This window comes from Oryctolagus cuniculus, chromosome 20 (genome assembly GCF_964237555.1).
Source record: "Oryctolagus cuniculus chromosome 20, mOryCun1.1, whole genome shotgun sequence".
NCBI lineage: Eukaryota > Metazoa > Chordata > Mammalia > Lagomorpha > Leporidae > Oryctolagus > Oryctolagus cuniculus.
Window position 1 is genome coordinate 47479435 of NC_091451.1, and position 284195 is coordinate 47763629.

Below are 284195 nucleotides of genomic sequence, written 5' to 3' on the forward strand. Positions count from 1 at the left end.
TCAGCTCAGCTCAGCCCAGCCCAGCTCAGCCCAGCCCAGCTCAGCTCTGCTCAGCCCAGCTCAGATCAGCCCAGCTCAGCCCAGCCGGCTAAGTTCAGCCCAGCCCAGCCCAGCTCAGGCCAGCTAAGTTCAGCTCAGCCCAGCTCAGCTCAGCCCAACTCAGCCCAGCCCAGCCCTTCCCAGCTCAGCTCAGGTCAGCCCAAGTCAGCCCAGCCTAGCCCAGCCCAGCTCAGCCCTGCTCAGCCCAGCTCTGCCCAGCCCAGCCGAGCTCAGCTCAGCTCAGCCCATCAAAGCCCAGCTCAGCTCAGCCCTGGTCAGACCGGTTCAGACCAGCTCAGCCCAGCCTAACCCAGCCCAGCCCAGCTCAACCCATCCCAGCTGAGCCCAGCCCAGCCCAGCCCAGCCCAGCCCAGCCCAGCCCAGCTCAACCCAGCCCAGCTCAGCTCAGGTCAGCCCAGCCCTGCCCTGCCTAGCACAGCTCAGCCAAGCCAAACCCAGCCAAGCCCAACCCAGCCCAGCCCAGCTCAGCCCAGCCCAGCCCAGCCCAGCACAACTCAGCTCAGGTCAGCCCAGCCCAGCTCAGCCCAGCCCAGCCCAGCTCAGCCCAGCTCAACCCAGCCCAGCTCTGCCCAGCTCAGCCCAGCTCAGCCCAGGCCAGCTCAGCACAGGTCAGCCCAGCCCAGCTCTGCCCAGCTGAGCCCAGCATAGCCCAGCTCAGCGCAGCTCAACCCATCAAGCCAAGGTCAGCTCAGCCCAGCTCAGCTCAGCTCAGCCCAGCCCAGCTCAGCACAGGTCAGCCCAGCCCAGCTCTGCCCAGCTGAGCCCAGCCTAGCCCAGCTCAGCCCAGCTCAACCCAGCCCAGCTCAGCTCAGGTCAGCCCAGCCCAGCTCAGCCAAGCTCAGCTCAGCCCTGCAAAGCACAGCTCCTTTCAGCCCAGCTCAGCCCATCAAAGCCAAGGTCAGCTCAGCCCAGGATAGCCCAGTCCAGCTCTGCTCATCCCAGCTCAGTTCAGCTGAGCTCAGCCTAGCTCAGCCCAGCCCAGCTCAGCCTGGTTCAGCCCAGCTCAGCCCAGCTCAGCCCAGCCAAGCCCAGCCCAGTCCAGCCCAATTGACCCAGCTCTGCCCAGCCGAGCTCAGCCAGCTCAACCCAGCTCAGCTCTGCCCAGCTGAGCCCAGCCCAGCTCAGCCCAGCTCAGCTCAGCCCAGCTCACCTCAGCACAGGTCAGCTCAGCCTAGCTCAGCCCAGCTCAGCCCATCAAAGCCAAGGTCAGCTCAGCCCAGGTCAGCCCAGCCCAGGTCAGCTCAGCCCATCAAAGCCAAGGTCAGCTCAGCCCAGGTCAGCCTGGTTCAGCCCAGCTCAGCCCAGCTCAGCCCAACTCAGCCCAGCCCAGCTCAGCCCAGCTCAGCTCAGCCCAGCCCAGCTCAGCCCAGCTCAGCTCAGTCCAGCCCAGCTAAGCCCAGCTCAGCCCAGCTCAGCCCAGCCCAGCTATGCCCAGCTCAGCCCAGCTCAGCTCAGCACAGCTCAGCCCAGCTCAGCTCAGCTCTGCCCAGCCCAGCTCAGCTCAGTCCAGCCAGCCATGCCCAGCTCAGCCCAGCTCAGCACAGCCCAGCTCAGCCCAGCTCAGCTCAGCACAGCTCAGCTCAGCCCATCAAAGCCCAGCTCAGCCCAGCCCAGCTCAGCTCAGTCCAGCCCAGCTCTGCCTAGCTCAGCCTAGCTCAGCCCAGCTCAGCTCTGCCCAGCCCAGCTCAGCTCAGCTCAGCCCAGCTCAGCCCATCAAAGCCCAGCCCAGCTCAGCCTGGTTCAGCCCAGCCCAGACCAGCACAGCCCAGCTCAGCCCAGCTCAGCTGAGCCCAGCCCAGACCAGCCCAGCTCAGACCAGCTCACACCAGTCCAGCTCAGCCTGGTTCAGCCTAGCTCAGCCCAGCACAGCCCAGCTCAGCCCAGCTCAGCTGAGCCCAGCCCAGACCAGCCCAGCTCAGACCAGCTCACACCAGTCCAGCTCAGCCCAGCCCAGGTCAGCCCAGCCCAGCTCAGCCCAGCCCAGCTCAGCCCAGGTCAGCCCAGCCCAGCTCAGTCCAGCTCAGCTCAGCCCAGCTCAGCCCAGCTCAGCCCAGCTCAGCTTGGCCCTGCCTAGCATAGCCAAGGTCACCTAGCCCAGGTCAGCCCAGGCCAGCTCAGCTCAGCTCAGCCCATCAAAGCCCAGCTCAGCTCAGCCCTGGTCAGTCCGGTTCAGCCCAGCTCAGCCAAGCCTAACCCAGCTCAGCCCAGCTCAACCCAGCCCAGCTCTGCCCAGCTGAGCCCAGCCTAGCTCAGCCTAGCCCAGCCCAGCCCAGCCCAGCTCAACCCAGCCCAGCTCTGCCCATTTGAGCCCAGCCTAACCCAGCCCAGCCCAGCCCAGCCCAGCTCAACCCAGCCCAGATCAGCTCAGGTCAGCCCAGCCCTGCCCTGCCTAGCACAGCTCAGCCAAGCCAAACCCAGCCAAGCCCAACCCAGCCCAGCCCAGCTCAGCCCAGCCCAGCCCAGCCCAGCCCAGCTCAGCCCAGCCCAGCCCAGCTAAGCCCACCTCAGCTCAGCTCAGCCCAGCACAGCCCAGCCCAGCCCAGCCCAGCTCAGCCCTGCTCAGCCCAGGCCAGGTCAGCCCAGCTCAGGTCAGCCCAGCCCAGCTCTGCCCAGCTTAGCTCACCCCATCTCAGTCCATCAAGCCAAGGTCAGCTCAGCCCAGCTCAGCCCAGCCCAGCTCAGCACAGGTCAGCCCAGCCCAGACAGCCCAGCTGAGCCCAGCCTAGCCCAGCTCAGCCCAGCTCAACCCAGCCCAGCTCAGCTCAGGTCAGCCCAGCCCAGCTCTGCCCAGCTTAGCTCACCCCATCTCAGTCCATCAAGCCAAGGTCAGCTCAGCCCAGCCCAGCTCAGCACAGGTCAGCCCAGCCCAGACAGCCCAGCTGAGCCCAGCCTAGCCCAGCTCAGCCCAGCTCAACCCAGCTCAGCTCAGCTCAGGTCAGCCCAGCCCAGCTCTGCCCAGCTTAGCTCATCCCATCTCAGTCCATCAAGCCAAGGTCAGCTCAGCCCAGCCCAGCTCAGCCCAGCTCAGCCCAGCTCAGCCCATCAAAACCAAGGTCAGCTCAGCCCAGGTCAGCCTGGTTCAGCCCAGCTCAGCCCAGCTCAGCCCAGCTCAGCTCAGCCCAGCTCAGCCCAGCTCAGCTCAGCCCAGCTCAGCCCAGCTCAGCTCAGCCCAGCCCAGCTCAGCTCAGCCCAGCTCAGCCCAGCTCAGCCCAGCTCAGACCAGCCCAGCCCAGCTCAGCCCAGCTCAGCCCAGCTCAGCTCAGCTCAGCCCAGCTCAGCCTGGTTCAGCCCAGCTCAGCCCAGCCAGCTCAGCCCAGCTCAGCCTGGTTCAGCCCAGCTCAGCCCAGCTCAGCTCAGCCCAGCTCAGCCGAGCCCAGCTCAGCCCAGCCCAGCTCAGCCCAGCTCAGCTCAGCCCAGCTTAGCCCAGCTCAGCCCAGCTCAGCTCAGCCCAGCCCAGCCCAGCTCAGCTTGGCCCGGCCTAGCATAGCCAAGGTCACCTAGCCCAGGTCAGCCCAGGCCAGCTCAGCTCAGCTCAGCCCATCAAAGCCCAGCTCAGCTCAGCCCTGATCAGCCTGGTTCAGCCCAGCTCAGCCCAGCCCAGGTCGGCCTGGCCCAGCTCAGCCCAGGTCAGCCCAGCCCAGTTCAGCTCAGCCCAGCTCAGCCCAGCTCAGCCCAGCTCAGCCTAGCTCAGTCCAGCCCAAACCCAGCCCAGGTTAGCACTGGTCACCTCCACCCAGCTCAGCTCATTTCAGTCCAGCTCAACTTTGCCCCGCTCAGCCCATCCAAGTCAAAGTAGCTCATGCCTCTACAGCCAAGGTCAGCTTAGCCCTTCTTAACTCAGCTCAGCCCAGCCCAGCCTAGCCCAGCCAGGCCCAGCCCAGCTCAGTCCATCAAAGCCAAGGTCAGCTCAGCCCAGCCTACCCCAGCCAAGGTCAGCACAGGTCACCTTCACCCAGCTCAGCCCAGCTCAGCCCAGCCCAACCCAGCCCATTATTGCAGTGCAGTTTGGCTGTGCTCAAATCAGTGCAGCCCAGCTCAGCCCAGCACAGCCCAGATCGACCCAGCTCAGCTCTGCCTAGCTCTGCCCATATCGGCCTAGCTCGGCCCATCTCGGCCCAGCTCAGCCCAGCTCAGCCCAGCCCAGCTCAGCTCAGCCCAGCCCAGCTCAGTCCAGCTCAGCTCAGCCCGAACTTACCCTTTTATTCCAGCCCAGCCCAGCCCAGCAGGGGGTGGGCGTCCATCAGGTTCCCCACGTCCTCCTCTGCTCCTCTCTGTCCCAGCACAGCCCACGTCCAGATCAGCCTGCAGGGCTCTTGGCACTGCCTCCCAGGGCCTCGGCTCATCCTGACTGAGTTGGGCTCTGCCGGGCTCAGCCCCCTGTCCCAGCCTCTCCCGGCCAGTGGCTGTGTCCTGCCTGTGGTCGCTGGGCTCCTGGCCGTGGTCTCCCCCTCCCTGCTCTCTGTGCTGATGCCTGTTCTCCCTCTGTCCCCAGGAGCCTCAGGATCAGCCTGGCTGCGACTGCCCCTGTGCAGAGGGGCAGAATCCCGTGGACCAACCTGTCTGGGCTGCTGGAGGAGCACCATGGAGGGTCAGGTCTCCCTGGCCAGGCTGCCCTGCACTGCGGGTCCACACTCTGGGCCAGAGCTCCCCATCAACTCCCTCTGCTGCTGGCCCAGAGGGGCCGAGTGGAGTGGGAGCCAGGCCTGGTCCGGGCCCTCCTGGAGAGCTGTGCACCTGCTCTGGCTCTTTGCCCATGGCTGGGCTGGGGCTGGCTGCTGAGTGCAGGCTGGGGAGGCTGCGTGACTGTGCGTCTGACCCCACGTTGGGGTCCCTCAGCTGTCCACTTCCTGTCCCAGTAGACAGTGCAGCTTGCCTCCACGTCATGTCTGGTCTGTGGTCTGTCTGTGGTGGGGACAGGTGTGTGTGGCCTGGGTCCTGTGACCCCAGGGACCCTGGAGGGACCAGTGCTCCATGTGGCTGGCCACAGGGCGGGGCTGGGGGCTGAGATTCGGGAAGGAGAGGCCCAAATGGACACAGAGTCTCAGAGACACTGGGACTGGGATGGGGACGGAGAGCTGGGAGTGCTAGCCCAGGCTGAGAGAAGGCCCCATTCATGGGAGGGCCAGGGCTCAGGGAACAGGGTTTCCTTTGGGACCACAGGGCTGATGTCAGGGTGGGGACAGCCATTGTGCCATGGGCCTAGCACCCCTGCCAGTGCAGCCCCATAGACAGCTGGGATCCCTGACTGAACCCCCTGTAGTTCCAGCTCTGCCTTCTCCCACTCGGGGTCTCTGGCCTGTGACTGGCAGAGGGTGAGGCTCTTCCTGGCCCTGGCTCCCTGCATCCACCCCAGTCCCCCACCCCATCTCTCTCCAGGCTGCCCTGTCTTAGTTGCTGTCCCGTCAGTGTTGCTGGCCCATGTCTTCTCTCCTTAGGGTTCCGTAGCCACACTCAGGTACCCGCGTGTCCTCACCCAGGGAGGTCTGGGTTTGTCGGGGAGCGGGGAGCGGCAGGTGAGCTGGTAGGGTCTGCACATACCTGCTCAGCTCCACAGGACCTGGGTTGGCGGGGCTGGGGCCTGGGGGCTTCCCAGAGGTGGGCCCGGCAGTGTCTTGTGAAGTGTGGGTGACCTGAAGCCCCCTGGCCACAAGAGGCAGCACGGCGAGCCTGGGAGGTGCAGGGGCCAGGTCAGCAGGCTAGGTTGTGGCGTGGCCCCTGGTCCCGGCAGATGTGCCCTGGCCTGGCCACAGGGAGCTCGGCAGGTGTTGTGACGGCCGCACTCTCAGTGTGGGGACCTCGTGGCCGTGCGTCTTAGGCATTGCTGACGGCTGCAGCAAACACAGTGTAGACGGGCAGGCTTCAGAGGAGGCACCGATTCTCCCAGTGCTGCAGGCTGGAGCCAGCGTCAGGGTGGGGTCTTCTCCCAGTGTCCACACCTTGGGTGGGGGGGAGGGAGGAAGAGAGGGAGAGGGAGAGGGAGAGAGAGGGAGAGAGAGAGAGGGAGAGAGGGAGGGAGAGAGAGGGAGAGAGGGAGAGGGAGGGAGAGCGAGCTCACCTGGGAGTCCTCATCTGCACAGAGGGCGATCACTGCAGGTGCCGTCCCCTGGAGCCAGGTCACGCTGGGTGTTTTCCTAAGGCAGGGATCCCACTGTGGGCTGCACCCTGGTGACCCCCGACACCGCCCGGTGGGATCAGGGTTTGCCGGGTGACACAGTTGGGCCGTCCTCCACAGGGAACAGCTCCTCGTCGGCCAGCTCTGCCACGGGAGCACAGGCGCCCGCCCTGGTGGGGGACAGGTGCTCTCCCACAACTGCTGGCCTCGTTTGTTTTCGTCTGTCCTCACGGGAGGGCGGCAGAGAGGGAGGAAGAGAGAGAGGAAGATCTTCCACCTGCTGGTTGGCTCCCCAAGGCCCACAAGAGCTGGGACTGGGCAGGCGGAAGCCAGGAGCCTGGGTCTGGCTTGTGGGTGGCAGGGCCCAGGAGTGGAGTGGTCACTGCTGCTTCCCAGGTGCAGGTCAGCAGGAAACTGGAATTGGAGGCGGAGCCAGGCCGTGACCCCAGGTGCTCCCATGTGTGCTGCGGGTGTCCCGAGGCAACTTCACCTGCTGTGCCACACGCCTGCCCCCAGCCTGGGCTTTGCCAAGACCCAGGACGCAGGGCGGGGAGTGGTCTGGGGCGGCCGCAGCCCGAGGCTGGACACTGTTCCCCGGGCCTCGTCTGGTGGCCTTGTGCTCTGGGACCAAAGCAGGCCAGTGTAGAACAAAGACAGTCTCATCTGCTCGGGGTTTGTCTGGGCCGTGACCCCAGAGACGTGGACGCTCCTCCTGTGGGGAGGCTCCGTGCTAACTCCTCGCAGGCTGGGTCTCAGCTGCAGAGGCTGCACTTCATGGACACCTGTGCCCGAGACCCTCCTCCAGGCTTCCAGAGCTCCACTGAGCGCCTGTTGCAGGGTAAATGGTCAGCCCGGATGGCCTCTGCACTCCGTGGGCGTCCGTGGGAGCAAGGGGCCGTGCTATGACGGTGTTGCCGAGTCGTCAGCCGCAGTGGGCGTCCTGAGCTCATCCCTGTGTGTGGAGGACGGGGTCCATGGGCGGGAGGAGCCCTCAGATACAGCCTCCCTGGGAAGCAGTGGGCTGGCCTCCTGCAGCTGTGGTGGGGGAAGGGCCCCGGGCAGATGGTAGGGTTGGAGGTGGGTCCTGCTGGCCTCGCTCAGCCCATGTCCTCAGGGTGGACCCGGGCAGGCCTCAGTCCCTGTATGCTAGGAGGGACCCTGAGGCAGGAGTGGGCCTTGCTGTCTCCCTGCTGGGTCACTGGGCCCCTGTCCTGGGGGTCTCAGCACTGCCTGCCCATGGCGGAGGGAGGGAGTGGGAGCCAGTCTGGGGGGGGGGCAGAATTTTTCCAGATCGGCTCTGTTTAATGGCTTTGCTCACGGTCACTCTTCCATCAGAGTGGCGTATGTTGTGGGGGTGGGGGTGGGGGCTGTGCTGCTGCCCTTCCCTTGCTGGTTGCAGCCTGGAGCCCACGGGGTGCCGGGACCCCTGACCCGCAGCCCACAGCGGCGTCCCCGTGAGATCCTTCCCGGGATCACTTGAGATCACTGGAGCTGGTGCTCTGAGCAGAGCGGGGCTTTGGCTGTGGGCCCTGGGGGGGGGGCTGTGCTCGCTCAGCAGGGGTGAGGTGCCCTCGCTCCAGCACAGCTTTTGTTTTACTTGTCACTGATTTATTTATTTGAAGGCAGAATTACAGAGAAGGAGAGAGATCTTGTGTGTGCTGGTTCCCTCCCAGAGGGCTGCAAAGGCTGGGGCGGGGCCAGGCTGTGCCCTTCATCGGCCCTGACATGGGCAGGGGGACGCTGAGGTGCAGTGGCAGGTACTAGCCCGGGTCCCCGTGGGTCTGCTGTGCTGTGGGTCAGTGCCCCAGGGAGACGGCCTGGCTGAGACGGCCTGACCTGGTGGAAGGCAGGGGAGCCTGGGCTGACCCTGCCAGAAGCCAGGCTGGTCCTGGCTAACCTGAGCTCTTGGCCTTCCTGAAGCCTGGCTGGGGCTGGTGGGTGGTGTCCGTGAGACCCTGTCCTGAGGGGTGGGAGGGCCCCAAGGTCCCCATGGGGCTGTCCGTCCTTGCCCAGGCCTCGGGGCAATCTGGCCAGGCCTCCGTGGAGGGCCTGAGAACAGGGGTCTCAGCGGGGACACCTGGGTTGTGCCTGGGATGACTCAGCCGGCCCAGGGCTATTTCAGGGGTTTCAGCAGGTGCACGGGCACAGGAAGCTTCTGAAGAAGGAGCAACACAGGGGAAAACAACACGACCGTCCGTCCTCCTCGGTCCCACCTGCGCTGCACCCCTGACCCGGGGACCGCAGGCACTGAGTCCACCTCAGGCAGCCTGGGGCCTGGGCTTGTCCCCTCTCCACCCCTGCAACCCCTCAGGGCCTGAGAGGACGGAGTGAGGATGAGGAGTGCGGCCGTGACTGCATCTGCAAGCGGTGCCCGCCGGGGCCTCCCTGAGGGCTGTGGCCTTCCTGCAGGTCACGTCCTAGAGTGGTCAGCACTCAGGGCTCAGGATGTGTGCAAAGGAGTCAGAGCCTTAGAGGATGCAGCTCAGGAGGAGTCCTGGTGTGTGCAATGGGGCGAGGCCCAGGCTCAGGACCAGGGCTAAGGACCAGGGATCAGAGAGCAGGACCAGGGCTCAGTCATCAGGACCAGGGCCCAGGACCAGGGTTCAGAGAGCAGGACCAGGGATCAGTGATGAGGACAAAGGCATAGTACACATGACCAGGGCCCAGTGAGCAGGACCAGGGCTCAGTTGTCATGACCAGGGCCCAATATCCAGACCACATCCAGTCATCAAGACCAGGAATCAGATAATAGGACCAGGGCTCAGATAAGGACCAGGGCTCAATTATTCAGACCAGGGATCTTGACCAGGACCAGGGCTTAGTTTGCAAGACTAGGGCTCAGTAACCAGGAACAGGACTCGGTCATCAGGACCAAAGCTTAGCTCTCAACCAGGGCTCAGTGCTCAGAACCATGGCCCAGTGCTCAAGACCAGTTCCAAGGCCACTTCAGGGAGGCCTCCTCCTGAGCCCTCCTGCAGGGCCAGGCTGTGTCTGGGGCACCACGTCCAGTCCATGCTGAAGTCCCTGTGTTGGAGTGGCAGGCGTCTCCCAGGCTGCAGCCACCGTGGCTTCCCTGAGCCATCGTCCAACAGAGTGAGAACATTCGTCTGGGAAGTGTCGACTGCACCTGGCAGGTGGATGACAGCCCTCATGGCCACCAGGGCTCCAAAACCCAAGGAGCGCTTGTTCCTGGAGCTCTGACAACACCGCAGCCTCCTGCCCAGGACGTCTCTGAGTCCTGCAGGACAGGGTGATTGACAGAACCCCAGAGGCAGAGGGCTCACCCAGAACTCCCTCTCTTCTCCTGCGTGGGTGCAGGGCCCGAGCACTGAGCTACCACCCACCGTCTTCCCAGGTGCAGAGCAGGGAGCTGGGGAGGAAGCGGAGCAGCCGGGGCTGAGCTGGCGCTGACCTGGGGCTGGTGTGCTCCAGGGCCCTGCAGTGCACTGTCCCCCTGAGCCGCGCCTGAGCGCCTGGGGATCCTGTCCCACTGTGTTCTCACCCTGGGTGTCCCCCCCCGCCCCAGTCTCCCAGGGCACTGCCCTGAGCTCTCAGATTGCACATGACAAAGAACCACGGAGCGCGTGCTCCTCTGGGCCAGGTGCAGTTGAGGGCACGGTGGCCGCCAGGCTCATGCACCTGTGGCCAAGACTGAATTTCCCTCTCTGAAAGGTGAGGGCTCTTCACGGGGTCCACGAGCCTCCGGGTGCACAGATGGGTGCCTCGGGGGCACAGGTGGATGTCTCAGGGTGCACACGTGGTTGATAATTTAGGGTGAATTTTCAGGGGTACGTGGAGATGATATTTCTGAGTGTAGAGGGTGGTACTTTAGGGTGTACTTGTTTACAGTTCTTCCTGTTGATGTGGGCTGTATTTATGGTGAACATCTGTGTGTGTGGATTTCATGGTGTATGTGTGGGCTGTACATCGTGTTGTACGTGTGTGTGGTATTTCGTGGCGTATAGGTGGGCTATATTTTGTGGTGTATGTGTGTGTGGTATTTCGTGGTGTATAGGTGGGCTATATTTTGTGGTGTATGTGTGTGTGGTATTACATGGTACATGTCAGCAGTATTTCATGTTGTGTGTGTGTGTGGTATTTCGTGGTGTACTTGTGTATGTTATTTCACAGTGTATGTGTATGGTATTTCGTGGTCCATCCGGGCTATATTTTGTGGTGTTTATGTGTGTAGTATTTTGTGGTGTGTGTAGTGATGGTGTTTCGTGGTGCACAGGAAGCACTTGTTCTTTGCCCAGTCTCTGTCCGGGCACACCTAGGTCGAGTCCTGGCTTTTGCTACTGGGGGCAATGCTGCCAAGAGCAGGGACAGTGCCTCTCCCTGACCTCTGACCTCGTTTCCTCCGGGCAGGGACCTGGGGCCGGGACCAGTTCTAGGCGGATGTTGTAATGGGGTGGCTCTCTCTGTGTTTTCCTCAGCCAGGTGGTCAGCGGTGCACACAGGGGCTGACCTCATGTGACAGCCTCCTTGGCTGTGGCCCTGAGGCCTGGTGGTGCAGCTTCGCTCCGTGTGGAGGCAGCGCCTTCTCCTGCAGGGCTCACTTAACTCTCCCTTCCTGTGTGCGCACCTGTGCCCTTTCTCTCGCTGCATCTCGGCAGAAGCTCCCACGCCCTGTGGCTGAGATTGCGCGAGTGGACGCCTTTGCCCCTGAGATCTGAGGGCTCGCTCCCGCTTCCCTCAGCTGGGGCGGCGCTGGCTGTGTGGCTGTCCCAGTGGCCTCTGCTGGGCTCAGCTAGGTTCATTCTAGACCCAATTATTCCCATGGTTTCATCCTGATGGGGGCGGAGTTGTTATTTTTAGAAAAGATTTGTTTCTTTATTTGAAAGCCAGAGTTACAGAGACAGAGAGAGGGAGACCAGAGAGCCTGTGGTTGGTTCACTGCCCAGATGGCTGTGATGGCCAGGGATGGGTCAGGCTGAAGCCAAGAACCAGGAGCTTCATCTGGGTCTCTCCCGTGCGTGGCAGGGACCCAGACATTTGGGCCTCCTCTGTGCTCTCCCAGCTGCATAACAGAGAGCTAGTTTGGAACGAACATGAACAAAACTCTGCCACAATGTTGGCCCCGGGTGCTCAATTTTTAATGACATATTTATTTGAAAGGCAGTTGCTGTGAACGACACATGTAGAGGGAGAGAGAGAGAGAGAAAGATCATCCATCAATTGATTCACTCCCCCAAAGCTACCTTGGCTGGGACTAGGCCTAAGCAAGCAGGAGCCAGGTCATCAACTGGGTCCGGCAGTGCTGAGTGATCTGAGTGTGGATCAGTGATCACTCCCAGGGTGCGGTTCCCAGGACCTGGGCTCAGGGCTATGGACCAGGGATGGCACCAGGAATCAGTGCTGAGGAGTGGCCCCGAGCTCGGGACCAGGACTGAATAAGCTGACCTCAGCTCGCTGACCAGTTACAGGGGCAGTGACCTGGAGCTTGGGTTACTGACCAGGGCCACTGCCTGTGTTCAGGACCCAACTCAGGACCTGAGGCAGGGCTCAGCAGTAGCCCCAGGGAGCAGTGGGCAAACGCAGGGTCCAGAACTCAGGGGCGGGGAGCTGTAATCAGTGACAGGGTCAGGACCAGCAGCAGGTCCCAGGACCAGGGCTGAGTGACCAGAACCAGGGCCCAGTGATCAGAACTTAGGCACCCTGAGCAGAACCAGGACCCAGTGAGCAGAACCAGGGATGAATGTCCAGGAGTAGGGCTCAGTGAGGAGCACCAGGGCTCAGTACTCAGGACCAGGGCTCAGAGATCAGGACCAGGTTCCAAAGTCTGGACCAGGATACAGCACTCAGGATGAGGACCCAAAGTACAGACCAGGGCTTAGTTATGAGGACACAGACCCAGTGTTCAGGACTAGAGCTCCATGATAGGACCTGGGCTCAGTAATGAGGACCAGGGCTCAGTGACCAGGACCAGGGACCAGTGCTCAGGACCAGTTCCATGGCCAGTTCCAAGGAGGCATCCTCCTGAACACTCCAGGTGAAGCACTGGTCTTGGACTTGAGCCTCCTGCAGGGTCAGGCCATGTCTGGGGCACCGTGTCCAGTCCATGCTGAAGTCCCTGTGTTGGAGTGGCAGGCGTCTCCCAGGCTGCAGCCACCGTGGCTTCCCTGAGCCATCGTCCAGCAGAGCGAGAACATTCGTCTGGGAAGGGTTGAGTGCACCTGGCAGGGGGATGAGGGGGTCCGCTGCTTCATGGAGGGCTGGGCTCTGGCATGCAGAGCTGGCTTTCCCAGGGGCTCTTGCACGCTTCCCTCCTGCAGAGACAGGGGCAGCTGAGGGTGGGCGGTGTCCTCACCCTCTCCCCTGTCCCAGGCGGGGCCTGGCTCCCGGGAGCCTTGGTGGAATCCTCAGCTCCTGCACCCGGGGACGCTCCCACCCTGACCCAGGGCACCCATGTCCCAGTTCCTGCAGGGACCCGTGTGCCCCTCTATGGCAGCAGCAGTCACCTGTCCTTGGGCCCGGACCCCCTTCCCAGGGCATCCCCACACCTGTGCCTCAGTACTGGGGTCCCTCTTTGCTGCCAGGTGGGTCCCGGATGTTTGTCATGGTCAGAGCTGTGCTGTAGAACAGGCTCAGCAGGAAGAGAGTGAGGAGGGTGACGGTGGTGGGCCACAGGTTGGCGCCGGGGGCCTCCTCCTCCAGGCTGTCCTGTGGCAGATCCAGCACCACACAGGGCAGGGGCTCCTGACAACCTGCAAGACACAGAAGGCCTGCCAGGACGTGAATGTGTGGGTGGGGCCTGGGCCCCAGGCCTTCCCTCACACGCCTTCTCAGGGGCTGGGGGTGGAGTGGTGGGGTCTCTATGGGGTCTGAGGGCGAGAGCAGGGCCCATAGGGGGTTGGCCCCTACAAGTGTCTTAGCGCAGCTGCAGGACAGGAGGCGGGGCAGTGTCCTTGCTGGTCCAGGGAAGGTGTGGCCGGAGCCCTGCTGGCCTGAGCTGAGCCACGTGTCAGTGGCTCCTGCCTAAGCCCTGCTCTTGGGCTGGCCTTGGCCGGGACCTGGGTCCAGAGAGGACCAGGCACACCTCAAGGTCTGAGTGTGGGGTCAGTGTGCCCAGGGCGTGAGCAGGGACCTTGGTGTGAGCAGAGCCTCTGTTCTTCCCCAGGGAAGTGGCTGAGGGACGGCCAGCGAAGGCCAGCAGCGAGCAGCCAGCAGAGTGCACCGGACGTCCCAGGTCCTGGGTGATGGATCTGTGTTATTTGGAGTTGATCCTTTTTGCCCTGTACTGGTGCATCAATCAAATCTCTAATTCATCTATCTGTCATCTATCAATTATTTATCTATCCATCCACTGTTCTTCCCATCTATATAGCTGTCATGCATCCATCCACTGATACATCTACCATCTTTCCATCCATCCACCCACCGTCCACCCATCCATCCATGTTCCACTGTCTTAGGCTCATGGGCTAATCTGTCTGCTCTCTATGTTAATTCTCCCCTTTCCCTCTTTCTTAGCAAGCTGCTCCTTTGGCTCAGTTCCTGGGCCCCATGGGGTGGCTGGGGCACTTGTGTGGGTACCATTTCCCTGCCTGGCCTGTTCCTCCCCCTACAGCTCCTTGGGCCGGGCATCCCTGGGGAGAGAAATCGCTGTGTGTGGGGCTCCTCTTCACCTGGGCCCTGACAAGGGAGGTGGCCAGAGCCAGAGCCCTTGGGAGGCCCCAAGGACAATTGAGACAGCAGCAGGGGCCCGGTGCCCTGTGGGAGTCCTGGTGCCTGGGGTTCCTACACTGGTCTGTGACTGTACTGGGGTTCCTGGGGTGTGAATCAGAAGCCCGACGTCTGAGGAGGGGCCTGTGTCGGTGGTCTCTGCTCAGCCCCTCTCTGCCTGTGGTTTGGCTCAGACTCGGGCTCAGGAGAGGATTGGAGGGTTGAGTCTGGGACCCAGCAGTGAGCAGGGCCTGCCTAGGGTGGGCAGTGGAACTGGTCCCTGAGCTGTGCATGGCTGGACATTCAGGGAGGCCCAGAGAGGGCCAGCAGGGCCATGGGCAGCAGGGCTGGGCCTGGGGAAACCGTCTGGGGTCGGGTGGGGATGCCCCTGCCTTCCTGGAGCTGGGTCTGGACTGTGAGCTCCCCTGCAGCTGAGGGGGACGTGTGTGAGCGTGTGTGCCCTGTGAGCACGTGTGCCGTGTGCAGGCTCCAGAGAGCGTGGTGCGGGGTGGGGCCTGCTGTGTGCCCTGTGTGTGTCAGCGCTGTCCTGCACTGTCCACCCCTGCTGGGCTGTGGGGCCTGTGGACACCTTGTCCCAGGGGTCCCTGCACGCCCCCTGTTCCTCCCCCTCCCTCCCTCGTCCTCTGCACCAGGGCAATGGCTGCATCCCTGCCGCCCAGGAACTCCTGCTGGTGTCCACGGCTCTGGGTGCAACCTGAGCTATGCCTGCACTGCCTCAGAATCCACCCCGGCTCAGCCTCCCCTCTCACTGTTCCCTCCCAGACACACTCACTCCCAGACACACTCACTCCCAGACACACTTACTCCCAGACATGCTCACTCCCAGACAGGCACACTCACTCCCAGGCACACTCACTTCCATTCATGCTCACTCCCAGGTACTCTCACTCCCAGACACACTCATTCCCAGACACACACATTCCCAGACCCACTCACTTCCAGGCACACTATTTCTCACAGGCATGTTTGCTCACACTCACGCTCACATGCACACTCACGTTCACCATGCATGGTGTCCCTTCAGGTGCCCAAGCCCCAGCTCCTAGGACCAGGGGCGCTCCCCCTCCCCGCCATGTGGCTGCAGCCCCCGAGGAGACAGACTGGCACAATGAACCCGCAGGGCTGCTGGGGGCGAGCACGGAATTTATTCAGGGCAGGCCAGGGGCTCAGTAGCAGACGCCTTCCACGTCTGCCACGACCACAGACACGTTGACGTGGGTGGGTTTACCCGCCAGGCGGTCGATGGTCTTCTGGGTGAAGTGCTCGGCCAGGCCCTCATGGCCCACCACGCAGGTGTAGCTTTCATTCTGGTTCCAGTCCTCGGCCGGCACGCGCAGCAGGCTGGTGACGGCGTAGGTGGTGGGTTCCTGGCCGGGCTCAGGCAGGGGCTTCCACACCAGGAAGCTGTCTTTGGGGACCTGCACGCCTTTGTTCGTCCAGTACACCAGCACGTCCTTGGGGCTGAAGCCCCGCACCAGGCAGGTCAGTGTCACCAGTGCATTGAGGGCCAGCTCCTCCGATGGCGGTGGCAGCAGGTGGACCTGGGGTGGGATGAGGCTGCCTGGAATGGGGAGAGCGGGATCAGGGTGGCAGGGGAGGACCGAGCCCCTTGTCCTGATGGCTAGCTTGAGTTTCCCTCTATTTTCCAGGGTGGGAGTCTCAGAGCCCAGGAAGGGAGTGAGGAGTCGGGGGTGGGGGTGAGGAGAGCATCCCATTTCCCGGGGGTGGGGGCAGGCCCACCTGTGTCTTTGCTGATGGTGGCTGTCAGGGAGCCGCTGTCTATCTCAGGGTGGGTGACAGTGCAGGTGAAGACTGTCCCTGCATTCCAGGGCTCCGCACAGCCAGGCAGCACGCTGGACACACTGTAGCAGCCGCAGTGGTCACGCTGGGCGCTCTGCTGGACGGGTTCCTTCCCATTTGTGGGATTCCAGGTGAAGACGGCGCCCTCGGGGTTCAGCAGGCCTCTCAGGGTGCAGGTGAGGCTGGCGTTCGAGTCCAGGAGCAGGTCCCCGAGGTCTGGCCGCTGCAGGGACAGGCTGGGCTTCCCACAGGAGGGGGAGGGGCAGGGGCAGGGGCAGGTGGGTTTCGTTGGTGGTTCTATGGTGGGCTTATTGCAAGCTGATGGAACAGAGAAGACCTTGTTTCAGTACCCTTTCTTTAATCCCTGTGTGGGCTGTCCTCTGCCCCAGCTTAATGGTCCAGCCCGCAGCCCACTCTGCAGCCTCATGCCCGCTGCCCCCAGCTGCCCTCTGACCTAGGCAGGGCACAGTCAGGTCCTGGCGCTTGTTGTTGTGCTCCACGCGGCAGGCCACACTGTTTCCTGCAGGACACTGCTCAGCTGGCAGGCTCAGCAGGCTGCACGTGGTGTACAGGCTCGAGGTGGCAGACTGGACAGGTGGGAAGGTCAGGTTTGCCCTGTTGTCGTTCCATGTCACACTCAGAGGGCCCCGGGGGAAGAAGCCCCGGATCAGGCAGCCGGCGACAATGGTCGCTGAAGTGTCTTTCAGTACACACCCGGGGCAGGTCAGCGGGAAGATGATCGGGGGGGTTGCAGGCACTGCAATACAGGACACACTGTGAGACTTTTGCAGCCACGAGACTGCTACCCCAGAGCACCTTTGGAGCACAGGGTCCTGCCTGCATCATCCCAGCCGGAACCTGGCCCAGAGAGGGGAGGAGAGCAGCCCAGGGTCACAGCAGCTGCACAGGACTGGGGCCAGAAGTGTCCAGCTGACTCCTGCTGCCCTGTGTCTCCCAGGCTCCTTGGGGCTGAGCTGGTCAAGCTTGGCTGGCACGGAGCCGTCGAGGGCCCCAGGCTCCCAGGGCCTTAGGCTGATTAGGGCAGTGTGCACAGGTTGGGTGCTGAAGGGTTGGTTGGAGAGAAGGGGCTGGCCGGGCCGGAGCAATCTGGGCTTGGTGAAGGCCATGGGGAGGCAGAGGGTCCATCCAGCTCTGTCCCCTCCTAGCACTTCCATTACCAGGATCCTAGACTCTTGCCCCGGCCCCACGGCCCCCGGCCCCACGGCCCCCACACTCACACCCCTCCCCCCATGAAGCAGTAGTCACCAGCCCTCCTGGCCACCAGGGCTCCCAATGCCAAGGAGCGCTTGTTCCTGGAGCTCTGACCACATGGCAGCCTCCTGCCCAGGACATCTCTGAGTCCTGCAGGACAGAGGTGACCGACAGCGCCCAGAGGCACAGGCTCCGCCCTAGGAACACAGGCCCTGCCTGGCTGCACCATGGGCTCTGGGCTTGACCTAAGTCATTCCAGAAATCCCAGTACCTCAAAAAGTAGCTCAACCTCAGACACATATTTGGAAGTTTCCAGAGTCCAGAAGACACTGTTCATCTCAACCAGTCCAGTCCAGCCCAGCCCAGCCCAGTTCAACTCAGCCCTGATCAGCTTAGTTTAGCACAGGTCAGCCCAGCTCAACCCAGTTCAGTTCAGTTCTGCCCAGCACAGCCCAGCCTAGGTCAGTTGTCAGTTCAGCCTAGCCCAGGTCACCTCTGCTCTGCCCAGGTCAACTTAGTCCAGCTCAGCCTAGCTCAGGTCACCTTAGCCCAACTCAGCCCAGCTAAGCCCAGTCAGCTCAGTCCAGCTCAGCCCAGTCCAATCCAGGTCAGCTCAGTCTACATAAGCTCAGCTCAGTCCAGCCCTGGTCAGCTCAGGTCATCCCAGCTCAGCCCAATCCAGCCCAGCCCAGCCCAGACCAGGTGAGCTAAGCTAGGCCAGTTCAGCTTATTTCACCTCAGGCCAGCTCAGCTTAGCCCAGTCCAACCCAGCTCAGCCCAGCCCAGGTCAGTAAAGGTCAATAAAGCCCAACACAGCCCAGGTTAGTTCAGCTTAGCCCAGGTCAGCTTAGTCCAGGTCAGCCCAACTCTGCCAGGTCAGCTCTGCCTAGCTCTACCCAGCTCTGCCCAGTTCAATCCAGCCCATTCCTAATCAGCTAAGTCTAGCTCAGGTCACAACACATCAGTTCAGCCCAGATCAGTCCAGCTCAGCCCAGCCCAGCTCTGCCCAGCTCTGCCCAGCTCAGCCCAGCTCAGCCCAGCTCAGCTCAGCCCAGCTCTGCCCAGCTCTGCCCAGCTTAATGTAGCCCATGACAGCCCAAGTCAGGCCAGATCAGCTCAACTCAGCCAAGATGAGGTCATCACAGCCCAGCTCAGCCCAGCCCAGCTCAGCCTAGCCCAGCGCAGATCCGCCCAGCTCAGCAGAGCCCAGCTCAGCCAAGCTCAGTTCAGCACAGTCCAGTTAAGCTCAGCCCAGCTCAGCCCAGCCCAGCTCTGCCCAGCTCAGCCCAGCTCAGCCCTGCTCAGCCCAGCCCAGCCCAGCTACGCCCTGCTCAGCCCAGCTCTGCCCAGCTCAGCTCAGCCCAGCCCAGCTCAGCTCTGCCCAGCTCAGCCCTGCTCAGCCCAGCCCAGGTCAGCTCTGCCCAGCCCAGCCCAGCTCTGTCCAGCCCAGGCCAGCACAGCTCAGCCCAGCTCTGCCCAGCTGAGCCCAGCTCAGACCAGCTCAGCTCAGCCCAGCTCTGCCTAGCTCAGCTCAGCCCAGCCCAGCTCAGCCCAGCTCAGCCCAGCTCAGCCAGCTCAGCCCAGCCCAGCTCTGCCCAGCTCAGCTCAGCCCAGTCCAGCTCAGCCAAGCTCAGCCCAGCTCAGCCCAGCTCAGACCATCTCAGCCCAGCCCAGCTCTGCCTAGCTCAGCTCAGCCCAGCCCAGCTCAGCCCAGCTCAACCCAGCTCAGCCGAGCCCAGCCCAGCCCAGCTCTGCCTAGCTCAGCTCAGCACAGCCCAGCTCAGCCCAGCTCAGCCCAGCTCTGCCTAGCTAAGCCCAGCTCAGCCCAGCTCAGCTCAGCCCAGCCTAGCTCAGCATGCCCAGCCCAGCCAAGCTCTGCTCAGCTCAGCCCAGCCCAGCTCTGCTCAGCTCAGCTCAGCCCAGCTCAGCCCAGCTCAACCCAGCTAAGCCCAGCTCAGCCCAACTCAGCCCAGCCCAGCTCAGCCCAGGTCAGCTATGCCCAGCTCTGCCCAGCCCAACTCAGCTCAACCCAGGCCAGCCCAGCCCAGCCTAGCTCAGCTCAAACCAGGCCAGCTCAGCCCAGCTAAGCCCAGATCAGGCCAGCTCAGCCCACTCAGCTCAGCACAGCCCAGCTCTGCCTAGCTAAGCCCAGCTCAGCCAAGCTCAGCTCAGCGCAGCCTAGCTCAGCACAGCTCAGCTCTGCCCAGCTAAGCCCAGCTCAGCCAAGCTCAGCTCAGCGCAGCCTAGCTCAGCACAGCCCAGCTCTGCCTAGCTAAGCCCAGCTCAGCCAAGCTCAGCTCAGCGCAGCCTAGCTCAGCACAGCCCAGCTCTGCCTAGCTAAGCCCAGCTCAGCCAAGCTCAGCTCAGCCCAGCTCAGCCCAGCCCAGCCCAGCTCTGCCTAGCTAAGCCCAGCTCAGCCAAGCTCAGCTCAGCGCAGCCTAGCTCAGCACAGCTCAGCTCTGCCCAGCTAAGCCCAGCCCAGCCCAGCTTAACCCAGCTCAGCCCAGCCCAGCTCTGCCCAGCTCAGCCCAGCTCAGCCCTGCTCAGCCCAGCTCTGCCCAGCCCAGCCCAGCTCAGCCCAGCCCAGCACAGATCAGCCCAGCTCTGCCCAGCCCTCAGCCCAGCCCAGCTCACCCCAGCTCAGCTCAGCAGAGCCCAGCTCAGCCAAGCTCAGTTCAGCACAGTCCAGTTAAGCTCAGCCCAGCCCAGCCCAGCCCAGCCCAGCTCTGCCCAGCTCAGCCCAGCACAGCCCTGCTCAGCCCAGCTCAGCCCAGCTCAGCCCTGCTCACCCCAGCTCTGCCCAGCTCAGCTCAGCCCAGCCTAGCTCAGCTCTGCCAGGCTCAGCCCTGCTCAGCCCAGCCCAGCCCAGCTCTGCCCAGCCCAGCCCAGCCCAGCCCAGCTCTGTCCAGCCAGGCCAGCCCAGCTCAGCCCAGCTCTGCCCAGCTCAGCCCAGCTCAGACCAGCTCAGCCCAGTCCAGCTCTGCCTAGCTCAGCTCAGCTCAGCCTAGCTCTGCTCAGCTCAGCCCAGCCCAGCCCAGCTCAGCCCAGCTCAGACCAGCTCAGCCCAGTCCAGCTCTGCCTAGCTCAGCTCAGCTCAGCCTAGCTCTGCTCAGCTCAGCCCAGCCCAGCCCAGCTCAGCCCAGCTCAGCCCAGCCCAGCCCAGCTCTGCCAAGCAAGCCCAACTCAGACCAGCTCACCCCAGCTCAGCCCAGCTCTGCCCAGCCAAGCCCAGCTCAGCTCAGCCCACTCTAGCTCAGCCCAGATCAGCTCAGCCCAGCCCAGTCCAGCTCAGTCCAGCTCAGCTCAGCCCAGCCCAGCCTAGCTCAGCCCAGCTCAGCCCAGCCCAGTCCAGCTCAGCCCAGCTCAGCTCAGCCCATCCCAGCTCAGCTCAGCTCTGCCCAGCCCAACAAAGCCCAGCTCAGCCCAGCTCAGCCCAGCTCAGCCCAGCTCAGCCCAGCTCAGCTCAGCCCAGCCCAGCTCAGCCCAGCCCAGCCCAGCTCAGCTCAGCTCAGTCCAGCTCAACCGAGCTCAGCTCAACCCAGCTCAGCCCAGCCCAGCCTAGCTCAGCTCAACCCAGGCCAGCTCAGCCCAGCTAAGCCCAGATCAGCCCACTCAGCCCAGCTAAGCCCAGATCAGCCCAGCTCAGCCCAGCTCAGCCCAGCTCAGCCCAGCCCAGCCCAGCCCAGTCCAGCCCAGCTCTGCCTAGCCCAGCCCAGCCCAGCTCTGCCTAGCTAAGCCCAGCTCAGCCAAGCTCAGCTCAGCCCAGCCTAGCTCAGCACAGCTCAGCTCTGCCCAGCTAAGCCCAGCCCAGCCCAGCTTAACCCAGCTCAGCCCAGCCCAGCTCAGCTCAGCTCAGCCCAGCTCAGCTCAGCTCAGCCCAGCTCAGCCCAGCCCAGCCTAGCTCAGCTCAACCCAGGCCAGCTCAGCCCAATTCAGGCCAGCTCAGCCCACTCAGCTCAGCACAGCCCAGCTCAGCCCAGCCAAGCCCAGCTCAGTCCAGCTCTGCCCAGCCCTCAGCTCAGCCCAGCTCACCCCAGCTCAGCTCAGCAGAGCCCAGCTCAGCCAAGCTCAGTTCAGCACAGTCCAGTTAAGCTCAGCCCAGCTCAGCCCAGCCCAGCTCTGCCCAGCCCAGCCCAGCTCAGCCCAGCCCAGCACAGATCAGCCCAGCTCTGCCCAGCCCTCAGCCCAGCCCAGCACAGATCAGCCCAGCTCAGCTCAGCAGAGCCCAGCTCAGCCAAGCTCAGTTCAGCACAGTCCAGTTAAGCTCAGCCCAGCCCAGCCCAGCCCAGCCCAGCCCAGCTCTGCCCAGCTCAGCCCAGCTCAGCCCTGCTCAGCCCAGCTCAGCCCTGCTCACCCCAGCTCTGCCCAGCTCAGCTCAGCCCAGCCTAGCTCAGCTCTGCCAGGCTCAGCCCTGCTCAGCCCAGCCCAGCCCAGCTCTGCCCAGCCCAGCCCAGCCCAGCCCAGCTCTGTCCAGCCCAGGCCAGCCCAGCTCAGCCCAGCTCTGCCCAGCTCAGCCCAGCTCTGCCCAGCCAAGCCCAGCTCAGCTCAGCCCACTCTAGCTCAGCCCAGATCAGCTCAGCCCAGCCTAGCTCAGCTCTGCCAGGCTCAGCCCTGCTCAGCCCAGCCCAGCCCAGCTCTGCCCAGCCAAGCCCAGCCCAGCCCAGCTCTGTCCAGCCAGGCCAGCCCAGCTCAGCCCAGCTCTGCCCAGCTCAGCCCAGCTCAGCCCAGCTCAGCCCAGCCCAGCTCTGCCTAGCTCAGACCAGCTCAGCCTAGCTCTGCCCAGCTCAGCCCAGCCCAGCCCAGCTCAGCCCAGCTCAGCCCAGCCCAGCCCAGCTCTGCCAAGCAAGCCCAACTCAGACCAGCTCACCCCAGCTCAGCCCAGCTCTGCCCAGCCCAGCCTAGCTCAGCTCAGCCCACTCTAGCTCAGCCCAGATCAGCTCAGCCCAGCCCAGTCCAGCTCAGTCCAGCTCAGCTCAGCCCAGCCCAGCCTAGCTCAGCCCAGCTCAGCCCAGCCCAGTCCAGCTCAGCCCAGCTCAGCTCAGCCCTGCCCAGCCCAACAAAGCCCAGCTCAGCCCAGCTCAGCCCAGCTCAGCTCAGCCCAGCCCAGCTCTGCCCAGCCCAGCTCAGCCCAGCTCAGCTCAGCCCAGCTCAGCCCAGCCCAGCCCAGCCCAGCTCAGCTCAGCTAAGCACAGCTCAGCCCAGCTCTGCCCAGCCCAGCTCAGCTCAGCTTTGCCCAGCCCAGCTAAGCCCAGATCAGCCCAGCTCAGCCCAGCTCAGCTCAGCCCAGCGCAGCTCAGCCCAGCTAAGCCCAGCTCAGCCCAGCTCAGCCCAGCCCAGCTCAGCTCAGCCCAGCTCAGCCCAGCCCAGCTCAGCTCTGCCCAGCCCAGCTCAGCTCAGCTCAGCACAGCTCAGCCCAGCTCAACCCAGCTCAGGCCAGCTCAGCCCACTCAGCTCAGCCCAGCCCAGCTCAGCTCTGCCCAGCCCAGCTCAGCTCAGCCCAATTCAGGCCAGCTCAGCCCACTCAGCTCAGCACAGCCCAGCTCAGCCTAGCCAAGCCCAGCTCAGCCCAGCTCTGCCCAGTTCTGCCCAGCTCAACTCAGCTCAGCTTAGCTCAACTCAAACCATTCCAGCCCAGCTCTGCCCAGCCTGGTCCACCACAGCTGAGCCCAGCTCATTCAAGTTCAGTCCAGTTCTTCCCAGGTCAGCTCTAGTCAGTCCAGCCAAGTTCAGCTCAGCTCTGCCCAGATCAGCGTAGCCCAGCCCAAGTCATCCTAGCTCAGCACAACTCAGCCCAGTTCATCATGGGGTGGGCATTCATCAGTTTCCCCACATCATCATCTGCTCCTCTCTGTCCCTGCACAGCCCACATCTAGATCAGCCTGCAGGGCTCTTGGCACTGCCTCCCAGGGACTCAGCTCATCCTGAGTTGGGCTCTGCTGGATTCAGCCTACTGAGCTGACACTGGCTGGGCTCCTGGCCGTGGTCCCCATCTCCCTGCCCTCTTTGGCTGATGCCTGTTCTCCCTCTGCCCCCAGGAGCCTCAGGACCAGCCTGGCTGTGACTGCCCCAGTGCAGAGGGGCAGAGTCCCGTGGACTCACCTGTCTGGGCTGCTGGAGGAGCACCATGGAGGGTCAGGTCTCCCTGGCCAGGCTGCCCTGCACTGCAGGTCCATGCCTGGGCCTGAGCTCCTCATCTGCACCCTGTGCTCCTGGCCCAGAGGGGCCGAGTGGAGTGGGAGCCAGGCCTGGTCCGGGCCCTCCTGGAGAGATGTGCACCTGCTTGGCTCTTTGTCCATGGCTGGGCTGGGGCTGGCTGCTGAGTGCAGGCTGGGGAGGCTGCGTGACTGTGGGTCTGGCCCCACGTTGGGGTCACTCACCACTTCCTGTCCCAGCAGACAGTGCAGCTCGTCTCCACGTCATGTCTGGTCTGTGGTCTGTCTGTGGTGGGGACAGGTGTGTGTGGCCTGGGCCCTGGGACCCCAGGGGCCGTGAGAGATGAGGGCTCCATGTGGCCGGCCACAGGACTGGGGTGGGGGCTGAGATTCAGGAAGGAGAGGCCCAAATGGACACAGAAGCTCAGAGACACTGTACAGGAAGGGAGACAGAGAGCAGGGAGTGCTAGCCCAGGCCGAGAGAAAGTCCCGTTCATGGGAGGGCCAGGGCCCAGGGGACAGGGCTGTCTTTAGGGCCACAGGGTTGATGTCAGGGTGGGGACAGCCATTGTGCCATGGGCCAGGCACCCCTGTACCTGTCCAGTCCCACAGACAGCTGACTGAAGCCCCCTGCAGTTCCAGGTCTGCCTTCTCAGGGTCTCTGGCCTGTGACTGGCAGAGGGTGAGGCTCTTCCTGGCCCTGGCTCCCTGCATCCACCCCAGTCCCCCACCCTATCTCTCTCCAGGCTGCCCCATCAGCATTGCTGTACCAGGTTCTGCAGCCATACACAGGTACCCACCTGTCCTCATCCAGGGAGCACCCGGTCGGGAGGGGAGCGGGGAGCGGCAGGTGAGGCAGCAGGGGCTGCACACACCTGCCCAGCTCCACAGGGCTGGGTTGGCTGGGCTGGGGCCTGGGGTCTACCCAGAGGCAGGCCCAGCAGTGTCTTGTGAAGTGTGGGTGACCTGAAGCCCTCTGGTCACAAGAGGCAGCATGGTGAGCCTGGGAGCTGCAGTGGGCAGTGGGAGCTCCAGGCTAGAAGTGGCGTGGCCCGGGGTCCCGGCAGATGTGCCCTGGCCTGGCCACAGGGAGCTCGGCAGGTGTTGTGACGGCCGCACTCTCAGTGCGGGGACCTCGTGGTCGTGCGTCTTAGGCATTGCTGACGGCTGCAGCAAACACAGTGCAGACGGGCAGGCTTCAGAGAAGGCACCGATTCTCCCCGTTCTGCAGGCTGGAGCCAGCGTCAGGGCGGGGTCTTCTCCCAGTGTCCACACCTTGGGTGGGGGGAGAGGGAGGAAGCCAGAGGAGGGAGAGAGAGAGAGAGAGGGAGAGAGAGAGAGAGAGAGAGGGAGAGAGGGAGAGAGAGGGAGAGAGAGAGAGAGAGAGAGAGGGAGGGAGAGAGAGAGAGAGAGGGAGAGCGAGCTCACCTGGGTGCCCTCATCTGCACAGAGGAAGATCACTGCAGGTGCCGTCCCCTGGCAGGGAGAGGAGCCAGGTCACGCTGGGTGCTTTTCCTAAGGCAGGGATCCCACTGTGGGCTGCACCCTGGTGACCCCGACAGCGCCCGGTGGGATCAGGGTTTGCCGAGTGACACAGTTGGGCTGTCCTCCACAGGGAACAGCTCCCTGGCGGCCAGCACTGCCACGAGAGCGCAGGCGCCAGCCCTGGCGGGGACAGGGGCTCTCCCACAACTGCTGGCCTTGTTTGTTTTCGTCTGTCCTCACAGGAGGGCGGCAGAGAGGGAAGAAGAGAGAGAGGAAGATCTTCCATCTGCTGGTTGGCTCCCCGAGGCCCACAAGAGCCGGGACTGGGCAGGCGGAAGCCAGGAGCCTGGGTCTGGCTTGTGGGTGGCAGGGCCCAGGAGTGGAGTGGTCACTGCTGCTTCCCAGGTGCAGGTCAGCAGGAAACTGGAATCGGAGGCTGAGCCAGGCCGTGACCCCAGGTGCTCCCACGTGGGCTGTGGGTGTCCCGAGGCAGCTTCACCTGCTGTGCTGCACACCTGTCCCTGCCTGGGCTTTGCCAAGACCCAGGACGCAGGGCGGGGAGTGGTCTGGAGCGGCCGCAGCCTGAGGCTGGACACTGTTCCCCGGGCGTCGTCTGGTGGCCTTGTGTCTGGGACCAAAGCAGGCCAGTGTAGAACAAAGACAGTCTCATCTGCTCGGGGTTTGTCTGGGCCGTGACCCCAGAGACGTGGACTCCACACTCGGAGAACTCACACCATGGTGGCTGTGTCCCCGGCTCGCTGGCCGGGACAGCTCCCCTGAGCCCTCAGGACTGGTGCTGGTGCGGCAGGAGAGGGACTGGGCAGCCTCAGGAAGCGAGGGAGACCCGGGAGCCATCGCAGCCCCGTGGTTTCCATGGCGGGTCGGTGGCCCAGCAGGAGCCCAGGTGGACAGGCCTTGGAGCTGCTCCAGCCAGGCCGGACTCCCTGCCCCTTGCACATTTCTCTCTTTCTCCGCACTGCCTCCTTCCTTCCGTTTCCCCCGAGTTTGAAATCCTAGCTCTTGGGCTCTGGCAGCAGCATTTGAGGTCCCATGGAGCCTGTTGTCCGTCTGTGGGGAGGCTCCGTGCCAGCTCCTCGCAGGCTGGGTCTCCTGGACACCTGTGCCTGAGACCCCTCCTCTGGGTCCCAGAACCCCAGAGTGGGGATGGGGAGGGCAGAGGGGTCAGCCCTTATGGCCTCTGTGCTCTGGACTTCCATGGGAGCTAGGGGTTGGGCTGTGAGGGTGTCGCAGGGGCCTCAGCCGCAGTGGGCGTCCTGAGCTCATTCCTGTGTGTGGAGGACGGGGCCCATGGGCAGGAGGAGCCCTCAACAACAGCCTCCCTGGGAAGCAGTGGGCCGGCCTCCTGCAGCTGTGGTGGGGGAGGGGCTGGGTTTAGGAGGTGGGGCTGGAGGCAGGTCCTGCTGGAGGCTCAGCACCGTGCTGTGTGCTCAGCTCTGGCTGGGCTGGGTCCTGCAGCTTCCATTCCTTGTCCGTACAGGGCTGGCCCGTCTGCAGTGGCCCGAGCCCAGTGTCCCTGGTTGTCAGCGAAGCCAGGTCTCGGTTCTCGTGGCCCCTCTGCTGAAACCCCAGGCTGGGTGCAGCGGGCCAGCTGGCTCTTGGCCATCACCCTCTCGGCGCCTGTTGATGTTACCCTGCGAGACTGTGGGCCTCAGGGTCCGGGATGTGGATGTGCCCTTGGGAGCTGCCAGGGACCCTGTGGCACATTAATAAGAGCGGACAGCAGGGGTAGGGCTCTGACGCTGTCCTCGTGCCCCGGCCCGGGCCCTTGAGTGGCTGCTGGAGGTGTCCCTGCAGTACTCTCCAGGATGGCGCGGCTCTGCTGCCCCTCAGCGTGGTGCCCAGGCCGTGTGAGGGGGCTGCTGGTCTCTGTGGGTCACAGCAAGAAGCCCCAGCTCTGCCTGCAGGGATGGGAGGAGGAGCCTGGGCCTCGGCTGCAAAGTGGGAGTGAGCAGGTCCAAAAGTGTGTCTGTGTGTGAGTGTGCGAGAGTGTCAGCGTGTTTCTCACAGTGTGTCCGTGTGTGTCTGTTTCTGTGTGCATGCGTGTGTCTGACAGCGTGTCTCTGTGTGAGTGTGCATGCTAGCATGTGTGTGTCTGAGAGTGTGTTTCTCACTGTGTGTCCATGCGTGTGATTGTTTCTGTGTGCATGTGTGTGTCTGACAGCGTGTCTGTGAGTGTGCATGCTAGCATGTGTGTGTCTGAGAGTGTGTTTCTCACTGTGTGTCCATGCATGTGACTGTGTGCATGTGTGTGTCTGACAGCGTGTCTCTGTGTGAGTGTGCATCCTAGCATGTGTGTGTGTCTGAGAGTGTGTTTCTCACTGTGTGTCCATGCGTGTGACTGTGTGCATGTGTGTGTCTGACAGCGTGTTTCTGTGTGTGAGTGTGCATCCTAGCATGTGTGTGTGAGTGTGCGAGAGTGTCAGCGTGTTTCTCACAGTGTGTCCATGCGTGTGACTGTTTCTGTGCATGCGTGTGTCTGACAGCATGTCTGTGAGTGTGCATGCTAGCATGTGTGTGTGTCTGAGAGTGTGTTTCTCACTGTGTGTCCATGCGTGTGACTGTGTGCATGTGTGTGTCTGACAGCGTGTTTCTGTGTGTGAGTGTGCATCCTAGCATGTGTGTGTGTGTGTGCAAGAGTGTCAGTGTGTTTCTCACAGTGTGTCCGTGTGTGTGTCTGTTTCTGTGCATGCGTGTGTCTGACAGCGTGTCTGTGAGTGTGCATGCTAGCATGTGTGTGTGTCTGAGAGCGTGTTTCTCACAGTGTGTCCATGCGTGTGACTGTTTCTGTGTGCATGTGTGTGTCTGACAGCGTGTCTCTGTGTGAGTGTGCATCCTAGCATGTGTGTGTGAGTGTGTGAGAGTGTCAGTGTGTTTCTCACTATGTGTGTCTGTTTGTGTGTGCATGTGTGTGTGTGCCCTACAGTGTGTGTGTTTCTGACTGTGGGTCGGGTGTGTCAGAGTGTATGTGTGTGTGTGTGTGAGCATGTCTGAGAGTCTGACTGTTTTTTTAATATTTATTTCATTTGAGAGGCAGAGTTACGGAGAGAGAGGTCTTCCATCTGCTGGTTCACTGCCCAGATGGCTGAAGCAGCTTGAGCTGGACCAGACCAAAGCCAGGAGCCAGAGCTTCTCCCGGGTCTCCAATGTGTTGCAGGGGCCCAAGCACGTGGACCATTTTCTGATGCTTTCCTAGGCTCATTAGCAGGGAGCTGGATAGGAAGTGGAGCAGCCAGGGATGGAACCAGAGCCCATATGGGAGGTCGAACTGCAGGTGGTGATTTAACCCACTAGGCCACCTGTGTGCTTCTGACTGCGTGTGTGGGTGTGAGTGTGTGTCCTTGCACTTGTGTGTGCCCTTGTCTGTGAGAGTACATGTGTGTTTCTGATCATCTAAGTGTGCGAGGGCCCGTGTGGGAGCTGGGTGTGTCCCGAGAGGGTTGCACACCTCTCTGAAGCTGTGTGTAGTCCAGACTCCTGGCATCCTTGGTCCGGTGCTCACTTCTGGGTTTTCTGTCCCTAGTGGGCATCTGTCACTCCTGGACTTTGGCCCCGGTGGGAGGACAGGGCCTGGCACACTGGAGACCCCAGTCTGTGTGACAGCACATCAGGGGCCCTGACAGTGTAAAACTGTCCCCCAGGGCCATGGCATCAGTGGGCTCTGTGGTGACGGGTACTTGGGCAGGGGGCACCAGAACTTGGCCTGGTCCTAGCGGCTCAGGGCTCAGTGCCCACCTCTCCTTCCCGGGGGACCCCAGGCCTCTGTCACCCTTGCTCACCAGTTTTCCCCGTGTTTACCGGGCTTCCTAGAGCCCCCACGGAAGCCAACCTGGGGAGCCTGCCAAAGTCTGGGCTGGCCAGTGCCTCTAGGTGCCTGTGGGTGCTCATCTGACAGCCTGGGCCGACTGCTGGGGCAGGGATTGTCCAGCTGTGCTCAGAGGTAGACGGGAGACTGGTGGCCTGGGGAGACTGCTTGGCAGCCCCCACCTGGTGATTTGCAGCCTGAGACTTCCTGTGCCCCCTGGCTTTGCCCACAGTTCAGTAGGGGGCGTGGCGCTGGGCTGGAGACCAGCCGGCGTGGTGGGGGCTGAGCTGGAGGCTCTCACAGGGTCCTTGCCCACACCCTCCACCCCGCTGCAGCCACAGACACCCTCAAAGCACACTCGGGAGACTTGGGGCTGTAGGGAGGAGGAGCTTTACCAAGAAGGGAGGCAGACAGGGTGGTTAGGGAGCAGGGAGGCCCAGGGGGCTACAGGGCGGGTGGGAGCCAGGCACAGGGCAGACTGCAAGGCGCTGGACCTGGGGCAGGCAGGCGATGGGCTGGGCAGGGGTGACCCTGAGCCCACAGGCCTGTGGGGAGCCCAGGACCCGCTGTGAAGGGACGGAAGCTACACTGGGCTGGGGCTGGGGCCGTCTCTTCCCTCCTGTGCCTCAGTCCTGGTGCTGGGCTGCAGTTGGCGGGAGGGCTCAGTGCCACTTGCCATCGGTGGACGGGGGTCTCTCTGCTTCCCTCCTGTTGCTGGGCAGCCGTGGGAGCTGAGGCCAGGCCTGCCCGGCAGGCTGTGGTCCTGGCCTAGGCCCGCAGCTGGAGGACGTTGGTGTAGTCGTGGGAGGCTTGGGGCGACTCCCGCAGCACCGCTGTGAAGACCCACTTCACCTGTAGGGAGGGCAGCATGAGGCCAGCTCTGTGGCCCAGTCCGGCCTCCCTGCTGCCCCCTGGCACGGGGTGTGGGCCTCAAGTGCACGCCCACCTTGAGGAGCAGGACGGTGGCGCTGCAGCTCGTACTGAGCAGGAAGAGGCCGGCGAAGATGCAGGTGCTGGTCCACAGTCCGTCTAGCTCCTCGTGCTCAGCCCCCTCTGTGCACAGGTCCTGGACGTCCAGCTCTGAGGGACCCCGCGGTCAGTCAGCCCTGCCCATCACCCTCCCCGTGTGGCCCTCCCAGGGGCTGCCCAGAGCCACAGGCCAGCCAGAGAAGGTTGCTCTGAGTTGCCAGTGGCTTGGGGGGAGAAGTCCTGGTTCTCTGCTTTCTCCTGCCCCTGGGTGGGCAGGGCCAGGCTGACCTCTCGTGGCCTTGGGGGTCCAGCATTTTCTTTCTTTCTTTCTTTCTTTCTTTCTTTCTTTCTTTCTTTCTTTCTTTCTTTCTTTCTTTCTTTCTTTCTTTCTTTCTTTCTTTCTTTCTTTCTTTCTTTCTTTCTTTCTTTCTTTCTTTCCAGGCAGAGTTAGACAGTGAGAGAGAGAGAGACAGAGAGAAAGGTCTTCCTTTGCCGTTGGTTCACTCCCCAATGGCCGCTATGGTGTGCTGCGCCGATCCGAAGCCAGGAGCCAGGTGCTTCCTCCTGGTCTCCCACGCGGGTGCAGGGCCCAAGCACTTGGGCCATCCTCCACTGCTTTCCCGGGCCAGAGCAGAGAGCTGGACTAGAAAAGGTGCAACCGAGACAGAATCCGGTGCCCCGATCGGAACTAGAACCCAGGGTGTTGGCGCTGCAGGCGGAGGATTAGCCTAGTGAGCCGTGGCGCCGGCCCCAGCATTTTCTTTCCTTCCATTTCTCATGATTCCTCTCCTGACTGCTGGTCACCTCCCCTCAGCCCTGAAGCCCCTCTACAGACCTGTCTTGCCTCGGCCCTGGCCAGCATACCTGTTCACGGCACCTCATCAGGGTGCCCTCCGTCCAGGACCTGGCTCACCCTGCCCAGCCTGGTCCCGCCAGTTCAGGGCCCTTCCAAGTGCACACAGAGACCACCCTGCCCAGGCCAGGAGGCTTTGCCCAGTGATCGTAGGCCTCTGAGGGACCGTCCTGGCCTTGTGCACTTGGGGCCCAGAGCTGGCCCTCCCTCGGAGCTGGCCACCCCACCGTCCCGGTACCCTGTTCCTCCTCCCCTGGGTTCTGCCGCTCACGCCTGGTCCCCGGTGGCTCAGGCCGGCCATGGCCCTCCTCTGTGTCCCCAGCCCAGGGCCAGGGCCAGTGCTGGCTGGGAGGCGAGGGTGAGCCTGGCTCAGGGTGGCGGTTCTGGCTGGATGTGGTGTGTGCCGCTTCTCCTCTAGTTGGGGGTGTGTGTGCAGCCTGGAGCCCGAGGCCTGTGCTTTCCCTGTATGGGGGGTGGGCGGGGCGTGCTGGCTCCTGTGTGTGGAGGTGCGGCTGAGAGGCGGCCCGGCCCTGAGCCCCCAGCCTCCAGGCCCAGGGTGAGCCTCTCCACACAACCAGCTCTGGACTTGTGCTCAGTGAAGAGTGGAATGGGTGTGTGTGGGTGCACCTGTGTGTGTGCACACGCATCTGTGCTGGGCAATGTGTGTCTCTGTGCACGTGTGTCCATGTCTGCCCATGGATCACAACTGACCAGGAGGGGCTGGGGCCACAGGAGGAGGTCATGTGGGGAGCACTGGGCTCCCAGTCAGGTGTGAGGCCTCCTGGGACGTGGGGTGACCTGGGCTAGAGCGGTCCTAGGTGGCTGTGTGTGGGGTCCCTGAGTGTGTGCAGTGCTGTTAGGGGCTTTAGGGCCGGGTGCTGACTGCTCCAGGGGCCTCTGGCTAGAGGGAGGCAGGGCAGCAAAATGGGGGACCCTAGCCACCAGCCCAGCCTGCAGTGTGGCTGTGTGGGCTGAGTGGGCTCAGCCCTGCTGGCCCTGTACTCCGCTCATGTGCAGACAGGTGCCCAGCAAACCTCTGCATGGACAGGAACTTGCCACCTGCTTCTGCACCTGGGGGCGCCAGGGCCACCTGCCCAGAGGATGGAGGCCTGGACCTCTGGGCCGGGCCGGCTTGGCTGTCCCTGGCCTGGCTCTGTGCACCTCTGTGGGCGTGCCCGGGGAGGCTGTGTGAGCCCCTGTACTGCTTTTGGACAAAGGCCTAGGATGTGAAGCTGGTGGAGGAGTGTGCTCTGTCTGCCTGCCTCCCAGGCCTCTTCTCGGGGTCTGCGCTTTGGTGCTGAGATGCTCACCCCAAGAACGGGCACCCAGGGCTCCGAGTGACACTGCAGTGTTTATTGGGGTGCTCGCCAGTATCATCCCTGCAGCAGGCAGGGCTGGCCAGCCCTCCTCCCCTGCCCCAGCTGCATGGAGCCCTGGCGGGAGTGGGCGTCATTTACCGGGCCTCTTGGACACGGTTTTCAGCAGGGTCCTGGTGTCGGTCACCGCCTCGTGGACCACGCGGCAGGTGAATGGGATGTTCTGCTCCCAGTCAGCCCGGCTGACCTCCAGGCGGCTGAAGACAAAGTAGGTTTGGTTGGAGCCGCCAGCCAGGCGAGGCTCGGTGGTGCTTTGCTGGCCACTGGGCATGTGCTGGCCATTGCGCAGCCAGTCCACGAAGATGTCCGCTGGGAAGAAGTTCTGGACCAGGCAGGTGAGGGTGAGCTGGTCCCTGCTCCCCTGATCCTCCTCAGGCGGTGTGAACAGGTGGACCTCAGGGGTGGCACGCTTGCCTGTGGACAGTCTGGGTCAGCCCAGGCTCCTCCCTGCCCCCGCCCCCTGCTCCCACCCCTCCCACAGCTTGGGGCTCACCCTGGGCCTTGGAGATGGAGCGCACGATGGCTGTGGGCAGGTCAGGGTGGGTCACGGTGCACTTGAAGATCTCGCCATCAATCCAGTCCTGGGCGTCCACTGGCAGGGTGGACCTGATGATGACCGTGGCATTGAACTGCTTATCAGACTTCCAGGGGTCAGGGTCGACAGGCTTCCCGCTGTCCCGGGACCAGACCAGGCTCACGCCCTCTTCACTGGCCAGGTCCACCACCAGGCAGGTGAGCTTGGGCGACTTGTGGACGTATAGGTCGAGGGGGCTGGGGGAGCTCAGGTAGGTGCTCACGCCTCGCGGTTCGTAATCTGCGGTGTGGGAAGGGGGCTGTGTGAGACCCCGTCCTCCCCTCCTCCCTGAGCCCTGTCTTTCTGGGTGTCAGGGCAGACGGGTTCCACACCTGTGCACTCCCGGGCGTGGGCCTCAAAGAGCTCGCCTTGGTAGGCGACCCTGCAGGTGTAGGTGCGCTTGGACGCCCACTCGCCCTGGGTGATGTTGAGTTCACTGTGGGTGGACGCCAGCTTGCCCTCCTGCCTGGGCTGCGCCGTGATCGAGAACATGTTGGGGTCCTTCTGCCCGTCCACCAGCCAGGTGACCTCGATGTCCCCCGGGGTGTAGCCGGAGATGAGGCACAGAAGCTGGACGGTGTAGGTGTCGTTCTCTCTGGGGTCACAGGAGGAGTGGAAGAGCCTCACGGCCGGCGGGGTGAAGCTCACAGAGCACGCTAGGCAGAGCAGGGGTGTGAGTGGCCTCCGTGCCGGGTCCTCCCTCTGCCCCCTGCACAGCCCCGCTCAGGGCCAGAGCATATCGGGCGTGCCCTGTCGCTCCCCACCCCCTCAGCCGGATGTGATCTGGACACCCGCCGTGTGCTGACCGCTGGGCCGTCCCACTCACCTTGGAAGGTCTTGTTGGTGTGGGTTGCAGACGGAGTGTGTGCCACACTGCAGGTGAACCGCTGCTTAGCCCATGCGCCCGAAATGGTCACCTGGCTGACGGTGGTGGACAGCCCCGTGTCGAGGGTGACGGCAGGCAAGGTCACGGTGCTGCTGTTCAGGGTGCCGGCATCCCAGGTCACGCTCACCGGCTCCGGGAAGTAGCCCTTCACCAGGCAGCCCAGCGTCACGGAGGCTGCCCTGGCAGTCGCCCCTCTGCAGCAGGAGGCCAAGGGGAAGACGGAGGGGGCCTGGATAGAGACTGAGGGGACAGGGCCTGTGTCAGACCCAGGACCCCACTGGCTGAGGGGGCCCTGTCCTCACCCTGGCTTCCACCTCTCTCCTGATGAGCCCACGCACCCTCTTCAAGCAGTTGCCGACTCAGACCGGGCTCCCAGGACAGCCCGGGGGCTCCTGAGGAGTGGAGGCACCTGGCTGCCCGCTTGCCCGGTTCAGAGCCCAGGCACCCCAGGAACCACCAGTCCATCCCCTCCTGCCCCCAACAATCTTGGGGGGCCCTGCTCCCTGAGGCTTTGTCTCCTGAGCTCAGCCCTCACTGGACTGCTGGGCATCCAGGGTGCTCTCCCAGGGGTGGGAGGACAGGGACCCCATCAGACCCCTCAGTCCCTGACACCCCAGCTGCTCCAGTGTGCATGGCAGTCTGCTTGCTCCGAGCAGACGGCCCAGATGCCCAGCCAGTCCTGGCCCTAGTGCCCAGAGCACACGATCTTGGATTTACTCTGGGCACACGATCTTGATCTACTCTAGGCACACGATCTTGGATCTACTCTGGGCACACGATCTTGATCTACTCTTGGCACACGATCTTGGATCTACTCTGGGCACACGATCTTGATCTACTCTTGGCACACGATCTTGGATCTACTCTGGGCACACGATCTTGATCTACTCTTGGCACACGATCTTGGATCTACTCTGGGCACACGATCTTGATCTACTCTTGGCACACGATCTTGGATCTACTCTGGGCACACGATCTTGATCTACTCTGGGCACACGATCTTGATCTACTGTGGGCTCTTAAAATGCCACAGTGCCCAGCACAGCTCTGTCCTCACTGCTCTGCTCTGCCACAGCCTACGTGGCCCCAGTCAGTTTGGCTAAGGGCAGTGGAGACGAATGGACTCATGGGAACCCATTCAACAAGGGTAAGCCCAGCCCAGTCCTGCTCAGCCCAGCCCAGTGCAGTGCAGCCCAACTCAGCCGAGCCCAGATCAGCCCAGTCCAGCACAGTCCAAGATAGCCCAGCCCTGCTCAACCAGTCCAGAAATGGGACTAAAGCTGGGTCCACCTCAGTTGAGCCAGCTGCTCCAGTCAGCCCGGCTCCCTTCAGCCACCCCCGGTCAAGTTCAGGCCAGTGGAATTCAGCCCTGCTGAACACAGCCAGAGCCATCCAGTCAGGTTACCTCAGATTCACTCAGCTTTCTTCTTCTTTTTTTAACCTTCGCTGGATGCTGGACCTCACTCCATCTGCCGAGCTTAGTCCACCCCACACACCAAGGGCTTAGGGGAACCCTGCTATCTGTATGGCTCGTGCTAGTGCAGTCCGCTCACTCACCTCAGCTACACTCTGCCCAGCTCTGCCCAGATCCCCATGGTTCCAGACAGCTTGGTCAATCCTAGCCTATCAAAGGCAAGGGCAGCCCAGCTTAGTCCACCCAATGAGTCCAGCCCAGCCCAGCCCAGGCAACCTCAGTCCTCCCCATGAGTCCACTTCAGTATACCCAGTCAGTCCAGGACAGCCCAGCCCAGGCCAACTCCGCCCAGCCCAGCCCAGCTCAACTCAGCTAGGCCTAGACAAGACCAGCCCAGCCCAGCTCTGCCCAGCTCAGGCCAGCCCAGCTCAGCCAGCCCAGTCCAGCCTAGTCCTGCTTAGCTCAGCTCAGTTCAGCTCAGCTCAGTCCATCCCAGCTCAGCTCAGCCCAGCCCAGCTCAGCCCAGCTCAGCTCAGCTCAGCCCAGCTCAACCCAGTTCAGCTCAGCCTGCCCAGTTTAGCCCAGCCCAGCCCAGCCCAGCCCAGCCCAGCTCAGTTCAGCCCAGCCCAGTCCAGCTCAGCTCAGTGCAGTTTAGCTCAGCTCAGCCCTATCCAGCCCAGTCCAGCTCAGCCCAGCTCAGTTCAGCCCAGCCCAGCCAGCCCATTCTAGCCCAGGTCAGCCAGCCCAATCCAGCCCAGCCCAGTTCTGCCCAGCTCAGTTCAGCCTAGCCCAGCCAGCCCAATCCAGCCCAGCCCAGTTCAGCATAGCTCAGACCAGCTCAGCTCAGCTCAGCTCAGCCCAGCTCAACCCAGTTCAGCTCAGCCTGCCCAGTTTAGCCCAGCCCAGCCCAGCCCAGCTCAGTTCAGCCCAGCCCAGTCCAGCTCAGCTCAGTGCAGTTTAGCTCAGCTCAGCCCTATCCAGCCCAGTCCAGCTCAGCCCAGCTCAGTTCAGCCCAGCCCAGCCAGCCCATTCTAGCCCAGGTCAGCCAGCCCAATCCAGCCCAGCCCAGTTCTGCCCAGCTCAGTTCAGCCTAGCCCAGCCAGCCCAGTACAGCCCAGCTCAGCTCAGCCTGCCCAGTTTAGCCAAGCCCAGCTCTGCCCAGCTCAGCCCAGTTCAGCCCAGCCCAGCCCAGCCCATCCAGCTCAGTCTAGCCCAGCTCAGCTCAGCCTGCCCAGTCCAGTCCAGCCCAGTTCAGCCCAGCCCAGCCCAGCCCAGCCCAGCCCAGCCCAGCTCAGCTCAGCCCAGCCCAGCCCAGCCCAGCTCAGCTCAGCCCAGCCCAGCCCAGCTCTGCTCAGCCCAGCCTGCCCAGTTTAGCCCAGCCCAGCCCAGCTCAGTCTAGCCCAGCTCAGCTCAGCCTGCCCAGTTTAGCCCAGCCCAGTTCAGCCCAGCTTAGCCCAGCCTAGCCCAGCCCAGTCCAGCTCAGCTCAGCTCAGCTCAGCCCAGTCCAGCCCAGTCCAGCCCAGCCCATCCCAGCTCAGTCTAGCCCAGATAGCTGAGCCCAGTCCAGCAGAAATGCCTAACTCAGCTCAGTCCAGCCCATCCCAGGCAGGACAGCCCAGCCATTGTGGACTGTGGCTACCTGTTGTGCCACCCAGCACAGGGCAGCCACCTGCTGCCACCCGTGGCCCATCCTGGGTGACCGTCCCATCTTGAGTGGTTGCAGGCAGGTTCATGCCCAGCCTGGAGCCTCTGAGCTGACCCTGCTTGTCCTCATCATGGGCCTGGTCCAGTCCTGTCTTGTCCCATGGACGTCCACAACCACCGCCTTTCCCAGGGTAGCTTGAGGCTGCTTCTAGCTCCATGCTGGGGACAACTGATGGACACTTAGTGACCAAAAGGTGTGGTCCACACGGGGAGGGCAGCCCAGTATGCACTCTGGGCTGTGGCCCGGGCAGCCCTGCGTAGGCTCCCTGTGGGCTTGGATACCTGAGGGCCAGGTCCTCCGTGCACTGGCTGCGGCCGGCGTGGCTGTCCCGATCTGCGGCAGCGGCTGGTCCCTGGAAGGCTCGGGGTGTGTGGTGCGTTAGTAATCATTGTTGCCGTTTTTACACCTGAGCGGTCGGTCTGGAGACAGGGGAGCTCTGCCTCAGTGCCCTGGGCTAAAAATGGGGCGGGAACCCCCGGCCCTGGCAGCCCCGGAAGTTGCCATTGTTCTGTTCTTGGGAAGCTGGGTGAGGACTGCGGGGTTTCAGGTGAGGGAGGCCCCTGTGCCACATGCTCACGCGGGTTCTGTCCTTGCTGCAGGCCCCTGCCCAGTGTACAAACTCACCCTGACCTGCGAGCAGATGGGTGGGCACCCCGTCAGCCTCGGTGGGTGGGCACTGGTCACCTCCATCTGTGCCCACAGCAGCCTTGCCAGGGGAGGGAAGTGGCCACTTTGTGGTTCTTCAGGGAGCTGGCCTGGGCCAGTGTGCCCAGGGCAGGTGAAGGAGCCTGGGCCTTGGTGCTGGCAGCTGAGGTGGTACCTGCAGGTGCAGCTGAGGGGGGGGGCAGGGCACCTCAGGGCTGACACTGGGCTGCCCGGCCAGAGAGGACTATGGGAGGCCAGCAAGTGAGCGCTCGAGTGCCAGGCATGGCTGCAGTGCCCACTGGGCTGCAGGGACACAGTTAAGGCCATGGGCTGGTGGACGCTGCCTCTTGGCTTCGTGGTTCCTTTCCGGCCCATGTGTGGCCAGGTGTCCCTAGCTGTCCCTGGAGGCCCGAGTGCACAGTGGGAAGCTGTGGACACTGCCAGCTTGGCTCCTAGCCTGGGGTCCTGAGCCTGAGCCTGGCCACCTTGGAGAAGTCATGTTGTCCCCCAGGACACCCGGCCCCGGCCTCTGAGTTGGGGCTGAAGAAGCCGGGCTCTGACAGGCCTGTGGCCAAGGCGGGGGCTCGACACCTTTGGAAGTCCCTGGAGGGCTGCAGCACGGAGGGGCTGAACCTGGCCCAGGGCCAGGGGCCTGGAGGCCTTGAATTGAGGCCTGCAGGGCCTGGGCCCAGCTGACCCCCTTGTTCCCAGGCAGTGTCCAAGCCCACAGCCCCTCCCTCTGGCCGTGGGAGACAGAGAGTGAAGGCTGGTTCCTTAGAAGGACCACGATTCTGAGGAAACCCCAGAGGTGTCGGGGCAGAGGCCCAGGCCAGGAGGCCCGCAGCTGTGCTGCACTGAGTGGCGGGCGGGAGCCACCAGGCCTGTTGCCTTCCAGCTAGTGCTCGGCAGGCTGTGGGCATTCAGGGCAGGGCCTAGCCCGGCTCCCCAGCAGGAGCGAAGTGTCTGGAGGCGCCGTGTGTCCCTGGGAAGGAGGCTCGTGGCCGCTACAGCTGCCGCAGTCTCACAGCCCACCCACAGCCTCTGCTGCCCCAGGGTCCCAGCTTTAGAGGGGACCAGGCTGTCTGTCCCCTCGGGGGGCGCACAGCGGGCTCCACCCGAGTCTCTGCCTCACCTCTGCCGCTCCCACCTGGAGGGGCAGCCCTGCCAGGTCTCCAGGGATTGCCCCGACTCCTCCCCGTGGAGAGACGGGTGGGGAGACGGCTGGCGTCCGAGTTCTCCATGTTCAGCGGCACTGCTGTCTGCGGGGCCCTTGGTCGTTTTCCCTCCATTCCCACGCTGAGCCTTTCAGCCGAGACGTGGGCAGAGCTGCCGCAGCTTTCTGCTCTCCCTCCTCTTAGGGACGTCTGCCCTGAACTTCAGCCACTCTGGACCCTGTTCCTCATCCAGGAAGGCTTCGGTTTTCTGTCTGGATTCCAGTTGCACCTGCTGCAGGGCCTGGGATGCGCCTTTGGACAAACACTCTCAGAAAAGAATCATTTCCAGAGTTGGCTTTCAGCATTGTCCCAGTGCCTTCAAGTTATTTTTATTTACATTAAAATTTCATCCACCCATCCATCCATCCACCCACCTACCCCTCCACCCACCCATCCATCCACCCATCCACACATCCACCCACCCATCCATCCACCCATCCATCCACCCACCCACCTACCCCTCCACCCACCTATCCACCCACCCTCCCTCCCACCCACCACCCACCCATCCATCCATCCGTCCACACACCCATCCACCCATCCACCCACCCACCCATCCATCCATCCACCCATCCATCCATCCATCCACCCACCCATCCACCCACCCTCCCTCCCACCCACCACCCACCCATCCACCCACCCTCCCTCCCACCCACCACCCACCCATCCACCCACCCACCCACCCATCCATCCACCCATCCACACATCCACCCACCCACCACGCATCCATCCATCCGTCCACCCACCCTCCCTCCCACCCACCACCCACCCATCCATCCATCCACCCACCCATCCACCCACCCTCCCTCCCACCCACCACCCATCCATCCATCCGTCCACCCACCCATCCACCAACCCACCCATCCATCCACCCACCCATCCACCCACCCTTCCTCCCACCCACCACCCATCCATCCATCTGTCCACCCACCCACCCATCCATCCATCCAACCACCCATCCACCCACCCACCCATCCATCCATCCACCCATCCACCCACCCACCCATCCATCCACCCACCCATCCATCCACCCACCCATCCATCCATCCACCCGCCCACCCATCCATCCATCCACCCATCCATCCACCCGCCCACCCACCCATACATCCACCCACCCATCCACCCATTCATTCACTTTTATTTGAAAGGCAGAGAGAGAGAGAGAGAGAGAGGGAGAGAGAGCAAGATGGCAAGAGTGAGAGAGGTAGCGAGAGATCTTCCACCCATTGGTTCACTCAAATGCCTGCAACAGCTGGGACTGCCCAGACTGTGGGCAGGAACCAGGAGCCCCAGGTCTGCCATGTGAGTGACAGGGACCCGGCCACTGGAGCTGTCATTGCTGCCTCCCGGAAGGCTGGAATTGGAAGAGGAGCAGGGATCTGGACCCAGACAGTCTGATCTGGGATGTGGTGTCCCGAGCGGCATCTCATATGTCACCCATGTCTCCATGTGTCTGCCATCTACCTCTGCATATCCTCTGTCAGGCTATCATGTATCTATCCACGCATCGAAGTATTGTGTATTGTCTCTCTCTTGTCCGTTATCCGTCTGTGTTATCTACCGTCTTACTGGCTTTGCTTCTCTGGAGGACCCTGAGTAACAGCTCTGGAAACCCTGTGAAAGCCAGATGCTGTGCGCGGTCTCGGCGCTGCTTCACGCTCACTGCAGTGGGAGTGGCGTGAGCGGGGGCCATGTCCCCTGGCTTTGTCTGATGTGGAGTGGTGACAACCCCAGCCCCAGGCCCCGCCCCAGGTGAGGAGGCTGGAGAAGCACAAGTCCATTGCTTATACACATGTGTGGGCTGCGGTTTGTGGGGCCACGGTGTCCTGGGACCCGGGCAAAGGAGCAGGCCCTTCTGGAATGTTCCCTTCTCAGAACAGGAGAGCACACAGGTGGATCCAGGCCCTGGCTGCTCCTGCACCCATTTCTCAGCTGAGGCTGGTTCGTCGGTGGTGGGCATGCCCCTTGCTGGATCAGAGGGCCTGCTGTGTGGAGGCAGGGGTGCAGGGAGCAAGGAGGGCTCTGTCTGGTTCCCCACAGGAGGAAAGAGCCTGGGAGCTGCATCCTGAGGCCAGCATGAGTCTGGCCCCCCTGTCCTCCCGCCCTCCTGGCTCTGCACCTGCCCTACTGTCCCCCTCTGTCTCCTTCCCATGGCCTGGCTCTGTGCAGTTTAGGCGTGGAAGGAGCTCTGGGACAGCAGGCAAGGGGGGCTCATGCTCGTGGTGTGGCTTTGGCCCCTTCACCAACCTTTGCCCCCGACCCAGCCCCAAGCCCACATGGGTGCCAGGCTCTGGGCGGGAACACGAAGTGGAGCTGGCTGTGGGTGGGGCATAGGGAAGGTGTGACATCACAGGGGTCTCCAGGCCTGGGGAAGAGGAAGGGACCAGATGGCTCCAGAGGAGAGGGGGGCCTGCCCTGCCCACTGTGCCTGGGTGTCATGGGAGAGGCCCCTGGGCCCTGAGTGGAAGAGGCGGGCCACTGTGCTGGCTGCTGGGGACCGATGCCAGGGACCGGGCACTGAGGCTGAGGAGTGAGCAGTGGGCACAGAAGGGACAGGGGCCGAGGGACTGCGAGCGTGGAGGCTGGAGGTGTGGGGCAGCGTGACAGCCTTGGGACGCACAAGGGAACTGCAGGCACGCGTGTCCTTGTGTGAGGCTGTGTGACCACGTGTGCGTGTGTGTGTGTCACGTGACATCGTTGTGCTGTGGCAGGTGTGTGTGTCATGTGATGGCCCGAGAGAGAGTAGGCGGTGTCTGCACACTGGGCAGAGCAGCCCTCCCGGGGTTCCAGCCCTGGACACGTGGACTTGGACTTCTGGCCTCAGGACCACGAGACGATTTCTGTGGTTTAAACCACGGTCTGTGGGCTTCGTGGCAGTCTGATGCACACAGACCCAACATGCTTCTGGCTCCTGCTTGCAAGGTTGCTGGGGGCCTCCCTGTGGTCTTGCAGGGCAGCCTGAGGTCAGTCCCAGCCTTGCCCCTGAGGCCAGCAGGGCCCTCAGATCCATTGACTTTGTCCCCCAGGGGTGACCAGGAACACACAGTGTCCACCAGAGTGACCAGGAGCACACAGTGTCCACCAGAGTGACCAGGGACTAATGATGTCCACCAGACTGACCAGGGGCACATGGTGTCCACCATACTGGCCAGGGGCACATGGTGTCTACAAGAGTGGCCAGGGGCACATTGTGTCCACCAGAGTGACCAGGGATGCACGGTGTCCACCAGAGTGACCAGGAGCACACAGTGTCCACCAGTGTGACCAGGGGCACACGGTGTCCTCCAGAGTGACCAGGGGTGCATGGTGTCCACCAGAGTGACCAGGGTGCATGGTGTCCACCAGAGTGACCAGGGGCACACGGTGTCCACCAGAGTGACCAGGGGTTCACGGTGTCCTCCAGAGTGACCAGGGACACACAATATCCACCAGAGTGATCAGGGGTGCACAGTGTCCACCAGTGTGATCAGGGGCACACAGTGTCCACCAGTGTGACCAGGGGCACACAGTGTCCACCAGTGTGACCAGGGGCACACGGTGTCCACCAGAGTGACCAGGGGTGCACGGTGTCTACCAGAGTGACCGGGGCATACAGTGTCCACCAGAGTGACCAGGGGCACACGGTGTCCACCAGAGTGACCAGGGGCACATTGTGTCTACCAGAGTGACCTGGGCACACTGTGTCCACCAGAATAACTAGGGATGCATGGTGTCTACCAGAGTGACCAGGGACTCATGGTGTCCACCAGAATGACCAGGAACACAACGTGTCCACTGAGTGACCAGGGGTGTCTGGTGTCCACCAGAGTGATCAGGGGTGCATGGTGTCTACTAGACTGACCAGGAGCACACAATGTCCACCAGAGTGACCAGGAGCATACAATGTCTACCAGAGTGATCAGGGGCACATGGTGCCCACCAGAGTGACCAGAGGCACATGGTATCCCCCAGAGTGACCAGGAGCACATGGTGTCCACCAGAGTGACCAGGGACACACAATGACCACCAGAGTGACCAGTGATGCACGGTGTCCACCAGAGTGACCAGGGGTGCACGTTGTCCACCAGAGTGACAAGGGGCATATGGTGCCCACTAGATTGGCCAGGGACACACTGTCCACCAGAGTGGCCAGGGGCATGCAGTATGGGGTGGGGAGGCCTGCACAGGGGCTGGAGGATGGTGGATGGTGGACGGTGGAAGCTGCCCTGGCGTGGCCACAGGAACGGGGCTGCAGGTGCAGGATTCCCTGAGGACGCTTTATTCTCATTCACGAAGAGACATCCGGGACAGCTCTGGGGCTGCAGACAACAAAGACAGCAGAAAGCCACCGCAGCTAGGGCCACAGAAACAATTTCTGCGTGGTTTCCCCAGTGGTCCAGGCAGGCGTCCATGTCCCTCTCCTATGGGGTCTCCCTCTTGTCTGGAGACTGTTATAGTGTCTGTCCAAAACAGGGATGGGCGAGAAAGAGCCGGGCCTCTGTCCAGTGAGGGCGGCCAGCCTGTCGTGGCTCCCTGGGCAGCAGGGCTTCACGGTCATCGAGTCAGACTGGCTGTCCCTGCTGTGAGTGACACGGGGCCCGATGCTGGGCTGCAGGATGGGTCTGGCTGGAACGCCCGGCCCAGCTGTCTCTCTTTGCTGATGTTCCTTGGCCTCTCCTGTCCATGAAGCCGTGTCTGCCTGCCTGGGGCCCGGACGCCAGGCTCCTGTCCATCCAGCAGGCTTTCTGGCTGGGTGCACCCACCTCTACTCAGGGGTCCCTGCCAAGCTACCCAGCGGGGCTCCCGTGGTGCCAGGTGGCCAAGCAGGCCCTTCGAGTGTTCTCCTTGGAGCCAGGACCCCTGCACAGAAGGTGGCCCCATGACCCCCAGTGCAGTGAGGGTTGGAGCAGGGCACTGTCCCTGTGGGTGGGAGTCCAGCACGGGCCTCTGAGTAAGAGCCACAGGAGAACAAGCATAGGCCTCAGGCTGGGGTCCAGGGAAGCACCCACCGGAGGCTGCCTGGGTGTGGGCTGAGGGGACCAACAAGTGGGCCTTTTCTCAGAGGAGCCCTGAGTCCAGGAGGCTGGCGGTCAGGGCTGGCCCTGGGTGGGGTCCTGCCGGGTGGACGACAGATGCGTGCTGTCCGCACTGCTGCGTGGAGGGGCCGGCAGGCATCAGCTGCGCGCTTCTCCCGAGGCGGAGGGGTCCGGAGCGGCCAGAGCAGAGAGCCATGGGGTCCGAGGCGGAGGCGGGGGCTCCTGCTGGCCAGGGAGGCAGGCTGTGAGAACGAAGGGCCTAGGCCCCCTGCCCGATCATGTTCCTGTAGTCGGGAGCGATGGTGTGTTTCAGCTCCACCACGGACGAGAAGATCCACTTCACCTGCAGCAGCGGCGGCGCGGGGTGAGGAGGGCCTGGCCCCCGGCCCCCGCCCCTGGCCCCCAGCCCACCCGTGCCGGGTGCAGCACCCACCTTGAAGAGGGTGACTGTGGCGCTGTAGCACACGCTGAGCAGGAAGAGGGAGATGAAGATGGTGATGGTGGTCCACAGCCCGTCCAGCTCCCCGTCCTGGGCCTCGGCACAGCTCTCGTCCAGCTGCAGCTCTGGATGGGGAGGGGCAGTCAGCGTGCGTCTTGCCGAGGAGGCCGAGGGGCACTCCCTCTGCGGCTGCAGCTGGGGATGGGTGGCCGGGAGGTTCAGGGGGAAGCACTGGACAGTGCTGGGCAGTGGCACTTGTGGGGCCAGCTCCCCCCAACCACCTGCAAGGAAGCCACCTCAGCCACCCAGCTGCTCCCCACCTGGGCCCCAGCACGGCTGGCCAGACGCCTCACAGACCCACCCTCTGCTTGCCTCACCCCTGCTGGGCAGTGGTACTGTGGCCCAACTTGGCCCTCTCCTGTCCCCTGGGTGACCAGGCCCAAGGGTCAAGGGAGGGTCTCGCCAATACCTATGGGAGTGGCCACAGGAAAGGGACGTCTGGAGAGGTAGGGTGCACGTTCGCTTGTGGGGAGCAGGAATTCAGGGTGCTCGTGAGTGGGGGGTGCTGGTGCCCCTTGGATGGGAGAGCTGGGCTTGGGTGCTGTGTGTGCACCAGTGTCCATGTGCCCAGGCACCTGGCGTGGCTCTGGGTGCTATGCTATGCAGGGGACCCCATGCAAGGCCCCAGTGTGTGAAGCATGTACACATGTGTGCGTGTGCAGTGTGTGTAGGGGACCGTGTGTGTGAAACATGTGCATATGTGTTTGATGCATGTGCAGGGGGCCCCTTGCAAGGTCTGTGTGTGAGGCATGCATACGTGTGTGTGTGTGTGTGTGTGATGTGTGTAGGGGGCCCGTGTATGAGGTGTGTGCATGTGTGTGTGTGTGTTTTGCGTATGTAGGGGGCCCCTTGTGTGAGGTGTGTGTGTATGCATGATGTGTGTACAGGGGGCCCTATGCAAGGCTCCAGTGTGGGGTGTGTGCACATGTGAGCATGTGCAATGTGTGTGCAGGGCATCCCTTGCAAGGCCCCAATGTGTGAGGAATGCACATGTGTGTGTCTGTGTGTGCAATGCATGTGCAGGGGGCCCATGTGTGAAGTGTGTGCACATGCGTGTGTACAATGTGTGTGCAGGGGCCCATTGTGAGGTCTGTGCACATGTGTGTGCAATGTATGTGCAGGAGGGCCATGTGTGAGGAGTGTGCATGAGTGTGTGTGATGCGTGTGTAGGGGGCCCATGTGTGAGGTGTGTGCATGTGTATGCGTGTACAGGGGCCCCTTCTGAGTGCCAGTGTATGAGGCAGGCGTGTTTGTGATGTGTGCACAGGTGCCATGCAGCAGGAGGGCAGGATGGGGTCAGGGCTCAGTGTGTGTGTGTGTGTGTGTGTGTGTGTGTGATGTGCACACAGGTGCCATGCAGCAGGAGGGCAGGATGGGGTCAGGGCTCAGTGTGTGTGAGTGTGTGTGTGCATGTGTGTGTGATGTGCACACAGGTGCCATGCAGCAGGAGGGCAGGATGGGGTCAGGCCTCAGTGTGTGTGTGTGTGTGTGTGTGATGTGCACACAGGTGCTGTGCAGCAGGAGGGGCTTGTTTGATGGGTCAGGGCTCAGTGCCGTGGAGGGGTGAGACTGTCCCTCTGCTGAGGATGCCACCTGCTTCTGCTGCTCTGGGCGGGGGAGTGGAGTGGTAGCCCTGGTCCCACAAGGGGCGAGGCTGGGTGGGGTGCAGGGGCGTGGTGGGTCTGTCCCTACATCTGTGGTAAGATGAGGCTCTGTGTACACACACCCTGTGGACTGGGACCTGGGCGCCAGGCCAGGCTCTTGCAGAGGTGGTAGCTGTGTGCTCCTCCCCTGGGGGCCTCTGCCTGCCCAGCACACACGTGCTAGCTGCAAGGGGGGACCTGCCACAGCACTCCGGCTGAGCCCAGTTCTTGGCAGGCCCCTGTGCTGTGGGTCTGCCCCTGTCCCACTGTTGACCGTTCTGGCTGCTGGCCACAGCAGAGCCCACGGCGCCCGCCCAACCCTGTCCGGCCCGAGTGGAAGCCTCTGCCTTGGAAGGAATCAGGACAGCCTCTCAGGGCAGAGCTGGGTGCTTTATTTGTGTGCGGGGTGCACAGCTGCGGCGTGGGGGGGAGGGAGAGGGGCAGCTCGCCGGCACAGCGCTCATTTACCCGGAGAGCGGGAGATGGACTTCTGCGTGTAGTGGTTGTGCAAGGCCTCGTGCATCACGGAGCAGGTGAAGACGTCGCCCCGCTGCCACTCACTCGTGGGCACTGAGAGCTTGCTGTAGAGGAAGTAGGAGCCGTCGCTGTCCAGCACGGCCGGCGTGGTCTTGTAGTTGTCCTCTGCCTTCCCGTTCTTCTCCCACTCCACCGAGATGTCGGAAGGGTAGAAGCCGTTGATCATGCAGGTCAGGCTGACCGACCTGCTGCTCAGCTCCTCCCGGGGAGGGCCCATGGTGTAGACCTTCGGCTCCAGGGGCTGCCCTGTGGGGACAGCGGACAGCACAGGGTCACTCCCGGGCGGAGGCCTCGGGCCGTGGGAGCTGCCTGCCCTGCTCCCAGCCCGCGGCTCCCACCTCTGGCTTTGGAGATGGTTTTCTCGATGGGGGCCGGGAGTGCCTTGTTGTGGACTTTGCACTTGAACTCCTTGCCCCTCAGCCAGTCCTGGTGCGTGATGGGGAGGGTGCTGACCACGCGGATCGTGCTGTTGAACTGCTGCTCCCGTAGCGGCGGCCGGGCGGTGCGCACCTGCTCGTTGTTTATGTACCATGTGAACTGCACCTCGGGGTCATCCTGGCTCACGTCCACCACCACGCATGTGACCTCGGGGGTGCGTGAGATCATGAGGGTGTCCTTGGGTTTTGGGGGGAAGATGAAGACAGACGGTCCCCCCAGGAGTTCAGGGGCTGCAGTGGGAGAGACGGGGAAGAGTCAACACCTGGGGGGCACCCTGGGGTGGGGCTCCCCGGGCTGGGGCTAGAGGGTGAGGCTAATGGGACTCACGTGGGCACGTGGGCTTGCTGCATGTCGAGGGCGCTGCAGAGAAAGAAGACTGGGGTTACTGGGGCCTGCAGAGGCTGGCTATTGGGGTGGACTCAGGTCAGGGCCAGGCTCCTCTGGGCCAGGGGGCCAAGAGCCCCGCTGTGTGCCCAGGAGTGCACAGTGGCCTTCAGGGGCAGTACAGGCAGGAGCACCTGCCCCGGCCTCGTGTCCTGTGGACCCCACCTCCTGTGCTCTCACCAACGGTCTTGTCCACTTTGGTGTTGGTGGCTGGGTGGGCCACGTTGCAGGTGACGGGCTGGCTGCTTGAGGTCACGCTCACCACGCTGCTCAGCGAGTAGAGGCCTGAGGACTGCCGGACGGACGGGAAGGTGCGTACCCCATTGGTGAGGGTGCCCGAGTTCCAGGTCACGGTCACTGGCTCCGGGAGGTAGCCTTTGACCAGGCAGCCCAGGGTCACCGTGGAGCTGGGTGTGTCCCCGCAGCAGGGGGCCAGTGGGAAGACTGATGGAGCCTTAGGTTGCCCTGCAAGAGAAGGGGCACAATGTGACCCCTGCCCTGGAGGACCCCTGACCTTGGCAGGGGCCAGGCAGGTCTACAGTCTGGGCCTGAGGGCGTCAGGAGGCCACCTGGCCAGTCTTGCCCCTCGATGCACTCCCAGAGAGTGACAGGAGCAGCTGCCCATGTGGCTCTCGTCTGCCACCCAAAGCTTCACCAGCAGTCGGTGCGTGGTGGCCATGGGGACCTGGGGGCCGTTTTCTCCTGCTAACCAGAGCCCATGTGGGCCCCTCCTGCTGGACCTATCATTCCAGCCTCTGGGAGGCTGATCTCATGCCTCTGTCCTCTGCCTGCTCCAAGAAGGTCCCCCAAGCCCTGCAGGCCCTGCCCTGGGGAGCTTCTCTGTGTGGGGGCTTTGGGCTCTGTGCCCAGGCTTTGCTGCTTGCCCCTGGGGAGAGAGGCCCTGTCACAGCCCAGCTTGCAAACCCCAGGCCCTGGACCGCCCTGGACCACCCTGGACCAGGCTCCAAGGAGAATCCTTCTTGTTACCTGCCCCTGCCCTGCCCAGGTTCAGCTCTGTGCCTGGCACCTGCCTCCTCAGGTCCTCCCCAGTGCCAACCTGAGTGTCACCCCCAGCCCTCCCTTCCCAGTGGCCCTGCCCACCACCCGCCTCCTCACAGGCCTTTCCCGCCCTCTGCCCCCACCTTCTCCAGAGCTTTCCTTCTAGAAGGCTCCTGCTGAGTCAGCCCAGCCCCCACACCTGGCAGGTGCCCTTAGACCTGCCCGCCCCCAACAAGTAAGCTTCGCTCGGGTGCTGATCCGCTGGCTCTGGGCCCTGGACAGCTGCCCCTGTACCTCCAGCTGCTTTGGCGTGGGTGCCCTCCTGTGCCGTGGTCCCACCAGCCACCAACACTGCCACACCCGGACCCATGAACTGCAGCTCACAGAGATCCTTGGTGAGCGGCATCTCTCGGGCCCTTTCCTGCCCAGGGCCGCCTCTCGGAGCAGCTCTGGGTCTCTCTCTACCGCAGCTTCTCTCTCTCTCGGAAACTTCTAGACCCACCTGTGAGCGGGGCCTGGCTCCCTGAGCTCCATCCAGCTGTCCCCCACTGGTCGCCACTGCTCCCAAGGGAGAGGCCACCTGGGCTGCCTGAGCCTCAGCTGCCCCTTCTGAGCAGCTGCTCAGCTCCTGCTCCAGCCTAGGACATCCGGACACTCACCCTCACTCAGCATCTCCCAGGGCTGCCCTGACCCTGCTGCCTCCCAGCTGCCCCTGCTCACCTGTATGCTCTGTCCCTGGCCCCTGGACTCCTGGACCAGTCCCTGCCCATTCAGCCCTCCCAGCTGCTCCTGCTCACCTGTATGCTCTGTCCCTGGCCCCTGGACTCCTGGACCTGTCCCTGCCCATCCAGCCCTCCCAGCTGCTCCTGCTCACCGGTAGCTGCTCTGTCCCTGGCCCCTTGTCTCCTAGGGCTGTCCCTGTCTGTCCAGCCCTCACACCTGCCCCTGCTCTGTAGCTGCTCTGTCCCTGGCCCCTGCCCATCCAGCCCTCCCAGCTGCTCCTGCTCACTGGTAGCTGCTCTGCTATGACCCCTGGGCACCTGGAGCTGCCCCTGCCCATCTAGCCCTCCCAGCTGCCCCTGCTCACCGGTAGCTGCTCTGTCCCTGGTCTCTGGGCTCTTGGAGCTGCCCTTGTCCATAAAGCCCTCCCAGCTGCCCCTGCTCACCGGTATCTGCTCTGTCCCTGGCCCCTGGACTCCTGGACCTGTCCCTAACCCATTCAGCCCTCCCAGCTGCTCCTGCTCATTGGTAGCTGCTCTGTCCCTGGCCTCTGGGCCCCTGGAGCTGCCCCTGCCCTTCCAGCTGCCCCTGCTCACTGGTAGCTGCTCTACCCTGGCCGCGGACTCCTGGAGCTGCCCCTGCCCATCCAGCCCTCCCACCTGCCCCTGCTCACCGGTAGCTGCTCTGTGTCTGGCCTCTGGGCTCCTGGAGCTGCCCTGCCCATCCAGCCCTCCCAGCTGCCCCTGCTCACTGGTAGCTGCTCTGTCCCTGGCCCCTGGGCTCCTGGAGCTGCCCTGCCCATCCAGCCCTCCCACCTTCCCCTGCTCACCGGTAGCTGCTCTGTGCCTGGCCTCTGGACTCCTGGAGCTGGCCCTGCCCATCCAGCCCTCCCAGCTGCCCCTGCTCACTGGTAGCTGCTCTACCCTGGCTGCGGACTCCTGGAGCTGCCCCTGCCCATCCAGCCCTCCCACCTGCCCCTGCTCACCGGTAGCTGCTCTGTGCCCGGTTTTTGGCTCCTGGAGCTGCCCTGCCCATCCAGCCCTCCCAGCTGCCCCTGCTCACCGGTAGCTGCTCTGTGCCTGGTTTTTGGCTCCTGGAGCTGCCCCTGCCCATCCAGCCCTCCCAGCTGCTCCTGCTCACTGGTAGCTGCTCTGTGCCTGGCCTCTGGGCGCCTGGAGCTGCCCTTGTCCATAAAGCCCTCCCACCTGCCCCTGCTCACTGGTAGCTGCTCTGCTATGACCTCTGGGCTCCTGGAGCTGCCCCTGCCCGTCCAGCCCTCCCACCTGCCCCTGCTCACCGGTAGCTGCTCTGTCCCTGGCCCCTGGACTCCTGGACCTGTCCCTAACCCATTCAGCCCTCCCAGCTGCTCCTGCTCATTGGTAGCTGCTCTGTCCCTGGCCTCTGGGCTCCTGGAGCTGCCCCTGCCCTCCCAGCTGCCCCTGCTCACTGGTAGCTGCTCTACCCTGGCCGCGGACTCCTGGAGCTGCCCCTGCCCATCCAGCCCTCCCACCTGCCCCTGCTCACTGGTAGCTGCTCTGTGCCTGGCCCCTTGTCTCCTAGGGCTGTCCCTGCCCATCCAGCCCTCCCAGCTGCCCTTGCTCACTGGTAGCTGCTCTGTGCCTGGCCCCTTGTCTCCTAGGGCTGTCCCTGCCCATCCAGCCCTCCCAGCTGCCCTTGCTCACTGGTAGCTGCTCTGTGCCTGGCCTCTGGGCTCCTGGAGCTGCCCTTGTCCATAAAGCCCTCCCAGCTGCTCCTGCTCACTGGTAGCTGCTCTGCTATGACCTCTGGGCTCCTGGAGCTGCCCCTGCCCGTCCAGCCCTCCCAGCTGCCCCTGCTCATTGGTAGCTGCTCTGTCCCTGGCCCCTGGAATCCTGGACCTGTCCCTAACCCATTCAGCCCTCCCAGCTGCCCCTGCTCACTGGTAGCTGCTCTACCCTGGCCGCAGACTCCTGGAGCTGCCCCTGCCCATCCAGCCCTCCCACCTGCCCCTGCTCACCGGTAGCTGCTCTGTGCCCAGTTTTTGGCTCCTGGAGCTGCCCCTGCCCATCCAGCCCTCCCACCTGCCCCTGCTCACCGGTAGCTGCTCTGTGCCCAGTTTTTGGCTCCTGGAGCTGCCCCTGCCCATCCAGCCCTCCCAGCTGCCCCTGCTCACCGGTAGCTGCTCTGTGTCTGGCCTCTGGGCCCCTGGAGCTGCCCCTGCCCTCCCAGCTGCCTCTGCTCACTGTTAGCTGCTCTCCCCTGGCCACGGACTCCTGGAGCTGCCCCTGCCCATCCAGCCCTCCCAGCTGCCCCTGCTCACCTGTAGCTGCTCTCCCCTGGCCGCAGACTCCTGGAGCTGCCCCTGCCCATCCAGCCCTCCCAGCTACCCCTGCTCACCGGTAGCTGCTCTCCTATGACCCCTGGACTCCTGGAGCTGTCCTTGACCATCCAGCCCTCCCAGCTGCCCCTGCTCACCTGTAGCTGCTCTCCCCTGCCTGTGGACTCCTGGAGCTGCCCCTGCCCGTCCAGCCCTCCCACCTGTGCCTGCTCACCTGTAGCTGTTCTGTGCCTGGTTTTTGGCTCCTGGAGCTGCCCCTGCCCATCCAGCCCTCCCAGCTGCCCCTGCTCACCTGTAGCTGCTCTCCCCTGCCCATGGACTCCTGGAGCTGCCCCTGTCTTTCCAGCCCTCCCACCTGCCCCTGCTCACCTGTAGCTGTTCTGTGCCTGGCTTCTGCACTCATGCTGGATGCTTGCTCCTGCCCGTCCAGTCCTGTCATAGCCCCTGCTCACGTGGTCTCTGACCTTTCACCGCTGTCCCTCTGGTGCTACCCTCTCTGCCAAGTGGTCTCGTTCTGTCTTCTGGCATTTGGCCGGTGTGCAGCCAGGTCCCCTCACCAGAGCACCGCTCCTGCCTGTGCCTTCTCAGATAAGCTCAGGGCTCTCTACGCATCCCCTCCCATTCTTCCAGGTCTGGGGGTTCTGCCAGATGCCCCCCACTCTGCTGGATCTCCTGCCCCATGCCCCCATCCCACCTGCGCTCTGCTGGCCCCAGTGAGGGTAGACAGATTTCCTGGATGCCTCCGGAAAGAACTCCCTACCCTGAGCTCTCCATCCGCCCTGGTCTCCTGCGTTTTTCCCTTTCCCTCCCCGTCAGTCCCGGGCTCCACCCCCACCAAGCTGGCACTCCTTTCTCTGTCAGCTGGCTCTGCGTGGCCTGCCTCGCCTGCTCTGCTCCCAGCTCACCTGCTGCCCTGGCCCAGCTGGGACCAGGCCCTCCGGCCACCACCTCAGATGCTACCCTGGACTGAGGGTGCCACCTTGGCCTGGGTAGGACCCTTGGCCTGTGGGTCTCCCTCCCTCCCCTGTATTGTCCTCATCTCAGCCCAGGCCGTCCACGGCAACACCTGCGCTCTGCCGGTCCAGCCCTAGCAGGCTCGGTGCTGTGTCGGGCGTGGGTCAGCCTGGCCTCAGGCCTCTTCCTGATGCTGGAGGCACTCTTGGGCTGCTTTACTGGCCTGTGTGTGTCGTTGTCCATGCCCAGGCCTGGGCCTTCCGGGAGGGGTGGTCTCTCTCTAGCCCCTCCCCCTACCTGTGCCTGTTGGGTGCCCCAACACCGTCTGTCCCCACCCTCCCGGAGCCCTGGTGTTTGTGCTCGGAGCCCTTCCCAGGGTGGCCCCAGGCTCTGCCACCGCAGCTGCCCTCCCAGGAGAGGCAGTTCTGGTTGCCCCTCCATGTACACTAAGAACGGGATTGAAACGGGTGGCACGGGGCCTCCTCAAGTTCCCTTTTCTGCTGGGGGTTTCTGGGTGTGGGGTGCAGGCCCCAGGCAGGAGGAGGTGCTGGTGGGGGCTGGGTGAGGCAGGTGCCCGACCAGCACTGTTGCTCTGCCAGGGTCCCTGTGCCCTGCCTCCTTCTCTGAGGACTCAGACCTCTCTGTGCCTGAGCCTCTCCCCTGAGCCCTGGCGTCCCTCTCTCCAGGCTGCTCGCCCTCAGGACAGCCCAGGTGACCTCCCCTGGGGCTGGGAGCCCTGCCCAGCTCACAGGCGAGGGGCATGGGTGGCTACTGGGAGAGGAGACCCTGGACAAGGAAGGCCCCTGGGGTGGCCACTCTGGGGAACCTGATGGGCTGTGGCTCTCAGGTCCAGGGACGTGTTCTGTACCAGGAGCTTATGGGGATCTGGGGCAGCGGGGGTCCACTCAGGGCCTCAGTGGGGGCTGCCAAGGGCTGGGGTCCAGGTAGGGGAGAGGAGCAGCTGGCAGGGCCCAGGGGCTGAGGGGACAGGCCTGGAGCGGGCAGGCCTGAGTTTCCTCAGGGTGCAGGGTGCAGGGTGCGCCTGATGCCAGCCCCAGAGACAGCAGCAGCCTCCAGAGACTAGGGCCCTGATGCTGTGCGGGGAGGGCCTAGCACAGTGCAAGGCGCCCACCTGTGCTGCGGGTAGTGTCTTGGTCCAACAGCAGATTCCTTCCAGGTAGAGGCTCTAGAGAGGGCAGAGCTAGATGGGGCCATAGGGAGGCAGGAAAGGGCTGGGAGGAGGCAGGAGACGGGAGGAGAGAAGGCGGAGAGTGACCGCGTGAGCCCAGAGCCCCAAGGAGGCACGGTGGGAGCACATCTGGGAAGGTGCCCACCAGGGGTCCCGGAGCGGCAAGCCCAGGGTGCAGGGGGCAGCCTGGAGCCTGCTCGGGCCCCACTGCCACGGTCAGGCTCAGAGGCCTCCAGTAAACGTGCCAGCCGAGTCGGGGCGGGTTGGTGAGTCCCTGCTGCACCCTGCGCTGGCCCTGAGCAGCGAGTGCGAGCCGCACAGCAAACGCCCCGTGGGCCTGGGGCGCTGCCCGGGCTGTCGCTCGTGTGGTGGGAATGGAGCTCATGGCAGCACCGCCCGGCCTGCTGCTGGGTGGGGGGGTGAGAGCTCAGTGAGCGGCCAGTTCAGCCAGGAGCCCACGCAGCCTGGGCTGGGGAGGAAGCTGCAGGCCGTGGGGCCGATGGCCTGGCCCGCCCCGCGTCAGTCGGCTTAGCCCGCCGAGCAACACCCAGGACGGGGCAGCTTCCACCGCAGAGACGTGTTCTCAGCCAGCTCTGCCAAGTGGGGCCTGGGCTCTGGATGTCAGCAGGGAGACTGTCCCAGGCCTCTCTTGTGGCCTCTGGTGCTCTCCTGGCTGTCTTGGTGCCCCTGGGCATGTAGGATCCCCCGATCCTTGACCGTCCCCATCTGGCGTCACCTGTGGGCGCGTCTGTGGGGGCCATGTCAGGCTGGACGCCTGCCCTCACCCAGTGTAGACTCCCGGAGCTTGAACATCTGCTAAGCCTGTGTTTCCATGGGTTGCAGCGCAAGGCAGCCCTCAGCCCTCTGCTCTCTGGCCTTCTAAACTCAGGGCTCTTTCCTGAGAAATGCTCTCACCCCTTGCAGTGTCTTCAGTCAGTGCACCTTCCAGGTGGGGCCGGACTGCCTGCACCGGGGGTGCGTGAGACTCAGCGGGAGGGCGTGGTTCACGCTGAAGCGAATTCCTCCTGTGACAGCAGCAGTGGGGGCAGTTCCCAGTGGCCAGGGGAGAGGTTGGGGGCAGACAGGCGTCCGGGTCCCGAGGCGTTCAGCGCCTGGCAGGTCCTGAGGCTGGAGGGCATTGCAGTCTCGTTGCTCTGACCTTGGCCCCGCAGGACAGTGGCAACCTCTGCATCTTGGCTCTGGCCTCAAAGTGCTCCCTCCTTCATTTGTTCTTCCCTGCCAGCCTCCACCATCAGGCTCCCATGTAACCCATGAGCGCCCTCAACCCACCCACATGTCTCCTGGCACAGCCCGCAGATGTCTCCCAGGCAGCCTCCTGCCCCTCTTTGTCCTGGCTTTGCCAAGATGCCAGGCTGGAGCCAGTGTCCCCTCTGCCATCTCTTTGCCAATGGCTGTGCAGCCATGCCAGTGGCTCTGTCCCCAGACAGGCTGAGAATTTCCCCACTCCTCACGCGCAGTGCGTCTTTGCCTAGCAGTTTTCTAGTTAATTTGTTTCCCTCCTCTCACATCTTGCTATTAGCGGCAAGCAGGAGCCAGGCCGTGTCTTCCACACCCGGCTTAGAAAGCTCAGCTCTGGATCCGAGTCATGGCCTCCACGTTTACTTTCAACAAAATAGCGAAACGCGGCCCAGCCAGGTCCTCTGCCACTGGTTGCAGGGACCGCCCTGGCCAGCGTCCAGGGACGTGGTCCTTGTTCCAGCTGGGCTTCCCGTTCTTGTGTACTTTTTCTAAAGATTTATTTTATTTATTTGAAAGACAGAATTATAGAGCGATTGAGAGAGAGGAAGAGACAGAAAGAGAGCCCTTCCATCCACTGGTTCACTCCCCAAATGGCCACAACGGCCAGGGCTGGGCCAGGCTGAAGCCAGGAGCTTCTTCTGGGTCTCCCACGTGAGTGCGGGGGCCCAAGCACTTGGACGTCCTCCGCTGCTTCCCCCTTCCCTGATCAGCAGGGAGCTGGGTCAGAAGTGGAACAGCCAGGACTCCAGCTGACACCTATATGGGATGCCGGCACGGCAGGTTTACCCGCTAGGCCGGAACGACAGCCCCTCCTCCCCCGTTCTAATTTCCAGCCACTGCTGGCATGGGGGTCCTCTGAGCCAACAGACCTGCCCCCAGCTGTTCCCCAGCCACATTCACTGCCCAGGTTCTACCCATCGTCCTATAGGAAAGCCTGCAAACGACCCAGTGACCCCTGGGTATGGTGAGCACGCCCTTCCGACTGCTGTCTCTCCACGACTTGTCCTAAGTGGCAAGTCTCTCCCGGCTGCTTCTGTCGCCAGCGTAGTCTCAGCCAGCGCCGGCCTTCTGGGCTCAGTCCTTCTGGCTGGGCCGCCCAGCTCTGCACAGCCCCCGAGGTGCCATGGGTGGGTGCACGGGTGCCACTGGGAGCCCCACGCCTGGTGAACATCACCACCCAGCCACACTGAGAGTAGCCTGTCCCTGGCTCAGAATGCTCTAGAAGTACATGGGTGACCAGGATGGCGAGACCCGGGGCAGTTCTGCTCAAGCTTTCCCGCAGCCCTGGATGTCCCCGGGGACACGACCTGTGTCCAGGTCAGCAGCTGTGACGCCCCAGGACCCCCAGCGCTGCTGTCTGTTAGGGCCAGCAAGGCCATTGGGGCAGCAATGGGTAACTCTGCCCCTGGTAAAGTTCGGCCCCAGCAGAGTGACCCTGAGGACAGCCCTGTGGCATTTCATTGCCTGAGATTCGCCAGTGTGATGACTTCCACAGCTACTTCCCAGGCTCCTGGGCTAACTCCAAATCCCCTGCCAAGGCGGCTTCCTGCTTTTCCAGGCCCACGCAGTCCTGGGGAGTGGGTCTCGTGGGAACCCATGGCCCTGTCCCAGGCAGGAAGCACAAGGGGACGTTGCCTCCGGCCGGGGGCTGGAATCCTACTTCTTGTTCCATACTGTCCTTTCTCTAGCAGAAAGCCAGCACTCCCCGTGCCTTCTTTGTACCTGTGCTTGAAACCTCACAGAGAAGTCCTCCAGCCAGCTACCCCTCCAGCCAGACTGCTGACCACCGGCCCTGTGCTTGACTGGACCCGGGCAGGCCTCAGTCCCTGGCTGCCAGGTGGGATCCTGAGACAGGAGTGGCCCTTGCTGTCTCCCTGCTGGGTCACTGGGACCCTGTCCTGTGGGTCTCAGTACTGCCTGCGCATGGTGGTGGGAGGGAGTAGGGAGAGAGTCTGGTTGGGAGAGAGATTTTTTTCCAGATTAGCTCTGTTTAGTGGCCTCGCTCAAGGTCACACTTCCATCAGAGTGGTGTAGTTTGAGGGTGTCTGTGCTGCTGCCCTTCCCCTGCTGGTTGCAGCTCTGGGGCCCACGGGGTCCCGGGACCCCTGACCCGCAGCCCACAGCGGCGTCCCCGTGAGATCCTTCCAGGAGCCTTGAGCTCCATGCAGTGATGAGAAGAATGTGTTCTGCAACTGTGGGGTGATTAGTTCTGCAGATATCAGTTAGGCCCATTTGGTCTATAGTGTTGATTAGCTTTGTTGATTTTCTGTCTGGTTGATCTACATTGCTGAAAGTGAGGTATTGAAGTCCCCCACTACTATTGTTTTGGAGTCTATATCTCTCTTTAGATCTATTAACAGTTCTTTCAGATAGCCCAGCACCCTTGTGTCAGATGCATATAAACTCAGCATAGCCACACCTCCCTGCTGAATAGATCCCTGATCACTGCACAGTGCCTGCCTTCCTCATCTCTTCTAGCTGTTTGCGTGTTGAAGTCTATTTTGTCTGATATTAGGACGGCTACACTTGCCCTTTTTTGCTTTCCATTAGCATGGAATAACTTTTTCCAGCCTTTCATTTTCAGCCTGCGTGTATCTTTGTTGGTGAGGTGTGTTTCTTATAGGCAGCAAATAGATGGGTCTTATTTTTTAATCTACTCAGCCAACGTGTTGTCTTTTAATTGGAGCGTTTAGAGTCCAGTCAAGGTTACTATTGATAAGTAACGATTTGGCCCTGCCATTTTCCCATAGATATTCCTATTGTTTACTTTTGGATTTGCTTTATACTTTTACTGGGGGATTTTCTGCCTTCACATTTGTTCATAAGGATGACTGTCTTTCTCTGTTTCTTTCTTTTTTTTTTTAAAAAAAATTTTTTTTTTTGACAGGCAGAGTGGACAGTGTGAGAGAGAGACAGAGAGAGAAAGGTCTTCCTTTTGCCGTTGGTTCACCCTCCAATGGCCGCCGCTGCAGCCGGCGCACCGTGCTGATCCGATGGCAGGAGCCAGGATCCAGGTGCTTTTCCTGGTCTCCCATGGGGTGCAGGGCCCAAGCACCTGGGCCATCCTCCACTGCACTCCCTGGCCATAGCAGAGAGCTGGCCTGGAAGAGGGGCAACTGGGACAGAATCCGGCGCCCCAACCGGGACTAGAACCCGGTGTGCCGGCGCCGCAAGGTGGAGGATTAGCCTATTGAGCCACGGCGCCGGCCCTCTCTGTTTCTATGTGCAGCACATCCTTAAGCATCTTATATAAGGCTGATGAGTGGTGACAAATTCTTTCAATATCTGTTTGTTGTGAAAGGTGTTTATTTCACCTTCATTCATAAATGAGAGCTTTACTGGGTACAGTATTCTGGGTTGACAGTTTTTTTTTTCTCTTAAGACTTTAACTATGTCTCTCTAGTCTCTCCTAACCTGTAGAGTTTCTGATGAGAAGTTCACTGTGAGTCCAATTGGAGATCCTCTGAAAGTAATCTGGCGTTTCTCTCGTGCACATTTTAGAATCTTTTCTTTGTTTTACTGTTGACAGTTTGACTACAATGTGTCGTGGTGAAGATCTTTTCTGGTCCTGTCTATGAGGGGTTCTACGTGCTTCCTGTACTTGTACATCCCTTTCTTTCTCCAAGTTGGGGAAGTTTTCTGTAATTATCTCACTGGACAGGCCTTCTAATCCATTCTCTCTTTCCACCCCTTCAGGAACTCCTAAGACCCAGGTGTTGAGTCATTTGATAGAATCCCATAAATCTCCAACACTATTTTTTTTTTGACAGGCAGAGTGGACAGTGAGAGAGACAGAGAGAAAGGTCTTCCTTTTTTGCTGTTGTTTCACCCTCCAATGGCTGCCGCGGCTGGTGCGCTGTGGCCGGCGCACTGCGCTGATCCGAAGGCAGGAGCCAGGTGCTCCTCCTGGTCTCCCATGGGGTGCAGGGCCCAAGGACTTGGGCCATCCTCCACTGCACTCCCTGGCCACAGCAGAAAGCTGGCCTGGAAGAGGGGCAACCGGGACAGAATCCGGCGCCCCGACCAGGACTAGAACCCGGTGTGCTGGCGCTGCAAGGCGGAGGATTAGCCTATTGAGCCATGGCGCCAGCCTCCAACACTATTTTTAATTTTTCTAATTTCTCCTTTTTTTTTCTGTCTGCTGAAAAAAATTCCAAAGATTTGTCTTCTAGCCTGGATATTCCTTCTTCTGCCTCACCAAGTCTGTCTTTAAGGCTTCTCGTGCATTTTTTATTTGAACTACTGAATTCTTCATTTCTAATATTTCATTTTGATTTCTCTTTTAGATCTCAATTTCATGGGAAAATTTTTCAATCATGTCAAGTATGGATTTCTTTAATTCATGGATTTGCTTCTCATTGCTTCTGATTAATCTTTTGAATTCAATTTCAGGCATTTCATCAATCTCTTCATGTTCACATTCTAATATTGAAGTGTTTTTGTGTTCCTTTGGGGGGTCATTCTTGTTTCTTGAATTTATGCATTTACTTTTAGGCATTTATGGAGATAAGTGTTCATTTTTCCTCTGATGGCTTTTATCTTTGAACTATGCCTGTGTGGCGTAATGGAATATCTGACTTCCAGTGAACACCAGAGGTGTGTGCTGGGTGTGGCCAAGGAGCTCTGGTCAGTGCTCCAGGGTGTGGCAAGTGTCCAGGGTGACACCCACGTTGGTCATGGTGGATCTCTTGGTAATAGAAGGAGGGACAGGGTCGCTTCTGTTGGTGTGGCCTCATCCTCACCTCCTCTCTTGCTGGGTGATCAATGGCCAGGCATTAGCCCTCAGTGGGTTAATGTTTATCTGTGCAGCCATATGAACTGTCCAAAGGATCTGTGCAGTCCTCCCTGTGAGCACAGGTCCTGTGGCCATGACCCACCCCTGGCGATCAGGGAGCCCTGAGCATGTGGGGCTGCACACAGTGATTTCCCAGAGACCCAGCTAAAAGCCCTGCACCCCTCGTGCAGTCACAGAGGCTCCCTTGGTCCTGGGGTGCAGAGGATCCACTCTGCTCTGCTAGCCTGTCTGCTTCCTAGAGCCAGCTGCACGTGGGTGCTCCTCTTAGGCAGTGGGGTCCCCATCGCCTGTGGTATGTTGGGAGATTGGGGACCCTCACAGTTCTACCTGGGTGCCCAGCCCCCATCAATCCTCTCGGTCAGACTCAAAGTCAGAGGAACTTGGATCTCCCCCTCTGCTAGAATCTCTGGAGCACATGCACACACAGGAGCTGGTGGCTGGACGTCACCTTCTCCTTCTCCCCGAGCTGCTGCTGCCAGCACTGCTGGGGGGAGGCAGCGTCTCAGCCGGTTGTCTGCACATGCACAAGGGCTCTGCTGCCGCCACTTATGCCCAGATTGGCACTCGCCCTCTCTCAGCTGGCTGCTGGCTGGTGTCGTGGGGGGACTGGCTGAGAGCAGAGTGCCCCACTTTTTTTTACTGGGTCAGTAGGTGCCCTCTCCTCCTGGGGGCTCCAGGCCAGACTCACGCCCATGCTCTCCCTCCAGCTATATCAGCAGTGCACAGGTTGCTGCAGTTGATTTCATCTCAGTCTCCAAAGCTGGCACCTTCCCTGGCTCTCGGCTGCTGGAGTCGTGTGCTGTGTCCATGTTCGTGCTGCGCATCTGCACCTTGCACACAGATCCATGGTCTTCCTCTTCCTTCCATCGAATTTCCACTGGGTTTTCTCTTTAACTCCCTCTTGAGAATGTATTTCCCACTCTTTTTTTTTTAAACTATTTCTCCCTAGCCTAGCACAGTACGCTGATACCTATTCTGCCATCTTGAAATCCTGATTTGTTTTTTAAAGGAAAATCTGTCTCCAGGAGAAATAATCATTAGGTTACACAGAAAAATGAAAGCAGAACTGTGGACAGCAGCTCAAACACGGCATGTTGTGTCAGTCTGAGGCAGCACCGTGGACAGCGGCTGGGGCCTCTGGCTCTTAAGAGACGCACATAGACAGCTGGGGTCCAATGGGGGTAAAGGCGGCATCGTGCTTGGCAAAGTAGACTCACACAGGGGCCCTGGCATCTGGGACTATGCCGGTCTTTGTCACCAAGCACCTGGCACAAGATCCTGGGGTCACATTTTGTGCAGGCATCAACCACGTATGTCACAAGGGAGGCTGGGTGGGCGCAGGTGGCAGGGGCTGGAATTCCCGTATGGCCCCTTCTTTTGCTATGAAGTTTACTTTTGTTAACATATTATTTTCTTGATGCCACCCTGCCTTTTCCTGCTCTTCAACTTCAGATGCCACAGTGTTGATTTACCATACATCTCAGCATTTAAGTTGCAGGAGATTCAGGGTTGACACCACCTAGAGAGCTGGACTCGGTCTCTTCTTTGGAAGAAACTTTATTTTTCTTCCTGCCCACCCTGACTCATGCCATGAGGAGTTCATCAATTTTACTAATTGGCTTAGTCAATCATAGTTTTGTTTTCTTTTACTCAATTTAATCATTTTCTTTTATTATTTAAAAGATTTCTTTCCTTCTACTTTCAACAGACAAAAACAGACTCTAAGAACAGAATTTAAGGCCAAAAGCATTACTGGGGTTAAAGAGGGGTGATAAAATTATTAATTTCACTCATTTTATTGTCTACTTTTGTCTAAAGTAAATTATAGTCATTTTCTTACATTATTTAACTGATTTTCCCTTCACTTTCAACATTCTGTTTTGACTTCTTGAAATGGACCCCAGCTCCCTGATTCTTAGGCCTTTCTCCTTCATATTATATGTGTTTGAGGCTATATGCGTTCTTCTTGGCACTATTTGGGCTTCACCCCACAATATTTTTGAAAGGCAGAATTTCCATTACTATTTGTTTAATACATGTTAACTGTCCTGTTGTGATTTATCCTTTAACTGAAAAGTTGCCTAGTGGTTTACTTCTTAATTTCTACATATATGTGTTTTTGCTATTGATTTCTGGCTTAATTTCACTGTGGCCACATCACAAGCAAACATTTCTGGGCCACCAAGTGGTATAATGTGTGGGTATTCCACATGGCGTGGGGTGAAGGGACATTCTGTAGCTGCTCCATCCAAGTCTGTGTGCACCTACCATATGAGATTTCCTGGTTATAATGTTTAAATGAAGGGCAAGCTTAGCAATATGCTGCTACTTCTGTAGTTAAAGTTGGGCAAATGTTAACATCTCCTACTATAATTATGGACTTATCTAATTCTTCCTGTAGTTCTGTCAATTTCTGTTGTATGTTTCCTGGAGTCAGATTTTAGATAGATATTCCCTGAGTCTTTTATCGCCTCTATTTAGTCCCAGTGATAATTTTTGCCTTAGAGTCTACTCTGTATGAATTTAGTAGAGCAGCAGCAACTTTCTTTGGTTAACACCTGCATGACATGTCTTTTTTATGATTTATTTATTTATTTGGAAGTCAGAGTTACAGGGGATGATGAGAGAGAGAGAGAGAGAGAGAGAGAGGGAGGGAGAGAGAGACTCTTGCATCTTCTGATTCGCTCTACAAATGGCTGCAATGACTAGGGCTGGGCCAGGCCAAAGCCAGTAGCCAGGAGCCAGGAGCTTCATCCTGATCTCCCACGTGAGTGCAGGGGCCCAAGTACTTGGGCTATCTTCCACTGATTTCCCAGGTACATTTGCAGGTAGCTGGGTCAGAAGTGGAGAAGCCAGGGCTTGAACTGGTGCCCGCATGGGATGCTAACACTGCAGGCAAGCAGCTTAACCCACTGTGCCACAGTGTTGGCTCCGTGGCACATCTTTTATTAACCTCTGTCAAGTTTTCTGTAGCCTCACACTTTATCTTTCTCTTTTGCAAACATCATTTAATAAGCTTTATTTATAAAGTTGGCAACCCTTGGCACCTAACAGGAACATTTGGTCCCTTCACATTTGAGTGTATTTTATTGGAGTTCAATGAGCTTTTATTGTTCAGTTGTGTATAGATTCATGACCCATCTCAGGCTGGTGAGCTCAATGGTGCACCACCGCTCCCTCTACCCACACCCCTGCTGGTGAGCTCGATGGTGCACCACCGCTCCCTCTACCCACGCCCCTGCTGGTGAGCTCGATGGGGCACCACCGCTCCCTCTACCCACGCCCCTGCGGGTTCTCATGCTGGAGATCGCCAGTGGAACTGCTTTCAGCTCATTGATTCTTCTACCTGCTCAAACCTGCTGTTGATTTGTGAGGTTTTCATTTCCTTTACAATACTTTGTATCGCAACAATTTCTTTGATCTCTTTTAATGATTCATGTCTCTGTTGCTATCTTCTATTTGCTGGGACAGTAGTCCTTGAGCTTGTTGAGAATATTTAAGACTCTTACTTTAAAGTCTTTGTCTAGTAAGTCTGCTGTCTGAGCTTCCTCAGGGACAGCTTCTGCTAATTTCTCTTTTCCTGTGAAAGGGCCATCTTTCTTCTCTACATCAGGGTTGTGGAATGTCCAGTCTGCAGGCCTGGTATGTCTACACATATCCAGGGGGCTCCTTTGTCCTGGCACAGTTCCCATCTGTGGCCTTAGCACAAGGTTTGGACACAAAGGACCCCTCTCAAGTCCCTCCAGGGGCTTCCTCTATTCCCAGAAGGGGTCGGGAGCCCGGATGAGGCCAGTCCGGCCCCACCCATCCTCCTGAGCCCTGCTTTCCATGCCCTCTGACCTCCTGCTGCCTGGGAGCGGGTGACACAAAGCTCTGCCCAGGGCCTCGCTGCCTCGGGCCCCTGCCCGGGATGCACCTCCCTCACCCCAAGCAGAGCCCCTCAAGGAAAGGGCCTGGGTGCCGGGTGCTGGTGTCTGTGACCTCTTCTGGCTCCTGGTCCTTTACAGAACATCTCATGTCTGTGCATCCCGTGTGCGTAGTCTAAGGCAATGATCTGCTGTGTGAAGTCCCTTGTATTCGGTGATTTATGACTTTTTTTCATGTGCTTTGTTTGTTAGTCACAATAAAATCTTTGAAATTCTTTATTTGAAAGGTCCTAAATGTCCACAATAGCCAAGGCTGGACCAGAAGCCTGAAACTCAATTCATGTCTCCCACGTATCTCAGCCACCATCGCTCTCTTCCAAGCTGTACGTTACCAGGAGCCCGGAGGGGGTGGCAGAGATGGGACTTGAACCCAGGCACTCTGGTTTGGGAGGTTCTGCACCAACAGCCGCCCCTTTCATTCACGCTTCGGCTTGCCAGATGCGACCTTGCCCCCACCCCAATGTTCCACTTGAATCTTCTACTTCAAGGCCAGGTTGGTGGCACGCATCACGTTTTCCAGCCTTCACCTATGTAGACTCTGTGACGGTCTGTTTTAGATGCTGGCGTGGCGAGGCCATAGGACTCCATTCTCACCCAAATACTAAGCAGTCTAGATGGTGAGGGTGTTTGGAGATTTGAGTATAACCCATCACCCTCCACAATGCAGGCAGACTTCATTCAATCCACTGAAGATTTAGGACAAAACAGACAGGTCCTCTGCGGAGGAGGGAATACTGCCAACGAGCTGAGCTTGGCGCTCGAGCTGCGGAGCCAGCTCTTGCCTGGTGTCCCGCCTGCCAGGCTGCCTTCAGCTCTGTAAGTTCTTGAGCCAATTCCTTACGTTTTCTGCTTGTGTCTATTGTCTCTGCCTCACCCTCTGTCGTTTCCAAGTCCATCTTTTGTCTTTCTCTCTAGCATCGTCTCTGCCTCTGTTTGCTCCTCATCTCCACCGCTGCACAGTCTGTCTCGCTGTTGTCTCTGTCTGTCCCCATCTGGTCTGTCTATAGTCATATCCCTCAGGCTCCGGGAAGATGCAGGCAGTGTGATGCTGGATGGTTTGGCCATTTTCTTTGCTGTAGCATCTGCTTTGTTTATGGTGGCTTTGTCCTTGGATAGATTTCATTTCCTTCCTTTGGGGGACAAAAATCTGTCAGTTGTTTTTTAATTTGAGAAAACACTTATTTACCCCCAAGAGAATGTAACTGTTTCCTCAACTTCTTCTGATCTGAATATTGATTTGTGTCAATGCTGCACATTAGTGTGTTTTGTCCTTACAATGGGAGCAGAAATCCTGTCTCTTTTCTCTTTCATCCCCTTAATTTTCTTTTCAGGCCTTCTCTCAAGTGATATGTCCTCCAGGGAAAACTTGGTGAATGCAGACCCAGCCATGGTCCCAGCACGGGGAGCTGGAAATCACAGCCTGGCTTCTGCCCAGGTCTGGGAGACCCCAGTCCACAGTCTAGGAGGGCAGGACAGGCTGGATCTTGCCCCTAGAGCACTAACAGCGAGGCAGCTCTGCTGGGCCGCAGGTGGTGGTGGGGAGGTGAGTTCCGCAGGGGCGGATCAGGCCCACCAAGCTCTTGATTTAGCTGCAGGAGGCCGTGCGTCCTGTTTGTGTCGCGGCTGGAAACAGGTGGTTCTGCTCTGAGGTGCTGTTTGCACTGCTGGCACCAGGCAGCCAGGCTGTGGGGACACAGATGGGCTGTGAAGCGTGACCACAGGTCACAGTGCTGAGTGATGTCTGTGCTTGGGTGCCAGGAAGGGCGCAGACCACAGCCTTGCAGAGGCGCCAGGCCACCTGGCCCTGTCACATGCCTCCGGCAGGGATCTCTGTGGTCAACACCAACGGACACTGATGTAGAAAGGGGAAGTGTGTGGGAAGATAGGTCCCTGTGTCCTTCTGTGGGGCTGGGTGCGAGCGAGTGTGGCGGGCTGGGAGTGGCGGGTTTGCAGAGGTCTGGGCTGAGCATCTGGCCAAGTCCCATGAGCCCTGGCTTTAGAAAGGAGGACGCTGGGAGAAGGCTGTTGAGGATGACGTACTGTGTTCCCTAGATAGTCAGGGAGCTCACACACAGATCTGGTCCAAAGCAGGCACCCTGTCCTCAGGGGAGACTGTGGGCCACAGGCTGTGGTGTGGACATCACAGTCCTCCCAGGGCCTCTGAATGGCACAGCACAAATGGCAACTGGCAAGGCCAGCAGTCCCCTCTGCAGAAACAGCAGGGTGACAGCTGGGATGACACCAGGGTCTCCTCAGCACGCGCACAGCTTTGGCCAGAAGACCAAGCCGGTCTTCTCTTCGGGACAGCAGCTCTGAGGCCAGCAGAGCAGCTGCTCTGACTGCTGGGTGCCAGCCCTGTGTGCTCTCCACTCTCCCTGGGGTCAGAACCCAGAGTGGGAAGCAGGTGGACAGTGACAAGGACAGAAGTGCGAGAGGGGACAGTGGCCAGAGGCTGAAGCCGTGTGAAAGGCAAGTGGTGCTGGCTTCCAAGCAGGAGAGGGGCTGGGGTGAGCCTGCGGCCCTGTGCTCGAGTTCCAGGCTGCATTTTGTTCTCTGCGCCTGGGCTGCACGGAGGCCATGGCTGTGGGTGAGAGAGGTGTGGAGGCCGAGAGCTGGCAGGAGCCCTGGGGGTGACAGTGGCAGCTATGATGACAGCCTGATGGGATGGGAGGTGTGTGAGGTGGGAGTGGGTGGGTCCTGGGCTGGAGGGTGCTGGGACAACCAGGCAGTGTGGTCCCTCTCTGGGATGGCAAAGATGGTGCAGGGGAGGAACCAGAGAATCACCTGGGGGAACTGAATCTTCAGGTTCAGGCAATAGCACCAGGGAGACCAGCGTGACTGTGATGTGGAAGCCCATCACCGACATGGCCTGCCACATGTCTGTGGCACACGCTATGTGCAGGAGCTGACATATGTCTGTGGCACACGCTATGTGCAGGGAGCTGACACATGTCTGTGTGGCACATGCTATGTGCAGGGAACTGGCACATATCTGTGAGGCACACGCTATGTGCAGGAGCTGACACACATCTGTGGCACACACTATGTGCAGGGAGTTGGCACACGTCTGTGTGACACACACTATGTGCAGGGAGCTGGCACACATCTGTGGTACACACTATGTGCATGGAGTTGGCGCATGTCTGTGGCACATGCTATGTGCAGGGAGTTGGCACACGTCTGTGGCACACGCTATGTGCAGGAGCTGACACATGTCTGTGTGGCACACGCTATGTGCAGGGAGCTGACACATGTCTGTGTGGCACACGCTATGTGCAGGAAGCTGATACACGTCTGTGGCACATGCTATGTACAGGGAGTTGGCACACGTCTGTGTGGCACATGCTATGTGCAGGGAGCTGATACACGTCTGTGGCACATGCTATGTGCAGGAGATGACACACATCTGTGGCACACGCTATGTGCAGGGAGTTGGCACACGTCTGTGTGACACACACTATGTGCAGGGAGCTGGCACACATCTGTGGTACACGCTATGTGCATGGAGTTGGCACGTCTGTGGCACACGCTATGTGCAGGGAGCTGTCACACATCTGTGTGGCACACGCTATGTGCAGGAGCTGACACATGTCTGTGTGGCACACGCTATGTGCAGGGAGCTGATACATGTCTGTGGCACACGCTATGTGCAGGAGATGACACACGTCTGTGGCACATGCCATGTGCAAGAGCTGACACAAGTCTGTGTGGCACACACTATGTGCAGGGAGCTGGCACAGTCTGTGGCACACGCTATGTGCAGGAGCTGACACACATCTGTGTGGCACATGCTATGTGCAGGGAGTTGGCACATGTCTGGCACATGCTATGTGCAGGAGCTGACACACGTCTGTGTGGCATGCAGGCTTGAGTGCATGGCACTCGAGACCACAGTCCGATCCCAGATACTCTGGGCCCATCCCTGTCTTCAGATCCTCCCTTCAAGGATTTCAGCTCCATTTTGCTGTGTGATGCTCCAGAAATTAACAGGAGGACCCCGTGGGACCCTGTCCGGATGACCACTGACCTCCAGGTTTGGTGTCCTACATGTGAGAGGTGCTGGGCAACCACTGGCGCCCACGCAATCGAGCACCAGGGAGTTGAGCTGAGACTTCATGCAGAAGCTGTGTGAGGCCAGGACTGGAACAGCACCCGTGTTGCGGCTGGTCAGCGGAGAGGCAGGGCATGGAAGAGCCGTGGTGCTGAGCCAGGTGCTAGCCGCAAGCCCCACCCCCGACTCTGCCCTTAGCTGGTACGGCGAGGAGACCAGGTCCGGCTGAACAAGGTCCAGTCCTGGCTCTCGCATGGGCAGCCTGAAGACTGGACGATGGTGTCTCTTGCCTGTTTTGCCTGCTGTCATCGAGTGCCACAGACTGGGAGGCTCACGGTGGCAGGAACGTGTCCCTCGCAGTGATGGAGGCAGAGGCAGTAGCTTCATCGTCCTGGTCCTCGCACACTGAAAGGTGTTCCCCATGACTGAGGACCTCATAAAGGTCGCAGCTCCTTGGAGTGAGGCTTCCATGGGGACAGCTCGAGAGGACTCAGAGCCCACAGCAGCTGTCCAGGGTCTTGGGCAGTGACCAACGCACAGTCTTCCAGAGCCCCTCAGAGGTCTCCCCCACCCCCTCTCCTGGTGAAAGCCACTTCCAGTGCAGGAAGTGGAGGTGTAGGGGCTCAGAGCTCTGCCCAAGGTCACGCAGACAGCAGGGGTCGAGGCAGACACACACACAAGGGGCTCCACCTGCACTTGCTCTCATTTCCATGGGGTGTGTGCATGCACATGTGTGCCATATGTTGAGGTGTGTGATTGCACATGTGTGAGCCCATGCATGTGCACACATGTGTGTGTTGTCTGAGGTATGTGGCTACACATGTGCTTGCATGCATGTGCACATGCGCCTGCTGTGCAGAGGAGGACGTTCAGAGCAGAAGGCTCCATTCATCCTCTCCGGTGGTGGCCAGGACCCACCCCGCGTGTGTCCTCCTGCTGCTTGCCCTGGGCCCTGTCCTTTGGGCAGAGGTGAGCCTGGGTTGCTGGGACCCAGAGGCAGGAGCCAGGCGCATGGAGCCGTTTGTTTGCTGGGTGGGGCCGGGGGCTCTGGCAGAGGCACAGGACCAAAGCAAAATGGCACCTGTCTTCACCTGCAGCCGAGGGTACCCATCTCCGGGTCTGGGAGGTTAATCTCTGTGGTGGACACAGGGGCTGAGGCAGCTCCTTGCACAGAGGGGGACAGAATGGGTCTCTCCACTCTCTGGCAGCCATGGGTGGGGCATGGAGGCCGGGCTTCTCTTCTCTGTAACTTTGGGGCTCCCTCAGCTGCCAGAGAGCCCTGGGACCAGACAGGGGCTACAGCCTGGGGGTGCAGAGCAGTGAGGGGCAGTCTGTGGGGCCCAGGCAGCATACACGACACCCCCAACCCTTGCCAGTCTCAGAGTTAGTGGAACAGCCTTGCACGTCCCCTGGGAGGGCGTCTCGCCTGTCTCCCCTGACAGAGGACTCCCACCTTGTTGAAGATGATGAAGGTGGCGTACAGCGGCGTGAGGAGGAAGAGTGCCGGCCACCGGCTGTCTGCACCGGCCAGCTCCATGTAGTCGTCACCTTTGTTGTCCCTGCGGGGCTGTGGCCAGACCTGGGAAAGAACTGGAGCCGGGTGAGAAGAGCCCGAGACTCCCCACCTGCGCCAGGGCAGAGCCAAACTGGAGCCGAACTCCTGTGTGGCGGGGTCAGGCCAGCCCAGACAAGGGGCACTGGGCAGCCAGAGCCTCCTAGGAGAGTGGCTGTTGTGGGGAGGGGGAACGCAGCCAGTGGGACCCAGGCAGATGGGCAAAACAGTGATCCAAGCAGAAGGAGCAGCCAGGAGGGCAGAGAGAGCCAGGGCCGGGTGTGAGGCTGCAGGTGTCAGCCGTCACAAAACACACCGAACACCAGAGTAAGAGAAAAGGTTTATTGGGGAACACCCAACAGGCTGGAGGGGTGGGGCGGTGAAGGAAAAAGAGAGAAGGAGACTGTAAGAGAGAGAGAGACAGAGAGGAGAGAAGAGAGACGAGAGGAGGAGAGGAGCTAAGAGAGCACGTGTGCAGGAACAGGTCCTATTAAAGCTTTGCTGGAGGGCGGGCAGGGAAGCAGGAGCAGCGAATCCCATTAGGATGGGGTGGAGCTTGACCACAGAGGTTGGGCCATGTGGCCACCTGGCTTCCAGCAATGGCGGCGGGGGCTAGAGCTTGGGATGTAAATCAGGGTGTAGATCGCGCCATAGATAAAACTGTGCCAGTTTCCTAACAGCAGGGAGGGTAGTCTGGGCTGTGTCCAGGCCATGCCTGGTGGTAGGTTCTTGATAGGAATGGGGAGCCACTGGAGGACTTGAAGCAAGGGTGTGTCACAACCAAACGTATACACAGAACAGTTTGGGCTGCACTTGCACAGAGAGCACACCCAGGCCCATGGCGGAAAGCCCCAGGCAGGTAGGACGTCTAGAAGGGAGCACCACAACACCAGGACTCCCTGGGATTCACCCAAGTGGACGGAGACTGCGCTGCGTGCTCCGAGCTGCTGCACGTGGGGTCTGGCAGGGGCAGGTCCAGGGACGGCATCCTGGGCCGTGGGAGTAAGGACAGACGTGTGTGAGCACAGCTTTGTAGCAGCCAGAGGAGCCCAGTAAAAAATGAACTGGTGTGTCCGTTTCTGCCCCTTTAGCTTTCGTAATAACTGATTCTGAGACTCTTCCATGGTGAGTTGGAAATGTAGAAGCTGCTAGTCCTTTATGCAGACAACTGGAAACGCTTGGAATGCAATGGCAAGTGACCCAGGGTGCGGTCAGGCGGCTCAACACCATGGGCTCCAGGCAGGTGGAAGTAAGGGGTCACACCTCCCCCGGGGGCACAGGAGGCAGCCACTGGGCAGACAGTGGGGTGGGAGCTCCTTAGGCAGGAGACGCAGCGTGGAGGACAACGGCTCTGGAGAGCAGCCCGGCTCCCTCACCGGTGTGGCGGGTCCTGGAGGAGTCTGAACTGGAGGTGACAGTCTGCATTGTTCTTAATTCCAACATCTGGGTCCCGTCCCTGTGGGCCTAATTCTCGCTGCTGTTTCTGTTCCCACAGGGCTGATCTCTCCACTCCAATCCTGTGTGAGCTTGGCGGGGGCTGGGGGCAGCACCCCTGTCCTCTGGTTCTGACGTCTGCGCCCTTCCTCCAGCAAGCTGTGGGGTCTGTGCAAGGCTGGATCGCTCACTGCTTGCCAGCTCTGCTTCCAGCCGCTGTGCACTTGGCCCGGGGCCTGTGGGGAACCTGCTGGGGGCTCTTCACGGCCGCCCACCCGGACATCAGCATCCTGTCTGATCTCTTCTTCCCTGAGCCCATTGCCTGTCCACCTGGGCCCAGGACGGGAGAGCCACCGGTCTCCTCTGGTGCAGCAATTTGCCTCTGCTGGATTCTCTGAGTATGCGTGAACGAAGGTGTGGTGAATAATTGTTTCTCTGGTACTCCCCTTTCTCCTAGAGCGACTGCCTGCCACCGTCTTGTACACCATCTTTAACTGGAAGAGCTCAAATGTACACTTCAAAAGATGACCTTGGCCGCTGAGCAAAGGATGGAGTGAAAGTGGCCGTGGAGGGGCCAGCGGGGCCTTGTGATATCCTGGGGAGGGATGGGCTGGGCTCAGTGAGGGAGGAGCAGGATTGGCGGGTCCCTCGGCTGCAAGGGTGACAGTAGGGTGCGACTTCTTTCTGTGGGACGAGGGCAGCTGTGGCCATCCCATGAAGCCAGGAGCACCGTGAGGAGGGGCAGGCTTCGTGGGGTCATTCGTGCATGGTGGTCATGGCCTCCAGTGCCGGCACTGACAGCATTGCAATGTCTCCTTGTTTGGGGAGAGGGGCTCATGGTGGCCGACTCTAGATCCAAGAGGTTAGGGTGTGACCCACAGAGGCCGTGGGAGGAAGCCCAGAGCGGGGCAGTGAGAAGACCACCTGGGGTCCTGTGGAGAAAGCAAAGCACAGCTGAATCGGGAGGGTTGGTGGGGCCAGGGTGGGCTGTGGGGCGTCAGGCTGTGATCCCAGCAGTGGGCAGGTGGGGGCTTACAGGCAGCAGGTTCACTCCAGAGGGGCTGAGACTACTTCAGCCAGGGGTGCAGTTCCAGCTGTCCTCTGCCTGGCCAGAGCAGGGTCTGAGAGCAGGCAGGGCCTGCAGCTGTGTTTCTGAGTGAGCACCATAGCTTGGCTCCTGGAAGAGGCCTTACCCCCACTCACTGCCAGGGTCCCTGGGCATCCCCAGAAGGGCCCTGGGAACAGGCCAGGGCCTTGCAGCTTGGAGTCAGGGCTGGTAGGAGGCTGGCTTGGCTGGGCCTGGCCTCCTGTGGCTGCTGCAGCCCTCCTATCCCCAGAGTACCTGGTTCAAGGAGGTGAACAGACACTGGCTCTGCCAGGGCCCCTGTAGGGAGGTGTGGCTGGGCCGGGTCAAGGCTCTGGAGGCTTCAGCTCCACTCTGGGGTCAGGACTGCCTCCTAGATGTCAGGATTCACCCTGCGACCCCATGCACGCAAAAGGGTGAGGTGCACTGGGCAGTAGGAAACACCTGCAGGCCTGCAGAGTCCTGTACACCTGGCCCCATTCTACATACAGGGGCTGGGCACCTCCAGCACCAACTCATTTAATCCTCACAGCAGCCCAGGATGTAGGTGCTCCTGGTTCCCCAAAGATGGGGGGAGAAAGTCCAGGTCTAAAGGTCCCAGGGGGGCTGGCACTGTGGCACAGTAGGTTAATCCTCTGCCTGCGGCACCAGCATCCCATATGGGCGCCAGTTCTAGTCCCGACTGCTCCTCTTCCGATCCAGCTCTCTGTTATGGCCTGGGAAAGCAGCAGAAGATGGCCCAAGTCCTTACGCCCCCTGCACCTGCGTGGGAGACCTGGAAGAAGCTCCTGGCTCCTGGCTTTCAATTGGCTCAGCTCCAGCTGTTGTGAGGATGGAAGACCCTACCCCCACCCTGCCTCTGCCTCTCTGTAACTCTGCCTTTCAAGTAAATAAAAAAACCTTTAAAAAATAAAATAAAATAAGGGTGCCAGGGCTCTTGACCACAGGGGCAGCCAGGTGCTCTCGTGTTGTGTCTGGCACTTGGTCACTGCAGGTTGTCACATACATATGCCCCATAGTACTGAGACTTGATGCCCTGGTGCCTGGGGTGGAACAGCCTCCAATCTCACCCAGGCCTGTCCAGCTGGGTTTCCCAGGCCACCGGTGATCTCCAGACCATCTGTGCCTGGGGGCGGCTGGACGGCTGGGCATGGGAGAAGAGAGACCAGGGAGACGGCCAGCATGGAGCCCTTGGGCAGGGGATGCCTTTCTGTCTACCCGACGGGCCAGGGAGGAACAGGCCAGGAGGCCATGTCAACAGCAGGGGACAGACAGACCCAGAGAGGGAGGACACCACAGCTGATGGCCAGTGTGGATGAGGCCTGAAAGGGAGGGTGGGGGAGGGAACGTCCCAGCCCTGATGGTCAGTGGGGTAGCCAGGGGCGGAGGCCTGGGCTGCAGACTCTCTGGGAGAGAACAGGTGCGTTGGAGGTGTGAAGAGTGGCTGCCAGTCTAGGGGCTCCCTGCAGGGAGGTCCCCTGAGGATTTGTGAGGCCACCCCTCAGGGTCACCTTGGACAGAAGCCCATGCTGGGCCTGGGGCTGCTGGCAGGTCTGGGCCTGAGGCCTTTGGGCTGAGAGAAGCTGGCATAGCTTTCAGAAAGCTTTTAAAAGGGATTTTTAAAAATTTATTTGAAAGGCAGAGTGACAGACATAGAGGGAGACACACACACACACACACACACACACACACAGATCTTTCACCCATTGGTTCATTCCCCCAATGGCTCCATGGCCAGGGCTGAGCCAGGCTGACGCCAGGAGCCTGCAACTACAGGCAGGTTTCCCACACTGTGGCAGGGCCCAAGCCGTCTGCTGCTTCCAAGGCATATTACTGAGAAGCAGAGCTGCTGGGACTTGACTGGTGCTCACGTGGGTGCTGGTGTCCCAGGCAGTGGTGACCCACAGGGCCAGCCCCCTGCTCCCTGGCCGCTGAAGCTTCCTCCTCTGGCTGGGGCTGGTCGGCCTGGGGTCTGAATTCCAGGATCATGCTGGGTTAGCCCACACATTGCCTCCTGACTATGCAGCCAGGCACAGAGGGGCCATGCAGGAACAGGGCCCAGGCCAAGCCAGGGCAGAACAAGAGCTCAGGTCCTCATTTCTGGGGCTCTTCGGAGACCTTCTGACTTCCAGAGCTTCCTGCCGTGCTTCTAGACTGTCAGACACCCCTGAGAGGGCAGCTGTGTCGAGGCCACACCCACATTCACCCTAGGAGAGAACGCTGACTAGGGGCCGGCGCTGTGGCATAGCTGGTAAAGCCGCCACCTGCAGTGCGAGCATCCTATACGGGTGCCGTCTGAGTCCCGGCTGCTCCACCTCCCTTCCAGCTCTCTGCTGTGGCCTGGGAAGGCAGTGGAAGATGACCCAAGTGCTGGGGCCCTGCACACACGTGGGAGACCCGGAAGAAGCTTCTGGCTCTTGGCTCTTCGGATTGGCTCAGTTCTGGATGTTGTGGCCAATTGGGGAGCGAACCAGTGGATGGAAGACACCTCTCTCTCTCTTCCTCTAGCTCTCTAGCTCTCTTCCAAATAAATAAAATAAATTTTTTTGATGGGCAGAGTTAGACAGTAAGAGGGGGGGAGAGAGAGAGAGAGAGAGAGAAAGGTCTTTCTTCCGTTGGTTCACCCCCCAAATGGCTGCTACGGCTGGTGCCCTGTGCTGATCCGAAGCCAGGAGCCAGGAGCTTTCTGGGGTGCAGGGCCCAAGCACTTGGGCCATCCTGCACTGCACTCCCGGGCCACAGCAGAGAGCTGGCCTGGAAGAGGGGCAACTGGGACAGAATCCGGCATCCCGACTGGGACTAGAACCCAGTGTGCCGGTGCCGCAAGGCGGAGGATCAGCCTAGTGAGCCGTGGCGCCGGCAAAATCAATATTTTTTAAAAGAGAATCCTGACAGGACCCAAGCAAACCCAGTGACAAACAAAGGCCAACACCCACCTGCCACCCGACAGCACCAGTGTGGGCCTGAGCCCAGGGCCAAGGGGAGCTTGCTCAGGGTTGCCAGTGGAGAAGGCACTGGGCCCTCCTCAGGCCCCAGTGGAGGGAAGCCGCCTCTGGGGTCAGCGCCTTACCAGCCCTTGAGCCTACCCAGGGCCCCCAGCAGTGCCCAGGCTCCCGCTGACCTCCAGCAGTTTCCGTGAGGCCTCTTGCTGGGCGGCCGGCTGAGGGCTCACCGAGACCGGGTGCTCATGCCGCTCCAGGCTGGAGCAGTGTTCCCGAGATCTGCCATGGGCTGTGACTGCGAACCTGGCAGGCTCGCGCCGCAGTGCTGTCCATGGATGCGGGAGCCCAGGGGCCCTGCCCCTCAGGCCCTTGTGGAAAGTGACCCGAGTAATCCCGCGCACAGGTACGGCTGCACTGAGGCGGGCAATGCATCGCTGGGCGGCCCTGAGGTGGGTGGGTTGCAGCCCTGGGTGGGGTCCTGGGTGGATTTGAATGGGGCGCCGGCGAGACTCTGGGAGCTCAGAGCTGGGGGCAGATGCAGACGCAGCCTGGGGCGGCCCGAAGGTTAGAGGTCATTGTGCACTGGGCCATGGGCATCCCTGAGGTGGGCGCAGGCGCGCCCTGGGCAGCTTTGGAGTGGGCGTGTCCCTGAGAGGCCCTGAGATGGGCGTTTGTGGCCTTTGGCGGCCTTGCGATGGGGCTGAGGTGGGCTCAGGAGCGTCCCTGAGGTCACAGCACTTGAGTTAGAGTGGTCATGGGAGGCCCCGGATGGCCTTGAAGTGAGCGCGGGTGGGACCCCGGGGTCTCATCCTTGGTGCCAACGCTGTCCTGAGCGGCCATGAGGTGGGCAGAGGTGGGGCCCTGGGGGAGTTGGGGTGGGCGGGGCTCTGGGCGGCCCTCAGGTGGGCACAGGCGTGGTCGTGGGCGGGTGGGCTTGAGAGCGGCCCTGGGCGGGGCTGAGGTGGGCATGGGAGGAACCTTGGGGGGGTCTCTGAGGTGTGAGCACACAGAAGCAGCCCGGGACGGCCCTGAGACCATTTTGCGCAGAGCCCAGCACGGCCTTTAGGTGGGCTTGTCCCTTGGCGACTCTGAGGTAGGCGGTGGGGTGGCCCTGGGTGGACCTAAGGTGGACACGGTGGCACCCTGGGGTCCTTGAGGCATTGTGGACACGGCCCTGACATGAACAAGGGCCTGGCTCTGGGCAGCCCTAAAGTGGGTGTGGGTGCAGCCCCGCACGGCTCTGGGCGGAGTTGAGGTGGGCATGGGTGTGGCTCTGGGCAGTCCTGGGAGGTCCTGCGGTGTTTGTGCACTGGCCTTGAGTGATCTGGAGGTGGGCACAGTCCTGGGGTGGGCGTGTGCAGGGCCCTGGGCTGCCTTCAGGTGGGTGTGGGCGGGCCCCTGGGGTCCCTGAAGCGGCATGGGAACCACCCTGGCTGGTCCTGAGGTGGGCGTGAGCTCGGCCCTGGGCTGCCTTCAGGTGGGTGTGTGTGGGCCCCTGGGGTCCCTGAAGCGGCACGGGAGCCACCCTGGCTGGTCCTGGAGGCGGGCGTGAGCTCGGCCCTGGGTAGCGGCCTCTCACCTTGCTTTCAGTGCCTTCGGCAACTTTAGCCCCAGTGTGGATGAGCTGCTTAAGCGGCCGGTCCTCCACCGCCTGCTTGAGGGGCGCTCCGGCCCCTCCCAGGACAAGTGACCTTCCTGCAGGTCATGTCCCAGCACCAAGCGGGTGCAGGCGGCCTCCTCCTGGACCCACAGGCCCTGCAGGGGAGGTGGAGGGCATGAGTGTGGACTCGGACTTGCTGTGAAGAGAGCAGCAGAAGTGCAATGGCCAGAAGTCTGGGAGCCGTGGCCCACCTGCTTCCAGCCAGGAGCAGACCCTGCCCCAGGGGTCTTGGGACTTGGCTAGCAAAGGTGCCTCATAGTGTGGGCAGTGCTACCCTTGTTCTGGACAGGACCAGCCTCCCCTGAGCAGAGCCTGGCTGGGCACTGGCAGGCACTCACTGAGTTCACTGCAGGGTTCTGCCCTGCTGGGCTCTGTCTTTCTCACTTTGGATGGGGTGTGACCAGCAGGGGCACTGAGGAGAGAAACCAGGTAGGCTGGGCGGCAGGGACTGCTTGCTGCTGCTCCTGCCTTTGTCAGGTAGGAAGTTAGAGGGCCAGTGCTGTGGCATAGCGGTAAAGTTCCATATAGACATGGGTTCTGACTGCTCCACTTCTCATCCAGCTCCCTGCTGATGCACCTGGGGAAGCAGCAGAGGATGGCCCAGTGCTTGGGACCAGAGGAAACTCCTGGCTTCTGGGTTCATCCAGCCCTGCTCTGGATGTTGTGGCCATTTGGGAGTGAACCAGCAGATGGAAGATCTCTCTGTCTCTCTGTAACTCTGCCTTTCAAATAAATAAATCTTAAAAAATGAAAGAAAAATAAAAGGTAGGAAGAAATTAGCCCATGTGTGTGTGAAAGACCTGAGGAAAAGGGTCTTAAAAGAAATGGGGGCTGGCAGTGTGGCACAGTGGGTAAAGCCACTGCCTGCAGTGCTGCTGTCCCATGTGGGTGCCAGTTTGAGTCCCGGCTGCTCCACTTCAGAACTGTTGTGGCCTGGGAAAGCAGTAGAAGATGGCCCAATGTGGTGGAATGAGAAGGCCATGCCAAGATGGCTGCTGGCAATGGAGCCTGCCTGGCAACAGTTGTGATTGGATGGCTTCAGAAACCACATGACAATGGAGCCTGCCTGGCCACAGGCTGTGATTGGTTAGGGCATAAACCGCTCCTTGACTAGATTGGCTGCCTTGGCTATATAAGCTGCTGTACGAACAGAAATAAATGAGTCTGTAGGCTGCTCGCCTCTGGACCACTTTCACCCAACTCCTGGGGTCTGTGTGGTGACTCTGTGCCTCTTGCCCCCACCGCGCTCCTCTCAGAATGAATCCACAGCAACATCTGACACCAATGTAACTGAGACAGAGACAGCATGTCAGACTTGGCGAGGTCTCTCCTTGATTTTGACAAGTAGGTCCCTCGGTGTTCTGTGTACTGTTCGTTTCTGTGAGGGTGAGCAAAGAACCCCCCTCCTACTCCCCTTTCCTTGTCCTTGTCCTCGGTCTAAGTGACCCCAGGTTAGGCACACACCGCCCAGAAGCTCCTCCTTTTACTTTCGGTTCGCCCTGCAAATTCACATAAGGGACTGATCATCCCAGAATTCGGAACCAAGTCATCTTCCCTCACTCGAGAGAGGTGACACTCCAGAGACACCGTGTGAGCATATGGCCTTGACCTAACGAATCAAGGAAGTCCCCCACTAAGCACAGGACATACGTATGATCTGATACATCACTATCTGTTTGTTTAAGGTAGGGAACTCCTGCAGAATGCCATAAGCTGCTGAGGTGCTAGGAATTTGCTTTGTTATGGCAGCAGTGCTGTGCATGTCTTTACTTTGGCTAGAGTTGGCATGGTGTGCCACTCTTAAGTGCTCAAACATGAGAAAGATACCCTCCTCTCAGAAGCCTGCACAAATTACCAAATATAATGAATCTGTGAGTGATAAAAGCCTGTCACTCCAGGTCTCTGCCTCACAAGTAACAGTTGATGACTTAGGGAGAGAGAGCTCTGACAGTGAAAATGACATGACAGCAGACAACGCAGCAATGCCTAGTCAGCCACCCCCCACATATCCGTGGGATGAACTTAGATGACCTCGATGCAATAACCCATGTGAGGTCATCGCATCTGCACCCAGCAAGGATCTCCACGTTTGTGGCAGTCGCCAGGCACCCCAGGCTCTCAGGGAAGCCACTAGACCTCAACCCACCCACATCCTTGCAGATAATCTTGAAGTGGACACAGAATTCAGGACTTGGATTCCAACTCCCGTAAAAAGGCTTCTGCTAACTAAGGACCAAAGATATGCTTGAGTCTTTCCAGAGAATGCGGGACAGCCCATTTGGGTACCAGCCAGAAACATCAAGCCTGCAACTGACAGCCAACCAGAACCAGCTGAACAAGACTGAGAGTCCACCTTGTTAGCAGATGCACCTGCTACTGATTGTCAAGCTGCTGCCCTATCATCCTACCCTGAGGAACTGCCCATAGCCACATCCACTACTGCTTTATACCCCACTAGCTCTGGTCAGCCACCCAAACGGCCCACAGCCCGCGTGCAGTCACGCCCTTCCTGATTACCATTGTTCCTCATTCCTACCCCCATCTGAGCAAGCACTCCTCTGGTCTCCCGTTTTGAGCACTGGTTAGTCAACGACAGGTAAGATCCCATGGGGGACAGCCTAAGACAGGCACAACCACATACAGAGACCACATGGAAATGGGGTCAACAATGGTGTGGCCAAGAATCATGCCTCCTGTTGCTCAAAAATAAACAAAAAGGGGGAAATGTGGAATGAGAAGGCCATGCCAAGATGGCCGCTGGCAACAGAAACTGCCTGGCAACAGGCTGTGATTGGTTAGGGTATAAACTGCCCCTTGACTGAATTGGCTGCCTCAGCTATATAAGCTGCTGTACCAACTGAAATAAATGAGTTTGCAGGCTACTCGCCTCTGAACCGCTTTCACCCCACCCCCAGTGTCTGTGTGGTGACTCCGCACCTCTTGCTCCCACCACATTCCTCTCAGAATGAATCCACAGCAATAGCCCAAGGCCCTGCATCCATGTGGGAGACCCAGAAGAAACCCTTGGCTCTGACTTTGGATTGGCACAGCTCCTGCCATTGTGGCCATCTGGGGAGTGAACCAGCAGATGGAAGCCCCCCCCCCACCTCTGCATCTCTGTAACTCTGCCTTTCAAGTAAATAAATAAATCTTAAGAAAAAAGAGACATCATTGTAAGTGATGGTGCCAACCATTGCATCCACCCGTAACCACCTGAGGGCCCTGGGGAGACAACCAGGTCAGCACGGTCATTGCATTCTTAACCAAAGAAAAATAGGTGCCCTTTAAAGCTATTTGTAAAATTAGGAAGCAAAAAGAAGTCAGAGGAGCCAAAAGCAAGGTGTGTGTCCTCCACCTCCACTCACAGTGCCCCCAGGGCTGCCTGTGCCCAGCAAGAGCACCATGCGGGAGCAATGTGCTGGGGGGACGTCTGCCAGCCTTTCTCTGCTGGACTCTGGCCGACTTCCTCAGAGCACTTTCCTACTAAGCAGCCGTTATCATTCCTGCATTCTCCAGCAAGCCGACAAGCACAACACCTGGAGCATCCCCAGACGATGTTGCCGTGACCTCTGTTGCTGACCCGCCTACCTTTGCTGTGACTGGGCCGCTTGCCCCTTGGAAACCATTGGCTTGATTGTGTCTTGTGTTCAGGATTGTATGGGTAAAGTCACATTTCATTTCCTGTTCCAGTTCTTGGAAGAGACACTTCAGGATCCTGACACACATCAGAAAGAGCAGACTTTTATCCTAACCCAGTAATTTAGACTTCTGTTGCTTTCACTTTTATATTTCTATCTTGTACATTCTTTAACAACTGATGGACTTGCACCTTCATTCTACAGGTGTGAAAGCTCTGCATAGCACCAGTGCAGTATGGGGGTATCTGAGCCATTATACGCTTGCGTCTGTTAGTGATTTTTAGACTTCAACTTTTTAAAAAGATTTATTTATTTATTTATTTACTTATTTGAAAGAGTGACACAGAGAGGGAGAGACACAGAGATCTTCCATATGCTGGTTCACTCCCCAAAATGGCTATAATGGCCAGGGCTGGGCCAGGCAGAAGCCAGGAGCCTGGCACTCCATGTGGGTCTCCCACATGGGTGACTGTGGCTCAAGTACTAGGGTCATCTGCTGATTTCCCAGATGCATTAGTAGGAAGCTGATTGGAAGCAGAGCTGCTGGGACTTGAGCCAACACTTGGAAATGGGACACTGGTGTTGCAAGCAGTAGCTGCCACAACACTGGCTGCTTTACAGATTATTGCCCTTTGCTTCCATTTGCAGCACTCCCTCACGTATTCTCATAAGGTAGTTCCACTGTGGTGAATTCCCCTAGCTTCTGCATGTCAGGGAAGGGCTTTTTTCTCCATCATAGTTTAGCTGGGTACAGCAGTCTTAGAGGGAAGTTTTTTTTGTTTTTGTTTTTGTTTTTTTTGCATTCAGCATCTCGAGTTTATCATCCATTGTCCTCCAGCCTGCAAGGTTTCTGCTGAGAAATCTCCTGAGACTTATGAAGACTCCCTTACCTGGGACCTGACACCTTTGTCTTGCTGCGTTTGGAATTCTCATTGTCTTTGACCTGACAATCTGACCACAATATGCCCAGATAGGACCTCTCTAGTTTGGACCCATTTGTGATTTTGGGCTTCTGGTATCTGGATGCACAAATCTCCCCCAGGACACTGTTGCTGTGGATTCGTTCTGAGAGGAAGAGTGTGGTGGGGGCAAGAGGTGCAGAGTCACCACACAGACCCCGGGAGTTGGGTGAAAGCAGGAGTGAGGCAAGCAGCCTGTAAACTTGTTTATTTTAGTTGGTACAGCAGCTTATATAGCTGAGGCAGCCAATCTGGTCAAGGGGTGGTCTATGCCCTAACCAATCACAGGCTGTTGCCAGGAAGTTTCTGAAACCATCCAATCACAGCCTGTTGCCAGGCAGTTTCTGTTGCCAGCAGCCATCTTGGCATGGCCTTCTCATTCCACCACATTTCCCCCTTTTTTTTATTTTTGAGCAACAGGAGGCATGATTCTTGGGCATACCATTGTTGACCCCGTTTCCATGTGGTCTCTGTACATGGCTATGCCTGTCTTAGGTTGTCCCCCATGGGATCTTACCTATCGTTGACTAACCAGCACTCAAAATGGGAGACCACAGGAGTGCTTGCACAGATAGGGGTAGGAATGAGGAACAACGGTAATCAGGAAGGGCGTGACCACACTCAGGCTGTGGGCCGTTTGGGTGGCTGACCAGAGCTAGTGGGGTGTAAAACTGTAACAGATGTCGCTATGGTCAGTTTCTCAGGGTAGGATGTTAGGGTAGGTGCATCTGCTAACAAGGCGGACTCTCAGTCTTGTTCAGCTGGTTCTGGTTGGCTGTCAGTTGCAGGCTTGATGTTTCTGGCTGGTACCCAAATGGGCTGTCCCGCATTCTCTGGAAAGACACAAGCATATCCTCGACCCTTGGTTAGCAGAGGGTGTGGTCTCTTCCATTCTCCTGTCCCGGGGTCTTTCCACCTAACCATAAGGGCTGGGCCTGGGATGGAAAGGATCCCCAGTGTTTATAAGCTGAGCTGATCCCTTGGGAATCAAAACTAAGAAAATTGATAGTGAAAAGGACCTCAGTCAAAGCCTTTGTCTTGCTGCATTTGGAATTCTCATTGCCTTTGACTTGACAATCTGACCATAGTGTGGCCAGACAGGACCTCTCTAGGTTGGGCCCATTTGTGATTTTGAGCTGCTGGTATCTGGAAGCACAAATCTCCCCCAGGACACAGCACATTTTTGGCTGTTAACTGGTGAGTTACGTCTTCTGTGCTTTAGTGCATCCTTTCTCCCTCTGCCGCTCCAATAATGTGAGTTTTGTTGATGGTAATGCATAGGCTCCGTAGGCTTCCTCATTCTTATAATTCTTATCTCCTCTTCACACTGTGCTGTTTCCAAAGATCTATCTTTTTAAATTCAGAAATATTTTTTCCTGCTTGATCTAATCTGTTGAAACACTCAGTTGCATTTTTAGTTTCATTTGTTGAAATTTTCAGCTCTACGATTTCTTTTGGTTCATTTTAAAGTGATATCTATTTCTGCAGGGGGCTCCCAATTGGGTCCCATTTGTTTCTCCTGGGAGCTCTGTGGCAGGAGGAGCAACAGTGATCAAACAACCCAGCTTTGAAGGCTCTTGGGGCGACATGGCCTGCAGGTGCTCTCCCCACCGTCATGCATGGGAATTCTGCATATGTTTACAAACAGAAACATTCTCTAATAAATTTAATAAATTGATGTTCTATGGGGAAAACCGAAGCCCCAAAATGCAATGGGGAAGGCTAAGTCTTCAGACAAACACAGTGCAGATGAAAGAGAAGAAAGCAGCAAAGGCGCAGTGACTCACTGAGAACCAGGATTGGTCTGCAGAGCGCAGAGACACCCTCCCACCCACTGAAATGCGTGCACCTCTGGTGAAGCAGCTGAGAAAGAAGCCAGTCACAAACATCGCACACCACATGTGGTCAGAGGTCCCTGTCTCCCTTCTTGTGCAGTCCAGAGGAATATTTTTGTTCATTTTGTAAATGCAAGTTTTTCAGTAGCTCTAGAAACACTTTATTTTTTAGTTATAAAGATTTATTTTATTTATTCGAAAGACAGAGTTACAGAGAGAGGTAGAGACAGAGAGTGAGGTCTTCTATCCGCTGGTTCACTCCCCAGTGGCCACAATCACCAGAGCTGCCCCAATCTGAAGCCAGGAGCCAGGAGCTTCCTCCAGGTCTCCCACGTGGGTGCAGGGGCCCAAGGACTTGGGCAACTTTCGTTGCTATCCCAGGCCATAGCAGAGAGCTGGATGGGAAGAGGAGCAGCCAGGACTAGAACCAGCACCCATTTTTTAAAACTTTTATTTAAAAAATATAAATTTCGAAAGTACAACTTTTGGATTATAGCGGTTTTTCCCCATATAACCACTCTCCCACCCACAAACCATCCCATCTCCTAGTCCCTCTCCCATCCCATTCTTCATTAAGATTCATTTTTTTTTTTTGACAGGCAGAGTGGAGAGTAGGGGGGAGAGAGAGGGAGAGAGGGAGAGAGGGAGAGAGGGAGAGAGGGAGAGAGGGAGAGAGGGAGAGAGGGAGAGAGGGAGAGAGAAAGGTCTTCCTTTTTCCATTGGTTCATCCCCTAATGGCCGCTGTGGCCGGCACACTGTGGCTGGCACACCATGCTGATCCAAATCCAGGAGCCAGGTGTTTCTCCTGGTCTCTGACTCGGGTGCAGGGCCCAAGGACTTGGGCCATTCTCCACTGCACTTGCGGGCCACAGCAGAGAGCTGGACTGGAAGAGGAGCAACTGGGACAGAACCGGCGCCCCGACCGGGACTAGAACCTGGTGTGCTGGCGCTGCAGGCGGAGGATTAGCCTAGTGAGCTGCGGCGCTGGCCTAAGATTCATTTTTAATTATCTTTATATACAGCAGATCAACATAGTATATACTAAGTAAAGAGTTCCCCACACAGACACACAAAGTATAAAGTACTGTTTGAATACTAGTTTTACTATTAATTCATATAGTACAACACATTAAGGGCAGAGATCCTACATGGGGAGTAAGTGCACAGTGACTCCTGTTGTTGATTTAACAATTGACACTCTTATTTATGACGTCAGTAATCACCCGAGGCTCTTGTCATAAGCTGCCAAGGCTATGGAAGCCTCTTGAGTTCACAAACTCTGACCTCATTTAGACAAGGCCATAATCAAAGTGGAAGTTCTCTCCTCCCTTCAGAGAGAGGTACCTCCTTCCTTGATGGTCTGTTCTTTCCGCTGGGATCTCACTCACAGAGATCTTTCATTTAGGTCATTTTTTTTTTGCCACAGTGTCCTGGCTTTCCACACCTGAGAAACTCTCATGGGCTTTTTAACTGGATCTGAATGGCTTAAGGGCTGATTCTGAGGCCAGAGTGCTATTTAGGGCTCTGCCAGTCTATGAGTCTGCTGTGTATCCCTCTTCCCATGTTGGAGTGTTCACTCCTTTTTAATTTAATTATATTGTTATTAGCAGACACTGGTCTTGTTTATGTAATCTCTTTGACACTTAATCCTATCTTTATGATCAATTATGAACTTAAACTGATCACTTTAACTAGTAAGATGGCATTGGTACATGCCAACTTAATGGGATTTGGAGTCCCATGGCATGTTTCTAGCTCTACCATTAGGGGTAAGTTCGAGTGAGCATGTGCTGAACTGTACATCTCCTTCCTCTCTTATTCCCACTCTTATATTTAACAGGGATCACTTTTCAGTTAAATTTAAACACCTAAGAATAATTCTGTGTTAAGTAAAGAGTTCAACTCATGGTATTAAGTAGAACAGGAAAATACTAAAAAGAATAAAATAGTAAGCTGTTCCTCGATAGGACAGGGGCTGATCAAGTCATTGCTTCTTGTAGTGTCAGTTTCACTAATACAGGTTTCCTTTTAGGTGCTCAGTTAGTTGTCACAGATCAGGGAGAACATACGATATTTGTCCCTTTGGGTCTGGTTTATTGCACTCAGCATGATGTTTTCCAGATTCCTCCATTTTGTTGCAAATGACCAGATTTCATTGATTTTTTTTACCACTTTGTAGTATTCCATAGAGTACATATCCCATAATTTCTTTATCCAGTCTTTGGTTGATGGGCATTTAGGTTGATTCCATGTTTTAGCTACTGTGAATTGAGCTGCAGTAAACTTTGAGGTGCAGATAGCTCTTTTATTTGCCAATTTAATTTCCCTTGGGTAAATTTCAAGGAGTGGGATGGCTGGGTTGTATGGTAGGGCTATATTCAGGTTTCTGAGGAATCTCCAAACTGACTTCCATAGTGGCTTTACCAGTTTGCATTCCCACCAACAGTGGATTAGGACACTTTTTTCCCCACATCCTCACCAGCATCTGTTGTTGGTAGATTTCTGAATGTGAGCCATTCTAACTGGGGTGAGGTGAAACCTCATTTTGGTTTTGATTTGCATTTCCCTGATGGCTAATGATCCTGAACATTTTTTCATGTGTCTGTTGGCCATTTGGATTTCCTCTTTTGAAAAATGTCTATTGAGGTCCTTGGCCCATCTCTTAAGTGGGTTGTTTGTTTTGATGTTGTGGAATTTCTTGATCTCTTTGTAGATTCTGGTTATTAATCCTTTATTAGTTGCATAGTTTGCAAATATTTTCTCTCATTCTGTTGGTTGCCTATTCCCTTTCTTGACTCTATCTTTTGCAGTACAGAAACTTCTCAATTTGATGTAATCCCAATTGTTAATTCTGGCTTTGACTGTCTGTGCCTCTGGGTTATTTTCCAAGAAATCTTTGCCTGTGCCTATATCTTGCAGGGTTTCTCTGATGTTACCTAATAATTTGATGGTGTTGGGTCATAGATTTAGACCTTTAATCCATGTTGGGTGGATTTTTGTGTAAGGTGTAAGGTAGGGGTCTTGTTTCATACTTCTGCATGTGGAAATCCAGTTTTCCCAGCACCATTTGTTGAATAGACTGTCCTTGCTCCAGGAATTGGTTTTAGCTCCTTGATCAAATATAAGTTGGTTGTAGATGTTTGAATTGATTTTTGGTGTTTCTATTCTGTTCCATTGGTCTATCCATCTGTTTCTGTACCAGTACCCAGCTGTTTTGATTATAACTGCCCTCTAGCACGTCTTGAAATCTGGTATTGTGATGCCTCTGGCTTTGTTTTTGTCATACAAGATTGCTTTAGCTATTCAAGGTCTCCTGTGCCTGCATATGAATTTTAGCATCATTTTTCCAGATCTGAGAAGAATGTCTTTGGTATTTTGATGGGTATCACATTGAATTTGCAAATTGCTTTTGTAAGAATGGACATTTTTTTTGACAGAGTGGACAGTGAGAGAGAGAGAGACAGACAGAAAGGTCTTCCTTTGCTGTTGGTTCACCCTCCAATGGCTGGCGCACCACGCTGATCTGAAGGCAGGAGCCAGGTGCTTCTCCTGGTCTCCCATGGTGTGCAGGGCCCAAGCACTTGGGCCATCCTCCACTGCACTCCCTGGCCACAGCAGAGAGCTGGCCTGGAAGAGGGGCAATCGGGACAGAATCCGGCGCCCTGACCGGGACTAGAACCCGGTGTACTGGTACCGCTAGGCGGAGGATTAGCTTATTGAGCTGTGGCGCCGGCACGAATGGACATTTTGATTATATTGATTATTTTTATTTATTTATTTATTATCTAATTAATTAATTTGAAAGTCAGAGTTACACAGAGAGAGGAGAGGCAGAGAAAGAGAGAGAGAGAGAGAGAGAGAGAGAGAGAGAGAGAGAGGTCTTCCATATGATGGTTCACTCCCCAATTGGTTGCAATGGTCAGAGCTGTGCCTATCTGAAGCCAAGAACCAGGAACTTCTTCTGGGATTCCCACATGGGTGCAGGGGCCGAAGGACTTGGGCCATCTTCTATTGCTTTCCCAAGCCATAGCAGAGAGCTGGATCGGAAGTGGAGCAGCTGGTACTAGAACCGGCGCCCCTATGGGATGCCAGTGCTTCAGGCCAGGGTGTTAACCCACTGTGCCTCAGCTCCAGCCCCTGATGTTATTGATTCTTCCAATCCATGAACACAGAAGATTTTTCCATTTTTTGTATCTTCTTTCTTTCTTAATGTTTTATAATTGTCATCATAGTGATTTTTGACATCCTTGGTCAAGTTTATTCCAAGGTATTTGATTTTTTTTAATAGCTATTGTGAACGGGATTGATCTTAGAAGTTCTTTCTCAGCCATGACATTGTATCTGTATACAAAGGCTGCCGATTTTTGTGTATTGATTTTATATCCTACTACATTACCAAACTCTTCAATGAGTTTCAATAGTTTCTTAGTACAGTTCTTTGGATCTCCTAAATAAAGAATCATGTTGTCTGCAAACAGGGATGGTTTTACTTCCTCCTTCCCAATTTGTATCCCTTTGATTTCTTTTTCTTGACTAAGGGTTCTGGCTAAAACTTCCAGTATTATGTTGAATAGCAATGATGAGAGTGGGCATCTCTGTCTGGTACTGGATCTCAGTGGGAATGCTTCCAGCTTTCCCCCATTCACTATGGTGCTGGCCATGGGCTTGTCATAAATTGCCCAGATTGTGTTGAGGAATGTTCCTTCTATACCCAATTTGCTTAGAATCTTCATCATGAAAGGGTGTTGTATTTTATCAAATGCCTTCTCTACATCTATTGAGATAACCGTATGGTTTTTGTTCTTCAATTTGTTAATGTGATGTATCATACTGAATGATTTGCAAATGTTGAATCATCCCTGCATACCAGGGATAAATCCCACTTGGTCTGGTTGGGAAGACCTTTATTATTGATTCAATTTCTGACTTGGTTATTAACCCTTTATCTGTTGCATAGTTTGCAAATATTGTGCCGAAGAAAAACCATATGGTTATCTCAATTGATGCAGAGAAAGCATTTGATAAAATTCAACACCCTTTCATGATGAAAACTCTAAGCAAATTGGGTATAGAAGGAACATTCCTCAATATAATCAAAGCAATTTATAAAAAACCCACAGCCAGCATCCTATTGAATGGGGAAAAGTTGGAAGCATTTCCACTGAGATCTGGTAGCAGACAGGGATGCCCACTCTCACCACTGCTATTTAACATAGTTCTGGAAGTTTTAGCCAGAGCCATCAGACAAGAAAAAGAAATCAAAGGAATACAAATCAAGAAGGAAGAAGTCAAACTATCCCTCTTTGCAGACGATATGATTCTGTACTTAGAGGATCCAAAGAACTCTACTAAGAGACTATTGGAACTCATAGAGGAGTTTGGCAAAGTGGCAGGATATAAAATCAATGCACAAAAATCAACAGCCTTTGTATACACAAGCAATGCCATGACTGAGAAAGAACTGCTAAGATCAATCCCATTCACAATAGCTACAAAAACAATCAAATACCTTGGAATAAACTTAACCAAGGACGTTAAAGATCTCTACGATGAAAATTACAAAACCTTAAAGAAAGAAATAGAAGAGGATACCAAAAAATGGAAAAATCTTCCATGCTCATGGATTGGAAGAATCAACATCATCAAAATGTCCATTCTCCCAAAAGCAATTTATAGATTCAATGCAATCCCAATCAAGATAGCAAAGACATTCTTCGCAGATCTAGAAAAAATGATGCTGAAATTCATATGGAGGCACAAGAGACCTCGAATAGCTAAAGCAATCATGTACAACAAAAACAAAGCCGGAGGCATCACAATACCAGACTTCAGGACATACTACAGGGCAGTTGTAATCAAAACAGCATGGTACTGGTACAGAAACAGATGGATAGACCAATGGAACAGAATTGAAACACCAGAAATCAATCCAAACATCTACAGCCAACTTATATTTGATCAAGGATCTAAAACTAATTCCTGGAGCAAGGACAGTCTATTCAATAAATGGTGCTGGGAAAACTGGATTTCCACATGCAGAAGCATGAAGCAAGACCCCTACCTTATACCTTACACAAAAATCCACTCAACGTGGATTAAAGACCTAAATCTACGTCCTGACACCATTAAGTTATTAGAGAACATTGGAGAAACTCTTCAAGATATTGGCACAGGCAAAGAATTTCTGGAAAAGACCCGGGAGGCACAGACAGTCAAAGCCAAAATCAACTATTGGGATTGCATCAAATTGAGAAGTTTCTGTACTGCAAAAGAAACAGTCAGGAGAGTGAAGAGACAACCAACAGAATGGGAAAAAATATTTGCAAACTATGCAACAGATAAAGGGTTAATAACCAGAATCTACAAAGAGATCAAGAAACTCCACAAAAACAAAACCAACAACCCACTTAAGAGATGGGCCAAGGACTTCAATAGACATTTTTCAAAAGAGGAAATCCAAATGGCCAACAGGCACATGAAAAAATGTTCAAGGTCACTAGCAATCAGGGAAATGCAAATCAAAAGCACAATGAGGTTTCACCTCACCCCGGTTAGAATGGCTCACATTCAGAAATCTACCAACAACAGATGCTGGCGAGGATGTGGGGAAAAAGGGACACTAACCCACTGTTGGTGGGAATGCAAACTGGTCAAGCCACTATGGAAATCAGTCTGGAGATTCCTCAGAAACCTGAATATAACCCTACCGTTCGACCCAGCCATCCCACTCCTTGGAATTTACCCAAAGGAGTTTAAATTGATAAAGAAAAAAGCGGTCTGCACCCTAATGTTTATTGCAGCACAATTCACAATAGCCAAGACCTGGAACCAACCTAAATGCCCATCAATGGTAGACTGGATAAAGAAATTATGGGATATGTACTCTTTAGAATACTATACCGCAGTAAGAAACAACGAAATCCAGTCATTTGCAACAAAATGGAGGAATCTGGAACACATCATGCTGAGTGAAGTAAGCCAGTCCCAAAGGGACAAATACCATATGTTCTCCCTGATCGGTGACAACTGACTGAACACCAAAAAGGAAACCTCCTGAAGTGAAATGGACACTATGAGAAATGGTGACTTGATCAGCATAGCCCTGACTGCTAATGGACAACTTAATACATTATCCCTCATAGTATTTTTTTTTGTCTGTTCTACTTAATATGACTGATTTAATTCTGTAATTATCACACAGTTATTCTTAAGTGTTGAAAATTAACTGAAGATTTCTAGAAACACTTTTAAGAAGGAGGAACACCCACCTAATCTCATTTTTCAAATGTAAATGATTTTTTAAGAGATTAAATTATTTGCTTTTTTTTTTTTTTTTTTGGTACAGCCGGAAAACAGTGAATATTGACTTGTGGAGACTTTGATTGTCTTGTGTGTCAGATTAACACACTCTGTAGTTCGTGGTGAATTTTATACCTCACAATACAAAATGGCAATTTCAAGTCACAATTGTGCATTTAATCTGCCTTGAATATCTGCAATTACTCCTCCCACGTTGTTCCATAGAACTGTTTCCTACAGAACAAGCCATGTGTACTTTGTAATGCCTCTGGTTGTGGTTGCCTGCGGGGCATGAGGGTGGCTGTGGCGCGTGGCTCGCGGGGAGGTAGCGGGACTGGCCCTGGGGAGGGTGGTGCGGCCGTGGTGCGCCTGCATTGCGCTGTTGTCCTCATGGGCCTGCGCACACTCAAGGGTCTGGACAGACTCCCAACACTGTGCCCTGGCCTGGATCTGGCGCCCTTTGAGCAGCGGCCAGAGAAGCCCCCAGCACCCGCTGCCCGGGCCCCTGCTGCACCTGCTGCGCCGGGCCCGCGTCTATAAGCGGGGCAGCAGGGGCCGCAGGCGTGGGCTGGCGGGGCAGGATGGGCTGGGGCAGCCGCCGCTACTGCTGCTGCTGCTGCTCCTCCTGCTGCTGGCCGCCGGCCACGTGCTGCTGGACAACTACTACACGCAGCCGCTGTGCACGCCGTCCAGAGCCAGCTGCTCAGCGGCCGCTACCAGATCCGCACGGGGCTGCAGCACGAGGTCATCTGGCCCTGCCCGCCCAGCTGCCTTCCTCTGGAGGAGAAGCTCCTGCCCCAGCTGCTCAAGGACCATCTCCGCAGTGCTGGACACGAAGATGGCGCCGAGAGGAAGCTAGACGGGCGGAGTCCGAGTTGTTTACAATGAAACTTGACTGGGCGCAGGCACCAGGCGAGATGACGTCAGTGCGTGGACTCTATGGAAACCTAGCGCACGATAGGTAACGTTTAAAACGATTGGTTGGTTTCTCTTCTCCTCCCCTATAGCTTTGTGGTTTTTAGCTTTAAAACAGGCTTACTGCGCAGTAATAAATGAGTTCCTGCTTGACTCGACTCCCGCTGCGTCTGATTGTCTCTGGGATCAGGAGGCTGGGGAGCGGGCGAGCGTCGCACTTACCTTCGCTTGGACCCAGTCCATCCTCGTTCGGGTGGACTGAGACCCTGCAGTTGCCCAGTTTTCCTAATGATTTTGCTAATGTGCTGTGAAAGACTAGAAATTTGAGATTGTGGATTGGTGTGTTTATGTAACAGCAACATTTGAAGATATTGGTAGTTAGTATCCTCATAAGGAAGACTGTCCTCCAAATCTGAAGTTGCAAAGTTATTGGAATGACTAAAAAACAATGGCAATTCATGGCTTTTTAGATTTTTGGTATTTGTTAAGAATTGTGTATGTTAAGAATTATGTATGTCTGTGTCGTGATTTTTTTTATAACATGTGGCCTTTCTTTTTTATTTTTTTTATTATTTATTTATTTATTTATTTTTACAGGCAGAGTGGACAGGGAGAAAGAGAGAGACAGAAAGAAAGGTCTTCCTCTGCCGTCGGTTCACCCTCCAATGGCCGCTGCGGCTGGCGCACCGTGCTGATGCTGATCCGAAGGCAGGAGCCAGATACTTATCCTGGTCTCTCATGGGGTGCAGGGCTCAAGCACTTGGGCCATCCTCCACTGCACTCCTGGGCCACAGCAGAGAGCTGGCCTGGAAGAGGGGCCACCGGGACAGAATCCGGCGCCCCGACCGGGACTAGAACCCGGTGTGCCGGCGCCACTAGGCGGAGGATTAGCCTAGTGAGCCGCGGCGCCGGCCTGTGTCATGATTCTTAACACCAAAATTTCTCACACCGGCCCTGTGGCATAGCAGGTAAAGCAGCTGCCTGCAGTGCAGGCATCTCATATGGGCGATGGTTTGAGTCCCAGCTGCTTCACTTCCTATCCAGCTCTCTGCTGTGGCCTGGGAAAGCGGTAGAAGATGGTCCAAGTCCTTGGGCCCTGCACCCACGTGGGAGACCCAGAAGCAGCTCCTGGCTCCTGGCTCCTGGCTTCAGATGGGCGCAGCTCCAGCCATTGCGGCCAACTCAGGAGTAAACCAGCAGATAGAAGGCCTCTTTCTCTCTCTCTGTCTCTGCCTCTCCTTTTCTCTCTGTATAACTGACTTTCAAGTAAATAAATAAATCTTCAAAAAAAAGGTATTTATTTCTACTGAATTTCTTTCCAGACCATGAATTGTTTTCCTAATTTCACTGAACTTTTTAAAGCTGTATTCTCTTGTTTCTCACCAAGTTTATATAAGAGAATTATTTTGAATTCCTTTTCAGGCATTTCCTAGACTTGGTCTGTTTAGGGTCTGTTACTGAGCAGGGAGCTCGGGGTGCAGAGCCCTCCACCATACAGCACGCGCTTCTGCAGGTCTTGTACCAGCTCTGGGTGCAGCCAGTCCCAGCCACACCAGGCCCACTCTGAGATGATGGGAACATGTCTGGGGCCACGGGATCTCAGAAGACAGAGGCTCAAGGGTCCTGAGGGCGAGGGGCAGGGGGCAGGAGGGGGCCCTGGCTGGAGGCGAAAGGAGTCCTGGTGAGGAGGGCACTGGGGAGTGGCTGGGGTGGGAGTGGCTCTGTCCACCGGTCTTCTTCCAGTGACCACAATGCCCTCTGGCCAGTCCCTGGGGACCCTCCCCACATCTCACTTTGAGCCCTTGAGGATGAGGGATAACCCAGGTCATGGAGGGACAGGCTGTGGGACTCCTACACCAGGCCTGCAGCCCCTGATCCTTGGCTGCCGTTAACGGAAGCCCGGGACCCTCTGTGTGATTCTGGATGGACCCTCCTCTCCCTGATGCCTGATCTTGGCAGCTCTACTGCTTGGCATCAGCCTGTGAGCAGGCCTGGTCCCTGGAGGGGTTGCCCACGGCCTCAGGCAGGAAGATGGTGAGTTCCCACACATGAGGCTTCCTCCTGGGCTCGGCTGTCTCCTGTTGCTAGGGTCCTGGTGTGAGGGCAGCTGGGTGTCTCTGGTGGCACCGCTCCATTTCTGTCTCAATGGGGCCTTTTCCCTGCCCCCACCTGCACTACTGTGGGCCCTGCCCACCACGCTGATCATTGCTGCTCCCATCACCTAGCCTTGTACACGGGGCTGTCTGGGGGTGATCTGTCCCTCTGCCTGGTATCCAGGATGCAAACCTGCCTCCTGCTATTCCAGACACTGGGGAAACCTGCCTTTGCCCACCCCGATCAGCCCACCGTGTGTCCTGCTCAAGCACCTGCTGCACATGGCCGCCCCAACTCCCTTCCTCAAGCGTCTTCTGCCACCTCTCTGAGCTGTCCTGCCCCGCCCAGGGTTCAGGGGGCTCAACTCCGCCAGACCCCTTCACAGACACCAGGAAGAGGCTTGCTAGGGGAGGAATCGTGTGCCCTGCAGGCTCACATGTGGAACTCTACCTGCCAGGACCTCAGAACATGACCCAACTTGGAAAGCACAAGGCTTAGCAGATGTTCAGGCTCTGGGAGTCCACACTGGGTGAGGGCAGGCGTCCAGCCTAACTTGGCCCTCATGGATGCGTCCACAGGAGACACCGACGAGGTCAGGCAAGGATCGAGGGTGCTTCTACATGCCCAGGGGCACCAAGACAGCCAGGAGAGCACCAGAGGCCACAAGAGAGGCCTGGGACAGTCTCCCTGCTGACATCCAGAGCCCAGGCCCCACTTGGCAGAGCTGGCTGAGAACACGTCTCTGCGGTGGAAGCTGCCCCGTCCTGGGTGTTGCTCGGCGGGCTAAGCCGACTGACGCGGGGCGGGCCAGGCCATCGGCCCCACGGCCTGCAGCTTCCTCCCCAGCCCAGGCTGCGTGGGCTCCTGGCTGAACTGGCCGCTCACTGAGCTCTCACCCCCCCACCCAGCAGCAGGCCGGGCGGTGCTGCCATGAGCTCCATTCCCACCACACGAGCGACAGCCCGGGCAGCGCCCCAGGCCCACGGGGCGTTTGCTGTGCGGCTCGCACTCGCTGCTCAGGGCCAGCGCAGGGTGCAGCAGGGACTCACCAACCCGCCCCGACTCGGCTGGCACGTTTACTGGAGGCCTCTGAGCCTGACCGTGGCAGTGGGGCCCGAGCAGGCTCCAGGCTGCCCCCTGCACCCTGGGCTTGCCGCTCCGGGACCCCTGGTGGGCACCTTCCCAGATGTGCTCCCACCGTGCCTCCTTGGGGCTCTGGGCTCACGTGGTCACTCTCTGCCTTCTCTCCTCCCGCCTCCTGCCTCCTCCAAGGCTCTCAACCCTCCTGCTGGCCAGGATCTCCCTAGGCCTGTGAGCCACCTCTGTGGTTTGTGCTGTGATCCAGAGAGCCCCCACCTTCTGTCTCTGGGGCTCCTGTCTCTGAGCTGAACCCAGCCAGTGTCCCCGCTTCCACCCCTCAGGCCTTGTTTCCTGGCCTCTCTTTCTGGGACAGCTGGGACTTCTGCCCCTCCGCCCCGTCTCGTGAGTCCACCTAACCATTGTTTTGGGCTGCTTTATCCTTTGACCGTCCCCTCCAATGAGAGGTGTTCAAGGTAGACCTTTGGGAAGTGATGGCTACTCACCCTCTCAGCCCTCTCACCACCAGAGTACCAGGGGTGTCCACCTGTGAACCTGCACAGCCCTCAGTGGACCCCGGCCCGCTGGCCGCAGGCTCAGCCTGTCTCGGGAACCAGGGGCACTGCCGCTGTTGAAGCTCCGTGGGGCCGGGGGCCTGCTTGGGGGGATTGCGTGCCCTGTGCCTGCTGGGGGGATGTGTGTGCCCTGTGCCTGCTGGGGGGGATTGCGTGCCCTGTGCCTGCTGGGGGGGAGGATGTGCGTGCCCTGTGCCTGCTGGGGGGATTGCGTGCCCTGTGCCATGCTGCTGGGGGGGGAATTGTGTGCCCTGTGCCTGCTGGGGGGATGTGTGTGCCCTGTGCCTGCTGGGGGGGATTGCGTGCCCTGTGCCTGCTGCTGGGGGGGGGATTGTGTGCCCTGTGCCTGCTGGGGGGATGTGTGTGCCCTGTGCCTGCTGGGGGGGATTGTGTGCCCTGTGCCTGCTGGGGGGATTGCGTGCCCTGTGCCTGCTGGGGGGGATTGTGTGCCCTGTGCCTGCTGGGGGATGTGTGTGCCCTGTGCCTGCTGGGGGGGATTGCGTGCCCTGTGCCATGCTGCTGGGGGGGGAATTGTGTGCCCTGTGCCTGCTGGGGGGGATTGTGTGCCCTGTGCCTGCTGGGGGGGAGGATGTGCATGCCCTGTGCCTGCTGGGGGGGATTGCGTGCCCTGTGCCTGCTGGGGGGGAGGATGTGCATGCCCTGTGCCTGCTGGGGGGATTGCGTGCCCTGTGCCATGCTGCTGGGGGGGGATTGTGTGCCCTGTGCCTGCTGGGGGGGATTGCGTGCCCTGTGCCTGCTGCTGGGGGGGGGATTGTGTGCCCTGTGCCTGCTGGGGGGGATTGCGTGCCCTGTGCCTGCTGCTGGGGGGGATTGTGTGCCCTGTGCCTGCTGGGGGGATGTGTGTGCCCTGTGCCTGCTGGGGGGATGTGTGTGCCCTGTGCCATGCTGCTGGGGGGAATGTGTGTGCCCTGTGCCTGCTGGGGGGATGTACGTGCCCTGTGCCTGCTGGGGGGGGATTGCGTGCCCTGTGCCATGCTGCGAGCACCCAGGAGCCTCCTGCCAAGTTAGTTCCTGCACACTCAGCGCTCCACGAGGGTCTGGACAAGACTGCGAGGTGACGGGGTCGCTGGGGAGGTGGCAGAGCCCCTGCCGGGCACACCAAGGCCCCCGAGGCCTGAGCCCAAGTAGCCTCTTCCCCTGTGAACCTCAGCCCTGGGCTCCGCCTGCCCCCTCCTAAGTGGGCCCCCCACCATGATTTTCGTATTTGTACTTGGGGTTCCCTGCAGACATCCACACAGCTTTGTGCGGAGACAAAAGCCTCACAAGAGAGCAGCTTTGTGAGCTGGGCCGCCCGCATTTATTTCAGGGTGACTGACAGCTGCACAGCACACAGCACACAGCACACAGCACACAGCGCGTGGGGCACACCCTCACTGTCACTCCACAGGGCAGAGGGTCCTGGGCTGGTCTGGAACGAGGCCTGCGCTTTAGAGCTCAAAGCTGGCTGGCGATATGGGGAAGATGCAGGCCCCAGAGTGCAGGCCACGCGAGCAGGGCCACGGCGGGCTTGTCTCTTGGCCTCCGACATCCTTCTCAGGTCACTTCACCTGCAGGCAACAGAGGTGGCGTGAGATGCTGTTCATGTGTTGGGAATGGACGTGGGGGCACCCCTGGAACGGACATCCACCCGAGTGGCTCTGCCCTGCCCCCCAGCCCTGCCTGAGGCCGGCTACCTTGAACAGAGTGACCGTGGTGCTGTAGAAGAGGCTCAGCAGGAACAGGACGATGAAGGTGGAGGCGGTGGTCCACAGGTTCTCAAAGCCCTCCTCCTCGGCGCCCACCTCCCCTTCTGCAAGGGCACAGGTGGAGGCAGGGGGTCAGGCTCAGTCACACCCACATGGGCTGGGGCCTAGGACCCCATCCCAGTCATCAAAGCCACCCTTGGCCCAGGCTGTGCTGTGCTCCTGAGGAGGGGGCGGTGCACAGAACACCCGTCTTGCAGCCTGAGGACTCCTGGGGTGGTCTGAAGCCAGGGGTGGGGCTGCCCTGACCCTTGTCCCGGGAGCCCCGAGTGACAGACAGAACACAGCAGAAGCAGTGCACAGACACCTGCGAGGAGGGTACGCCAGCGGCAAGACTCTTGGCTGCTTGTGCCCAGGGCTCGCTCTCCTTGAGGACAACCAGGGCCCCTAGGGCTGAGAGGCAGGGAGGGGGGCTTCCTGTCCCCTGTGGCTTGGGAAGGACGATGGCAGGTCTGGGCCTGAAGCTGCCCCCTCCCTGGGTCCTCGGCAGGGCCCGTGAGGGACACCCTGGCTGCCCAGGTCTTTCTGACACACGGCTCTGGGCATGGATGGACCCCTGAGGGTGACAGCAGGATGGGGACACTTTAAGGCCTGTGGTCTCTGCATATATGAGCCCTTGGAGCTCAGGCCCCAAAAGGTGTGAATGTGGGAGGGTCCAGCAGGCAGCCCGGGGAGCCTGGAGGCCCCTTACCACTAGGCTCCTGTCCTCCCCTCTCTGGACAGCTGCCTTCTGCCCTCTGATTGCTGGGCTGAGGGCAGGGCAGGTTCGTGGGGGCCAGTGCTTGAGGCTTCCAGCCAGTGAATGAGCCCCTAAGGCGGCTTCCTGGCCTTGGCATGTTCAGACACTGCCTGCTCTGTGCTGATGGCCTAGGCTCTGGTCTCACAGGTGGGTGCCAGGGGGCCTGCTGCCTCCACGGGGGTGCTGAATGAGGAGGGGACGCTCGGCCCCACGCCTGGGCCTTTAGCTGTTGCAGTGGCCAAGCCCGACGCGACATTCTGAGCCCTGTGCACTGGGCCTGGGGACCATTGCCTTGGTCAGAGTCTAGGCTGAGCCCAGCTGAGGAAGCTTCCAAGCAGACACAGGACAAACAGAGCCTTGGGCAGGAGTCCTGGTGCCAGCTCGGCACAGGGAGTGGCTGCAGAGGCACCAAGGCCCTGGTGCATGTGTGCGTGTGTCCGCGTGTCCACCTGCACGGGAGGCCGTGTTCACACCTGTGGGTGTGTGGGCCTGTGTCTGCCCATGTCTGTGCATGTGTACGATTCCACATGCATCCATGTGAATGTGCTATGTGTGTCCATGACTGCATGGCCATGTGTGTTCCTGCCCATATTATGTGTGTCATCTGTACATGTGTCTGCATATGTCCTTATTTGTGTCCATGTGTGTTTCTGGGCATGTCCATGCAGGTGGGTATCCGTGTGTGTGTCTTTGTGTGTGTGCATGTGCACATGTGCATACCCATGTCTGTATCTGTCCATCTGTATGTTTGCATGTGTCCATCCATGCGTACCCCTCCTGTGTGTGCCCGCATCTGCATACATGTGTATCCATGTTTCTTCGTGCATGTGTGTGTCCATGTGTTGCCTGTGCCCACGTGGCTGTTCCTCTGGAGCAGCTGGAGGAGAGCTGTGCACAGACTCTTCCCACCATGAGCCAAGGAGCACAGAGGCTTCTGCAGGCCACTCAGAGGTGGGCAGGTGGGTGGGGGCAGGGCAGGCACAGCACAGTCACGGGCCCAGCAGGCAAGAGCATCGCACACTCAGGACCAGCATCTTTTGAACGGATCTTTTTATTTCTAAGTTTTAAAAATGCAACATCTCAGCCCCACTGACAGGGTTAGTTTGCATGCACACACACACAGCGCCTGGTCACCCAGCGTGGTCAGTAGCAGGTGCTGGCCGTGTCAGACATGATCAGGGACACATTGTACAAGGTGGGTTTACCAGTGGACTTGTCCACGGTCCTCTCGGTCACCATGTGCGGCAGGGCCTCGTGGCCCACGACGCAGGTGAACGTCTCCCCGGAGTTCCAGTCCTCCTCGGTCACGGTCAGGGTGCTGTGGGTGAAGTACAGGCCCGGGGCCTGGGGCTCGGGCGCTGGGGCGCTGGTCACGTACTTGTCTGAGGACAAGGGCTGCCCCCTCTGCTGCCACTGCACGAACACATCTGCCGGCGAGAAGCCCTTGACCAGGCAGGTCACGGTGGCCGACTCTCGCAGGACCAGCTGCTCCCGGGCTGGCGGCAGCACGTACACCGCCGGGGGGTGCTTGGCCACCTCTGTGGGCAGAGAGAAGGTGGTGAGCCCGGGCCGGGGGAGGCCAGCAGGGAGTGGAGGCGGGCGAGGGCAGCAGGCGGCTGAGCCTACCCCTGGACTTGGAGATGGTGTGCTTCAGCGGGAAGGGCAGGTCGGCGTGGGTCACGGTGCATGTGAACTGCTCCCCAGACTCCCAATCCTCCGCGCACACGCTGGCCTCGCCCATGGCGCTGAAGGTGGCGTTGGGGTGGCTCTCGGTGATGTTCATGTGGGTGTCCAGGGCTTTGCCGTTATGGCTTGCCCAGGAGATGTTGAGGCTGCCATAGGTGGTCAGGTCTGTGACCAGGCAGATCAGCCTGGCTGACTTGCTGAGGAAGGTGTCGGCGAACGAAGGGGCGATGGGGAAGACCTGGATGCCTGGGGATGGGGCTGGGGTGGGGGGAAGCTGGTCTCAGGCAGTGGGTGGATGTGCGGTTGGGGGAAGGGGTGGTTTCACCCAGAGGGCAGCAGGGGGACCCTCAGACCCCACCTGGCCCTGCCGTGCCAGCTGCTTCCCCACCCCGCTCCCGCCCGTGGCTTCCGTGTGCCGGGAAGCTGAGGCTCAGGGTCTGCAAACCCGTGAGGACGCCTGTCCTGGCCTGGGGACTGGACACTCACTCGTGCTGCACTCGGAGGACATGGACACGTTCTTATCGAAGAAGATGCCCCTGTGGTCCACGCGGCAGGTGTACAGGCTCTGGCTCAGCCAGTCGCTCTCGGTGATGGTCAGCATGCTGCTGATGCTAAAGGTCGCAGGCCCAGCCCCTTTGGTTTCAGCCTCCACCGGCTTGGTGAGGACGCCAGACTCCACCTTCTGCCCATCGCGCAGCCAGGACACGCTGATCTGTTTGGGGCTGAAACCTGTGGCCTGGCAGATGAGCCTGGACTTGCGTGTGCCAGAGCCGCTGAAGGAGTCTCGAGGTGGGATGAACACGCTCACGTTGGGGGGCAGCTCTGAGTCCACTGCAGTATGGGGCCGAGATGTCAGCCCGGCCCGGCCCAGGTCCCCACCGCTCCCTCCCAGCCACACCGGACCTTCTCCATCACGCGGGAGGCCTCGCGGCTCACCGGGAAAGGACACTCGCAGGTCTCTGTTGCTGTTGTCGTGCTGGACTTTGCACACCAGGTACTCCTCTGTGCCCTGGAGGACATCCTTGGAGGGCACCAGCACCTGCGAGGTGGCCATATACTTGTCCCCTCTCTTCACCACCGGGAAGGTCCTGACGGTCCGGCTGCTGATCTCAGAGTTGTTCTTGAAGCTCCAGGAGAAGGTGATGGAGCTGGGCAGAAAGTCCCGCGCCAGGCAGCCCATGGCCACCAGGTTCCCATCGGTCAGGGCGCCCTCGCAGGAGACGAGCGGGTACAGAGTTGGAGATGACAGGCTCACTGAGGGCCCAGGGGAGCAAAGAGAGAAAGGGGAGGTGTGAAAAGCTGTTTTCCTGTGTCCCTGCCAGTCCAGGGCAAACAGAGCTCCGACGGGTCTCCACCTACCCTCATGGCACTGTGACGTGCTCCCCCAAGGCTGAGCCCTCCTACAGCCTCCATGGCCTGGCTGGACATGGCCAACAGGGCAGGGGAGGCCACCCTGGGCTTCTGCACTGTGGGAGCAGGTCTGGTGCTACTGCTGTGGGTGTTGTTCTGACTGCAGCCCACCCTGAACTTGGGAACATTGTGTCCAGGCTCCCCTGCTCAGAAGGATCCGGCTCAGGCTTCCGGCTCAGGTTTGATCAACTCTCCTTCCCTCTAGGACATGGGGGCTGTGGGACTGGCACCTCAGCCTTGAACCCAGGGAATCGGAGGTCTGGGATGCCTGTAGCCACACAAGGATGGCATCCAGCAGGGATAGGAGCCCCTCCCCTTGAAGTCACCCTGGACAGACAACTCAGGCTGATGTGGGAGCCACAAAGTGAGAGCGAGTGTGAGACCGATGTGTGAGCCAGTGTTTTGCCCCGCAGGCCAACCAACTATGCACACCACGCATCACAGCCAACAGGGAGGGCTTCACATGGTGGCTCAGGTTGGGCCAGACCAGCCCAGCCCAGCTAAGTCCAGCAGTGCACAGCACAGCTAGCTCAGCCTCGTCGGGCTACGGTGGCCCAGAATACATCACCCTGGCAGAAAGCTGTTCACTGACTGCTCAGCCAGTCCAGTCCAGTCCAGACCAGCTAAGCTCAGCTAGCCCAGTCCAGTGTAGCACAACTCAGTACAGCTCAGCTTAACTCAGCATAAACCTACCTAGCCCGAATCAGTCCAGCTTTGCATAGCCCCTCCCTGTCCAGCCCAGCTCAGTCCAGCCAAGGTCAGTTCAGCTCAGCCTTGATGTGCCCAGCCCAGCCCAGCTCAGCCCAGCCCGGCCCTGTCCCCTCTGCCCAGCCCAATCAGCTCAGTGCAGCTAAGCTCAGCCCAGCCCTGGCCAGCCCAGCTCACCCAAGCTTAACCGTGCCCAGCACAGCCCAGCTCAGCTCAACCAGGCTCAGCCAAGCCCAGCCCAGCCCAGCTGAGCTATGCCAAGCTCAGCACAGCCATCTGAGTTATGCCCCGACCAGCCAAGCTCTGTCCAGTTCAGCCCAGATCAGCCCAGCCCAGCCTAGCCCAGCTAAGCTAAGACCAGTCCAGTTCACCTCTGTACAGCTCAGCCCAGCCCAGCTATGCCCTGCCCAGCCCAGCCCAGCTAAGCTCAGTCCAGCTCAGCTATGTATAGTCAAGGTCAGCTCAACCCAGCTCAATCCAGCTCAGCTCAGCTCAGCTCTGCCCAGCTCAGCCCAACTCAGCCCAGCCCAACTCTGTCCAGCTCAGTACAGCCGAGCTATGCCCTGCCCTACCCAGCCCGGCCCAGCCAAGCCCAGCTCGGCCCAGGTCAGCTCAGCCCAGCTCAGTTCAGCCCAGGTCAGCTCAGCCTAGGTCAGCTCAGCCCAGCTCAGCCCGGCTCAGCCAGGCCCAGCCAAGCCTATCTCAGTCCAGCTCAGCCCAGCTCAGCTCAACCCAGGCCAGCACAGCTCGACCCAGGTCAGCTCATCCCAGCTCAACCCAGGTCAGCTCAGCCCAGCTCAGCCCAGTCTAGCTCAGCCCAGGTCAGCTCAGCCCAGCTCAGCCCAGCTCAGCCCAGCTCAGCCCAGCTCAGCCCAGGTCAGCTCAGCCCAGCACAGCCCAGCTCGACCCAGCTCAGCTCTGCCTAGCTCTGCCCATCTCGGCCCAGCTCGGCCCAGCTCAGCTCAACCCAGATCAGCCCGGCTCAGCCCAGCTCAGCTCAACCCAGGTCAGCTCAGCCCAACCCGGCCCAGCTCAGCCCAGCTCAGCTCAGGTCAGCTCAGCCCAGCACAGCCCAGCTCGACCCAGCTCAGCTCTGCCTAGCTCTGCCCATCTCGGCCCAGCTCAGCCCAGCCCAGCCCAGCCCAGCTCAACCCAGCTCAGCTTAGCCCAGCTCAGCCCAGCCCAGCTCGGCCCAGCTCTGCCCAGCTCAGCCCGGCTCAGCACAGCTCAGCTCAGCTTAGCACAGCTCTGCCCGGCTCTGCTCAAACCAGCTCAGCCCGGCTCAGCTCACTCAGCCCAGCTCAATCCAGCTCAGCCCAGGTCAGCTCAGCCCAGCTCGGCCCAGCTCAGCCCAGCTCAGCTCAGCTCAGCTCAACCCAGGTCAGCCCAGCTCAGCCCAGCTCAGCCCAGCTCGGCACAGCTCTGCCCAGCCCAGCCCAGCCCAGCCCAGCTCAACCCAGCTAAGCTTAGCCCAGCTCAGCCCAGCCCAGCTCGGCCCAGCTCAGCCCAGCTCAGCCCAGCTCAACCCAGCTCAGCTCTGCCCAGGTCAGCTCAGCACAGCTCAGCACAGCTCTGCCCAGCTCTGCCCAGCTCTGCCCAGCTCTGCCCAGCTCAGCTCAACCCAGCTCAGCCTGGCTCAGCCCAATCTAGCTCAACCCAGGTCAGCTCAGCCTAGCCCGGCCCAGCTCGGCCCAGCTCGGCCCAGCTCGGCACAGCTCAGCCCAGGTCAGCTCAGCCCAGCTCAGCCCGGCTCAGCCCAGTCTAGCTCAGCCCAGGTCAGCTCAGCCCAGCTCGGCCCAGCTCAGCTCAGCGCAGCTCGGCCCAGCCCAGCCCAGCTCAGCCCGGCCCAGCTCGGCCCATCTCGGCCCAGCTTGGCCCAGCTCAGCCCAGCTCAGCTCAGCTCAGCTCAGCCCAGGTCAGCTCAGCTCAGCTCAGCCCAGCTCAGCACAGCTCTGCCCAGCCCAGCCCAGCCCAGCCTAGCTCGGCCCATCTCGGCCCAGCTTGGCCCAGCTCGGCCCAGCTCAGCTCAGCGCAGCTCGGCCCAGCCCAGCCCAGCTCAGCCCAGGTCAGCTCAGCCCAGCTCAGCACAGCTCTGCCCAGCCCAGCTCAGCCCGGCCCAGCTCGGCCCATCTCGGCCCAGCTTGGCCCAGCTAAGCCCAGCTCAGCCCAGCTCAGCTCAGCTCAGCTCAGGTCAGCTCAGCCCAGCTCAGCCCAGCTCAGTTCAGCTCACTCGGCCAAGCTCAGCTCGGCCCTGCCCGGCTCTGCCCGGCCCTGCCCGGCTCTTCCCAGCTCTGCCCAGCTTAGCTCAGCTCTGTACAGCCCAGCTCAGCCCAGCTCAGCTCAACTCAGCTCAGCCCGGCTCAGTCCAGTCTAGCTCAGCCCAGCTCAGCCCAGCCCAGCTCGGCCAGCTCGGCCCAGCTCAGCTCAGCTCTGCACAGCTCAGCCCAGCTCAGCCCAGCCCAGCTCAGCCCAGCTCAGCCTAGCTCTGCCTAGCTAAGCCCAGCTCAGCCCAGCTCAGCTCAGCCCAGCCCAGCTCAGCCCAGCTCAGCCCAGCCCAGCTCGGCCAGCTCGGCCCAGCTCTGGCCAGCTCGGCCCAGCTCTGCCCAGCTCAGCTCAGCTCTGCACAGCCCAGCTCAGCCCAGCTCAGCTCTGCCTAGCTAAGCCCAGCTCAGCCCAGCTCAGCTCAGCCCAGCTCAGCCCAGCTCAGCCCAGCTCAGCCCAGCTCGACCCAGCTCAGCTCAGCCCAGCTCAGCCCAGCACAGCCCAGCTCGACCCAGCTCAGCTCAACCCAGCTCAGACCAAAACAGTCCAGCTCAGCCCAATCTAGCTCAGCCCAGGTCAGCTCAGCCCAGCTAGGCCCAGCCCAGCTCAGCCCAGCTCAGCCCAGCTCAGCCCAGCACAGCCCAGCTCAACCCAGCTCAGCTCTGCCTAGCTCTGCCCATCTCGGTCCAGCTCGGCCCGTCTCGGCCCAGCTCAGCCCAGCTCAGCCCAGCCCAACTCAGCTCAGCCCAGCTCAGCCTAGCTCAGCCCAGCTCAGCCCAGCTCAGCCCAGCACAGCCCAGCTCGACCCAGCTCAGCTCTGCCTAGCTCTGCCCATCTCGGCCCAGCTCAGCCCAGCTCAGGTCAGCTCAGCCCAGCTCAGGCCAGCTCAACCCAGCTCAGCCCGCTCAGCCCAGTCTAGCTCAGCCCAGGTCAGCTCAGCCCAGCTCTGCCCATCTCGGCCCAGCTCAGCCCAGCTCAGGTCAGCTCAGCCCAGCTCAGGCCAGCTCAACCCAGCTCAGCCCGCTCAGCCCAGTCTAGCTCAGCCCAGGTCAGCTCAGCCCAGCTCAACCCTGCTCAGCCCAGCTCACCACAGCTCTGCCCAGCCCAGCCCTGCTCAGCCAGGCTCAGCTCGGCTCAGCCCAGCCCAGCTTGGCCCAGCTCAGCTCAGCTTGGCTCAGCCCGGCTCTGCCTAGCTCTGCCCAGCTCAGCTCAGCCCAGCTCAACCCAGCTCAGACCGGCTCAGCCCAGTCTAGCTCAGCCCAGTGCAGCCCAGCGCAGCCCAGGTCAGCTCAGCTCTGCTCATCCCAGCTCAGCTCAGCCCAGCTCTGCCCATCTCAGCCCAGCTCAGCCCTGCTCAGCTCGGATTAGCTCAGCTCCAGCCAGCCTAGCTCAGCTCACCCCTGCCTTGGTGAATCTGTGTTCAGTTTTGAAAGCCCAGTGCAGAATGTGGCCATAAAGCGTCCCTGGCTGTCTCAGCTAAAACTGTCCCATTCCAGGACCTCGCACGACTTGCTCTGTTCTCATCTCCTTCGGGCATCTCTCACTGCACCTGGCCACCCTGGCTGGATGTTCCCTGGCGCTCTGCGCTCACTGAGCATCCTGAGATTTAGAGTAAAAACTTGGGAGAAAAGTTCCCTAACTCCAGAGCCCGCCGAGCAGCCCTTGGCGTGAACCCCTCCTCCCCAATTCTAAATAAGCCTGGACTCTCTGTTTCCTCCAGAGAAAAACTGTCCCTAAAAATGACCCCAAAGTCTGCATCCGATCAAGGTCGCCGCTCACAGTTCAGCTGTCAACTGAGCCAAGTCCAAGGGCACCTGACAGGCGGCAAGCCGCGACTAATCTGAGCAGAGACAAGCTCAGTGGCAGGCTGCACGAGATACCCGTGACCAGCCCATGCCTGCGTTTCCTCGAAGCACCTTAGGGAAGACAGGTTGTCTTTCAGGCACCAGGCAAAGGTGGGTTCCCCTTCAGAGGCAAAGAAACATCAAACCCCAACTTTCCATAGAAGCAGATCTGTGGCAGAGCAGCTGCCCCTCTCACCATGTGCAGTGGCTGGTCACTGGCACGTCCTGCGGGTCCTCCAAGTCCACTCCAAACAGGAATTCCTGACTAACCAGAAGCCACGGCTACACCCCCAGACCCGGCGGTCCTGGGAAACCTCAAGGCGTGGGTGGCCCGGCTTCTGCAGAGCTCCCGACTCCTGTCTCTGCACTGTCTGATGGCTCTCCAATTCACCAAGTCACACGTTTAACCCAATAACTCAGGACACTTAGGTCCACCTCAGCTAGAACTGGTGCGAAAATGAATACTTGAAAAGCAGTCTTGAAAAATACTGAAATGAAGCCTCAAAACGTCTCTTCTAATCATAGAGAAAACAGACTCTTAAAAATGACGGTCGCAGGCTTTGCAAAAATAATGCTTTGAGGTCTCTGAAGTTTGAGGTTAATTACCGTATGAAGAAATAACAAAGTAATTTTAAAAAGTTTCATGGGCGCATTAATAAACCATCTGTAAGTTTAATTTCTAAAATATCTTACTTTAAAAATGAATACAATTTAGAAATTGATAAGCTAAGCTTGAGCAAACTAGAAGTTGCTAAGTTCAGAATGAAAAAATAAATTCAAATAGTGACAAGAGGAACCCTGGCAGTCCCCTGTCCTATTTTAGATATGCAAACTACCCAGGTGTTGTTTTGCTCTGCAACACTTTCGGATCCGGGAAAACCACTTGAAAACCACCACTTCAAAAACAGGAGCTATAAATTCACACAGGGTGGTTTTTGGCTTCCTAAAATAGACTCTCAGTGCGACATGCTTCCTGCCACCTGCTGCAGGTGTCCGGCCGGATGCACGGCCATCTTGGCTGTCACTCACGCACTAATCTGGCATTGCTCAATTAATTAAAAATTAAACTTAAATAATTTTTGTCAAAACTCAGTCCTGTATTGGGGCCTGCTGGTGCCACTCCACCGTTTCTCTGCTGTCTTGTGCCAATCCCAGACAGATACTGAACAGTAAGAATTTAAAATTCCTTTACATTAAAAAAAAAACACAAAAAGCTGAATATGCATGAACAAAAAGTCCTAATTCTCAATTTTCTCAGCCACTTTTCTCAGAAGCCACTTCGGACACCATGTCCCTGCACACCTGGTGGGCGCCGTCCCAGCACGGTTGGGTTGCCCAGGCCTTGCTAGGTCCCTGTCAGAGGGGCAGCCGCCCTTCGGGGCTCCATGGCCCTCCTTCCTTGATTTGCTCAGAACCGTTCTCTTTCTAACCAGTAAAGAATTCTAACTCCAAGTCAGCACAGAGAACACCTCACAGTTCTAAAGAAAAGGCCCCGCTGTGTGCTCTAGTCTGCACTCCTGTGGTTCTGCAAACATGGCCGGGCACGCGCCTCAGCCAACACCGGCAGTCCCACAACGGGAGCTCCGCGGCCACCACCCAAGCCATGGGATCCTGGTCTCTTTTGTGTCTTGCCCAGTCTTGGCCGGCAAGATCCAGCCCCTCTTCCAGTGGCTCAGCTAGTCCCACAGACGCGCCGCTGTTATTCCAGTTTTCCAAAGGCACCAGAAACCCCCCTGGCCCTTGTCTCTACCTGGCCTCCCTCCCAGGTCCCCTCTGGGACACATCCTGAAGACCAACCTGTGATGGTCAGAAAAGGCCACAGAAAAGAGGAGAGAATGAAGGCCCCGGAGAGGCCGTTCCTACCTGAAGAGACGGTGACGAGGGTCCCTGGGCCCCAGGGGTCCATGCCGTAGTAATCACAATGGTGAAGCCTCCATCTTCACCCCACACAAAACCCAGTCTCCTGGCCCGGCATTGCTGCCGGCTGCCCAGAGGTCTGCTCTGTCCAGGTCTCAGCTTGCCGCCATTGAAGTCACGATTCTGCACTCTCCCTAGCCGGCCGTCACAGTCCGGCCTGGCCCTCAGAAGCCACGCCATTGCCAGCCTGGGGACCCCAAGTCCCCTTGGGACTCCAGTAGTCTTTGCTTGGGCACCGACCCCAGAAGGTGGGTGCGGCAGTCATAATGGCCCCACAAACTCTCAAGTTGATCAAATAGCCGATACCCCAGAACAGCCAGAAAGACCCCTGGCCCCGACACCTGTGGCTGAATTCGGGGAACAGGGGAGCAGGAGCCCCAGCCCCTGTTGGTGGGGGAACCTGTCCCCGATCCCTTTCTTGACCTCCCAAAACTCTTCAGCCACTCCGACACTGAGACGCTGACACCCAAAGTCCCCCTTAAGAGAAGTCAGATGGGGCAGACTCACCTGAAGAGACAGTGACCAGGGTGCCCTGGCCCCAGAGATCCAACCAGTCATTACATTGTGATGACCGTGCCAGGACCCCAGGCAAGAACCGGTGCCTGGCCAGGTCTGGGACCCTCTCAGACTGAGCCGCATGAGGGCTGGCATAGTGGAGACCAGAGGACTCCAGAGAGACCTCCGGTCACAGAGGCAGGAGGAGAAGGGCCGTGGCCCCCAAGGACCCCATCCTGAGCCCCCCAGGCTGCCCCAAGTCATTCTTGGCCTGAGACCCGTCCCGCTCAGTTTGCCCCAAAATGCAGAAAAATCGCTCAGAGTTGAGTAGGAGAGAGAGTTGGCAAGGACTCACCTAAGGAGACGGTGACCAGGGTGCCTGGGCCCCAGATGTTAAAGTAGTCACATTGCTGTAGACACCCTTAGGGGGCGTGCAAAAACCTCACCTGCCAGCCCCTGTGTCTGGCCGGCCACCCCAGAAAGTCTGTGTCGCTGACCACCGCATCCCCAAGCCCAGAGCAAGACGGTCAGCCCAGTCTCAGAGCAGAAAGAGGGAGGACTCACCTGAGGAGACGGTGACCAGGGTGCCCTGGCCCCAGAGATCCAACCGATCGTCACACTGTGACGACCGTGCCAGGACCCCCGGCAAGAACCGGTGCCTGGCCAGGCCTGGGACCCTCTCAGAGTCAGCCGCATGAGGGCTGGTCTGGAGGAGACCAGAGGACTCCAGATAGAGCCCCGGTCACAGAGGCAGGAGGAGAGGGGCCGTGGCCCCCAAGGACCCCATCCTGAGCCCCCCAGGCTGCCCCGACTTGTCCTTGGCCTGAGACCAGCACACTCAGTTTGCCCCAAAATGCAGAAAAGGCCCTCAGAGTTGAGTAGGAGAGAGAGTTGGCAAGGACTCACCTGAGGAGACGGTGACCAGGGTGCCTGGGCCCCAGGGATCAAAAGCATCACACAGGGGCACATCCCCTGTTGCTGCCCAGACACAAACCACACCTGTGGCTGCACAGCCCGTGTGCCTGCTCACAGCACACAGACCCAGGGCCCTGGCAGGTGTCCAAGGGTACAGACTCTGGCAGGAGAGGCCTGTGTACCCTCTGGGGATGGACACGGCAGCTGCAGACCCTGGACCCAGGCTAAGGAGACTAAGGGGGCCTGAAGAGGCTTCACCTGAAGAGATGGTGACCAGAGTGCCTGTGCCCCAGGGATCCAGGTACCAGTAGCACAGCCTCTGCCTCCCTCAGTCTCCCTTTATAACACAGCTCCAGCTCTGGCCCCGGGCCTGGCCCTGGCTCCCACCCTGGCCCTAGCCCCGGCCCCGGCCTCGGCTCCGGCCATAGCCTCTGCATCTGCAGCGCAGACAAGGCACCCTGGCCCAGGACTAGAAGGAAAGGCAGGCACCGTGAGCGCCTGCACCCACTGCCTAGACATCTTGGCCAATCTGGGGCCCGGGATTCCTAGGTTGGCCTCTCATTGGTCCCCAGGGTGGGGCCTCCCTGCTCAGTGGAGGTGTCAGCTGAGCCCTCGGGTATCAGCCAGGGCTGCACCTCCAGCCAGTCCAACAGCACTCGTTCTCCACTTCTGCCCACCCCACCTCTGTCCAGCCTTCATCTCCGCCCCCACTTCTAGCTCCCTACCTCCAGCTCCCCCACCTCTGCTTCCCCAACCTCTATCCCTTCCATCTCTGCTCCCCAACTCTGCTCTCCCCTGTCTCCGCCACTTCTACTCCACTTTCTACCCTGCTTCTGCCCCATCCTTGCTGCCCCGCACCTGAATCCTCCAACCTCTTCCCCCACTTCTGCCCACACCCCTGCACCCACTTCTGCCCCAGGACTCACCTACTGCCCACCTATAAGTCCTCCTCACTTTCCACAGGGCCCAAAGGCCACTTCCCTTCCAGCCTCCTTCGGTCCCTGAAGCTGAGCCCACACTGCTGCCCTGGGCTGTGCTGCAGATGGGAGGCTGGGTTTTCAGTGTTGAGTCACTGTGGTCCCAGTTAGCACAGAGGCTCCCAGCTCAGCTAAAACCCCTGGGGCTTGGTGTGTGTGGGATCTGGTTCAGTAGAGACCCCCACACAGCTTGTCAGGACCTATAACCTCGGCTGTCAGTCGTGGCTGTGGCCAGGATTTCCTGTGCCAGTGGCCATTGAGTCTGTAGGCGCCCAGTGCACCTTCTCTCTGGGGCTGAAGGAGGAGGTGTGTGTGCTGCACCATCGTTGTCTGAGGCTGGAGAAGGAGGTGTGTGTGCTGCACCGTCGTTGTCTGAGGCTGGAGGAGGAGGTGTGTGTGCTGCACCGTCATTGTCTGGGGCTGGAATTGATTCCTCTGCTGTGGAGGAGACTGAGGTGGGGGCAGCCTGAGGACACCTTGGGTCATCACCAATCAACGAGGTGGGCAGCTCTCTGGTTGGGCCCCTGAGAGTTCTGTCAGCCACGTGGCTGGCCCACTGCTCGCCTCCCTGGCCCCTCTGTGGGGTGGCCTGCAGCCTCTCCCCCCATTCCCTGGCCTCCCTCTCAGTGTCCTCACAGGGAGGCTGGGGCTCTCACTGTGGTGCCCCTGGAGCTCTGGTCCCGGGCCAGGGGTCTCAGTGCTGTCTTGACTGCAGAGCTGGGTCCTGGGGGTGGGCAAGGCTGTCTTCAGGACAGGGCTCCAGCTGACGTTCACAGGGCACTGATGTTCACCACCTGTCAGTCCCTGTGCTGAAGCTCAGCTGTGGGCCCCTAGTGAGGTGCGAGCTCCCATGTGGGGCTGCGGGGGCCAGGAAAATGCTCTCTAGTCCTGCCAAGGGGACCCAGTGCACAGGCCGAGACGCCTGAGGTGGGGGAGCGGGGGCCAGGAAAATGCTCTCTAGTCCTGCCAAGGGGACCCAGTGCACAGGCCGAGACGCCTGAGGTGGGGGAGCGGGGGCCAACTGCAGGCAGAGAAACAGCCATGGCGAAGCTTCAGAGGCCAGCTCCTGATCAGTGGAGAGGGAGTGGAGGTGGGGATTTCACGGTGGCCCGAGCGCTTGTGCGGGGGGCTGCAGGAAGCGTGGGGGGATTTCACGGTGGCCCGAGCGCTTGTGCGGGGGGCTGCAGGAAGCGTGGGGGGATTTCACGGTGGCCCGAGCGCTTGTGCGAGGGGCTGCAGGAAGCGTGGGGGGATTTCACGGTGGCCCGAGCGCTTGTGCGGGGGGCTGCAGGAAGCGTGGGTTTGTTCACTTTCACTCTAGGTTTCCTCCAGCATGGTGAGGGCTGGGCGGGGCTGAGGCATCTGGGAGGGAATCCTGATATGGAGGTAGGGTGACAGCTCCCATGGGGTTCAGGAAGGACAGAGAGACAACGAGCAGTGCTAGGACAGTAGGTTCCCTTGGGAAATGGCTGGACAGTGCTGGACAGCCTGAGCGTATGAGTCATGTCCTGGCCCCGGCACTGAGGGAAGGCTGCAGACTTGCTCAAGGGCAGACTGACCCTTCAAGGTGAGCAGAGGCCTGGGTGTGGGGAGAGGATGAAGGACGAAGGAGGAGGGAGGTGGCTTGATGGTCTGAGACCTGGGGAACACAGTGGGACTGGGGACAGAGCAGGTGGCATGGGCATTGGTCTTAGGGCCTCTTGCCTCCAACCTGGAGATGCTCCCATCTCCCCTGCTGGGGCCCAGCTGCTCTTTGAGACTTGCTGAGCTCCTGGGTCCTTTCCAGAAGGCTCTTCCTCCCGTGGTCTAAGCACTGGGGAACAAGGGGGAGGGGCCACCCCTGCCCTTCCGGAAGCACCTGCTCCTGTGCTGGAGCTGTGGCTCCCGGCGGGGGAGGGAAGGTGCCTCCGCGTCCTGGCCAGCCCTGGCCTTGCCTCTGCACTCGCTGCCTGTGCAGAGTCCTGCTCCCCTCTCGGAGCCCAGCAGGTCCTGTTGGGTCCCTGGGCCTTTGCATAGCCCTCTGAGCCTCCTAGTGTGGGCCCCAGCAACACTGTGTGGGATGTCTTGGCCTAGGGTCCTCCATGTGGGGCCAGCTTTATTCCAACACCTAGGGGCCCTCCCTGAAGTGTGGCTGTGTGTTCAGGGAGGGGACATTGCTGTGGCAGGCACAGGCTCCAGCGAGTGCCTTGTGTGGTGGGGGAAGGTTCTTGGCTTGGCTGCCCTGAGAGGCCTGTGGCTGAGCTGAGGGCTGGATCCCCAGTGGAGGGTCTGCTCCAGCCACCCAGTTCTCTCTTGGGCTGGGCTCCCTGGCTGGGAGAGAGAGGCTTGAGGGAGGTGGGATCCACATTTGCTCAGCTTTGGGACCATGACATCCAGAGGCAGAGAAATCAGAGTTCATGCAGGAGTCTGCTTGGGTGACCAGACACAGTGTTAGTTCCCGAGGAAGGACGGGGCGTTGCTGGTGGGCTCCAGTTTCCACCGCCTCCAAGGGCAATGGCGCCTCCGTGCCTTGGTGAGCACAGCAGGCTCCACTGTGGGGGACCACTTGGCGAGGAGCAAAATGCTTCTGCTTTGTGCTGCAACTGAGGCTAAATTCTGGGCCTGTGCCGGGGGCGGCGGGCGCTGTCTCTCTGGCGCTGCCTCTGCAGCCGGGGCACTCAGCGCCTCTTGGTCTTGAACAGGAGGGGAGGAAGCAGGCTGCTCGCTGCTCAGATCGGAAGGAACACGTAAGGGAGGAGTTGTGGGAAGTTCCAAAGGGAGTGGAAAGTGAATGGCGAAGCAGACTTCCTCTGTGCGACCATCCAATGCCACGAGCAGGAAAGACTAAAGAGGAGACAAGAGGCGGCATAAACTTATTTCCAAGCCGCGGTGGTCGAAGATGCAGCTCTGACAGATCTTGGTCCTCACACCGTGGCCCAAAGAAGAAAGGAGGAGTTTGCCAATGCCCTGGAGTCTGCAGTGCCCTGGAGGACTGGCCCCATCAGGGGGGCGCTGTCTGTGCAAATGCCCTGGGCCTTTCCTCTGGGTGGGGAGGGGTACAGCCGGAAGCTGCTGGTGGCCTCTCAGCAGCACCCGGAGCGACAGGGCAGGGGCTGACGCACTCCACTATGAGAGCCTGGCTCTGCCCCACGTCCCCTCACCCAGAACATGGCCACAAGGCCATGACTGCACTAACCCTGAGCTTTTCGGAGGACGGGCTGTGCGGTGGGCTTGGCAGAAGGTGGCAGAGTGACAAGCGCTCTACCTGAGTTCCCCGCGACCTCGGAAAACCCCTCACTGCTTTTTTTTATTTATAGCAGATTCATTCGTTTTTTAGAAAGCATTTATTTAATGAATATAAATTTCATAGGTACAGCTTTAGGGATATAGTGGTTCTTCCCCCCATACCAGCCCTTCCACCCCCCCCACTCCTGTCCCACTTTCTACTCCCTCTCCCATGCCATTCTTCGTTAAGATTCATTTTTAATTATCTTTATATACAGAAGACCAACTCTATACTAAGTAAATATTTCAACAATTTGCACCCACACATACACATAAAGTATAAAGTACTGTTTGAAGACAAGTTTGACCATTAATTCTCATAGTACAACACATTAAGGACAGAGGTCCTACATGGAGAGCAAGTGCACAGTGATTCCTGTTGTTGATTTAACAATTGACATTCTTATTTATTATGTCAGTGACCACCCAAGGCTCTTGTCATGAGCTGCTAATTCTATGGAAGCCTTCTGATTCCACAAAATCCGTCAGTATTTAGAGAGGGTATAATCAAAGTGGAAGTTCTCTCCTCCCTTCAGAGAAAGGTACCTCCTTCTTTGATGGCCCCATCTTTCCACTGGGATCTCACTCACCGAGATCTTTCATTTAGGTCATTTTTTTTTTTCCACAGTGTCTTGGCTTTCCATGCCTGAGAAACTCTCATGGGCTTTCTTTTTTTTTTTTAAACTTTTATTTAGTAAATATAAATTTCCAAAGTACAGTTTATGGAGTACAATGGCCCCCCCATAACTTCCCTCCCACTTGCACCCCTCCCATCTCCCGTTCCCTCTCCCATTCAATTCACATCGATTCATTTTCAATTATCTTTATAAACAGAAGATTGATTTAGTATATATTAAGTAAAGATTTCATCAGTTTGCACCCACACAGAACATAAAGTGTAAAATACTGTTTGAGTACTAGTTATAGCATTAATTCACATTGGACAACACATTAAGGACAGATCCCACATGAGGAGTAAATACACAGTGACTCCTGTTGTTGACTTAACAATTTGACACTCTTGTTTATGGCATCAGTAATCTCCCTAGGCTCAGCCAGTGCCACAGCTCAATAGGCTAATCCTCTGCCTGTGGCACTGGCACCCCAGGTTCTAGTCCCGGTCGGGGCTCCGGATTCTGTCCTGGTTGCCCCTCTTCCAGGCCAGCTCTCTGCTGTGGTCTGGGAGTGCAGTGGAGGGTGGCCCAAGTGCTTGGGCCCTGCACCCACATGGAAGACCAGGAGGAGCACCTGGCTCCTGCCTTTGGATCAGCGCGGTGTGCCTGCTGCAGTGAGCCGGCCATGGCGGCCATTGGAGGGTGAACCAACGGCAAAGGAAGACCTTTCTCTCTGTCTCTCTCACTCAATGTCCACTCTGCCTGTCAAAAATAAAAAAATAATAATCTCTCTAGGCTCAAGTCATGAGTTGCCAAGGCTATGGAAGCCTTTTGGGTTTGCCGACTTCGATCTTATTCCGACAGGGTCACAGTCAAAGTAGAAGTTCTCTCCTCCCTTCAGAGAAAGGTACCTCCTTCTTTGATGGCCTGTTCTTTTCACTGGGATCTCACTCACAGAGATCTTTCATTTAGGTCCTCTATTTTTTTTTTTTTTTTGCCAGAGTGTCTTGGATTTCCATGCCTAAAATACTCTCATGGGCTCTTCAGCCAGATCCGAATGCCTTAAGGGCTGATTCTGAGGCCAGAGTGCTGTTTAGGACATCTGCCATTCTATGGGTCTGCTGTGTATCCCGCTTTCCATGTTGGATCATTCTCTCCCTTTTTTATTCTATCAGTTAGTATTTGCAGACACTAGTCTTGTTTGTGTGATACCTTTGACTCTTCGACCTATCAGTGTGATCAATTGTGAACTGAAATTGATCACTTGGACTAGTGAGATGGCATTGGTACATGCAACCTTGATGGGATTGTATTGAAATCCCCTGGCACATTTCTAACTCCACCATTTGGCGCAAGTCCGTTTGAGCATATCCCAAATTGTACATCTCCTCCCTCTCTTATTCCCACTCTTATATTTAACAGGGATCACTTTTCAGTTAAATGTAAACACTTAAGAATAATTGTGTGTTAATCACAGAGTTCAACCAATAGTATTAACTAGAACAAAAAATACTAAAAGGGATAAAGTATTAAATTGTACATCAACAGTCAGGACAAGGGCTGATCAAGTCACTGTTTCTCATAGTGTCCTTTTCACTTCAACAGATTTCCTTTTTTGTGGTTGGTTAGTTGTCACCGATCAGGGAGAACATATGATATCTGTCCCTTTGAGACTGGCTTAATTCACTCAGCATGATGTTTTCCAGATTCCTCCATTTTGTTGCAAATGACCGGATTTCATTTTTTTTACTGCTGTATAGTATTGTATAGAGTACATGCCCCATAATTTCTTTATCCAGTCTACTGTTGATGGGAATTTGGGTTGGTTCCAGGTCTTAGCTATTCTGAATTGAGCTGCAATAAACATTGAGGTGCAGACAGCTCTTTTCTTTGCCAATTTAATTTCCCTTGGGTAAATTCCAAGGAGTGGGATTGGTGGGTCATGTGGTAGGGTTATATTCAGGTTTCTGAGGAATCTCCAGACTGACTTCCATATTGGCTTTACCAGTTTGCATTCCAACCAACAGTGGGTTAGGGCACTTTTCCCCCCACATCCTTGCCAGCATCTGTTGTTGGTATATTTCTGAATGTGAGCCATTTTAACTGGGGTGAGGTGAAACCTCATTTTGGTTTTGATTTGCATTTCCCTGATGGCTAATGATCCTGAACATTTTTTCATGTGTCTGTTGGCCATTTGGATTTCCTCTTTTGAAAAATGTCTATTGAGGTCCTTGGTCCATCTCTTAAGTGGGTTGTTTGTTTTGATGTTGTGGAGTTTCTTGATCTCTTTGTAGATTCTGGTTATTAACACTTTATCTGTTGCACAGTTTGCAAAAATTTTTTCCCATTCTGTCAGTAGCCTCTTCACTTTCCTGACTGTTTCTTTTGCAGTACAGAAACTTCTCAATTTGATGCAATCCCAAATGTTAATTTTGGCTTTGACTGCTTGTGCTTCCAGGGTCTTTTCTAAGAAGTCTTTGCCGGTACCTATATCTTGCAGGGTTTCTCCAATGTTCTCTAACAATTTGATGGTGTCAGGTCATAGATTTAAGTCTTTAATCCATTTTGAGTGGATTTTTGTGTAAGGTGAAAGGTACGGGTCTTGCTTCATGCTTCTGCACATGGAAATCCAGTTTTCCCAGCACCATTTATTGAATAGACTGTCCTTACTCAGGGATTGGTTTTGGATCCTCGGTCAAATATAAGTTGGCTGTAGATGTTGGGGTTGATTTCTGGTGTTTCTATTCTGTTCCATTGGTCTATCTATCTGTTTCTGTACCAGTGCCATGCTGTTTTGATTATAACTGCCCTGTAGTATGTCCTGAAATCTGGTATTGTGATGCCTCCAGCTTTGTTTTTGTTGTACAAGATTGCTTTAGCTATTCAAGGTCTCCTGTGCCTCCATATGAATTTCAGCATAATTTTTTTCAGATCTGAGAAGAATGTCTTTGGTATCCTGATTGGTATCGCATTGAATCTATAAATGTCTTTTGGGAGAATGGACATTTTGATGATATTGATTCTTGCAATCCATGAGCATGGAAGATTTTTCCATTTCTTGGTATCCTCTTCTATTTCTTTCTTTAAGGTTTTGTAATTTTCATCATAGAGATCTTTAACATCCTTGGTTAAGTTTATTCCAAGGTATTTGATTGTTTTTGTAGCTATTGTGAATGGGATTGATCTTAGAAGTTCTTTCTCAGCTGTGGCATTGCCTGTGTATACAAAAGCTGTTGGTTTTTGTGCATTGATTTTATATCATGCTCCTTTGCCAAACTCTTCTATGAGTTCCAATAGTCTCTTAGTAGAGTTCTTTGGATCCCCTAAATAAAGAATTATATCATCTGCAAAGAGGAATACTTTGACTTCTTCCTTCCCAATATGTATCCCTTTAATTTCTTTATCTTGCCTAATAGCTCTGTTTAAAACATCCAGAACTATATTGAATAGCAGTGGTGAGAGTGGGCATCCCTGTCTGCTACCAGATCTCAGTGGAAATGCTTCTGACTTTTCCCCATTCAGTAGGATGCTGGCTGTGGGTTTTTCATAAATTGCTTTGACTGTATTGAGGAATGTTCCTTCCATACCCAGTTTGCTTAGAGTTTTCATCATGAAAGGGTGTTGTATTTTATCGAATGCTTTCTCGGCATCTATTGGGATAATCATATGGTTTTTCTTCTGCAGTCTGTTAATGTGGTGTATCACATTGATTGTTTTGCAAACATTGAACCATCCCTGCATACCAGGGATAAATCCCACTTGGTCTGTGTGGATGATCTTTCTGATGTGTTGTTGCATTCTATTGGCGATATTTTTATTGAGGATTTTTGCATCTATGATCATCAGGGATATTGGTCTGTAATTCTCTTTCAATGCTGCATCTTTTTCTGGCTTAGGGATTAAGGTGATGCTGGCTTCATAGAAAGAATTTGGTAGGATTCCCTCTTTTTCAATTGTTCTTAATAGTTTGAGAAGAATTGGAGCTAGTTCTTCTTTAAATGTGTGGTAGAATTCAGCAGTGAATCCTTCTCGTCCTGGGCTTTTCTTTGTTGGGAGGGCCTTTATTACCGTTTCAATTTCTGTCACAGTTATGGGTCTGCTTAGGTTTTCTATGTCTTCCTGGTTCAATTTAGGTAGGTTGCATGTGTCCAGGCATCTATCCATTTCTGATAGATTTCCCTGTTTGCTGGCATACAAGTCCTTGTAGTAATTTCTGATGATTCTTTTTATTTCTGTGGTGTCTATTGTTACGTTTCCTTTTTCATCTCTGATTTTATTGATTTGGGTCTTTTCTCTCCTTTTTTTTAGTTAGTTGGGCCAATAGGGTGTCAATTTTGTTTATTTTTTCAAAAAACCAGCTCCTCGTTTGGCTGATTTTTTGTAATTTTTTTGGATTCAATTCTATTGATTTCTTCTCTGATTTTAATTATTTCTCTTCTCCCACTATATTTGGGTCTGGTTTGCTGCAGATTTTCTAGATCCTTGAGATGAATTGAAAGCTCACTTATTTGGTGCCTTTCAAATTTCTTGATGTGAGCACCTATTATTATAACTTTCCTCTTAACACTGCTTTTCCTGTATCCCATAAGTTTTGGTATGTTGTGCTGTTATCCTCAGTTACTTACAGAAAGTTTTTGATTTCTCTTTTGATTTCTTCTATGACCCAGTGTTCATTCAGGAGCGTGTTGTTCAGTCTCCATGTTTTTGCATATGCTCTAGGGATTCCTGAGTTGCTAATTTCCAACTTCATTCCTCTATGGTCTGAGAAGCTGCATCGTATGATTCTAATTCTTTTGAATTTGCTGAGACTTGCTTTATGGCCTGTATGTGGTCAATCCTAGAGAAGGTTCCATGTACTGATGAGAAGAATGTAAATGCTTTATGTGTAGGATGAAAAGTTCTGTATATATCTGTTAGATCCATTTGGGCTATAGTGTCGTTTAAATCTACTGTCTCCTTGTTGATCTTCTGTCTGGTTGATCTGTCTATTTCTGAGAGTGCTATTGAAGTCCCCCAGTACTATTGTATTGGAGTCCAAGTCTCCTTTTAAGTCCCTTAGCAAATCTTTTAAATAAACCGATGCCCTGCAATTAGGTGCATATACATTGATAATCGTTATATCTTCCTGTTGAATTGATCCCCTAATTATTATATAGTGCCCCTCTTTGTCTCTCCTAACAGCTTTTGTGTTAAAGTTTATTTTGTCTAATATTAAGATGGCTACGCCTGCTCTTTTTTCATTTTTGTTGGCATGGTATATCTTTTTCCAGACTTCCACTTTCAGTCTGTATGCATGTTTGTTGGAAAGATGTGTTTCTTGTAAGCAGCAAATAGATGGGTTTTGTTCCTTAACCCATTCAGCCAATCTGTGTCTTTTAACTGGACAGTTGAGGCCATTAACGTTCAATGTGACTATTGATAAGTAGTAACTTTGCCCTGCAATTTTCCCAAAGATATTTTCTAATATATGCTTTGAACTTCCTGTCATCTTTTACTGTGAGGTTTTCTTCCTTTACCTTCTTTCATACTGATGACCATGCTTCTGTGTTTCTGTGTGCAACACATCTTTAAGCATTTTTTGCAGGGCCGGACAAGTGGCAACAAATTCTTTCAATTTCTGTTTGCTATGAAAGGTCTTTATTTCACCTTCATTCACAAATGAGAGCTTTGCAGGATATAATATTCTGGGCTGGCAGTTTTTCTCTCTTAGTACCTGCGCTATATCTCGCCATTCCCTCCTAGCCTGTAGGGTTTCTGATGAGAAGTCTGCTGTGAGTCCAATTGGAGATCCTCTGAGAGTAATCTGACGTTTCTGTCTTACACATTTTAGAATTTTTTCTTTATGTTTCACTGTGTTGAGTTTGATTACAACGTGTCATGGTGAGGATCTCTTTTGGTCATGTTTACTAGGGGTTCTTTTTTTTTGACAGGCAGAGTAGACAGTGAGAGAGACAGAGAGAAAGGTCTTCCGTTTGCCGTTGGTTCACCCTACAATGGCCTCTGTGGCCGGTGCACTGCGGCTGGTGCACTGCGCTGATCTGATGGCAGGAGCCAGGTACTTATCCTGGTCTCCCATGGGGTGCAGGGCCCAAGTACTTGGGCCATCCTCCACTGCACTCCTGGGCCACAGCAGAGAGCTGGCCTGGATGAGGGGCTACCGGGACAGAATCCAGTGCCCCAACTGGGACTAGAACCCAGTGTGCCGGCATCGCAAGGCGGAGGATTAGCCTAGTGAGCCGTGGCGTCGGCCTACTAGGGGTTCTATGAGCTTCCTGTACTAGGATGTCTCTGTCCTTCTCCAAACCCAGGAAGTTCTCTGCAAGTATCTCACTAAAAAGGCCTTCTAATCCTTTCTCTCTCTCCATGCCTTCAGGAACTCCTAGAACCCGAATGTTGTTTTTTTTTAATAGTATCCTGTAGATTCCCAACAATATTTTTTAGATTTCTAATTTCCTCTTCTTTTCTTTGGTTTGACTGTATGTTTTCCTGTGCTCTGTCTTGTAAGTCCGATATTCTCTCTTCTGCTTCACCCATTCTGTTTTTAAGACTCTCTAATGTGTTTTTCATTTGATCTATTGAGTTCTTCATTTCATTTTGATTTCTCTTCACTATCACACTTTCCTGTTCTACTAGTTTCTGTGTTTCATTTTGATTCCTCCTTAAGATTTCATTTTCACAAGATTTTCTATCCTGTCCAGTAAGGATTTCCGTAGCTCAAGCATTTGTTTTTGAAAACTTCTAAATGTTCTTATCATAAATTTTTTGAAATCCATATCTTGCATTTCTTCCATCTCATCATTTTCATAATCTTGGCTTTGGGTGTCTTGTTCATTTGTGGGTGTCATAATGTCTTCCTTGTTCTTGTTTCCTTGGTTTCTGTGTTTGTTGCTTGGCATTGTGGAGATATTCTTTGGATTCTTCTTCCCTCACTGTGGTGTTTTTTTCTTGTTATACTATGACTGTATTAAGTGGACTGTCTGCTTTTGATGGAGCCTTAGAGGCTTGAGATGGGTGTGGCCAGAGACCTTGTTTGGTTCCTCAGGGTTAAGGGTGTGCCAAAGGTGACACTCCCAGTTCAGGCATGGTAAATCTCTTTTCTTTTCTTTTCTTTTCTTTTCTTTTCTTTTCTTTTCTTTTCTTTTCTTTTCTTTTCTTTTCTTTTCTTTCTTTCTTTCTTTCTTTCTTTCTTTCTTTCTTTCATTCAGAAGGGACATAATTCCACACAGCTGTGCGGAATTGAAGGTAGTCAGCTTCTGATCTCTGGCTCCTGTGGGTATAACATTCGCCTGCTCTTTCCCAAGGATCACACAGGGAATCTGTTCTGCCCTCAGTGTGGGCTCAAATTCTCCTGCAGTATCCCACTGGGTTGCCAAGGTTACCGAATTGTAGCATCTCTGGAGAGTACTCACGTGAACTCCGTGAGTTCTCTCCCCCACCGTCTGTTTTTTCACAGTCCAGTTCATTAGCTCCACACATTCACTAGGTTCTAATCTCCTGTTATTTCACCACTCCCCCCAGAGTCAGGTTTTTCTGCTTGGCTGTGGGCAGGTGCAGCCCTGGGATCACGCAGCTTTTACGTATGATCAAAATGGCACCTGCTCTTTGTCTTGCTTGCCTTTGAGAGGTGAGCGGAGAGAGAGAAACTCGTGTTTGGACTGGTCCTTTTTTTTTTTTTCTCTCTCTCTCCTCTAGTTAGCCTGGTGAACTTTCCCCACGGGGCTTCAAGCCTTGTTCCCTCTAGGCTCCTCCTTCTGCTTTTCCGCCAGTGTCTCAGGCTATTGAGGTTCGACTCACCTCGCGTTCCAGCGCTGGTGCATTGATCCTGCCACTGGTGTCTGGAACCGTGGGCTCCCATGAGCTCCACACAGGTCCACCGTGAATCACTAGTTCCAGACGAGTTTCCTCTGCTGTTTATTCCCCAACTCTTCCTTGAACCTACAGTATCTCCACTTTTATTAAACTGTCTCTTCCCGGACTATTAGTGTGCTCCCTTCCTGTTCCGCCATCTTGCTGCTCTCCTCTCATGGGCTTTTTAGCCAGAGCCTAATGCCTTAAGGGCTGATTCTGAGGCCAGAGTGCTGTTTAGAGCGTTTGTCATTCTATGCATCTGCTGTGTGACCCCCTCCCCATGTTGATTCGTTCTCTCCTTTTTAATTCTATCTATTGTTATTTGAAGATGCTTGGTTTTAGTTATGTGATCCCTTTGAACTTATTTCTATCTATATAATCAGTTACATTTAAAGTGATCACTTTAACTAGTAAGATGGCACTAGTACCATCCGACTTAGTGGGCTTTGGAGTCCCATGGCAAGTTCTCAGCTTTTCCCTTAGGGGTAAGTCTGATGGAGCATGTGTTGAACTATACATCTCCTCCCTCTCTTATTCCCACTCTTATTTTTTCCTGGGATCAATTTTCAGTTGGCTCTAAACACTTGTGAGTAATTATGTGTTAAGAGTTCAACCAATGGTATTAAGTAGAAAAAGAAAATAGTAAAAAAAAATAATAAACTATTTCCTAACAGGACAAATGCTGATCAAGTCATTGCTTCTCGTAGTATTAATTTCACTACTACAAGTTTCCTTTTAGACGCTCAGTTAGTTGTCACAGGTCAGGGAGAACATATGATATTTGTCCCTTTGGGTCTGGCTTATTTCACTCAGCATGATGTTTTCCAGATTCCTCCATTTTGTTGCAAATAACCGGATTTCATTTTTTTTACCACTTTGTAGTATTTCATAGAGTACATATCCCATAGTTTCTTTATCCAGTCTTACACTGATGGGCATTTAGGTTGATTCCAAGTCTTAGCTATTGTGAATTGAGCTGTAATAAACATGGAGGTGCAGATAGCTCTTTCATTTACTGATTTCATTTCCCTTGGGTAAATTCCCAGGAGTGGGATGGCTGGGTCATCTGGTACAACTATATTCAGATTTCTGAGGAATCTCCAAACCGTCTTCCAAAGTGGCTCACCAGTTTGCATTCCCACCAACAGTGGATTAGGGCACCTTTTTCCCCACATCCTCGCCAGCATCTGTTGTTAGTTCATTTCTGTATGAAAGCCATTCTAGCTGGGGTGAGGTGAAACCTCATTGTGGTTTTGATTTGCATTTCCCTGATGGCTAATGATCCTGAACATTTTTTCATGTGTCTGTTGGCCATTTGGATTTCCTCTTTTGAAAAATGTCTATTGAGGTCCTTGGTCCATCTCTTAAGTGGGTTGTTTGTTTTGTTGTTATGAAGTTTCTTGATCTCTTTATTTATTTATTTTTTTTTTATTTTTTGACAGGCAGAGTGGACAGTGAGAGAGAGAGACAGAGAGAAAGGTCTACCTTTTGCCGTTGGTTCACCCTCCAATGGCCACCGTGGCCGGCGCGCTGCGGCCGGCACACCGCGCTGATCTGAAGGCAGGAGCCAGATGCTTCTCCTGGTCTCCTATGCGGTGCAGGGCCCAAGTACTTGGGCCATCCTCCACTGCACTCCTTGGCCATAGCAGAGACTTGATCTCTTTGTAGATTCTGGTTATTAATCCTTTATCAGTTTCATAGTTTGCAAATAATTTCTCCCATTTTCTTGGTTACTTCTTCATTTTCCTAACTGTTTCTTTGCCATCCAGAAACTTTTCAATCTGATGTTATCTCAATTGTTAATTTTGGCTTTGACTGCCTGTGCCTCTGGGGTCTTTTCCAAGAAGTCTTTGCCTGTGCCAATATCTAGCAGAGCTTCTCCGATGTTCTCTAATAATTTGTTCTCTAATAATAATCTAATAATAATTCTCTAATAATTTGATGGTGTTGGTCATAGATTTAGATCTTTAATCCATGCTGGGTGGATTTTTGTGTAAGGTGTAAGGTAGGGGTCTTACTTCATACTTCTGCATGTGGAAATCCAGTTTTCCCAGCACCATTTGTTGAATAGACTGTCCTTGCTCCAGGCCTTGATCAAATATAAGTTGGTTGTAGATGTTTGAATTGATTTTTGGCATTTCTTTTCTGTTCCATTGTTCTATCCATCTGTTTCTGTACCAGTACCCAGCTGTTTTGATTATAACTGCCCTCTAGCATGTCTTGAAACCTGGTATTATGATGCCTCCAGATTTGTTTTGGATGTGTAAGATTGCTTTAGCTATTCAAGGTCTCCTGTGCTTCCATATGCACTTTAGCATCATTTTTTTCTATATCTGAGAAGAATGTCTTTGGTATTTTGATTGGTATCGCATTGAATTTGCAAATTGCTTTTGTAAGAATGGACATTTTGATGATATTGATTCTTTCAATCCATGAACACGGAGGATTTTCCATTTTTTGTATCTTCTTCTATTTCTTTCTTTAATGTTTTGTAATTCTCATCATAGTGATCTTTGACATCCTTGGTTAAATTTATCCCAAGGTATTTGATTTCTTTTAATAGATATTGTGAATGGGATTGATCTTAGAAATTTTTTCTTAGCCATGGCATCGTATCTGTATACAAAGGTTGCTGATTTTTGTGTATTGACTTTAAATCCTGCTACTTTACCAGACTCTTCTATGAGTTTCGATAGTCTCTTAGTAGAGTTCTTTGGATTTTCTAAATAAAGAATCCTGTTGTCTGCAAATAGGGATGATTTGGCTTCCTCCTTCCAAATTTGTATCCCTTTGATTTCTTTTTCTTGACTAATGGCTCTGGCTAAAACTTCCAGTACTATATTGAGTAGCAATGATGAGAGTGGGCATACCTGTTTGGTACCAGATCTCAGTGGGAATGCGTCCAGCTTTTCTCCATTCAATATGATGCTGGCCGTGGGTTTTTCATAAATTGCTTTGATTGTGTTGAGGAATGTTCCTTCTATACCCAATTTGCTTAGAGTTTTCATCATGAAAGAGTGTTGTATTTTATCAGATGCTTTTTATACATCTATTAAAATAATCATATGGTTTTTCTTCTGCAGTTTGTTAATGTTATGCATCACATTGAATGATTTGCAAATGTTGAATCATCTCTGCATGCCAGGGATAAATCCCCTTGGTCTTGGTGGATTATCTTTCTGATGTGTTGTTGGATTTGATTGGCTAGAATTTTTCTGAGGATTTTTGCATCAGTATTCATTAGGGAAATTGGTCTGTAATTCTCTTTCTCTGTTGCATCTTTTTCAGGTTTAGGAATTAATATGATGCTGGCTTCACAGAAAGAGTTTGGGAGAATTCACTTCTCTTTCGATTGTTCTGAATAGCTTGAGAAGAATTGGAGTTACTTCTTTAAACATCTGGTAGAATTCAGTAGTGAATCCATTTGGTCCTGGGCTTTTCTTTGTTGGGAGGGCCTTTAATACTGATTCAGTTTCTGACTTATTTATGGATCTGTTTAGGTTTTCTGTGTCTTCATCGCTCAATTTAGGTAAGTTGTATGCATCCAGAAATCTATCTGTTTCTTCTAGGTTTCCCAGTTTGTTGGCATACAGCTTATGTAGTAATTCCTGATGATTCTTCTTATTTCTGTGGTGTCTTGTTATATTTCCTTTTTCATTTCTAAATTTATTGATTTGGGTCTTCTCTCTCTTTTTTGTTTGGTTAGTTGGGCCAATGGTGTGTCAATTTTGTTTATTTTTTCAAAAAACCAGCTGTTAATTTCACTGATCTTTTGTATTTCTTTGGATTCAATTTTGTTGATTCTTCTCTAATTTTAATATTTCTTTTCTCCTCCTAATTTGGGTTTGGTTTGATGTAGTTTTTCTAGATCCTTGAAATGCATTGATAGCTCATTTATTTGGTGCGTTTCCAATTTCTTGATGTAGGCACCTATTTCTATAATCTTTCCTCTTAACACTGCTTTTGTTGTGTCCTATAAGTCTTGATATGTTGTATTTTATCTTCATTTGTTTTGAGAAAGTTTTTTATTTCCCTTTTGATTTCTTCTATGACCCACTGTTCATTCAGGAGCATGTGTTAAGTCTCTATGTGTTTCCACATGTTCTAGAGATTCCTGAGTTTCTAATTTCCAGCTTCATTCCATTGTAGACCAAGAAGATGCATGGTATGATTTTGATTTTTTTTGAATTTGTTAAGACTTGCTTTACAGCTTAGTGTTTGGTCAATCCTAGAGAAAGTTCCATGCACTGACGAGAAGAATGTGTATTCTGCAACTGTAGGATGAAAAGTTCTGTAGATATCTGTTAGGTCCATTTGGTCTATAGTGTTGATTAATTCTGCTGTTTCTTTTCTGTTTGGTTGATCTGTCCATGGCTGAAAGTGGAGTATTAAAGTCCCCCAATACTGTTGTACTTGAGTCTATGTCTTCCTTTAAATCCCTCAACATTTCTTTTAAATAAACTGGTGCCCTGTAATTAGGTGCATATACATTTATAATAGTTACATCTTCCTGTTGAATCAACCCGTTAATCATTATATAGTGCCCCTCTTTGTCTTTTTCAACAGTTTTTGTGTTAAAGTACATTTTGTCTGATATTCAGGTGGCTATACCAGCTCTTTTTTGGTTTCTGTTGGCATGGAATATCTTTTTCCATCCTTTCACTTTCAGTCTGCATGCATCTTTGTTGATGAGATGTGTTTCTTGTAGACAGCAAATAGATGGGTTTTGTTTTTTAATCCACCCAGCCAGTCTGTGTCTTTTACCTGGGGAGTTGAGGACATTTACATTCAAGGTGACTATTGACAAGAAATGACTTTGCTCTGCCATTTTCCCAAAGATATTCCTAACTTATACTTTGAACTTCCTGTGATCTTTTACTGAGAGACTGTCTTCCTTTACCTGCTTTCTTGGTGATGACCATGTTTCTGTGTGCAACACATCCTTAAGCCTCTGAATGAGTGGTGACAAATTCTTTCAATTTCTGTTTGTTGTAAATGGTCCTTATTTCACTTTTATTCACAAATGAGAGCTTGCAGGATATAATATTCTGGGATGTCAGTTTTTTTCCTCTTAGGACTTGGGCTATATCTTGCCATTCTCTCCTAGCCTGCAGGGTTTCTGTTGAGAAGTCTGCTGTGAGTCTAATTGGAGATCCCCTGAAAGTAATCTGGCATTTCTCTGGTGCACATTTTAGCATCTATTCTTTATGCTTCACTGTGATGAGTTGGATTACGATGTGTTGTGGTGAGGATCTTTTCTGGTCATGTCTATTGGGAGTTCTGTGTGCTTCCTGCACTTGGAGGTCTTTTTCTCTAAACCTAGGAAGTTTTCTGCTGTTATCTCACTAAAAAGGCCTTCTAATCCCTTTTCTCTCTCCATGTCTTCAGGAACTCCTAGAACCTGTATATTGGGGTTTTTGTATAGTATCCTGTAGATTTCCAACAGTGTATTAGTTTTCTAATTTCCTCTTCTTGTCTTTGGTTTGACTGTATACTCCTGTGCTCTATCTTCTAAGTCCAATATTCTCTCTTCTGCCTCGCTGATTCTGTTCTTAAAGCTCTCCACTGCATTTTTATTTGTTCTGTTGAATTCTTCATTACATTTTGATTTCTCTTTGGGATCTTAATTTCATGGAGAAATTTTCTTTCATGTCTTGCATGGATTTCAGTAGTTCATGCATTTGCTTTTGATTACTTCTATGTAATCTTATGATCAATTTTTTGAGTTCCATTTCTTGCATTTCTTCTATCTCCCCGTCTTCACAATCTAGTATCCAAGTGTCATGCTCTTTTGGGGGTGTCATACTGTCTTCCTTATTCTTGTTTCCTGGATTGGTGAGTTTGTTGTTGAGCATTTGTGGAGATACTCTTTGGTTTCTTTTTCTCCCCCCACCTTTTTTTTTTTTTTTTTTGCTGTGGCTGCTTTTATCATTGTACTGTGACTTTGTAGATAAGTGGAATGTCTGCTTTCAGTGAATCTCTAGAGGTTTGTAGTGGGTTTAGCCAGAGAGCTCTCTTCAGTTCTTCAGGGTTTAGGGCATGCCTAAGGTGACACACCAGGTTTGGCATGGTCTCTCTCTCTCTCTCTCTCTCTCTCTCTCTTAATCAGAAGGGAGGTTTATTCTGCTCAGCTGAGCTCCTCTCCTCAATGGACACCAGTGCCAGAGCGCTAGCCCCAGTGGGTATAACATTGGTCCACTCTGTCCCAAGGACCACAAAAGGGACCTGTGCAGTTCTCAGTGTAAGTTCAGATTCCCCAGCAATGTCTCTCACCTCACTGCTTCTTTGCCTGAAGGCTGGAGTAGATTAGGTCAAGCAGGGGAGGGCCTGGGCTGGAGGCAGCCTGGGCGAGAGAGGTCCAGCACAGGCGGCACAGGCCCCACTCTTCCACCGTGGTTGGTGGAGTCTCCACTCCCCTGCGGCAACTTCCGGCCTTTCCTTTGAGGGCGGCCTTGATTTCTTGCCTGAGGCAGTGCCCTTGGGGTTCCTGGACCATCCCAGAGGCCCCTGTGCATGGCTGGACACCATGCCATGTCAGATGAGGTCAGCATTCTGTGGGTGAGCCCCCCACCCACCCTGGGGCTCCCTCAGCTCCTGGATCTGGAAGAAGCCCACTCCCAAGACTTGCTGAGCAGCTGGCCAGCGGGTGACACCCCTGCAGACCCGTTCTGCTGCCCTGGAGTCACGCACGGGGCCGTTGGAGTCTGCAGAGCCACCGCTCAGCCCCGCCTGTTTCCCTGCAGCAACCTTGCTACAGCTCTGAGCCCTGAAGGGTGTGGGAGTGCCGCCCAGGAGAGGCACAGGGCGCTGTGTTTCCGCTCTCCACCCCCCACCCCTTCCCTGCAGAAGGACAGCGGGCAAAGAGCTGAGTGGGCTTGGCTGTCCGTGGCACACAGCCTGAAAGGCTCTCACAGAGGACACAGTCGAGTTTGCCCAGGTGCTTCCCACGTTTGTTGCTCTATTTGTAACTCCCGCCTGCTGTGCAGAGCACTTTGGAAGTCTCTTCTGTAGAGGAGACACGGCCGCAACCAGAGACTAAGGAAAGTGGAGTCTTCGAGAGTTATCTTGTCCAGGGAGGGAAGATGTCCTGAACTCTGCCTTCTGTACTCCTTCTGTAACTTCTGTAATCCGTCCTCTACATCTGTCCCGGGTAACTCTTTATAAATGTACGGAACCCACCGGCCACTGAAGTGTGGTCTTCAGTCATGTGGGCTAGTTCTCCCCAAGTAGTCCCAGTCACGTGGGGTGTGTTCCTTCTAATTTACTTGAAAGGTGGAGAGACAGAGACAGCCATCTTCCATTCACTGGCTCTCAATGCCCACAAGAGCTGGGGCTGGGCCAGTCCGTAGCCAGGGGCTGGAGACTCAGTCCTGGTCTCCCATGGGTGACAGAGCCCTGAGGACTCGAGCCGTCACTGCTGCCTGCAGGAGTGCACATGAGCAGGAAGCAGAGCCAGACATTCTGACGGGACGCAGGCATCCCGAGCAGCGGCATCTCTTTCGTTCTTTCTTTCTTTTTTTTTTTTTAAAGATTTTATTTATTTGAGGCCAGCGCTGCGGCTCCCTAGGCGCTGGCACACTGGGTTCTAGTCCTGGTCGGGGCGCCGGATTCTGTCCCGGTTGCCCCTCTTCCAGGCCAGCTCTCTGCTGTGGCCAGGGAGTGCAGTGGAGGATGGCCCAAGTTCTTGGGCCCTGCACCCCATGGGAGACCAGGAGAAGCACCTGGCTCCTGCCATCGGATCAGCGCAGTGCGCCGGCCGCAGCGCACCGGCCGCAGCGCACTGGCCTCGGCGGCCATTGGAGGGTGAGCCAATGGCAAAGGAAGACCTTTCTCTCTCTCTCTCTCTCTCACTGTCCACTCTGCCTGTCAAAAAAAAAAAGATTTTATTTATTTGAGAGGTAGAGTTACAGACAGTGAGAGGGAGAGACAGAGAGAAAGGTCTTTCATCCGTTGGTTCACTCCCTAATTGGCCACAACAGCCAGAGCTGTGCTGATCCGAAGCCAGGAGCCAGGGGCTTCCTCCGGGTCTCCCACATGGGTACAGGGGCCCAAGCTCTTGGGTCATCTTCTACTGCTTTCCCAGGCTGCAGCAGAGAGCTAGACTGGAAGAGGAGCAGCCGGGACTAGAACCGGCACCCATATGGGATGCAGGTGCTGCAGGCAGAAGATTAACCTACTGCGACACAGTGCTGGCCCCAGCAGCATTTCTTTTAAAATATTTTTAAGTTGCATTTTCTTTAAAATCTTTTTAAATTAGTTTTTTTTTAAGTTTTTATTTAGTGAATGCATTTTTTCATAGATACAACTTTAGGAATATAGGGGTTCTTTCCCCCATGCCCCCCCAACTCCCATCCTACCTCCCTCCCTCTCCCATCTCCTTCTTCATTATGCTTAAATTTTAGTTTGATTTTATATACAGAGAACCAACTCCATGTTTAGCATAGATTATATTCTTTTTTTTAGTGTCTCAAAAATCAGTAAAACTTTATTCGCTTCCATTCTTTCACATTAACAGAAAATTCGAGAAAGCCAAAAATGTTTTGTGTTTGCAAAGATAAACGGCCTCTTTATCCAGAGATCAAAACCTCAAAGGACAATGGGGAAGATCAAAGCACCCTCCCCTGCACCCCCTAAGCTGACCCAAGTCATGCTAGACAAAGCCTTCAGTCCACTGGCCAGGGACCCTGTATTTGGCCAATTTAAGATGAGGGCCAAGAAATCAGACCAATCCATTCCCGTGATACAAGGTGGAACAGAAGCTACACCAAGATTCACGTACCTTTGTTCTACAAGACACAGGAACCAGGCAGCTACTTATAAAAAAAAACAAAACAAAACACAACAAAACAAAAACAAACAAAAAAAAACAAGATTCATTTCAGGCACAACTTTTTAATTTTTTTCTGTTTTGTTTTAAAATCAGTGAAAGAAACTGGGTCCTAGAAGCTGCAGTGGTCTAAGCAGCAGCAAGTTTGTGCATTCTTTTGTTTATTTAAATATGTTAAATTATCACACTGCTGGCACGCCTCATTTGCATGAAATTCTGCACCATACATGCTAATTGTAGTAAAGTTATTTACCCCCCATCCCAGGAAAAAAAACTACTCTGGAAGATAATTTTCATTAAAACCTAACCAAACTTCGTGAAGTGGATTGTGACAAGATTATAAATGACATGAAAAATAACGTTTTTAACATTTAGCCATCAACTTAAGAACATGGTTTGCCCATACAAATTTTTGTACTTTTTAAAAAGGTAATATAATCTACCCTCATATGGTCCTCAGAATTAAAGCATAACGAACAGGATGAGGGAAAAGAGTGCAACTGAGTGCTAAGGCAGAACATCTTGCCCGAGTAATGAAGTAGAATTTACACTAAATATCAAGTGCAGAATTTCATAGGGCCAACAAGATAACAGTCTACTTTTCACTTACACAGGCGAAGTGGATTTGTCCATTACCAGTTGCGTTAAATGCACCAAATAAAGTTCCCAAAATTGATACTATAAGGCGTCACCTTAAGTTTTCCAGGCTGCAACTGTGCATAATTTTAAAATGGGTTTCTTAAATTTATTTATTTTTTAAACATAACATGAGGAAGGTGTTCAAACTGGTGTAAAAGCTCAAGAGAATAAGCATTCCAGATTTTGGGAGGGATGAAGAGGGAGATACTCAAAACCCTTCACCAGAATCCCCCCAACTTGAGCATAGTGGATTAATGATGTGCTTTGTGGATGTGGTTAGTCAATGACACCAGCCTGATGGATCTCTCTGTGCCAAATCCCATTGAGTTATCCGGTCCCCTTGGCTGACAAAGAACCATTAGGAGAGGAGCATTGGCATCATCAAGGGTGATGTTCTTCAAAGATTGACCAAGCGACCAGGTGGAGGGGCTGTAACAGCCTGGGGGCCCTCTCAGACCCGCCAAACATTACAGGTGCTGCACTTGCCAGGTCTGACTAAGATCACTGAGAACTCCACCTCATCTGTGCCTGGAGCTCCATGCCATCCTGAGCGTCTTTCCCGTGGAAGAAGAGCTTCTCGCTGTCTCCTGCTTCATAGTTACTGATCTTTCACACACTCCACCGTGGCCCTACGCAGGGGCATGATGCTGGGGGCCATAGTCTGTGCATTCTGACCCAGGGCACACAACTGGAACTTGATACTCTCCCCTCCTGCATGCAACCCCCTTTGTTGGCCATCCCATCTATGCCAGATGGACAGACCTCACCCTTCACATCCCCTTCCTCCACAGTCTCAATCACTTGGTACTCTGTCTGTGTTGGATCGACACTCCTCAGGGGTGAATGACTTTCCCAGAGTAGATGGTGGGAATGCCATTCACTGAGTGCGTTTTGTTCACTTTTTCAGCACTGATTTTGTTGTCTTTGCCTTTGGACAAGCTGTACTCGACCATGTCCCCTAGTTCCAGGCTATTGACATCACCAGAGAACTCACTGTAATGGAAAAAGATGTCCTTATTATGATTGGCTGCTTCAATAAATCCAAAATTATCCTTCAGATATAACCCAAGAGTCTCTTGGAATGGGAATTACGACCTAAAAGTCTCACACAAGTTGCAATCTGCTGGCCAGGCCTCTGTCACTAATACTAAATTCAATCTTATCTCCTGTTTGAGAGGAAGTAGATCCTTCCACACCCTTGGCTTGAGCAGCGATAGTCAGTTTCACCCCACGATCGTCATGAGCAATAATGCCATCTTCAGGCTCCTCTTTGCCTTTATTTGGGCTGGTGGTTTTAGGATTGGAACAAGTGGCTTCTTTTTCTACAGTGAATGAGAGTGGAATGAAACCGTCCTCACAGCATGATTTCTTTGGGCAGAGAACGTGTCAGGCACCACAGTAAACTCTGCTTCATCTGCAGTATGGAGCTGGTTCCCACCCAGACTTTCCCTGAGAGAGCTGGCCTGGAAGAGGGGCAACCGGGACAGAATCTGGCGCCCCGACTGGGACTAGAACCTGGTGTGCAGGCACTGCTAGGCGGAGGATTAGCCTATTGAGCCATGGCGCTGGCCCCAGGGAGAATTTCTGATTTTATCTCCACCAGTTTAACAGCAATGGGTTTCCCAGTCCTCTGGTCAGATGATACTTCAAACTCAACATTGTCTCCCCCTTTTAAGTCCTGCAGGTCGCCATTATACTGTGAACAGTGGAAGAAGAGTCTAGCTTGGCGTTCGGAGCACTGAATCACTCCAGAGGAGGTTAACAGTTTTTCAGCAGCCCAGCCTCACGCAGTGCTGCCGAGTGCCATGGGGAACCCGTTGTGTCCATCGTGGAGAAGCTCATCTCGCAGTGGTGATCAAACACGGCACTTTCAGCAGCATTTGCTGACTCTTCGTTTCAGCACACGTTTCAAAGGATGAAAGCTGCTAGTTTTAAAGAGCGAGAGAAGATGATCTACCCAGCTAATACAGAACACAGCCGCTGCTGCCCCGGGCAACCTCACAGACTACTAGCAGCGTTGGCGAGTGCTCGTTCAAAGCTGTTGAGTAGACACAAACTTCTTGTTCCAGATCAAGTGTTGTGTCTTCCACTTAGGTGTAGTCTTCTTTGGTCTTGTTGGTTGTTTTGAGGTTTGTTCTTTGCCTGAGCTGAACTTGAAGCAGCAGTTTCAGGTGGTAAAGTCTGTTCTGTTACACATCATACCATCAGCTCAGCACCCCCTCTCCAGTGCTGCCATAAGCAGCACGGCCCAGCACACAGGAATAAACCTTGCTTCTCTCGCTAGCACAGATTTCAACAGTTTGCACCCACCCCCACACACAACATGTAGAGCACAATTTGGGAATAAAATTTGCAGTTGATTCTCATAGTACAATTCATTAGGGACTGAGGGGAAGGGGAGAGGGAGTGGGAGAGGGGAGCGTTGTGGATGGGAGGGAAGACACGGGGCGGGGGGGAGGAGGCTATTGTGGTCCAGAAGCTGTACTTTGGAAATTTATGCTCATTAAATAAATTAAAAAAAAAAAAAAACAATTCATCAGGGACGGAGGTCCTACATGGGAAGCAAGTGCACAGGGACTTCTGTTGTTCCTTTAACGATTAACACTCTGATTTATGACGTCAGTGATCATCTGAGGCTCTTGCCATGGCTGCCAAGGCTATGGATGCCTTTCGTGACCATAGACTCCATTGGTATTTGGACACGGCCATAAGCAAAGTGGAAGTTCTCTCCTCCCTTCAGAGAAAAGCACATCCTCCCTTGATGGCCCTTCCTTTCCTCTGAGGCCTCACAGAGATCCTCCGTGTAGAATATTTTTTGCCAGAGTCCTGGATTTCCATGCCTGAAACACTCTCGCAGGCCTTTCAGCCAGACCTGGAAGCCTTAAGGGCTGATTCTGAGGTCAGAGTGTTACTTACAGCGACTGTCGTTCTAGGAGTCTGCTGTGTGGAGTGCTTCCCATACTGGACTTTCCTTCCTTTTTAATTCTACAATTTTTACCAGGCACTTTAAATTAGTTTTTAACAGTTTCAATGTGGTATATGGATAAAACTCTAGGAACATAATAATATTCCCTCTCCCTCCCTCCCCCTCCCTCCCCTCCCCCTCCCTTCCCCCTCCCCTTCGTACTTTCCTTCCTTCTCCCTCTCTTTTTTGAGATAACATTCAAATTTACATTAAGTAAAAGGGCTTAATACTTTTTAAAATTTAGGAATATTTTATCTTTTCAAAGTGTTTAGGAGTTCTTTAATTAGAAAAACAAAGGCAATTGGATTATCCATCAGGCTCTAAAAGCACCCATGAATTAAGTCACTCACATTCCCCACTTAAAAAACAAAACCAGGCCTGAACCACTGTTGAGCTTTCTCACAGTAAGGAGTAAGACCTGCCACTCTGAGCATGGAAACAACTGATTGATCAGACGTCTGGTCTGTTCAAGCATCAGGCCCACTGAAGACAGAGTTAACACACAGCTCCTGGAAGAGGAAAGGATTCCACCCAGCACCCACTTCTTTGACGAGTTCCTGGGACGCGGTTTACACATCTGGCCCAGAGCTCTACCCTGAAGCGTCCGCATGTGCTTGGTGCTGAGTAGCTCCAACAGGAGAGGAGAGAACTTATGCACTCGGCCTGGCAAACAGCCCTGGGCGTTCTCAGACACAGGAAGTAGCACTGCCTGCAGTGAAAACTCCGACAATCAAAGACACAGACGCCATGAAGCAGAGTCCTACAAATGGGAGAAAATTACATGCAGTTTTGCCAACGGATTGCTTTACATATCAGGAGAAAAGTCACAAAGAGGTTTTCTGTGAGATTAAAAATTAACTTTTCATTGATACTCAGGTGATTTTGTGGTATTAAAATCAGAAAAATCAATTTAACCCACATGGAATTTAGGGAAGAAATGCAGGACCAGTAATGTGGAATAATAACTGCACTTCTGCTAACTCACTAAAAAATGCCAACTGAACATTTCCAGGAAAATTTTATTTAAAAAAAGCAGATCAACATTACAATTGAAGAATCTGATCTAAATATGCACTTGACAGAAACCATTTTGTTGTCTGTTTCACTGTCTGAATATTCTTTACCATGACTCTTTTTTTTAAAGATTTATTTGAAAATCAGAGTTACATAGAGAGAGAAGGAGAGGCAGAGAGAGACAGAGACAGAGACAGAGACAGAAACAGAGAGAGAGGTCTTCCATTCGCTGGTTCACTCCTCAATTGGCTACAATAGCTGGAGCTGCGCCAATCCGAAGCCAGGAGCCAGGAGCTTCTTCCAGGTCTCCTACGCGGGTCCAGGGGCCCAAGGACTGGAAGTGTGATGTTTCGAAGAAGCCCCTGCTGTGACTGCTTCCGCTGCAGTCTCCTGGGCAGGAGGGCACCTGGCTATCCCCTTGACGGCTTGTCCAGGCTCTGATTACCGTCCAGGTGCCGTAAGGTTAATTTCAGCGAGTCATACTCCCGGAGTCGGTTGTCTTCTAGGTGGTGGCATTTGAACATTGTGACTGGGCCATAGAGTTTGGAGACATCCAAGCAAAGGTCATTGTTCCGATTTCTTTGTTGGCAGTGTACGAGAAAGCCTGATTACCTCTCGTACTGTGACAATTAAAAATTCCAGCTTTTCATTCTCTTTTGTAGCCATGTTATCCAGACACTGATTTGTTTCCACATTTCAGATCTCTCCCAGTGAGAAACAGTGACATGGAATTTGCGAATCAGGATCAATGTTCTCTAGGTACCAAGAGAAAGGTTTGCACTGTGGCTTGTGTCTTAGGGCAAGTCTCGATGATCTATCTCCACAGTCTACCTTTGTAACACCTGGAGAGATTGTATAGAAAATGATCTTGAATTCAGCCATCCACACTCTGTAAGTCGTCTGTTATTTTTATTGATAATTTGCCCTGTGCTTCCTGGAAATATGTAAGGTGTAGCTTTCCAAAACATGTCCAATGTGTGAGCATGTAACAGTTTGCAAAGTTCCTCCACACTGCCAAATCCTAAAGGAGATTTCTAGGTTTGCTCCCCAAATATCCATTCCAGCATCATATGTACCAATTTCCTGAAAGTAATCTCTGTCTAACAGTTGTTTAACAAGTAATTTTTAAAAGATTTATTTATTTATTCGAAAGACAGAGTTACAGAGAGGCAGAGGTGGGAGGCGGGGGAGGGGGAGAGAGAGAGAAAGAGGTCTTCCATCTGCTGGTTTGCTACCCAAATGGCTGTAATGGCTGGAGCTGTGCAGATCTGAAGCCAGGAGCCAGGAGCTTCTTCCAGGTCTCCCACTCAGGTGCAGGGGCCCAAGCACTTGGGCCATCTTCCACTGCTTTTCCAAGCCGTGGCAGAGGGCTGGATCGGAAGAGGGGCAGCTACGTCTCGAACCAGCGCCCCTATGGGATGCTGGCACTGGAGGTAGCAGCTTTACCTGCCACAGTGCTGGCCCCAGGACTTAGTGCTTTTGTAAACTTTGTTTTATACCTTTGTCCAACCAATGGTTAAGAATGCTATACTTCTATAGTTTTAATGATCTGTGATTGTTTTTACATTCACTGTACATGGGTGAAATGGTCATTTTCCCATTCAACTGTTGTTTATAGCCATTGTCTATACTCCCAATAAACTAGGGTCTTTTTGCTTTTTTCTTGTTAAACTTTTTTTTAAGATTTACTTATTTATTTGAAAGGTAGAGTTAGAGGGAGATGCAGAGACAGATAGAGAGAAAGATTCTCCATCTGTTGGTTCACTCCCCCAATGGCTGCAACAGCAGCAGCTGGGCTGATTGGAAGTCAGGGCCAGGCCATTTGGTCTGGTCTCCCCCTTGGGCCATCCTCCGCTGCCTCCCCAGGCCATTAGCAGAGAGCTGAATCAGAAGTGGAGCAGCCAGTATTAGAACCTGTGCACACATGGGATGCCAACACCACAGGCAATGGCTTTACCTGCTGTGCCATGGTGCTGGCCCCTTGGTATGTGGCAGGATTCCTGTACTGAGACAAGACACCAAGGCCTCTTAACAAGAGGTAGTCTTTTATTACGCCAGCATAAGGCCCAGGTGGAATTTCTTATCCGAAATCCTGAGTCCTGCACAAAGAAGGCTTTTGCCTTCTGTATGACTTTAGCCTCCTTGTCTCCTTTATATGGTTACACGCGATTGGATACGGTAATGTTGCATGGCAGCCGCAGGCTTGATAGAACACTGCCCGCGGACCACAGTTAACTGGAGATTTTATGTATGTGTGTGTGTCTATCCATCTCACACGCGCTGAGCCGTCTGCTGTCTGCTCTGTACCAGCGAGCAGAACCGGACAGGGCTACGTTTGAGCAGACGGTGAGTGCCGGGAAGCATCGCAGGCGGCAGGCACAGCCGTGTGCACTCCAGGAACGCAGGCCTCGCTTTTTCTTTGTCTGACCTTGGGAAGGTTTCTGCCACAGCTTTCGTCATGTCAGTTAGAGACAAGGCTAGTTAAAACACAAGGGCTCTGTCCCAGGTAAACTTCTCTTTTGGTGACGTCTTTAGCTCTTTTTTCCCTATTTGCGTGGGCAGTGGTTGCCTTTATAATTCGAGATCTAAAGACTTCGTTGTGCTGTACCCCTTACACAGCGAACTGCTGCTTTTTACTACATGCAGGGGTGACACTGGCTGTCTTCCCTCCTCTCCGTGCCCCTCTGCCTCCCGGAGCACGGCGGTGGTCGGGCACTAGAGATTTGGCATTTACTGGTGCTGTGTTCAGAGGCTTGCTTTGGCTTTCCTGGTGACCTTCAACTTGGGGCTGCAGGAGGGAGCCACACACACAACAGCTGTCCACCCCGTGTCCTCACCTGTGGCTGCTGAGTGTGGCCGAATGCTGGCTTTGTTAGGGCCACAGTGCTTCTTTTCTGTGCAGGTGAACAGTTGCCTGTCGTCTGTGTTACCACTGAGCACACTTCATGTTTGCTGCTGGGTCTTGGCCCAGCTTCTCCAATCCTCTCGTGGTGGCCAGGGGCTTCCTGCAGCTGCGTCCTGAGCGGTTGTGGAAACCCAGTTCCCCAGCTCCGATGTGCTTCAAACTGTTTCACAGCAACCTTTGTTCTGAACTCCGGGCCACAGCTGGAGGAGTTTTATGTGTGGCCTGAGGCACTGTGGGTATAATAACTACTACCAGCATAACCACGGTGCCTCAGACCAGCACAAATTCCCCTGCAGCCCGGAGCAGTGCTGGGAGTCTCTGGTCTTCATGCTTTGGAGAGGGTTGACCTGTGCCAGGGCTCTGGGGCTGCAGCTGGCAAGAGACAGTCCTCACCGAGGCCCATTGGGGCCTGACCTAGGCTGCTGTGGGGGGGTCTTCCAAAGAGAGAGGGTCCATGAAGAATTTTCCTCCTCTTGCCCCTCCCCAAGCATTGAGGGAGGGTCTGTGGGTTCCAGATGAAGATGGTGGACCCGGGGGCATCCTCAGCTGAACTCCTCCTCCCCTTTCCAGGGTGCACAGATGCCCTGGCTGCTCTCCACACCTGTGTCTCTCTGCACCTGCCCTGCGGCTCCCGGGGACATGGGAGAGGCCAGATGGTGGGTGTGTCTGACCAGTGTCCAGGCCAGGCTGGGTAGGAGGGGCAGTGGGTCATGCGTGGTGCCCCCTCCGCTGGTGTTTACTCAGCAGGCCACCGCAGGGGCAGCCAATGAAGTGTGTCCTGCACCTTACACATCAGCACTGACAGCTGGAGGCTCCTACCACATCCCCAAGCAGCCCTGCACCATGCTCACCCCCTCTGAGGATCCTGGTGCTTCCCCATGCAGGGCTGACGAGGGAAGAGCAGGGGGAGTGAGAACTGGGCCCTGGGACCCACACCCATCCACCCTGTGCAAATCGCCGGAACCCATGAGCAGGGGCTCAACACAGGCCTTCTTCGTCCTCCACGTCCTCTGGAGTTGGGGCTCAGAGGCCACCCCAGGGCAGGGCTGTCCCTCTGGTGTGGGCATCAAGTCTGTGGGTGCTGGGCTGCTGGCTGTGTGAGGGATGAAGTATAGGAGTGGTAGACAGTGCTGGGGTGGACTCTAAGCCTTAGCGATTGGGGTCTGCTCTGGCCCCTCAAACTGCTGAGGGTCTGGTGGGAGAGGCGGGCTCAACCCCTGTATATGCAGCTGGTTTTGAGTGTGGACCGCATAGCCGTGGGAACCAGGACCCCATAGGCACAGTGATCGAGGCCCTGACCCTATGGCCTTTCCCGGCCAGGCACCCTGGGGGTGTGGGGCAGTGAGAGGGACGGGCTCAGGGTGAGGGGCTGAGCTCAGCTGAGGGGCACACTGGCTGCTCCCAGATGTTCAGGCTGTCAGCGAGGAGCCTGTGGGCTGTAGGTCCCTGAGGGTTTTTGTGCTGGGTGCACCACTGTGGTAATCACCATAGTCATCGTAGCTACACGGTGGGTCAGCCCTTCACAAAATCCCTGCCTCCTCGTCCTCTGCCAAGACCACAGCCCCGAGCTCAGCTCACTGTTCCCGCGTCTTCCCTGCAGCTCTCCAACCGGAATGTGATCCTCAGTGAGTCTGATCTGGACGGAGTCGACGTGGATGTCTGTGTTGGACTTGTTTTTTACTTCTTCGACCAGCACTGAAAGCGAAGCCACCATGCCACTCCATGTGACACTGTCCTGTGCTGCCATCACGTTTGCTCTGCCACCGTGAGACTTAGTAGCACCTGCTCTGCCTCGGGCGGACGTCTGGTCACTTCCTGTTAGGGGTATTCATTTTTGGAAGCTTTTTTTTAATTTTTAAAAAGATTAATATATTTGTTTGAGAGGCAAGTTTACAGACAGAGAGAGGTAGAGACAGAGAGAGAGGGGAAATCTTCCATCTGCTGGTTCACTCCCCAAATGGTCTTTAGGGCCAGAGCTGGGCCGATTGGAGTCAGGGGCCAGGAGCTTCTTTGGATCTCCCTCGGAGGTGCAGGGGCCCTAGCAGCTGGGACGTCCTCTACTGCTTTCCCAGGACATCAGCAGGGAGCTGCGTCAGAAGTGGGGCAGCCAGGACTCCATCTGGCACCTGTCTATGGGATGCCAGTGCCCAGGCCAGAGCCACACTTTGTTGCTTCTCTCCTCCTGGCCGGCAGTATCTGTTCATCTCTTTAATTCTGAACCATCTTTTCTACCCTGCGCTTTTGTGGTGTCTTATTTTCCTTATGCTTTTGCTACCTCTCTTCCAGAAGTGTTTTGTTGTTGTTGTTGTTGTTGTTCTAGTTCTTTCTGTAAGGTTGGGCAGACCACGCTTGTCTCCTCCAGGGTCCAGACCTCGCTTGCTCCTCCTCAGCCCAGGCCACTCTCGTCCACTCCTCAGCCCTTTTGAGTCTTGCATTGGGCTTCATAGTTTTCCTTGAGGAATGCACTTTTTATTCATGAAGAATCACTTGACATTTTCATCTTATCCTTTGGCGATTGTTTTTTTCTGATATGTGTTTTCTTTTGGTGCTGCATTTTGCTGCTGTTTGGGTCAAGCTGGTCCTGTTCTAATCCAAGTTCACCACTAGTGATGTGGACCAGGCTTAGCAGACCCACTTCCCCACCATGCCCCTCAGCTTCCCTTCCCACCTTGCACTGAGCCTGAGCCACTTCCCCATCATGCCCCTGAGTTTCCCTTCCCATCATGCCCCTGAGTTTCCCTCCCACCATGCCCCTGAGTTTCCCTTCCCATCATGCCCCTGAGTTTCCCTTCCCATCATGCCCCTGAGTTTCCCTCCCACCATGCCCCTGAGTTTCCCTTCCCATCATGCCCCTGAGTTTCCCTCCCACCATGCCCCTGAGTTTTCCTTCCCATCATGCCCCTGAGTTTCCCTTCCCCCATGCCCCTGAGCCTCTGCCGCCTTCCTGCGTCACAGCGAGTGCAGGGAGAAGTCTTCATTTCCAGAAAGGCTCTTTTCTGCCATTGAGCCTCTCACCTCTAGGGATTTGCCTGGTGGCCGTTCACTTCCTCTCCCGACACCTCTGCCCAATGCCAGCCACTTTGAGTATCTGCATTTATTTTGGAGTCTCGGGGTTGTTTCTGTTTCCTGGGTTTACTGATAGAGGAAGTTTTCAATTTTCTTAAAGTCTACCTTTGGATCCAGCAGGAATGCAGCACCCCTCAAAAAGCCAAGATGTGGAGTCCTCCAAGGTGCCCAAGGATGGATGGGAAACATGGAAAAGGAAAAACCAAACACAGCTTCCCCCACTTGCTTTGCCCACACTGCTGGCCTGCTGCCTGGGCTGCTGACCCCCAGCAGGCAAGCATGCAGGGACCTCAGCAGGCGCCTCCAAACCCATAAATTCTTAGTGCCAGACCCACTGGTTGAGGGTTCATCCCCTTGGACGCCGGCCACAATTCCAGGCCATTTCATTTGTGCTTCTGACTGCCCAGTTCCAAATTGTCTCCCACAACCCCTGCCTTAGGTGTGATTAACTCAGAGAAATGCTTTTCTTAGGGTTCCTGTTCATCACATTGCATGTTACAAAGGACACAGGTGAACATCCAGGTGAGGAGAAGTGCAGGTGTGGCCAGGTGTGTGTGGGGCTGGGGTTCCTTTGTCCTCTTTGAGCTCCACCCTCCGGAGTCCTCATACAGCTTTTCTTCCAGGTTCTTATGGCAGCTTCCTTACCGATGGGAACTTGTGGGCCAATTGTATCATGTTCTTACCCACACAGAGATAAGAATTCAAAGCAGAGGCATGACTACAGGTCAGAGGTAAGAGCAGGGCTTCTATAAGGGAGAGGCAGGATAGACACTCATGGGTGGGTGAGGGCCACCCCACACCCAGAGACACCATCACCAGAGGGCCTAGGAGCTGCCTAGCAGGAGAGAACCAGGCACGAGGCCAGAGGGAGGAACAACAAGGGCCAGAAGCAAAAGGCAGAAAAGGACCATGGGCAGTGGTCCCTCTGTGGGAGGGGCTGGTGCCCTAATGAACATGGGTAATGGGCCCCTCTGTGGGAGGTGCTGGTGTCCTAGTGACCATGGGCAGTGGTCCCTCTGTGGGAGGGGCTGGTGCCCTAGTGACCACGGGCAGTGGTCCCTCTGTGGGAGGGGCTGGTGCCCTAGTGACCACGGGCAGTGGTCCCTCTGTGGGAGGGGCTGGTGCCCTAGTGACCACGGGCAGTGGTCCCTCTGTGGGAGGGGCTGGTGTCCTAGTGACCACGGGCAGTGGTCCCTCTGTGGGAGGGGCTGGTGTCCTAGTGACCATGGGCAGTGGTCCCTCTGTGGGAGGGGCTGGTGTCCTAGTTGAACATGCAAAGGGAGTGGAGTTTGGACGAGGCTTCACATGCCTAAAGCTTTCTGGGAGTTCCATGGTGCTTCCCTTCCCTGAGGCCATCATGACATATCCTCCTTCCTGGTCCCACATGAGACACAGGTGCATTGTGGGAAAATGGACATACTGGATTGACAGGCAAGGGGTGGAGTTACAATTCAGAGCTACAGGTAGAAACTGTGTAAAAAGATCTTCCAGCTCACCGGTTGCTACCTAACCATCCTGCCTACTTCCCCACTACCAATTACATTCGAGCAATTGATTTAATCATTAGCTGTTGGTGATCAACTCGGCCTGCAGCCCCCTCCCCTCCCCAGAGGCAGTGTGGGACTGCGAGTCGTCTACTTATGTCTACTTAAGTCATCTCTGCTAACGTAAGTAGAAGGCAAACACCTGGAATAGAAAACTAGACCCCCCCCCCCCCCAGCTCCTCATGCGCTAAGGCACCACTCCCTGCAGCACAAATGAGGCTGAGAATGGGAGAGAGACTTCTTCTTGTCGGACTTCAGCTGGGGCTGCCACTCAGGGACCCTCTCCATCTCTCTCCCCCCGGACTTCCCTCTCCCTGACCAAGGCCAGGTGTCACCCACTTGGGTGTTAGTGGACATCCTAGTGTGGGCTTTTGTCTTCTTGCAAGAAAGAACTCTGGCATGAGACAGAAAGCAGTGGTAGGCAAGTAGTAAGTTTATGGAGGCAGGACATCCATGAGAACGGATGGGACAGAATTCGAGAGAGCACCCAGTCACTGAGACTGGACAGAGCAAGGTCGCACGGGTGAACGGAGAGAACACACCCGGAGCCAGGCAGGCAGCTCAGCAGGGGCTGAGTGCTGAGCGCAGAGTCTGTTTGCAGACTGTGGCTTCTGAGGGAAAGGGTCCAGCTTTCCCCGCCCAGGACAAAGAAAATTCCTCCCGGGTTTTACTACTCAGTGCTGTCAGACTGGGGAGCCCACCTGGCACTGGGCAGGGGAGCTTCCCTGGGTGCCTGCCTTGCTGCATGTTGTCAGGCCAGGTAACCCACGAGGTGCCGAGGAGGGAGACTGCCCTGGGGAGGTTCCTCTGGGGGAGAAGGGCTGAGACCACCCGGGCAGGACTCTGCAGTGTAAACTGGGCTGCTTCCAAAGTGAGCTTCTGCATCTGCTGAGTTCCTCAGACCCCTAACACACACACGCACACACACACACACACACGCACACACACATACACAGGAACACATGCACGCACACACATACACAGGCACACGCTCACACACATACATACACATGCACACATACACACATGTGCACACACATATACACACATGCAAACACATACACACACGTGCACACACACAAACACAAGCATATATACACATAACACACACACACACACACACACACATAGGCTAATTTCTATCTGCCTAAGTAACATGGGGGGCTAACAGAAACTTGTGAGTGCATATTTCTCTCTTACTTGGAATAAATGAATGGTGTTCTTATCTGGACTTGCTACTATGTCTCCACTTAGAATTTTATCTCTGGGTGAGACTAGGACCTGCAGTGGGCATTAGATTCCTTGTCCAGGGCAATTCTGGGCATTGAGAGAGACCCCTAGAAGGCTGTCTGAGCGCGCGTTCTGGGTCCCAGCCGCCTGTGCTGTGTCCGTCCTGCCCTTCCTCTCTGCACAGCGCTGGGCCCGAGCCAGGCACGCTGAGGCTGCAGCTGGGTGGAGGAGGGGTGCGTGAGGGGAGCTCTGGCCGTTACCCCGAAGGAAGGAAGGAGAAACTGCAGGCTGGGAGAACCAGAGCCCCTGGCAGGAAGCCTGTTTCGTGCAGAGCTGTTCCCTGGCTCTTCCTGACCTTGGCATGAGGTGGGGGGGGAGGCGGAGGGGGTGGTCCTGGAGGCTGGGCCCTGCCCTGAAGCTCTGGAAATGCAGAGTCCCTGGTCTCCGGGACAGCGGGCAGCTGGGGCCAGGGAGTCTAGGGCGGAGGTCAGGGCTGCCCTTGGGTCCACTACCCCCATCTGTGACTTGCGTTGGCCCTGGGATACAGGTGCAAGGCCTCTTCACCCAGGAAGGGAGGTGAGTGACCACCACGGGCAGCCTGCAGACATAGGTGGGCACGGGCTTTGGTCAAGGGGTGGAAGGCTGTGGTCACTCCTGCATCCCCCTGGCCACTGCTGTCTCTCTGAGGGACACCCTCCTGAGGGGTCAGTTCTGGCTGGGGTGGGTAAGGGTAGCCCTCTCAACTGTGGGACCCAAGACTCCGGCACTCACCTCATCCTCACTAGGAAATGTGAACACCCAGAGGGTCTGGACTGTGGGAGATACGCAGGGACTGGGCAGGGTGTGGGGCTGGGCTGGACCTAGGTGGGTTCGGGGGCAGCTTAGGACACAGCATTGTTCACAGTGGTAGTTCCAGTTGTACCCACCATGATCCTGGGCCGCTGAGAATCTGTTCAGAGGTGGGCCTCCTCAAAGGAGGGGCTACAGGGGCGTGGCCTCCTCTGGGGTGAGGCTGTTCCAGCAGCTTGGGACCTGGGAGGCTGTGGCTGAGTTTTATGTGAGGCCTGAGGCACTGTGGGTACCAGTACTATAACCAGGATAACCACTGTGTCTCAGACCAGTACAAAATCCCCTGCAGCTCGGTGCAGTACTGAATCTCTAGTCTTCATCCTTTGGAGAGGTTGACCTCTACCCGGGCTCTGTGGTTCCAGCTGGCCACAGAGAGGCCTCACCGAGGGCCTTTGGGACCTGGCCTGGGTTGATGTGGGGGGTCTTCCACAGTAAGAGGGTCCCTTGCAGAATTTCCCTCCTTCCTGTCCCTCCCCAAGCATTGGGGGAGGGTCTGTGTGTTCCAGATGAAGATGGGGGACCTGGGGGCATCCTCAGCTGAGCTCCCCCTCCCCTTTCCAGTGTGCACAGCTGCCCTGGCTGCTCTCCACACGTGTGTCTCTCTGCACCTGCCCTGCTGCTCCAGGGGACATGAGAGAGGCCAGATGGTGGGTGTGCTGTGCCAGTGGCCAGGCCAGGCTGGGTAGGAGGGGCAGTGGGTCATGCGTGGTGCTCCCTCCGCTGGTGTTTGCTCAGTGGACAGCCGCGGGGGCAGCCGATGAAGTGTGTCCTGCACCGTACATGAGGCCAGCCTGTTGGGCTGTGGTCTTGGGCCCCTCAGTCATAGGTAGAATGTCCTTCACCAGCAGGCTGCTGGCTGTGGCTGGAAAGCCCGACTCCAGACCAACTGTCATCTCCCCCACTAACAGCTTCTCGTGCTGTGTGTGTGACCTCGAGGCTTTAACTCACACCTTCAGGGTGGGTGCAGTCTTCCACCCAGAGCTGGCAGGGGAGGGGCTGAGCCCCTAAGGAGACAGACAGTCTCCAGGAGACCCTTGCTATCTCCACGAGCCCCAAGCCAATCAACGTTCATATGTGAAACACCCCCGTGCTCAGGGCTGGCGCTGTGGCATAGTGGGTAAAGTCGGCACCTGCCATGCCAGCAGCCCATGTGGTCGCCGGTTGGAGTCCTGGCTGCTGCACTCCTAATCCAGCTCTCTGCTGTGGCTGGGAAAGCAACAGAATTTGGCCCAAGTCCTTGGACCTCTGCACCCACGTGGGAGACCTGAAGAGGCTTCTGGCTCCTGACTGGATCGGCTCAGCTCTGGCCGTTGCAGCCAATTGAGGAGGGATCCAGTGGATGGAAGGCCTCTCTCTGTCTCTCTCTCTCTCTGCCTCGCCGCTCTCTGTGTAACTCTGACTTTCAAATAAATGAATAAATCTTAAAAAGAGAGAAACCTCCCGTGAAATTGGCACCCCCAGAGAATGACTCAGTGGACAGACAGAAATGCCCTAAACCCAGGACACTCCCTCAGAGCCAGTGTCCTCTCGGGCACTCTGCCTGGTCTCCCCTCGGACCAGACATTTTCTCTGTCGCTTGCCATTCAAATAAAAGGTTCTGCCTCTTTGCAAATTATTTCCTGGCTTGTTATTCCTATACTAAGTTGAAGGAAGAGATCCCACGAGACTCAATACAGCAACTCCAGCCCTCCCCTCCGGGACCCATAGCACATCAGCTCTGACAGTTGGAGGCTCCTACCAGCAGCCCTGCACCGTGCTCACCCCCTTGGAGGATCCTGGTGCTTCCCCATGCAGGACTGGCGAGGGAAGAGCAGGGGAGTGAGAACTGGGTCCTGGGACCCACACCCATCCTCCCTGTGCAAGTCGCAGGCCTGGCATGAGCCAGAACCCATGAGCAGGAGCTCAATACAGGCCTTCTTCGTCCTCCACGTCCTCTGGAGTTGGGGCTCAGAGGCCACCCCAGGGCAGGGCTGTCCCTCTGGTGTGGGCATCAAGTCTGTGGGTGCTGGGCTGCTGGCTGTGTGAGGGATGAAGTATAGGAGTGGTAGACACTGGTGGGGTGGGCTGTAAGCCTGAGCAATTGGGGTCTGCTCTGGCCCCTCGAGCTGTTGAGAGTCTGGTGGGAGGCGTGGGCTCAGCCCCTGTATGTGCAGCTGCTTTTGAGTGTGGACCGCATAGCCTTGGGGTCCAGGACCTGATAGGCACAGTGATCGAGGCCCTGACCCTATGGCCTGTCCTGGCAGGGCACCCTGGGGGTGTGGGGCAGTGAGAGGGACGGGCTCAGGGTGAGTGGCTGAGCTCAGCTGAGGGGCACACTGGCTGCTCCCAGATGTTCAGGCTGTCAGCGAGGAGCCTGTGGGCTGTAGGTCCCTGAGGGTTTTTGTGCTGGGTGCACCACTGTGGTAATCACCATAGTCATCGTAGCTACACGGTGGGTCAGCCCTTCACAAAATCCCTGCCTCCTCGTCCTCTGCCAAGACCACAGCCCCGAGCTCAGCTCACTGTTCCCGCATCTTCCCTGCAGCTCTCCAACTGGGAATGTGAGCCTCAGCGAGTCTGATCTGGATGGAGTCGACGTGGATGTCTGTGTTGGACTTGTTTTTTACTTCTTCGACCAGCACTGAAAGTGAAGCCACCATGCCACTCCGTGTGACACTGTCCTGTGCTGCCATCACGTTTGCTCTGCCACCGTGAGACTTAGTAGCACCTGCTCTGCCTCGGGCGGACGTCTGATTTGCTTCCAGTTTGGGGTTCCCCACATAGGCAGCTCCAGCTTCTCTGTCCATGGGGTTCTTGTCTCCCAAGCTTTTGCTAATTTTTTAAACCCAGTATTTGTTTTGGAAATTTTTTTTAATTTTATAAAAGGTTGATCTATTTGTTTGAGTGGCAAGGCTACAGACAGAGAGAGATAGAGAAAGAGAGAGAGTGAAATCTTCCATTTACTGGTTCACTCCCCAGATGGCCTTTAGGGCCAGAGCTGGGCTGATCTGAAGTCAGGGGCCAGGAAATCCTTCTGGGTCTCCTATGTGGATGCAGTGGCCCAAGCAGTTGGGACGTCCTGCACTGCTTTCCCAGGACATCAGCAGGAGCTGGATCAGAGGTGGAGCAGCCAGGACTGCAAGTGGCACCTGTCTATGGGATGCCAGTGCCCAGGCCGGAGCCACTCTTTGTTGCTTCTCTCCTCCTGGCCGGCAGTATCTGTTTCATCTCTTTAATTCTGTCACATTCTTCCTCTCTCCCCTGCACTTTTTTTTAAATAAAGATTTATTTATTCATTTGAAAAGCATATATATATATATATATATAGAGAGAGAGAGAGAGAGAGAGAGAGAATGAGAGAGGGAGAGAGAGGTCTTCCTACACTTGGTTTACTCCCCAGTTGGCTGCAAGGACCGGAGCTGCAGTGACCCTAAGCCAGGAGCCAGGAGCTTCCTTCAGGTCCCCCACATGGATGCAGGGTCCCAAAGACTTGGGCCATCTTCTCCTGCTATCCCAGGCCACAGCAGAGAGCTGGACCAGAACTTGGACTGAGAGAGCCGCCAGGACTTGGACTGGAGCCAGTATGGGAGGCTGGCAGTGCAGGCGGCAGCTTTATCAGATATGCCACAGCGCCGACCCCACCAATGTCCTTTTGTGATGTCTTATTTTTATTTTTCTTCTGTTTGTTATCTACTGCTCTTCCTGAAGGGCTTTTTTGTTTGTTTACTTTTCTTTAGTTCTTCCCATTAGTTTGGCAGACCACACTCATCTACTGGGTCCAGACCTCGCTGCCAAATACTCTTCCTCCTTGGAATAAATAAACACTGTTCTTATCTGGACATGCTACACTGTCTCCACTTAGAATTTTATCTCTGGGTGAGACTAGGACCTGCAGTGGGCATTAGATTCCTTGTCCAGGGCAATTCTGGGCATTGAGAGAGACCCCTAGAAGGCTGTCTGAGCGCGCGTTCTGGGTCCCAGCCGCCTGTGCTGTGTCCGTCCTGCCCTTCCTCTCTGCACAGCGCTGGGCCCGAGCCAGGCACGCTGAGGCTGCAGCTGGGTGGAGGAGGGGTGCGTGAGGGGAGCTCTGGCCGTTACCCCGAAGGAAGGAAGGAGAAACTGCAGGCTGGGAGAGCCAGAGCCCCTGGCAGGAAGCCTGTTTCGTGCAGAGCTGTTCCCTGGCTCTTCCTGACCTTGGCATGAGTGGGGGGGGAGGCGGAGGGGGTGGTCCTGGAGGCTGGGCCCTGCCCTGAAGCTCTGGAAATGCAGAGTCCCTGGTCTCCGGGACAGCGGGCAGCTGGGGCCAGGGAGTCTAGGGCGGAGGTCAGGGCTGCCCTTGGGTCCACTACCCCCATCTGTGACTTGCGTTGGCCCTGGGATACAGGTGCAAGGCCTCTTCACCCAGGAAGGGAGGTGAGTGACCACCACGGGCAGCCTGCAGACATAGGTGGGCACGGGCTTTGGTCAAGGGGTGGAAGACTGTGGTCACTCCTGCATCCCCCTGGCCACTGCTGTCTCTCTGAGGGACACCCTCCTGAGGGGTCAGTTCTGGCTGGGGTGGGTAAGGGTAGCCCTCTCAACTATGGGACCCAAGACTCCGGCACTCACCTCATCCTCTCTAGGAAATGTGAACACCCAGAGGGTCTGGACTGTGGGAGATACGCAGGGACTGGGCAGGGTGTGGGGCTGGGCTGGACCTAGGTGGGTTCGGGGGCAGCTTAGGACACAGCATTGCCCACAGTGGTAGTTCCAGTTGTACCCACCATGATCCTGGGCCGCTGAGAATCTGTTCAGAAGATGGGCTTCCTGAAAGGATGGGCTATAGGGGCGGGGCCTCCTCAAAGGAGGGGCTACAGGGGCGTGGCCTCCTCTGGGATGAGGCTGTTCCAGCAGCTTGGGACCTGGGAGGCTGTGGCTGTTTTATGTGAGGCCTGAGGCACTGTGGGTAGCATAACCATAACCAGCATAACCAGCATAACCACTGTGTTTCAGACCAGCACAAAATCCCCTGCAGCATGGTGAAGTGTGGTGAGTCTCTGGTCGTCACACTTTAGAGAGGGTTGACTTACCCGGGCTCCTGGGCAGCAGCTGGCCACAGAAAGTCCTCACCGAGGGCCTTTGGGACCTGGCCTGGGTTGATGTGGGGGGTCTTCCACAGTAAGAGGGTCCCTTGCAGAATTTCCCTCCTTCCTGTCCCTCCCCAAGCATTGGGGGAGGGTCTGTGTGTTCCAGATGAAGATGGGGGACCTGGGGGCATCCTCAGCTGAGCTCCCCCTCCCCTTTCCAGTGTGCACAGCTGCCCTGGCTGCTCTCCACACGTGTGTCTCTCTGCACCTGCCCTGCTGCTCCAGGGGACATGAGAGAGGCCAGATGGTGGGTGTGCTGTGCCAGTGGCCAGGCCAGGCTGGGTAGGAGGGGCAGTGGGTCATGCGTGGTGCTCCCTCCGCTGGTGTTTGCTCAGTGGACAGCCGCGGGGGCAGCCGATGAAGTGTGTCCTGCACCGTACATGAGGCCAGCCTGTTGGGCTGTGGTCTTGGGCCCCTCAGTCATAGGTAGAATGTCCTTCACCAGCAGGCTGCTGGCTGTGGCTGGAAAGCCCGACTCCAGACCAACTGTCATCTCCCCCACTAACAGCTTCTCGTGCTGTGTGTGTGACCTCGAGGCTTTAACTCACACCTTCAGGGTGGGTGCAGTCTTCCACCCAGAGCTGGCAGGGGAGGGGCTGAGCCCCTAAGGAGACAGACAGTCTCCAGGAGACCCTTGCTATCTCCACGAGCCCCAAGCCAATCAACGTTCATATGTGAAACACCCCCGTGCTCAGGGCTGGCGCTGTGGCATAGTGGGTAAAGTCGGCACCTGCCATGCCAGCAGCCCATGTGGTCGCCGGTTGGAGTCCTGGCTGCTGCACTCCTAATCCAGCTCTCTGCTGTGGCTGGGAAAGCAACAGAAGATGGCCCAAGTCCTTGGACCTCTGCACCCACGTGGGAGACCTGAAGAGGCTTCTGGCTCCTGACTGGATCTGCCCAGCTCTGGCCGTTGCAGCCAATTGAGGAGGGGATCCAGTGGATGGAAGGCCTCTCTCTCTCTCTCTCTGCCTCGCCGCTCTCTGTGTAACTCTGACTTTCAAATAAATGAATAAATCTTAAAAAGAGAGAAACCTCCCGTGAAATGGGCACCCCCCGAGAATGACTCAGTGAACAGACAGAAATGCCCTAAACCCAGGACACTCCCTCAGAGCCAGTGTCCTCTCGGGCACTCTGCCTGGTCTCCCCTCGGACCAGACATTTTCTCTGTCGCTTGCCATTCAAATAAAAGGTTCTGCCTCTTTGCAAATTATTTCCTGGCTTGTTATTCCTATACTAAGTTGAAGGAAGAGATCCCACGAGACTCAATACAGCAACTCCAGCCCTCCCCTCCGGGACCCATAGCACATCAGCTCTGACAGTTGGAGGCTCCTACCAGCAGCCCTGCACCGTGCTCACCCCCTTGGAGGATCCTGGTGCTTCCCCATGCAGGACTGGCGAGGGAAGAGCAGGGGGAGTGAGAATTGGGTCCTGGGACCCACACCCATCCTCCCTGTGCAAGTCGCCGGAACCCATGAGCAGGAGCTCAATACAGGCCTTCTTCGTCCTCCACGTCCTCTGGAGTTGGGGCTCAGAGGCCACCCCAGGGCAGGGCTGCCCCTCTGGTGTGGGCATCATGTTTGTGGGGGCTGGGCTGCTGGCTGTGTGAGGGGTGAAGGACAGGAGAGGTGGACACTGGTGGGGGTGGACTCTAAGCCTGAGCAATTGGGGTCTGCTCTGGCCCGGTGGGGGTGGACTCTAAGCCTGAGCAATTGGGGTCTGCTCTGGCCCCCGAGCTGTTGAGAGTCTGGTGGGAGGTGTGGGCTCAGCCCCTGTATGTGCAGCTGGTTTTGAGTGTGAACCCCATAGCCATGGGAACCAGGACCCCATAGGCACAGTGATAGAGACCTTGACCCTAGGGCCTGTTCTGGCTGGGCACCCTGGGGGTGTGGGGCAGTGAGAGGGATGGCCTCAGGGTGAGGGGCTGAGCTCAGCTGAGGGGCACACTGGCTGCTCCAAGATGTTCAGGCTGTCAGCGAGGAGCCTGTGGGCTGCAGGTCCCTGAGGGTTTTTGTGCTGGGTGCACCACTGTGGTAATCACCATAGTCATCGTAGCTACACGGTGGGTCAGCCCTTCACAAAATCCCTGCCTCCTCGTCCTCTGCCGAGACCACAGCCCCGAGCTCAGCTCACTGTTCCCGCGTCTTCCCTGCAGCTCTCCAACCGGGAATGTGAGCCTCAGTGAGTCTGATCTGGATGGAGTCGACGTGGATGTCTGTGTTGGACTTGTTTTTTACTTCTTCGACCAGCACTGAAAGTGAAGCCACCATGCCACTCCGTGTGACACTGTCCTGTGCTGCCATCACATTTGCTCTGCCACCGTGAGACTTAGTAGCACCTGCTCTGCCTCGGGCGGACGTCTGATTTGCTTCCAGTTTGGGGTTCCCCACATAGGCAGCTCCAGCTTCTCTGTCCATGAGGTTCTTGGCTCCCAAGCTTTTGCTAATGTTTGAACCTCAGTATTTTTTGGAAATATTTTATTTTTTAATTTTATAAATGGTTGATCTAATTGTTTGAGAGTATTGTTACAGACAGAGAGGTAGAGACACACACAGAGAGAGCGAAATCTTCCATTTACTGGTTCACTCCCCAGATGGCCTTTAGGGCCAGAGCTGGGCTGATCTGAAGTCAGGGGCCAGGAAATCCTTCTGGGTCTCCTATGTGGATGCAGTGGCCCAAGCAGTTGGGACGTCCTGCACTGCTTTCCCAGGACATCAGCAGGAGCTGGATCAGAGGTGGAGCAGCCAGGATTGCAAGTGGCACCTGTCTATGGGATGCCAGTGCCCAGGCCGGAGCCACACTTTGTTACTTCTTTCTTCTTGGCCTGCAGTATCTGTTTCATCTCTTTAATTCTGTCACATTCTTCCTCTCTCCCCTGCACGTTTTTTTTTTTAAATTTATTTATTCATTTTAAAGGCAGAGTTACAGAGAAAGAGAGAATGAGAGAGAGGTCTTCTATCCCCTGGTTCACTCCCCAGATGGCTGCTAGTACCGGAACTGCACCGATCCTAAGTCGCGTCCCCCATGTCGGGGTAGGGGCCTAAGGACTTGGGCCATCTTCTACTGCTTTCCCATGCTATAGCAGAGAGCTGGACTGGAAGTGGAGCAACCAGGACTTGTACTGGAACCCGTATGGGATGCCGGCACTGCAGGCTCAGTTTTACCAGCTATGTCACAGCGCCGACCCCACCACTGCACTGCACTTTTGTGATGTCTTATTTTTAATTTTTCTTCTGTTTTTTTTTTTTTTTTCCTACTGCTCTTCCTGAAGTGTTTTTTTTTGTCTCCAATTAGGTTGGGGCAGACCACACTCATCTACTGGGTCCAGACCTCGCTCCCATATTTTCTATCTCACTTTGAATAAATGAATGGTGTTCTTATCTGGACATGCTACTATGTCTCAGAATTTTATCTCTGGGTGGGACTAGGACCTGCAGTGGGCATTAGATTCCTTGTCCAGGGCAATTCTGGGCATCGAGAGAGACCCCTAGAAGGCTGTCTGAGCGCGCGTTCTGGGTCCCAGCCGCCTGTGCTGTGTCCGTCCTGCCCTTCCTCTCTGCACAGTGCTGGGCCCGAGCCAGGCACGCTGAGGCTGCAGCTGGGTGGAGGAGGGGTGCGTGAGGGGAGCTCTGGCCGTTACCCCGAAGGAAGGAAGGAGAAACTGCAGGCTGGGAGAGCCAGAGCCCCTGGCAGGAAGCCTGTTTCGTGCAGAGCTGTTCCCTGGCTCTTCCTGACCTTGGCATGGGGGGGGGGGAGGCGGAGGGGGTGGTCCTGGAGGCTGGGCCCTGCCCTGAAGCTCTGGAAATGCAGAGTCCCTGGTCTCCGGGACAGCGGGCAGCTGGGGCCAGGGAGTCTAGGGCGGAGGTCAGGGCTGCCCTTGGGTCCACTACCCCCATCTGTGGTTTGCGCTGGCCCTGAGACATAGGTGCAAGGCCTCTTCACCCAGGAAGGGAGGTGAGTGACCCACACAGGTGGGCACGGGTTTGGGTCGGGGACGGGAAGGCTTGTGCTGGTTTCTGAGGTGCCTCTGAAGTCCCCAGCCCAGACTCTCTCTGTCTGTCCGGGTAGGCTTGGCAGTTGCAAGTGGCTTAGGTAATGGGGTGGGGGACACCATGGGGCCCTCTATAGAGGACCACCCTGGAGGACCCCCATGTTGAGGGTCCCGGGCTCTGGCTGCTGCTCTGGGGCCCCATCCTTATGGTGTTGCCTCAACCTAGGTGCTCGGGGCTGGGGCTAAGGGCTGGTGGGCAGCCTGTCAGAGGGCTCTGTTCTCTGGTGCCTGGCTTTTGTTGACCTGACATTCTGGAAAGTCCTGTGTTCCACCAGCTCCCCATGAGTTCCCAGCTCCCACCCTGATTGAGGTAGATACTGGAGGGGTCCAGGTTACTATGGGCTCATGGGCAGAATCTGTCACTTCTCCAGGGTTGGGGTGTCTGTTCCTGCAATTGGCTGTGGTTGTCATGGGGGTCATGCCTGCTTCCCCTGGCCACTGCTGTCTCCCTGAGGGATACCTCCTGAGGGGTCAGTTCTGGCTGGGGTGGCTAAGGGTAGCCCTCTCAACTGAGGGACCCAAGACTCCTGCACTCACCTCATCCTCACTAGGAAATGCGAACACCCAGAGGGTCTGAGCTGTGGGAGATACGCAGGGACCGGGCAGGGCGTGGGCTGTGCTGGGCCTGGGTGGCTGTGGAGGCAGCTTGGGACACAGTATTGCCCACAGTGGTAGTTCCAGTTATACCCACTGTGATCCCGGCCACTCAGAATCTCAGAATCTGTTTAGGGCATTGGGGCCTCTTCAGAGAAGGGCGGGCTACTGGGCGGGGTCTCCTCTTTGTGGGGCTGGTCCACCAATCTGGGCTCTGGGTGGCCATGGCTCAAGTTTTATGTGTGGCCTGAGGCACTGTGCACCCCAGCCACTACTATAGTAACCACGGTGTCTCAGACCAGCGCAAATTCCCCTGCAGCCCGGTGCAGAGCTGAGGTCTCTGGTCTTCATGCTTTGGAGCGCGTTGCCTGGGAGAGGAGGGCTGGTGGACGGGGGCTGCCCCTGCCATCTGAGCACTCAGAGCCTCAGTGGCGGGTGCTGCTTCCAGATCCCAGATGTCTCCTGGCACTGGGGATGCTGCCTCAAGTGTGCTGAGCGGGACCAGCTGTTGCTGTGCTGCAGTGACACAGGCACGAGTAGACAGGGACCCCTCAGCCCTGGGCTTTTCCCCCGGAGCTTAGAAGCTTCCACTCCCTGGGAAAGTGACCTCCTCAGGAGCTCTTGGCGCTGTGTGTGGGAGTGCCCATGGGAGTGGGGTCATAGCTTCAGAGGCAGCTGCCCCTATGCATGCTCTCAGGCTGGGAGCACCGGCTCCCCCAGACCAGAGGGCCCACACCTGCTTGGCTGTCTCTCAGAGCTTCCGGCCAGGAGCCTCCTGCAGTGTGGAGTCCCCAGTCTGCCAGGGGTCAGCAGCTGCAACTGGCCACAGGGAGGCCTCACTGAGGGCCTCTTGCAGCAAGCTTGGTGAGCAGAGTGTGCAGGCTCAGGCGAGTAGGGTGTGCAGAGGTGGAACTGGGCCTGCAGCCCTCCACAAAGAGAGGTTCCTGCAAAAATTCCTTCCTTCCTGTCCTCCCAAAGCATTGGGGTGGGATCTGTGGATTGCAGATGATGATGGGAAACCTGGGGGGCATCCACAGCTGAGCACCCCCTCCCCTTTCCAGGGTGCACACCTGCCCTGGTTGCTCTCCACACCTGTGTCCCTCTGCACCTGCCCTGTGGCTACTGGGGACATGGGAGAGGCCAGATGGTGGGTGTGTCTGACCAGTGGCCAGGCCAGGCTGGGTAGGAGGGGCAGTGGGTCATGCGTGGTGCCCCCTCCGCTGGTGTTTACTCAGCAGGCCACCGCAGGGGCAGCCGATGAGATGTGTCCTGCACCTTACACGTCAGCACTGACAGCTGGAGGCTCCTACCACATCCCCGAGCAGCCCTGCACCATGCTCACCCCCTCTGAGGATCCTGGTGCTTCCCCATGCAGGGCTGACAAGGGAAGAGCAGGGGGAGTGAGAACTGGGCCCTGGGACCCACACCCATCCTCCCTGTGCAAATCGCCGGAACCCATGAGCAGGGGCTCAACACAGGCCTTCTTCGTCCTCCATGTCCTCTGGAATTGGGGCTCAGAGGCCACCCCAGGGCAGGGCTGCCCCTCTGGTGTGGGCACCAAGTTTGTGGGGGCTGGGCTGCTGGCTGTGTGAGGGATGTAGGACGGGAGGATAGACACTGGTGGGGTGGGCTGTAAGCCTGAGCAATTGGGGTCTTCTCTGGCCCTTCGAGCTGTTGAGGGTCTGGTGGGAGGGGGTGGGCTCAGCCCCTGTATGTGCAGCTGGTTTTGAGTGTGAACCCCATAGCCATGGGAACCAGGACCCCATAGGCACAGTGATAGAGACCTTGACCCTATGGCCTGTTCTGGCTGGGCACCCTGGGGGTGTGGGGCAGTGAGAGGGACGGGCTCAGGGTGAGGGGCTGAGCTCAGTAGGGGCACACTGGCTGCTCCCAGATGTTCAGGCTGTCAGCCAGGAGCCTGTGGGCTGCAGGTCCCTGAGGGTTTTTGTGCTGGGTGCACCACTGTGGTAATCACCATAGTCATCGTAGCTACACGGTGGGTCGGCCCTTCACAAAATCCCTGCCTCCTCGTCCTCTGCCAAGACCACAGCCCCGAGCTCAGCTCACTGTTCCCGCGTCTTCCGTGCAGCTCTCCAACTGGGAATGTGAGCCTCAGTGAGTCTGATCTGGATGGAGTCGACGTGGATGTCTGTGTTGGACTTGTTTTTTACTTCTTCGACCAGCACTGAAAGTAAAGCCACCATGCCACTCCGTGTGACACTGTCCTGTGCTGCCATCACGTTTGCTCTGCCACCGTGAGACTTAGTAGCACCTGCTCTGCCTCGGGCTCATGTCTGATTTGCTTCCAGTTTGGGGTTCCCCACTTAGGCAGCCCCAGCTTCTCTGTCCATGAGGTTCTTGGTTTCCAAGCTCTTGCTAACGTTGAAGCCCAGTATTTTTTTGGAAATGTTTTTTTTTTAATTTTTTAAGAATATTTTTTATTTGAGAGGAAGAATTATAGAAAGAGATTTTCATCTGTTGGTTCAATCCCTATATGGCCAAAACATCTGGAGCTGGGTCTATCCGAAGTGAAGAGCCAGGAGCTTCTTCCAGCCTCCCACATCGGTGCAGTTCGGACATCCTCTGCTGCTTTCCTAGGCCATCCGCAGGGAGCTGCATCAGAAGTGGAGCTGCTGGGACTTGAACTGATGCCCATGTGGTGTTCTAGCGCTGCAGGCAGAGGCTTAACCTACTATTCCACAGCTCCAGTCCCTGAAGCCCAGTCTTGCACTAAGTGTCGATGGACCAGGTAGAGCCCTGATGCCATTACTGGGTCCCAAGGTGGGGCCTTTGAGCAGTGAGTGGCTTGGGTAGGTTGCAGAGACTCGAGGAAGGTTAAGTAGGAGCCACCCACCTTCGCTCTGCTCCCTGTCTGCCAGCGTTGGATTGGGGGCGTCGGTGCAGTCAGCCCAGATGGACCTTCCCTACTCCAGGGAGGTTCCCTGGGGTGTTCTAGCTGGAGGAAGGTAGGGCTGAGTGCCCAAGCGGTCTGGCCGCAGCCAGCTGTCAGCATCCTCCAGCAGGCTTTTCTGCTGCGGGTTCTGTGTTCCGCGTTCTGCACCAGCCCTCCAGGTCTGTCTTTAGTGCTGCCTGCACCAGCATTAGGGCCCTGGGCGGACAGCAGTGCGAGAGGACGCCTCCTGCCTCTGCTCTGGGCTCTCCCTCCCAAGATCGCAGATTCCGACCCACAGCCGTCCTTCCTGGGATCCCCTTTGTGCACGAGGGGCAGCAGCTGGCCTGGCTCTGCTCGCACCACACAGTGCAGGAGCCCCTGCTCCTCTTTGCCATCACAGCCCCTGCTCTGTGCCCTGTGGGGGCTCTGGGGGCAGGGGCACAATGGGTTTTGCATGGAGATGGGTCCCAATGGGCCTTGCTTCCTAGATGCTGGGCCCCCCAGCCTGGAGAGCACGTGTGTGTGGGAGGGGCTTTTGGACCGGGGCTGTGTCACTGTGGTATATAATAACCACTACTACTAGCATATGCCACAGTGGCACAGACCCTGACAAAATCCCCTGTCTCCCCTCACTGAGATTCTGCAGCTCCAGCGGCTTCTCTCAGGGAAGACAGCTGCAGCCCTCTGCAGGGATCCCTCGTCTGCTCCAGGTGAGCCCCGTGGGCCAGGTCTGGGTCCAGCAGGAGGCCGGGCAGTGACAGAGAAGCTCCCCTCTCCGGACAGGAGCCCCCTCCTCACTGGCCGCCCTGGTGGCCCAGGGTTTTTGTAGGAAGAGGTCTCCTGTGACGTCAGGCCTGGAAAGGCTTGGAGTCTTGCTGTTTGCATTCTGCATGGTGGGCTTCTCTTGCTTTCTTCCTGACCCTGGGTGGCTGGTGGGGATCCAGGTCTCCACCACTTCCCCAGTCGCCTCGTGTGGCTTGTGTTCTAGCCCTCGACGTTGCCATGGCCCGGCCCCTGGCGGCCAGGCCTGGGGACGCTGTGGCCCCGGCTTCGGTTTCTCTTCCTTGGACACATGTGCATGTCTCTGGAGATGTCATCCCAGCCCCAGAGAGAGACAGGTCTCTGCCTGGCCCGCGCAGTGCTCCAGCTCACGCACACTGCCATGTGTGCCTGCACAGTTTGAGCCTTCATCCCGGCCACTCCAGCCCAGTCTCTGCAGCGGCCCCCAGAGCAACAGCAGCGCAGCCGGGGGCTCCGTGTGCCGCCCGCAGTAGGCTTGGCGAGCAGGGTGTGCAGGCTCAGGAAGGTGCAGGGCCTCCTGTGGCTGCACCGTTGGAGTCCAGGTTGGGCGCTGACTCACCATCCAGCTGCCTCTCGCAGGTGTTTTCTGTGTGCTGCTGGCTTCCTGCTTTAGTGGCACAAGACCCAGGACACTCGCACAATGGCAAGGTAACCCTTTGCACCGCCCACAGGGTGAGCACAGGGTCCCTGGCTTTAGTCCCCGACTCCCGGCCAAGTGTTGTCTGAGATAAGCACAGTGCAAGTCAGTGAGGCGGCAGAAGCAGGCTTTTCAGGGACTACTGACAGCAGCGAGAGGTTTGGCCTCGCAGAGAGAGAGAGTGGGGCAAAGAGGGGGCTGGCGGGCGGCGTGGGGCCGTGGGGGCAGTGAACAGCTCCCGAGGCCTCCATGCCCCTGCAGGGCACCCTGCTGGCCTCTGTGGCGAGCACCTGCGGCCGGGTCAGGTCGATGGGTGGCTTCCCTGCTCACAAGTCTGTGGCTATGGCTGAGAGAGGGAAGACAGAGTGAAGGAGGCTGAAATTGCAGATCCCTCCTGCACATGCCTACCCGGATTCAGACCCTGGCAAATGTCCCCTGCTTGGGTCATCTCCAGGACTCTCACTTTCTGGAGTGTGGTAAAATCTGGTCTTTCCGGACCCTTACATCTTTAGTCTTCAAAAATCTTGTGAGAGTTTTCAGGGTGTCAACACTCAAGAATTGTAGAGACACAGCGGATTAGGCCAGACTGTGTCTGCTGGGCTGTGTGTGCTGGGCTGTGAGGAGCTGACTGTGAGCAGCTGGGCTGTGTGTGTTGGCTGTGGGGTGCTGGCCCCTGAGCAGCTGGGCTGTGTGAGTTGGCTGTGAGGTGCTGGCTCCCCAGTGCTGGCTCCTGAACAGCTAGTCTCTTTGTGCTGGCTGTGAGGTGCTAGCCCCTAGGTGCTGACTCCTGAGCAGCTGGGCTGTATGTGCTGGCTGTGAGGTGCTGGCTGTGAGGTGCTGGCCCCTGAGCAGCTGGGCTGTGTGTGCTGGCTGTGAGGTGCTGGCTCCTAAGTGCTGGTCTTTGCAGTGGCAGGTTGCTCATCCCTGTGGACACTCTGCCTCTGAGAATTCTATGGACCAGGACCTGTGGGTGCAGAGAGTGCTGTGTCATGTCCTTGCCCCTCCCAAGCTCAAGGCTCCCAGGTCCTCTGCTGCAGACCCCTTGGCCACCCTGCATGGACACTGAGGCTGTGTTCTCACTGCTGTGTCCAGGCGTTGACTTCTGTGTCAAGTGCAGTCTGCGTTTTTCCAGGTTCCTGTGTGGCTGTGTTGGACTCACTGTTCTAGGCAGGCTCATGAGCTGTCTTTCAGTGGAAATCCTGGTAAATGGGACCCTTCCCAGCAGGGCCCCTGCCCTGAGCCCTGGGCCTCAGTGTCCAAGGGACTCAGCCTTCCCTGGGTGAGGACTGCAGGCCTCACCCGCTATTCAACGCGGTCTCTCCAGGTGGTCCAAGGCTCTTGTCTTTGGGCTCAGCCCTGAGACGCACAGAGTTCTGCTTCAGCCTCTCAGGCCTCTGTTTGTGGGTCAGTGACACAGCCCTGGCACCCAGCCCTGGCACCCGGCCCAGCCCCTCCAGTCCTCAGTGGGTTGAAGCTCTGCTGCCCTCTCCTGACTCTGGCCTCACCTGGAGGTCTTGGCCCCTCTCACTGCAGGCTCCCTGCACCAGCCCGGGACACACTCTTTGTCCAGGGACAAGATACAGCACGGAGACTCTCCTCTCTCCAGTAGGGTGGACACTTCCCTGAGGCTCTTGGTGGGGTCTCCGGGCCTCCACACCTACATCCCAAGGTAAAAGCCCTGTGTCCATCAGCTGCCCAGGTCCTGTTGTTGGCCCCTCCAAGCCGGGGACAGGAGCAGGACCCCAGCTCCTGCTCTGTGGCTGTCACTGGATGGAGTCACAGCTCACATTTTCCAGAGTCGTGCAGGGGCTGGCTTCCTTTTCAGGTTTTGGAGCCAGTGAGTATGTGCCCAGGGCATGTGTCAGCCATGGCAGGTGTGAGTGGTCAGAGCACAGGGAAGGACCACCCAGCAGTTGAGCCATGGGCATGGGACCCAAGGCTGTGAGGGGAGCCAGCAGCACCTTGGAGAGACCAGAGCCAACTCCCCAACTCCTAGGGCCCCCTCAGGAGTGGTACTGCCCCAAGGAGGTCAGTGCCTGACGGAAACAAAGCCCCCAGCTCAGGGGATGTAGAAAGGGAGTCTGACCCTAGCGGGTGTCTGACCATGGGACAAGAGGTCAGATGCTGCCGAGAGCTGAGTTGGGTGTGAGAGTGAGGGTGGCATGGGTGTGGGTGGTGGTGGTGTGGATGTGGGTTGGGTGGTCTGGGTGTGGGTAAGATTTTGCCAGTTGTATGGGGTCAGGTGCTGGCTCTGAGTGACAGCTCTCGGGGCCTGCACGGTGTGCCGTGGCTGTCCTCACCATGGGCACAGAGGGCTCTGGATGTCAGAGAATCCCACAGGGCCAAGGCCCAGCTGTTGCAGGTAGGCCCTGGAGAGTTGCCTACACAGTCCACATCCTCTCCCGGCCTCCACGGGGCCTCTGTCCATGCTGTCTTTCATGGTCCCATCCAGAGGGACGCTGAGACTACTTTACTTCCTCATGTTGGTTCTCCATCTCTCCACGCAAAGACGCCTTCTCCCTGGGAGGGCGCTGTCTCAGGTCCTAGGACAAGGACCCAGACCCTATGGGGGCCCCTCAGCCCTATTGCCCTGGACAAGCTGGTGGAGCCAGGCCCTCTTCTGCCACACCAGATCCCAGCTGGATCCTGTTCCCTCTGCTTCCCGTGCACTGGGAGCACCTGTACCCCATGGAGGGCATCATAGCCCACTCGGCCCAGGGGCAGTGGGAGGCTAGGCTGATGCAGTCCCAGCCACCTGAGTCTGCCCTGGGTGGGGCTCAGGGGAAGGCTTGCCCCAAGCCCCTCAACCTCTCGCCCTCTGTCAGGGATGGTCCTGACCCCAGAGGGCTGCCCCCTGGGCTCTGTGTGGCACTGTGCAGTTCCAAGGCTCACCCTTCCCCCTGAGGTTGGGGGAGTTAGGCCTGTAGCACAGGGCAGGCCACTGCACATGCCACACGCCGCCCTGGCTGTCATGAATCTCCACACAGGACTTGTCTGTCTCACCCCCCACTGAGCAGTGCACCTGTGGGCTCTCCCCTGGGCTGGGTCTCGCAGCTCCCCAGGTCCATGCAGGGGCCAGGGCAGGCCGAGAGGCAGTTGGAGGTTTCCTTTGTTTCCCTGGATCCACACGCAGCAGTGAGCACTGGGGGCTGCTGTCCTTGAGTCCTCAGGGCTCTGGATGTGTCCTGGGCCTTGGCCACACCTGGTGGCTGCTCCTGGCTCTGCTGTTTTGTCAGTGGCACTGGGACGTGGCCCTCCTTATAGTCTGCACAGTAGGGAGGCCCCTCCATAGAGCTGCAAGCTACCCACCAGGCCCATGAGGGAGCCCCTGACACGGGCGGAGGCAGGTGGCTTTGACCCTGTTTGCATGTCTCCATCTTGTTTCCCCTCTGCAGGAGGAATTTCTCCTGTTCTAGCAGAGAGAGGACACCGTGGCCATGCACTCACACACACAAGTCTGACCTGGAGCAGAGGCCACTTACCGCGGGCGTGGAACAGATGCTGCTCGGAGCCTGGGGACAAGGTCAGCCAACCCAGATCCAGCACTTTGAGTCTCCCTGGGTCTCCAACTGCCCATCCATCTCTTTTGGCTGGGAGCCCGGGGGTCCAGGGTATCCTCAGTGAGATCTCCTGACCCTGTGGTCACTCATTGCCAAACCCTGTCCCTGCTGAGGTGCCAGGCAAAGGTATTCATGCATCTCAATTCTAGCTGCACGAAACGGGAGGAGAGCCTTCCCTGTGGATGCGCACGAAGCAAAGCTGCCCACGGCGCTGTCCCTGGCCATGGTGAGGGCCATCTCATGGTTCGGGCTTGGGCTTTCCTGCAGTGGCCTCCCTGGTGGTCTCTCTTTTACTGTCTTGGGAGGGCTGGGAAGGGTGCTGGTCTCAGGGGTGGTCCTATCTCTTCAGGCATGAGGACCTCAGCTTGAGACCACGCCTGTGCTTTCTTATCTCTCCCTTTCCCTGTCCAGAAGTGGATGTTTTTCCTGGCAGCAAAGAGATGGATCTTGGTTTTCTTTGCTCTTCTCTTTGGTGGGTGGGGTGGGTTGGCCAGGGGAAAGGGAGACACAGGATTTCACAGAGATCTTCTTGCAAGTGTCGTTCTCCTGCTTTCTGTAGTTTTCTCTTGGGCTGCTTATTGCTTAGTGCTGACTTTAGTTATTTTTTTTAAAGATTTATTTATTTATTTGAAAGTCAGAGCTACACACAGAGAGGAGATGCAGAGAAAGAGGTCTTCCATCCGCTGGTTCACTCCCCATTTGGCTGCAACAGCTGGAGCTGGGCCAATCTGAAGCCAGGAGCCAGGAGCCAGGAGCCAGGAGCTTCTTCTGGTCTCCCACGTGGGTGCAGGGGCCAAGCACTTGGGCCATCTTCTACTGCTTTCCCAGGCCATAGTAGAGGGCTGGATTGGAAATGGAGCAGCCGGGACTTGAAAAGTGCCCCTATGGAATGCTGGGACTGCAAGCAGCAGCTTTACCCGCTACGCCACACTGTGGGCCCTAGTCTTCCTAAGCTCTGGGCGCAAGTGCTTCTTGAGATGTGTCCTTCCCCTCCTTCCGTTTCCATCACAGTGTCATTCACACGCTGAAGCTTGGAATAATAAGGAAGTTGCATTTATTCATATTTTTTCCTTTATAAAGGGTATGTTGGGGTTGTAGCTAAGACCTTAAAGGGAACTAAAGGACACCCAGGATTTTCTCCACGGCTTCCTCTAGAAATTGTGTTGATGTGTGTTGCACAAGAGGTGTGTAATCCATTTTGAGTTGATCTCTGTAGAAATCATAGCGTTTTAATGGTTTTTCTTGTTTGTTGTTGTTTTAATACTCTCTGTTGAAAAGATTATCTTTTTTTACGCCACTAAGTTCCCTGTGCTTCTTTTCAAAGACCTGCCTGCATTCACTCATCCTGAGTATGGACCTAGAGATGGAAGTGCTGGGTGACACTGCAGTACTTTTGCTTTTGGGGAAGCCCCATTATCCTTCCACTATGGTTGGAGCATTTTACAATGCACTGTGGGGAGTAAGCCCACTTGAGACCGCCCCAGAAACATGGAGGGAGCAGAAAGCCAGGTAAGTGGTGAGCAGCAGGTGCAAGCAGGCTCCTCCCTCAGAGACTCAGCCTTTGTATCCCCGCCATGTGGATGTCCCTTCTTCCGGTTTCCGGATGGATCCGTGCACATGACGGGCTGCTCAAATTTCAGGTCTGCTGAGAGAATAGGTCAGGCCATTGTCCTCCTGGCACCCAAGGACACTGACCACAGCTGTCCTTCATGAACCTTAATCCCAAAGTGTGGGGCAAATGCTCAGACCCGACTGCTTTCAAACGCCAGCTCTTGGCAGCTGCTTAGGTGCTGACAACTCAGCCACTGCGTCTGCGGGTTGTGTGTTCTGGAGAGCAGGAGCTGGGTTGTCCTGTGTCCAGCTTCGCCCAAGCCCTACCCTGAGCCCCTCCAAGGCATTTGCAGGTTTGAATGAATGCTTCTTCTCCAGGGGAAGCAAGCATTTCTCAGGGGTGCTAGGCGACTTCTTCGCAGGAACTGCAGAGGCAGAAGAATCTCAACTCCAGTCCTCTTGCAGCCTGAGATCTGGGGTTTCAAGAGAGAAAGCAGCTTATCTATCAAGGAGGGCAGCTTATCCATCAAGCAGAAGCAACTGCACTTTTGCCAAGACGCAGACCTCTCCTCCAGTGACCACAGCTTGCCCTGAGGTGGGCCTGGGCTTAGTGATTCCTGAGCTCCCTCTGGGGGTCCTGGGAGCCCCTGGTCATTTCCTGCAAGTTGGGGGTCAGGGGAGTGAGTAGTGTGACACAGAGGTCAGGATGCTGCTTGGGACACCTGCGTCCTGGTTCAGTCTCGGCCTCTCTGGTTCTGTTCCTGCTTTTCACCAATGTGCACCCTGGGAGACAATGAGTATTGGCTCAAACTCTGGGTCCTCCTTGCCAATACGGGAAATCTGGGCTGACTTCTAGGCTCCTGTCTTTTGGTTTGCTCACTCTTGGCTGTTGTGAGCACGTGGGGAGGGAATTATGGATATAAAATTTCTCTCTCTCTCTCTGCCTTTATGTCTCTTTCAAATAAAATGAAAATAAATGAAGATTTAAAAATCATCGCCTGTAGATTCCTATTATTATGTACGAATGTCTACATTCAACTGTTTTCCATAAACAGCCTAACTTTCTGTTGCCGTGTTCACTGTGAATAACATGCCCTGGGACTGGTAATGTGAGATATTCAATGTTACTCTGATTTTATCCTTACTTATGTTGTGGATGACTCTTCACGAGTTTCCCAAGATCAGGTAGGTGGGAAGCCCCCAGGCCACAGTGACCCTGTGTCTTGCTTAATTCCATGTCTGTACCATCTCAAAACGGGGCACGGTGGCCAAGGGTCTGCAGCAACCCAATAGCCTGCTGCTGAACTTTCTCTCCACGGACTTCCACCTGGGCTGAGGTGTTGATAGACACAGAGCAAGAAGCCCGGGCAATGGCACAGACCCTGCCAGCCACAAAACCTCATGGAAGTCAAACACTGCTCTGTGAGGGCTACAGCAGTCTCCACTTCAGTGCCAGTGTTTGAGGTCCATTGCAGAGGACCTGTGGGTGTGCTGCCCTGCCCGCCGGGCTACAGGGCACAGCGCAGGCAACTTGAGGAACAAGCCTAACGGAGCACACCGAGTATGGGGACACTGGAAGTTCCTGTGAGCTCACACTTGAAAATTATCTGAGACACATGACCGTGGATGAGGGGCAGGGCAAGGCATGGGACATCAGAACATTTTCCAGTGGTGAGGTGAGTTATGCCCACTGGATACATCAGGTCTGAAAGGTACCCAGTGCCTAAAGGGGTCACTGCAATCCATGGCACCTGGGAAATCCTGTACCCGGTGATGAATGGATCACCCGATCCATGGCGCCATGGGAAATTTTGTACTTGGTGCCTGAAGGGGTCACCATGATCCATGGCACCTGGTAAGGCAAATCCAGCAGCTGGTCAGTCAGGTTGAGGAGGCCAGAGTCGGCTTGACCTGAGTGAACGAGTCGTCTCCCCATCTTGTAGATGAAATGAGCAGACAAGCAAAGATGTCAGCTCCAAGGGCGGCTTTGGCTTTTACGCAGGCTGACGCAGCCACTGAGGGCGTCTCAGACCCTCTTGGGCTCTCGTGTGATGGAGTCGAGGCTTGAACCCAGACAGCTTCATGGACTTCGCAGCAACTGATCTTCATCCAGGACACCACAGCTTCCAAGCTTGAAAAGACAAAGTGACTTGGGGCCAATGCTGTGGCTCACTTGGCTAATCCTCCACCTGTGGCGCCAGGTTCTAGTCCTAGTTGCTCTTCTTCTAGTCCAGCTCTCTGCTGTGGCCCGGGAGGGCAGTGGAGGATGGCCCAAGTGTTTGGGTCCTGCACCCACATGGGGGATCAGGAGAAGCACCTGGCTCCTGGCTTTGGATCGGCGCAGCGTCGGCTGTAGCAGCCATTTGTGGGGGTGAACCAACGGAAGGAAGACCTTTCTCTCTCTCTCTCTCTCTCTCTCTCTCTCACTGTCTATAAATCTGCCTGTCAAATAAATAAATAAAAAAAAAGAACAAAAAAGACGAAGTGGCGTTTCTGACTGTGGGGCAGAAGTTATGTACAGTTATTGTATCTGATTTGTCTCCGGGACACGTTTTTATTGTCTTCACTTAAAGCAATATTTGCATACTTACCTCGGGACATCAGGATTCTCCCACATCCTATTCCATAGGGACTCAACTGGAACCCACTTTGTGGGGGCTACCCTTGTCCCCAGGAGGACAAGTGCAAGGCCTTATCCCACCTCAGGCCAGTTTCTTGGCGTCGTCTGTCGGCTGTCTTCTTCAAGCTGTGGTGCCTCTTTTTGGTTTCTGCAGTAGACTGAGGACTGCAAAGCACACGCAGCTCTCACTGTAAATGAGGGATCCACCCGCTGGCTGAGCTACTTAGGAGGTGAAAGGAGCCCACTGGTGCCTCGTACAGAAGAAGGGAGTCCACATTTAGGAACAAGTCCCCTTAACCACGTCTCGGCTGTCCCAGATCTCTCTGTCCTGGTGGGGTGAACTTCTACCCACACCAAAAACGTGTCCACTGAGACAAGCAAACACTTGGAGTCCCCAGTTGTCCTAGGCATCTGAGCAAAGTCTATTTGTAGTCGTCACCTCATGTTGGGTGCCCCTTCTAGTTGACAACTTCTTGGGGCTGTTCCAAACACACAGAGAGAACAACCATGTACCGTCTGCTGCGCTACCTGCGGAGATGAGGTCACCCTGGATGGGACTCCACAAAGTCCATCAGGGAACCACACTGCGGCGTGTCCACCACACAAGTGCCCATGGAGGGTCTGACCAGGGCCTTGGCTAGAAGGAGGAGCCATGGGACTTCTATTTCCACCTGTTGATGTCATCCCTCCCATCAAACCCCTTGGCCTTTGCTCTTGCCTTGTCTTCCTTGGTATAAAGACGCTTGTGTTGGTGTAAGTCAAGTTGAAATGTCAAGGCCCAAGAATACTCTTTCCTTTAGCTGATGTTTTGGCAGACAGATTGGTGGCCTGGTTTCCTTTCGTAACCCGAGAGGCCACTTTTGGTGACTAGAACTATGCATTGCTGCCACCTGTTCTGGCTCTGCTTCAGACTGCAATAGAGTCAGGATCTCGGCTGCCTACTTAATGTCCTAAACCCTGTTGTCAGGATCCTCCTTTCCTTGCAATTATCGTGGCGAGTATGTCTAGTCACGAAGGCACATTTGTAGCCCAGGTCCATGTCTATCTTCTTTCCTTCTGCTGCCAAAGAGCTCTGATTAGAGTGACCGCTCCAGCCTTCTGGGCCAAAGTCCTGACTTAGTGTCATGGCTTCCAGTATTTGTCGTCCTGTGACCACCGCATACCTGGGCTCCAGGTCCATTCCCCATGAAACTGCTGCGGTCAGTGAAAAGGGTCAGGTCTGGCTCAGGGCGGGGTGGTCTGGCAGTGCCATTTCACGGAGAAACCAGTCTCCAAGGTCTCCAGATGGTCATGATGAGGGAGCTCATTTTCCTGGGTAGGCAGCAGAGTGGCAGGACTTGGAGTGGACACAGTCTTGAACTTCACATTTGGATTGTCTAGGAAGATAGCCCAACCATCATGCCATTGGCCAATATACCCCTTTCCACACCCAGCCAGAACACACGTCCTATAGCTACTCATTCTCACATCACGCTGTCCACATTAGGGTCGCCATGGCATGACAGTTATGGGGTTGAGAGCCTGACGGAGGTGTTGTGTCTCTTATCTGCTTTGTCGCCAGGCTATGCGTGCAGGCAGAATATTTGGCAAGTCTGGGTATCTGCCCAATGGGGTGATGAGTTGCAAAGACAGCGGTAAGCAACTCAGTCATTGTCTGAGTGTCTCCGCTGTGTTTTGGATTTGACCTTCTTCAATTTAACAGATCAGAGATGGAAAAAGACTATAGGTCCAGTAATACCCTGCTGGCTGCCTGCGCATAATTAAACGTCCTGTGGGATATTGCCCTGAGGGAAACTGCCCTGCCCTATCTACCAGTGCCCAGACAAGCTGGCTCCTTTCCTGGTTTTGAAGGGAGAAACCTACCCAGTTCCTGGGTCACAGTCAGGTTGTCTTCCTCCTGTCATGCCTTCCCAATTGGAGGAGGGTGGTGAAGAGAGGGTTTAGGAATCAAAAGCTTGGACATAGTGAAATACATCGTTTTCAGGTCTATCCTCTAAGAGAGAGAGTGGGCCAAAGGCATTTGTTTACTTCTTTTTTTTTATTTTTAACTTTTATTTAATGAATATACGTTTCCAAAGTACGAATAATGGATTACTATGGCTTCCCCCCCATACCGTCCCTCCCACCCACAACCCTCCCCTTTCCCACTCCCTCTCCCCTTCCATTCACATCAAGATTCATTTTCGATTATCTTAATATACAGAAGATCAGCTTAGTATACATTAAGTAAGGATTTCAACAGTTTGCTCCCACACAGAAACATAAAGTGAAAAATAATAGATGATTTTTTTTAATGATGATGAAATCAGATCAGACCTATTGTCATGTTTAATCCCAGTGAGAGTCAAGTTGGGAGTTGATAGTTTCTTTTCTTTTCTTTTCTTTTTTTTTCTTTTCTTTTCTTTTTTTTTTTTTTTTACAGAGGATCAGTTTAGTATGCATTAAGTAAAGATTTCAACAGTTTGCACCCCCATAGAAACACAAAGTGAAATATATTATTTGAGTACTCGTTATAGCATTAAATCTCAATGCACAGCACATTAAGGACAGAGATCCTACATGAGGAGTAAGTGCACAGTGACTCCTGTTGTTGACTTTACCAATTGACACTCCTGTCTATGGCATCAGTAATCTCCCTATGCTCCAGTCATGAGTTTCCAAGGCTATGGAAGCCCCTTGAGTTCTCCGACTCTTATCTTGTTTAGACAAGGTCATAGTCAAAGTGGAGGTTCTCTCCTCCCTTCAGAGAAAGGTACCTCCTTCTTTGAAGACCTGTTCTTTCCACTGAGATCTCACTCACAGAGATCTTTTGCCAGAGTGTCTTGGCTTTCCATGCCTGAAATACTCTCATGGGCTTTTCAGCCAGATCTGAATGCCTTTAGGGCTGATTCTCAGGCCAGAGTGCTATTTAGGGCATCTGCCATTCTATGAGTCTGCTGAGTATCTCACTTCCCATGTTGGATCACTCTCCCCTTTATTTATTCTATCGGTTAGTGTTAGCAGGTACTAGACTTGCTTATGTGCTCCCTTTGACTCTTAGTCCTTTCATTATGATCAATTGCGAACTGAAATTGATCACTTGGACTAGTGAGATGGCATTGGTACATGCCACCTTGATGGGATTAAATTGGAGTCCCCTGGTATGTTTCTAACTCTACCATTTGGGGCAAGTCAGCTTGAGCATGTCCCAAATTGTACATCTCTTCCCTCTCTTATTCCTACTCTTATGTTTAACAGGGATCACATTTCAGTTAAATTTCAACACTTAAGAATAACTGTGTATTAATTACAGAATTAAATCAGTCATATTAAGTAGAACAGACAAAAAAACTACTAAGAGGGATAATGTATTAAGTTGTTCATTAACAGTCAGGGCTATGCTGATCAAGTCACCGTTTCCCATAGTGTCCCTTTCACTTCAACAAGTTTCCTTTTTGGTGTTCAGTCAGTTGTCACCGATCAGGGAGAACATATGGTATTTGTCCCTTTGGGACTGGCTTATTTCACTCAGCATGATGTGTTCCAGATTCCTCCATTCTGTTGCAAATGACTGGATTTCGTTGTTTCTTACTGCAGTGTAGTATTCTAAAGAGTACATATCCCATAATTTCTTTATCCAGTCTACCGTTGATGGGCATTTAGGTTGGTTCCAGGTCTTAGCTATTGTGAATTGTGCTGCAATAAACATTAGGGTGCAGACCGCTTTTTTGTTTGCCAATTTAAATTCCTTTGGGTAAATTCCAAGGAGTGGGATGGCTGGGTCGAACGGTAGGGTTATCTTCAGGTTTCTGAGGAATCTCCAGACTGATTTCCATAGTGGCTTGACCAGTTTGCATTCCCACCAACAGTGGGTTAGTGTCCCTTTTTCCCCACATCCTCGCCAGCATCTGTTGTTGGTAGATTTCTGAATGTGAGCCATTCTAACTGGGGTGAGGTGGAACCTCATTGTGGTTTTGATTTGCATTTCTCTGATTGCTAATGACCTTGAACATTTTTTCATGTGCCTGTTGGCCATTTGGATTTCCTCTTTTGAAAAATGTCTATTGAGGTCCTTGGCCCATCTCTTAATTGGGTTGTTGGTTTTGTTTTTGTGGAGTTTCTTGATCTCTTTGTAGATTCTGGTTATTAACCCTTTATCTGTTGCATAGTTTGCAAATATTTTTTCCCATTCTGATGGTTGTCTCTTCACTCTCCTGACTGTTTCTTTTGCAGTACAGAAACTTCTCAATTTGATGCAATCCCAATAGTTAATTTTGGCTTTGACTGCCTGTGCCTCCCGGGTCTTTTCCAGAAACTCTTTGCCTGTGCCAATATCTTGAAGGGTTTCTCCAATGTTCTCTAGTAACTTGATGGTGTCAGGTCGTAGATTTAGGTCTTTAATCCATGTTGAGTGGATTTTTGTGTAAGGTGTAAGGTAGGGGTCTTGCTTCATGATTCTGCACGTGGAAATCCAATTTTCCCAGCACCATTTATTGAATAGACTGTCCTTGCTCCAGGAATTAGTTTTAGATCCTTGATCAAATATAAGTTGGCTGTAGATGTTTGGGTTGATTTCTGGTATTTCAATTCTGTTCCATTGGTCTATCCTTCTGTTTCTGTACCAGTACCATGCTGTTTTGATTACAACTGCCCTGTAGTATGTCCTGAAATCTGGTATTGTGATGCCTCCAGCTTTGTTTTTGTTGTACAAGATTGCTTTAGCTATTCGAGGTCTCTTGTGCCTCCATATAAATTTCAGCACCAATTTTTCCAGATCTGAGAAGAAGGTCTTCGGTATCTTGATTGGTATTGCATTGAATCTATAAATTGCTTTTGGGAGAATGGACATTTTGATGATGTTGATTCTTCCAATCCATGAGCATGGAAGATTTTTCCATTTCTTGGTATCCTCTTCTATTTCTTTCTTTAAGGTTTTGTAATTTTCATCGTAGAGATCTTTAACGTCCTTGGTTAAGTTTATTCCAAGGTATTTGATTGTTTTTGTAGCTATTGTGAATGGGATTGATCTTAGAATTTCTTCCTCAGCCATGGCATTGTCTGTGTATACAAAGGCTGTTGATTTTTGTGCATTGATTTTATACCCTGCTACTTTGCCAAACTCTTCTATGAGTTCCAATAGTCTCTTGGTAGAGTTCTTTGGGTCCCCTAAATAAAGAATCATGTCATCTGCAAAGAGGGATAGTTTGAGTTCTTCCTTCCCAATTTGTATCCCTTTAATTTCTTTTTCTTGCCTAATAGCTCTGGCTAGAACCTCCAGAACTATATTGAATAGCAGTGGTGAGAGTGGACATCCCTGTCTGGTCCCAGATCTCAGTGGAAATGCTTCCAACTTTTCCCCATTCAATAGGATGTTGGCTGTGGGTTTTTCATAGATTGCTTTGATTGTATTGAGGAATGTTCCTTCCAAACCCAGTTTGCTTAGAGTTTTCATCATGAACGGGTGTTGTATTTTATCAAATGCTTTCTCGGCATCTATTGAGAGAATCATATGGTTTTTCTTCTGCAGTCTGTTAATGTGGTGTATCACATTGATTGTCTTGCGCACATTAAACCATCCCTGCATACCAGGGATAAATCCCACTTGGTCTGGGTGGATGATCTTTCTGATGTGTTGTTGCATTCTATTGGCGAGAATTTTATTGAGGATTTTTGCATCTATGTTCATCAGGGATATTGGTCTGTAACTCTCTTTCAGTGCTGCATCTTTTCCCGGCTTAGGAATTAAGGTGATGCTGGCTTCATAGAAAGAATTTGGGAGGATTCCCTCTTCTTCAATTGTTCTGAATAGTTTGAGAAGAATTGGAGTTAGTTCTTCTTTAAATGTCTGGTAGAATTCAGCAGTGAATCCATCTGGTCCTGGGCTTTTCTTTGTTGGGAGGGCCTTTATTACTGTTTCAATTTCTGTCTCAGTTATGGGTCTGTTTGGGTTTTCGATGTCTTCCTGGTTCAATTTAGGTAGGTTGCATGTGTCCAGGAATCTATCCATTTCTGATAGGTTTCCCTGTTTGCTGGCATACAAGTCCTTGTAGTAATTTCTGATGATTCTTTTTATTTCTGTGGTGTCTGTTGTTACATTTCCTTTTTCATCTCTGATTTTATTGATTTGGGTCTTTTCTCTTCTTTTTTTAGTTAGTTGGGCCAATGGGGTGTCAATTTTGTTTATTTTTTCAAAAAACCAGCTCCTCGTTTGGCTGATTTTTTGTAATGTTTTTCTTGATTCAATCCTGTTGATTTCTTCTCTGATTTTAATTATTTCTCTTCTCCTACTAGATTTGGGTCTGGTTTGCTGTAGGTTTTCTAGATCCTTGAGGTGAATAGAAAGCTCATCTATTTGGTGCCTTTCCAATTTCTTGATGTAGGCACCTATTGATATAAACTTTCCTCTTAACACTGCTTTTGCTGCGTCCCATAAGTTTTGGTATGTTGTGCTGTTATCCTCATTTACTTCCAGAAAGTTTTTGATTTCTCTTTTGATTTCTTCTATGACCCATTGTTCATTCAGGAGCATGTTGTTCAATCTCCATGTGTTTGCGTATGCTCTAGGGATTCCTGAGTTGTTCATTTCCAACTTCATTCCTTTATGGTCTGAGAAGCTGCATGGTATGATTCTAATTCTTTTGAATTTGCTGAGACTTGCTTTATGGCCTAGTATGTGGTCAATCCTAGAGAAGGTTCCATGTACTGCTGAGAAGAATGTATAATCTTTAGCTGTAGGATTGAAAGTTCTGTATATATCTGTTAGATCCATTTGGGCTATAGTGTCGTTTAAATCTACTGTATCCTTGTTGATCTTCTGTCCTATTGATCTGTCTATTTCTGAGAGTGGAGTATTGAAGTCCCCCAGTATTATTGTATTGGGGTCTAAGTCTCACTTTAAGTCCGTTAAGAAATCTTTTAGATAAACCGGTGCCCTGTAGTTAGGTGCATATACATTGATAATTGTTATATCTTCCTGTTGAATTGATCCCTTAATCATTATGTAGTGTCCCTCTTTGTCTCTCTTAATGGTTTTTGTGGTAAAGTTTATGGTGTCTGATATTAAGATGGCTACGCCTGCTCTTTTTTCATTTCTGTTGGCATGGTATATCTTTTTCCAGCCTTTCACTTTCAGTCTGTATGGATCTTTGTTGGAAAGATGTGTTTCTTGTAAGTAGCAAATAGATGGGTTTTGTTTTTTAACCCAATCAGCCAAACGGTGTCTTTTAACTGGACAGTTCAGGCCATTCACGTTCAATGTGACTAATGATAAGTGGTAACTTTGCCCTGCCATTTGCCAAAGATAAGTTCTAATATATGCTTTGAATTCCCTGTGATCTTTTGCTGTGAGCTTTCCTTCCTTGGTTTCCTTCCTTTACCTTCTTTCATATTGATGACCGTGTTTCTTTGTTTCTGTGTGTAACACATCTTTAAGCATCTTTTGCAGGGCTGGACGAGTGGCAACAAATTCTTTCAATTTCTGTTTGTTATGAAAAGTCTTTATTTCACCTTCATTCACAAATGATAGCTTTGCAGGATATAATATTCTGGGCTGGCAGTTGTTCTCTCTTAGTACCTGGGCTATATCTTGCCATTCCCTCCTAGCTTGTAGAGTTTCTGATGAGAAGTCAGCTGTGAGTCTGATTGGAGATCCTCTGAGAGTAATCTGACGTTTCTCTCTTGCACATTTTAGGATCTTTTCTTTATGTTTCACTGTGGAGAGTTTAATTACAACGTGCCGTGGTGAGGGTCTCTTTTGGTCGTGTTTATTAGGGGTTCTGTGAGCTTCCTGTACTAGGATATCTCTGTCCTTCTCCAAACCTGGGAAATTTTCTGCTAATATCTCACTAAAAAGGCCTTCTAATCCTTTCTCCCTCTCCATGCCTTCAGGAACTCCTAGAACCTGAATGTTGGGTTTTTTAATAGTATCCTGAAGATTCCCGACAATATGTTTTAGATTCCTAATTTCCTCTTCTTTTCTTTGGTCTGACTGTATCCTTTCCTGTTCTCTGTCTTCTACGTCCGATATTCTCTCTTCTGCTTCTCCCATTCTGTTTGTAAGGCTCTCTATTGTGTTTTTCATTTGATCTATTGAATTCTTCACTTCAGTCACTATCCCAGTTTCCTGTTGTACTAGTTGTTTCGTTTCATTTTGATTCCTCCTTAATATTTCATTTTCACGAGAGAGATTTTCTATCTTGTCCATTAAGGATTTCTGTAGTTCAAGAATTTGTTTTTGAGAACTTCTTAATGTTCTTATCAATTTTTTGAGATCTGCTTCTTGCATTTCTTCTATGTCATCATCCTCATAATCTTGAATTGGGGTGTCTTTTTCATTTGAGGGCTTCATGGTGACTTCCTTGTTTTATTACCTTGGTTTTTGCGTTTGTTATTTGTCACATTGGAGATATTTGGTTTCTTCACTGTGGTGCTTTTTCTTGTTATACTATGACTCTAGATTAAGTGGACTATCTGTTTTTGATGGAGCCTTAGGGCTTGAGATGGGTGTGGCCTGAGAGCTCTGTTTGGTGTGCCAAAGGTGACACTCCCAGGTTAGGCGTGGTAAACCTCTCTCTCTCTCTCTCTCTCTCTCTCTTTTTTTTTTTGATTCAACAGGGAAGTTATTCTGCACAGCTGAACAAAGTTGGAGGTAGTTAGCAGGCAAATGATATACCCACAGGAGCCAGAGATCAGAAGCTCTTTCCCAAGGACCACACAGGGAATCTGTTCGGCCCTTAGAGTGGGCTCAAATTCTCCTTCAGTCTCCCACTGGGTTGCCAAAGTTACGGAATTGTAGCGTCTCTGGAGAGTGCTCACGTGAATTCCGTGAGTTCTCTCCCCCACCGTCTCTTTTTTCACAGTCTCAGTTCAGTAGCACCATAAATTTACTAAGTCCTAATCTCCTGTTAATTCGCCCCACCCAGAGTCAGGTTTTACTGCTAGGCTCAGGGCCGGTGCAGACCTGAGGTCGCTCTGCTTATGACGTATGTCCAAGATGGCGCCTGCTCTTTGTCTTGCTCGCCCTTGAGAGGTGAGCGGAGAGAGAGAAACCCGTGTCCATACCAGTCACCTTTTTTTTTTTTTTCCCTCTCTCTCTCTTCCAGTTAGCTTGGTGAAGTCCCCCCCGCCCCGGGGGTCGTTCCCTCTAGTCTCCTCTCTCCGCTTGCCTGCCGGTGTCTCGGGTTATTGAGGTTCGGCTCACCTCGCGTTCCAGCGCTGGTGTGTTGAGTCTGCCGCTGATGTCCCGAACTCTGGGCTCCCACGCTCTCCACGCAGGTCTGCTCCCCTTCCAGCGCCGATGTGTGGACTCGGAGCCCTGGACTTCCCAAGTCTCCCCGCTGTTGCACTCCCCTTCGAGCACTTGCGCGCAGACCCTGCAGCTTGCGCAGCTCAGTCCCGAGGCTCGGCTTCCGCGGCTCAGTCCCGCGGCTTGGTCCTGCGGTTCGGCTTTCGCGCGCGGTGGGCGACCTTGTTCTCCCAGTAGGTCCTCCGATTCACGCCCACTGGATCCAGAAGAGTTTTGTCTGCAATATTTTCCTGGTTCTTTTTTCTGAGGCTACCGTAACTCCCCTTTTATTAAACTAAATTTTCCCGGACTATCGGTGCGCGCCCTCACTATTCCGCCATCTTGGCTCCGCCCCTCGCATTTGTTTACTTCTACTTACAAGGTATTTATAGGTATAACAAAATGACTTTTTTTTTTGACAGGCAGAGTTAGATAGTGAGAGAGAGAGAGACAGACAGAGAGAAAGGTCTTCCTTCCATTGGTTCACCCCACAAGTGGCAGCTGCGGCAGGTGCTGCGCCAATCTGAAGCCAGGAGCCAGGCGCTTTCTCCTGGTCTCCCATGCGGGTGCAGGGCCCAGGTGGGCCATCCCCCACTGCCTTTCCGGGCCACAGCTGAGAGCTGGACTGGAAGAGGAGCAACCAGGACAGAATCTGGCGCCCCAACCAGGACTAGAACCCGGGATGCTGGCGCTGCAGGTGGAGGATTAGCCTAGTGAGCCGTGGCGCTGGCCACAAAATGACTTTCAAGCCCTAAATAAAATGACAAAAAAACTATCACTAGGAATGTTCATCCTGACATTAAAATTCCTGTGAAACCGGGCCTGCTATTAGACACCATCCAGAAGAATAACTTGAAAACCTTTCAAGCTCCTTGGAAGAGGGCATTTGCGATCTAGAGTCTGTAGGAGCCAGATGGCTACCCAGGTTTTATTAATATTTATCTTTGGGACAGAGAGTTAACCTGAGCAGAGCAGGAAGCATAGGCCAACACACGCACCTCATCCTGTTCTGTTAGATACCAGAGTCACATCTAGTTAGTACGTTTCTCTAACTCAGTGGTGGCTCTCTGTAGAGGCTGCAGCCTTGGCAGAATTTTGTGACAGTTGCTATCAGACAACCATGCATAAGAACACTTTTTTTTTTTTGACAGGCAGAGTGGACAGTGAGAGTGAGAGACAGAGAGAAAGGTCTTCTTTTGCTGTTGGTTCACCCTCCAATGGCCGCCACGGCCGGCGCACCGTGCCTATCCAATGGCAGGAGCCAGGTGCTTCTCCTGGTCTCCCATGGGGTGCAGGGCCCAAGTACTTGGGCCATCCTCCACTGCACTCCCTGGCCACAGCAGAGAGCTGGCCTGGAAGAGGGGCAACCAGGACAGAATCCGGTGCCCCGACCAGGACTAGAACCCGGTGTGCCAGCGCCGCAAGGTGGAGGATTAGCCTACTGAGCCGCGGCACAGGCTAACATTTTATAACCTCTCAACTTTATATATTTGAATGTAGGCTTGGAACCAGTGATTCCATCTTAACATATATATATATATATATATATATATATATATTGACAGGTAGAGAGATATAGATAGTGAGAGAGAGACAGAGAGAAAGGTCTTCATTCTGCTGGCTCACCACCCCCCCCCCCAAATGGCTGCTACAGCCGGCGCTGTGCTGATCCAAAGCCAGGAGCCAGGTGCTTCTTCCTGGTCTCCCATGTGGGTGCAGGACCCAAGCACCTGGGCCATCCTCCATTGCCCTCCTGGGCCACAGCAGAGAGCTGGACTGGAAGAGGAGCAACCGGGACTAGAACCCAGCGCCCATATGGGATGTCAGTGCTGCAGGCAGAGGATTAACCAAGTGAGCCACGGTGCCAGCTCCTCTTAACTTATATATTTTCCTCTTGTGACCTCTTTTATGGAAAAATCATTGCTAATCAGTCACTTGTAGCTGGGTTCTGTTTGTCCCTTTTGCCAGGATGGCCTTGGTCGTGGTTGTTGGTCTGATTTGGTCCCATGTTTGGTGGCAACTGATTGACAGCTAACAGTCAGTATCAAAAACTACTTTTATCCACATTTTAACCAATAAAGAGGAGGAGTCCTCAGGTTATGCTTATCCGGAGTCCATTGTTAAAATGAAGTTTATCGGTTCTCAGCGTGCCAGGCCAGCGCTGTCTTGTTGGGAACTGTACTTCTGTGGAACGTAAGCATGACAAACCCGGCTTGTATCTTGAAAACAATGAAAAGTGCTGCAACCTAACAGCAGGCGTGTTATACTACCAAAGTGATGCAAACCCTGCAAATCTCAGAAAATATTTCAGCCCAGAAGACGATGCATTTGAATATAGAGCCACCAATTTCTTAAGTAAAAGACATAGAGGCCCACAAACTTGATCACTTTCTTGAGTCTTAGGTAATTATATTTCTAGTTTTATTTGAGCTCCATTATCAGTTTCCATATCAGAATTCTTCAACACTGATTTTTAAATTAGAAACCTGCATTTACAAACATTTGCTGGACTCTTCTTTGGTTGTTTCTAGAGAAGAATCAGAGCCATGGGTGACAGAAGCCTTAGAACCATCACGATTCAAACCCGGATGCCATTGATGGTTTCTAGAGGAGAATCAAAGCTGCGGCTGAGAAAAGTGTTCACATCATCGTGATTAAAATTTGGATGTCAGCTGTTAGCAAGGAGACTTACTGCTCTCATGGCACACAGCACCCTAAAGGCGCAGAGGCTCTGTGAACCCCCCATCCTTGTGGCTCTGGGCCTGTGATGGGCAGGCCCTCTGCTTCCAGAGTCCCTTTTTCTACCAAGAAAACAATCGTGATGGACGACGTCAATAACAACCATGTAAGTGTAGCTGCCGCCTACGATTCACACTTTGAGAGAACCTTGCAATCCAAGTAAGCCAAATTATGTTATCTCTGCCAGATGAGAGCTACATTTCCTGAGGATTTCCACAGATCCAGTTGCAAATCCCAAAGTCAAAGGAATTAGTTTGAAAGGTTGATTCTCGGAAAACCCAAGAAAGATATCAAAAGCATTAAAATGTTTGCTAGCATTCACCTGCATGTGTTTGACTCTGGCTTGGGTTACCCTTGAGAACTGAGCTGGTGGCCAGGCACAGTCACCACTGAGAAGTCAGAAAGTTGTCATGCGTGGTGCACAGAACAGCTGCCTGATCTCAGGCCAAATCTGTGCTTTTATGAGGCTAACCATCCAAGAGACAATTTTTAAAGATTTATTTATTTTAAAGTCAGAGTTATAGAGAGGGACACACACACACACACACAGCGAGAGAGAGAGAGAGCGAGAGAGAGAGAGAGATCTGATTCACTCCCCAAATGGCCACAATGACCAGAGCTGGGCCAGTCTGAACCCAGAAGCTTCTTCCGGGTCTCCCACATGGGTGCAAAGGCCCAAGCACTTGGGCCATCTTCTGTTGCTTTCCCAGACACATTAGCAGGGAGTTGGATCAGAAGTGGAGCAGCTGGGACTGGAACTGGTGCCCATACGGGATGCTGGCACTGCAGGCAGTGTGGCTTTACTGGCTGCACCACAGTGCCAGCCCCTGACAATTACAGTCCTGCTAGGTCAGCAGGCCCTGGCACTATAACATGTTAACACATTTAAAGTTGCCTGTACTTCAGTTCACCCAGTAGAATCACCAGCTTATTTACTTAGCCACAGAGACACGGCATACATGTCCACACACGAGTGACACACATGACACATCTCATGAGAAAGATGCAGCAGTTTCTGCAGCTGTTGTTGCATTTTCTTGTGACTGCGGCTCCCCACTGCCAGCTGTTGCAGGGCTTCTGTGGGGGTTCCAATGGTCGCTGAGAGATCGGGGAGCTCCTGGGCCTCCTCCTTCTTCAGACTGGTGGCTGCAATGTGGTAAATACATTCCTTGTATTCAAAAAGCCAGAGAGGAGACGGAACAGGTCAGGTGGAGGCCCAGCCCTGCTTCCCTGTGCCTTTTCCCCTCCAGATGAACACTCCCCAGTGTGCCCTTTGACCCCAGCCCCCTGGAGCTAAGATGACATAATGCCCACCCCTGCCATGCCCTGCTTCCATTACCCAACTCCCTCAGCTGCTGGAAGCCTAGGGAGGCCCTTTGTCCTTGTCACTGTCCCCTGGCAGAGGAGGCCACAGCAGATGGTTCAGATCTGGCTCTCTGCAGATACTCCCTCTAAGCCGGCTCCTCAGACACATGTCCCTGAGCTGGGCCATGGTGCTGGCAGAGGGATTGGTCATGCTTCCTGCTTGGGCTCTGGTGCTCCTGGAACCGGGCCAGAGCTCCCCTGGCAGCCCCTCATGGTGCTGTGTCTCGTCTGAGGTGCTGATTCCCAGGAAGGAGCTGCACCAGGGCGAAGGTGTTCAGGTGCCTGCTGGCTCTCCTACTGCCTGCGTTTTGGGGGCCAAAGACGCGTCATCTGTATGCAGAGCAAGAAGGTTAGAAACTGAAGAGTCATCATAAATACTTGCAGTGTAGTCATTCGGCACATCCAAGATTCACCATGATCACGGGGGATTTATCCCTGAGGTGAAAAGTGGATTCACCAGGGACGAGTCAGTAAATATAAAATGTCACATCACCAGAATGGGGGAGAGAAAGCGTGTGGTCATCTCAACAATGCAGAAGGCACTCAACACAATTCCACATCTCTGCATGATGAACATTTCAGCAAACTGAGCTGCAAGGATGACACGTGACAACCCCAAAGACAGCACCTGACTGAATGGAGCAAGCTAAATGCCTGTCCACTAAGATGTGGACCAAGACAGGGACGTCCACCTTCCCCCCACTCATGTTCATGATCATACCCGATGTCTCAGTCACAGCATCTAGACGAGACAAAGAATAAGAGTACCAAGTAAGAAAGGAGGAATCAGATTATCCCTGCTCGCACATGGTGTGACGTCAAATACAGGACCATGTACAAATTCCATCCAGAATCTGCTATAAATGACAAGTATTCAGCGCATGGCTTGGTGCCAAATCCACGCACAGACCTCTTAACTCACAAATAACAAGCCACATTCACAAGAGCTCCAAGAACATGAAGTATCCGCCAGTAAATTCAACCAGGCAGTGAAGGATGTTGCAGCGAGCATTCTACAGCTGATTATGGGAGAAAGCACACAAAAGTGGAGAGGCAGCCATGTCCATGCGTTTAAAGACTTGACATTGTTCAAATATCCGTGCTGCCCCAAAGACTTTGACAGACTCTATGCACATTCCATGAAAATCACAGGGCATTCTGCACAGAAATAGCAAGAAAACAATGCTAAAATCCACGCAGAAAGAGAAAGGGCTCAGGATGACCAAAGGAATCCCGAGGATAATAACAAAGTTGGAGACAACAACAGACCTCATCAAAAGTTAGGGAGCAGGCCGGCACCATGGTTCACTAGGCTAATCCTCCGCCTGTGGAGCCAGCACCCCGGGTTCTAGTCCCGGTTGGGGCACTGGATTCTGTCCCGGTTGCTCCTCTTCCAGTCCAGCTCTCTGCTGTGGCCCGGGAAGGCACTGGAGGACGGCCCAGGTCCTTGGGCCCTGCACCCGCATGGGAGACCAGGAAGAAGCACCTGGCTCCTGGCTTCAGATTGGTGCGGCAGCAGCCATAGCAGCCATTTGTGGGGGTGAACCAACAGAAGGAAGACCTTCCTCTCTCTCTCTCTGTCTAACTCTGCCTCTCAAAAAAAAAAGTTAGGGAGCAGCAATAATAACTAGAACAGCATGGTACTGTGATTAAAATAACACACAAAAGGAGCACAACTGACATTCTAGAAATAGATGCACTAGTCCTCACATAGCTAATTTTAGGCAATGGTACCAAGCACAATGAAAAGGTATCTTTTCATTAAATTGTGTTGGGGGAATTGGGTGTTTACATAAAGAGCATGGAATTAGACCATGATCGGACATCAGATGTAAAGTCCAGTGTAAAAATACTAAAAGAGCAAAGTCTTCTTGATATTGGTGTGGCGATGATTTCTGTTTTAGATCCCGAATGTGCAGAAAACACAAGAAAATATTTTAACATGATGCTGCATAAACTACAATGCTTCTGAATTGTAAAGGAATGACTGAAAAGTGAACAGACCACACACAGATTGGAAGTAACTGTTTCCAATCGAATGTATGATCAATAGCCTGTATCCCAAAGTGCAAGGACTGCAATGAGGGGTTCACAGGGGAACACACAAACTCATTTTACAAAACAGTGCGTGATGATGTGGATGATGGACGCAGCGTTACACCAGTTCCCATATCCCGGTGCTCAGGTTTGCGTTGTGGCTTTGCCTGTGGGTCCAGCTTCCTGTTAATGTCCACTCTGGGATGCAGTTGGATGTCTCAAGTAGTTGGTTTCCTGCTGCCCATATGTGAGACCTCGACTGACTTCTAGGCTTGGGTTTTGCCTGGCTGAGTCCCTACTGTTGCAGGCATTTTGGGTGGCAAACCAGTGGATGGAAGCTCGCTCTCTCTTGCTCCATCACGCTCTATCACCTCCATGTGTAATGATGACTCCTTCATTTAATTGACCCTTTATTCCATCATCTCATGTCCAAGGAAGAGATTTCCCTCGTCTGTGTCTGTTCTATTCACTTTGCTACAAAAATCTCCCGATAGCAGATGGGTTTCACCAGGGAGTGTTCCTGGCTGCACCATGAACTTCGTGGCCAAGCTCTGGAAGTAGTGGTGAATGGAACCCCCATGAACTGATCTCTGGGAGGTTGCCCTCTTCTTTTCTTATATTTTATAATTTATTATATTTTATAATTACAGACAGTGAGAGAGAGAGGCAGAGAGACAGATGGATGGCCTCTTCTTATCAGGAATCATGTCGCTCCTCCCGCATGGCTTCTGTGTTATAGAACCAAGAAACGGAACATGATAGAAGAGCCCCACACTAGCCACTCCTCTGTTCCCACCTGAAACAGAGACTCACATGTGTTTCTCCAGATTTAGACAGAGCCACTCAGAAATAGTCATTTCTACATCAGCTGAGAGAATTGCTTCAGATTCTTTAGGAATCCTACATGAGAGAACAATTGCATTTTTGCAGGAGACTTTTTGTAAACACATGGGGTTGATGCAGCTATCCTGGTGAGGAGCAGAAAATTTGTTCATTCCTGATAACGACAGAGTTGAGAGATGCAAGGATGATTTTGCTTCCACAGGAGGAGGAGCATGGCCGAGAACAGGTGCGGGCAGTCCCTGGAGGAAGGAGTCGGGGTCTCTGGACACACAGTCTCTGGGGCAGGCCCTTCATGCAGCAGGGATGCAGCTCCAGGGTTGGATCATTGGTGGGCTCACAGGGGCACAGTCCAGAACCACCTGGATCTAGTGCAGACGTCACTGGGCTGTCCCACCTGCTGGTCTCCCTGAGATGGAGACAAGGCCAGCAGAGTGTGGGGAACAAGACCTCTCCACACCCAGTGTTTTCCATGAGTCTGACCCCTTGCACTACCAATGGCCACCTCTGCTTGCAAATGAGAGCAGGTCCGGGATCCCAGGAGACGTGAGTGAGGAAGAGCAAGCAGGATTTCTAGGAGCCACAGCCTGAGCCACCCCTGAGCTGCAGGTTAATCCCTGACCTGGGATTTGGAGCACGTGGACCTCAACCTGTGAGTTCAGGGTGAGGAAGTGAAAGGGAGACGAGGGCACAGCTGTAGAGAATGGACACAGGGGCCCCAGGGAACAGGACCATGGGGTCAGCTCTGCCCCTCAGGGCCCCAGCTGTGCAGGAGGGGAGGGCATGGATGTGAAACACTGCAGCATTCATAGCCCCTAACCAGCTCTACACTGCCCCTGGGCTCTCAGCGGGGTCCCAGATGACGTCATCAGAGAATACCTCGGGGCACACTCCAGAGACTCAGACCCCAAAAAGACTCCCCGGGTGCCCAGAGCTCCCTCAGGACTCTGATGCTGGGGCCCCAGAGATGTCATTCATTCCTCCAGAAATGACTCCATTTTCTTCATGTGACGTCTTCCCGTGATACCAAAACTTCTGCTCAGTGATCGGTGTTAGGGACAGAATCATCCATCCAGATCGGAACTTAGGAAACAGTTACAGGACCACAAACCCCAATTTCCTGAAGGAACCAGCGATTCACCTCCCACTGCATCTGGGCAAGGGGATGAGTCTGCACAGTGCATGTGTGACTGGGGGAAAGTGCTATCAGAAACAAACTGCCAACACAGGGCTGACAGCACGTGCAGGAAATGATGGATAAAAATATACTCCACTACCTCATGCCATTTGTGAAAATCAGTGGTACATTGTACATTGAGAACAAAAGTGCAGAAAATGCAGAAAACGTCACTGTGGTGTAGCAGGTGAATCCTCCACCTGTGTTGCCTGCATCCCATAGTGCTGTGTGTTCGTCTTTCATTCTGTCTCTTGCTGATGCACCTGGGAAAGCAGAAAAGCATGGTCGTAGTGCTTGGGCCTCTGTGTCCAAGTGGGAGACCCTGAAGAAACTCCTGGCTCCTGGTGTCACTGTCGTCTGGGGAGTGAACCAGCAGGTGGAAGAACTCTTTCTCTGGGTCTCTTCTCTCTCTCTGTAACTCTGACTTTCAATAAATAAAAGAATCTTTTCTAAAAAATTACATTTGTAGCATCAAAAACACTTCAAAAACCTTGGAGGCAGTTTAGGATTCGGGTGAATGATGTCCACATAACAATATTATTGTTTTTTACTTTTTAATATTTGAAAAATTTTTAAGGAATACAAATTTCATAAGTACAACTTTTGGAATACATTTTCTCCCACCATACCCACCCTCCCACCTACATTCCCACCCCTCTTCCTCTTCCCTCTCCCCTTGCCAGTCCCATGCTCCATTAAGATTCATTTTCAATTAGTTTGTAAACAGAAGCCAACTCTATACTAAGTGAAGATTTCAACAATACACACACACACACACACACACACACTGAGAACTGGTTTTACAGTTAACTCTCATAATACAACTCATTGAGGACAGAGGTCGTGCATGGGGAGTTAGTGCACAGTGCCCCTGTTGTTAATTTAACAATTAACACTCTTACGTATGACATCAGTGACCACCCGAGGCTCTTGACATGAGCTGCTTAGGCTATGAAAGCCTTTTGAATCTACAAACTCTTTCACTATTTAGACAAGGCCATAAGCAAAGTGGAAGTTCTCTCCTCCCTTGAGAGAAAAGTACTTCCTTCTTTGAGGGCCACTTCTTTCCCCACGGGTCTCACTCACAGAGAACCTTCATGTAGAATATTTTTGCCACAGTGTCTTGGCTGAAATGTTCTCATGGGCTTTTCAGTCAGACCAGGAAGACTTAGGTGCTGCATCAGAGGTCAGAGTGTTACTTAAAGCGATTGTCATTCTTTGAGTCTGCTGTTGGACTGCTTCCCATGTTGGAACATTCTCTCCTTTTAAATTCTATCTCTTATTATTACCAGGCACTTGACCCTATTTATATGATCACTTTAAAACTTAATCCTACCTATATATTCACCTTAACACTCAATATGATCACTTTAACAATTACAATGGCATTTTTACCACTAAGCTTAATGGGACTTGGAGCCCTGTGACAAGTGTTAAAACTGTACCCTCAGAAATAAGTCTGTAGGAAAGTATGCAGAACTATACAGCTTTATAGTTACAAACTTCCTTCCTCCCTCTCTTATTCCTATTCTTATTTTTTTACTGAGATCTCTTTTCAATTGACTTTATATACATATGATTAACTCTATGTTAAGTAGAGTTCAACAAATAGTAAGAAGGAAAATAAACAAAAAAACAAATAAACAAAAAACTGTTCCTCGACAGTCAAGACAAGGGCAGCTCAAGCCATCACTTCCCTAGATTTCCTTTTGGGTGCTCTATTAGGTCTCACCTATCAGGAAGAACATGTGGTATTTGTCCCTTAGGGACTGGCTTATTTCACTAACTATGATCTTTTCTAGAATCATCTATTCTGTTGCAAATGACTGGATTTCATTTTTTTTTTACCACTGTGTAGTATTCGATAGCATACATATCCCACAATTTCTATAACGTGGAGGTACAGGTATCTCTTGTGTGTAGTGAATTCATTTCCCTTGGGTAAGTTCCCAGGAGGGGGATTCCTGGGTCATATAAGGTAGGACTATATTCAGATTTTTGAGATATCTCCATAGTGTCTTCCATAGTGGCTTTACCAGTTTGCATTCCCACCAACAGTGGATTAGGGTACTTTTTCCCCCACATCCTCGCCAGCATTTGATGTTTGTTGATTTCTGTATGAAGCCATTCTAGCTGGGGTGAAGTGAAACCTCCTTGTGGTTTTGATTTGCATTTCCCTGACCGCTAGTGATCCTGAACATTTTTTCTATGTCTGTTGGTAATTTGGACTTCCTCTTTTGAAAAATGTCTGAAGATGGCGGTATAGTGAGGGCGCGCACCGATAGTCCGGGAAAATTTAGTTTAATAAAAGGGGAGTTACGGTAGCCGCAGAAAATAGAACCAAAAAAAAAAAAATTGCAGGGGAAACCCTTCTGGATGGAGCAGCCGTAAATCGGAGGACCTACTGGGAGAACAAGGTCGCCCACCGCGCGGAAGCCAAGTCGCGGGACCGAGCCGCAGAAGCCCCAGGGTCTGCGCGACAGTGCTCCAAGGGAAGTGCATGCCACACAGACAACAGCGGGGAGACTTGGGACGCTCAGGGCTCTGAGTCCACACATCGGCGCTGGAAGGGGAGGAAGAACCAGGCAGAGCTCTCAGGCCGCACCCATCTCAAGCCTCCAAGGCTTCTCCAACAGCAGGCAGTCCACTTAACACAGACACAGTATAAAAAAAAAAAAAAAGAAAAAAAAACGCACAGTGACACAAGAAGAATTAACTATGCCGAGTAACAAACACAGAAATAGAGGGAGCAAGATCAACGATGACACTATGATGCCTCCAAATAAGCAAAACACCCCAAGCCAAGAGTATGAAGATGATGAGATAGAAGAAATGCAAGATACGGATTTCAAAAAATTTATGATAAGAACATTTAGAAGTTTTCAAAAGCAAATTCTTGAACTACAGAAATCCTTAATGGACAAGATTCATTTGTGAATGAAGGTGAAATAAAGACCTTTCATAGAAAACAGAAATTGAAAGACTTTGTGGCCACTTGTCCGGCCCTGCAAAAGATACTTAAAGATGTGCTACACTCAGAAACACAGAAACACGGCCATCAATATGAAAGAAGGGAAAGGAAGAACACCTACCAGTAAAAGAGCATGGGAAGCTCAAAGCATATACTAGAAAATATTTCCAGGAAAATGGCAGGGCAAAGTCACTACGTATCAATAGTCACATTGAACATTAATGGTCTGAATTCTTCAGTTAAAAGACACCGTTTGGCTGACTGGCTCACAGAACACAACCCAACTATTTGTTGCCTACAAGAAACACATCTCTCTAACAAAGAGGCATGCAGACTGAAAGTGAAAGGTTGGAAAAAGATATTCCATGCCAACAGAAACCAAAAAAAGCAGGTGTAGCCATATTAATATCAGACAAAATAAACTTTAATACAAAAACTGTTAAGAGAGACAAAGAGGGACACTATATAATGATTAAGGGTTCAATTCAACAGGAAGATGTAACTATTATAAATGTATATGCAACTAATTACAGGGCACCGGTCTATTTAAAAGATATGTTAAGGGACTTAAAGGGAGATTTAGATTCCAATACAATAGTACTGGGGGACTTCAATACTCCACTCTCAGAAATAGATCATCCGGACAGAAGATCAACAAGGAAACAGCAGATTTAATTGACACTATTGCCCAAATGGATCTAACAGATATCTACAGAACTCTCAATCCTACATCTACAGACTTCACATTCTTCTTAGCAGCTCATGGAACCTTCTCTAAGATTGATCACATACTAGGCCATAAAGCAAGTCTCAGCAAATTCAAAAGAATTAGAATCATACCATGCAGCTTCTCAGACCACAGCGGAATGAAGCTGGAAATTAGCAACTCAGGAAACCCCAGAAAGTATGCAAACACGTGGAGACTGAACAACATGCTCCTGAATGAACACTGGGTCATTCAAGAAATCAAAAGAGAAATTAAAAACTTTCTGGAAGTAAATGAAGACAACAACACAACATATCAAAACTTATGGGATACAGCAAAAGCAGTATTGAGAGGCAAATTTATAGCAATAGGTGCCTATATCAAGAAATTGGAAAGGTACCAAATAAATGAGCTTTCAGCGCACCTCAAGGACCTAGAAAAACTGCAGCAAACCAAACCCAAATCTAGTAGGAGAAGAGAAATAATTAAAACCAGAGAAGAAATCAACAGGATTGAATCAAGAAAAACATTACAAAAAATCAGCCAAGTGAGAAGCTGGTTTTTTGAAAAAATAAACAAAATTGACACCCCATTGGCCCAACTAACTAAAAAAAGAAGAGAAAAGACCCAAATCAATAAAATCAGAGATGAAAAAGGAAACGTAACAACAGACACCACAGAAATAAAAAGAATCATCAGAAATTACTACAAGGACCTGTATGCCAGCAAACAGGAAAACCTATCAGAAATGGATAGATTCCTGGACACAGGCAATCTACCAAAATTGAACCATGAAGACATGGAAAACCTAAATAGACCCATAACTGAAACAGAAATTGAAACAGTAATAAAGGCCCTCCCAACAAAGAAAAGCCCAGGACCAGATGGAGTCACTGCTGAATTCTACCAGACATTTAAAGAAGAACTAATCCCATTTCTTCTCAAACTATTCAGAACAATCAAAAAAGAGGGAATCCTCCCAAATTCTTTCTATGAAGCCAGCATCACCTTAATCCCTAAGCCAGAGAAAGATGCAGCACTGAAAGAAAATTACAGACCAATATCCCTGATGAACATAGATGCAAAAATCCTCAATAAAATTCTGGCCAATAGAATACAACAACACATCAGGAAAATCATCCACCCAGACCAAGTGGGATTCATCCCTGGTATGCAGGGATGGTTCAACATTCGCAAATCAATCAATGTGATTCACCACATTAACAGACTGCAGAAGAAAAACCATATGGTTATCTCAATTGATGCAGAGAAAGCATTTGATAAAATTCAACACCCTTTCATGATGAAAACTCTAAGCAAATTGGGTATAGAAGGAACATTCCTCAATATAATCAAAGCAATTTATGAAAAACCCACAGCCAGCATCCTATTGAATGGGGAAAAGTTGGAAGCATTTCCACTGAAATCTGGCACCAGGCAGGGATGCCCACTCTCACCACTGCTATTTAACATAGTTCTGGAAGTTTTAGCCAGAGCCATCAGACAAGAAAAAGAAATCAAAGGAATACAAATCAAGAAGGAAGAAGTCAAACTATCCCTCTTTGCAGACGATATGATTCTGTACTTAGAGGATCCAAAGAACTCTACTAAGAGACTATTGGAACTCATAGAGGAGTTTGGCAAAGTGGCAGGATATAAAATCAATGCACAAAAATCAACAGCCTTTGTATACACAAGCAATGCCATGACTGAGAAAGAACTGCTAAGATCAATCCCATTCACAATAGCTACAAAAACAATCAAATACCTTGGAATAAACTTAACCAAGGACGTTAAAGATCTCTACGATGAAAATTACAAAACCTTAAAGAAAGAAATAGAAGAGGATACCAAAAAATGGAAAAATCTTCCATGCTCATGGATTGGAAGAATCAACATCATCAAAATGTCCATTCTCCCAAAATCAATTTATAGATTCAATGCAATCCCAATCAAGATACCAAAGACATTCTTCGCAGATCTAGAAAAAATGATGCTGAAATTCATATGGAGGCACAAGAGACCTCGAATAGCTAAAGCAATCATGTACAACAAAAACAAAGCCGGAGGCATCACAATACCAGACTTCAGGACATACTACAGGGCAGTTGTAATCAAAACAGCATGGTACTGGTACAGAAACAGATGGATAGACCAGTGGAACAGAATTGAAACACCAGAAATCAATCCAAACATCTACAGCCAACTTATATTTGATCAAGGATCTAAAACTAATTCCTGGAGCAAGGACAGTCTATTCAATAAATGGTGCTGGGAAAACTGGATTTCCACGTGCAGAATCATGAAGCAAGACCCCTATCTTACACCTTACACAAAAATCCACTCAACGTGGATTAAAGACCTAAATGTACGTCCTGACACCATTAAGTTATTAGAGAACATTGGAGAAACCCTTCAAGATATTGGCACAGGCAAAGAATTTCTGGAAAAGACCCGGGAGGCACAGTCAAAGCCAAAATCAACTATTGGGATTGCATCAAGTTGAGAAGTTTCTGTACTGCAAAAGAAACAGTCAGGAGAGTGAAGAGACAACCAACAGAATGGGAAAAAATATTTGCAAACTATGCAACAGATAAAGGGTTAATAACCAGAATCTACAAAGAGATCAAGAAACTCCACAAAAACAAAACCAACAACCCACTTAAGAGATGGGCCAAGGACTTCAATAGACATTTTTCAAAAGAGGAAATCCAAATGGCCAACAGGCACATGAAAAAATGTTCAAGGTCACTAGCAATCAGGGAAATGCAAATCAAAAGCACAATGAGGTTTCACCTCACCCCGGTTAGAATGGCTCACATTCAGAAATCTACCAACAACAGATGCTGGCGAGGATGTGGGGAAAAAGGGACACTAACCCACTGTTGGTGGGAATGCAAACTGGTCAAGCCACTATGGAAATCAGTCTGGAGATTCCTCAGAAACCTGAAGATAACCCTACCGTTCGACCCAGCCATCCCACTCCTTGGAATTTACCCAAAGGAGTTTAAATTGATAAAGAAAAAAGCGGTCTGCACCCTAATGTTTATTGCAGCACAATTCACAATAGCCAAGACCTGGAACCAACCTAAATGCCCATCAATGGTAGACTGGATAAAGAAATTATGGGATATGTATTCTTTAGAATACTACACTGCAGTAAGAAACAACGAAATCCAGTCATTTGCAACAAAATGGAGGAATCTGGAACACATCATGCTGAGTGAAGTAAGCCAGTCCCAAAGGGACAAATACCATATGTTCTCCCTGATCGGTGACAACTGACTGAACACCAAAAAGGAAACCTCCTGAAGTGAAATGGACACTATGAGAAATGGTGACTTGATCAGCATAGCCCTGACTGCCAATGGACAACTTAATACATTATCCCTCATAGTATTTTTTTTTGTCTGTTCTACTTAATATGACTGGTTTAATTCTGTAATTATCACACAGTTATTCTTAAGTGTTGAAAATTAACTGAAATGTGATCCCTGTTAAACATAAAAGTGGGAATAAGAGAGGGAAGAGATGTATAATTTGGGGCATGCTCGGGCTGACTTGCCCCAATTGGTAGAGTTGGAAACATACCAGGGGATTCCAATTCAATCCCATCAAGGTGGCATTTGCCAATGCCATCTCACTATTCCAAGTGATCAATTTCAGTTCACAATTGATCATAATGAAAGGACTAAGAGTCAAAGGGAGCACATAAACAAGTCTAGTATCTGCTAACACTAACCGATAGAATAAATAAAGGGGAGAGTGATCCAACATGGGAAGTGAGATACTCAGCAGACTCATAGAATGGCAGATGTCCTAAATAGCACTCTGTCCTCAGAATCAGCCCTAAAGGCATTCGGATCTGGCTGAAAAGCCCATGAGAGTATTTCAGGCATGGAAAGCCAAGACACTCTGGCAAAAAGATCTCTGTGAGTGAGATCCCAGTGGAAAGAACAGGTCTTCAAAGAGGGAGGTGCCTTTCTCTGAAGGGAGGAGAGAACCTCCACTTTGACTATGACCTTGTCTAAACAAGATAAGAGTCGGAGAACTCAAGGGGCTTCCATAGCCTTGGAAACTCATGACTGGTGCATAGGGAGATTACTGATGCCATAAACAGGAGTGTCAATTTGTAAAGTCAACAACAGGAGTCACTGTGCACTTACTCCTCATGTAGGATCTCTGTCCTTAACGTGCTGTACACTGAGGCTTAATGCTATAACGAGTACTCAAACAGTATATTTCACTTTGTGTTTCTATGGGGGTGCAAACTGTTGAAATCCTTACTTAATGTACACTAAACTGATCTTCTGTAAAAAAAAAAAGAAATTATCAATTCCCAACTTGACTCTCACTGGGATTAAACATGACAATAGGTCTGATCTGATTTCATCATCATTAAAAAAAATCATCTATTATTTTTCACTTTATGTTTCTGTGTGGGAGCAAACTTTGAAATCCTTACTTAAGGTATACTAAGCTGATCTTCTGTATATTAAGATAATCGAAAATGAATCTTGATGTGAATGGAAGGGGAGAGGGAGTGGGAAAGGGGAGGGTTGTGGGTGGGAGGGACGGTATGGGGGGGGAAGCCATTGTAACCCATGAGTCGTACTTTGGAAATTTATATTCATTAAATAAAAGATAAAAAAAAAAAGAAAAAAAAAGAAAAATGTCTGAGTCTTGGCCCATCTCTTAACTGGGTTGTTTGTTTTGTTTTTTGAATTTCTTCATCTCTTTGTAAATTCTGGTTATTAATCCATATCCGTTGCATAGCTTGCAAATAATTTCGCACATGCTGTCAGATGCCTCTTCACTTGCCTGAGTGTTTTTTGCCACACAGAGACTTCCCGATTTGATCTAATCCCATTTATTAATTTTGGCTTTACTGCCTATGTCTCAGGTCTTTTCCAAGAACTCTTTACCTGTGCCAGTGTCTTGAGGGCTTCCCTAATGTTCTCTAATAGCTGGATGGTGTAGGGTCATAGATTTAGATCTTTAATCCATGTTGAGTGGAGTTTTGTGTAAGGTGTAAGATAGAGGTCTTCACTCATACTTCTGCAATACATAATAATTTAAAAAGTGAAAAGGAATTTGATGATTCCCTGTAAATTGGAATGACGTAGTCATGGATTTGAGGGAATGAGCTAGTTAAAATAGCCAAGCTACAATGTGATTCACAGATTCAATGCATTTCCTGTGAAATAGCCTGACATTCTACACAGGACCAGGAAGAAACTTCAAGAATTCACATGAAGAAAATCAAGGTTTGTGATGGCAAAGCAGGAGGCTTCATCACATCTGAGCTAAATCAAGCCTGGTGCTGGGATAAGATAGACACCCAGAGCCCTGGGACAGAACAGAACCTAGAAATAAAGGAACACGTTCTGAGACTGTGAGTTCTGAGAATGCACGGTGACAAAAGCACAGGGTGGGGATGGGTTTCCTGTCGTTACCTGGGTTGGGGACACTTGAATGCACCTGAAATAATTCAATTATGATGTCATCTCACACCAGATGCAGAAACAGAGTGAACTTGAGGAATGCCTTAAAAGCAAGAGCCGAGACAGTACAGTTCTAGAAGAAAACACTGGACAAAAGCATGCTGACATTGGTTTGGGCAATGATATTTTGAAAATCTCCAAAGTACAGGCAACCAAGCAAAAATAGGCAAAAGAATGTGGATCCAACCACAGAGCTTCTGCAGAATAAAGAGAGTGATTGAAGAACCAGGAGTCGCCCGCAGATGGGGAGAAAGTATTTTCAGATCACACCCGTGGGTGCCAATGTTGTGGCCCCGCAGGTTAACCTGCCATCCCCATGCAGCATCACTCAGCAGCATGGCTTCAGACCCTGCTTGCTGCATTTCAAATCCAGCTCCCTGCTCATGGACCAGGGAACTCTGTCAACGATGACTCAAGTGTGTGTCCCCTTCAAGCCTCGTGGGAAACTGGAGGAAGTTCCAGGCTCCTGGCTACAGTCTTGCCCTTGCCCAGCCTTTGCAGCCATTCAGGAAGGAAACCAGTGGATGGAAGCTTCTCTCTCCCTCTGTTGGTCTCTTCCTCTGTTGCCATAACACTGCCTTTCAAATAAAATAAATAGATATTTAAAAGAAATGAAAGATAACTGTACATATGAATAGGAGCCTATCTCCTAATGTTGAATGAACTCAAGCAACTGAATCCCAAGGGAAGAAATCAATTATTCAAATGCAGTGACTGACAAGGTGGTGACAGGAGCGGCCTTGAAGGTATCACATGGGATTCCTGCTCCTGTATGGATGCTTAGGATTGGGTACTAGTTTGGGTCCAGTTTCAGATTCCTGCCAATGTGCACTCTGAGAGGCAGTGCGAGAATATGAGTTAATCCCATGTGTGAGACTTGGACTGAATTCATGCACCTGGCTATGGTCTGACCCAACTCCTCTTTTATGGCATCTAGGAAGTTACCCAGGATTCAGTAGACCACTGGACCACTGTCTGTCAGTCTCTTTCCCTTTTTTTTGGACAAATACACAAATACAAGTTTTAAAGAGGTAAAAGTATATGTGTAATTTTTAAATAAAATATATAAAGGCAAACATATAAAATGCCTTATATGGGATCATCATGCATGTGCATGTTGGAGAAACAATGAGATACCCCATCCCTTTGTTAGACTGAGTATCACCAGACATACCAGAGCTGACACATGTTGTACAGGAAGAGAGAGAAGATAACCTGGTAAAGGCTGGAGTCAGGTAAATTAGGAAATCTTTCATGGAAAACATCAGAAGCTGAGAAACAGAATTATCACAGGATCCTCCAACACCATTCCTGGGTAGAAGGAATATGAAATCCCAGGGAGGAGACCACGGGATCCACAGTCACTATGGCAAACAGCTCTGCAGTCCCATGTTCAATTAAAGCAGCGTCATTCTCAAGAGTTCACACACATAATCCAGTGAAATTAGCCTTGAGGAAGGATGGATAATGGACAAATGGACAGAGTTATATTTTAACAGGAAGTTTATAAGGCAGTAAAGAGGAAGAAATTCTGATGTCTTGGATAACTTGGATAATGCTGAGAATAATGCCTAAGCATAATGTGTCAGTAAATGTACAGTATACCATCTAGTCCAAGAAGACAGATAATATGTGATGCTAGTTACATGGGATAAAAGGATGAACTCACGGAGACATAATACAATTGTGAAGACCAAAGTCTGAGTGTGGGGGTAACAGAGGAGACGGTGGAGCAAGGTCAGAGTTTCAGTCCCACAGGATCCACACACTGAGGGATCTACTGTACAGCATGGTGACAGAGGTTAAGAGAATATTGTGTCTACAGAATTCCAACACAGGAAACTGACATTCGACCATGGGAACATGTGGATTTTGTGATGAGCATGTCAATAAGAATGACTTCATAATTCCATCAATTTGATACAGTCATTTTTGAACACATATCATTTATCTCATGTCTATGTTCAGTTATTATTTATCAAACATTTATGAAAAGGAAATGACAAAATGGCCAACTGCAGATTAAGTTCTCTGAATACTGGGGTTGTGTTTGCCAATGTTTTATGCAGATGATAAATAAATGCCAGTTCATTCAAGGACTGGCAGGTGGAACCCAGGAGCAGGGAACTGCAATAGCGTTCGCACGTTTTTCATGGGGACTCCTAACTGATCCATCATCTGCTGTCTTCAGAATGCATTTTCACTTCCAAGGATAGAAATAGTGTAAATGTGCTCTGTCCAGAACTCTGATATGCAGCCTGGATGTCTCCCTCTCTAAATAGATGAAAGACGACAAATGGATTGATGACCCCAATCAGCATAGACATGGAGTGAAGAGCAGGGACTCTGGACACATGGTCGCTGGGACTGGCTCTTCCTGCAGCTGTGATTCAGCCTCAGGACACTGGTCATCATGCTGGAGTCACAGACATAGCTCCCCGTGATGTGGACTCCAGCCCCAGAGTGCACAGCCACTGTGTGTCCCACTTTCTGCTCTCCCTCCACCACAGCAGGTGCAGGGGGTCCCACGACACTGGAGCAGAACCAGATCAGCTGGAAGGGCACGCCCAACACTTTCCATTCAGTTATGACCTTGACTGCTGATGTCCAGTGCATTTCCCTCCTGAGTTCACACAGGGAGCCCCCCAGGAGGGTCCCAGGACCTAGAGGATGAGGAAGTCCCTGTAGGCTTCCCAGGTGCCTGCAGAAGCTCAGCCTGAGACACAGCTGAGCTGCAAGTACATTCCTGAGTGCTGTGACGTTCACACAGGGACCACAGACTGTTCCAGGATTAAAGGGAAATGCAGGTCGGGTGAAAGTCTGCAGAAAGTGAGTGTGGATCACCCACATGTAGAGTCAAAGGTTGGTTCAATGCACACTTGCTGGTTGTGGCAGGAGAGGGCTGAGTGGAATAGTTGCTGTTTAACAGATCAACGGCCCTGTCTCAGCTGTCGCTGGTTATACAGGGAAAACTGAAACTGTCCAAAGCTTTCAGTGTCCTGAGGGTGCTGTCCTGAGTCAGGTTGGAAGAGACTCAATAGTGTCCTCAATATTCCCACATCTCTGATCCTGGTGAGCAACAGTCGCTGTCCACGAACCAAATTATTCATTTAGGACTTCTTCCTTTTACATCAAACTTTCAATCCGTCATTGAAGTTGGGAGGGACAGAATCAAAAAGAAGAATTCTTCCCTCAAAACTGTTACAGGAGAGGAAACCCCAAATCCCTGACAGGAAACCAGGGCTTCATCTCCCTCTGCGCCTGTGCAGGACCAGAATCTGGCCTAGTGCGTTTTGTGCGCCCCCTGGTGGAGCCGCGCGCCCCTGCAGGGAGGTTTGTGTCTGGGCTCAGCCTGAGGGCCCCTCACTGTGTCTCTGGCACAGAAATAGGTGGCCGTGTCCTCGGTTGTCGGACTGGTGATTTTCAGATCCACCGTGGTCGAGGTTTTGGAGATGGTGAATCGGCCTTTCGCCCAGCTCGCGTAGTATGTGCTACCACTACTACTAATGATTCCGATCCATTCCAGCCCCTTCCCTGGAGCCTGGCGGACCCAGCTCATTGCATAGCTACTGAGGGAGAATCCAGAGACTGTGCAGGTGAGTGTCAGGGGTGTCCCAGGCGTGACCAGGCGACCCCCGGACTCCTCCACCGACTGACACTGGACACCTGCAAACACAGACGACATGGTCAGGACACTGTCACTCACACTCTCTGTGTCTCTCTCAAGTCTTCTCCCAGACTCAGTGCCCCACGTTCTCCATCATTACCTTTGAGCACAGCGACCAGGAGAAGCCAGCGCAGCCCAGTCTCCATGGTGAGCGTCTGTGTTGAGTGCGATCACTGAGTGGACACCTGGGAGTCCTGGGGCTGGAGCTCCTGTGCCAGAGCTGCAGGGTGAGGGCTGGGCTGGTTTTCATGGGCAGAGGGAAGCCCTATTTGCATGTGCTGCCCCTATATAGCAGGCATGGGGTGATACGCCTCAGACAGGAGAGAGCCCAGGGCAGACGTGGTGACCTGGGTGTATAGGGTGATGGCTATGATTGGATTCAGATCATGTGAATTTTTATGTTATCATAATTTTAAAAAGTTGAAGGCAATGACCTTGTTTCATTTTAATATGTGTGTATCCTTCATATCCAGTGTTAGCAATATCATGTCCCTCATTTATTTAAATAACCATTAGTTCCTTATCATCTATATGAAAGACATTGGTACAGTGATAGAGAGAGAAGGGGTGAGAAATACAGAAATGTAGAGATGGACAGAAAAGGTGACAATGGGAGATTTCTGCCTTTGGGTTGACAGCCCAGACATCCCAAATGCTCATGACCCCTAGGAGTTAGTCTTTCTGAACCCTGGAGCAAGAAACTGTGTCTGTAATTCAAATGTCGGTGGTAGAGGCTCCTTTGCTTGTAGCGTCATCTACAGTTTCCCATGATGCATTATGAGGGGAATGTGTGGGAAGCCGTGAGGCTGGGCTCAGTCAGTTCTCTGATGGGAACACGGTTGTCCCTAGTGGGGACTTAGCCAATTTTGACCAAATGCCTGTCGCCCACTTTTAAACAGATGAAGGACTGCAAGTGCATTTTTTAAGGTTAACTATGTTTTTTTTTTCCTTATTCATCCATTGCCTGAAAGTTTAAAAACTGTTTAAACTGTTTAAAAATGTTCCTGAACACAGAACACTGTACATGGTAGTGGGGTGTAGTGTGCTACTGGAATGTGCATGGTAGAAATGGGCACAGATCAACTCACTATAATTCACATTTCCACCTCCTTTCCATCACTCTGTTGTGAGGCCTGGAGACCTCATTTCTAGTTATTCGTGGAACATGCTGTGTGTTGTGGTGAACTGAGTCAGCCCACTGTGGTGTGGGCAGAATCATTCCTGCCTTTGGTGGTGCTTTCTGCCCTGGTATCAGCTGCCCTGTGTTCCCCCTCTTCCCTGTGTCTAGTAATCATGACTCTGAGTTGAGATCAAGCACTGGGTAGAAGTCACTGTGTCATAATTCATCCACAGTCCTGGGTTCAGGTTGCAGCTTTGTTCCCAATAGTTCAGTCTACAAAGAACAAGTGTGCATAAAACCATAAATGATTCTTTCACATTTGGACATAGAATATTATTCAGTATTAAGAAGGAGGTTGTTCTGTCATTATGAAACGTGGGTCAGCCTGGAGTATACATACTAAAAGAAATGATCCAAGTACATGTGGACATATAGTATGTGATATTAGTTGTATATGCCATCCACAAGCTTGAATGCACAGAGGTAGGAAGTACAATGGTGATCACTGTCTACTATGACCCAAGTGTTTGTCCCCTTCCAACCCTGCGGTAAACTCGGGGAAGTTCCAGGCTCCTGGCTTCATGCTAAGCCATCCCAGTCTTTGCAGCCATTCACAAAGTGAACCAGTGGAAGGAATTCTCCCTCCATCTGTTGGTCTCTTCCTCTCTTGCTATAACACTGTCATTCACATTTTTTTGTAGGGTCAGCAGCAACACGGAAAGCCCAAAACCATTTTTGGAGGCACAGTGATTTCCTTCTTAACTGAATTGCCTGGGCTCTGGTCTTGGGAGCCTGATGGGAGGATGAGGACCAGTAAAATGGAAACAGAGAGGGAAATGTCCCCTAAAGAATAAGGGCAGAAGAGGTGTCTGGCTAGTGTTCACTTGGATTCTGAGCTTAGGTGAAGTCCATGGGCCAGAAACCCATGCCTACTGGGATAGAGTGTGCATGAATATAACTGTGTTTTGAGAATACAAGCTTTATATGGAGACACATCTCAAAGCATCCATGACAAAAGAGTATAAATGGTTTCTAATATGAAGAGGCCTCCATTCCTTTCTGATGTCAGGCCAGGTTGTGGCATTCAAGCCCCAGCACCTATGGGTGTCTCCTGGGCCTTGATCATTTTCCTTCTATTTAGTAGGGGTTTCTGTGCCAACCATGTCCATTTAGGTGCCTACTGGTACCAGGGAGTCTTTCTAACCCAGCGCAGTGTAAATCCAGCATCTGTTCGAACTTTGACTGAAGCAGCTTCTGCTTCTCACACAGTCTCCTTCACAGACTGCATGAGGCTCTGAGCTTTGTGAACCAGCATGTCTGTGGCCTGCTCAGACTCCTTGTCGCTGATGGGAGTCCGGCCCAGCATGGTAGCCTTCACTGTGGACAGGATTTTGAGCTGGGTGCTTATAGTTGGGATTCGTTCACACACTTGTAAGAGGTTGGTTCTAATCCGCTTATCTGTGCACTGCTTGGCAACCTCCTTGGCCAACCGAGTCACCTCATCCGAGGCCTTGGCGATGTCCTTGGCACACTGAATGAGTGCCCGCTTGGTACCACTGCCTCCTCTCACAAGCCGAGACATCTCGGCCATCAGCAGAGCCATGCGTTTGGCTGCTGCAATGATGTCATTGCCTTTGTTGGACCATTTGCGAGCTTCATCATGGAGCTGCCTGGCAGCCATCATCATTGGCTGGTTAATCACCTCCCGGCTTTCTGTGACGGCTAAAAAAAAATAGATACTTAAAATAACTTGAAGATTAATTATACATATGATTAGGAGCCTATTTCCTAATGTTGAAAGATCTCAAGCAACTGAATCCCAAGGGAAGCAATCAATTCCTTAAATGCAGTGATGATAAGGTGGAGACAGGAGCAGCACTGGAGTGAGCCTGAGGGATTCCTGCCTCCCGTGTCAGGATGCTGAGTGCTGTGTCCTAGTTTGGTTCCAGTTTCAGAGTCCTGTCTAAGCCCCTCTGGGAGGCAGTAGGTGAAATTCCAAGTAGTCCCACGTGGGAGCCCTGGACAGAATTCCAAGCACCTGGATGTCACCTGACCTAGCTGAAGCTTTTGTAGCCATCTGGGAAGTGACCAGGAGTTAGAAGATCACTGTCAGTCTCAGTCTCTTTGTGGTTTTGGACAAATACATACAGACAAATTTTTAAATAAAATGATAAATTTTTTTGACAGGCAGAGTAGACAGTGAGAGAGAGAGAAACAAACAGAGAGAAATGTCTTCCTTTACCATTGGTTCACCCTCCAATGGCCGCTGCAGCTGGCGCACCACACTGATCCAAAGGCAGGACCCAGGCACTTCTCCTGGTCTCCCATGTGGGCACAGGGCCATCCTCCACTGCACTCCCTGGCCACAACAGAGAGCTGGCCTGGAATAGGGGCAACCGGAACAGAATCTAGCGCCCTAACCGGGACTAGAACCCAGGGTGCAGGCGCCGCAGGTGGAGCATTAGCCTAATGAGCCGTGGTGCCAGACAATAAAATGATAAATTTTAAATTTTATGGTACACCTATAAATTTTAAAAGAAGATATAAAGGCAAGCATATAAAATGCTACAAATCTGGGACCATCATGTATGTCCATGTTGGAAGCACAATGAGACATCGCATTGCTCCTGTTAGAATGGCTATTACCAGACATACCAGAGCTGACATGTTTTATGGAGGTAGAGAGAGATGATAACCCTGGTACAAGTCTGTGTCAGGTTAATTAGTAAAACCGTTATGGAAAAGCATCAAAAACTAGAAATAGAATTATTACATGATGTTCAAGCACCATTGCATGGTACAATGAATATGAAATCCCAGGGAGGTGTCCACGGGATCTGCAGTCACTGTGGCAAACACCTCTGCAGTTCCTTGTTCATTTAAAAGAGTTCACACATATGATCCAGTGACATCTCATGAAAGCAAGAATGGAAAATGAAAGAAATGGACAAAGTTACATTTTAATAGGAAGTTTACAAGCAGTAGAGTAAGAAATTCTGTAATTTTGGACAACTTTAATGATCCTGGATAATAATGTACCTAGGATAATATGTCAGTAAAAGTACACTCTGCTAACCATCCAGGCCAGGAAGACACATAATATGTGATGCTACCTATGCGGGATAAAAGGCTGAACTCACAGAGGCAGGAAGTACAATGGTGAAGACCAAAGTCTGAGCGAGGGAGGAGCAGAGAATGGTGGAGCAAGGTCAGAGTTCCAGTCCCACAGGATCCACACACTGAGGGATCTACTGTACAGCATGGTGAAAGAGGTTAAGAGAATATTGTGTTTGGAAATCTCCTAAGAGCAGGAGACAGCTGAACTCCACCAAAAACATGTGTTGAGGTATGAATGTGTCATCCAGTCTGACTTCATAATTCCACTCAATATGCATTCATTTTGTCCACACATATCATTGTACCTCATAGAGCTACACTCAATTCTTATTTATGAAACATTTATGAATATGAAATGGCAACAATGGCCCATCATGAAGATTCAGATCTCTGAATACTGGTGTTGTGTTTGCCAATGTTTTATGGAGATGATAAACAAAGGCAGTTGACTCAGGCTTGGCAGCTGGAACCCAGGAGCTTGGAACAGAATCAGTGTTCCCTCCTTGGTGATGGGGCCTCATAACAGATCCATCATCTACTGTCTTACAGGGTGCATTGTCAGTTACAAGTGTGGGAAATGTGTAAATGGGCTCTGTCCATCACTCTGATATGCAGCCTGGATGTCTCCCATCTAAAACTGATCTAAGACTCCAAATGGATTGATGACGACAGTCAGCATAGACATGGAGTGAAGAGCAGGGACTCTGGACACATGGCCGCTGGGACTGGCTCTTCCTGCAGCTGTGATTCAGCCTCAGGACACTGGTCATCATGCTGGAGTCACAGACACAGCTCCCCGTGATGTGGACTCCAGCCCCAGAGTGCACAGCCACTGTGTGTCCCACTTTCTGCTCTCCCTCCACCACAGCAGGTGCAGGAGGTCCCACAACACTGGAGCAGAACCAGATCAGCTGGAAGTGCACACCCAACACTTTCCATTCAGTTATGACCTTGACTGCTGATGTCCAGTGCATTTCCCTCCTGAGTTCATGCAGGGAGCCCTCCAGGAGGGTCCCAGGACCTAGAGGATGAGGAAGTCCCTGTAGGCTTCCCAGGTGCCTGCAGAAGCTCAGCCTGAGACACAGCTGAGCTGCAAGTACATTCCTGAGTGCTGTGACGTTCACACAGGGACCACAGACTGTTCCAGGATTAAAGGGAAATATAAATCAAGCATAAAGTCTATCGAAAGTTTGTGTGTATCACCCACATGTAAAGTCAAAGGTTGGTTCAGTTCAGCACACTTACCTCTTTTGACAGGCTAGAGATACTTAAATAGCTGATTTATAAAGACCAAGAACCATGCCTCAGCTGTCCTGGTCGAAAGGGAAAACTAAAATTGTCCTAAAGTCGGCAGTGCCCTGAGAGCGTTGTCCTGACTCAGAGTGGACAACACTCACGTTGTGCCCAGATAGACCCACATTTCTGATCCTGGAGACACTGAACCTGAATTGGTTCATATAGGACTTCTCCTGCCAATTCAAACTTCTCTATGTCAGGAATTCAGTAGCAGGGACAGAATCATAAAAGAAGAATTCTTTCCTCAAATCTGTTACAGGAGAGGAAACCCCATCCCTACAGCAAACCAGGGCTTCATCTCCCTCTGCGCCTGTACAGGACCAGAATCTGCGCTCAGTGAGACTTGTGCGCCCCCTGGTGGAGCCTCGCGCCCCTGCAGGGAGGTTTGTGTCTGGGCTCAGCCTGAGGGCCCCTCACTGTGTCTCTGGCACAGAAATAGGTGGCCGTGTCCTCGGTTGTCAGACTGGTCATTTTCAGATCCACCGTGGTCGAGGTTCTGGAGATGGTGAATCGGCCTTTTGCCCAGCTCGCGTAGTATGCGCTACCACCAGTATTAATGAATCCGATGTATTCCAGCCCCTCCCCTGGAGCCTGGCGGACCCAGATCATTGCATAGCTACTGATGGAGAATCCAGAGACTCCCATGCGGGTGCAGGGCCCAAGCACTTGGGCCATCCTCCACTGCCCTCCTGGGCCACAGCAGAGAGCTGGACTGGAAGAGGAGCAACTGGGACTAGAATCCGGCACTAATATGGGATGCCGGTGCTGCAGGTGGAGGATTAGCCAAGTGAGCCCTGGGTCAGGCCCTTAATTTATCTTTTGAACATTTATTTATTTATTTGAAAGTCAAAGTTACACACAGAGAGAGAAGGAGAGGCAGAGAGAGAGAGATAGAGATGGAGAGAGAGAGATGGAGAGAGAGAGAGAGAGAGAGAGAGAGAGAGAGAGAGCAATCACTTCCAATTAGTCACAACAGCTAGAGCTTAGCGGCTTGGAAGCCAGGAGCCAGCAGCTTCTTCCAGATCCCCATGCGGGTACAAGGAACCAAGGACTTGGGCCGTCTTCTACCATTTTCCCGGGCTGTAGCAGAGAGCTGGATTGGAAGTAGAGCAGCTGGGACTTGAACCGGTGCACATGTGGGATGCCAGTACTGCAGATTTGGTCCGTAACATACTATGGCCCAGCACTGGCTCCACCTTTACTTTTTCACCAGCAGGAAACAGGGCCTGAGGTGGAGAGGCTAGTTCTTGAGCCATCACTCCAACAAGGGTGTGGGCTCCCAACAAGGGCTCAGCTCACTGCACAACAGTGCCTGCCCCTGTGTTGTGTCTGCACAAGTACAGAAATGTGATACTGGCATGAGTGATACCTCCCTTGAACACGTGCACAGTTACTGAAGGAATCACAGACAGGCTGTGCTGTGTCCAGGGGCTCTCGTCTGGTAGGAGGCACCTCCACACTCTACACCTCTGTTCCTCACACAGGACTTCCTACTCCACCTAACAGCTCCAGGAGCGATGTGCGCTCTGTACCGTCATTGGTTGTGGTTGTCCAGTTTACCTAATGAATTTGTTAATGTGCTGTGAAGGGTTGAAATAGTGAGTTTTTCGTGTATATGATGTTAAATTGTGACTGGGTAGGATTTATGCAAGAGCAGTCTTTGAAGATAGTGGCACATGAATGTGTTTCTTCCAAATTTGAAGTCAAATGTCATTGAAATAACTTTTTTTAAAAAAAGCAATTCATGGCTTTTTAGGTTTTAGTGTGTGTGTGTTAAGAATTGAGTACACATCAAAACACCTGTGTGCTGGATATTAACACCAATGAAATATCAGTTATGGACCAAAAAGTGCCAGTCCGTGAACTCCCACCCCAAAAGTTCACCAATCTCATACTTTAGCTGGTGTGTGGCACATTGGGTTAAAGCCCTGGCCTGAAGCACCGGCATCTCAAATGAGCGCCGGTCTAGTCCTAGCTGCTCCTCTTCCCATCCAGCTCTCTGCTATGGCCTGGGAAGCAGTAGAAGATGGCCCAAGTCTTTGGGCCCCTGAATCTACATGGGAGACCCCAAGAAGCTCCTGGTCCTTGCCTTCGGATCGGAACAATTTTGGTCATTGTGACCAACTGGGGAGTGAACCAGTGGATGGAAGACCTCTCTCTGTGTGTCTCTACCTTTTTTAAAAATTGCCAAATCCTGCTGTTGCTGGCCAGCACCATGGCTCACTAGGCTAATCTTCTGCCTTGCGGCGCCGGCACACCAGGTTCTAGTCCCGGTAGGGGCGCCGGATTCTCTCCTGGTTCCCCCTCTTCCAGTCCAGCTCTCTGCTATGGCCCTGGAGTGCAGTGGAGGATGGCCCAAGTGCTTGTGCCCTGCACCCCATGGGAGACCAGGAGAAGCACCTGGCTCCTGCCGTGGCGGCCAATGGAGGGTGAACCAACGGCAAAAGGAAAACCTTTCTCTCTGTCTCTCTCTCTCTGTCCACTCTGCCTGTCAAAAAAAATCCTGCTGTTGCTTACAAGGAATATGAAGTCTGAGGGATGTGTCCAAGCGATCTGAGGGCGCCATGTCTAGACATTTGCAGTCCCATCTCCAACTACAGTGACCTCATTCACAACAGTTAGTTCATGAACATGGAGCACTTTTGCTCGATTCTGTTTTTGACAGAGAGATGCACAGGGGACCAGGTTTCACGCAGGTGCATCTGAGTGTGGTGTTCCATGTGCCAGTGTCTGTCTGTCTGTTCTTCACAATTTCTCTGCTGGGCAATTTGCTTCCCAATGCTGTAGAGTTGTGATAGATACAGAGGCAGCCCCACTTGTTGAAAGTGTGTGGTGAGTGCGACTCAGCTGTGCGACTCACTCCTCATCACAACTACACCAAGAGCAAATATCACATCACACGGTGCTGCCCACTGCCCCTGTGTCACCCTGCCCTGGCCCACCTCCTCCAGTCACATTAAGGCCTGAGCCCCTTTGGGCTCCTTCACAACAGATTCATCCAGTTCAGTGCTGAGCATCATGTAGGTTTCCAGGGGCAGAAGTTGAAGGCACTGAGTTTGCAGGTCCTGTAGGGCACGGGTGAATGAGGGTTTCTTAGTTTTTAACCAAAATATCTGAAAATCTGATAAGAGTAAAACTGAAATAAATTAGAGTAAGTATATTGTATTTTGCACAAATGTGCAGCGCATTAATCTTAACTGTTATCAAATTCAATGGATATAAGGTAAATAATAAAATGAAAGTTGCATTGTTTAAGATATGCACCTCCCCCAAGGGAGTGCAAGGGTCTCACATGTGACTCTAGCACCCAACACCAGATTCCTGTTCCTGCAGCCCCAGGAACCACAAATGTATGGGAGGGTCTCTCTAAGGATCATAGTCCCTTCAATGCAGGAAGAATCTTCATGGACTTGTCCCCTCCTTAGAGCCCCTCTCAATGGGATCACTGGGTGGTGAGGTCCCTACATGCATGATGGGAGGCTCCGTGCATCAAGTATGGAGGGTAAGTTCCACCTAACATGCAGCCTTCAGCTGCTCAGTTGGAGCGAGCACACACACACACCAAGCAGTGCTGGCTCTGCTCACGGCTCTGCAGGAACAGCATCCTCAGCCTCAATACCCCAGACCCTGCTCCTCTGTGTCCACTGAGTAGGAAAGTGATTCACCTGCAGGAGGAAACCATCATGACCCATGTCCTGGTGAAATCCTGTAGAAAATGTTCGTGAGCAGAGTCCACCCCAGACACTGTGGCAGCACTGATCCCCCAAGACACAGAAGTCTGCATCCTCAGGGGATGGCTCCACCCCCAAAGCTGAGGACTGGGGAGGAGAACCATGGCACGTGGGGAAGTGACAATCGGGGACAGGGTCCAGCAGCAGGAGGGAGAGGACCTGGTGGAGGGGTGGGCTCTGCTGTGCATGAGGGTAAGGACAGGTGGAAGGGCCACACAGCTGGAGCCCCAGTGCCTGCAGGAGAGCACTGAGTCAGGAGGTCTGATCAGGTGTCCTTGTCCCTGGCAAACCCCACACTGACCACCACTGAGTAAAACTAGCACAGGTGCCTGGGAGATGTGGAATGACATCGTCTCTGGGGAGTGCATCCAGTGATGACTCCACGTCATGAGTGGATTCAACGTCAGGGCCTCATGGAGGAAGCTGAGGTCTCCAGTGCCCTGAGCAGGACCACACGGAATGCTGGGATCAGCCTGCTGGGGGTGGATGTGGTTTGTCCTCACAGCATCAGTGCTGAACATGGCCCCAACATGATAGCACTGGCAGGGGGTGCACGGTCTGGATGTTTACATGAAAAGCATGGAACAACCAGGATCTGACATCAGATGCAAAGTCCATTGTACAACTACTAGAAGGAAACATAGGGCAGAATCTCCCTGATAGTGGTCTGTCCATGATTTCCCTTTTAGATCTCCAGAGTTCAGGCAACATAAGAAAACCTTTTCAGATGATGTTGCATAAACTACAGAGCTTCTCTACTGCAAGTGGACCGATGAGACGTGAGCAGCCTACACACACACGGAAGTAACTATTTTCATACAGAACGTATGATCAGTAGCCTGTATCCCAAAGGAACAAAAGGACTGTCTGCATGAGCTGTGTTTAAAACTGGCCCTGAGTCTTCTAAAGTCTCAAAATACCTGTTTTACACAACTGGCTTCATCCTGAACAACAGGTTCTGTGTCATCAGGCCTACAATGCGTGTGGAAGGAAACCTCCCTCCTCTGCCTGTGGCAGAGTGTGTCCTCAAAGGTGTGTGTGTTTTGGAGTGATTCCAGGGTGACCGTGGGAGAAGTAGGGGAGCTCTGCGAGTGAGGCCTAGTGGGATTTGTTCATTTCTGGGGAATCTGCTCTTGGAGGAGATCACAGTAGATCTCCTGGATCCCCAGCTTCAGCACAGAGCACAGTGCTGCTAGAGTCAGCCCTGGTCTCGTCTGAAGTCCTGTGTGGGGATGGGGTCCCTCCCATCCCTGTTCACAATATTAGGATGCCTGAACACTGTATGATGTTCACAATATTAGGAAGCCTGATGGCACAACATTCTCACTGTCTGATCCTGGACTTCCAGCCTCTACAGCTGTGAGCTCAATAAACCTTTTTGCTCCATACACCTCCTATCTGGGGTACTGCATGATGGTACTAACAGGCAGAATAAAACTGTCAAAGAACCACACTCAGCCTCTACTCTGTTCCCACCTTAAACCAACACTTACCTGTCTGTGTCTCCAGGTTTAGATGAAGCCACTCAGAATTAGTCATTTCTACATCAGCTGAGAGAATTGCTTCAGGTTCTGTAGGAATCCTACATGAGAGAACAATTGCATTTTTGCAGGAGACATTTAGTAAACACATGGGGTTGATGCAGCTATCCTGGTGAAGAGCAGAAAATTTGTTCATTCCTGATGATGACAGAGTTGGGAGATGCAAGGATGATTTTGCTTCCACAGAAGGAGGAGCATGGCTGAGAACAGGTGCGGGCAGTCCCTGGAGGAAGGAGTCGGGGTCTCTGGACACACAGTCTCTGGGGCAGGCCCTTCATGCAGCAGGGATGCAGCTCCAGGGTTGGATCATTGGTGGGCTCACAGGGACACAGTCCAGAACCACCTGGACTCTAGTGCAGACGTCACTGGGCTGTCCCACCTGCTGGCCAGCAGAGTGTGGGGAACAAGACCTCTCCACACCCAGTGTTTTCCATGAGTCTGACCCCTTGCACTACCAACGGCCACCTCTGCTTGCAAATGAGAGCAGGTCCGGGGATCCCAGGAGACGTGAGTGAGGAAGAGCAAGCAGGGTTTCTAGGAGCCACAGCCTGAGCCACCCCTGAGCTGCAGGTTAATCCCTGACCTGGGGTTTGGAGCACGTGGACCTCAACCTGTGAGTTCAGGGTGAGGAAGTGAAAGGGAGACGAGGGCACAGCTGTAGAGAATGGACACGGGGGCCCCAGGAAACAGGACCACGGGGTCAGTTCACCCCTCAGGGCCCAGCTGTGCAGGAGGGGAGGGCATGGATGTGAAACACTGCAGCATCCATAGCCCCTGACCGGCTCTACACTGCCCCTGGGCTCTCAGCAGGGTCCCAGATGACGTCATCAGAGAATTCCACGGAGAGCTCTTCCGTGACTCGGGCGGGAAAAGCCTCCCCGGGTGCCCAGAGCTCCCTCAGGTCTCAGATGCTGGGACCTGAGATGTCATTCATTCCTCCAGAAACGACTCCATTTTCTTCATGTGACATCTTCCCGTGATACCAAAACTTCTGCTCAGTGATCGGTGTTAGGGACAGAATCATCCATCCAGATCGGAACGTAGGAAACGGTTACAGGACCACAAACCCCAATTTCTGAATGGGAGCCAGCGATTCACCTCCCACTTCATCTGGGAATGGGTCTGAGTCTGCTCAGTGCGTCTCCTGCGCCCCCTGGTGGAGCCGCGCGCCCCTGCAGGGAGGTTTGTGTCTGGGCTCAGCCTGAGGGCCCCTCATTGTGTCTCTGGCACAGAAATAGGTGGCCGTGTCCTCGGTTGTCAGACTGGTCATTTTCAGATCCACCGTGGTCGAGGTTTTGGAGATGGTGAATCGGCCTTTCACCCAGCTCGCGTACCATGTGCTACCACTACCAGCATAAATGTATCCGATCCACTCCAGCCCCTTCCCTGGAGCTTAGCAGACCCAGCACATGTGGTAGCTACTGATGGTGAATCCAGAGGCTGTGCAGGTGAGTGTCAGGGTTCCTCCAGGCGTTACCAGGCCTCCTCCGGACTCCTTCAGCTGCTCCTGACACTGGACACCTGCAAACACAGACGACATGGTCAGGAAGCTGTCACTCACACTCTCTGTGTCTCTCACTCACGTCCTCTGCCAGACTCAGTACCCCACGTTCTCCATCATTACCTTTGAGCACAGCGACCAGGAGAAGCCAGCGCAGCCCAGTCTCCATGGTGAGCGTCTGTGTTGAGTGCGCTCACTGAGTGGACACCTGGGAGTCCTGGGGCTGGAGCTCCTGTGCCAGAGCTGCAGGGTGAGGGCTGGGCTGGTTTTCATGGGCAGAGGGAGGCCCTATTTGCATGTGCTGCCCCTATATAGCAGGCATGGGGTCAGACACCTCAGACAGGAGAAGCCCAGGGCAGACGTGGTGACCTGGGTGTGTAGGGTGATGGCTATGATAGGATTCAGATCATGTGAATTTTTATGTTATCATAATTTTAAAAAGTTGAAGGCAATGACCTTGTTTCATTTTAATATGTGTGTATCCTTCATATCCAGTGTTAGCAAGATCATGTCCCTCATTTATTTAAATAACCATTAGTTCCTTATCATCTATATAAAAGACATTTGGACAGTGATAGAGAGAGAAGGGGTGAGAGAGACAGAAATGTAGAGATGGACAGAAAAGGTGACAATGGGAGATTTCTGCCTTTGGGTTGACAGCCCAGACATCCCAAATGCCTATGACCCCTAGAAGTTAGTCTTTCTGAACCCTGGATCGAGAAACTGTGTCTGTAATTCAAATGTCGGTGGTAGGGCTCCTTTGCTTGTAGCGTCATCTACAGTTTCCCATGATGCATTATGAGGGGAAAGTGTGGGAAGCCGTGAGGATGGGCTCAGTCAGTTCTCTGATGGGAACACGGTTGTCCCTAGTGGGGACTTAGCCAATTTTGACCAAATGCCTGTCGCCCACTTTTAAACAGATGAAAGACTGTAAGTGCATTTTTAAGGTTAACTATGTTTTGTTTCCTTCTTCCTCCATTGCCTGAAAGTTTAAAAACTGTTTAAACTGTTTAAAACTGTTCCTGAACACAGAATACTGTACATGGTAGTGGGGTGTAGTGTGCTACTGGAATGTGCATGGTAGAAATGGGCACAGATGAACTCAGTGTCATGCACATTTCCACCTCCTTTCAATCACTCTGAGTTGGGCAGCCTGGACGCCTCAGTTCTAGTTATTCGTGGAACCTGTTGTGTGTTGTGGTGAACTGAGTCAGCCCACTGTGGTGTGGGCAGAATTATTCCTGCCTTTGAGTGGTGCTTTGTGCCCTGGTATCAGCCTTCCCCTGTTCCCCCCTCTTCCCTGTTCTGTAACCATGACTCTGAGTTGAGGTCAAGCACTGGGTAGAAGTCACTGTGTCACAATTCACCCGCAGTCCTGCATTCAGGTAATGCAGCTGTGTTTACAATAGTTCAGTCTACAATAAAGAAAATGTGCGTAGAAGAGTGAATGGATTCTTTCACATTTGGACATAGAATATTATTCAGTATTAAGAAGGAGGTCATTCTGTCAATAGGAAACGTGGGTCTGCCTGGAACACAATATGCTAACAGAAATAATCCCGGTACATGTAGACACATAGTATGTGACATTAGTTATATATGCAGTCCACAAGATTGAACTCACAGAGGTAGGCAGTGCAATGTTGATCACTGTCTACCATGACCCAAGGGTTTGTCCCCTTCCAGCCCTGTAGGAAACTGGAGGAAGTTCCAGGCTCCTGGTTTCTGGCTGAGCCATCTTCAGTCTTAGCAGCCATTCAGACGGAAACCTGTGGAAGGAAGATTCTCCCTCCATCTGTTGGTCTCTTCCTCTCTTGCTATAACACTGACTTTAAAATAAAATAAATAGATACTTAAAATACATTGAAGATTAATTATACATATGATTAGCAGCCTGTTTCTTAATGTTGAATGATCTCAAGCAACTGAATCCCAAGGGAAGAAATCAATTGTTTAAATGCAGTGACTGACAAGGTGGTGACAGGAGCAGCACTGGAGTTAGCCTGAAGGATTCCTGCCTCCCGTGTCAGGATGCTGAGTGCTGTGTCCTAGTTTGGTTCCAGTTTCAGATTCCTGCTAAGCCCCTCTGGGAGGCCGTAGGTGAGGTTCCAAGTACTCCCATGTGGACACATGGACAGAATTCCAAGCACCAGGTTGTTGCCTCATCCAGCAGAAGCTTTTGTAGCCATTGGGGAAGTGACCCAGGAATTAGAAGATCACTGTCAGTCTCAGTCCCTCTGTGGTTTTGGACAAATACATAAAGACAAGGTCTCAAATAAAATGATAAATTTTAAAATTATATCATTTCTATAAATTATTAAAAGAAGATATATAGACAGACATATAAAATGCTATCAGTCTGGGACCATCATGTATGTCCATGTTAGAAGCACAATGAGACATCCCATCGCTCCTGTTAGAATGGCTATTACCAGACATACCAGAGCTGACATGTTTTATGGAGGTAGAGATGATAACCCTGGTACAAGTCTGTGTCAGGTTAATTAGTAAAACCGTTATGGAAAAGCATCAAAAACTAGAAATAGAATTATTACATGATCTTCAAGCACCATTGCATGGAGAATGAATATGAAATCCCAGGGAGGTGTCCACAGGATCTGCAGTCAGTGTGGCAAACACCTCTGCAGTTCCTTGTTCGTTTAAAGCACCGTCATTCAAAAGAGTTCACCCATGTGATCCAGTGACATCTCATGAAAGCAAGAATGGAAAATGAAAGAAATGGACAAAGTTACATTTTAATAGGAAGTTTACAAGCAGTAGAGTAAGAAATTCTGTAATTTTGGACAACTTGGATGTTCCTGGAGAATAATGTGCCTAGGATACTATGTCAGTAAAAGTACACTCTGCTAACCATCCAGGCCAGGAAGACACATAATATGTGATGCTACCTACATGGGATAAAAGGCTGAACTCACAGAGGCAGGAAGTACAATGGTGAAGACCAAAGTCTGAGCGAGGGAGGAGCAGAGAATGGTGGAGCAAGGTCAGAGTTCCAGTCCCACAGGATCCACACACTGAGGGATCTACTGTACAGCATGGTGAAAGAGGTTAAGAGAATACTGTGTTTGGAAATCTCCTAAGAGCAGGAGACAGCTGAACTCCACCAAAAACATGTGTTGAGGTATGAACGTGTCAGCAAGTCTGAGTTCATAATTCCACTCAATATGCATTCATTTTGTCCACACATATCATTGTACCTCATAGAGCTATAATGAATTCTTATTTATGAAACATTTATGAATATGAAATGGCAACAATGGCCCATCATGAAGATGCAGATCTCTGAATACTGGTGTTGTGTTTGCCAGTGTTTTATGGAGATGATAAACAAAGGCAGTGTACTCAAGGCTTGGCAGCTGGAACCCAGGAGCTTGGAACTGCATCAGTGTTCCCTCCTTGGTGATGGGGCCTCATAACAGATCCATCATCTACTGTCTTCCAGGGTGCACTTTCAGTACAAGTATGGGAAATGTGTAAATGGGCTCCATCCAGCACTGTGATATGCAGCATGGATGTCTCCCTCTCTAAATAGATGAAAGACTGGAGCGATAACTCCAGTCAGCATGACATGGAGTGAAGAGCAGGGACTCTGGACACATGGTCTAAGGCTGGCTCTTCCTGCAGCTGTGATTCAGCCTCAGGACACTGGGCATCGTGCTGGAGCCACAGACACAGCTCCCCGTGATGTGGACTCCAGCCCCAGAGTGCACAGCCACTGTGTGTCCCACTTTCTGCTCTCCCTGAACCACAGCAGGTGCAGGGGGTCCCATGACACTGGAGCAGAACCAGATCAGCTGGAAGGGCACACCCAACACTTTCCATTCAGTTATGACCTTGACTGCTGATGTCCAGTGCATTTCCCTCCTGAGTTCACACAGGGAGCCCCCCAGGAGGGTCCCAGGACCTAGAGGATGAGGAAGTCCCTGTAGGCTTCCCAGGTGCCTGCAGAAGCTCAGCCTGAGACACAGCTGAGCTGCAAGTACATTCCTGAGTGCTGTGACATTCACACAGGGACCACAGACTGTTCCAGGATTAAAGGGGAAATGCAGGTCGGGTTAAAGTCTGCAGAAAGTGAGTGTGGATCACCCACACGTAAAGTCAAAGGTTGGTTCAGTGCACACTTGCTGGTTGTGGCAGGAGAGGGATGAGTGGAATAGTTGCTGTTTAACAGATCAACGGCCCTGTCTCGGCTATCCCTGGTTATACAGGGAAAACTGAAACTGTCCAAAGCTTTCAGTGTCCTGAGGGTGCTGTCCTGAGTCAGGTTGGAAGAGACTCAATAGTGTCCTCAATATTCCCACATCTCTGATCCTGGTGAGCACAGTCGCTGTCCATGAACCAAATTGTTCATTTAGGACTTCTTCCTTTTACATCAAACTTTCAATCCGTCATTGAAGTTGGGAGGGACAGAATCAAAAAGAAGAAGTCTTCCCTCAAAACTGTTACAGGAGAGGAAACCCCAAATCTCTGACAGGAAACCAGGGCTTCATCTCCCTCTGTGCCTGAGCAAGACCAGAATCTGGACTCAGTGAGTCTTGTGCTCCCCCTGGTGGAGCCGCGCGCCCCTGCAGGGAGGTTTGTGTCTGGGCTCAGCCTGAGGGCCCCTCACTGTGTCTCCAGCACAGAAATAGGTGGCCGTGTCCTCGGTTGTCAGACTGGTCATTTTCAGATCCACCGTGGTCGACGAGGTTTTGGAGATGGTGAATCGGCCTTTCGCCCAGCTCGCGTAGTATGTGCTACCACTACTACTAATGATTCCGATGTATTCCAGCCCCTTCCCTGGAGCCTGGCGGACCCAGCCCATTGCATAGCTACTGAGGTCGATTCCAGAGACTGTGCAGGTGAGTGTCAGGGATCCTCCAGGCGTTACCAGGCGACCCCCGGACTCCTCCAGCGACTGACACTGGACACCTGCAAACACAGACGACATGGTCAGGACACTGTCACTCACACTCTCTGTGTCTCTCACTCACGTCCTCTCCCAGACTCAGTGCCCCGCGTTCTCCATCATTACCTTTGAGCACAGCGACCAGGAGAAGCCAGCGCAGCCCAGTCTCCATGGTGAGCGTCTGTGTTGAGTGTGATCACTGAGTGGACACCTGGGAGTCCTGGGGCTGGAGCTCCTGTGCCAGAGCTGCAGGGTGAGGGCTGGGCTGGTTTTCATGGGCAGAGGGAGGCCCTATTTGCATGTGCTGCCCCTATATAGCAGGCATGGGGTCAGACGCCTCAGACAGGAGAGAGCCCAGGGCAGACGTGGTGACCTGGGTGTGTAGGGTGATGGCTATGATAGGATTCAGATCATGTGAATTTTTATGTTATCATTATGTTAAAAAGTTGAAGGCAATGACCTTGTTTCATTTTAATATGTGTGTATCCTTCATATCCAGTGTTAGCAAGATCATGTCCCTCATTTATTTAAATAACCATTAGTTCCTTATCATCTATATAAAAGATATTGGTACAGTGATAGAGAGAGAAGGGGTGAGAGAGACAGAAATGTAGAGATGGACAGAAAAGGTGACAATGGGAGATTTCTGCCTTTGGGTTGACAGCCCAGACATCCCAAATGCCTATGACCCCTAGAAGTTAGTCTTTCTGAACCCTGAAGCAAGGAACTGTGTCTGTAATTCCAACGTCGGTGGTAGGGGCTCCTTTGCTTGTAGCGTCATCTATAGTTTCTGATTATGCATTATCAGGAAAAAGTGTGGGAAGCCGTGAGGCTGGGCTCAGTCAGTTCTCTGATGGGAACTCGGGTGTTCCTAGTGGGGACTTAGCCAATTTTGTCCTAATGCCTGTCGCCCACTTTAAAACAGATGAGACTGCAAGTACATTTTTAAGGTTAACTATGTTTTTTTTCCTTATTCATCCATTGCCTGAAAGTTTAAAAACTGTTTAAACTGTTTAAAAATGTTCCTGAACACAGAATACTGTACATGGTAGTGGGGTGTAGTGTGCTACTGGAATGTGCATGGTAGAAATGGGCACAGATGAACTCACTGTCATGCACATTTCCACCTCCTTTCCATCACTCTTTTGGGAGGCCTGGAAACCTCAGTTCTAGTTATTCGTGGAACATGCTGTGTGTTGTGGTGAACTGAGTCAGCCCACTGTGGTGTGGGCAGAATTATTCCTTCCTGTGAGTGCTTTGTGCCCTGGTATCAGCTGCCCTGTGTTCCCCCTCTTCCCTGTTCTGTAACCATGACTCTGAGTTGAGGTCAAGCACTGGATATGAAGTCACTGAGTCACAATTCATCCACAGTCCTGGGTTCAGCTATGCAGCTTTGTTGACACTAGTTCAGTCTACAAAAAAGCAAGTGTGCATAAAACAGTGAATGGATCTTTCCCATTTGGACATGGAATATTATTCAGTATTAGGAATGAGATTGTTCTGTCATTAGGAAATGTGGGTCTGCCTGGGGCATACATACTAAAAGAAATAATGCAGGTACATGTGGACACATAGCATGTGACACTAGTTGTATATGCAGTCCACAAGCTTGAACTCACAGAGGTAGGCAGTGCAATGGAGATCACTGTGTACCATGACCCAAGTGTTTGTCCCCTTCCAGCCCCTTGGGAAGCTGGAGGAAGTTCCAGGCTCCTGGTTTCTGGCTGAGCCATCCTCAGTCTTAGCAGCCATTCAGGAAGTGAACCAGTGGAGGGAATCTTCTCCCTCCATCTGTTGGTCTCGTCATCTCTTGCTATAACACTGACTTTAAAATAAAATAGATACTTAAAATATATTGAAGATTAATTGTACATATGATTAGGAGCCTGTTTCTTAATGTTGAATGATCTCAAGCAACTGAATCCCAAGGGAAGAAATCAATTGTTTAAATGCAGTGATGATAAGGTGGTGACAGGAGCAGCACTGGAGTGAGCCTGAGGGATTCCTGCTCCCGTATCAGAATGATTAGTGCTGTGTCCTAGGTTGTTCCTGTTTCAGATTCCTGCCTAAGCACACCCTGGGAGGCCGTAGGTGAGGTTCCAAGCAGTCCCACGTGGGAACCCTGGACAGAATTCCAAGCACCTGGCTGTTGCCTGACCATGTGAATCTTTTGTAGCCATTGGGGAAATGACCCAGGAGTTAGAAGATCACTGTCAGTCTCCATCTCTTTGTGGTTTTGACAAATACATACAGACAAATTTTTAAGTAAAATGATAAATTCTTTTGACAGGCAGAGTGACAATGACAGAGAGAGACAGAGAGAAATGTCTTCCTTTACCATTGGTTCACCCTCCAATGGCCACTGTAGCCGGCGTACCGAGCTAATCCGAAGCCAGGAGCCAGGTGCTTCTCCCAAGCGGATGCAGGGCCAAAGCACTTAGGCCATCCTCCACTGCACTCCCTGGCCACAGCAGAGAGCTGGCCTGGAAGAGGAGCAACTGGGACAGAATCCAGCGCCCGACCGGGACTAGAACCCAGGGTGCAGGTGCCGCAGGTGGAGGATTAGCCTAGTGAGCTGCGGCGCCGGCCAATAAAATGATGAATTTTAAAATTTATGTTACACCTATAAATTTTAAAAGAAGATATAAAGGCAAGCATATAAAATGCTACAAATATGGGAATATCATGTATGTCCATGTTGGAAGCACATTGAGACATCGCATCGCTCCTGTTAGAATGGCTATTACCAGACATACCAGAGCTGACATGTTTTATGGAGGTAGAGAGAGATGATAACCCTGGTACAAGTCTGTGTCAGGTTAATTAGTAAAACCGTATGGAAAAGCATCAAAAACTGAGAAATAGAATTATTACATGATGTTCAAGCACCATTGCATGGAGAATGAATATGAAATCCCAGGGAGGTGTATATGTGATCTGCAGTCAGTGTGGCAAACTCCTCTGAAGTTGCTTGTTCATTTAAGGCACCATAATCAAAAGAGTTCACACATATGATCCAGTAACATCTCATGGAAGAAAGAATGGAAAATGAAGAAATGGACAAAGTTTCATTTTAAAAGGAAGCTTATATGCAGTGCAGAGAAAGAAATTCTGTAATTTTGGACAACTTTAATGTTCCTGGAGAAAAATGTGCCTAGGATAATATGTCAGTAAAAGTACACTCTGCTAACCATCCAGGCCAGGGAGACAAATGATATGTGATGCTACCTATGTGGGATAAAAGGATGAACAATAGCCAATCATGAAGATTCAGATCTCTGAATACTGGTGTTGTGTTGGCCAATGTTTTATGGAGATGATAAATAAAGGCAGTGTACTCAAGGCTTGGCAGCTGGAACCCAGGAGCAGGGAACTGCATCAGTGTTCCCACCTTGGTGATGGGGCCTCATAACAGATCCATCATCTACTGTCTTACAGGTTGCATTGTCAGTTACAAGTGTGGGAAATGTGTAAATGGGCTCTGTCCATCACTCTGATATGCAGCCTGGGTGTCTCTCTCTCTCTAATACTTATGAAAGACTCCAAATGGATTGATGACCCCAGTCAGCATAGACATGGAGTGAAGAGCAGGGACTCTGGACACATGGTCTCTGGGACTGGCTCTTCCTGCAGCTGTGATTCAGCCTCAGGACACTGGGCATCATGCTGGAGCCACAGACACAGCTCCCCGTGATGTGGACTCCAGCCCCAGAGTGTACAGCCACTGTGTGTCCCACTTTCTGCTCTCCCTGAACCACAGCAGGTGCAGGGGGTCCCACGACACTGGAGCAGAACCAGATCAGCTGGAAGTGCACACCCAACACTTTCCATTCAGTTATGACCTTGACTGCTGATGTCCAGTGCATTTCCCTCCTGAGATCAGGCAGGGAGCCCACAGGAGGGTTCCAGGACCTAGAGGATGAGGAAGTCCCTGTAGGCTTCCCAGGTGCCTGCAGAAGCTCAGCCTGAGACACAGCTGAGCTGCAAGACATTCCTGAGTGCTGTGACATTCACACAGAGACCACAGACTGTTCCAGGATTAAAGGGAAAATGGAGATTGGGTATAAAGTCTGTAGAAAGTGAATGCAGAACACCCACAGTTTAGAATAAGATGGTTGGTTCAGTTCAGCTCAGAGGCTGCTCTGACAGGAGGTAGGGACGACTTATAAAATTGAGGTAGCAAATCAAGACTCTCGCTCGGGTCTGTCTGGGTTTGAAGGGAAAACTAAAATTGTCCTAAAGTCGGCAGTGCCCTGAGAACGCTGCCTGAGTCAGACTGGACAACACTCACGAGGTCCCCAGATAGTCCTGCATCTCTGATCCTGGTGACCACTGTCATCGTTCACGAACCTGAATGTGTCCATTTAGGACTTTTTCCTGTCACATCAAGCTTCTCTACGTCAGTGGCGTCAGTGTAAGGGACAGAATCATGAAGTAGAAGTCTTCCCTCAAAACTGTAGGAGAGGAAACCCAAATCCCTGACAGGAAACCAGGGCTTCATCTCCCTCTGTGCCTGAGCAGGACCAGAATCTGGACTCAGTGCGTCTTGTGCGCCCCCTGGTGGAGCCGCACTCCCCTGCAGGGAGGTTCGCTTCTGGGCTCTGACTGAGGGCCCCTCACTCTGCCTCCTGCGCAGAAATAGGTGGCCGTGTCCGAGGCTGACAGACTGTTCATGAGCAGAGACACCGTGTTCTGGGTGTTATCGCTGGAGATGATGATTCAGCCATTCACCCAGCTCGCGTAGTCCGTGCTACCACCACTCCAAATGTATCCGATCCACTCCAGCCCCTTCCCTGGAGCCTGGCGGACCCAGCTCATGTCGTAGCTGCTGAGGGAGAATCCAGAGACTTTGCAGAAGAGTTTTAATATCCCCCAGGCTTGACCAGGCCTTCCCCGGACTCCTCCAGCTGCTCCTGACACTGGACACCTGCAAACACAGACGTCCTGGTCAGGACACTGTCACTCACACTCTCTGTGTCTCTCACTCACGTCCTCTCCCAGACTCAGTGCCCCGCGTTCTCCATCATTACCTTTGAGCACAGCGACCAGGAGAAGCCAGCGCAGCCCAGTCTCCATGGTGAGCGTCTGTGTTGAGTGCGCTCACTGAGTGGACACCTGGGAGTCCTGGGGCTGGAGCTCCTGTGCCAGAGCTGCAGGGTGAGGGCTGGGCTGGTTTTCATGGGCAGAGTGAGGTCCTATCTGCATGTGCTGCCCCTATATAGCAGGCATGGGGTCAGATGCCTCAGACAGGACTGTGCCCAGACTGATGAGAGTGTCCCAGAGCAGTCTGTCAGTGCACACTTGTGAGGCAAATGATACCTTTTGTGCTCTTATTGCACACTGAACCCTGTCTTGGTCCTTTTATGTGAATGGACCTACAACGTATATTCATGGGTTCCCTTAGGTCTTGGTCCATTCAACATTACAGGAGAAATCACCAGTACAGTGTGGATGTGTCCCCAGCTCCAGTGTGGTAAGAGGAGTCCCCAGCACCTTGATCTGTTCCCCTCACCTCAGGACTCAGCTCTGCCCCAGTCCACACTCAGCACTCACTGGGGCTTCCTGGTGAGGTCTGCAGAACTCTCTGCCAGCAGCAGAACAAGGAGCACTTTTGCTGGATTCCATTTTTGACAGAGAGATGCACAGGGGACCAGGTTCCACGCAGGTGCATCTGAGTGTGGTGTTCCACGTGCCGGTGTCTGTCTGTCCTTCAATTTTCTCTGCTGGTAAATTTTGCTTCTATGGGCAATGCTGTTGAGCTGTGATAGATACAGAGGCAGCTGCACATGTTGAAAGTGTGTGGTGAGTGCGACTCAGCTGTGCCTCTCTCACTCCTCATCACACCTATGCCAAGAGCAAATATCACATCCCACATTGCTGCCCACTGCCCCTGTGTCACCCTGCCTCCGCCCACCTCCTCCAGTCACATTAAGTCCTGAGCCCCTTTGGGCTCCTTCACAATGGATTCATCCAGTTCATCCCTGAGCAACATGTAGGTTTTGTGGCAGAAGTTGATGGCCTTGAGTTTGCAGGTTCTGTGGGGCTCAGGTGAACGAGTTTTTCTTAGTTTTTAAGCAAAATATCTGAAAGTCCTATAAGAATTAAACTAAAAGTAAAGCAGAGTATGAATAGGATATTTTGCACAAATATGCAGTGTATTAGTCTTAGCTGTGTCATCAAATTTCATGGAAATAATAAATTGAAAGTTGCACTATTTAAGATGTGCACATCCCCCAGGGGAGTTCCAGGGTCTCATATGTGGCTCTGGTTCCCAATACCAGATTCCTGCTCCTGCAGCCCCAGGACCCAGAAGTTTATGGGAGGATATTTGGGCCCTGTCACTCTAGTGGATGCGCCTGATTGTTGTCCTGAAACTGGGCGAGGCTGGGAAGCAGACCTGGTCACAGTGACATTTGGGAAAGTGCAGTGAGTGGGAGCGGCTCTGTTTCTCCTCTCTGACCCATGTGTGAATAACTGAAAGTTAAGCCTTGAGTTACTGAAGGGTCTCTCTAAGGGCCGTATTCCCTTCAATGCAGGCAGCAACCCTCATGGCCTTGTCCCTCCCTAGAGCCCCTCTCAATGAGATCACTGGGTGGTGAGGTCCCCACATGCATGATGGGAGGCTCCGTGCATCAAGTATGGAGGGTAAGTTCCACCTAACATACAGCCTTCAGCTGCTCAGTTGGAGAGACCACACATGCACACCAAGCAGTGCTGGCTCTGCTCACGGCTCTGCAGGAACAGCATCCTCAGCCTCAATACCCCAGACCCTGCTCCTCTGTGTCCACTGAGTAGGAAAGTGATTCACCTGCAGGAGGAAACCATCATGACCAATGTCCTGGTGAAATCCTGTAGAAAATGTTCGTGAGCAGAGTCCACCCCAGACACTGTGCCAGCACTGATCCCCCAAGACACAGAAGTCTGCATCTTCAGGGAATGGCTCCACCCCCAAAGCTGAGGACTGGGGAGGAGAACCATGGCACGTGGGGAAGTGACAGTCGGGACAGGGTCCAGCAGCAGAGGGAGAGGACCTGGTGGGGGGGTGGGCTCTGCTGTGCAGGAGGGTAAGGACAGGGGGAAGGCCATACAGCTGGAGCACCAGTGCCTGCAGGAGAGCACTGAGTCAGGAGGTCTGATCAGGTGTCCTTGCCCCCAGCACTCCCCACACTGACCACCACTGAGTAAAACTAGCACAGGTGCCTGGGAGATGTGGAATGACATCGTCTCTGGGGAGTGCATCCAGTGACGACTCCCACCATGAGTGGATTCAATGTCAGGGCCTCATGGAGGAAGCTGAGGTCTCCAGTGCCCTGAACAGGACCACACAGAATGCTGGGAGCAGCCCGCTGGGGGTGGATGTGGTCTGTCCTCACACCATCAGTGCTGAGCATGGCCACAATGTAACAGCATTGACAGGGAGTGCACGGTCTGGCTGTTTGCAGAAATAGATTGTTCACTTCTGGGGAATCTGCTATGGAGGAGATCACAGTAGATCTCCTGGGTCCCCAGCTTCAGCACAGAGCACAGGGCTGCTAGAGTCAACCCTGGTCTCATCTGATGTCCTGTGTGGGGATGGGGTCCCTCCCATCCATGTTCACAATATTAGGATGCCTGAGGACACAAGATTCTCACTGTCTGATCCTGGACTTCCAGCCTCTACAGCTGTGAGCTCAATAAACCTTTTTGCGACATAACACCTCCTCTCTTGGGTACTGCATGATGGTACTAACAGGCAGAATAAAAGAGTCAAAGAACAACACTCAGCCAGTCCTCTGTTCCCACCTGAAACATAGAGTAACACGTGTCTCTGAATTTAGATGTAGAAACTCAGAAATAGTCATTTCTGTATCAGCTGAGAGAATTGCTTCAGATTCTGTAAGAATCCTACACGAGTGAACAATTGCATTTTTGCAGGAGACATTTAGTAAACACATGGGGTTGATGCAGCTATCCTGGTGAAGAGCAGAAAATTTGTTCATTCCTGATGATGACAGAGTTGAGAGAAAGCAAGGACAATTTTGCTTCCACAGAAGGAGGAGCATGGCTGAGAACAGGTGCGGGCAGTCCCTGGAGGAAGGAGTCGGGGTCTCTGGACACACAGTCTCTGGGGCAGGCCCTTCATGCAGCAGGGATGCAGCTCCAGGGTTGGATCATTGGTGGGCTCACAGGGACACAGTCCAGAACCACCTGGACTCTAGTGCAGACCTCACTGGGCTATCCCACCTGCTGGTCTCCCTGAGATGGAGACAAGGCCAGCAGAGTGTGGGGAACAAGACCTCTCCACACCCAGTGTTTTCCATGAGTCTGACCCCTTGCACTACCAATGGCCACCTCTGCTTGCAAATGAGAGCAGGTCCGGGATCCCAGGAGACGTGAGTGAGGAAGAGCAAGCAGGGTTTCTAGGAGCCACAGCCTGAGCCACCCCTGAGCTGCAGGTTAATCCCTGACCTGGGGTTTGGAGCACGTGGACCTCAACCTGTGAGTTCAGGGTGAGGAAGTGAAAGGGAGACGAGGGCACAGCTGTAGAGAATGGACATGGGAGCCCCAGGGAACAGGACCACGGGGTCAGCTCACCCCTCAGGGGCCCAGCTGTGCAGGAGGGGAGGGCATGGATGTGAAACACTGCAGCATTCATAGCCCCTGACCGGTTCTACACTGCCCCTGGGCTCTCAGCAGGGTCCCCGATGACGTCATCAGAGAATTCCATGGAGAGCTCTTCAGTGACTCGGGCTGGAAAAGCCTCCCCGGGTGCCCAGAGCTCCCTCAGGTCTCAGATGCTGGGGCCCCAGAGATGTCATTCATTCCTTCAAAACGACTCCATTTTCTTCATGTGACGTCTTCCCGTGATACCGAAACTTCTGCTCGGTGATTGGTGTTAGGGACAGAAGCATCCATCCAGATCGGAACTTAGGAAACAGTTACAGGACCACAAACCCCAATTTCCTGAAGGAACCAGCGATTCACCTCCCACTGCATCTGGGCAAGGGGATGAGTCTGCACAGTGCATGTGTGACTGGGGGAAAGTGCTATCAGAAACAAACTGCCAACACAGGGCTGACAGCACGTGCAGGAAATGATGGATAAAAATATACTCCACTACCTCATGCCATTTGTGAAAATCAGTGGTACATTGTACATTGAGAACAAAAGTGCAGAAAATGCAGAAAACGTCACTGTGGTGTAGCAGGTGAATCCTCCACCTGTGTTGCCTGCATCCCATAGTGCTGTGTGTTCGTCTTTCATTCTGTCTCTTGCTGATGCACCTGGGAAAGCAGAAAAGCATGGTCGTAGTGCTTGGGCCTCTGTGTCCAAGTGGGAGACCCTGAAGAAACTCCTGGCTCCTGGTGTCACTGTCGTCTGGGGAGTGAACCAGCAGGTGGAAGAACTCTTTCTCTGGGTCTCTTCTCTCTCTCTGTAACTCTGACTTTCAATAAATAAAAGAATCTTTTCTAAAAAATTACATTTGTAGCATCAAAAACACTTCAAAAACCTTGGAGGCAGTTTAGGATTCGGGTGAATGATGTCCACATAACAATATTATTGTTTTTTACTTTTTAATATTTGAAAAATTTTTAAGGAATACAAATTTCATAAGTACAACTTTTGGAATACATTTTCTCCCACCATACCCACCCTCCCACCTACATTCCCACCCCTCTTCCTCTTCCCTCTCCCCTTGCCAGTCCCATGCTCCATTAAGATTCATTTTCAATTAGTTTGTAAACAGAAGCCAACTCTATACTAAGTGAAGATTTCAACAATACACACACACACACACACACACACACACACACTGAGAACTGGTTTTACAGTTAACTCTCATAATACAACTCATTGAGGACAGAGGTCGTGCATGGGGAGTTAGTGCACAGTGCCCCTGTTGTTAATTTAACAATTAACACTCTTACGTATGACATCAGTGACCACCCGAGGCTCTTGACATGAGCTGCTTAGGCTATGAAAGCCTTTTGAATCTACAAATTCTTTCAGTATTTAGACAAGGCCATAAGCAAAGTGGAAGTTCTCTCCTCCCTTGAGAGAAAAGTACTTCCTTCTTTGAGGGCCACTTCTTTCCCCACGGGTCTCACTCACAGAGAACCTTCATGTAGAATATTTTTGCCACAGTGTCTTGGCTGAAATGTTCTCATGGGCTTTTCAGTCAGACCAGGAAGACTTAGGTGCTGCATCAGAGGTCAGAGTGTTACTTAAAGCGATTGTCATTCTTTGAGTCTGCTGTGTGGACTGCTTCCCATGTTGGAACATTCTCTCCTTTTAAATTCTATCTCTTATTATTACCAGGCACTTGACCCTATTTATATGATCACTTTAAAACTTAATCCTACCTATATATTCACCTTAACACTCAATATGATCACTTTAACAATTACAATGGCATTTTTCCCACTAAGCTTAATGGGACTTGGAGCCCCGTGACAAGTGTTAAAACTGTACCCTCAGAAATAAGTCTGTAGGAAAGTATGCAGCACTATACAGCTTTACAGTTACAAACTTCCTTCCTCCCTCTCTTATTCCTATTCTTATTTTTTTACTGAGATCTCATTTCAATTGACTTTATATACATATGATTAACTCTATGTTAAGTAGAGTTCAATAAATAGTAAGAAGGAAAATAAACAAAAAACCAAATAAACAAAAAACTGTTCCTCGACAGTCAAGACAAGGGCAGCTCAAGCCATCACTTCCCTAGATTTCCTTTTGGGTGCTCTATTAGGTCTCACCTATCAGGAAGAACATGTGGTATTTGTCCCTTAGGGACTGGCTTATTTCACTAACTATGATCTTTTCTAGAATCATCTATTCTGTTGCAAATGACTGGATTTCATTTTTTTTTTACCACTGTGTAGTATTCGGTAGCATACATATCCCACAATTTCTATAACGTGGAGGTACAGGTATCTCTTGTGTGTAGTGAATTCATTTCCCTTGGGTAAGTTCCCAGGAGTGGGATTCCTGGGTCATATAAGGTAGGACTATATTCAGATTTTTGAGATATCTCCATAGCGTCTTCCATAGTGGCTTTACCAGTTTGCATTCCCACCAACAGTGGATTAGGGTACTTTTTCCCCCACATCCTCGCCAGCAATTCATGTTTGTTGATTTCTGTATGAAGCCATTCTAACTGGGGTGAAGTGAAACCTCCTTGTGATTTTGATTTGCATTTCCCTGACCACTAGTGATCCTGAACATTTTTTCTATGTCTGTTGGTAATTTGGACATCCTCTTTTGAAAAATGTCTGAGTCTTGGCCCATCTCTTAACTGGGTTGTTTGTTTTGTTTTTTGAATTTCTTAATTTTTTACAGATTCTGGTTATTAATCCATATCCGTTGCATAGCTTGCAGATAATTTCGCACATGCTGTCAGATGCCTCTTCACTTGCCTGAGTGTTTTTTGCCACACAGAGACTTCCCGATTTGATACAATCCCATTTATTAATTTTGGCTTTGACTGCCTATGTCTCAGGTCTTTTCCAAGAACTCTTTACCTGTGCCAGTGTCTTGCAGGGTTTCACAAATGTTCTCTAATAACTGGATGGTTTAGAGTCATAGATTTAGATCTTTAATCCATGTTGAGTGGAGTTTTATGTAAGGTGTAAGATAGGGGTCTTCACTCATACTTATGCAATGCATAATAATTTAAAAAGTGAAAAGGAATTTGATGATTCCCTGTAAATTGGAATGACGTAGTCATGGATTTGAGGGAATGAGCTTGTTAAAATAGGCAAGCTACAATGTGATTCACAGATTCAATGCATTTCCTGTGAAATAGCCTGACATTTTTTCCAGGAAAAGGAAGAAAATTCTAGAATTCACATGAAGAAAATCAAGGTTTGTGATGGCAAAGCAGGAGGCTTCATCACATCTGAGCTAAATCAAGCCTGGTGCTGGGATAAGATAGACACCCAGAGCCCTGGGACAGAACAGAACCTAGAAATAAAGGAACACGTTCTGAGACTGTGAGTTCTGAGAATGCACGGTGACAAAATCACAGGATGGGGATGGGTTTCCTGTCGTTACCTGGGGTTGGGGAAACTTGAATGCACCTGAAATAATTCAATTACGATGTCATCTCATACCACATACAGAAACAGAGTGAACTTGAGGAATGCCTTAAAAGCAAGAGCCGAGACAGTACAGTTCTAGAAGAAAACACTGGACAAAAGCATGCTGACATTGGTTTGGGCAATGGTATTTTGAAAATCTCCAAAGTACAGGCAACCAAGCAAAAATAGGCAAAAGAATATGGATCCAACCACAGAGCTTCTGCAGAATAAAGAGAGTGATTGAAGAACCAGGAGTCGCCCGCAGATGGGGAGAAAGTATTTTCAGATCACACCCGTGGGTGCCAATGTTGTGGTCCCGCAGGTTAACCTGCCATCCCCATGCAGCATCACTCAGCAGCATGGCTTCAGACCCTGCTTGCTGCACTTCAAATCCAGCTCCCTGCTAATGGACCAGGGATCTCTGTCAATGATGACTCAAGTGTGTGTCCCCTTCAAGCCTCGTGGGAAACTGGAGGAAGTTCCAGGCTCCTGGCTACAGTCTTGCCCTTCCCCAGCCTTTGCAGCCATTCAGGAAGGAAACCAGTGGATGGAAGCTTCTCTCTCCCTCTGTTGGTCTCTTCCTCTGTTGCCATAACACTGCTTTTCAAATAAAATAAGTAGATATTTAAAAGAAATGAAAGATAACTGTACATATGAATAGGAGCCTATTTCCTAATGTTGAATGAACTCAAGCAACTGAATCCCAAGGGAAGAAATCAATTATTCAAATGCAGTGACTGACAAGGTGGTGACAGGAGCGGCCTTGAAGGTATCACATGGGATTCCTGCTCCTGTATGGATGCTTATGTTTAGGTCCTAGTTTGGGTCCAGTTTCAGATTCCTGCCAATGTGCACTCTGAGGGGCAGTGCGAGAATCTGAGTTAACCCCATGTGTGAGACTTGGACTGAATTCATGCACCTGGCTATGATCTGACCCAACTCCTCTTTTATGGCATCTGGGAAGTTACCCAGGATTCAGTAGACCACTGTCTGTCAGTCTCTGTTGCTTTTTCTTTTTGGACAAATACACAAATACAAGTTTTAAAGAGGTAAAAGTATATGTGTAATTTTTAAATAAAATATATAAAGGCAAACATATAAAAATGCTTTATATGGGATCATCATGCATGTGCATGTTGGAGAAACAATGAGATACCCCATCCCTTTGTTAGACTGAGTATCACCAGACATACCAGAGCTGACACATGTTGTGCAGGAAGAGAGAGAAGATAACCTGGTAAAGGCTGGAGTCAGGTAAATTAGGAAAGCTTTCATGGAAAACATCAGAAGCTGAGAAATAGAATTATCACAGGATCCTCCAACACCATTCCTGGTAGAAGGAATATGAAATCCCAGGGAGGAGACCACGGGATCCACAGTCACTATGGCAAACAGCTCTGCAGTCCCATGTTCAATTAAAGCAGCGTCATTCTCAAGAGGTCACACATATAATCCAGTGAAATTAGCCTTGAGGAAGGATGGATAATGGACAAATGGACAGAGTTATATTTTAACAGGAAGTTTATAAGGCAGTAAAGAGGAAGAAATTCTGATGTCTTGGATAACTTGGATAATGCTGAGAATAATGCCTAAGCATAATGTGTCAGTAAATGTACAGTATACCATCTAGTCCAAGAAGACAGATAATATGTGATGCTAGTTACATGGGAAAAAAGGATGAACTCATGGAGACATAATACAATTGTGAAGACCAAAGTCTGAGTGTGGGGGTAACAGAGGAGACGGTGGAGCAAGGTCAGAGTTTCAGTCCCACAGGATCCACACACTGAGGGATCTACTGTACAGCATGGTGACAGAGGTTAAGAGAATATTGTGTCTACAGAATTCCAACACAGGAAACTGACATTCGACCATGGGAACATGTGGATTTTGTGATGAGCATGTCAATAAGAATGACTTCATAATTCCATCAATTTGATACAGTCATTTTTGAACACATATCATTTATCTCATGTCTATGTTCAGTTATTATTTATCAAACATTTATGAAAAGGAAATGACAAAATGGCCAACTGCAGATTAAGTTCTCTGAATACTGGGGTTGTGTTTGCCAATGTTTTATGCAGATGATAAATAAATGCCAGTTCATTCAAGGACTGGCACGTGGAACCCAGGAGCAGGGAACTGCAATAGCGTTCGCACGTTTTTCATGGGGACTCCTAACTGATCCATCATCTGCTGTCTTCAGAATGCATTTTCACTTCCAAGGATAGAAATAGTGTAAATGTGCTCTGTCCAGAACTCTGATATGCAGCCTGGATGTCTCCCTCTCTAAATAGATGAAAGATGACAAATGGATTGATGACCCCAGTCAGCATAGACATGGAGTGAAGAGCAGGGACTCTGGACACATGGTCGCTGGGACTGGCTCTTCCTGCAGCTGTGATTCAGCCTCAGGACACTGGGCATCATGCTGGAGCCACAGACACAGCTCCCCATGATGTGGACTCCAGCCCCAGAGTGCACAGCCACTGTGTGTCCCACTTTCTGCTCTCCCTGAACCACAGCAGGTGCAGGGGGTCCCACGACACTGGAGCAGAACCAGATCAGCTGGAAGTGCACACCCAACACTTTCCATTCTGCTATGACCTTGACTGCTGATGTCCAGGGCATTTCCCCTCGGAGTTCTGGCAGGAAGCCCCCCAGGAGGGTCCCAGGACCTAGAGGATGAGGAAGTCCCTGTAGGCTTCCCAGGTGCCTGCAGAAGCTCAGCCTGAGACACAGCTGAGCTGCAAGTACATTCCTGAGTGCTGTGACATTCACACAGGGACCACAGACTGTTCCAGGATTAAAGGGGAAATAGAGGTCGGGTGAAAGTCTGCAGAAAGTGAGTGTGGATCACCCACATGTAGAGTCAAAGGTTGGTTCAGTGCACACTTGCTGGTTGTGGCAGGAGAGGGATGAGTGGAATAGTTGCTGTTTAACAGATCAACGACCCTGTCTCGGCTGTCCCTGGTTATACAGGGAAAACTGAAACTGTCCAAAGCTTTCAGTGCCCTGAGGGTGCTGTCCTGAGTCAGGTTGGAAGAGACTCAATAGTGTCCTCAATATTCCCACATCTCTGATCCTGGTGAGCACAGTCGCTGTCCATGAACCAAATTGTTCATTTAGGACTTCTTCCTTTTACATCAAACTTTCAATCCGTCATTGAAGTTGGGAGGGACAGAATCAAAAAGTAGAATTCTTCCCTCAAAACTGTTACAGGAGAGGAAACCCCAAATCTCTGACAGGAAACCAGGGCTTCATCTCCCTCTGCGCCTGTGCAGGACCAGAATCTGGGCTAATGCGTTCTGTGCGCCCCCTGGTGGAGCCGCGCGCCCCTGCAGGGAGGTTTGTGTCTGGGCTCAGCCTGAGGGCCCCTCACTGTGTCTCCAGCACAGAAATAGGTGGCCGTGTCCTCGGTTGTCAGACTGGTCATTTTCAGATCCACCGTGGTCGAGGTTTTGGAGATGGTGAATCGGCCTTTCGCCCAGCTCGCGTAGTATGTGCTACCACTAGCATAAATGATTCCGATCCATTCCAGCCCCTTCCCTGGAGCCTGGCGGACCCAGCTCATGTAGTAGCTACTGAGGGAGAATCCAGAGGCTGTGCAGGTGAGTGTCAGGGGTGTCCCAGGCGTGACCAGGCGACCCCCGGACTCCTCCAGCGACTGACACTGGACACCTGCAAACACAGACGACATGGTCAGGACACTGTCACTCACACTCTCTGTGTCTCTCACTCACGTCCTCTGCCAGACTCAGTGCCCCGCGTTCTCCATCATTACCTTTGAGCACAGCGACCAGGAGAAGCCAGCGCAGCCCAGTCTCCATGGTGAGCGTCTGTGTTGAGTGCGATCACTGAGTGGACACCTGGGAGTCCTGGGGCTGGAGCTCCTGTGCCAGAGCTGCAGGGTGAGGGCTGGGCTGGTTTTCATGGGCAGAGGGAGGCCCTATCTGCATGTGCTGCCCCTATATAGCAGGCATGGGTTCAGACGCCTCAGACAGGACAGTGCCCAGGGCAGACGAGGGTGTCTGGCGTCTTAAGTAGTCGATTAATGCCATGAGACCTGGAAATTGTTGTGAGATTATGGACAGAAATGCATTTCATTCATCTTTACAAAATTCATATAAATATATATTTATTTATTTGGAGGTAGAGTTATAGATAGTGAGAGAGAGACACAGAGAGAAAGGTCTTCCTTCTGTTTATTCCCTCCCCATTGGCAGCTACAGCCAGCGCTGTTCCGATCCGAAGAGATGAGCCAGGTGCTTCTTCCTGGTCTCCCATGTGGGTGCAGGGGCACAAGCACCTGGGCCATCCTCCACTGCCCTCCTGGGCCACAACTCAGAGCTGGACTTGAAGAGGAGCAACTGGGACTAGAACCTGGCACCTGTATGGGATGCCGGCACCGCAGAGAGAGGATTAGCCAAGTGAGCCCTGGCTCGGGCCCTTAATTTATATTTTGAACATTTATTTATTTATTTGAAAGTCAAAGTTACACACAGAGAGAAGGAGAGGCAGAGAGAGAGAGAGAGAGAGAGATGGAGAGAGACACGCAGAGAGAGAGCACAATCATCTTTCCTCTTGTTCACTTTCCAATTAGTCACAACAGCTAGACCTTAGCGACTTGGAAGCTAGGAGCCAGGATCTTCTTCCAGATCCCCATGTGGGTACAAGGAACCAAGGACTTGGGCTGTCTTCTACTGCTTTCCCTGGCTGTAGCAGTGAGCTGGATTGGAAGTAGAGCAGCTGGGACTTGAACCGGTGCACATGTGGGATACCAGTACTGCAGATTTGGTCTGCAGCATACTATGTCCCAGCACTGGCCCCACCTTTACGTTTTTACCCTCCGGACACAGGGCCTGAGGTGGAGAGGCTGGTTCTTGAGCCATCACTCCAAAACAGGGTGTGGGCTCCCAACAAGGGCTCAGCTCACTGCACAACAGTGCCTGCCCCTGTGTTGTGTCTGCACAAGCACAGAAATGTGATACTGGCATGAGTGATACCTCCCTTGAACACGTGCACAGTTACTGAAGGAATCCCAGACAGGCTGTGCTGTGTCCAGGGGCTCTAGTCTGGTAGGAGGCACCTCCACACTCTACACCTCTGTTCCTCACACAGGACTTCCCACTCCACCTAACAGCTCCAGGAGCGATGTGCGCTCTGTACTGTCATTGGTTGTGGTTGTCCAGTTTTCCTAATGAATTTGTTAATGTGCTGTGAAGGGTTGAAATAGTGAGTTTTTCATGTATATGATGTTAAATTCTGACTGGGTGGGATTTATGTAAGAGCAATCTTTGAAGATACTGGCACATGAATGTGTTTCTTCCAAATTTGAAGTCGAATGTCATTGAAATAACTTTTTTTAAAAAAAGCAATTCATGGCTTTTTAGGTTTTAGTGTGTGTGTGTGTTAAGAATTGAGTACACATCAAAACACCTGTGTGCTGGATATTAACACCAATGAAATATCAGTTATGGACCAAAAAGTGCCAGTCCGTGAACTCCCACCCCAAAAGTTCACCAATCTCATACTTTAGCTGGTGTGTGGCACATTGGGTTAAAGCCCTGGCCTGAAGCGCCGGCATCTCAAATGAGCGCCGGTCTAGTCCTAGCTGCTCCTCTTCCCATCCAGCTCTCTGCTATGGCCTGGGAAGCAGTAGAAGATGGCCCAAGTCTTTGGGCCCCTGAATCTACATGGGAGACCCCAAGAAGCTCCTGGTCCTTGCCTTCGGATCGGAACAATTTCGGCCATTGTGGCCAACTGGGGAGTGAACCAGTGGATGGAAGACCTCTCTCTGTGTGTCTCTACCTCTCTCTGTAACTCTGTCTTTTAAATAAATAAAGTAAATAAAATAAATAAAATAAATCTTTTTTAAAAAAAATCCTGCTGTTGCTTACAGGGAATATGAAGTCTGAAGGATGTGTCCAAGCGATCTGAGGGCGCCATGTCTAGACATTTGCAGTCCCATCTCCAACTACAGTGACCTCCTTCACAACAGTTAGCTCATGAACATGGAGCACTTTGGCTGGATTCCATTTTTGACAGAGAGATGCACAGGGGACCAGGTTTCATGCAGGTGCATCTGAGTGTGGTGTTCCATGTGCCAGTGTCTGTCTGTCTGTTCTTCACAATTTCTCTGCTGGGCAATTTGCTTCCCAATGCTGTCGAGTTGTGATAGATAAGAGGCAGCCCCACATGTTCAAAGTGTGTGGTGAGTGCGACTCAGCTGTGCCTCTCTCACTCCTCATCACACCTATGCCAAGAGCAAATATCACATCCCACGGTGCTGCACACTGTCCCTGTGTCACCCTGCCCTGGCCCACCTCCTCCAGTCACATTAAGTCCTGAGCCCCTTTGGGCTCCTTCACAACAGATTTCATCCAGTTCAGCGCTGAGCATCATGTAGGTTTCCAGGGGCAGAAGTCGAAGGCCCTGAGTTTGCAGGTCCTGTAGGGCACAGGTGAATGAGGGTTTCTTAGTTTTTAACCAAAATATCTGAAAATCTGATAAGAGTAAAACTGAAATAAATTAGAGTAAGTATATTGTATTTTGCACAAATGTGCAACACATTAATCTTAACTCTGTTATCAAATTCAATGGATATAAGGTAAATAATAAAATGAAAGTTGCATTGTTTAAGATGTGCACCTCCCCCAAGGCAGTGCAAGGGTCTCACATGTGACTCTGGCACCCAACACCAGATACCTGTTCCTGCAGCCCCAGGAACCACAAATGTATGGGAGGGTCTCTCTAAGGATCATAGTCCCTTCAATGCAGGCAGAACCTTCATGGCCTTGTCCACTCCCTAAAGCCCTCTCTCAATGGGATCACTGGGTGGTGAGGTCCCCACATGCATGATGGGAGGCTCCGTGCATCAAGTATGGAGGGTAAGTTCCACCTAACATGCAGCCTTCAGCTGCTCAGTTGGAGCGACCACACACGCACACCAAGCAGTGCTGGCTCTGCTCACGGCTCTGTAGGAACAGCATCCTCAGCCTCAATACCCCAGACCCTGCTCCTCTGTGTCCACTGAGGAAGAAAGTGATTCACCTGCAGGAGGAAACCATCATGACCCATGTCCTGGTGAAATCCTGTAGAAAATGTTAGTGAGCAGAGTCCACCCCAGACACTGTGCCAGCACTGATCCCCCAAGACACAGAAGTCTGCATCTTCAGGGGATGGCTCCACCCCCAAAGCTGAGGACTGGGGAGGAGAACCATGGCACGTGGGGAAGTGACAGTCGGGGACAGGGTCCAGCAACAGGAGGGAGAGGACCTGGTGGAGGGGTGGTCTCTGCTGTGCAGGAGGGTAAGGACAGGTGGAAGTGCCACACTGCTGGGATCCCAGTGCTTGTAGGAGAACACTGAGTCAGGAGGTCTGATCAGGTTCCTTCACCCCCGGCAACCCCCACACTGACCACCACTGAGTAAAACTAGCACAGGTGCCTGGGAGACGTGGAATGACATCATCTCTGGGGAGTGCATCCAGTGATGACTCCCACCATGAGTGGATTCAAAATCAGGGCCTCATGGAGGAAGCTGAGGTCTCCAGTGCCCCGAACAGGACCACATGGAATGCTGTGAGCAGCCTATGGGGGTGGATGTGGTTTGTCCTCACAGCTTCAGTGCTGAGCATGGCCCCAACGTAACAGCACTGACAGGGGGTGCACGGTCTGCATGTTTACATGAAAAGCATGGAATAACCAGGATCTGACATCAGATGCAAAGTCCATTGTACAACTACTGGAAGGAAACATAGGGCAGAATCTCCCTGATAGTGGTCTGTCCATGATTTCCCTTTTAGATCTCCAGAGTTCAGGCAACGTAAGAAAACCTTTTCCGATGATGCTGCATAAACTACAGAGCTTCTCTACTGCAAGTGGACCGATGAGACGTGAGCAGCCTACATACACACGGAAGTAACTATTTTCATATAGAACGTATGATCAGTAGCCTGTATCCCAAAGGAACAAAAGGACTGTCTGCATGAGCTGTGTTTAAAACTGGCCTGAGTCTTCTAACGTCTCAAAATACCTGTTTTACACAACTGGCTTCATCCTGAACAACAGGTTCTGTGTCATCAGGCCTACAATGCGTGTGGAAGGAAACCTCCCTCCTCTGCCTGTGGCAGAGTGTGTCCTCAAAGGTGTGTGTGTTTTGGAGTGATTCCAGGGTGACCGTGGGAGAAGTAGGGGAGCTCTGCGAGTGAGGCCTAGTGGGATTTGTTCATTTCTGGGGAATCTGCTCTTGGAGGAGATCACAGTAGATCTCCTGGGTCCCCAGCTTCAGCACAGAGCACAGTGCTGCTAGAGTCAGCCCGGGTCTCCTCTGAAGTCCTGTGTGGGGATGGGGTCTCTCCCATCCCTGTTCACAATATTAGGATGCCTGAACACTGTATGATGTTCACAATATTAGGATGCCTGAACACTGTATGATGTTCACAATATTAGGATGCCTGATGGCACAACATTCTCACTGTCTGATCCTGGACTTCAGCCTCTACAGCTGTGAGCTCCACACACCTCCCCTCTGGGGTACTACATTATGGAACCAACATGCAGAAAAAAAAAAACCAGGTGCATAGCAACATACTAGACACTCATCTGTTCCCACCTGAAACAGAGAATCTCCTTTGTCTCCAAATTTAGACAGAACCACTCCAAATTAGTCATTTCTACATCAGCTGAGAGAATTGCTTCAGTTTCTGTAAGAATCCTACATGAGTGAACAATTGCATTTTTGCAGGAGACATTTAGTAAACACATGGGGTTGATGCAGTTATCCTGGTGAGGAGCAGACAATTTGTTCATTCCTGATGACGACAGAGTTGAGAGATGCAAGGACAATTTTGCTTCCACAGAAGGAGGAGCATGGCTGAGAACAGGTGCGGGCAGTCCCTGGAGGAAGGAGTCGGGGTCTCTGGACACACAGTCTCTGGGGCAGGCCCTTCAGGCAGCAGGGATGCAGCTCCAGGGTTGGATCATTGGTGGGCTCACAGGGACACAGTCCAGAACCACCTGGAATCTAGTGCTTACTTCACTGGGCTGTCCCACCTGCTGGTCTCCCTGAGATGGAGACAAGGCCAGCAGAGTGTGGGGAACAAGACCTCTCCACACCCAGTGTTTTCCATGAGTCTGACCCCTTGCACTACCAACGGCCACCTCTGCTTGCAAATGAGAGCAGGTCCGGGGATCCCAGGAGACGTGAGTGAGGAAGAACAAGCAGGGTTTCTAGGAGCCACAGCCTGAGCCACCCCTGAGCTGCAGGTTAATCCCTGACCTGGGGTTTGGAGCACGTGGACCTCAACCTGTGAGTTCAGGGTGAGGAAGTGAAAGGGAGACGAGGGCGCAGCTGTAGAGAATGGACACGGGAGCCCCAAGGAACAGGACCACGGGGTCAGCTCACCCCTCAGGGCCCTAGCTGTGCAGGAGGGGAGGGCATGGATGTGAAACACTGCAGCATCCATAGCCCCTGACTGGCTCCACACTGCCCCTGGGCTCTCAGCGGGGTCCCCGATGACGTCATCAGAGAATTCCATGGAGAGCTCTTCAGTGACTCGGGCTGGAAAAGCCTCCCCGGGTGCCCAGAGCTCCCTCAGGTCTCAGATGCTGGGGACCCCAGAGATGTCATTCATTCCTTCAAAACAACTCCATTTTCTTCATGTGACGTCTTCCCGTGATACCAAAACTTCTGCTCGGTGATCGGTGTTAGGGACAGAATCATCCATCCAGATCGGAACTTAGGAAACGGTTACAGGACCACAAACACCAATTTTCTGAAGGAACCAGCGATTCACCTCCCACTGCATCTGGGCAAGGGGATGAGTCTGCACAGTGCATGTGTGACTGGGGGAAAGTGCTATCAGAAACGAACTGCCAACACAGGGCTGACAGCACGTGCAGGAAATGGTGGATAAAAATATACTCCACTACCTCATGCCATTTGTGAAAATCAGTGGTACATTGTACATTGAGAACAAAAGTGTAGAAAATGCAGAAAACGTCACTGTGGTGTAGCAGGTGAATCCTCAACCTGTGTTGCCTGCATCCCATAGTGCTGTGTGTTCATCTTCCAATCTGTCTCTTGCTGATGCACCTGGGAAAGCAGAAAAGCATGGTCGTAGTGCTTGGGCCTCTGTGTCCAAGTGGGAGACCCTGAAGAAACTCCTGGCTCCTGGTGTCACTGTCGTCTGGGGAGTGAACCAGCAGGTGGAAGAACTCTTTCTCTGGGTCTCTTCTCTCTCTCTGTAACTCTGACTTTCAATAAATAAAAGAATCTTTTCTAAAAAATTACATTTGTAGCATCAAAAACACTTCAAAAACCTTGGAGGCAGTTTAGGATTCGGGTGAATGATGTCCACATAACAATATTATTGTTTTTTACTTTTTAATATTTGAAAAATTTTTAAGGAATACAAATTTCATAAGTACAACTTTTGGAATACATTTTCTCCCACCATACCCACCCTCCCACCTACATTCCCACCCCTCTTCCTCTTCCCTCTCCCCTTGCCAGTCCCATGCTCCATTAAGATTCATTTTCAATTAGTTTGTAAACAGAAGCCAACTCTATACTAAGTGAAGATTTCAACAATACACACACACACACACACACACACACACTGAGAACTGGTTTTACAGTTAACTCTCATAATACAACTCATTGAGGACAGAGGTCGTGCATGGGGAGTTAGTGCACAGTGCCCCTGTTGTTAATTTAACAGTTAACACTCTTACGTATGACATCAGTGACCACCCGAGGCTCTTGACATGAGCTGCTTAGGCTATGAAAGCCTTTTGAATCTACAATCTCTTTCAGTATTTAGACAAGGCCATAAGCAAAGTGGAAGTTGTCTCTCCCTTGAGAGAAAAGTACTTCCTTCTTTGATGGCCACTTCTTTCCCCACAGGTCTCACTCACAGAGAACCTTCATGTAGAATATTTTTGCCACAGTGTCTTGGCTGAAATGTTCTCATGGGCTTTTCAGTCAGACCAGGAAGACTTAGGTGCTGCATCAGAGGTCAGAGTGTTACTTAAGGCGATTGTCATTCTTTGAGTCTGCTGTGTGGACTGCTTCCCATGTTGGAACATTCTCTCCTTTTTAATTCTATCTCTTATTATTACCAGGCACTTGACCCTATTTATATGATCACTTTAAAACTTAATCCTACCTATATATTCACCTTAACACTCAATATGATCACTTTAACAATTACAATGGCATTTTTACCACTAAGCTTAATGGGACTTGGAGCCCCGTGACAAGTGTTAAAACTGTACCCTCAGAAGTATGTCTGTAGCAAAGTATGCAGAACTATACAGCTTTACAGTTACAAACTTCCTTCCTCCCTCTCTTATTCCTATTCTTATTTTTTTACTGAGATCTCATTTCAATTGACTTTATATACATATGATTAACTCTATGTTAAGTAGAGTTCAACAAATAGTAAGAAGGAAAATAAACAAAAAACCAAATAAACAAAAAACTGTTCCTCGACAGTCAAGACAAGGGCAGCTCAAGCCATCACTTCCCTAGATTTCCTTTTGGGTGCTCTATTAGGTCTCACCTATCAGGAAGAACATGTGGTATTTGTCCCTTAGGGACTGGCTTATTTCACTAACTATGATCTTTTCTAGAATCATCTATTCTGTTGCAAATGACTGGATTTCATTTTTTTTTTACCACTGTGTAGTATTCGATAGCACACATATCCCACAATTTCTATAACGTGGAGGTACAGGTATCTCTTGTGTGTAGTGAATTCATTTCCCTTGGGTAAGTTCCCAGGAGGGGGATTCCTGGGTCATATAAGGTATGACTATATTCAGATTTTTGAGATATCTCCATAGTGTCATCCATAGTGGCTTTACCAGTTTGCATTCCCACCAACAGTGGATTAGGGTACTTTTTCCCCCACATCCTCGCCAGCATTTGATGTTTGTTGATTTCTGTATGAAGCCATTCTAACTGGGGTGAAGTGAAACCTCCTTGTGGTTTTGATTTGCATTTCCCTGACCACTAGTGATCCTGAACATTTTTTCTATGTCTGTAGGTAATTTGGACTTCTTTTTTTGAAAAATGTCTGAGTCTTGGCCCATCTCTTAACTGGGTTGTTTGTTTTGTTTTTTGAATTTCTTAATTTTTTACAGATTCTGGTTATTAATCCATATCCATTGCATAGCTTGCAAATAATTTCGCACATGCTGTCAGATGCCTCTTCACTTGCCTGAGTGTTTCTTTTGCCACACAGAGACTTCCCGATTTGATACAATCCCATTTATTAATTTTGGCTTTGACTGCCTATGTCTCAGGTCTTTTCCAAGAACTCTTTACCTGTGCCAGTGTCTTGCAGGGTTTCACAAATGTTCTCTAATAACTGGATGGTGTAGGGTCATAGATTTAGATCTTTAATCCATGTTGAGTGGAGTTTTGTGTAAGGCGTAAGATAGGGGTCTTCACTCATACTTCTGCAATACATAATAATTTAAAAAGTGAAAAAGAATTTGATGATTCCCTGTAAATTGGAATGATGTAGTCATGGATTTGACGAATGAGCTTGTTAAAATAGCCAAGCTACAATGTGATTCACAGATTCAATGCATTTCCTGTGAAATAGCCTGACATTTTTTCCAGGAAAAGGAAGAAAATTCTAGAATTCACATGAAGAAAATCAAGGTTTGTGATGGCAAAGCAGGAGGCTTTATCTCATCTGAGCTGAAATCAAGCCTGGTGCTGGGATAACATAGACACCCAGAGCCCTGGGACAGAACAGAACCTAGAAATAAAGGAACACGTTCTGAGAATGTGAGTTCTGAGAATGCATGGTGAAAAAAGCACAGGATGGGGATGGGTTTCCTGTCATTACCTGGGTTTGGGGAAACTTGAATGCACCTGAAATAATTCAATTATGATGTCATCTCATACCACATACAGAAACAGAGTGAACTTGAGGAATGCCTTAAAAGCAAGAGCCGAGACAGTACAGTTCTAGAAGAAAACACTGGACAAAAGCAAGCTGACATTGGTTTGGGCAATGATATTTTGAAAATCTCCAAAGTACAGGCAACCTAGCAAAAATAGGCAAAAGAATATGGATCCAACCACAGAGCTTCTGCAGAATAAAGAGAGTGATTGAAGAACCAGGAGTCGCCCGCAGATGGGGAGAAAGTATTTTCAGATCACACCCGTGGGAGCCAATGTTGTGGCCCCGCAGGTTAAGCTGCCATCCCTATGCAGCATCACTCAGCAGCATGGGTTCAGACCCTGCTTGCTGCATTTCAAATCCAGCTCCCTGCTCATGGACCAGGGAACTCTGTCAACGATGACTCAAGTGTGTGTCCCCTTCAAGCCTCGTGGGAAACTGGAGGAAGTTCAGGCTCCTGGCTACAGTCTTGCCCTTCCCCAGCCTTTGCAGCCATTCAGGAAGGAAACCAGTGGATGGAAGCTTCTCTCTCCCTCTGTTGGTCTCTTCCTCTGTTGCCATAACACTGCCTTTCAAATAAAATAAATAGATATTTAAAAGAAATGAAAGATAACTGTACATATGAATAGGAGCCTATCTCCTAATGTTGAATGAACTCAAGCAACTGAATCCCAAGGGAAGAAATCAATTATTCAAATGCAGTGATTGACAAGGTGGTGACAGGAGCGGCCTTGAAGGTAACACATGGGATTCCTGCTCCGGTGTGGATGCTTACGTTTAGGTCCTAGTTTGGGTCCAGTTTCAGATTCCTGCCAATGCACACTCTGAGGGGCAGTGCGAGAATCTGAGTTAATCCCATGTGTGAGACTTGGACTGAATTCCATGCACCTGGCTATGATCTGACCCAACTCAGCTTTTATGGCATCTGGGAAGTTACCCAGGATTCAGTAGACCACTGTCTGTCAGTCTCTGTCTCTTTTTCTTTTTGGACAAATGCAAGTTTTAAAAGAGGTAAAAGTATATCTGTAATTTTTTAATAGCATATGTAAAGGCAAACATGTAAAATGCTTTATCTGGGATCATCATGCATGTGCATGTTGGAGAAACAATGAGATATCCCATCCCTTTGTTAGACTGAGTATCACCAGACATACCAGAGCTGACACATGTTGTGCAGGAAGAGAGAGAAGATAACCAGGTAAAGGCTGGAGTCAGGTAAATTAGGAAAGCTTTCATGGAAAACATCAGAAGCTGAGAAACAGAATTATCACAGGATCCTCCAACACCATTCCTGGGTAGAAGGAATATGAAATCCCAGGGAGGAGACCACGGGATCCACAGTCACTATGGCAAACAGCTCTGCAGTCCCATGTTCAATTAAAGCAGCGTCATTCTCAAGAGTTCACACACATAATCCAGTGAAATTAGCATTGGAGAAGGAATGGTTAATGGGACAAAGGACAGAGTTATATTTAAAAGGAAGTATATATGGAGATTTATGGAGATGATAAATAAAGGCAGTGCACTCAAGGCTTGGCAGCTGGAACACTGGAGCATGGAACTGCATCAGTGTTCCCACCTTGGTGGTGGGGCCTCATAACAGATCCATCATCTACTGTCTTCCAGGGTGCATTGTCAGTGCAAGTATGGGAAATGTGTAAATGGGCTCTGTCCAGGACTCTGATATGCAGCCTGGGTGTCTCCCTCTCTAAATAGTTGAAAGACTACAAATGGATTGATGATGCTGGTCCGCATAGATTAGGAGTGAAGAGCAGAGAGTTGTCACATGGACTCTGGGACTGGCTCTTCCTGCAGCTGTGATTCAGCCTCAGGACACTGGTCATCATGCTGGAGCCACAGACACAGCTCCCCGTGATGTGGACTCCAGCCCCAGAGTGCACAGCCACTCTGTGTCCCAGTTTCTGCTCTCCCTGAACCACAGCAGGTGCAGGGGGTCCCATGACACTGGAGCAGAACCAGATCAGCTGGAAGTGCACACCCAACACTTTCCATTCAGTGATGACCTTGACTGCTGATGTCCAGTGCATTTCCCTCCTGAGTTCAGGCAGGGAGCCCACAGGAGGGTCCCAGGACCTAGAGGATGAGGAAGTCCCTGTAGGCTTCCCAGGTGCCTGCAGAAGCTCAGCCTGAGACACAGCTGAGCAGCAGTACATTCCTGAGTGTTGTGACGTTCACACAGGGACCACAGACTGTTCCAGGATTAAAGGGAAATGCAGGTCAGGTTAAAGTCTGCAGAAAGTGAGTGTGGATCACACACATGTAGAGTCAAAAGTTGGTTCAGTGCACACTTGCTGGTTGTGGCAGGAGAGTGATGAGTGGAATAGTTGCTGTTTAACAGATCAACGGCCCTGTCTCAGCTGTCCCTGGTTATACAGGGAAAACTGAAACTGTCCAAAGCTTTCAGTGCCCTGAGGGTGCTGTCCGGAGTCAGGTTGGAAGAGACTCAATAGTGTCCTCAATATTCCCACATCTCTGACCCTGGTGAGCACAGTCGCTGTCCATGAACCAAATTGTTCAATTAGGACTTTTTCCTTTTATATCAAACTTTCAATCCGTCAGTGAAGTTTGAGGGACAGAATCAAAAAGTAGAATTCTTCCCTCAAAACTGTTACAGGAGAGGAAACCCCAAATCCCTGACAGGAAACCAGGGCTTCATCTCCTTCTGCGCCTGTGCAAGATCAGAATCTGCAATCAGTGCGTCTTGAGCGCCCCCTGGTGGAGCCGCGCATCCCTGCAGGGAGGTTTGTGTCTGGGCTCAGCCTGAGGGCCCCTCATGTGTCTCTCGCACAGAAATAGGTGGCCGTGTCCGCGGCTGTCAGACTGGTCATTTTCAGAGTCACCGTGTTCTCGTTGGTGTTTCTGGTGATGGTGGATCGGCTTTTCGCCCAGCTCGCGTAGTATGTGCTACCATAACTATTAATGATTCCGATCCATTCCAGCCCCTTCCCTGGAGCCTGGGGGACCCAGCTTATTGCATTGCTACTGAGGGAGAATCCAGAGACGGTGCAGGTGAGTGTCAGGGTATCCGTTGGCTTGAAGAGGCCTCCCCCGGACTCCTTCACTGACTGACACTGGACACCTGCAAACACAGACGACATGGTCAGGACACTGTCACTCACACTCTCTGTGTCTCTCACTCACGTCCTCTCCCAGACTCAGTGCCCCGCGTTCCCCATCATTACCTTTGAGCACAGCGACCAGGAGAAGCCAGCGCAGCCCAGTCTCCATGGTGAGCGTCTGTGTTGAGTGCGATCACTGAGTGGACACCTGGGAGTGCTGGGGCTGGAGCTCCTGTGCCAGAGCTGCAGGGTGAGGGCTGGGCTGGTTTTCATGGGCAGAGGGAGGCCCTATTTGCATGTGCTGCCCCTATATAGCAGGCATGGGGTAGACGCTCAGACAGGACAGGGCCCAGGGCAGATGTGGTGTCCTGGGGGTGTAGGGTGATGGCTATGATAGAATTCAGATTGTATGAATTTTTATTTTCTCATTGTTATTTTAACAGTTGAAGGCAATGACTTCATTTCATTCTAATATGTGTGTGCCCTTAATATCCAGTGTTAGCAATATCATGTCCTTCATTTTAAAGTAACCTTTTGTTCATTTTTAACTATTCTCATGACATTGGAACAGTGACAGAGAGAGAATTGATGAGGGAAACAGAAATGTAGAGATGGACAGTGAGTTGACAATGGGAGATTTTTGCCTTTCGCTTGACAGCTCCACAATACCAAATGCCTACAACATCTAGGAGTTAGCCTTTCTAAACCCTAGAGCAAAAAACTGGGTCTGTGTTTCCTACGTAGGTGGTAGGGACTCTTTCGCTTGTAGCATCAAGTACAGTTTCCCATGATGCTTTATCATCAAATGGTGGGAAGCCGTGTGGCTGTGCTGAAGCAGCACTCTGATGGGAACGTGGGTGTCCTTAGTGGGGACTTAGCCAATTGTGTCCTAATTCCTGCTGCCCACTTTTAGACTGCCAGTGGATTCATTTAAGGTTAATTATTTTTGTTTAGCTTTTTCTTAAAAACGTGGTTTTGTACCATGTGATTTTCCTCATTTTTATAAAGATTTATTTCATTTTTTTAGTCAGAGATACATAGAGAAAGAAGGAGAGGCACTGAGAGAGAGAGAGAAGTCCTCCATCCACAGGCTCCCTCTTCAAATGGTAATAATGGTCGGAGCTGCACTGATCTGAATCTAGGAGCCAGTTGCCTGCACTGGGTCTCCCATGGATTACGGGAGCTGAAGATGTCAGCCATCTTCTACTGCCTACCCAGGCCACAGCAGAGAGCTGGATTGGAAGTGGAACAGCCAGGACTCCAACTGGCATCCATATGGGATGCCAGCACTGAAGGCAGAGGCTTTACCCACTACACCACAGCACTGGCCCTGATGATCTTAATTATATATGGAATCCGCAATTGTGAGCTCACAGAGGCAGGAAGTACAATGCAGATACTGAGTCTGGGAGTAGAGAAGAAAAGGGACCACATTCCTGCAAGCACAGAGAGTTTTCTGTGACCAGAGAGGCACGTGGAGAGATCTACTGCACAGCACAGGGACAGTAGTTATGAAGCTTTATTGTGTTCTTTCCAGTTCCTGCAGGAGTAGGCATTTGTCATTCGATCACAAAGAATGGTAGTGTTGCTAGGGAAGGACTTGTGAGTTCGTCTGACTCTAGAATTCCTGATGAAATAAATCTACATCAACACCTTTCCTTATACCTCACATATAGATTCAGGTACTATTTTTCAGTTTAACAATGAAATCTATTTTGAAGGGACAATTCTCTGTTGACTTGTCTTGCGTCTGCCTGTGGTTTTATTCTAAGGAGAAAATTACGTGGTGTTGCAATCATTCCTGGTACTAATGCAGTCACGAGGGCTGTGAGTTCATTGGCACGTGAGAGGTTATCTGTCGAGTCCGGCTGGCACAACTGCCCCACCACTGCCCTCTCGAATTCCTCCCCTCCCATGTGTGAACCTGAGTCATTCATAGATAAGCCCCTGTCTTCACTCAGATCAAGTCCATGGAAACCTCTCTCTGTGCTGTTTACTTTACCCCCCAATCTCCCTGTGTCCAACTGGTTTCACAAGATGTTAGTTCATGGACCACCAAGGCCCACCTGCCAACTGCTTGAAAACACAGCCATCAGAGACCCCAGTCCTGCTTGCCCAGACAGGGCCACTCTCTTCTCACCATGGTGCAGTCTTGCCATTTGTCACCCTGGGGACACAGCGTCTCATACAACTGACAGCACCTCAGCACCTGGTGGGAGATTCTGTCATGGTGTTTACACAAATGGAATATGTTTCTATCAGTTATAATTTGAGTGAATTCTCTTGGTGGAGTAATTTCTTGTGACTGTAGATATCTGACAAATTAAATTTCACATTTTCTAGTGCTGTAGATATGAGGTGTTCTCACATAACAATGGAATTCACTGTGTCAGATGGTGGATTTTGTCAATGAATTCTCTAGGCAAATGCATGAATACAGTCTCCAGCTAAATAGAAACAATTTCTGTTTGTCAATATTCTCTCAGAAAAGGCAGAGATGTGACAACTGTTTTAATTTAGTAGGGATTTTTGTGTCTCTGGATTTAGATGGGAGTCACTCAGAACACACATTGCTGCATGAGGTGAGTGACTGGCTGCAGTTTCTGTAAGACTGTTCATGGCAGATCAATTGCAATTTAGCAGAAAATATCCTGTAAAACACAGGGGATCGCTGCACTGGGCATTTCTGGCTGCAGGAACTTGGTTTGCCCTTGACCAGTATGAACTTTACAGAAGAGGAGTTATTTTCTCTTGGTAAGGATGAAGTACTGATGAGGACAGCCAGGGGGAGCCAGGGAGGGAGGAGCGGGGATTCTGATCAAATGGTCTGGGGCTGGCTCATCACACAGCACTGATTCAGCTCACCAGGTGGGTCAGTGTGTGGCAGCCCCTGGCACCCAGATCCCAGGGATGGGGACTCTGGCCCCGGAGTCACGGCCCTGGACTGTCCCCCTCTTCTCACCCTGAAACACTGCAGTGCAGTGGATTCCACCACACTGGAGCAGAAACAGAACCTGTAAGTCCACACCACACACTTTCCAAACAGATTATTCCTTGAATATAAATGTCCACCTGTGCTTCCCATGGGTTCATGCAATGAGGTCATCTGAAATGTTTCGGGAAACTGAATGCGGAATTTCATGGTGTCGGGGAAACTTGAGTGCACCTAAAATAATTCATCATGCTGTCATCTCACACCAGTATACCAAAAAGAGTGAACAGGATGAAACTCTTAAAGGCAAGACCCGATACTGTAAAGTTCTAGAGGAAAACACAGGAGTAAAGCAAGTTCTGATTGGTTTGGGCAATGATAGTTTGATAATCTCCAAAGTACAGGCAACCAAGATACATAGACAAAGAATAATGGATCCAACTACAGATTCTGAGTAACAAAGAGAAAGATTGAAGAACAAGGATATGATCACCGATGGGGAGAAAGTATTTTCAGATCATAGCCGAGGGGGCCGACTTGTGGCATGCATCACTCAGGAGCATGGGTTCAGATTCTGCTTGCTCTACTTCAAATCCAGCTCCCTGCTGGGATCCAGACCTGGGAACTCTGTCAACGATGACTCAAGTGTGTGTCCCCTTCAAGCCATGTGGGAAACTGGAGAAAGTTCCAGGCTCTTGGCATTAGGCTTGCCCAACCTCACCTTTGCTGCCATATAGGAAGTGAACCAGTGGATGGAAGCTTCTCTCTCCCTCTGTTGGTCTCTTCCTCTCTTGCTATAACACTGACTTTCAAATAAAAAAATAGGTTTCTTTAAAAATTGAAAGATTAATTATACATATGACTAGGAGCCTGTTTCCAAATGTTGAATGATCTCAAGCAACTGAATCCCAAGGGAAGAAATCAATTGTGTACATGCAGTGATGATAAGGTGGTGACAGGAGCAGCACTGGAGTGATCCTGAGGGATTCCTGCTCCTGTATCAGCATGCTTAGTGCTGTGTCCTAGTTTGGTTCCAGTGTCAGATTCCTGCCTAAGCCCCTCTGGGAAGCCGTGGGTGATGTTCCAAGTACTCCCACGTGGAGCCCTGAACAGAATTCCAAGCACCAGGCTCTTGCCTCTCCCAGCTGAAGCTTTTGTAGCCATCGGGGAGGTGACCCAGGAGTTAGAAGATCACTGTCAGTCTCAGTCTCTTTTTGTTTATGGAAAATATGTAAATACAAATTTTAAAATAAATGAAATAGTATCTTCAAATTTTCAAAGTGCATATGTAAAGGCAAACATCATGCATTTCCATGTTAGAAGCACAGTGAGACATGCCATTCCTCCTGTTAGAATTAGTATTATCAGAGATATCAGACCTACAAGCCTCATGAAGGAGGAGAGAGAGAGATGTCAACCTTGGTCCAAGGCTGGAGCCAGGTAAATAGGAAAAAACATTATGGAAAAGAATGAAAAACTGGGAAATAGAATTATCACAAGATCTTCAAACAGCATTGCCTATTAGAAGGAATATGAAATCCCAGTGAGGGGTCCACTGATCTGCAGTCACTGTGGCAAACACCTCTGCAGTTCCATGTTGAGTTAATGCAGGGTCATTCACAAGAGTTCACACAATAATCCAGTGAAATTTTCATTGAATAAGGAAATCAATAATTGAGGAAATGGAAAAGTTGTATTTTAACAAGAAGTTTATATGGCAGTAAAGTGGAGGGAATTCTTTATTTTGGACAACTTGGATCATCCTGGAGAATAATGTCCAAGGATAATAGGTCAGGATAAGTATACTCTGCTCACCATCCTTACAAGAAGACAAATAATACGTGATGCTAGTTACGTGGGATCAAAAGGATGAACTCACAGAGGCAGGATACAATGGTGAAGACCAAAGTCTGAGTGAGGGCGGAACAGAGGAGACGCTGGAGCAAGGTCAGAGTTTCAGTCTGACAGATCCACACTTTGAATGATCTGTATCGCATGGTGACAGCAGTTAAGAGAATATTGTGTCCAGAGAATTCCAAGCAGGAGAAAAATGATACTATACCTGGAAACAAGTGGGATTGTGATGAGCATGTCAATAAGAATGACTTCATAATTCCATTAATACACATTCATTTTTTCAACAGATATCATTGTACCTCTTATGTCCATAATCAAATATTATTTATCAAACATTTATGAAAATCAAAAGAGAAAAATGTCCAAATATGAAGATTCAGATCTCTGAATACTGGTGTTGTGTTTGCCAATGTTTTATGGAGATGATAAATAAATTCCAGTGCACTCAAGGCTTGGCAGCTGGAACCCAGGAGCATGGAACTGCATCAGTGTTCCCACCTTGGTGATGGGGCCTCCTAACACATCCATCATCTACTGTCTTCCAGGTTTATTATTCATTACAAGTGTGGGAAATGTGTAAATAGATTCAGTGCAGCAATTTATATGAAGCCTGGGTGTCTGTACTACTCTAAAATTGATGAAAAACTACAATGGGTTATTGATGACATCAGCATAGCCACTGGGTGAAGAGCAGGGAAACTGGACAAATGGTCGCTGGGACTGGCTCTTCCTGCAGCTGTGGTTGAGCCTCAGGACACTGGTCATCATACTGGATCCACAGACACAGCTCCCCGTGATGTGGACTCCAGCCCCAGAGTGCACAGCCACTGTGTGTCCCACTTTCTACTCTCCCTGAACCACAGCAGGTGCAGGGGGTCCCACGACACTGGAGCAGAACCAGATCAGCTGGAAGTGCACACCCAACACTTTCCATTCAGTGATGACCTTGATTGCTAATGTCCAGTGCATTTCCCTCCTGAGTTCATGCAGGGAGCCCCCCAGGAGGGTCCCAGGATCTATAGGATGAGGAAGTCCCTGTAGGCTTCCCAGGTGCCTGCAGAAGCTCAGCCTGAGACACAGCTGAGCTGCAGTACATTCCTGAGTGCTGTGACGTTCACACAGGAACCACAGACTGTTCATGTTAAAGGGAAATAGATATCGAGCATAAAGTCTATCAAAAGTTTGTGTGGATCACCCACATGTAAAGTCAAAGGTTGGTTCAGTTCAGCACACTTGCTCCTTTTGACAGGCTACAGATACTTAAATAGCTGATTTATAAAGACCAAGAACCCTGCCTCAGCTGTCCCTGGTCGAAAGGGAAAACTAAAATTGTCCTAATGTCGGCAGTGCCCTGAGAGCATTGTCCTGACTCAGAGTGGACAACACTCACGTTGTACCCAGATAGACCCACATCTCTGATCCTGGAGACCACTGAACCTGAATTGGTTCATATAGGACTTCTCCTGTCACATCAAATTTCTCTATGTCAGGAAATCAGTAGCAGGGACAGAATCATAAAGAAGAATTCTTCCCACAAAACTGTTACAGGAGTGGAAACCCCAATTCCCTGACAGGAAACCAGGGCTTCATCTCCCTCTGCGCCTGTGCAGGACCAGAATCTGGGCTCAGTGTGCGTTGTGCGCCCCCTGGTGGAGCCTCGCGTCCCTGCAGGGAGGTTTGTGTCTGGGCTCAGCCTGAGGGCCCTCACTGTGTCTCTGGCACAGAAATAGGTGGCCGTGTTGGAGGCTGTCAGACCGGTCATTTTCAGATCCACCGTGCTCGAGGTTTTGGAGATGGTGAATCGACCATTCGCCCAGCTCGCGTAGGATGCGCTACCACCAGTATAAATGATTCCGATGTATTCCAGCCCCTTTTCTGGAGCCTGGTGGACCCAGATCATTGCATAGCTACTGAGGGAGAATCCAGAGACGGTGCAGGTGAGTGTCAGGGATCCCCAGGCAGGACTTGGCCTCCCCAGGATTCCACCAGCTGCTCCTGACATTGGACACTTGCAAACACAGACGTCCTGGTCAGGACACTGTCACTCACACTCTCTGTGTCTCTCACTCACATCCTCTCCCAGACTCAGTGCCCTGCGTTCTCCATCATTACCTTTGAGCACAGCGACCAGGAGAAGCCAGCACAGCCCAGTCTCCATGGTGAGCGTCTGTGTTGAGTGCGAACACTGAGTGGACACCTGGGAGTCCTGGGGCTGGAGCTCCTGTGCCAGAGCTGCAGGGTGAGGACTGGGCTGGTTTTCATGGGCAGAGGGAGGCCCTATTGGCATGTGCTGCCCCTATATAGGCAGCCATGGGGACAGATGTCTCAGACAGGACAGGGCCCAGGGCAGACATGGGTGTCTGGCTCCTTAAGTAGCCAATTAATGCCATGAGACCTGGAAATTGTTGTGAGATTATGGACAAAAAAGCATTTCATTCACCTTCTTTAAAATTCATATAAATATATATATTTATTTATTTGGAGGTAGAGTTATAGACGGTGAGAGAGAGACACAGAGAGAAAGGTCTTCCTTCTGTTTATTCCCTCCCCAAATGGCAGCTACAGCCAGCGCTGTTCCGATCCAAAGCGAGGAGCCAGGTGCTTTTTCCTGGTATCCCATGTGAGTGCAGGGGCACAAGCACTTGGGCCATCCTCCACTGCCCTCCTGGTCCACAGCAGAGAGCTGGACTGGAAGAGGAGCAACTGGGACTAGAACCCGGGGTCCTGGTGCTGCAGGCAGAGTATTAGCCAAGTAAGCCCTGGCTCGGGCCCTTAACTTATATTTTGAACATTTATTTATTTATGTGAAAGTCAAAGTTACACACACAGAGAGAAGGAGAGGCAGAGAGAGAGAGAGAGAGAGAGAGAGAGAGAGAGAGAGAGCAATCACTTCCAATTAGTCACAACAGCTAGAGCTTAGCGGCTTGGAAGCCAGGAGCCAGCAGCTTCTTCCAGATCCCCATGTGGGTACAAGGAACCAAGGACTTGGGCCGTCTTCTACCACTTTCCCTGGCTGTAGCAGAGAGCTGGATTGGAAGTAGAGCAGCTGGGACTTGAACCGTTGCACATGTGGGACACCAGTACTGCAGATTTGGTCTGCAACATACTATGTCCCAGCACCAGCCCCACCTTTACGTTTTTACCCTCTGGACACAGGGCCTGAGGTGGAGAGGCTGGTTCTTGAGCCATCACTCCAACAAGGGTGTGGGCTCCCAACAAGGGCTCAGCTCACTGCACAACAGTGCCTGCCCCTGTGTTGTGTCTGCACAAGCACAGAAATGTGATACTGGCATGAGTGATACCTCCCTTGAACACGTGCAGAGTTACTGAAGGAATCACAGACAGGCTGTGCTGTGTCCAGGGGCTCTAGTCTGGTAGGAGGCACCTCCACACTCTACACCTCTGTTCCTCACACAGGACTTTCCACTCCACCTAACAGCTCCAGGAGCGATGTGCGCTCTGTACCGTCATTGGTTGTGGTTGTCCAGTTTTCCTAATGAATTTGTTAATGTGCTGTGAAGGGTTGAAATAGTGAGTTTTTCATGTATATGATGTTAAATTGTGACTGGGTAGGATTTATGTAAGAGCAGTCTTTGAAGATACTGGCACATGAATGTGTTTCTTCCAAATTTGAAGTCGAATGTCATTGAAGTAACTTTTTTAAAAAAAGCAATTCATGGCTTTTTAGGTTTTAGTGTGTGTGTTAAGAATTGAGTACACATCAAAACACCTGTGTGCTGGATATTAACACCAATGAAATATCAGTTATGGACCAAAAAGTGCCAGTCCGTGAACTCCCACTCCAAAAGTTCACCAGTCTCATACTTTAGCTGGTGTGTGGCACATTGGGTTAAAGCCCTGGCCTGAAGCGCCGGCATCTCAAATGAGCACCGGTCTAGTCCTAGCTGCTCCTCTTCCCATCCAGCTCTCTGCTATGGCCTGGGAAGCAGTAGAAGATGGCCCAAGTCTTTGGGCCCCTGAATCTACATGGGAGACCCCAAGAAGCTCCTGGTCCTTGCCTTTGGATCGGAACAATTTCGGCCATTGTGGCCAACTGGGGAGAGAACCAGTGGATGGAAGACCTCTCTCTGTGTGTCTCTACCTTTTTTAAAAATTGCCAAATCCTGCTGTTGCTGGCTGGCACCATGGCTCACTAGGCTAATCTTCTGCCTTGTGCCGCCGGCACACCAGGTTCTAGTCCCAGTAGGGGTGCCGGATTCTCTCCCGGTTGCCCCTCTTCCAGTCCAGCTCTCTGCTGTGGCCCAGGAGGGCAGTGGAGGATGCCCAAGTGCTTGGGCCCTGCACCCCATGGGAGACCAGGAGAAGCACCTGGCTCCTGCCGTGGCGGAGGGTGAACCGACGGCAAAGGAAAACCTTTCTCTCTGTCTCTCTCTCTCTGTCCACTCTGCCTGTCAAAAAAAAAATCCTGCTGTTGCTTACAGGGAATATGAAGTCTGAGGGATGTGTCCAAGCGATCTGAGGGCACCATGTCTAGACATTTGCAGTCCCATCTCCAACTACAGTGACCTCATTCACAACAGTTAGTTCATGAACATGGAGCACTTTTGCTCGATTCTGTTTTTGACAGAGAGATGAACAAAGGACCAGGTTTCACACAGGTGCATCTTAGTGTGGTGTTCCACGTGCCAATGTCTGTCTGTCTGTTCTTCACAATTTCTCTGCTGGGCAATTTGCTTCCCAATGCTGTTGAGCTGTGATAGATACAGAGGCAGCCCCACATGTTGAAAGTGTGTGGTGAGTGCGACTCAGCTGTGCCTCTCTCACTCCTCATCACAACTACACCAAGAGCAAATATCACATCACACGGTGCTGCCCACTGTCCCTGTGTCACCCTGCCCTGGCCCACCTCCTCCAGTCACATTAAGTCCTGAGCCCCTTTGGGCTCCTTCACAACAGATTTCATCCAGTTCAGCGCTGAGCATCATGTAGGTTTCCAGGGGCAGAAGTTGAAGGCACTGAGTTTGCAGGTCCTGTAGGGCACAGGTGAATGAGGGTTTCTTAGTTTTTAACCAAAATATCTGAAAATCTGATAAGAGTAAAACTGAAATAAATTAGAGTAAGTATATTGTATTTTGCACAAATGTGCAACACATTAATCTTAATGCTGTTATCAAATTTCATGGATATAAGGTAAATAATAAAATGAAAGTTGCATTGTTTAAGATGTGCACCTCCCCCAAGGGAGTGCAATGCTCTCACATGTGACTCTAGCGCCCAACACCAGATTCCTGTTCCTGCAGCCCCAGGAACCACAAATGTATGGGAGGGTCTCTCTAAGGTTCATATTCCCTTCAATGCAGGCAGAATCTTCATGGCCTTGTCCCCTCCCTAGAGCCCCTCTCAATGGGATCACTGGGTGGTGAGGTCCTCACATGCATGATGGGAGGCTCCGTGCATCAAGTATGGAGGGTAAGTTCCACCTAACATGCAGCCTTCAGCTGCTCAGTTGGAGCGACCACACACGCACACCAAGCAGTGCTGGCTCTGCTCACGGCTCTGTAGGAACAGCATCCTCAGCCTCAATACCCCAGACCCTGCTCCTCTGTGTCCACTGTAAGAAAGTGATTCACCTGCAGGAAGAAACCATCATGACCAATGTCCTGGTGAAATCCTGTAGAAAATGTTCGTGAGCAGAGTCCACCCCAGACACTGTGCCAGCACTGATCCCCCGAGACACAGAAGTCTGCATCTTCAGGGGATGGCTACACCCCCAAAGCTGAGGACTGGGGAGGAGAAGCATGGTACGTGGGGAAGTGACATTCATGGACAGCGTCCAGCAGCATAGAGAGAGAGGACCTGGTGGAGGGGTGGGCTCTTCCTCTGCAGGTGGGTAAGGACATGTGGAAGGGCCACACTGCTGGGACCCAGTGCCTGCATTAGACACTGAGTCAGGAGGTCTGATCAGGTCTCCTTGTCCCCGGCAAACCCCACACTGACCACCACTGAGTAAAACTAGCACAGGTGCCTGGGAGACGTGGAATGACATCGTCTCTGGGGAGTGCACCCAGTGACGACTCCCACCATGAGTGGATTCAACGTCAGGGCCTCATGGAGGAAGCTGAGGTCTCCAGTGCCCTGAACAGGACCACAGGGAATGCTGGGAGCAGCCTGTGGGGGTGATGTGGTTTGTCCTCACACCATCAGTGCTGAGCATGGCCCCAACGTAACAGCGCTGGCAGGGGGTGCACGGTCTGGATGTTTACATGAAAAACATGGAATAACAGGATCTGACATCAGATGCAAAGTCCATTGTACAACTACTGGAAGGAAATATAGGGCAGAATCTCCCTGATAGTGGCCTGTCCATCATTTCCCTTTTAGATCTCCAGAGTTCAGGCAACGTAAGAAAACCTTTTCAGATGATGCTGCATAAACTACAGAGCTTCTCTACTGCAAGTGGACCGATGAGACGTGAGCAGCCTACACACACACGGAAGTAACTATTTTCATACAGAATGTATGATCAGTAGCCTGTATCCCAAAGGAACAAAAGGACTGTCTGTATGAGCTGTGTTTAAAACTGGCCCTGAGTCTTCTAACGTCTCAGAATACCTGTTTTACACAACTGGCGTCATCCTGAACAACAGGTTCTGTGTCATCAGGCCTACAATGCGTGTGGAAGGAAACCTCCCTACTCTGCCTGTGGCAGAGTGTGTCCTCAAAGGTGTGCGTGTTTTGGAGTGATTCCAGGGTGACCGTGGGAGAAGTGGGGGAGCTCTGTGAGTGAGGCCTAGTGGGATTTGTTCATTTCTGGGGAATCTGCTATGGAGGAGATCACAGTAGATCTCCTGGGTCCTCAGGTTCTGCATAGAGCACAGTGCTGCTAGAGTGAGCCCTGGTCTCCTCTGACGTCCTGTGTGGGGATGGGGTCCCTCCCACCCCTGTTCCCAATATTAAGATGCCTGAACACTGTATGATGTTCACAATATTAGGATGCCTGATGGCACAACATTCTCACTGTCTGATCCTGGACTTCCAGCCTCTACAGCTGTGAGCTCAATAAACCTTTTTGCTCCATACACCTCCTCTTGGGGTACTGCATGATGGTACTAACAGGCAGAATAAAACTGTCAAAGAACCACACTCAGCCTCTGCTCTGTTCCGACCTTAAACCAACACTTACCTGTGTCTCCAGATTTACAGGAAGCTACTCTGAATTAGTCATTTCTACATCAGCTGAGAGAATTGCTTCAGGTTCTGTAGGAATCCTACACGAGAGAGCAATTGCATTTTTGCAGGAGACATTTAGTAAACACATGGGGTTGATGCAGCTATCCTGGTGAAGAGCAGACAATTTGTTCATTCCTGATGATGACAGAGTTGAGAGATGCAAGGATGATTTTGCTTCCACAGGAGGAGGAGCACGGCTGAGAACAGGTGCGGGCAGTCCCTGGAGGAAGGAGTCGGGGTCTCTGGACACACAGTCTCTGGGGCAGGCCCTTCATGCAGCAGGGATGCAGCTCCAGGGTTGGATCATTGGTGGGCTCACAGGGACACAGTCCAGAACCACCTGGACTCTAGTGCAGACGTCACTGGGCTGTCCCACCTGCTGGTCTCCCTGAGATGGAGACAAGGCCAGCAGAGTGTGGGGAACAAGACCTCTCCACACCCAGTGTTTTCCATGAGTCTGACCCCTTGCACTACCAACGGCCACCTCTGCTTGCAAATGAGAGCAGGTCCGGGGATCCCAGGAGACGTGAGTGAGGAAGAACAAGCAGGATTTCTAGGAGCCACAGCCTGAGCCACCCCTGAGCTGCAGGTTAATCCCTGACCTGGGGTTTGGAGCACGTGGACCTCAACCTGTGAGTTCAGGGTGAAGAAGTGAAAGGGAGACGAGGGCACAGCTGTAGAGAATGGACACGGGAGCCCCAGGGAACAGGACCATGGGGTCAGCTCACCCCTCAGGGCCCAGCTGTGCAGGAGGGGAGGGCATAGATGTGCAACACTGCAGCATCCATAGCCCCTGACCGGCTCCACACTGCCCCTGGGCTCTCAGCGGGGTCCCCGATGACGTCATCAGAGAATTCCACGGAGAGCTCTTCCGTGACTTGGGCTGGAAAAGCCTCCCCGGGTGCCCAGAGCTCCCTCAGGTCTCAGATGCTGGGGCCCCAGAGATGTCATTCATTCCTTCAAAACAACTCCATTTTCTTCATGTGATGTCTTCCCGTGATACCAAAACTTCTGCTTGGTGATCGGTGTTAGGGACAGAATCATCCATCCAGATCGGAACGTAGGAAACGGTTACAGGACCACAAACCCCAATTTCCTGAAGGAACCAGCGATTCACCTCCCACTGCATCTGGGCAAGGGGATGAGTCTGCACAGTGCATGTGTGACTGGGGGAAAGTGCTATCAGAAACGAACTGCCAACACAGGGCTGACAGCACGTGCAGGAAATGGTGGATAAAAATATACTCCACTACCTCATGCCATTTGTGAAAATCAGTGGTACATTGTACATTGAGAACAAAAGTGCAGAAAATGCAGAAAACGTCACTGTGGTGTAGCAGGTGAATCCTCCACCTGTGTTGCCTGCATCCCATACTGCTGTGTGTTCGTCTTCCAATCTGTCTCTTGCTGATGCACCTGGGAAAGCAGAAAAGCATGGTCGTAGTGCTTGGGCCTCTGTGTCCAAGTGGGAGACCCTGAAGAAACTCCTGGCTCCTGGTGTCACTGTCGTCTGGGGAGTGAACCAGCAGGTGGAAGAACTCTTTCTCTGGGTCTCTTCTCTCTCTCTGTAACTCTGACTTTCAATAAATAAAAAAATCTTTTCTAAAAAATTACATTTGTAGCATCAAAAACACTTCAAAAACCTTGGAGGCAATTTAGGATTCGGGTGAATGATGCCCACATAAGAATATTATTGTTTTTTACTTTTTAATATTTGAAAAATTTTTAAGGAATACAAATTTCATAAGTACAACTTTTGGAATACATTTTCTCCCACCATACCCACCCTCCCACCTACATTCCCACCCCTCTTCCTCTTCCCTCTCCCCTTGCCAGTCCCATGCTCCATTAAGATTCATTTTCAATTAGTTTGTAAACAGAAGCCAACTCTATACTAAGTGAAGATTTCAACAATACACACACACACACACACACACACACACTGAGAACTGGTTTTACAGTTAACTCTCATAATACAACTCATTGAGGACAGAGGTCGTGCATGGGGAATAAGTGCACAGTGCCCCTGTTGTTAATTTAACAATTAACACTCTTAGGTATGACATCAGTGACCACCCGAGGCTCTTGACATGAGCTGCTTAGGCTATGAAAGCCTTTTGAATCTACAATCTCTTTCAGTATTTAGACAAGGCCATAAGCAAAGTGGAAGTTCTCTCCTCCCTTGAGAGAAAAGTACTTCCTTCTTTGATGGCCACTTCTTTCCCCACAGGTCTCACTCACAGAGAACCTTCATGTAGAATATTTTTGCCACAGTGTCTTGGCTGAAATGTTCTCATGGGCTTTTCAGTCAGACCAGGAAGACTTAGGTGGTGCATCTGAGGTCAGAGTGTTACTTAAAGCGATTGTCATTCTTTGAGTCTGCTGTGTGGACTGCTTCCCATGTTGGAACATTCTCTCCTTTTTAATTCTATCTCTTATTATTACCAGGCACTTGACCCTATTTATATGATCACTTTAAAACTTAATCCTACCTATATATTCACCTTAACACTCAATATGATCACTTTAACAATTACAATGGCATTTTTCCCACTAAGCTTAATGGGACTTGGAGCCCCGTGACAAGTGTTAAAACTGTACCCTCAGAAGTAAGTCTGTAGGAAAGTATGCAGAACTATACAGCTTTACAGTTACAAACTTCCTTCCTCCCTCTCTTATTCCTATTCTTATTTTTTTACTGAGATCTCTTTTCAATTGACTTTATATACATATGATTAACTCTATGTTAAGTAGAGTTCAACAAATAGTAAGAAGGAAAATAAACAAAAAACCAAATAAACAAAAAACTGTTCCTCGACAGTCAAGACAAGGGCAGCTCAAGCCATCACTTCCCTAGATTTCCTTTTGGGTGCTCTATTAGGTCTCACCTATCAGGAAGAACATGTGGTATTTGTCCCTTAGGGACTGGCTTATTTCACTAACTATGATCTTTTCTAGAATCATCTATTCTGTTGCAAATGACTGGATTTCATTTTTTTTTTACCACTGTGTAATATTGGATAGCACACATATCCCACAATTTCTATAACATGGAGGTACAGGTATCTCTTGTGTGTAGTGAATTCATTTCCCTTGGGTAAGTTCCCAGGGGTGGGATTCCTGGGTCATATAAGGTAGGACTATATTCAGATTTTTGAGATATCTCCATAGCGTCTTCCATAGTGGCTTTACCAGTTTGCATTCCCACCAACAGTGGATTAGGGTACTTTTTCCCCCACATTCTCGCCAGCAATTCATGTTTGTTGATTTCTGTATGAAGCCATTCTAGCTGGGGTGAAGTGAAACCTCCTTGTGGTTTTGATTTGCATTTCCCTGACCGCTAGTGATCCTGAACATTTTTTCTACATCTGTTGGTAATTTGGACATCCTCTTTTGAAAAATGTCTGAGTCTTGGCCCATCTCTTAACTGGGTTGTTTGTTTTGTTTTTGGAATTTCTTCATCTCTTTGTAAATTCTGGTTATTAATCCATATCCGTTGCATAGCTTGCAAATAATTTCGCACATGCTGTCAGATGCCTCTTCACTTGCCTGAGTGTTTTTTGCCACACAGAGACTTCCCGATTTGATCTAATCCCATTTATTAATTTTGGCTTTGACTGCCTATGTCTCAGGTCTTTTCCAAGAACTCTTTACCTGTGCCAGTGTCTTGCAGGGTTTCACAAACGTTCTCTAATAACTGGATGGTTTAGGGCCATAGATTTAGATCTTTAATCCATGTTGAGTGGAGTTTTATGTAAGGTGTAAGATAGGGGTCTTCACTCATACTTATGCAATACATAATAATTTAAAAAGTGAAAAGGAATTTGATGATTCCCTGTAAATTGGAATGACGTAGTCATGGATTTGACGAATGAGCTTGTTAAAATAGCCAAGCTACAATGTGATTCACAGATTCAATGCATTTCCTGTGAAATAGCCTGACATTTTTTCCAGGAAAAGAAAGAAAATTCTAGAATTCACATGAAGAAAATCAAGGTTTGTGATGGCAAAGCAGGAGGCTTCATCACATCTGAGCTAAATCAAGCCTGGTGCTGGGATAAGATAGACACCCAGAGCCCTGGGACAGAACAGAACCTAGAAATAAAGGAACACGTTCTGAGACTGTGAGTTCTGAGAATGCACGGTGACAAAATCACAGGATGGGGATGGGTTTCCTGTCGTTACCTGGGTTTGGGGAAACTTGAATGCACCTGAAATAATTCAATTATGATGTCATCTCACACCAGATGCAGAAACAGAGTGAACTTGAGGAATGCCTTAAAAGCAAGAGCCGAGACAGTACAGTTCTAGAAGAAAATACTGGACAAAAGCAAGCTGACATTGGTTTGGGCCATGGTATTTTGATAATCTCCAATGTACAGGCAACCAAGCAAAAGTAGGCAAAAGATAATGGACCCAACTACAGAGCTCCTGTGTAACAAAGGGAGTGATCGAAAAACCAAAGACAACCACAGATGGGGAGAAAGCATTTTCAGGTCACACATGGGTTGTCCAACATTTGGCCCCGCAGGTTAAGCTGCCATCCCTATGCAGCATCACTCAGCAGCATGGGTTCAGACCCTGCTTGCTGCACTTCAAATCCAGCTCCCTGCTCATGGACCAGGGAACTCTGTCAACGATGACTCAAGTGTGTGTCCCCTTCAAGCCTCGTGGGAAACTGGAGGAAGTTCCAGGCTCCTGGCTACAGTCTTGCCCTTGCCCAGCCTTTGCAGCCATTCAGGAAGGAAACCAGTGGATGGAAGCTTCTCTCTCCCTCTGTTGGTCTCTTCCTCTGTTGCCATAACACTGCCTTTCAAATAAAATAAATAGATATTTAAAAGAAATGAAAGTGGGGGGAAAGCCATTGTAATCCATAAGTCGTACTTTGGAAATTTATATGCATTAAATAAAAGTTAAAAAAAAAAAAAAAAAAAAAAAAAAAAGAAATGAAAGATAACTGTACATATGAATAGGAGCCTATCTCCTAATGTTGAATGAACTCAAGCAACTGAATCCCAAGGGAAGAAATCAATTATTCAAATGCAGTGACTGACAAGGTGGTGACAGGAGCGGCCTTGAAGGTATCACATGGGATTCCTGCTCCTGTATGGATGCTTATGTTTAGGTCCTAGTTTGGGTCCAGTTTCAGATTCCTGCCAATGTGCACTCTGAGAGGCAGTGCGAGAATATGAGTTAATCCCATGTGTGAGACTTGGACTGAATTCATGCACCTGGCTATGGTCTGACCCAACTCCTCTTTTATGGCATCTGGGAAGTTACCCAGGATTCAGTAGACCACTGTCTGTCAGTCTCTGTTGCTTTTTCTTTTTGGACAAATGCAAGTTTTAAAAGAGGTAAAAGTATATCTGTAATTTTTTAATAGCATATGTAAAGGCAAACATGTAAAATGCTTTATCTGGGATCATCATGCACGTACATGCTGGAGAAACAATGAGATACCCCATCCCTTTGTTAGACTGAGTATCACCAGACATACCAGAGCTGACACATGTTGTGCAGGAAGAGAGAGAAGATAACCTGGTAAATGCTGGAGTCAGGTAAATTAGGAAATCTTTCATGGAAAACATCAGAAGCTGAGAAATAGAATTATCACAGGATCCTCCAACACCATTCCTGGGTAGAAGGAATATGAAATCCCAGGGAGGAGACCACAGGATCCACAGTCACTATGGCAAACAGCTCTGCAGTCCCATGTTCAATTAAAGCAGCGTCATTCTCAAGAGGTCACACATATAATCCAGTGAAATTAGCCTTGAGGAAGGATGGATAATGGACAGATGGACAGAGTTATATTTTAACATGAAGTTTATAAGGCAGTAAAGAGGAAGAAATTCTGATGTCTTGGATAACTTGGATAATGCTGAGAATAATGCCTAAGGATAATGTGTCAGTAAATGTACAGTATACCATCTAGTCCAAGAAGACAGATAATATGTGATGCTAGTTACATGGGATAAAAGGATGAACTCACGGAGACATAATACAATTGTGAAGACCAAAGTCTGAGTGTGGGGGTAACAGAGGAGACGGTGGAGCAAGGTCAGAGTTTCAGTCCCACAGGATCCACACACTGAGGGATCTACTGTACAGCATGGTGACAGAGGTTAAGAGAATATTGTGTCTACAGAATTCCAACACAGGAAACTGACATTCGACCATGGGAACATGTGGATTTTGTGATGAGCATGTCAATAAGAATGACTTCATAATTCCATCAATTTGATACAGTCATTTTTGAACACGTATCATTTATCTCATGTCTATGTTCAGTTATTATTTATCAAACATTTATGAAAAGGAAATGACAAAAATGGCCAACTGCAGATTAAGTTCTCTGAATACTGGGGTTGTGTTTGCCAATGTTTTATGCAGATGATAAATAAATGCCAGTTCATTCAAGGACTGGCACGTGGAACCCAGGAGCAGGGAACTGCAATAGCGTTCGCACGTTTTTCATGGGGACTCCTAACTGATCCATCATCTGCTGTCTTCAGAATGCATTTTCACTTCCAAGGATAGAAATAGTGTAAATGTGCTCTGTCCAGAACTCTGATATGCAGCCTGGATGTCTCCCTCTCTAAATAGATGAAAGACGACAAATGGATTGATGACCCCAGTCAGCATAGACATGGAGTGAAGAGCAGGGACTCTGGACACATGGTCTCTGGGACTGACTCTTCCTGCAGCTGTGATCCAGCCTCAGGACACTGGGCATCATGCTGGAGTCACAGACACAGCTCCCCGTGATGTGGACTCCAGCCCCAAAGTGCACAGCCACTGTGTATCCCACTTTCTGCTCTCGCTGAACCACAGCAGGTGCAGGGGTCCCACGATACTGGAGCAGAACCAGATCAGCTGGAAGTGCACACCCAACACTTTCCTATCTGCTATGACCTTGACTGCTGATGTCCAGGGCATTTCCCCTCGGAGTTCTGGCAGGAAGCCCCCCAGGAGGGTCCCAGGACCTAGAGGATGAGGAAGTCCCTGTAGGCTTTCCAGGTGCCTGCAGAAGCCCAGCCTGAGATACAGCTGAGCTGCAGTACATTCCTGAGTGCTGTGACATTCACACAGGGACCACAGACTGTTCCAGGATTAAAGGGAAATGCAGGTCGGGTTAAAGTCTGCAGAAAGTGAGTGTGGATCACCCACATGTAAAGTCAAAGGTTGGTTCAGTGCACACTTGCTGGTTGTGGCAGGAGAGGGATGAGTGGAATAGTTGCTGTTTAACAGATCAACGGCCCTGTTTCAGCTGTCCCTCGTTATACAGGGAAAACTGAAACTGTCCAAAGCTTTCAGTGCCCTGAGGGTGCTGTCCTGAGTCAGGTTGGAAGAGACTCAATAGTGCCCTCAATATTCCCACATCTCTGACCCTGGTGAGCACAGTCGCTGTCCATGAACCAAATTGTTCATTTAGGACCTCTTCTTTTACATCAAACTTTCAATCCGTCATTGAAGTTGGGAGGGACAGAATCAAAAAGTAGAATTCTTCCCTAAAAACTGTTACAGGAGAGGAAACCCCAATTCCCTGACAGGAACCAGGGCTTCATCTCCCTCTGCGCCTGCGCATGACCAGAATCTGGGCTAGTGCGTTCTGTGCGCCGCCTGGTGGAGCCGCGCGCCCCTGCAGGGAGGTTTGTGTCTGGGCTCAGCCTGAGGGCCCCTCACTGTGTCTCTGGCACAGAAATAGGTGCCCGTGTCTGAAGGTTGCAGATCGGTGATTGTCAGAGTCACCGTGGTCGAGGTTTTGGAGATGGTGAATCGGCCTTTCGCCCAGCTCGCGTAGTATGTGCTACCACCATAACTAATGATTCCGATGTATTCCAGCCCCTTTCCTGGAGCCTGGCGGACCCAGATCATGTAGTAGCTACTGAGGGAGAATCCAGAGGCTGTGCAGGTGAGTGTCAGGGATTCGTCAGGCTTTACCAGGCGACCGCCGGACTCCTCCACCGACTGACACTGGACACCTGCAAACACAGACGACATGGTCAGGACACTCTCACTCTCTGTGTCTCACACTCATGTCCTCTCCCAGACTCAGTGCCCCGCGTTCCCCATCATTACCTTTGAGCACAGCGACCAGGAGAAGCCAGCGCAGCCCAGTCTCCATGGTGAGTGTCTGTGTTGAGTGCGATCACTGAGTGGACACCTGGGAGTCCTGGGGCTGGAGCTCCTGTGCCAGAGCTGCAGGGTGAGGGCTGGGCTGGTTTTCATGGGCAGAGGGAGGCCCTATCTGCATGTGCTGCCTCTATATAGCAGTCATGGGTTCAGATGCCTCAGACAGGACAGGGCCCAGGGCAGATGAGGTGACCTGGGTGTGTAGGGTGATGGCTATGATTGGATTCAGATCATATGAATTTTTATGTTACCATATTTTTAAAAAGGTGAAGGCAAATACCTTGTTTCATTTTAATATGTGTGTACCCTTCATATCCAGTGTTAGCAATATCATGTCCCTCATTTATTTAAATACCCATTAGTTCCTTTTCATCTATATGAAAGATATTGGGACAGGATAGAGAGAGAAGGGGTGAGAGATACAGAAATGTAGAGATGGACAGAAAAGGTGACAATGGGAGATTTCTGCCTTTGGGTTGACAGCCCAGACATCCCAAATGCCTATGACATCTAGGAGTTAGTCTTTCTGAACCCTGGATCAAGAAACCGTGTCTGTAATTCCATCGTTGGTGGTAGGGGCTCCTTTGCTTGTAGCATCATCTACAGTTTCCCATGATGCATTATGAGGGGAAAGTGTGGGAAGCCGTGAGGCTGGACTCAGTCATTTTTCTGATGGGAACACGGGTGTCCCTAGTGGGGACTTAGCCAATTTTGGCCTAATGCCTGTCAACCACTTTTAAACAGATAAAGGACTGCAAGTGCATTTTTTAAGGTTAACTATGTTGTTTCCTTATTCCTCCATTGCCTTAAAGTTTAAAAATTATTTAAACTGTTTAAAAATGTTCCTGAACACAGAACACTGTACATGGTAGTGGGGTTTGTGTGCTATTGGAATTGCATGGTAGAAATGGGCACAGATCAACTCACTGTCATTCACATTTCCACCTCCTTTTCCATCACTCTGTTGGGAGGCCTGGAGACCTCAGTTCTAGTTATTTGTGGAACATGCTGTGTTTTGTGGTGAACTGAGTCAGCCCACTGTGGTGTAGGCAGAATCATTCCTGCCTTTGGTGGAGCTTTCTGCCCTGGTATCAGCTGCCCTGTGTCCCCCTCCCCCCCTTCCCTGTGTCTAGTAATCATGACTCTGAGTTGAGGTCAAGCACTGGGTAGAAGTCACTGTGTCACAATTCACCCCCAGTCCTGTGTTCAGGTTGCAGCTTTGTTCCCAATAGTTCAGTTTACAAAGAACAAGTGTGCATAAAACAGTGAATGGATTCTTTCACATTTGGACATAGAGTATTATTCAGTATTAAGAAGGAGGTTGTTCTGTCATTATGAAACGTGGGTCAGCCTGGAGCATACATACTAAAAGAAAAGATCCAGGTAGATGTGGACACATAGTATGTGACATTAGTTATATATGCAGCCCACAAGCTTGAATGCACAGAGGTAGGCAGTGCAATGGTGATCACCGTCTACCATGACCCAAGTGTTTGTCCCCTTCCAACCCTGCGGGAAACTGGGGGAAGTTCCAGGCTCCTGGCTTCATGCTAAGCCATCCCAGCCTTTGCAGCCATTCACGAAGTGAACCAGTGGAAGGAATTCTCCCTCCATCTGTTGGTCTCTTCCTCTCTTGCTATAACACTGTCATTCACATTTTTTTGTAGGGTCAGCAGCAACACGGAAAGCCCAAAACCATTTTTGGAGGCACAGTGATTTCCTTCTTAACTGAATTGCCTGGGCTCTGGGTCTTGGGAGCCTGATGGGAGGATGAGGACCAGTAAAATGGAAACAGAAAGGGAAATGTCCCCTAAAGAATAAGGGCAGAAGAGGTGTCTGGCTAGTGTTCACTTGGATTCTGAGCTTAGGTGAAGTCCATGGGCCAGAAACCCATGCCTACTGGGATAGAGTGTGCATGAATATAACTGTGTTTTGAGAATACAAGCTTTTTATGGAGACACATCTCAAAGCATCCATGACAAAAGAGTATAAATGGTTTCTAATATGAAGAGGCCTCCATTCCTTTCTGATGTCAGGCCAGGTTGTGGCATTCAAGCCCCAGCACCTATGGGTGTCTCCTGGGCCTTGATCATTTTCCTTCTATTTAGTAGGGGTTTCTGTGCCAACCATGTCCATTTAGGTGCCTACTGGTACCAGGGAGTCTTTCTAACCCAGTGCAGTATAAATCCAGCTTCTGTTCGATTTTTGGCTGAAGCAGCTTCTGCTTCTCACACAGTCTCCTTCACAGACTGCATGAGGCTCTGAGCTTTGTGAACCAGCATGTCTGTGGCCTGCTCAGACTCCTTGTCGCTGATGGGAGTCCGGCCCAGCATGGTAGCCTTCACTGTGGACAGGATTTTGAGCTGGGTGCTTATAGTTGGGATTCGTTCACACACCTGTAAGAGGTTGGTTCTAATCCGCTTATCTGTGCACTGCTTGGCAACCTCCTTGGCCAACCGAGTCACCTCATCCGAGGCCTTGGCGATGTCCTTGGCACACTGAATGAGTGCCCGCTTGGTACCACTGCCTCCTCTCACAAGCCGAGACATCTTGGCCATCAGCAGAGCCATGCGTTTGGCTGCTGCAATGATGTCATTGCCCTTGTTGGACCATTTGCGAGCTTCATCATGGAGCTGCCTGACAGCCATCATCATTGGCTGGTTAATCACCTCCCCGGCTTTCTGCGGCAGCTAAAATGAAATAGATACTTAAAATAACTTGAAGATTAATTATACATATGATTAGGAGCCTATTTCCTAATGTTGAAAGATCTCAAGCAACTGAATCCCAAGGGAAGCAATCAATTCCTTAAATGCAGTGATGATATGTGGAGACAGGAGCAGCACTGGAGTGTGCCTGAGGGATTCCTGCCTCCCGTGTCAGGATGCTTAGTGCTGTTCCTAGTTTGGTTCCAGTGTCAGATTCCTGCCTAAGCACACTCTGGGAGGCCATTGTGAAGTTCCAAGTATTCCCACGTGGGAGCCCTGGACAGAATTCCAAGCACCTGGCTGTCACCTGACCTAGCTGAAGCTTTTGTAGCCATTGGGGAAGTGACCCAGGAGTTAGAAGATCACTGTCAGTCTCAGTCTCTCTGTGGTTTTGGACAAATACATACAGACAAGGTATTAATAAAATGATAAATTTTAAAATTTATATCATATCTACAAAATTTAAAAAGAAATATAAAGGCAAACATATACAATGCACAGGTGCCTGGGGGACATGGAATGGCGTCGTCTCTGGGGAGTACATCCAGTGGTGACTCCACGCCATGATTGGATTCAATATCAGGGCCTCATGGAGGAAGCTGAGGTCTCCAGTGCCCCTAACAGGACCACATGGAATGCTGTGAGCAGCCAGCTGGGGGTAAATGTGGTTTGTCCTCACAGCATCTGTGCTGAGCATGGCCCCAATGTAACAGCACTGACAAGGGGTACACGGTCTGGATGTTTACATGAAAAGTATGGAATAACCAGACTCTGATGGCAGATGCAAAGTCCTTGTAAAACTACTGAAGGAAACATTGGTCAAAATCTCCCTGATGTTGTTCTCGCCATGATTTCCCTTTCAGATCTTCAAAATTCAAGAGACCTAAGAAAATATTTTCAGATGATGCTGCATAACTACAGAGCTTCTGCATTACAGACTGACTGAGAAGTGGGCAGCCTACACACCGATTGGAAGTGAATATTCTCGTATCAAATGTATGATCAATAGCCTGTATCCAAAAGGAATAAAAAGGAACAGTCTGTATGAGCCATGTTTAGAACTGGTTCTGAGTCTTCTGCAGTCTCAAAATAACTGTGATACACAATTGGCTTGTTCATCCTGATCGACAGGTTCTGTGTCATCAGGCCTACAATGGGTATAGAAGCAAACCTCTCTGATTGTGTGTGGCTCAGTGTTGTTATGGATTCATTCTGGTGGGGGAAATAGGTGCGGAGTCACCACACAGACCCTGGGAGTTGGGTGAAAGCAGGCCAGAGGCAAGCAGCCCGCAGACTCATTTGTTTCAGTAGGTACAGCAGCTTATACAGCTGAGGCAGCCAATCTGGTCAAGGGGCAGTTTATGCCTAACCAATCACAGCCTGTTGCCAGGCAGTATCTGAAGCCATCCAATCACACCCTGTTACCAGGCAGGCTCCATTGCCAGGTGGCATTAACGCCATGCCTGAGTAACTGATGCTTGCTTCCCAGCAGCCATCTAGGCATGGCCTTCTCATTCCACCACAGCTCAGTGTGTCCCAAAGGCGTTGTGTTTTAGGTGTGCTCCCAGGGAGACCATGGGAGAAAAGATGGGAGCTCTGGGAGTGAGGCCTAGTGGGATTTGTTCATTCCTGGGGAATCTGCTGTTGGAGGTACCACGGTAGATCTCCTGGGTCCCCAGCTTCAGCACAGAGCACAGTGCTACTAGAGTCAGCCCTGGTCTCATCTGACGTTGTGTGGGGAAGGGGTCCCTCCCATCCATGTTCACAAAATTAGCCTGAAGACTGCCATGATGTTCACAATGTTATCATGCCTAATGGCACAACATTCTGCAGTCACTATGGCAAAAACTTCTGTAGTCCCATGTTCAATTAAAGCAGCATCATTCTCAAGAGTTCACACATATAATCCAGGAAAATTTCCCTTTAAGAAGGAATGGATAATGGGACAAATGGACAGAGTTATATTTTAACAGGAAGTTTATAAGGCAGTAAAGAGGAAGAAATTCTGGTATCTTGGATAACATGGATGATCCTGGAGAATAATATCCAAGGATAATATGTCAGGGTAAGTACACTCTGCTAAAGTATCCAGGCCGAGAAGCCAAATAATATGTGATGCTACGTACATGGGATAAAAAGGATGAACTAACAAGCCAGAAATTCAATGGTGAAGACCAATGTCTGTGCTTGGGAGGAACAGAGGAGACGATAGAGCAAGGTCAGAGTTTCAGTCCCACAGGATCCACACGTTGAGGGGTCTACTGTGCAGCATGGTAACAGCAGTTAAGAGAATATAGTGTCTGCAGAATTCGAAGACATTAGACAAACGACAGTCTACCATGAAAAACATGGGTTTTGTGATAAACATGTCAGTAAGTCTGACTTCATTATTCCACCCAGTATACACTCATTTATTCAACACATATCATTATACCTCATAAGTCTATATTAAATATTATTTATCAAACATTTATGAATATGAAATGGCAAAAATAGGAAATCATGAAGATTCAGATCTCTGAATACTGGTGTTGTGTTTGCCAATGTTTTATGGAGATGATAAATGAAGGCAGTGCACTCAGCCTTGGCAGCTGGAACCCAGGAGCATGGAACTGCATCAGTGTTCCCACCTTGGTGATGGGGCCTCATAACAGATCCATCATCTACTCTCTTCCAGGGTGCATTGTCAGCACAATTATCAGAAAGTGTGTAAATGGGCTCCGTCCAGCACTGTGATATGCAGCATGGATGTCTCCCTCTCTAAAAAGATGAAAGACTCCAAATGGATTGATGACCCCAGTCAGCGTAGACATGGAGTGAAGAGCAGGGACTCTGGACAAATGTTCTCTGGGACTGGCTCTTCCTGCAGCTGTGATCCAGCCTCAGGACACTGGGCGTCATGCTGGAGCCACAGACACAGCTCCCCATAATGTGGACTCCAGCCCCAAAGTGCACAGCCACTGTGTGTCCCACTTTCTGCTCTCCCTGATCCACAGCAGGTGCAGGGGTCCCATGGCACTGGAGCAGAACCAGATCAGCTAGAAGGGCACACCCAATACTTTCCATTCAGTGATTACCTTGACTACTGATTTCCAGTGCATTTCCCTCCTGAGATCAGGCAGGGAGCCCCCCAGGAGGGTCCCAGGACCTAGAGGATGAGGAAGTCCCTGTAGGCTTCCCAGGTGCCTGCAGAAGCTCAGCCTGAGACACAGCTGAGCTGCAAGTACATTCCTGAGTACTGTGACGTTCACACAGGGACCACAGACTGTTCCAGGATTAAAGGGGAAATAGAGGTCGGGTTAAAGTCTGCAGAAAGTGAGTGTGGATCACCCACATGTAGAGTCAAAGGTTGGTTCAGTGCACACTTGCTGGTTGTGGCAGGAGAGGGATGAGTGGAATAGTTGCTGTTTAACAGATCTACGACCCTGTCTCAGCTGTCCCTGGTTATACAGGGAAAACTGAAACTGTCAAAAGCTTTCAGTGCCCTGAGGGTGCTGTCCGGAGTCAGGTTGGAAGAGACTCAATAGTGTCCTCAATATTCCCACATCTCTGACCCTGGTGAGCACAGTCGCTGTCCATGAACCAAATTGTTCATTTAGGACTTCTTCCTTTTACATCAAACTTTCAATCCGTCATTGAAATTGGGAGGGACAGAATCAAAAAGTAGAATTCTTCCCTCAAAACTATTACAGGAGAGGAAACCCCAATTCCCTGACAGGAACCAGGGCTTCATCTCCCTCTGCGCCTGTGCAGGACCAGAATCTGCGCTCAGTGATCTTATGCGCCCCCTGGTGGAGCCGCGCGCGCCTGCAGGGAGGTTTGTGTCTTGGCTCAGCCTGAGGGCCCCTCACTGTGTCTCTGGCACAGAAATAGGTGGCCGTGTCCGCGGCTGTCAGACTGGTCATTTTCAGATCCACCGTGGTCGAGGTTTTGGAGATGGTGAATCGACCATTCACCCAGCTCGCGTAGTATGTGCTACCACCATAACTAATGTATCCGATGTATTCCAGCCCCTTCCCTGGAGACTGGCGGACCCATTGCATGTTGTAGCTACTGATGTCGAATCCAGAGGCTGTGCAGGTGAGTGTCAGATTTCCTCCAGGCGTGACCAGGCCTCCCCGGACTCCTTCAGCGGCTCCTGATACTGGACACCTGCAAACACAGACGACATGGTCAGGACACTCTCACTCACTCTCTGTGTCTCTCACTCACGTCCTCTCCCAGACTCAGTGCCCCGCGTTCTGCATCATTACCTTTGAGCACAGGGACCAGGAGAAGCCAGCGCAGGCCAGTCTCCATGGTGATCGTCTGTGTTGAGTGCGATCACTGAGTGGACACCTGGGAGTCCTGGGGCTGGAGCTCCTGTGCCAGAGCTGCAGCGTGAGGGCTGGGCTGGTTTTCATGGGCAAAGGGAGGACCTATTTGCATGTGCTGCCCAAATATAGCAGGCATGGGGTCAGACGCCTCAGACAGGACAGTGCCCAGTGCAGACGTGGGTGACCTGGGTGTGTAGGGTGATGGCTATGATAGGATTCAGAGTGTATGAAATTTTATTTTTTCATTGTTGTTTTAACAGTTGAAGGCAATGACTTCATTTCATTCTAATATGTGTGTGCCCTTAATATCCAGTGTTATCAATATCATGTCCTTCATTTTAAAGTAACCTTCGGTTCATTTTTAACTATTCTCATGACATTGGAACAGTGACAGAGAGAGAATGGATGAGAGATACAGAAATGTAGAGATGGACAGTGAGTTGACAATGGGAGGTTTCTGCCTTTGGACTGACAGCTCCACAATAACAAATGTCTACAACATCTAGGAGTTGGTCTTCCTGAATCCTAGAGCAACAGACTGGATCTGTGTTTCCTCCGTCAGTGGTAGGAGCTCATTCGCTTGTAGCATCAGGTACAGTTTCCCATGATGCATTATCATCAAATGGTGGGAAGCCGTGTGGCTGAGCTAAAGCAGCACTCTGATGGGAACGTGGGTGTCCTTAGTGGGGACTTAGCCAATTGTGTCCTAATTCCTGCTGCCCACTTTTAGACTGCCAGTGGATTCATTTAAGGTTCATTATTTTTGTTTAGTTTTTTCTTAAAAATGTGGTTTTGTACCATGTGATTTTCCTCATTTTTATAAAGATTTATTTCACTTTTTTAGTCAGAGATACATAGAGAAAGAAGGAGAGGCACTGAGAGAGAGAGAGAGAGAGAAGTCCTCCATCCACAGGCTCCCTCTCCAAATGGTAACAATGGTCGGAGCTGCACTGATCTGAATCTAGGAGCCAGTTGCCTGCACTGGGTCTCCCATGGATTATGGGAGCTGAAGATGTCAGCCATCTTCTACTGCCTACCCAGGCCACAGTAGAGAGCTGGATTGGAAGTGTAACAGCCAGGACTCCAACTGGCGTCCTTATGGGATGCCAGCACTCAAGGCAGAGGCTTTACGCACTATACCACAGCACCGGCCCTGATGATCTTAATTATATATGGAATCCACAATTGTGAGCTCACAGAGGCAGGAAGTACAATGCAGATACTGAGTCTGGGAGTAGAGAAGAAAAGGGACCACATTCCTGCAAGCACAGAGAATTTTTCTGTGACCAGAGAGGCACGTGGAGAGATCTACTGCACAGCACGGGGACAACAGTTATGAAGCTTTATTGTGTTCTTTCCAGTTCCTGCAGGAGTAGGCATTTGTCATTCGATCACAAAGAATGGTGGTGTTGCTAGGGAAGGACTTGTGAGTTTGTCTGACTCTAGAATTCCTGATGAAATAAATCCACATCAACACCTTTCCTTATACCTCACATAGGGATTCAGGTACTATTTGTCAGTTTAACATTTATGAAATCTATTTTGAAGGGACAATTTTCTGTTGACTTGTCTTGCGTCTGTCTGTGGTTTTATTCTAAGAAGAAAATTACGTGGTGTTGCAATCATTCCTGGTACTAATGCAGTCACGAGGGCTGTGAGTTCATTGGCACGTGAGAGGTTATCTGTCGTGCCCGGCTGGCATAACTGCCCCACCACTGCCCTCTCGAATTCCTCCCCTCCCATGTGTGAAGCTGAGTCATTTTAGAAGAGCCCCTGTCTTCACTCAGATCACGTCCATGGAAACCTCTCTCTGTGCTGTTTACTTTACCCCCCAATCTCCCTGTGTCCAACTGGTTTCACAAGATGTTAGTTCATGGACCACCAAGGCCCACCTGCCAACTCCTTGAAAACACAGCCATCAGAGACCCCAGTCCTGCTTGCCCAGACAAGGCCACCCTCTTCTCACCATGGTGCAGTCCTGCCATTTGTCACCCTGGGGACCCAGCATCTTGTACAACTGACAGCCCCTCAGCACCTGGGGGGAGACTCTGTCATGGTGTTTACACAAATGGAATATGTTTCTATCAGTTATAATTTGAGTGAATTCTCTTGGTGGGGTAATTTCTTGTGACTGTAGATATCTGACAAATTAAATTTCACATTTTCTAGTGCTGTAGATATGAGGTGTTCTCACATAACAATAGAATTCACTGTGTCAGATGGTGGATTGTGTCAATGAATTCTCTAGGCGAATGCATGAAAACTGTCCCCAGCTAAATAGAAACACTTTCTGTTTGTCAATCTTCTCTCAGAAAAGGCAGAGATGTGACAACTGTTTTAATTTAGTAGGAATTTTTGTGTCTCTGGATTTAGATGGGAGTCACTCAGAACACACATTGCTGCATGAGGTGAGTGACTGGCTGCAGTTTCTGTAAGACTGTTCATGGCAGATCAATTGCAGTTTAGCAGAAAATATCCTGTAAAACACAGGGGATCGCTGCACTGGGCATTTCTGGCTGCAGGAACTTGGTTTGCCCTGGACGAATATGAACTTGACAGAAGAGGAGTTATTTTCTCTCTTGGAAAGGATGAAGTACTGATGAGGACAGCCAGGGGGAGCCAGGGAGGGAGGAGCGGGGATGCTGGTCAAATGGTCTGGGGCTGGCTCATCACGCAGCACTGATTCAGCTCACCAGGTGGGTCAGTGTGTGGCAGCCCCTGGCAGCCAGATCCCAGGGATGGGGACTCTGGCCCCGGAGTCACGGCCCTGGACTGTCCCCCTCTGTTCACCCTGAGAGCACTGCATTCAACGGATTCCACCACACTGGAGCAGAAAAAGAACCTGTAAGTCCACACCACACACTTTCCAAACAGATTATTCCTTGAATGCAAATGTCCACTTGTGCTTCCCATGAGTTCATGCAATGAGGTCATCTGAAATGTTTCAGGGAACTGAATGCGGAATTTCATGGTGTCGGGGAAACTTGAATGCACCTAAAATAATTCATCATGCTGTCATCTCACACCAGTATCCCAAAGAGAGTGAACAGGATGAAACTCTTAAAGGAAAGACCCGATACTGTAAAGTTCTAGAGGAAAACACAGGACAAAAGCAAGTTCCCATTGGTTTGGGCAATGATAGTTTGATAATCTCCAAAGTACAGGCAACCAAGATACATAGACAAAGAATAATGGATCCGACTACAGATTTTGAGTAACAAAGAGAAAGATTGAAGAACAAGGATATGATCACCGATGGGGAGGAAGTATTTTCAGATCACACCCATGGGGGCCAATGTTGTGGCCCTGCATGTTATGCTGACATCCCTATGCATGCATCACTCAGGAGCATGGGTTCAGATTCTGCTTGCTCCACTTCAAATCCAGCTCCCTGCTGGGATGCAGACCTGGGAACTCTGTCAACGATGACTCAAGTGTGTGTCCCCTTCAAGCCATGTGGGAAACTTTAGGAAGTTCCCAGCTCTTTGCATTAGGCTTGTCCAGCACCACCTTTGCTGCCATATAGGAAGTGAACTAGTGGATGGGAGCTTCTCTCACCATCTGTTGGTCTCTTCCTCTCTTGCTATAACACTGCCTTTCAAATAAAAAATAGATTTTTTTTAAAAAATGGAAAGATTAATTATAAATATCATTAGGAGCCTATTTCCTAATGTTGAATGACCACAAACAACTGAATCCCAAGGGAAGAAATCAATTCTTTAAAAGCAGTGATGATAAGGTGGTGACAGGTGCAGCACTGGAGTGAGCCTGTGGGATTGCTGCCTCCCGTGTCAGGATGCTGAGTGCTGTGTCCTAGTTTGGTTCCAGTGTCAGATTCCTGCCTAAGCCCCTCTGGGAGGCCATTGTGAAGTTCCAGTACTCACACGTGGATACCTGGACAGAATTCCAAGCACCTGGCTGTCACCTGACCTAGCTGGAGCTTTTGTAGCCATCTGGGAAGTGACCCAGGAGTTAGATCACTGTCAGTCTCAGTCTCTCTGTGGTTTTGGACAAATACATACAGACAAGGTATTAATAAAATGATAAAGTTTAAAATTTATATCATATCTATAAATTTAAAAAGAAATATAAAGGCAAACATATAAAATGCACAGGTGCCTGGGAGACGTGGAATGGCATCGTCTCTGGGGAGTGCATCCAGTGACAACTCCACGCCATGAGTGGATTCAATGTCAGGGCCTCATGGAGGAAGCTGAGGTCTCCAGTGCCCTGAACAGGACCACAGGGAATGCTGGGAGCAGCCTGCTGGGGGTGGATGTGGTTTGTCCTCACAGCATCAGTGCTGAGCATGGCCCCAATGTGATAGCACTGGCAGGGGGTGCACGGTCTGGATGTTTACATAAAAAGCATGGAATTAACCAGGATCTGATGTGAGATATAATGTCCTTGTAAAATTACCAAAGGAAACATAGGGCAAAATCTCCCTGATGTTGTTCTCGCCATGATTTCCCTTTCAGAATTCAAAATTCAAGCAACCTAAGAAAACACTCTCAGATGATGCTGCATAACTACAGAGCTTCTGCAGACTGACTGAGAAGTGAGCAGCATACACACCAATTGGAAGTGACTATTCTCGTATCAAATGTATGATCAATAGCCTGTATCCAAAAGGAATAAAAAGGAACTGTCTGTCTGAGCCGTGTTTAGAACTGTTCTGAGTCTTCTGCAGTCTCAAATAACAGTGATACACAATTGGCTTCTTCATCCTGATCGACAGGTTCTGTGTCATCAGGCCTACAATGGGTATAGAAGCAAACCTCTCTGATATGTGTGTGGCTCAGTGTTGCTATGGTTTTGTTATGAGAGGAGGAGCGTGGTGGGGGCAAGAGGCGCGGGGTCACCACCAGGACCCCAGGAGTTGGGTGAAAGCATGCCAGAGGCGAGCAGCCCGCAGACTCATTTGTTTCAGTAGGTACAGCCGCTTATATAGCCGAGGCAGCCAATCTGGTCAAGGGGCAGTTTATGCCTAAGCAATCACAGCCTGTTGCCAGGCAGTATCTGAAGCCATCCAATCAGACCCTGTTGCCAGGCAGGCTCCATTGCCAGGTGGCATTGAAGCCATCCCTGAGTAACTGATGCTTGCTTGCTAGCAGCCATCTAGGCATGGCCTTCTCATTCCACCACAGCTCAGTGTGTCCCAAAGGTGTTGTGTTTTAGATGTGCTCCCAGGAAGACCATGGGAGAAAAGATGGGAGTTCTTGGAGTGAGGCCTAGTGGGATTTGTTCATTCCTGTGGAATCTGCTATGGAGGAGATCACAGTAGATCTCCTGGGTCCCCAGCTTCAGCAGAGAGCACAGTGCTCCTAGAGTCAGCCCTGGTCTCATCTGAAGTCCTGTGTGGGGATGGGGTCCCTCCCATCCATGTTCACAATATTAGCCTGAAGAATGCCATGCTGTTCACAATATTATCATGCCTGATGGCACAACATTCTGCAGTTACTATGAAAAACACCTCTGTAGTCCCATGTTCAATTAAAGCAGCATCATTCTCAAGAGTTCACACATATAATCCAGGAAAATTTGCATTTAAGAAAGAATGGATAGGCCGGCGCTGCGGCTCAATAGGCTAATCCTCCGCCTAGCGGCGCCGGCACACCAGGTTCTAGTCCCGGTCGGGGCGCCGGATTCTGTCCCGGTTGCCCCTCTTCCAGGCCAGCCCTCTGCTGTGGCCAGGGAGTGCAGTGGAGGATGGCCCAGGTGCTTGGGCCCTGCACCCCATGGGAGACCAGGAAAAGCACCTGGCTCCTGGCTCCTGCCATCGGATCAGCGCGGTGCGCCGGCCGCAGCGCCGGCCGCGGCGGCCATTGGAGGGTGAACCAATGGCAAAGGAAGACCTTTCTCTCTGTCTCTCTCTCTCACTGTCCACTCTGCCTGTCAAAAAAAAAATTTAAAAAAAAATAAAAAAATAAAAAAAATAAAAAAAAGAAGGAATGGATAATGGGACAAATGGACAGAGTTATATTTTAACAGGAAGTTTATATGGTTATAGTATAGAGGAAGAAATTCTGGTATCTTGGATAACATGGATGATCCTGGAGAATAATATCCAAGGATAATATGTCAGGATAAGTACACTCTGCTAAACTATCCAGGCCAAGAAGCCAAATAATATGTGATGCTACCTACGTGGGATTAAAGGATGAACTCACAAGGCAGAAGTTCAATGGTGAAGACCAACGTCTGAGGGAGGGGGTAACAGAGGAGGTGCTGGAGCAAGGTCAGAGTTTCAGTCCCACAGGATCCACACACTGAGGGATCTACTGTGCAGCATGGTGACAGACGTTAAGAGAATATAGTGTCTGTAGAATACCAAGACATTAGACAAACAACATTCTACCATGAAAAATGTGGGTTTTGTGATAAACATGTCAGTAAGTCTGACTTCATTATTCCACACAGTATGCATTCGTTTATTCAACACATATCACTGTACCTCATATGCCTATATTAAATATTATTTACCAAATATTTAATGATAATGAAATGGCAAAAATGGGAGATCATGGAGATTCAGATCTCTGAATACTGGTGTTGTGTTTGCCAATGTTTTATGGAGATGATAAATGAAGGCAGTGCACTCAGTCTTGGCAGCTGGAACCCAGGAGCATGGAACTGCATCACTGTTGCCTCATGGTGATGGGGCCTCATAACAGATCCATCATCTACTGTCTTCCAGGGTGCATTGTCAGTTACTAGTGTGCAAAATGTGTAAATGGGCTCTGTCCAGCACTCTGATATGCAGCCTGGATGTCTCCCTCTCTAAATAGATGAAAGACAACAAATGGATTGATGATCCCAGTCAGCACAGATACAGAGTGAAGAGCAGAGACTTGGACAAATGGTCTCCGAGACTGGCTCTTCCTGCAGCTGTGATTCAGCCTCAGGACACTGGTCATCATGCTGGAGCCACAGACACAGCTCCCTGTGATGTGGACTCCAGCCCTAGAGTGCACAGCCACTGTGTGTCCCACTTTCTGCTCTCCCTGATCCACAGCAGGTGCAGGGGGTCCCATGGCACTGGAGCAGAACCAGATCAGCTGGAAGTGCACACCCAACACTTTCCATTCAGTGATGACCTTGACTATTGATGTCCAGCACATTTCTCTCTTGAGTTCAAGCAGGGAGCCCCCCAGGAGGGTCCCAGGACCTAGAGGATGAGGAAGTCCCTGTAGGCTTCCCAGGTGCCTGCAGAAGCTCAGCCTGAGACACAGCTGAGCTGCAGTACATCCCTGAGTGCTGTGACGTTCACACAGGGACCACAGACTGTTCCAGGATTAAAGGGAAATGCAGGTCGGGTTAAAGTCTGCAGAAAGTGAGTGTGGATCACCCACATGTAAAGTCAAAGGTTGGTTCAGTGCACACTTGCTGGTTGTGGCAGGAGAGGGATGAGTGGAATAGTTGCTGTTTAACAGATCAACGGCCCTGTCTCAGCTGTCCCTGGTTACACAGGGAAAACTGAAACTGTCCAAAGCTTTCAGTGCCCTGAGGGTGCTGTCCTGAGTCAGGTTGGAAGAGACTCAATAGTGTCCTCAATATTCCCACATCTCTGACCCTGGTGAGCACAGTCACTGTCCATGAACCAAATTGTTCATTTAGGACCTCTTCTTTTACATCAAACTTTCAATCCGTCATTGAAGTTGGGAGGGACAGAATCAAAAAGTAGAATTCTTCCCTAAAAACTGTTACAGGAGAGGAAACCCCAATTCCCTGACAGGAACCAGGGATTCATCTCCCTCTGTTCCTGTGCAGGAGCAGAATCTGGGCTCAGTGTGTCTAGTGTGCCCCGTGGTGGAGCTGCGCGCCCCTGCAGGGAGGTTTGTGTCTGGGCTCAGCCTGAGGGCCCCTCATGTGACTCTGGCACAGAAATAGGTGGCCGTGTCCGCGGCTGTCAGACTGGTCATTTTCAGATCCACCGTGTTCAGGTTGATGTTTCTGGTGATGGTGATCGGCTTTTCGCCCAGCTCGCGTAGTATGTGCTACACTGCTACCAATGGTTGCGATATATTCCAGTCATTTCCCTGGAGTCTGCAGTACCCAGTTTATTGCATTGCTACTGAGGGATAATCCAGAGACTGTGCAGGTGAGTGTCAGGGTTCCTCCAGGCTTGACCAGGCCTCCCCCGGACTCCTCCAGCGACTGACACTGGACACCTGCAAACACAGACGTCGTGGTCAGGAAACTGTCACTCACACTCTCTGTGTCTCTCACTCATGTCCTCTCCCAGACTCAGTGCCCCGCGTTCCCCATCATTACCTTTGAGCACAGATACCAGGAGAAGCCAGCGCAGGCTGGGTTTCCATGGTGAGCGTCTGTGTTGAGTGCGATCACTGAGTGACACCTGGGAGTCCTGGGGCTGGAGCTCCTGTGCCAGAGCTGCAGGGTGAGGGCTGGGCTGGTTTTCATGGGCAGAGGGCGGTCCTATCTGCATGAACTGCTCCTATATAGCAGGCATGGGGTCAGATGCCTCAGACAGGACAGCGCCCAGGGCAGATGTGGTTGTCCTGGGTATGTAGGGTGATGGCTATGATAGGATTCAGATCATACGAATTTTTATGTTATCATAATTTTAAAAAGTTGAAGGCAAATACATTGTTTCATCTTAATTCAGTGTGTACCCTTAATATCCAATGTTAGCAATGTCATGTTCCTCATTTATTTAAATACCCATTAGTTCTTTTTCATCTGTATGATCGACATTGGGACAGTGATAGAGAGAGAAGGGGTGAGAGTTACAGAAATGTAGAGATGGACAGAAAAGGTGACAATGGGAAATTTCTGCCTTTGGGTTGACAGCCCAGACATCCCAAATGCCTATGACATCTAGGAGTTAGTCTTTCTGAACCCTGGAGCAAGAAAATGACTGTAATTCCAACGTCAGACATAGGGGTTCATTTGCTTGTAGCATCACCTACAGTTTCCCATGATGCATTATGAGGGAAAAGTGTGGGAAGCCGTGAGGCTGGACTCAGTCATTTTTCTGATGGGAACACGGGTGTCCCTAGTGGGGACTTAGCCAATTTTGTCCTAATGCCTGCTTCCCACTTTTAAACAGATGAAAGACTGCAAGTGTATTTTTTAAGGTTAACTATGTTTTGTTTCCTTATTCATCCATTGCCTTAGTTTACAACTGTTCCTGAACATAGAACTCTGTACATGGTAGTGGGGTGTAGTGTGCTATTGGAATGTGCATGGTAGAAATGGGTACAGATCAACTCACTGTCATTCACATTTCCACCTCCTTTCAATCACTCTGAGTTGGGCAGCCCTGAGGCCCCAGTTCTAGCTATTTGTGAAAAGTGATGTGTGTTCTAGTGAACTGGTCTGCCCACTGTGGTGTGGAGCAGAGTTATTCCTCTTGTGAGTGGTGCTTTGTGCCCTGGTATCAGCTGCCCTGTGTTCCCCCCTCTTCCCTGTTCTGTAACCATGACTCTGAGTTCAGCTCAAGCACTGGGTAGAAGTCACTGTGTCACAATTCACCTGCAGTCCTGCGTTCAGGTAATGCAGCTGTGTTCCCAATAGTTCAGTCTACAAAGAACAAGTGCGCATAAAACAGTGAATGCATTCTTTCCCACTTGGACATGGATATTATTCAGTGTTAAGAAGGAGATTTTTCTGTCATTAGGAAATGTGGGTCAGCCTGGAGCATACATACTAAAAGATATAATCCAGGTAGATGTGGACACATAGTATGTGACATTAGTTATATATGCAGTCCACAAGCTTGAACTCACAGATGTAGGCAGTGCAATGGTGATAACTGTCGACCATGACCCAAGGGTTTGTCCCCTTCCAGCCCTGTGGGAAACTGGAGGAAGTTCCAGGCTCCTGGCTTCAGGCTCAGACATCATAGCCTTTGCAGCCATTCATGAAGTGAACCAGTGGACGGAAGCCTCACTCTACATCCGTTGGTCTCTCCCTCTCTTGCTATAACACAGTCTCTAAAATAAAATAGATACTTAAAATAAATTGAAGATTAATTATACATATGATTAGGAGCCTATTTCCTAATGTTGAAAGATCTCAAGCCACTGATCCCAAGGGAAGAAATCAATTGTTTAAATGCAGTGACTGATAAGGTGGAGACAGGAGCAGCACTGGAGTGAGCCTGTGGGATTCCTGCCTCCCATGTCAGGATGCTTAGTGCTGTGTCCTAGTTTGGTTTCAGTTTCAGATTCCTGCCTAAGCCCCTCTGGGAGGCCATAGGTGAAGTTCCAAGTACTCCCACGTGGGAACCCTGGACAGAATTCCAAGCACCTGGCTGTCACCTGACCCAGCTGAATCTTTTGTAGCCATTGGGGAAGTGATGCAGGAATTAGAAGATCACTGTCAGTCTCAGTAACTGTGGTTTTGGACAAATACATAAAGACAAGGTCTCAAATAAAATGATAAATTTTAAAATTTATATCATTTCTATAAATTATTAAAAGAAGATATATAGACAGACATATAAAATGCTATCAATTTGGGACCATCATGTATGTCCATGTTAGAAGCACAACGAGACATCCCATCGCTCCTGTTAGAATGGCTATTATCAGACATACCAGAGCTGACATGTTTTATGGAGGCAGAGAAAGATGATAACCCTGGTACAAGTCTGTGTCAGGTTAATTAGTAAAACCGTTATGGAAAAGCATCAAAAACTAGAAATAGAATTATTACATGATCTTCAAGTACCATTGCATGGACAATGAATATGAAATCCCAGGGAGGTGTCCACGGGTTCTGCAGTCACTGTGGCAAACACCTCTGCAGTTCCTTGTTCATTTAAAGCACCGTCATTCAAAAGAGTTCACACATATGATCCAGTGACATCTCATGGAAGCAAGAAGGAAAATGAAAGAAATGGACAAAGTTACATTTTAAAAGGAATTTAAAAGCAGTACAGAGAAAGAAATTCTGTAATTTTGGACAACTTGGATGACCCTGGAGAATAATGTGCCTAGGATAATATGTCAGTAAAAGTACACTCTGCTAACCACCCAGGCAAAGAAGACACATAATATGTGATGCTACCTACATGGGATAAAAGGATGAACAATGGCCAGTCATGAAGATTCAGATCTCTGAATACTGGTGTTGTGTTTGCCAGTGTTTTACGGAGACGATAAATAAAGGAAGTGCACTCAGCCTTGGCAGCTGGAACCCAGGAGCATGGAACTGCATCAGTGTTCCCACCTTGGTGATGGGGCCTCATAACAGATCCATCATCTACTGTCTTCCAGGTTGCATTGTCAGTTACAAGTGTGGGAAAGCGTGCAAATATGCTCCATCCAGCAATGTGATATGCAGCTTGGGTGTCTCCCTCTGTATATTAAAGAAAGACTCCAAGTGGATTGATGACTCATCAGCATAGACATGGAGTGAAGAGCAGGGACTCTGGACACATGGTCTCTGGGACTGGCTCTTCCTGCAGCTGTGATCCAGCCTCAGGACACTGGGCGTCATGCTGGAGCCACAGACACAGCTCCCCGTGATGTGGACTCCAGCCCCAGAGTGCACAGCCACTGTGTGTCCCACTTTCTGCTCTCCCTCAACCACAGCAGGTGCAGGGGGTCCCACGACACTGGAGCAGAACCAGATCAGCTGGAAGGGCACACCCAACACTTTCCATTCAGTTCTGACCTTGACCGCTGATTTCCAGTGCATTTCCCTCCTGAGTTCAGGCAGGGAGACCCCAGGAGGGTCCCAGGACCTAGAGGATGAGGAAGTCCCTGTAGGCTTCCCAGGGGCCTGCAGAAGCTCAGCCTGAGACACAGCTGAGCTGCAGTACATCCCTGAGTGCTGTGAATTCACACAGGGACCACAGAATGTTCCAGGATTAAGGGGAAATGCAGGTCGGGTTAAAGTCTGCAGAAAGTGAGTGTGGATCACCCACATGTAAAGTCAAAGGTTGGTTCAGTGCACACTTGCTGGTTGTGGCAGGAGAGGGATGAGTGGAATAGTTGCTGTTTAACAGATCAACGGCCCTGTCTCAGCTGTCCCTGGTTACACAGGGAAAACTGAAACTGTCCAAAGCTTTCAGTGCCCTGAGGGTGCTGTCCTGAGTCAGGTTGGAAGAGACTCAATAGTGTCCTCAATATTCCCACATCTCTGATCCTGGTGAGCACAGTCACTGTCCATGAACCAAATTGTTCATTTAGGACTTCTTCCTTTTACATCAAACTTTCAATCCGTCATTGAAGTTGGGAGGGACAGAATCAAAAACTAGAATTCTTCCCTCAAAACTGTTACAGGAGAGGAAATCCCAGTTCCCTGACAGGAAACCAGGGCTTCATCTCCCTCTGCGCCTGCGCAGGAGCAGAATCTGGACTCAGTGCGTTTTATGCGCCCCCTGGTGGAGCCGCGCGCCCCTGCAGGGAGGTTTGTTTCTGGGCTCAACCTGAGGGCCCCTCATGTGTCTCTGGCACAGAAATAGGTGGCCGTGTCTGAAGCTGTCAGACTGGTCATTTTCAGATCCACCGTGGTCGAGGTTTTGGAGATGGTGAATCGGCCTTTCGCCCAGCTCGCGTAGTATGCGCTACCACCATAACTAATGTATCCGATGTATTCCAGCCCCTTCCCTGGAGCCTGGCGGACCCAGCTTATTGCATAGCTACTGATGTCGGATCCAGAGGCTGTGCAGGTGAGTGTCAGGGTTCCTGCAGGCGTGACCAGGTCTCCCCCGGACTCCTTCAGCTGCTCCTGACACTGGACACCTGCAAACACAGACGTCCTGGTCAGGACACTGTCACTCACCCTCTCTGTGTCTCTCACTCACGTCCTCTCCCAGACTCAGTGCCCCGCGTTCTCCATCATTACCTTTGAGCACAGCGACCAGGAGAAGCCAGCGCAGCCCAGTCTCCATGGTGAGTGTCTGTGTTGAGTGCGATCACTGAGTGGACACCTGGGAGTCCTGGGGCTGGAGCTCCTGTGCCAGAGCTGCAGGGTGAGGGCTGGGCTGGTTTTCATGGGCAGAGGGAGGCCCTATCTGCATGTGCTGCTGCTATATAGCAGTCATGGGTTCAGATGCCTCAGACAGGACAGGGCCCAGGGCAGACGAGGGTGTCTGGCGTCTTAAGTAGTCGATTAATGCCATGAGACCTGGAAATTGCTGTGAGATCATGGACAGAAATGCATTTCATTCATCTTTACAAAATTCATATAAATATATATTTATTTATTTGGAGGTAGAGTTATAGATAGTGAGAGAGAGACACAGAGAGAAAGGTCTTCCTTCTGTTTATTCCCTCCCCATTGGCAGCTACGGCCAGCGCTGTTCCAATCCGAAGAGATGAGCCAGGTGCTTCTTCCTGGTCTCCCATGTGGGTGCAGGGCACAAGCACCTGGGCCATCCTCCACTGCCCTCCTGGGCCACAACTCAGAGCTGGACTTGAAGAGGAGCAACTGGGACTAGAACCTGGCACCTGTATGGGATGCCGGCACCGCAGAGAGAGGATTAGCCAAGTGAGCCCTGGCTCGGGCCCTTAATTTATATTTTGAACATTTATTTATTTATTTGAAAGTCAAAGTTACACACAGAGAGAAGGAGAGGCAGAGAGAGAGAGAGAGAGAGAGAGAGAGATATGGAGAGAGACACACAGAGAGAGAGCGCAATCGCTTTCCTCTGGTTCACATTCCAATTAGTCGCAACTGCTAGACCTTAGCGACTTGGAAGCCAGGAGCCAGTAGCTTCTTCCAGATCCCCATGCAGGTACAAGGAACTGCATGGGTCCTTGGGCCGTCTTCTACCACTTTCCCTGGCTGTAGCAGAGAGCTGGATTGGAAGTAGAGCAGCTGGGACTTGAACCGGTGCACATGTGGGATGCCAGTACTGCAGATTTGGTCTGCAACATACTATGTCCCAGCACCGGCCCCACCTTTACGTTTTTACCCTCCGGACACAGGGCCTGAGGTGGAGAGGCTGGTTCTTGAGCCATCACTCCAACACAGTGTGTGGGCTCCCAACAAGGGCTCAGCTCACTGCACAACAGTGCCTGCCCCTGTGTTGTGTCTGCACAAGCACAGAAATGTGATACTGGCATGAGGGATACCTCCCTTGAACACGTGCACAGTTACTGAAGGAATCCCAGACAGGCTGTGCTGTGTCCAGGGGCTCTAGTCTGGTAGGAGGCACCTCCACACTCTACACCTCTGTTCCTCACACAGGACTTCCCACTCCACCTAACAGCTCCAGGAGCGATGTGCGCTCTGTACCGTCATTGGTTGTGGTTGTCCAGTTTACCTAATGAATTTGTTAATGTGCTGTGAAGGGTTGAAATAGTGAGTTTTTCATGTATATGATGTTAAATTCTGACTGGGTGGGATTTATGTAAGAGCAATCTTTGAAGATAGTGGCACATGAATGTGTTTCTTCCAAATTTGAAGTCGAATGTCATTGAAATAACTTTTTAAAAAAAAGCAATTCATGGCGTTTTAGGTTTTAGTGTGTGTGTTAAGAATTGAGTACACATCAAAACACCTGTGTGCTGGATATTAACACCAATGAAATATCAGTTATGGACCAAAAAGTGCCAGTCCGTGAACTCCCACCCCAAAAGTTCACCAATCTCATACTTTAGCTGGTGTGTGGCACATCGGGTTAAAGCCCTGGCCTGAAGCGCCGGCATCTCAAATGAGCGCCGGTCTAGTCCTAGCTGCTCCTCTTCCCATCCAGCTCTCTGCTATGGCCTGGGAAGCAGTAGAAGATGGCCCAAGTCTTTGGGCCCCTGAATCTACATAGGAGACCCCAAGAAGCTCCTGGCCCTTGCCTTCGGATCGGAACAATTTCGGCCATTGTGGCCAACTGGGGAGTGAACCAGCGGATGGAAGACCTCTCTCTGTGTGTCTCTACCTCTCTCTGTAACTCTGTCTTTTAAATAAATAAAGTAAATAAAATAAATAAAATAAATCTTTTTAAAAAAAATCCTGCTGTTGCTTACAGGGAATATGAAGTCTGAGGGATGTGTCCAAGCGATCTGAGGGCACCATGTCTAGACCTTTGCAGTCCCATCTCCAACTACAGTGACCTCCTTCACAACAGTTAGCTCATGAACATGGAGCACTTTGGCTGGATTCTGTTTTTGACAGAGAGATGCACAGGGGACCAGGTTTCATGCAGGTGCATCTGAGTGTGGTGTTCCACGTGCTGGTGTCTGTCTGTCTGTTCTTCACAATTTCTCTGCTGGGCAATTTGCTTCCCAATGCTGTCGAGTTGTGATAGATACAGAGGCAGCCCCACATGTTCAAAGTGTGTGGTGAGTGCGACTCACCTGTGCCTCTCTCACTCCTCATCACAACTACACCAAGAGCAAATATCACATCCCACGGTGCTGTCCACTGCCCCTGTGTCACCCTGCCCTGGCCCACCTCCTCCAGTCACATAGAGGCCTGAGCCCCTTTGGGCTCCTTCACAATGGATTCATCCTGTTCAGTGCTGAGCATCATGTAGGTTTCCAGGGGCAGAAGTTGAAGGCACTGAGTTTGCAGGTCCTGTAGGGCACAGGTGAATGAGGGTTTCTTAGTTTTTAACCAAAATATCTGAAAATCTGATAAGAGTGAAACTGAAATAAATTAGAGTAAGTATATTGTATTTTGCACAAATGTGCAACACATTAATCTTAATGCTGTTATCAAATTTCATGGATATAAGGTAAATAATAAAATGAAAGTTGCATTGTTTAAGATGTGCACCTCCCCCAAGGGAGTAAAAGGGTCTCACATGTGACTCTGGCACCCAATACCAGATTCCTGTTCCTGCAGCCCCAGGAACCACAAATGTATGGGAGGGTCTCTCTAAGGTTCATATTCCCTTCAATGCAGGCAGAACCTTCATGGCCTTGTCCCCTCCCTAAAGCCCCTCTCAATGGGATTACTGGGTGGTGAGGTCCCCACATGCATGATGGGAGGCTCCATGCATCAAGTATGGAGGGTAAGTTCCACCTAACATGCAGCCTTCAGCTGCTCAGTTGGAGAGACCACACACGCACACCAAGCACTGCTGGCTCTGCTCACGGCTCTGCAGGAACAGCATCCTCAGCCTCAATACCCCAGACCCTGCTCCTCTGTGTCCACTGAGTAGGAAAGTGATTCACCTGCAGGAGGAAACCATCATGACCAATGTCCTGGTGGGATCCTGTAGAAAATGTTCGTGAGCAGAGTCCACCCCAGACACTGTGCCAGCACTGATCCCCCAAGACACAGAAGTCTGCTTCTTCAGGGGATGGCTCCACCCCCAAAGCTGAGGACTGGGGAGGAGAAGCATGACACGTGGGGAAGTGACAGTCGGGGACAGGGTCCAGCAGCAGAGGGAGAGGACCTGGTGGAGGGGTGGGCTCTGCTGTGCAGGAGGGTAAGGACAGGTGGAAGGGCCACAGTGATGGGATCCCAGTGCCTGCAGGAGAACACTGAGTCAGGAGGTCTGATCAGGTTCCTTCACCCCCGGCAACCCCCACAC

General features: G+C 52.3%; 1 protein-coding gene, 1 long non-coding RNA gene, 3 pseudogenes and 5 gene segments (V, D, J or C); 1 reads left to right on the forward strand and 9 right to left on the reverse strand.

The window, feature by feature from the left end:
- Positions 1 to 31484: 31484 nt before the first annotated feature.
- Positions 31485 to 33578, reverse strand: LOC103346551 (immunoglobulin heavy constant epsilon-like). The segment is given in 5 exon segments: positions 31485 to 31942; positions 32022 to 32342; positions 32435 to 32758; positions 32929 to 33285; positions 33524 to 33578. Coding segments are annotated over 5 exon segments (1398 nt in total).
- Positions 33579 to 45494: 11916 nt separating this feature from the next.
- Positions 45495 to 228501, reverse strand: LOC100009097 (Ig gamma chain C region). 2 transcript variants are annotated; one of them, XM_070065641.1, is made up of 7 exons: positions 228380 to 228501; positions 227992 to 228276; positions 107488 to 107553; positions 46663 to 46947; positions 46426 to 46458; positions 45999 to 46328; positions 45495 to 45906 (listed from the first exon to the last, which is right to left on the reverse strand). In XM_070065641.1, exons 1-7 carry the CDS (start codon positions 228423 to 228425, stop codon positions 45584 to 45586), a joined length of 1368 nt encoding a protein of 455 aa, XP_069921742.1. In that variant the 5' UTR covers positions 228426 to 228501; the 3' UTR covers positions 45495 to 45583. The 2 variants fall into 2 exon arrangements, with proteins under 2 accessions (XP_069921742.1, XP_069921743.1); XM_070065642.1 differs by lacking the exon at positions 107488 to 107553 and having other exon boundaries at positions 46663 to 46975; positions 227963 to 228276.
- LOC100342859 (Ig mu chain C region membrane-bound form-like) lies at positions 95053 to 106560 on the reverse strand. The segment is given in 7 exon segments: positions 95053 to 95325; positions 95452 to 95567; positions 97465 to 97797; positions 97886 to 98203; positions 98432 to 98776; positions 98849 to 99199; positions 106033 to 106560. Coding segments are annotated over 7 exon segments (1515 nt in total).
- On the reverse strand, positions 129571 to 131472 carry LOC138847311 (cold shock domain-containing protein E1 pseudogene; annotated as a pseudogene).
- Positions 134055 to 136104, reverse strand: LOC138847312 (polypeptide N-acetylgalactosaminyltransferase 1 pseudogene; annotated as a pseudogene).
- LOC138847295 (uncharacterized) lies at positions 154954 to 163421 on the forward strand. Its single transcript, XR_011385056.1, has 2 exons — positions 154954 to 156588; positions 160712 to 163421. It is a non-coding gene; the product is annotated as an uncharacterized lncRNA (long non-coding RNA).
- An 11774-nt stretch (positions 228502 to 240275) lies between the features above and the next one.
- LOC138847293 (Ig heavy chain V-A2 region P-MU-3-like) lies at positions 240276 to 240848 on the reverse strand. The segment is given in 2 exon segments: positions 240276 to 240619; positions 240723 to 240848. Coding segments are annotated over 2 exon segments (354 nt in total).
- Positions 240849 to 260181: 19333 nt separating this feature from the next.
- LOC138847235 (Ig heavy chain V-A1 region BS-5-like) lies at positions 260182 to 260783 on the reverse strand. The segment is given in 2 exon segments: positions 260182 to 260564; positions 260662 to 260783. Coding segments are annotated over 2 exon segments (429 nt in total).
- A 2076-nt stretch (positions 260784 to 262859) lies between these two features.
- On the reverse strand, positions 262860 to 267466 carry LOC138847236 (vinculin-like; annotated as a pseudogene).
- Positions 267467 to 280142: 12676 nt separating this feature from the next.
- On the reverse strand, positions 280143 to 280681 carry LOC138847294 (Ig heavy chain V-A2 region P-MU-3-like). The segment is given in 2 exon segments: positions 280143 to 280458; positions 280562 to 280681. Coding segments are annotated over 2 exon segments (351 nt in total).
- Between the last annotated feature and the right edge of the window lie 3514 nt (positions 280682 to 284195).

Excerpts from the sequence above, each read along its gene's own strand:
- LOC100009097 (XM_070065641.1), bottom strand. The coding sequence starts at position 228,425 with ATGGAGACTGGGCTGCGCTGGCTTCTCCTGGTCGCTGTGCTCAAAG. Across the intron at positions 46,459-46,662 it reads CAAAGTGGACAAGACCGTTG|CGCCCTCGACATGCAGCAAG; the intron begins GTGAGAGCACAG and ends CTTTCTCTGCAG. Across the intron at positions 45,907-45,998 it reads AACCATCTCCAAAGCCAGAG|GGCAGCCCCTGGAGCCGAAG; the intron begins GTGGGAGCCGCG and ends CTGTCCCCACAG.